This window comes from Lutra lutra, chromosome 15 (genome assembly GCF_902655055.1).
Source record: "Lutra lutra chromosome 15, mLutLut1.2, whole genome shotgun sequence".
In the NCBI taxonomy this organism is placed as follows: Eukaryota; Metazoa; Chordata; class Mammalia; order Carnivora; family Mustelidae; genus Lutra; species Lutra lutra.
Window position 1 is genome coordinate 35,282,276 of NC_062292.1, and position 286,214 is coordinate 35,568,489.

General features: G+C 50.7%; 1 protein-coding gene and 2 long non-coding RNA genes across 5 annotated transcripts; 1 reads left to right on the forward strand and 2 right to left on the reverse strand.

Annotated features, from left to right (window-relative positions):
* Positions 1 to 3,823: 3,823 nt before the first annotated feature.
* On the reverse strand, positions 3,824 to 7,697 carry LOC125085674 (uncharacterized). 2 transcript variants are annotated; one of them, XR_007122988.1, is made up of 3 exons: positions 7,658 to 7,697; positions 7,406 to 7,569; positions 3,824 to 4,467 (listed from the first exon to the last, which is right to left on the reverse strand). It is a non-coding gene; the product is annotated as an uncharacterized LOC125085674 (long non-coding RNA). The 2 variants fall into 2 exon arrangements; XR_007122987.1 differs by lacking the exon at positions 3,824 to 4,467 and adding an exon at positions 4,953 to 5,031.
* A 9,747-nt stretch (positions 7,698 to 17,444) lies between these two features.
* Positions 17,445 to 24,524, reverse strand: LOC125085673 (uncharacterized). Of its 2 annotated transcripts, XR_007122986.1 has the most exons (5): positions 23,976 to 24,524; positions 23,644 to 23,776; positions 21,732 to 21,939; positions 18,232 to 18,447; positions 17,445 to 18,140 (listed from the first exon to the last, which is right to left on the reverse strand). It is a non-coding gene; the product is annotated as an uncharacterized LOC125085673 (long non-coding RNA). The 2 variants fall into 2 exon arrangements; XR_007122985.1 differs by having other exon boundaries at positions 23,644 to 24,524.
* A 108-nt stretch (positions 24,525 to 24,632) lies between these two features.
* PLXNA2 (plexin A2) lies at positions 24,633 to 237,164 on the forward strand. Its single transcript, XM_047704244.1, has 32 exons — positions 24,633 to 25,277; positions 49,564 to 50,831; positions 56,615 to 56,797; positions 120,019 to 120,153; positions 156,808 to 156,908; positions 160,531 to 160,654; positions 162,385 to 162,538; positions 163,428 to 163,524; positions 166,631 to 166,745; positions 175,423 to 175,623; positions 177,401 to 177,497; positions 181,537 to 181,727; positions 197,399 to 197,550; positions 203,746 to 203,863; positions 205,856 to 205,992; positions 206,922 to 207,089; positions 207,235 to 207,328; positions 211,637 to 211,876; positions 212,501 to 212,644; positions 212,919 to 213,153; positions 215,825 to 215,967; positions 216,589 to 216,857; positions 218,800 to 218,866; positions 219,078 to 219,224; positions 219,859 to 220,018; positions 220,386 to 220,489; positions 224,403 to 224,502; positions 225,509 to 225,699; positions 227,108 to 227,277; positions 229,833 to 230,045; positions 230,746 to 230,896; positions 232,094 to 237,164. Exons 2-32 carry the CDS (start codon positions 49,599 to 49,601, stop codon positions 232,187 to 232,189), a joined length of 5,730 nt encoding a protein of 1,909 aa, XP_047560200.1. The 5' UTR covers positions 24,633 to 25,277; positions 49,564 to 49,598; the 3' UTR covers positions 232,190 to 237,164.
* Positions 237,165 to 286,214: the final 49,050 nt, after the last annotated feature.

Genomic DNA, 286,214 nt, shown 5'->3' on the forward strand with positions numbered 1-286,214 from the left:
GAGTCTGTCTCCCATTCAGATACTAGTTTTGCGAGGACAGGAACCATTTCCATCTGAGCCCACGGCCTCGAGTGTTGAAGTGTTATGTGACACAATTGAATCAGTGACTGAATGAATGGCGGGCGGGATCTCAGGCTCCTCTCCCCATCCCATGTTCCCTATGCCAAGTGCTGAGTCCTTGTGTTGGTGGTAGGGACATGGTGGGGTGGGGGATATCTTCAGAAAACTAATAAAATAAATGACTAAATAAATGGAACCTCTTGTCTAAAGAACACAGAGATAAGATAAATCATTTTGAGTCCTGGGAAAATTATCTCCACCATCCTGCCCTGGTTTCTCCGTTCAGCCAGAAAACACTTTAATTTATCTTGTGAAATTTTTCATCCGCTAGACGAACATTAAGTATTTCTTTGCTCTTTTTTTTTTTTTTTAAATATTCTTCTCTCTACAAAGGTGGGCTGGCTCTCAACTCATTGTAATAAAAGCTCCATTAGCCTCAGTGCACGTAAGTCTTGTGAAGTTGGCCTGGATTCAGGGCCGGCAGAAGGATAAAGAAACCTGACACTCATTCTTCACGTAATTAGAGTTGGTAAAATAAACTGTGTGCATTTCATTAAAGGAATGGATCCATCAGGCCCTGGACAGGGCGGGAATCCTATGTTCACAGCATCAGTCTTTTGTCTCAAATTAAGCCCTAGCTGATAAAAAAAAGGTTCCCGTAGAGTCATTGGGGAGCATTCCTATACCCTGCTCCCTGTCCCTTTGTATTATTTAGTCTCAGAGCCCACATAATTTCTCAGCTGGCTCAAACCCAGCAAACACTACGGCTGTCCTCTTACACATGACACAGGTTCTCCAACTCACCACAGAGTCCCTGCCTGATAGTTCCCTCCCTCGGTTGCATGATGTCATTTTCATGTGTGTATCCACGTGTGTGTGGCCACGTTCGGCCAAGAGGGCGTTGCTTCCCCATGCTTGTCCGTAGCCAGGATGAGGTTACCCTGGGAAACCCATGGTTCTGACCCGTCTTACAACACATAGCAACATGAATGAGACTGCTGATTAGAAATCCATAGAATGGGGCGCCTGGGTGGCTCAGTGGGTTAAGTCTCTGCCTTTGGCTCAGGTCACGATCTCGGGGTCCTGGAATTGAACCCCACATCGGGCTCTCTGCTCAGCAGGGAGCCTGCTTCCCCCTCTCTCTCTCCCTGCCTCTCTGCCTACTTGTGATCTCTCTCTGTCAAATAAATAAATCAATTTAAAAAAAAATAAAAAGAATTCCATAGAATAACCTATGGTTATGAAATAAGTTCTCTTTGAAAAGCAAACAGCCCCTTCCTAAATTCAAGTCATGGTCCTCAGTTACATGAGCACCCACTTTCAAAAATCGAATCCCACCAAACCCAACCCAGCTTTCGATAAGCCAAGAACTTCTTGGCAACTCCCTTCTGTGTTCTTGGATTACCAGACGTCACAGTCATAGCTAGAGGTGGTCTTCCTCTCCGGTCATAGCTCTCCCTCCCGCCCTCACTTTGGCTAATGTATAATCAGTAGCCATTTCCTCAGATGGTCTTCAGCACCCTCCTTACCCAGCAAATGCGCTTTGTCTCAAATTTGATCTCTAGCACAGAGAGGCAGGTAGGTGGCAAAATTAGGCAGGCTTACGGAACAGACAAGCGAGCTCTCTGCTAGCCGTGGAGGAACATCTGAAGCGAGAGGCAAGAAGGGGAGCTGTAGGAATAGTGCAGGGCTGCCAGGAAGCCAAGACAGTCGCCAAAGCAGACAGGCTGAGGAAGAGGTGATGGAAGTAGGAGTTGCTTTGTCAGGAGACACCAGCGAACAGCCGGACAGTTTCCCTTATTGCGTCCTGGTGGGGCTCCGGGGTTCTGGTGCTGGTACTTGTGCCCAGTCATGGCAGATGAGGAAGACAGCCAAGTATCAGCTAATGAGAGGGCTTCTCTGATGACACAAGCTGTGAAACATGGCAGCCACCATTTCTGGGGGCCCTTAACATGAGGAGAGGCAGGGGTGCCTGAGTGGCTCAGTCAGTTAAGCATCTGCCTGTGGCTCAGGTCATGATCCCAGGGTCCTGGGATCGAACCCCGCATCAGGATCCCTGCTCAGCTGAGAACCTGCTTCCCTCTCTCTCTCTGCCTGCTGTTCCCCCTGCTTGTGTGCTCGCTCCCTCTCTCTGTCTTTCAAATAAATAAGTAAAATCTTTAAACAAAAATTTTTTAAAAATTAGGAGAGGCAATCATCTATCCAGGAAAAACAATGCTGAGCTGGCCTGGATGAACTCTAGGCAGCATCCCTAATTCTAGAAAACTGTGGAACTCGAAGAATTATATTCAGGGCAGAACGCAGCTCCAGAGCAGTTCTGGGGTGGGGGACGGTGGTGCTAGCGGGAACCCGGCTCTGCCCAGCGGCTCCGCAGTTCAGGTCTCCCCTGGTTTAAACATGTCCTAAGGGCCTGGTATATTTCCCTCATGGTCATGGTTGGTCTGTTTCATGGTGTTTTCTCCTTAATTATCCCATTGGTGGTGGAGTGTGTGTGTATGTGTACATGGGTATTTCCTTGGTCATTTGTGTCACGGGAAGCTTTCCAGAGACATTTCTATGAGTATAGAAGCTTCAGCAGAATCGGGAGCAGACAGAGGTGGGTTTGGGGGTAGGGAGGGGGTCTGCTCGTGCCTGTGCCTTCTCTTCTCCGTGAACTCAGCCTTTCGGCATCCGTGACATCTCTCCCATTAAGCTCACTGGAGGGTTTGGGGGCAGCTCCTCTTCCCTGCTGTTCTTTGTAGACCCTCCTCCCTCTCTCTGTCTTCACCCCCTTCTATTTTCTGCTCTCCTTTCCCCTCCGGTTTCTTCAATTTCAATGAGTTTATTGGCATGACGAATGTTGCCAAAGCCAATAGCACTGAGTCTCAGCGTCTGGGGATGGATTTCACAGTGGGAAGGGGGTGACCGGGGCCTCGGACCACATTCCCACTGTGGGTTTCTGCTTCAGTCTGAGGGGGTGGCAGGCTGCCAGAGACCTTATTCACTTGGATTTCCAGTCTCAGCTGAACTCACCAGCCTTGTCTTCAGACAGGGAGAAAGTTCTTATTATGGCAGAGGTCATGTCTGGAGCCTCAGTTCTGGGAGGGGTGGGGGCTTCAAGCTTGTGTTTTCAAGAAGCGGTTTAATAAACAAGTCCCACACTGTCCCCTACGAACAGTGCTGTTAAAACTCCAGCCTCCCACAGACACTCCACACCCACAGGCTGGGGCCAGGGTGACAAAGACCAGCCAGGCTCACTCCAGGCGTTCACAGGAGATTAGAAAGGGTCCTTGACAGTCTTCTAAATAAGTGAGAATCTTACCTTTTTTCGGTATCACCGCCCTGCCCCAAACACACACACAAGAAGAACAACTTGGAGAATGAGAGGTAAGCAGGAGAAAATGGATATTGTTACAACTAGAGCCTCAAACATCCATTTCAAGGGAGTTGCAGCTAAGGAAGTCTCCTTCCTAATGAATGAGCCTTATGAGGCTTATCAAGCTCCTATTTTGCCACCCCTACCGCCCCACCCCCGACCCCGCAGGGTACCTCAGCTGATAGAAATTTCTATTTGCAATGAAAATCAACTTTGGAAAACGTCACAGCCAGGGACTTTTTTCCTGGCTGCCCCAAGATTGATCTGGTCCATAGGATGCCCCAGATCATTGCATTCGGTAATTTCATTCTGCTTATGATCTATTTCTTATACGATCAATATGATAAATGCAATGGAGAGCAAAGTGGGTTACGCCGACGCTGGTGAAGTAAAGAGGAGAGGGGAGCGCTGGGCTGGCGCGCTGTGTGTCTCATGAAGCAGAAAAGCAATTCAGTCAGACTAAAGGCTACAGACAAGGCGGTATATTCTCCCTGATAAATGCAAATGATGTGACTGCATTCCCCCCAGCCCACATGGGGAGGTCTGGGGGAGGGGCGGAAAGCCTCCCCTGTCTGGGAGCCCGGCATTCCCTTAGGAACCCACAGGCATTCTGCACGCGGCAAGCGTATAGGGTGGGGGGAGAGTTGGGGTGCTGGGAAAGAAGAATTAGAGTTTGCTTAAATAATCAGGGCTAATGGCAAGCCCCTTCTTCCTGACCCAGCCATGCCTCCGAGCATTGCCCGTTTTAAGACAGTACAACTGAATCAGGCATCCGGCAAGCAGAGAACCACAGGGAAAAAAGAGAACCACAGAGCACTGAACCATGAGAACCCCATCATCCTCTCTGAGCATCCGAGTTCCCCTGGCTACAGGTCTTGTTAGGTAACAATCAGTTTCGTCCTCTGCGTTGTTATTTGGTACCAGGGCCTTCTGTTCTCCCTTGTGAGCTGAAGTCTCTAGATGTCCTCAGATAAGCCATCCAATTCTCTGCATCGAAGTTTCGTCATGTGTTCTGCAGAATCAATTAGATCTCTGCTGCTGCTGGAGAGTGTCTATGAAGACCGAATAAAATAAGGTAGTATGTCATGTGCCCAACGTGTCGGGTATTGGTTTAGCCACAGCGAAGCCTCTAACATGAAAAAGAGGGGTGACAAGTCTTCAGAAAGTTTAGAGATTAATGGGGATGTGGCTCAAGTGCATGATAAAAAGAAGCAAGACAAGTTCACACAGAAGAGTCTTCACCCAGGAGGTGCAAAGTCTGACTTATAAGCAGGGCTGTACCACTCTCTCATCTCACAATCCCACAAATTCTTTCCCCACTTTGGGCTTTAGTTTCCCCAAAGGAACATGAGACTGTTGGGTAATCTCTAAGGCCACCCAGCTCTGACTTTTTATGATGCTGTGACAGGTTGAGCCCTAAGGTCGGTGCAGGTGTTCAGGAGTGAGGTGAGCTCCAGAAGGAGATGTGACAGAGCTAGATTTTAGAACAGGGAAGGGCGAGCTTTGGCAAATGGTACAGAAGGGACATTCCGAATGTGGAAAATCAACTTTGCTAAGTCATCTACAATATGGGGCGAGGGCATCCTGATCAAGCGGACAGTTTGCATAGCTGGAACCTAGAGAAGAAGAATAAGGGGAAAGGTAAAGTGGTACGGAAGGTGCCCTTGGCCTCTGAGTCCTTGTCTGGAGGGAGGAAGGAATGGAATGTGCTGCCGGGATGGGTGGGCTCTTCACGCTAGCGGTGAGAAGAGCCTGGCCTGTTGCCTTCTCCCACTCCCATCTGTGTCCAAAGGACCTCAGCCTTAAAGATCTTTCTCAGGAGTGTTTTGTCACAACACTGCTGTTTCTTGTGTTCCTTCAGGAAATTAAACTAGGAGTTTCTCAGACCTGCTAGCGTTTGATCCCTAACAGACACTTTCTTCTACTGCAGAAAGCCTGAGGAAGGCTGGAGAAGGTACGGGAGAGAGTATTGTGGAGGAGACTGTCCTGGTAGGATGGATTCCAGCAACTCTAAGTTGCTGATTCTCTGCCTTCCCACACCTCCCTCTGCATGGAAGTCTGGTCTCTGGAGAGGGGCAGGCAGAAGGCCCCGTCCATTTTCTCATCTAGATGGCAGAACCTGTGAGGAGAGCTTTACTGGAAATGTTGGTAAGTGGCCACTTCTCTGAGGGCAGAGCTGGGAACTGTGATCAACTGAGAGTCAAGCCACTCACGGACTGTGTGAAAGTGTCAGGACAGCTCACCTGAACACTTCCATTTGCAAAGGGACCCAGAGAACTGTGTCCTAATATGTACTGCGTCGATTGAACGTAGATCTCAGATTGTATCCAAGAAGACCATCCATTTGCTCATGAGGCATAGTTTCACCTACTGGGAAAAGCCTAAGGAACTGCATCCCTTCTCTCTAACTGAGATGGCTGAGGCCCGCCCAGGGTCCCATAAATGATAACGAGAAAACCCACAGGTCTAGACCATCTTTCTGAGGACACTGGGGTCCTGGGCAGGAAGAGGGGGTCATCCATGGGCAGATGTTGACCCACAGGAAGAAGTTTGCAAATTAAGAAAAGAAATAAAACTTGAAGAAGTGGAAACGACATATTTTAGTCAAAGCTTCCTCATTTCATCTCCATCCAAATGCCTCAGCAAATGTCACGCTCTGAAAGGAGTGCAGAGTGGTGTTATGGATCAAAAGGCAAGCGCCCCCCCACGCCGACCTGCATGAAATGAGTTGCCTAGAACGACAGCATCCTTATCAGTGGCTGAGGATCGTCCGCCAAACCAAAAAAAAAAAAAAAAAAAAAAAAACGTATGGGCTTGCCATCCAGAAAGAGAGATCTCTCATTCTTCCCCACCCTTCTTCCTTCTGAGTTCATTTTCTATTGACTTTTCTCAAACTTCTTTGGGTTCTTGGCCTTGAAGAGATCTTTGACTTGCTCTGCCGGCATCCCGGACTGCTCTTCTTTTGTTGATAACAAGTTCAAGTCACATGAGAAGCCGGACCTCGCTTCTGAGGCATGTGGGCAAGTCCCAGGCAACACATCTGCAAGGGCCGTTTGTCCGAGATATCCTCTCTAGTCCTCGGACGACTCAGACTTCACTTTCTCCAGAACTCTTCAGACTCCTGATGCTCCAGAATAACACCAGCACCAAAAATCCAAGGGAATTTTCCAATGGGAAGACTTCCAAAATCACCAAAGACTTGAATTACCTTTCCATAATTGGTAAAGTCCACCAAATAGCAGAGAAATGATCTTGTTCTTTTTCCCCTGGCTTACTAATGAAAATGCTGTCTGCTCCTAATCCAAGGAATGTCATGAGACCTATTCCCAACGAGCTCAACCCCAGTAATTGGAAGCAGCCCTGCCTTGCCTTTGGTCTTGGGTATTTTCATCATTGGAGTGTTTGAGCCAAGACATAGGTTTTGCCAAGGAAAACTTTCCTTTGAAACCTCCATCTTATACAAACAGAGAGCTGGAATTGACTCTTGGCAGCTCCAAAGATAGTTCTGAAAAATAGGACATATGTGTCAGCCAATCCATGAGACTGTCCCCAATCTGGGGGGGGGGGGGACTTGCATATAAACCCATCTTTCCTTCCTGTAAACTGATAAATCCAATGCACCTGTAACAAGCTCAGAGACCTGCTATGTGGCCCGCATGTCCAGTTCCTTTGACTGTGACCTCCAAATCCTTCTACTCAAGCAGGTTCATGAGGCAAAAGAGCTACGGGTACTCAGTGAAAGGGGAGAGCTGAGTATAGAAGAAATGTGGTCCCATTCTTCAAGGGGAGACATTTGAATGTCAGCTCTCAGCAAGATGACAGTTTGGGGAAGGTTGGGTCCAACTTGGAGGACTTGCAATCCTGGAAGTCAGACTACTTGCAGGCATGATTTCCTTGGGGAGAGGAGCGGGTATTTATAAAGGAAACCATGTTTATAATACCCAGAGGCTGAAGAACACATTTTGCAAATATTTAGACCAATGAGCTTACCTAGAGAACAGAGGGCACATGATTGGCACAGTGCCTTCTGTAGGGGAGGGTCCAGGTAAGGGACAGATGGGCCCTTAATGAGGAACTCCAGGTTTGGTGAGTTCCCTCCCCTGCTGCGGTCTCATCCTGGGTTCCTGGTTTCTCTCCTAGTTGCTTCCATAGCTCTGAGAGGTGAAGAATTGCCATATCGCACTCAGGACTCACTTTCACCAGGACGAAAACTACTTAGAACCATAGAATCTTGGGACACACCTGCTTTCAGCTCAATCATGATCTCAGGGTCCTAGGATTGAACCCTGTGTTGGGCTCCCTGCTCAGTGGGGAGTCTGCTTCTCCCTCTCCTCTGTCTCTCTCTCTTAAATAAATACAATCTTAAAAAAAAAAAAAAGAACAATAGAATCTCATAATGGGACACCATCTTAAAGCCCGTTTAAGTCAAATGGCCAGTCTCAAGCTAGAATGTCCACAGAGCACAATCCACACCAACAACGGGACATCACTGCCAAGAGCACAGGTCAACATGCCGGAGAGCACAGGGCCACATCCCCCCAAGGGCTAAATACATACGAAGGCACATAAACCACTTTGCCAGTTTAGGGGATGACTGGTGGTTAAGCTCATGGGTTCAGAATGCTTGGAGTTCGACTCCCCACTTAGTCCTACATGACCTTGGACAATGTATCTGACCTTCCCTGCCTCAGTTCCTCATCTGTAAAATAGAGATAAAGATAAAACTTACCTCTTTTGGTCTTTGTGAAATTAAAATGAACTAATATAGGTCAAGTACTTAGATCCTGCTTGCCCACTGAATCAGCCAACAGAGATTCCCTTCATTTAAAAAAATACCTTTTTTAATAAATAATCCTATGTATATACAAAAGCATAAATATCAGGATAATGAGCCCTTGTGTATCAACAAAGTATAATGGATGCCTCACTTAGCTTCAACAGTGACGCACAGGTAGTCATTCTTGCTCTCTCTACTTGCCACCCACCTCATCTCTCCCCCCAAGTGTTTTGAAAAAATTCTTATTTCATCTTAAATTATTTCGGTACATATCTCTGAAAAGGGGGACTTTCTGAAAAATTAATAACCATAATGGCATTATCATACTCCCCCCAAAATATAAAAATAAGGCTATAATACCAAACTCAATCTTGGTCTTATCTATATCTTTCTGTCTCCGTCTCTTTCTTTCTGTTGCAAATGACACGAGAAAAGGTCCACACTTTGCAATTGGTTGATATGTCTCTTAAGTCTCTTTTAATTTATAGGTTCCCCTTCAATTCTTTCTTTCGACCATTTTCCCCTTGTTACTTTTTAGTCTAGAGATTAGACCATTTGCTGTATGTTTCTGACAGTTTGGATTTTGCTGATTGCATATCATTTAACATGTTCCTCTGTCCCTCTGTATTTCCTGTAAATTGATAGTTAGATCTGCAGGCTTGATTGATTCAGGTTCAATAATTTGACAAAATTACTTCATAGGCCGTGCTATGTATTTCTATGAGAAGGTTCACAGTGTCTGGCTGGTCCTTTTGTTGTGATGTTAGCAATATCAATGATCATTGTCTACATTTATTTACTCATTGTCAGGTTGCCAAATAAAATACAGGATGTCCAGCTACATTTGAATTTCAGATAAACAACAAACGATTGTTTAGTGTAAGTATATCCCAAATATATATATATATATATATATATATATATATATATATATATATATACACTAAGCAACTATTTGTTGTTCAAATGAAATTTATATTTAACTGGGAGTCCTGCATGTTCATTCACTAAATCTGGCAAGCCTAATTAGGGGCTGTAAAATGGTGACATTCTAATTCTGTGTGTCCTTCTTTGTTGGTTGCAATGCTTTTATACAGAGAAACTTCCCCTCGTCTAGTTGATAGACCTGAAATACCGACCATAGATGAGAAACAGGATAAATGCTTGATTTTTTTTCTTTTACTTATCAATGTAAAAATAATGAGATAGTTCCTCCAATGACCGAGAGACATATCATTATGAACTCATAATATGAATGTGGTTGTTGTGAATTTCAACCCTTTGCAATTATTATCCATCCTGGTATGTCTAAGCTATCCCATCTCTGGTTGGTGAGAATATAATCTAGTAGGATCCTGAGTCCTTCCGACATGGGGACACCAGTGGTGTTTCATATGTAGCTTGCTTTCTGATATGACAAGATTTGGGGGACTCATCTTGTATATTTCCTGCACTGGATCGGCATCAGCCATTTCTCTAAGAAATCTTGTTTCCTTTTAAGAGAAAATGGTATTTAGAAAACATAATCTGGGAACTAGGGCTGTTCCGTGCTACTGAATTTGTTCATTTCTTTTAAGTCTCTTCCATACAGAGAGCCACTAAACATGTACTTTTTAAAAGATAATATATACTGGGATGTCATAATAATATTTCCAAGACAGATGCAGAACCACAGGTATTTCCTCTCCTCAACAATTTCACATCAGTATGTCCTTTCTCCCATAATAAAAATCCCTGTTCTCAATAACATTCATATAATTGCTTATATGCCAACACATACACATATAACAACGGTACAGGTTCACAAAACCTACAGCCTCAGAACAACAATAGAACACCACCACCACCAACACAGCTGCAAAAAATAGCTCCAGGTTTTGTTTCATTTTGTAGTTCTTTCTGTACTTAGAGCATGTCCCACTAGGGATATAAAAAATACACCCTTGTTTTAAGTTACTTGAAATACTTTCCTGGTGTGGTTATGCTCCAACTGGATATACATTTAAGTTCTTTTTTTTTTTCCCTCCTTTCATTTTACTTTCTAAATTTTTTAGGGATTGCTTTTTTTGTATTTTGTTTTAAGATTATGTAAAAATATTTACATAACTCCAAAGACAAATCTATAAAACATGATTAATTCAAAGAATTCTCATGCCTATCCTGGCCTCCTCTATTCCCTCCCTCTTTCTAAAGGTACACATGTTATTTTTATGATCTATCCTTTATTGGTTTCTCCTTCTGTAATTACTTTAATCTAAATAGATACAAAGATATATCTGTATCCTCTTCTTTTTTCAAGATTCCACTCCAATATCATTCTTCTGAGCCTATACCAACCGGAAATAGAGTACTCATCAAATTGATTACAGCCAGAAATATATCCTGCCTGGCAATATACTGATGTGGTCACACAGATAGTTTACGGCCACCCTCCATCTTGACTGTTCACGTCTCAATTCTAACTGGTTGGTTCCCAAGTTTTACCTAATTACAGTTTGTAGCATTCATGTCTGCCTCTCTCGGTAGCAAAAGTTGCTAGGATTTCCTAGAAAGCCAAGGCCAGACCAGCCCTTATGCGTTTTTCTTTTATATCCCATACAGCCAGAGCCACAATGAAAATCTGTTGAATTGAATGCATAAATCAGTGCTTATTAGCCCTGGATAAGCATCCAAATTACCCATGCCACTTTTTCAGTACACTTTTAAAAGTACAGGTTGCCAAGTTCTATCCGAGACCCACTGAATCAGAATCGCCAAAAGTGATCACCAAGAATGTGGATTAAATAACAAACCATGATTCTGCTTTTAACCAGCTTGAGAGCCGTCAACCAACGGCCACTTGCGTAAATGCCCTGTTGGAGCACATACAAGGCCCTTGCAGGGGACGCTTCTCGGCTGATCCTCCCCTCTGCTGTTGGAGATGTTGCGATTCTGCGTTGGTAAAGCCAAAAGGAAAACTTAGCCAGCCAGGCCATCTACCTTGATGATTTTCTCCAGAGAAAACTTAAAGATGGATGGAGGGTGGGTTTGTGCCTCTCAAAGAGAACTGGTTGTATGGAAAGGTTAATTACATTTGAAGGTCGCACAGTTTGTCAACTCCTAGGATGAAACTGGCTTTGTGATCTTTGGGCCCAGAGCTCTGTCACTATTAGCAAAACAGCTGCTTCCCTTTACCAATCCTAGGATTACCCGAGGGCAGAGATGACACAGGGCTTCTCATCCCTTCCAGGGAGCATCCGTCCCCAGGCAGGACTTGAGAGCCAGAGGGGATCTTAGGGATCAAGTCCAATCCCTAAGGTGAGACGACTGTGGCCTGCATCAGAAGGGCAGTTAAAGGCAGCACTAGGATTAGGATCCAACTTCCCTGCCTTCCTGGCTTTTGCCATCAGGCTTTTTCCCTCCCTGGCTGTCTGTACACCCCTATCCATTCTTGGCTCATTCCCACTAACAGTCCAAGCTCAGAGGACGCCTTCTGGTATGAACGGAGCTGCGTAGAGTCTCGGACATCTAGTACAGCCACGCGGGTTAATATAACGTATCTGTGACTATGGAGAAGGCAGGAATCAGACCCTATACCACTTCTCTGGGCTTCAGGGACAAAAGCCATGGCCAGGCGGGTGTCTAGCGAGTGACAATCAGCGTCAGCTGAGAGAAAGGGGCCAGTGGGCTGAGAAAATCCCCTCCTCCTACAATAAGTTTAAATGAGCTCTCCCGTTTGATTTTTCTTGCTCATCCTAGCAGTGAAGAGAGGCCGTGGGTGGGTGGGTTGGCCAGGGGCAGGGGGCCTCCCAGAAGCAACAGCACACTTGCTTCCTCCACATCTGCCTTTTCGCTTTTATCCAGGGCTCTCCAGGCCAGAGATAGTCTAATTGGTGTCCTGGTGGAAGGAGATGGTGGCTGAGCCTTAAAGAAACAAGGCTTAGGGATTTCTTCCATTGTGCCCGTCTCCATAATCCTCACCATTCCCATTCCCTGTCCCCAGCTCGCAGTCTGAACCAAAGGCAAAAACTGGAGGGGGTCCACTTGGTACATCTGGCTATTTTGGAAAGCTCCAGGGAGGGAGTCATCATGGTAATCGAATGCATCAATTAAACCCAACAGATTCTTTTCAATCACAGAGTGCATGCACACACCAACACACACACATACACACACACTCACACACACACACAGACACAATCGCCTGTCTCAACGTACATCCAGGGCTCACTCTGGACTCTCTGGCTTCTATAGTATGAGGCAAGGCAACAAATGTATTCAGTCCACAAGAATGAGGTTATGGAGGATGAAGGAAACCAGAGGGGTTGGACAAGCATGCTGGTGAACTTGAAGGTATGCCAGAGAAGGGGGCAGAAGGGCTTTGAAGGCAAGAGTCCAATAGGGATGCTAATCGTGAGTATTTTATTGTGATTATTCTGGGTCTCTTTCTCTCACTGGGGATGCACACAAAACTGTGAGGTGGGATAGGATCCTCCCGGCGGCTCGCCTATTGCCTTTGGAAAAGAGGTCAGTCAGTGGTAGAGAAAAGCTTTCTGCCCAAGGCTTTTGGAGAAATCATTCCTTGCACTGGATTAAGGTTCAAAAGGAAAATTTAGGCTAGAATTTAAGAATCTTTCAGGCTAAAAGTACTGTAAAACTGTAACAAGTGCCAAGAGTATTAGTAATATATTCTAGACCTCTCAAAATTCCTAAGATGGTAGATGCCTTATCATTAGATGCACTCAAAGAATGACCACCTACTTGGTCAAGACTTTATTTGGAAGTAAGTTCTTTGCAGATGAAATCAAGTTAAAACAAGGTCATCCTGGACAAGGGTGGGCGCAAATCCAAAGAGGGGCGTCCTTCTAAGGTGTCATTGTGCACATACATGCGCACACTTGTACGCACGCCCGTGGGTGGAAAGAAGATGGTTATGTGAACACAGAGGCAGACATTGGCATGATACAGCTACATTCTAAGGACTTCCAAGGATTGTGGACATCAGCCAGAACCTGGACAAAGCTAAGACTTCTTCCCTAGAGCATTCCAAAGGAGCAAGGCCTGGCTGACTCCTGGACTTCCCACTCGGAGCTCCGGCACCAGGAGAGAAGAAATTGTTGTAAGTCACTCAGCTCATGGTCCCTGGTTCTGACAACTTTCGGAAACTCACAGAGGGTCAGACCGAATCGCCTGGAGGTTCTCTTTCCCCTGCAACAACTGTAGTCTTAACTTTGTGGGGGTGTCTTTGTTGGGAGTTAATATGGCAACATCTTTCTGGACTGATTTCCAAATGGTCCTATCATAAGAGGGAAGGAAGCATGGCTGCAAATGAGGAGGGAACTGTGAGAGCCATGGGGCCCTGTAGAGAGAGCGCCAACTGGACTCTCCTTCCCTCTGGGAAGGGACCGATTTTGTCACACGATGAAGTTCTCCTGCACAACCACACCCTTCCTCCTCCTCCTCCATGAAAGTGAAAACAACTGCATACTTGGTGATGGCTCTGGGGGGACAGGAACCAGACCCCAATGCCCGGGACTGTCCAGTGGATTCCTGACTCAGGAGCGCCATTCCTTCCCAAACAATTAAGATAATCCAATCAATACAGCCCACAGCACACACTAATGCCATTAGAAGCAAAATCTCCCAGGGCAGTGGGGGGAGGGGGAGAAGGAGCCACAAAGCAGGGTGGGCTCAGTCTCAAGGTCAGTGTGGTCTTGACTGAGTTACCTGAGCCGGATGTCTCTGAGGCAACGTCAATGCCTTTCTCCGGGGAACCCATGGCCAAAAGTTAAGATGGCATATGCTAAAAGGAAATAGAATCATCCAAAGACTTGAAGGACAGCCCCTGCATCTCCCTGAGCAACGCAGGGGGGCGAGACTCGGGAGACCTTGTTTTCATCCTGGCTTCTCCATTTATCAGCCACATCCCCTTGGGCAAAGCACTTAATCTCCTAAACCTCAGTGTTCCGTTGGAAAACAGGGACGGTTTTACCCAAGTTCCTGACTTTCTTTGCAAGACCAAAGAGCATCAGGATGGACACAATGCTTCTTGCTTTGCAGAGGAGGAAAATGAGGCTAGTCCCCCTGTCCCTCCCCCCACCCCGAAGGCCACCACCAGTGAATGACAGACAGGGGTGGCACAGAGCAAGGGCCTTGTAAATAACACGTTTTCTTCCACCAGACCCCGCAGTTTACACGACTGTCTGTTGACTCTCATCACAACACTTTGATGTCCAACTTCTTTTCCTGTTTTATGGCCAGGGGAGACAAAAGTTAGCAAGAAGTTGAGTCATTCTGCTGAGACCAAGATGCATCGGTATGGGAGCCAGGAATCAAACCCACTCTAAAATCTCTGCTCTTAGCAATGACAACTGAGCTTGCCAATCTTTTTAGGTTACAGCTACCTGCTTCTCGTGTATATGAAAACTTGCTATATTATATTATTACATTAATGTTAACTGTTAAATGTTATCGCAGTAAGGGAAGTGGGCGTTAGTTTGAGTCTGAAACTCATCCAAAGCACAGAGGTGATTCTCAGGTCCTGGGATGAGGTGAATATAAAAATTGCAAACAGTTTGGCATATTCTTCCGTTGAGGATCTTTTCTGAGCTCATCAGTCAAGGGGGAAGAAAGGATGGTACTGTGTTTAAACAGGGCTCTTGAGGTGTTGATGGCTGTCTTCACTGGTATAACAGGGAAACCCAAGGCATCTCTAGTGCCTCAAAGGAGGAGACCTTTGACCTCCTGACATTTCCTGTGTCATCTCGCTCCGTGTATGGAAGACACCCAGGTCCGTGGAGCAGAACTGGACAGAGCCTGCGGTCAGCCTTGGTGAGGAACATGGATCATGGGTGTTCATCAGTATGGGTCCACAGGAAACCCCAGCATCAGAACCAAGACCTTCCATTGGCTCTGGCAGACTGAAGACAAGTTGGAGGGAAGTAGTTAACAGATGATAAAGAACTTTCATTTCCAGTGGAAGATACAAGAGAAACATAAGGTATGGTCCTTGCCCATAAGCAATTTGCAATCTGATGAGAGGAGACAAGTGCTGAAGTGAAACATACGGATCGGTAACAGAAGAGGTTGGAGTGGATTGTAGCACGAACACAGCACAGCAGAGCAGAGGGGACCCAGGACTTGGAATTAGAACATCTGAGTTCTACTATATTCTCTGCCACTTCCCAGACATGTGATCTACATACTACTTAACTTCTCTAAGAGAAGGTGATCTCTAACATCTCTGAAGTGGGTTAAAAAAAAAAAAAAAGGCAGATACCATGAGGGCAGGAACTCAGCAAGCATTTGTTAAGTGGCCTTTCTCTACCAAGCTTGCAGTGGATAGGAACAATTACAGACTCTTATACACTGAGCATAAAGTGCCCTTGGCCAAGATAGCAGAAAAGAGATGGGTCTGGAGAAGATCCTGGAAATTGCTGAGCCATTGGATGGCTGGCGGATGGACGTGAAGGGGGATGATGACACATTCCAGAAGGCAGGAATCCCATGGACAGAAGTTCAGGGAATAAAATGAGCTTAGTGATTTCAAGGGACTGATGGAGAGCCAGTGTGCCTGGGGCGGGTGGGTAGGGATTGTTAGAAATAGACTGTGCACAAAGGGTAGGGCAGGATTCTGAAAAACCTTGAAAGATGGCCTCTAAATCCTCTGATATTATAGTTATGGGTGTTATTTTTATTCAAGGGAAGAAAAAAGAAAAGAAATGCACGCTGCTCACCCAAACATCAGGACATTCAGTTCCTCTGTGATTGTGCTTCGTGAAAATGCTCTCCAGCAAAAAAGAAAAAGAATGATTAAGGGAAAAATATAACTAGAGCCACATTCATTTCAACTCCACTGAAAGCACAGCAGGAGGAAGCCGCTGTGTTTGCCAAACTCCAGAAAGAGACACAATTGATGGGGGGTGGGGGGCGAGGAGGGAGAGGGAGGAGCAAGCAGAAGATGGGAGATGAGGGGGGCACTGCTGTTTTATTCTCCCAAGAAGATGTTGTAAATAATGGCAAGGTATGGTGCACGAAAGGGGAAATTACTATGACAGGGCCCTTTTAGGGAGGAAAATGGAACTAAATACACGTTCTGTTATTCCTGATCTTTCATTCAACACCCCCCCCCCAATTTACATGGGGCCTCCCTGGAGCTGATGTTTCTCCTTTGCTGTCACAAGTAGTCATTGACTGGAGCCCATCATTTCAAAATAGCGGCCTGCAATTCTCCCATTGTTGTGATTAATACAGGCTAATAATTATTAGCCACACTGAAAACTGCACAGGAAAGAGGTGCCCCTGCCAGGCTGCCCAGCTCTATGGAAGCCAGGAAAGTTCCCCGTCGTTCCACCAGGGGGGGTGATGTCCCTGAGAGACCAAGGAAGGCTTTCTACTCTCACCTTCTCCAGGAGGCCAGGACCTGGGGTTCCCTCCCCCGCGGGGGGCAGTAGCCTGGGCTGGGATTCACCCTACAGCCGTCAGGGACCTTGCAGAAGCAAGCAAAATGGGAATTCCACGAGAAAAACAAGAGGCTGGGGCTCCAGGCCAGTGGGGGAAGGAGAGAGAAGGTGAATGAATATACGATACCCAACCATCCCACGCTCTCAAGCCTTTGAAACATCAGGAAATATCGTCGGCTGAATGGATCGAAGGGGCTGGAGTCACCCGTGACTCAGAAAGATTCATAACACCAGAGCCCTGAACAGAAGAGTTTATCAAAGGCAGGCAGAGAGAGTAATCATCCCACTCGAGACAACTCAAAGGCAAAACCCTATTTCTCAGCTCTGTCCCTATATTGCACTCTCGCTGACTTTTTAGGCACTGGGATGTCTTCGCCACTACAAGGAGGCTTTCCTGTATCCTCTGCCCTTCCTTCATCCTTCAAGAACAGAGGTGGAGTGACGGTAGTGAGGCAGGGCTAGGAGAGGAGAGCATGGAGCCTCATTCTTGCTTCTTACAGATGGGGGGACTGGGACCAATGAGGGACGGTACTCGTGCAAGGCCAGGGAAGAACAGAAGCAGGCTCAAAACCCAGATCTCAAAACTCCCAAGAGAGTGAGACCCACTCTCTGCTTTTTGGTGCAAATCACAGTCTTTTCATTCACACTGTGATTCTGAATAAACAGAAGCCATTCCAGAAAACAAAAACAAGCAAAACCGGTGCTCTGACCCCAGAGGGGAAAAGGAGGAAAGTCAGAAGAGAAAGATGGATGCAGAGAACGGTTCTTGTCCTCTCCTTCCCGCGTCATACTCTACCTGGGACATCCGGCAAAAGTCTATTTCACAAACTGACACTGAGGGAAAAGCGTGGACCTTCTAGGAATTCAAAACTTAGAAGACAGAAAGCAAGGCTAAAGACTTTTATTCTGGTGCCTATTAACTGTTTCGTGACGTCGGTGATAATGCAGTGTCTCCTTCTGGCCAAGGGCTCGTGCCATTTCTGGATCATTTCTTTTCGGACCTTTTCAGTTCCCACGCTGCTCCAAATTTACAGCATGGAAGCAGGCACTGGGGTCTGCACCCGGATGGCTGGGTATTTGACTTACTAAAGCAATGTGTTTCTTTGTTTTTGCATGGGGCAATGGACTTGACCCTCTGCCAGACCTGGGTGAGGTCCCACCTACCCCCACTCCTGCAGGGCCCTGGACCAGCCCCCACAGGTCCGGCTTGAGGCCTTCCAAACTGCCCTCAGCGGCTGCGCTCCTCTACCTTTTGGCAAACCAGAGACAGGACCCTGGGGCTGGGTCTAACTTTTCAACCAGACCCTCCTCGTCCTTCCCACCACATACCAGCTCCAGTCCCTGGGAGGGCCTGGGCTCTGTGTTAGGTACTCTACCTGTCAGTCAGGAAAGAGAAGTCGAAGGCTGGGGGCAGACAGAGGGAGAGTGTAATGTTCTGTCCCAGAAGAGCTTGCAGTTCGAAGCAAGAAGAAATTCTTCTGCTATCGTTCTTGTCTTTCTTTCTCCCCTAATTAGGAGGAGATGTAAGTTCAATTCTGTTGGGGTTTGTAGAGCACAAATGCAATCAAGGCAAAGGCAGACACCAGTGTTTTGCTCACCCTGCTCCCTGTGGGTTCCCACAAAGACGGACTGGCGGGCTCTCTGGAAGGAGTGGGGGTCACACACATTGCACCCAATTATCCCATGATTTTGAGAGGCGGGCATGGCCACCTATGTGGCGGTGGTGCAGGGCAGAGGCGACAGGAGCTAGTAGAGAGGTGCCTGTGCTGGCAACTTCTTTCCTCCAGGCCAGCTCTCATTGTTAAACACACGCCCTGCAAAATGGGGAAGAATTGAGCTCATTAGTATGATTGTTTATAATAATCACGATAACAACTACAACATGCTCTCCTTTGTAAGAGAAGATGACACTCATGACCGTAAGTAGGGCTGAAGCTTTTCCTGACTCAGGATGAACCTGCAGGTGCCCTGCCCCACTCCGTTGCAGGGGCTCCCAGGGGGCAGTGGGGAGCTAAGAGGGATGAAACCCAGTGCCTCCCATTTCCTGGCATCTGAAGTACGGGGGGCTTCCCACGGTCTCATCACTTTTGCCTCCTCAGAAGACAACAAGACTGGAGAAAATGGATGTTAGATCAACCTTGGTTCCATTTCTGACCACATCACGCGCTACCTGGGTGGCCTTAGGACCAATGACTTGACTCTCTGGCCATCAGTTTCTGCATCTGTAAAATGGGGTGATGGTACTCACCCCGCAAGCTGAGATTGGCGAGGATTATGTATCATACGGGTCTTCTGCTGACCACTGTGGCTGAGATGGGGTCATTCTCTGTGGATAATTTAAGAAACTGAAGGTATCATTTTGCCTCAAGAAAGAAACCTGGACAAAATGATCGCTTCCTATTGGTTCTGAAAGTTTCTGATCTCAAAGGAAGGAACTGTGCTGCCTCCATCCAGTCTTACCCCCACGGCCCTGGGTGTGCCCGCCGTCAGACAGAATCCTCACAAAGCTTGGAAACCCAGTTCCAGCTGAAGCTTGGAGAGCAAGTGTCCCCCGAATCAACCTGGGCCATCGGAGCCAGGGAGCTCAATGTGGGGCTTCCTGACAAGTGAGGGCTACTGAGCGGGGAGGACCTCGAAAGTACATCTTCATGATATACCTCAGGCGGGGAGGGTCCGTGCCATTCTCAGTCCTAGACAATTAAGGGAGGGTTCACTGAGGCACTTTGGACACTCTGCCTGCCTGGCAGGTGTGGGAGGACGTGGGCTGCCTGCTCCAATGTGCATGTGCTTTATGATTCCGTAGGAGAAGGTCAGAGGCAGGATCTCTCTTGCTCTGTAGCACTTTCCAGTGGAGGCATGGTAGGGAAAGAGACCCAGAGTAACAGGGAGACAACGCAGCCACCTCATAAGCAGAAGTGTATTTCCTTCTCTTTCTGTAAGATTTATTTATTTATTTGAGAATGAGAGAGCACAAGCGGGGGCAGGGGGAGAGGGAGAATCCCAAGCCGACTCCACCCTGAGCACCCAACCCGACACGGGGCTCGATCTCACAACCCTGAGATCATAACCTGAGCCAACACCAGGAGCCGGGTGCTTAACTGACTGAGCCACAGGCACCCCAATAAGCAGGAGGATATTTCTAAGCCCAGCTACTTTCCCTGGAAAACCCAGCAAGAGAATGGACTGTAGTTAACCGCAGCGGAGAAGTAAGTTTGGCTCTGGAAGGAGCTTCTAGATTTTAAGGCAACCTCCCCATATGCTTGCATAATTCTCTCCGAGTCACAGCCAGTATCTTATTTGATTCTTGTGAAGCAGAATATGCAAAGCAAGGGATATCATTTCCACTTCAGAGATGGGGAAACTGAGTCACAGAGCAGCTTAGCCTGAGATTACAGGACCAAATAAATAGTGCCTCTTTTTTTTTTTTTGGAATCTCTTAGAAAAAAATAAGGAAGGAGGGCCCTTTCACAGACTCACAATGTAGGCACAGAGCAGCAGCCAAAAATCGCAAGCAGAGAACTTCAAGCAGCCCTCACCTTCCACACCCGCAGCCCAGCAGTCCAGACTCCTGGCTTGACCCCTTACTTTGCACATTCGGATTCCTGTGGATTGTTCCAGGGCATTGTTCAGGTAGGTTTAGGCTGCAGTTGGTTGGGTCTCACAGAGAATAATGTCCTCCCAGAGGCGCATACTAGATGGATGGGGGAGGGAAGGGGGCTTCGGGAAAGAGGGCAAGGTATACGGGATGTAAGCTCCGCTTGTGGGAGGTTTAGCGAGAAAGGAGTGAAATCCTGCCTTGTTTGATCTGGAGCCTTAACAGGCTCGCTGCTGTTTAAAGTACACAGGAAAGCGGGATTTGTGAAGGGATGAGAGGGGATGCAAGAGAGGGGTGACATCTTTATGAATGGTACTGAGAATCCCGGAGCAGGGGTCCCACGGCTGTGTCCTGGGCGCATGTCCCCACGGCCTGGCATGAGGTTCACCAGTCTGGCATCCCAGCAGCCTCTCCTCCATGCATGGGACTTGGCCCACGTACTCCTGTTTGGCCCGTCAGACCCATCCCTCTGCTCCTAACAATTCGGGGTTAGAGGAGCCTGTGACCAGGGTCCACTGGGTGAAGGTGAAGTACAGCATGGGAGACAGAGGGGCCCACCCACGAGGGGAACGTGTCCCTGCCTTGAAGGCTCGGGGTGAGGGCGACTGGAAGATGACACGCATTTGGAGTAGAGACTGCTTGAGTTGACGGCAGCTTTGGGAGCTAAATGCAAGCCTGGTTATAGGCCATGCACTCCCCCAAATGTCCCCTGTTGACACTGGCAAGCAGGAGGCCCTGACCTCTGTCCCCGCCTGTCAGGTCACGCTGCCTCCCAGACCCAGCCCCCATCCCACTCCAGGCACCTTAAATATATGCACACACACACTCACAGGCAGCGTTCCCATGCAAAATGTGGATGGCTTGCCACCTACCCTCCCACCCCCCACCACCTCTGAAAGGGAGCAGACTTAATGCTGAAAGCCTGCCAAAGTATGGCCGGCTTCCAGCACCAAAAATACCTCCCGGGATCCGAGGGGCTACTGCGCTGGCGTCTATTTGAGGGGTTGGAGCTGCTGCAGTGGCAGAGAAAGGACTCCCTCTGGGGATCAGCTGGTTGCCCTTTTGGGCCTCGTCTCCCCAAAGTCTGAGGCTTGCTGAGAAGCCCTGCTCAACCACACTTGCTCTCTGCAGGAGAAATACTTACTCATTTCTCCCAGAAAAACCCCAGCCCCGTTTCTAGAATGCTATTGCCCCATCCTCTTCCACTTGTCTGATCTTTTTCCCCAAGTCACCCATCCAATGACGAGCAAAGAACAGGCAGTGGCGGGTGGGGCGTGGGATAACCGGGTGCAGGAGCCACAGATGACTTTGCAGGGGTGAGGCTTCAGGAGCACCACCACTGGCCAAGGTGGGCAGGTTGGGGTGAAGGAGAACCCTGCTGAACTTAGTAGGATTTTCCAAAGATGGGAATTTGGCATAAGACAAAGAGATGCCCGTCCATCCAGCCATCCAGTCATCCAGCCATCTATTCATTCATTTGATAAGTATTTATTAAATACCCACTACTTGTCCAGAACTGGGCTGGGCTGGGACCGTCTGTCCTTGTGGAAATGAGGATGAATTTCAAGGCATTGGCAGAGTCTCCGTGAGTCCCCAGGGGTGATGGGTTTGACACCAGCTGGACGGGATGAGGAAGAAGACATCAAAGGCCAGAGAGGCACCAGGAAACTTGAGTTCCACGAAGACATAGACAGGTCCAAGGGTATGGAGCCTATTAACACAATTATTAGCATGATTTCTTTAAAAAGTAGGTGAAGAGATAATGAGGTATACAATTCCATTAAAAAAGAAATTTCACAAACTTATCGTCAATAAATAATATTTGTGGAATGAATGAATGAATACCCAGTGATTGAAGGGAAGCACTTAGCAGAGCACCTTGAAAGACCCAAAGCTTGTGTATATTGTCATTATTTCACAGGATGTTACATTTAAATACAAACCATGAACTTGAGTTGTTCTTTTTTTATTCCCAAGATATATCGTTATAATTATGTACTTAACTAATAAGATCCATATTTATTCTAGCCTATTGGGACTAAAAATATGAACAAATCTTCCCATGTTAATGATGCTATTAATTCTTCCAGTGGTTTTACATAGATCTATTTTAACTCCATCAACTATGTGAAGATTGGAGGTAGAAATTCCCATCTCATAGATGGACATACTGAGGTCCAGAAATGTTAAGCATGCTTCAGCCATGGTATGGCTCAGTGGACTGAATTAGTGTTCTCCTGGTGGTTATGCTGACACCCAAAACCTCACAGGACTCAGATCTTAGACCGTGTTCAGTGACAATGTGGAAACTTGGTGATATTGTGTTATGCTGCCTACAATGTGTTCTTCCACGTGTCTTCTCTCTCCCTTGCTCTCTCTTTCCCTCCTTTCATTTGGAAAGCATGAGGAGGCTACGGAGATGGACAGGATGGGTGGAGGAGTCTGTTTCATTGTATCCTGTCTTGCTCCTCATTCTAGGATTTATTTCTGGACCACAGGTGGGGGAGGTGTTATGAGACAATTATTTAAATTGTATTATAATCTTCCCAAGATGTGATTAAATTGAGGCATGGGGAAGAGATGTGACCCCCTTCCAGGGTCCCACAGAATTTGATGTAGAACCAGAAAGTCCTAATATTCAGCCTCAAGCTTTATCAGTTGAATATTTTCAACCCTAGCACTGGCTGTCTTGGGTGTAGTTGGCCAGACTGATGTTCCATGTATCGACCAAACAGGAGAAATGTTGTTCTAAAATCTTCTAGCATCTTCTTCAAATCATATTCTTTAATAAATTGTGGTTTATATGCAGGCTACTCAGATAAGAGGGTAGACAAGACTGTCTGGATGGGGAGACAAGACCTACTTATAAAGAGAAATAAATAATAATATGGGGTAACTTATGAGAATTGCCTGGAGGGGTGCCAACAATAAATGCTAAAGTATTTCAAAAGAAAAAGCAGGTATGGATCAGGGAAAACAGCTTAGATAGATTCTATGTGGCTCCACAGGACACCACCAGGAATAACCAGTGAAAGTCACAGGGAGACAAATTTCAGCTAATTACAATGATGAAAGAACTTCTGAGGAATTAGTTCATTTCTGTAGATGAAGGAAAGCCTAGATTTTCCTACACACATATTGTACACTGTGTTGAATGGACGATTGTAGAAGACCACCGGTGAGTCTAAATTTCCAACTACCACAACCCCTTTTCTTAAGCTCCTGCTCAGAGAATTTCATGGACTCCCTCCAGGACTCCCCGGAGTGATTTTTTATATTTTTTCCTGTTTATACCACTGAGGACCGTGGCCACCAGAGGGCAGTAGATGGAGCTTATCCGAATACTTGAACATGTTGAGTAAACTCGCCTGTGCTTTAATCGCGAGCAGGGACTACGCAGATCCTGCGAACTCACTGGGGTCTAGCTTGCAGGCCTCTTTCGGAAAGCCGCGTCCAGGCACTGCGGACATGCTGAGACTCTACCGCACGGAATCAATGGTCGTAAAAGCAACCGAGGCATTGCCATCCGGAATCCAGAAACCTCTCACCTTAGGTTATTAAAATAAGTTATTTTACCTCCACCTCTGATTGCCCTGCCAGCCCAGATCCCTGGGCCTGAATATGGAAAGCGCCCCTCGGGTCCCCCCACGCTTGCCAGGTGCCCAGGATCCCTAATAGAGCTGGAAGCTTGAGCTTCAGAGCAAAGCTCACCTTTGCATTAGACAAATAATAATAACAACTTCAAACCTCATTTGACAGCTTGTTGGCTTTTTGAAATTCACGAGCAGAGGAAATTTGCTCCCACCGATTCTGAGGCCCCGTTCTCGACCGCATCTGCCAAAGTCCGTTCCTTCCCACTCACCCCTCACTCAAATTAAAGATGAAGATGGAGGTGTGCAGGATGGGCGCGCTGACAGGTGATGCTAAGGAAGGGGTGGGGGAGGTGAGGGGAGCACATCCCCACTGCCCTTACCCACTCTGCAGGCGTCCTGAGCTCTACGCACAGGGGGCTACGCCAGCTGAGCTCACAAGGCCTCCACCCGAATCCCCAGGCCCTGGCAGATTGTCGTTGCCCCCTCGGCCACTTAAGGTGGCCGGTGGGTCCGGGCTGAGCTGGGCTCAGGGCGGGCAGCCCGGAGGCCTCCCGATGCCAAACCTGATTCTCCTTTGTTGACAGCTCGCGGAGGAGGCAGTCCGGGCGGGCGGGGGCGGGGGCAGGGGGCTGGTGCGCGCCGCGGTGCCAGCGGCGGGCGCGGCCCCGGCCGGGCGGCCGCGGCCGGCAGGGAGGGGGTTAACGCGCGCGGCCTCTATGATAATGAGCTGCATGGTAATATAGGGAGGCCGGCGCTGAGGACTCAGCCGCCGCCGCCGCCGCCGCCGCCGCCGCCGCCACCGCGGGAGCCGGAGCTGCCGGGCGCAGCGGCGTCCGCGCCAGACTGGAGCGGGAGGGTGGCCGAGCGCAGTTGCTGGGAATTTGTCAGCCCGGAGGGCGAGCGATCGGGAGACAGACCCCGCGAGCTGGGGAGCGGTGGGGAGTCGGGCGCAGGAGCGAGCCGAGCCAGCCCCGAAATAGATCTAGAAAGCCAGGTTCCCGGAGGAAATGGGACTGTGACCGAACCGGGGAGCTAGAAGGGAAGGAAGCGCCGGGCTTGCTGATGTCAGAGGAGCCCGGAAAGTCGCGCTGGAAAAATCCTAAGACAGCCGGGGCTCTGCTGCTTCCCCAGGAGAGACACCGCCAGCCACCCCCACACGCCCCCTCGGCGCCTCCGGGTTCCCCCCGCGAGCCGGCGACAGCGCGCGGCGGGGCTGCTGCGGGGCGACGGGGGACTGAGGGGCGCGCGGACCGGAGACCGAGGGGCCACTTCAGGAATACAGATAAGTGGCTGGCGGCTGGACGTGGATTTTAATGAATTTGGACTCCATGTGGATTTGGTCGTCCCTGTGATTGCGAGCTGCGGGCAGCGAGAGGGGCAGCGCGCCGCCCTCGGCAGCCGGCGGCCGAGGCGGACCATCCGGGAGCGGAAAGACAGACCGACGTCGCCGAGCTGGGTAAGCTGCGCCTGGGGCCGGGCGCTCCGAGTAGCCGGCGCCCTCCGCCCTGTCCCCGAGCGCGCGCCCCTGCCGCGGCCGTTGCTACCGCGCCTGCCTGGTTGGGGTCCGGCCCCGGGCCCGGGGGCTCGGCTGCGGCGCGCGACTCCCCGCGCGGGCTCGGCCACTTTCGCGGGCCGGAACGCGGCGTGCGCGCGGGTGCGGGCGGACTCAGAGCCGCCGCCTCCCGCCCGGGGGTTCCCGGCCGGCCACCGGCTCCTGGCGGGGAGGGCGCTCCGCGGCGCGTCCCCACCGCGCACCTGCTGGCACTCTGCGGCTTTGGGGAGCACGGAGGCGGCGGGGCTGTCCCGAGAGCTGGCGCCCAAAGAGGGCCTCGCCTGCACGAGTCAGGGAGCCGGAGGCCACTGTGGCCAGCGCTTGATTCGGAGGCGTTCACTCTGGTGCCACAGTCCCTGGCGGCCGCTGCTTGTTCCTTCGGATCAGGGGACTTGGGAATGGAAGAGGAATGCATCATCCGCGCGGGGTCCCTGAGGCTCAGGGAGCGATTCCAAGGCACTGAGTAGGGATAAGTGCTCCATGACCCTCTCTGTGCTCCCTCGTGGTCGAGCACCCATTAGCACCGTTCTTTGGTTAGAGCAGCACGAGAGCGTTGGGGGCTGAAGTAGGAGGTTGCCCAGGGTCCTAAAAGCTCCTAATAAACCATTTGAAAATATTTCCCTCCATGTGTTCCTTCTTTCCCCATCCCGCAAGTGATGGAGGGATCTTAGAACATTCTAGCTCTTTTAATCCATCCCACAGGTAGTCTCTGTAAATATTAATCCTGGTCTAGATGAGCAGAGAGAGTCACCAGAAATTGACATTCCAGGTCCGTGACAAATTTCCACCTGTTTGGCATGACCCTTGCCCTAGGAGGAGCTGCCTGCTTAGACTCAATTCTGAGTGATTATAGGGGGTGAGGTGGATAAAGGGCTTGGGAGTTCTAGGTCCCTTAAGAGTCTAGGAATGAGAGCCCCATGAACCCGGCAGTGGAATCTGATCAGGTCTCCCATAGGAAAGGAAGAGCCTAGGGTGACAGTCACATACCAATAGTGTCTATGAAAGGGACATAGGGACAGGACCAGTTTGAGAGAGGGGGGCTGCCAGCTGTAGCTTGTGGCAGTGGTTTAGGGCTCTAGCAGCTCAGAGGAACCCACAAAAATGTGGGGATCCATTCATTCTCTTCCTGCTATTCACAAGGACAGTGGACAAGGCTTGTGAGCTTCCAACTAAGATGGGTATCTGGGCCAGGCTGGATGTTTTAAGAGTAGGAGTCAAGTTCAGCCGCGCCCTCCCCAACACAGAAACAGGCTCCTGTCTTGTTGGGCTTCTTTCCCAGACCTTGAAACTTCATTCTTCCCTCTGGGCAGGCTCTGGGTTCTGGGGCCTTCAACAGAGTGACAGAGCCCTGGAAGAGATAGCTCTGGCTGGAGGAGTTCAGCTATTCCTAAATGAAATGCACAACTTTTGTGCAATCACCCCAGAAAGCTCCTGGAGTTGCTAGCTGCCCTCTCCCTTCTGACCTCCCAGCAAGAGAGGAGAATTCATTAACTTCACCCTCTCCTCACACAGCACCATTTGAACTAATTACCTGTGATCTCTCCTCCTTGGCCCAGCGGGTAGAAATGGGGGGGGGGGGCGTGTGGAATGAGGGGAGAGGGTAGGGAACCAAGGAAACTGAGACCAATCTGTCAAGATACCCTAGCAAGGTGGTTTTTCTTTTCCTTCTTCCACCTGGCATTTCCCCCTTTCTCGCCGACCCTTCCTCATCCCAGAACTTGCCCTCCTGCGTCACCTGGAAGAGCCTTTCCCTCTCAGGGACTCTCTGATAAAGGGAGGGCAATGCAGGCTGCCCTCTCTTGCTCCCTCACTGTCCTCAGCAAATTGCATTAGAATGGGGCAAAGTGGTTTGCAAAGCAGTTAAATGGAAATGACATTTGGAACGATGTGCAGTGGGGATACGGGGGTAAAGTAAAAGTACCAGAGGTTCTCCTCTGTCCAGGGGTCATGAGTCTGGCAGGAGAATCCCCTCCTGGCCCTTCTCTTTAGCAGGACAGGAGGATCGGGATGCCCTACAGTTTGGAGCAGGGCAGAGGGGCTGGTTGGCCTTCCAATCCAAGTCCACATGATCAAACCATGTCCATCCACCCCCCAAAGAAACCATACCCTTACAAGGTTGGTGACTCACCTTTCAGAGCTGGCCTGAGTACCTATCCCTTTCCCTAAGAGCTGGGGAGCATCCTCCCTCCCCCCACATGCTTGCCCATCAGAAGCTGCAGGTGTAGTAAATGTATGAAAAGAGTTCCCCATCAGGTATACTGGAGTCTATCCTTAAAAGGTGGTGGAAAAGAAAACCCTCAAAGAACAGCTCCTTCTCCACTAGGCCCCTTTCCCATTTGTGAATACTTCTGATGATTCCGTTAATCTCTATTTCACGGGTGTGATACCAGAAGGTACTGGAGCAGGAGGGGAACCAGGGCCACAGTTAAATATACAAGGCGCCAGCTGGCAGCAGCGGAAGCTGCACACCCCCCCCCCCCCCCCCCCGTTCAGGTACTATGGAATATTTACGTGGCTGGAGCTGTCACTGTTTGGGGGTTTATAGTCTCTAAGCCGCCGCCTCTTCTACAGCTGCCTCCCCAAGATACGACGTTTGTTGGGGGGGGCGGTTCCTGTTCCCAGCAGCAAAGTACCCCCCCACCCCCCAGCTGTCTCTCCGCATTGCCACACAGCTGTCTCCACACACACACACACACACACACACACACACACACACACAGACTGGGGCCCGATATACTTCTGTCCATCATGGCAAATGGAGAGGTAAGGCGTTCCAAGCCAAGCCAAAGCCCCTACCCCCACCCCAGCCCCCATCCCAATCGTAAAGAGCCCAGAGCATTGTGTTACAGTCTGTTAACTACAAATAATTCAGAACTGTCCGCAGGGAAACTGGTGGAAACAGGCTTGGGGGTGCTGTCACCTTACCGCCATCACCACCGCCCTCACCCAGGGGCAGTCTGTTATCAATTCATTATATGTGAACATTCTCTTTCTCCCCTTCACATATGCTCAGCTCCAACAATGATGAATGGAACTGATTCCCTTATGGGAAACAGTTTTTTCACTTAGTTACAAAGATTTCATGCCTGATTAGAGTAAATGAAGGCTGGGAGTGCGTCCACTTCTTTTTTGGTCATTTCTAAAGGTGAGCCCTGCGGAGACAGAGAAAGGCAGTTCTTCCTGGGGTCAAACGGCTGGTCCCAAGGCGCCCTGGGAGGGATGGATGGTAAGAACGGGACACCCTTTTTCCCCTCGGCTTAACCCTCCGGCTCTCCGGGCCCCCATTCCCTGGCACTGGGGCATATGGAACCTCTTTATCTAGCTCCACACTGTTCCATCTGGAATTCGAGGGCAGAAATAGAGGCGAGAAAGTTCTTTGTTGGGGACGAGGGTCCCTACCGGGCAAGAGTGTAAAGGAAGAGGAGGAGGGGAGGGTGAGAGCTGAACCGAGAGGGCTTAGGCCTGAGCAGTGCAGAAGTTCCCTGCTCCTGCAGTTGGTTAACCATTAACCCCCTGCCCTGCCTTGGCCAGATCTCCCGCTTAGGGGGGAAAGGATCTGTCTCAGAAACCCAGAAGCCCAGCAGGTGTTCCCTGCGGGTTCCCCCCCCCCCAAACCACCCCCACCCCCGAGGGCTCAGCAAAACACTTCTTCTGTCTCTCCTCCTTGCTCCAGCCAGAGGCTCAGTCCTGGCCCCCACACACCCTCCCCACTCTTCCCTGGCAGAGGCACCCCCTTTCCCCCAGCCCCCGCCAGCTGTCCCTTCACCCAGGCATTGCCTGCTGTTTCATGCCAGCATGCCTCTCAGTGACCAGGAAGCAGGGGGGCTGGTGGGGAGAATTGATTGACGGAAGCAGGCTGGTTCCACTCAAGACCCCAAGCTCAGGTTCAACAATGTTTCAAATATATGTATCAACCCAGATGGCCCAGGTTTGCTTGGGGCACAGAGGAGGGGAGAGTTCCTGTCCAAGTTCCCTTCTCCAGAACTGTGGATTGTCCTAGTGCTTCTGTGATCTGGCTGGCAAGTCCCCATATAGGCTCTCTGAGAGTGGGTCCTTTGATCCCAGGTCATGTCAGAGCATTTCCAGTTCATCAGACCTGGTGTCTGGAACTTCAGAAGTTTAAAAAAAAAAAAGGGCCAGCAGATGAACCAAGCAGGCAGACCAACAAGGTGCAGGAGCAAAGGCACACATGGGAAAGCCCAAGTCCAGATGGAGAAACAGTCACAGACACACAGAGAAGCAGGGTGACGGCAAAGGAAGATAAGGACGGAGAGACCGACAGTGTAAACGGGGCACAAAGAGCTGAGAGCAAACACCGAAAGCAAGTGGGAAAGAACAGTGTAGGCAGAAGGGAGCTCTGCTCAGTCTTCCCAGGCAAGACGAGGCTCCATCTGGGTTGCAGTGGGAAGTTGAAGTAGCAGGTTATCTCCACTAGAGGGGGCTCTTGAAAACCAGGCTTGGTCCTAAACAGGGGTTTTTGTGCCTTTTTTTTTTTTTTTTTTTTTTTTTTTTTTAGAAGAAAGAAATAGATATATTAGGAACTCCCAGCTGTCACTACCCAGAGACTACAACTGGCAGGGTCCTATTGCCAGTGGGACCTCCGGGCCGCCGTCTGGGAAAGGCGTCGGCAGCATTAAGTGGGGGTGCCCCAGCCGGCCCCAACAGGGTGCATCTGGGGGTGGGCCCTGGGGAAGGGGCTGCCCTCTGGAGTTAGCAGGCAGTGCAGCCTGCTGGCCTGCCCGCCAAGAGGCTCTTGCCTTTCTTTATCAGCAGTGGAAGTTCTTGGCCCAAGCCCAAGGTGCCTTCATATGCCTCCCCCTCCCACTCCCTTCCAGCTCCCTAAATGTGAATCTTTAAGATCTTCCCAGGTGGTGGCAAAACTGCTCCTGAGGTGACTCTTTTAGAAACAGTTTTCAGGAACCGAACACATGTCAATGTTGCCTCGCTGATTTCATCTTCATCTTCATATTCTCTGTGGGAGCCTTTCTCTGAATCATAATTCCCCCCTTTCGTTTCAGCAGAGGACAGTTTGGAGAGGGAACAGAGTCCAGAGGCTTTTCTCATTTTAGGAGATAATAATGGTCTAACAGGGGGCTGGAAAAAGATCGATGTCTGGGGACGGGCAGGGGGCCAGAGACCCGCTTCTTTTCAACTCTGATACCAGGCTCTGATGCCGCATCTCCGCTTCCCTTCGGCTCCTGTTTACCTGGGGTCAAGCGGAGGGAAGGAAGGGAGGAAAGAGAAAAGAAAAAAGAAAAACAGGATAAATGTGTCATGTTATGAAAATTTAATCCTGCTTTTCCTTGGCTAAAATTCCTTTCGGTGTGAGAGATAAAAGTCAGTGGAGTTGCCCTCGGAAAGTTCAACTTGTCTTTGAGAAGGAAGGGGGGGAGGGATCCTGGGGCTCACCGTGTGCAGCCCATGAATGAACCTCTTTCCTCTGTGTCCCCCACAACAACATTCTCTCTGAAGCTGAGAGAGACACAGAGAGAGAGAGAGGGCAGAGGTGCCTCCAGTGCTTGTCTACGCCGTCAAGGAGCTCACACCAGGCTTTCTCCTCCTGTCTTTAAGCACCGTCCCTTCCCACCTTAGTGGCTTGCTTGGGTTTTCAGGGGATGGAAGAGGGGAGGAGGGAGGACCCCAGGACATCCCCTCCAACTTTACCCTTGGTATATGGATCAGTACGCCACCCGTCCTGCCCTTGCGTTCCAAATAGGAAGACACCAAAAGCAGAGACTGGAATCCATTTTCATGTAAGCAAATAGAACTCAGTCACTTACTTGTGCGGTGCTGGCAATGGAGTCGCACCAAAACAAAGATGAAAAAGTAAGAGCTGCTCCCTCCGAGAAATAGTAAGCTTCGGGGAAGGGAGTATTACCTAAGCCAAGCAGCCTCCAAGGAAACCTTATTACGCGATAGGACGGAGTTAATGGTGAGCTAGGGGGACCGGGAAGGTGAAGTCACAGAAGCTCCTGGAAACTTTGGCTCTGGTCAGTGCAAGGTGGAGATTTCCAGGAGAGAGACTCACATGCCTGACAACTTTAGTTGACTGTCAGCAACGACTGTCTCACATTGTCCCATTCCTCAGCTTCTCAGAACTACCCCCTGATTCCCCTCATTCTCTGGGGTTTTCAGCGGACCCCCATGTCCTTGTTCTCTGTTAGTCAACATCCGAGAGCAAGAGTGCCATGGTCCACACTCCCTAGGGCTTTCCATTCTGCATTCTATGCAAATTGTATCCCTTTCCGGTCCTGGCTGCGAGATGCACGTGTTTCATCAGGAAATGTTATTACTCATCTGTGTTCACATTTCAGTGTCCAGAATCCTCCTTTTAACTCACCCACTCTTACCTGAATGAACTCATGAAGTGGATCACACCCAAGAGAAAAAGAAATCGGATTTTACCCCTACCCCTTTGGCTGGGCAGGCGAGCCAAGTCCACCAGCCTCCTTTGCCCTGTTTCTTACCTTGAAGAAGGGACCAATCTCTTTTTAAGATTTCTGTCCAGAAAGAAGGCAGGAAGGATGAATGAAAGGAGGTTAAAATGAGGAAGATTTCAACTCAATGGAAAAACTTTATCCAATCCTATAGTGGAAGGCCATACTCTCCCTGCAGCTTAAAATGGCCACATAAGATCTGGGGTGGGCAGACCCTGCCTTGGGACAGATGGGACAAGTAAGAATGCTTGGGCTTCAAGAGGACTTTAATTTATTCATATGTATATGTAAATATATGTGGATCTGTATGTATATGTGATACATACGTGTATGTATGTGTATGAAGAAAGAAGGTTATGATCCCTCCCCCCATATGCACTGAACCACTAGGCTCTAGGGTCCGGGGCCTCTTCCGGTCCTCATTTTCTGCTTTCAGCTTGGGCTGTGGAATGCGGGCTTCAGAGAAGGAACTAACCCAGCACCCACCCATGTCACAAAGTAGTCGGCCACTCACTCTCGGGGCCAACGAGAAAGCTAGGGACAAGACGGGCTCAGAATGTCAGGGAATCCCTGGCTTTGTCACTGCTCCGCAACTCTGGACAAACTGTGGAACTTCTCTGAGCAGGAGGCAGAGCGGAGGCTCCCCCCATTAAGGGAGAGAGGGAAAGTTCAGGAGAAGAGGAAAAGGAGATAAAAAGTCCCTGCGCTCCCTGTAAGGCAGGGGGACCAGAGAGCAGACAGAAGTGGCAAGAGGGGATGTTGCTGCTTTGAAGTGGTTTCCTGCTTTATAAAAGCGAAAGGCCTCGGCTGGACTGGGTAAATATTACGTTGGCCTCTGACCTCCGGCCTCCCGTGACTGCTCCCCAGGCTTACCCTTTTTTTAAATTTTCTTCTGAGCAACAGAGATACCTGAGGGAGAAGAACTTATTTTCTCCACTGTCCTCAGCAGGAGCTTTGGTCAAGGCCAGACAGGAAGACAACTCCTTCCCGGTCCCCAGACACAAGAGCCCTCTCTTGGGCCAGCCAGCTCTACCTGCTCTCTGCACGCACCATGCTGGTGCATTCCCAGAGAGAGGAGGTCAGACTGGCCCTCACACCCTCACCCCAGCCACCTAGGCCTCCCTGCCAAGTCCTTTGACATTCTGTGGAATGAAAACCCATACCACCGGGGTTTCTCTTAGGCAAATACTCCTCTGAGTTTTATCCAGAAAGGAACACAGTTCAAGTCCATCACCCCATTCTGAGGGACCCCACCACCACCAGGGTGTGGAGCCCTTCAGCTTCCTGCACCAGAGGACCCAGCTGTGAGACACTCGGGGGAATGATGTGAATTACCTGTGGCGCTGGGAAGCCACACCTGGCACCCTTGTGTAGGAGGTTTGGAACCCCCGAGAAGGGTGTTGGAACAGATGGCCAGGAAGAGTCTGGTATCAGAATAAGGTCCTAATGCCCAAGAACAAAGGGCCTTCCGTCACACCTGTCACTCTTCCTCTTCCTAAAAGATTTCTCACTTGCCCACTGGGGCTCATCCACCATTTGCTTTCTGATCACAGGAGGAGGGCAAGAGGGAGCAGTCGCTGAGAGAGGTGGCTCCTGCCCCTTATCCTGTAATCAGTTTCTCCATCTGTACAGTGGAAATGAAAGCTTTGCATGACTACCCAAGGACCCTCACTGCCCTTTGTTTCTGGAGGCAGGCATAGGAAAACAGGGGATTTGGAAAAATGACAATTGTTGCAAATGTGCAAAACTATTCTAAAATTTAGAGCAGGAATAAAGCCAGGCTAGGGACATTTTCCTCCTCTTTCTCTCTCTCTCTCTCTCTCTTTCTGAACTTCTTGGAACTTTCTGAGAAAATAAGATTTTACTTAAAGGAAATCTGTATGCTAAAGGTTCTTCTATAGAAAAATAGGTAAAAGTCTCAGTGGAGACAGGAAACCGAGAGGAAAGGCAGTAGTGATCCTGTCACTGATGCCATATGCATGGCTCATGGGTAAATTTAACCAGTGTGGCTGGAATTTGAATTCTGAACGTGCTACCCTTAGGGTTTTGGTGGCTTTGGCTTTAAGGGTCGAGATGACTGGTACTGTTCTAGAACCGGTAAGCCGGCATATTTCTGGGAGTCCGCCTCCCATTGCAGAAGGGGCAGATCTCAAGGGCCCCTCTGGCTGCCTGCCTGCGGGAAGGCTTGTGTCTCTCCAGCAAAGAGAGCGCTTCTCAGAGCGTGAGTATTTGTGAGGCAGACTCGGCATGAAGGGCACTGGCAGGAGCTGGGTCCCAGAGCCCAGGCTGGACCATAGGCCTCCGGGGTTAGACCCTTGGCCAGCGCTGATCATTGGCCACAACAGGAGGATGGCTGGTGAGATGCATCAGCTGTCATCTCTCCGCCCAAGAAGCCCCCTGCCCTCCCATCCAGCTGAGGCACAAGGAGCCTTGTCCCTTGTGGGAAGCGCAGAACCCCAGAAGGCGGTTCTGGAAGGAGCGAGTCCTGGGCACTGACAGCCCTGTCCAAGAGCCAGCTGTGGAAAAATGAGAGTGACAGGGTGCCTTGATTTTTTTTTTTTTTCCTAAATCACTTTTGAGAAAACAACTTGAATTACAAAAGAAATGGGTGTTAAATGTAGAATACCTGGAAATGGTCTCTGAGGTTGATAGCAGCTTTTACCTAGGCTCCTATCATAGATGTGAAACCTGAGTCCGAACTAGGTGCGTAGACGGCCCAGAGTCCCACAGCAAGTGGCCATGCAGAGCCCTCCATGTGCAAGGACATGTGTCTGCCGCAGCTGAGCCCAACACTCTCCAGCCCTTAGCCAGTGGCCTTCCAGTCTCCCAGTTCACAGCTCTGCCCAGTGACCTCCCCCATCTCTCTCTCTCTCTCTCTCTCAAGATTTTATTTATTGAGAGAGAATGAGCACACAGAAGCACTGATCCCAGGACCCCGAGTTCATGACCTGAGCCAAAGGCAGACGCTGAACCGACTGAGCCACCCAGGCACCACTCTCTTTCCCTTCCTCCCTCAGGTTTGAGCCAGCAGGCACCTCAGGGTGAAGCAGTACTCCCTGAGAACCGACGTCTCCCGCTCTGCCAGTCTGTGGGCACTAGGGCACCCAGACTGCCTCTCCGTGGAGCTGCTCAGCCTGGTGTAGAAAAGCCCCCCCTCTTTTCAATTGCTCCAAGCAGCTTTCCTCCATCCACCGCAAGCCTTGCTATTTGCACAGTCAATGGCTCTGGCAAGGCCAGGCCGCCCCTCCCTCCCCTGGAGGCACTGTGGGCACTGTTTGTGTCTCAGTCTCTATAGACTCAGCATTCAGCACTTGAAGAGGGTGAGACAATGGCCAGAGCAGCTGCCTGCAGACGGGGCTGGCTGGGAGGCTGCTAGGGAGCGGCAGGCCAGCCAGAGTTTGTGCACCTGGCACCTGTGAGCTTTCTCACAGGGCCAACGCGGAGGGGGTGAGCAGGGGAACTGGGATCCAGAGGACCTGGTCCAGGCCACCTGATTGGCTCCCTCCACATGCCCGCAGCTTTCTTGGCCGAGCCTTCCACCAGCTGTGGAGTCCCTCAGGGCCTGGAGGGAAAAGCAGGGTCCTGGCCCCTGGGAAGCCCACCATTTACAGCCTTAGGACAGGAAGAGGCAGGACACTTGCCTAGGTAGAGAAAGACGGACACTTCTCCAGGAGCCCGCCCAGGTTGAAGAAAGGTGCGTTATTTGCAGAGATTGAGGTTGGTGCAACATGATTTAATTTGATTGAACATGCATTTATCGAATATGTACCGTGTGCCAAGTGTTCTGGGAGGAAGGCATGTCCCCGTCCAGCTCATGACAGGCTTGCAGTATGTCAAGGGAATCCGGGGATGCACGTGAAGGATGCTCGCACAAATTCAGTGTAAGTACTGCAGCGGGCCGGCAGAGAGAGGGACTAGCCTGACCCAGAAGGGGCCCTCCAGGGAGGGAATGAGCCCTGCTGCATTGGGGGAATTTAAACAGAGGTTGGAAGGTGACAACCGGGACTGAAGAAGGGATTCCTCTGTGGAGCAGAAAGGTACGATGGGTGATGGCTGAGATCCCCATCCACTTCTGGGTCCCATAACCTGGAGTCCCTGTTTGCTGCTCGGTAAATACAGCCGAGGAAAAAGGCTCCGCTGGAAGTGAAGTGGTGCGTTGGCCCCGGGCTCATGAGAATGACCCGCAGCTGCTGGACTTAATTCCGCAGTAAATAGCGCCGGTTCTTCCCCCCTCCACCCCCATGACTCCCCTCTGAGCAGGGTGCCAGGAAGGCTAGGCTGGGCTAAGCCCTGGGCTCCCCTGGAGCCAGAATTCTCATCATCACATTCAAGTGAGCACTGAGTCTACAAGCAGGGGCAGACCCGTCAGAACAGAGTCTTGGTCAGCTCTCTGCTTGCACAGCTCTAACTTCCAATCATTGTCATAAACAGGACGGAAGCAGCTGCTCACTCCAGTCTATTATCAGCTTGGTTGGAGACAGAGAAATTTAAATGACAGTACGATGCTTAGCAAAGAAACGAAAGTCGGTGTTAAAAATAAAGAAAACAAGACAGCTCGTTTCATCGAAATGGAAGGGTTATTAAACAGCCCCGAATTAATCAGTGATCTGCCAGGGCTGGGAATTGAAGAGCAGCAGGACAAGGGGAGAGAGCTGGGTGAAGGTGGGTGGGAGAGACGTCCCGTGGCAGGTGGGGGCTGCAGTGCTCTCCTCTCGGGCTGGTTGCAGAGATGGGGGGGGGTAGGTCTTCAGAGGGGGAGGTGGCAGCTAATTCTCTGCCCCACAGGTAAGAGCAGTTAGAGGGCCCTGGGGACTTTGGTATCCCAGCCTCTGCCCTTATAGAGTCCTACTTCTGGACTCTCCATCAGCCACCACCGGCACTAGCCCTGGGGGCTGCCTCCAGCCCTTCTCCTTCCCACCAGCCAGGGCTGGATGGGAGCTGAATGGTTTTCTGTGGATGGCCAGAAGCTCCCCACCAGACCTTTCCCTCTTTCATGGGAGTCTGCAAGAACTCAACTCTGAGTTGAGCTCCTGATACCCCACCCCCATTCCAAAGGGCATTCCTGAGTATGACTGGAGTCTTGCCCAGCTGGAGGCAGTGAGTGATCCCTGAAGCAAGTAGTCTCACCTTGGAGATCTCAGGGGGTAACACCTCCAACTCCAGGGAGCAGAGCAGCAGGGCTAACATGAGCCCCAAGTCTCACTTCCACACTTGGTACCTTTGCTAGAACATTCCATCTCAGGTATACCTGTCTTCTCACCTGCGGCAGCTCTCCCGCACAGGCTGTGGGAGGAGTATGCCAGTGACATAGCACATGGGACATTCTTAGTGAGCTCTAGTATCATTGTGCCAATGGCAGTTTCTATTACGGGGCGGAGGGTGGGGATGGTTCCTGGGTTCTAAGAACAAAACAGCAGAAGAAAGGTTTCGCAGAGGGCACAGAATGGGTCTGGCAGAGCAGCTGACTTGCTCACACCTTGGCAGGGCCATGGGAGGGGAGGCCGTGGCCGAGCCCGACTCCGTGCACATGTGCACCCATGCCGCCGTGCAACATGTTGGATCTTGAACCAATCACTCCGAGAGAGCATTCTCTGCTCTTTGACCCCAACATTCTTTCTCCCCACCCCCCCTCCCTCCTGCTTCCCTCCTGGCTGTTTACCCTTTTCCAGGCTCTTCTCTCACACCCCATTCATCATCCGGGCCAGAGTCTCACTCAGGGAGTTCTTTTCATCTCCCGCCCCAGGCCCCACACCCTCCCACTCCCCCCAACTCCCCTCTCCTGCTGCTCCAGCCTGCATCACTCCCACCCACCCACCCCCCACCAGCTTTCCCTCCAGCACATTCTTCTCCCCCTGTGTCAGCCTCTCTGATAACTGTGTCCTTCACTTTCCCTCCCAGGAGGGCTGGGGTCCTAGACATTGCAAGCTGATGGGACTACACAGGTTTCCCCGAGGGGCTGATGCCACTCCAGGTGGTAAGGGTCCTGCGGGACCCCGTGCTTGTGCATCTGGGCACCGACAAGCCCCTTCTTTCCAGAATGGCAACCCCTCCTGGTCCACACGTGTCCCTTTTATCCAGCTCCAGAGCACTCCTCCTGCTCCGTGTGCAGGGGTGTGAACATGCCTGTTACTTAAGAGAGGCTGCCTGGCAGCTCAGGATCTTTTTCTGCAGGAGCTCAGAGTCTCAGACAAAGAGAGAAGAAGAATAGAAACAGAAGGTGGGAAGGCACAGGGTGGGGCACAGCCTGCTTAAGAAGCTTCCTCTGAAAAAGGAGTTACAACTTTTTATTTGGAGGCTGGCTGTCAGTTCAGAAGAGCACTGGAGAGGAAGAGAGGCTGGGGGGGGATCAGGTGGGGGTAGGGTGGGGGGACTTTACCCCTCATGGTGGCCAGACCCAGCATGGGAAGAGTCTGGAGAATGCGGAGCTCCAGCCCGGGGACTGTCCTTGGCACGGGCTCCTACTCCTCCTCTCCCAAGGGCCAGCTTTCCGCTTTCCTCCTTCCCTCCTGCTTTCCTGACAAGGGCACCTGGGTGAATCACCAAGAGCAGCAGAAGTGGCCCTTAAATCACCCTCAGGACGAGAGGAAGTGGGAGGTGAATTGGAAAGCGTGGGGCTCAGGGACTGGGGAGAAAAGTAACAAGGGACCGTGGCACCCAGTTCCTCCTGAGAGGCCAGGACCTCAGAGGCTTCCCCGTCCTGAGAATCTTGCATCACCCGGCTGACACAGAGCCTCCGGCCTTTGTCACCCACACACACAGGGTAGCCGGTTGCTGTCAAGGGGGTGATGTCCTTGTGCAGTGTTTCTCCAAAAACAGAAACAAGCGTCACGGGTGTTTATTCAAAGTGGTGGAGTTTGCAGAATACTTTCCACATCCATTATCTCATTGATTCTCACCACAGCCCTGAGAGGTGTCCTTCCACAGCTGGGGAGATGGGGGCCCGAATGGTTAAATAACAGGCTCAAGGTCACGGAACTAGGAAGTGGTTGAGCAAGACCTGAGCCCAGATCTATCCCCAAAGCCCACAGTGTCTTCCCTGTGTCTGCTGCCTGGCCACACATGCACCACCATGAGTTTGACCCCCTTCTGGAAGAACCCTGTTCCGGAACCTTCCAGGGAGATTCTCACCCCACCCCACTCTGCTCCTGATCACTCTTGCTGTCAGCTGGCCACTTATTATACGCATTTTGTGTGATCTTTGAACTTGGGCAGTTTGGGTCTTTGGAGCTCTCTTGCTAAGACTGTTCCTGCACGAGGTCCGTCTGTGTTGCACGTCCTTCACCGACAGAGCTGGGGCCTCCCCCGCCATTATTCATCCTTCTGCCCCACTTCATCCACCTCCCAGTGACATTGGCTCTTTCCCCAGCGGCTTCAAGATGACCAACATTCAGGGCCCTTCCCAAACTGTTCATCCCCTTCTTCATTACCTCCATCAGTTACGGCAAGTCTTGGAGCCAAGCGTGTTGGTTCATGCCATGTTGGAGGGCAGACTAGTCACTGAGAAAAGCACATGGGGCATCCCCGTGTCCCCTGCCCCCTGCTTGTCATGACTCAGACCCAGCACAGAACCGAGGGAGAGGCATCATGCTGCCCATCACAGGATGCCAAAGAGCCAAGGATTATTCCTGAACTCTTACCTAAGAGCCTCTAATTCAATGGAGAGTAGGACACAGTCCTCTAACAAGAGAGCCAACAACAGCAATGCAGCATGTGCTAAAAACAATGCTTTCTGGCTGACTTTGGAGGAAAGAGAGGCGATGAGGAGTGGGGAGGTCCTCGAGGCTTCCTAAAGCTTTGAAGGATGCACAGGGCTTGGATAGGCCAAGAAGACTGTGGAGACAGGTGTTCCAGGGAGAGCAGCTGTGGCAGTGAAACTCTGCAAGGTGTCCTGGGGACTCAGCAGGTGAACCGGTTCGTTGGGAGGGGAGTCACTCTGGGAGAGGGGGAGGGGAAGCTGTAGAAAGAAGAGCCAGCTTGGGAAGAACTTGAACTTGGGGACTTGGCAGTCCGGCCTTGAGTCTATCTGGGCAGCAGAAGGAGTTGCCATAGGTGGTTATCACACTCTGGCCACGGGCCTGGCAAATAGACAAGGAGTTTGAAGCACAGGAAGTGATGCAGGACAAGGCACACCAGGTAGGGTATCTGCGGCCAAATCTTCGCTGCCAGTGGTTTTCACTGAGGTCCGTCTTGGAGGAGAGTCTGGGCCAGTCTTACATGTCTCAGGGATATGACACCAGGCTTGCTGGTAAGGAGACCCACTCTTGAACTTTGGGAAGCCTGACTTCTGGAAAAGGACAAGGTTTAAGAAATGCACGTTGATCTGGCCCCAGTGGCTCCTTTCCCTGCCGTGAGGATGTAGCTGCAGTGGTGGGGAGTGCTCCTTGTCCCTGGAGCACGTCAGCGGTCAGTGGCCAGCTCTGGGAGCCATAGGGTAGCAGAGAGGCAGGAGGATCCCCAAGAGAAGGAGGACGTGCCAGGGAATGGCCAAGGCCATTGCAGGTTTCCTTCAAGAGACGCAAGACTGGACAGCTTGCCGGGAAAGTGAGTGGGGTTTTGGGCCAGGCCACTGGCGGAGAGCTGAGAGGAATGCCTGGTGTTTTGTTTGGGTTCTTTCTTCCTCTCCTTTTCTCTTGCTTTCCCTCCCACTGCTGTGAATCGGAGCTGCGTCATTATTCTTTGAAAACATTGCAGTTAATGGCAGCATAATATGCCATTGTGTGGTAACCATAATTTATTTAACAATTTAGTCGGGTACTTTCTACCCTGTATCCTGCTCTCCTGCCCCATTTCAACCCCAGAGCCCCATGGCTCTCCCGTGTACAGTAAGGATGGGGTGAGAAGGCAGGAGATACGTCTCTGGGCTCCTTGGAAAAGTCATCTGGAATGTCTCTGAAAGGTGACTGCAAACTAGCAGACCTCTTGCCACAAAACAGCCCCAGAATCCACCTTGTAACAATCATCCCAACCCACACCCTCCCGTCACCCCCGGCCCTGCTTCAGTACCAAAGTAAAATGGGAGTCTCACGTTTTGACCTTTGAAATAAAGCACTTGCCAGGTCTTCCTTAACATTCTGCTGAGTTTTCCCAGACCAGTGATGAGAGGGTTTGGTTGAAAAATAACATCTGAATATGTAGATAGAGTGGAGTAGTGGAGAAAGCCTGGCCATCAGGAGGTCCTGCTTCCTAGTGGAATGACCCTGGTCTAGCAATTCAGTCTTGCCGAGATTCGGGTTTTTCATCTGTGAAATGGGGAGGACACTCATCTTGCAGGGTAATCACAGAATTCTCCATTGCGTGTGCGAAGGATCTAGCACAATGGTCCACTTAGCAACTGGTTAGTAAATAGTATAAGAATGGCAGCTCCTCTTTATTATTTTTTGCTATAGGAGACAAATGGCAGTGGCGGTGGCTAACTTATGCTACTCGTTGCCCTTGGGGTACAAAGGCTCTTAGCACGAATCCAACTCAGTTTAGCAAAACCGTATCCCCACGTTGATGCCTAGCCTGCCTTTGGAAGGAGCCTGAGAATTCCTTTTTCTGTTCTTTCATCCCAAAATGCCAGAACAGTGACCCCACTTCTCAGATGGCTGAAGCAGGGGCCAGCTCAGAGTCACAGGAGAAGCCGAGTGACCTTTCAAGGCCCCACGCGGTGCCCAGGGCAGGCTTGCTCCCAGGGCCTGATGCCCAGAGTCCTGCTAACTTGCCCCAATTCTTTCTGCCCCAAGGGTGAGGTGGCCATGGCAAGGCTTGCTCCTCCTTGGCCATCCCCCAGAGGGGGTTGAAGAGGGCAAAGCCTGCAGAACGGGGAGTGGGAAGGGGGGGCAGGGTGGGCAGCTGCTTGAAATTGATTGCTCTTGGAGTTTAGGTTAGACCATGGGCTCTCTCAGCGCTGCCCGGGGGGCGACCTTTAGATAATAAAGGGAATTCTGGGAGATTTCTGACAGGCCCATGACATATGGGGCAGGTCTGCGGGGTCAGGCGGTGTATCTCCCTGCTCCTGGCCCCAGGGTAATGAATCTTGTTTTGACTTTGTGAAGCTAGCCCAGGCACTGCCCCAGAAAGGAGCCGATCCCCCTCCCCTCCACCGCCCCTCGAGTGTGTGTGTGCGTGTCTTTAGAACCCTTCATAATTCAGGGAGACAACTCCAAGCTTTTATGGCCTGAGAGGGGAGAGGACAAACACCGCATGTTTTGCTAAGGCCCTGGGAGAGCTGGTGTGGTTTCCAGGGCCCCATCGGAGCCCACTGGAAGAGCGGGGGTTGGAGGGGGCGGGTTGAGGGAAGCAACAGAAAACCTGTCACCTGGGGTAAAAAAGGCAGTGGTCCCGTAACAGAGCTGGGAGAGGAGCTGGTGTCAGCTGGAGGGAGGCACAGAATTTCCCATTGGGTTCTAGGGGCCTGTAGGTGACTCCCCTACTCCTCCGGGCAGGTACAGCAGAGAGGACAGGAGCCACTCGCAGGAAGAGCTCCATGAGCGAGAGGCAGCAAATGCCATCTCTGATCCCCCGGGGATAAAGCAGTGACAGGCAGCGCCACTGAGGTCTCTGGGCCTCAGTTGGGCGCTGGTGAAAGAGGATGTTTGCTGCCGTCAGTTCCCGCGGAGACATGGAGATTGACATGTCTATTGCCTGGGCCCTGTGTTGGCGTATGCAGACACGCGTGCCTGCACGGGCCTGCCTACATGCCCAATTCCTTTAAAAGAACAACCCCCCGAACCACGATGGGAGATGGGGGAGTATGTTCTCCGTGCCCCTGTTGGGTTAGCTCCCTAGGGCTGCTCTAACCAAATGCCACCAGCGGGCTGACTTCCCAGCTCTGGAGGCTGCAAGTCGAGGTGTCTGGAAAGCTGGCTCCTTCCAAGGGCCATGAGGGAAGGGTCTGTTCCAGACCTTTCTCCTTGGCCTCTCGATGGCTATCTTCTCTCTCTCTGTCTCTCCGCTTGATCTTCCCTCTGTGCCTGTCAGCCTCTATGTCCAAATTTCCCATTTCTATTAGGACACCAGTCATTTGGATTAGGGCCCAACCTAATGGCCTCATCTTAATTTAATTACCTCAGTAAAGTCACCGTCTTCACATACAGTTGCATTTTGAGGTGCTGGGGGTTAGGACTTCACCACACAAATGGGTGGGGGGGTCATGATGGAACTCCGAACGCCTGCCTTTCTGCCTTTCTTGCCAGGACCCAACTTCTGCACCTTGCCCTGTCACTCTGCCTCTGCCCACTGTGCCATCTGAGAGGTCGAGTCCTTGGCTGTCATGTCATCATGTGGGATCCAGAGCAGAGAATCACACATAGCTCTGGTCACCCAGACCTTCACTGCCTTGCCGCCCAGAACATGGGCTCCTCTTTCACTGCTGATTAGAACCCTTAGCCCCCCCCCCCCCACGTTCCCTTCTCTTACTCCCCAGTGCTTGGCCATGGGCTCTGCTCACCCACCTGTGATGGGAATCCCAGGCACATACAGGTGGGGCATCTCCCTGCTCACAGTGAGAGAAGGTGGCTAGAAACTGTCACCAGAAGTTATCTCAACACACACCGTAGGGCCACCGTATCAACCAGTATCCTCCATTCCACCTCCTCAGGGACAGATGCCAAGAGGCCCGTTTCCTCCGTCGGGCTCCCCTCACCTTCTTCCTCTCGCTCTGGGGCCAGATGTAGTCACTTAGCTTCACATAACAGCACAGAGTCTGGGGGAAAAATGACATTCGATTAATGAAGCAAACGCAGCTGGTACAGCAGTGACATCTAAATTGTTCCTTTGGTCCCTTTATTTTCTGTAGGAAATTCTCCCTCTCCCCACAGCCCCCCCCCTTTCCCTTTAAATCGCGTGCATAAAATACGCTAATAACAATCTTCGGTGTCTGTGCATGAGTGACAGCTGAAATAAGAAAAAGACTAATCGTACCTCCTGCAGCCCTGTCACATGGAGATTAAATGAGCCTCCCCCAGCCCCTCCGTGCTCGCGGCCCCTCCCCCACTCTATCCTCTCCATCCTGGTCTCTCCTCAATGAGAATCATGGGCATTTGAATAATAATATTATAGACGCCATCAGGGTGACAGTGAGGAAAAAATCAGCTCAAACCCATGATTATTCCTTCAATCTAATAATTATTTAAATACCAGATAACTCCTTTCACTCTAATTGAGGCCTTTCAGCTGTCGGCATTACCCGGGGCCTTTGCGTTCGCCCTCTCGCTCACCTTGTGCTACCCAACGTGCCTGGACTACCTCCGAGGTCCGTGTTCGACAGAGTGACGTTCGGCATGTTTGCATGTACGACTGCACAGATGACATGATGACAGGTCCTTCAGGATCGTGCCGCCCACAGGGGACAAGCAAGGCCCCCAGAATCGCACATGCAGACATTTTATCCTCATAGACTTCAGTTCATAGAAATCTTAAACCCAGAGGAGACTTCTGAGGTCACTGGGACCAATCCCTTGCCTCTGGGTAAACGTCTTCCTAAACAGCTGTTGGGAAAATTCACTGTTAGAAGAGCCCATAGTCTCCTTGGCATGAAGCCCAGGAATCCTCTCTAGATAGGATGTCCCCCTTAATATCTAACGTTAGTCTCTCCTGCTGCAGTTCTAACTCTTTGGGAAGAAGAGGCCTCCTGTCGCTTAGACTGCCTCTGACCTGTCTGTGAGGTTGTCTGCACCCCAGAAAGATGTGGCTTGGGATAGCACAGCCCCCGAGTCACAACATGGGTGCCATTCCCACATGTGACAATGGGTGTGGCTTAGAGGAGGTCAGAGGAGGTCATTCTCGGGACACAGAAAGGAGCCACTGACAGTGGCTCTTTCATCCCATCCCCCTCGGCCCCGAATCCCTCACCTCCTCAAGTCTGCCCTGCATAGTCACTCCCTGCCCAGGCCGAGTGGCGGGCTCCCTTCTGCCAATCCGGGGACTCCCACCATCAAAGGCACCTTCTTTGCCCCAAACGGGGCAGTCTTGAGGCGGAACATAACTGACTCCCGGGACCCTTTCACCTACAGAGGAAGCACAGGACTTTCTATCAAAAGGTCCAGTCTGTCTGTGACTCACTTTGGGTCACGTTGGACAATTGGTTTTTTCTTTCCATGGTCTGTGGTTTCTTTATAGGAAGGAAGGAAGGGAGGAAGGAGGAAGGGAGGAAGGAAGGAAAGAAGGAAGAAAGAGAGAAGGGAGGGAGAAAGAAAAGAGAAAAGAAGTGAGTTGGAGTGATCTTATAATCTCCTTTAGCGTTGGCCCGGATTCCTGCTTTATGGGCTCTTACTCATAAGAGCCCATAGAAAGGCAAGTTGGGACAAAGGACGGCCCTCCCCCTGCAGTGAGTGAGGACGGAAGTGACAGAGCAGCAGCTATCTCCCTCTCCGACGTCACAGCCTCACGGCCACACTTACCTTCGCTCTGTCACCATCTGGCTCCTCAGGATCCTGGCCGTGTGGTGCTGTGGTATTAACAGGCACCTTTTGCCTTTATTGTCATGAAGAATGTCATAGGCAAGAGGATGCTGGTGATGACGGTGCAAGTGGTGGTGACAAAGGTGGGGACAGTGGAGATGGAGATGGTGGTGGTGGTGTTGCTGCAGAAAGGTCCAAGGGTTTGAGATCTACGATCATGAACTTCAACTCAGTTTAGCAAAAATGGTACCCCGACTCTAACTCTTCTTCCTATTAGCTCCTTTTGCAATAACGGAGACCAAGAGAAAGCACAGAGGCATGTCACCCAGGATCTCCTGGGAAGAGGCATCAGAACGGGTAGGCAGGAAGGAGAGGCTCCTGCCCTGAGCTGAACTGGGAGTGCCTGATTGTCACTTCCTCCCCGGTTTGCCACCGACACCTACAGCAGCTGATCTGGAAGGTATTAGATACTTCCACAGGCTGTCACCAACACCTGCCTCCTGAATCCTGATCAGGGAGATGGTGTCATCAAGCCCTCTGAATAAAATATTTAGGGATACTTGCTTCCCAGAGAGCCAGGGGTGGCCTCTCCTTGGTATCAGGAGTACTCTGAGTGAAACGTCTTCAGAGGCTCGGCCAAGAGGGCGAATGTCCTGGAGCAGCATGTCCTGAATGGGGACAGGGGGCGGGGAAAAGAAAGAACAGGCAAGTTTTGGCTCTTGAGAATGCCTGTGACAGACTGACTTCACACACAGCCACAGAGAGAGATGACAAAAAGGAGACGTCATTAAGGGAAAACTCCCAGGTTGACATTAGATAGTTGGTATCGGGAAAAAGTGCTGGTTATACCAAGTTCATAGGCACATGTTTGCTGACTTCTTCCAAACCGAAGCTAGAAAATTCATTCTAAGACAGATCGTGGAATGGCGGAGTTCATGAAGACCTGGAAATATTGACAAATAAATTATTAATAATAGTGGCTAATGTCTCTGGAACGTTTCAAATGGACTGGACATCATTCTAAGTGTGTTATATGTGTTAACTGACTTCATCATCATAATCCTATGAGATAGATGCTACTACTAATCCCATTTTATATGGATGGGGACAGAGCATCACAGAATGGCTAAGTACCTTGACCAAGTTTACACAGCTGTCAGCTCTGTTTGAATCCAAGCAGCTAAGTTCAGAGCTCAGGCATTTAACCATTAGAGCACACCACCTCTCAGCAGAGGCACAAATGTTCTACTTTCCTCTGAACTCAGATAGGAGACCTGATCCCTGCCAGCTGGGCCCTGCTTTGGAATGGTAATATCAACCTTGGCACAGAGTGACGGAGGCTCTCAACTTGGCTGTTAAGTTCGTTGTCCCTGTGAGAGCCACATTCCCAAAGTGGACCATGAGCCTCCCTTGCCACCCCTGCACTGTAGACCGTGCCTCCTCTTGACTCCTGTGCACCAGTACCTGCTGCTACAAGGGCAGAAGGTCCCAGGAGCCGTCGGTCCCATAGTAGATGCTGATTAAGGAGTAAGAGGTAAGCAGACCACTATAGTGGTCTAGTGAGAACTCCTGGCCCAACCAGCCTTACCAGGACCACAGTCTCAATGGCAAACTCTAGAAACTAAAGGAAACACACTTCCACCAGTCTCCCTGCAGGCTGCCGAGAGGCAACGTTGGGACGTGTGCAGTAGTATGGTAGAGAAAAATCACTCTGGATCTGTTCCCTTTCCCCTGACTTAGGCTTCCCAGATTGAGCACCTTCACTGAGTCAGGGAGGCCGGGGCCTCATGGTCTACCCACAATGTTCATTCCCATGAAAAGGAAGAATCTGAGCAAAAAGGGAGCTCAGGAGCTCTGGCAGGATTCCTGAAGCACAGTCTCCTGGGGAGGCTTCGGTGATCATAGTAACAGTTGGCCCAAGCTGAACACTCACTGTGTCCCAGGAGCCATGCTAAGAGGTTCCCCACATCATCTCATTCTCTCTTATGACAACCTGAGAGATACCTTCAGTCATTCCCCCGTTCTGCCAGAAAGAGAGGTGAGATTGACTTGCCCCAGAGCCCAGCTTGTCCCCAAATTGTGCCTAACAAAAGCTACTCACTATTCAAATTGTGCCTCAGGAGGAGAGTGGGCAGTGAGATGGTTGATCTTAACCTCACACCGTGTGCTTTGGTGCTCTCTCTGCTACCAGGACCTTCTTCCTCCAGCCACGGGCTAAGCATGTATGTAGCGTGTGTGTTGTGGCGAAGGCAGAAGTGTAATGTTCAGCTCAGGGCCAGAGAGTCTGAGGGCACACTTTCTAAAAGACCAAACCCCAAGTGCAGGGTGGGGACACTTCCACGGCCTTCCTCACAGCTCTTCAGGGGACATTCTGCCCTCCGCATGACCAGAGGAGCTTTCCTACCCAGAGACAGGGGCACGGCCAGAATGGTCTCTTGTCGTTCCCACTCCAGCTGGAGAACGTGAGGCTTCTGTTATTTCCTTTCCATAGCTCCTCTTGAGGAATTCACGTCCTGCTAGCGGCCCCAGGACGTCACTAAAAATAACCTCTGGTTTTTAAACCGAAAGCCCAAAGCCCTGTCTGTCCGGAGGCTTTGCTGGTGCGCGCGTGGGGCCGGAAGGGCTGTGTCGGAGTCGCTGAGGTCAGCCTGGGCCTCATGCCGCTGTTGCCTTCCTCTTTCCAAGGAAGCCTGGGGCCTCATGAGTCACCCCAGAACACCCCAGTTGAGCCTAGTTCGAGGAGGGTGGTCAGGTGGGGCCTCCCTCTGGCTCCATGGTAGCTGTCAAGGCCTCGAGGAGGAGCGATTCTAAAGATACAGAGCAAAACTGCGGATTTCCATGGTGGCGCCTGTTCTAATTCTACCCCATTCCAGCCAGATTTGGGGGCAGGGGGCGTGCGGGAAGGGGGAGTTGAAGGAGACACGACTCTCCTAAGCTGCCTTGGAGCAAATTCTCCATGCTTAGTTTGGGTGTTTCCACTCCTTTTCAGAGTTCTGTCTGGACTTGTCTGAGAAGGTTGCTGGACAGTCTGTCCAGGTAGAGAGCAGATTTCTCAGCCAGACAGCTCACTGCTTCCTCCCACCGCTGCCGCCTCTGCCGCTGTCCCTGTCCCTGGAAATCAGAGGGAGTGCTCTCAGAGATGGAACAAGCTCTACTCTCCCATCCTCTCTGCCCAGGAGTGTGGAAGCTCCCACGGGAGCCCCACCTTGCCCTTCTGGCAGCTTCCTTAGAATACAGAAAAGTTTTCAGACCTGGGGGTCAGAGGGGAAGGAGCAGAGGAGACAGGACAGGAGAGTGACTGGACTTCGGACAGGACAGGCATGGACTTCATGCATCCTTAAACTGTCAAGGGGCCCCCGCAGTGGCTGGAATGAGAGCGACCGTCCACTCATCTCCCTTTGCTTCTCCCTACATGTTTGAAGCCCAGAACTCTTGCCCAGATGGCTCAGAACAGACTCAGGGAGCCAGCCCCCCTCAGCAAGGAGGTCGGTTCCTCCCGTGCTTCACCTGGAGAGAAGCCGAAGTGGAGCACGTCCGGCCAGACCTGGCCGCCTGCTCACTGGAACCGTGGTGACACCATCCCCTTGTCCCAAAGCAGGCTGTTGGATGGGGAGTGATATTCATCCTTCTCCCCAGGGCCGTTCAGACCCCTGAATGCCACACGTGAGAACCCCAGTCCTGTCAGGCTCCCCATATTTCACTTTTCTAACAAGTTTCAACAACTCATGCTCAGGAATTCTCATTTCTGGAGAGGACGAGTCTGAGGGGCAGTGGGGGGCACTGTTTTTCAGGATGAACAGCTCTTCTCCTTCCCTGTGGAGGACAGAGCATGAGACGGCACTGAAATGCAGCAGCGTGAGGGGCTGGATAGTCGGAAATAAGAAGGAATTTTATTGGCAACATCAGGCTCTGGGAGTAGTTGACCTGGAGAGCTTAGAAGAGGGTCTTCTAAACAAGCTTTTCAAAAACAGGAGAAATTTCCACTCAACCAGGAGAGGACAGACGTGACACCTGGGTAGGGAAGACTGGCTTTAGTGCCGACACTCGGATCGACTGACTGGGTGGACTTAAACAGTCTTTTAACCTCTCTGAGAGATAAAAAACGATGTCTTAAGAAGACAGAAATAGAGATGCTTTGTAAAGTTAAAAAAAAAAAAAAAGTATTTTACAGCATCAAGGCTGGAGACCAAAATAGATAACAGGATTCCCTGAACATCCCAAAGAGGGGGAAAGTATATTAAAAATAGAAAAACCAAAATACAGAAGGAAGAGACTCAGAGCTAGCCGGGATTGGGACCCTGGGTCAAGCCATCCTCTTCCCTTTCGCAGGATTTCTTTTCCCCTCTGACCTCTCTGCCTTGTGTTTTCCAGAACCATGTGAGGGCCAGCCCAGGAAGGTGGAGTAGATGAGAACTGAGAGGCTCAGTGTCCTCCTGCCCGCCCCACTCAGAATGGAACAGAGGAGGCCCTGGCCACGGGCTGCAGAGGTCGACAGCTGGTCGGTGGTCCTGCTCTCTGTGGTCTGGGTGCTGCTGGCCCCCGGGACTGCCGGCATGCCTCAGTTCAGCACCTTCCACTCGGAGAACCGGGACTGGACCTTTAACCACCTGACGGTGCACCGAGGCACGGGGGCGGTGTACGTGGGGGCCATCAACCGGGTGTACAAGCTGACGGGCAACCTGACCATCCAGGTGGCTCACAAGACGGGGCCGGAAGAGGACAACAAGTCGTGCTACCCACCCCTCATCGTGCAGCCCTGCAGCGAGGTGCTGACCCTCACCAACAACGTCAACAAGCTGCTCATCATCGACTACTCGGAGAACCGCCTGCTGGCCTGCGGCAGCCTCTACCAGGGGGTGTGCAAGCTGCTGCGGCTGGACGACCTGTTCATCCTGGTGGAGCCGTCGCACAAGAAGGAGCACTACCTGTCCAGCGTCAACAAGACCGGCACGATGTACGGCGTGATCGTGCGCTCGGACGGCGAGGACGGCAAGCTGTTCATCGGCACCGCCGTGGACGGCAAGCAGGATTACTTCCCCACCCTGTCCAGCCGGAAGCTGCCGCGCGACCCCGAGTCCTCTGCCATGCTCGACTACGAGCTGCACAGCGACTTCGTCTCCTCCCTCATCAAGATCCCCTCCGACACCCTGGCCCTGGTCTCCCACTTCGACATCTTCTACATCTATGGCTTCGCCAGCGGGGGCTTCGTCTACTTCCTGACGGTGCAGCCCGAGACCCCCGAGGGCGTGGCCATCAACTCGGCGGGGGACCTGTTCTACACGTCCCGCATCGTGCGCCTCTGCCAGGACGACCCCAAGTTCCACTCCTACGTGTCCCTGCCCTTCGGTTGCACGCGGGCGGGCGTGGAGTACCGCCTCCTGCAGGCCGCTTACCTCGCCAAACCCGGGGACTCCCTGGCCCAGGCCTTCAACATCAGCAGCCACGATGACGTGCTCTTCGCGGTCTTCTCCAAAGGGCAGAAGCAGTATCACCACCCGCCGGACGACTCTGCCCTCTGTGCCTTCCCCATTCGGGCCATCAACCTGCAGATCAAGGAGCGCCTGCAGTCCTGCTACCAGGGGGAGGGCAACCTGGAGCTCAACTGGCTGCTGGGGAAGGACGTCCAGTGCACCAAGGCGGTAAGGAGATGCTCCCCTCCCCCTCCTCCTGATCCGACAGTGGCCTTCCATTTTCCGGTGGGTGACCGTGGTACAGCCTGTTCCCCACCACCCAGGGACTCAGATGAGAGGGGTTTTATGTTCACGTTATCTGGTTATAACCAGGAACACAGAGCCTGACCTAGACCCAACACTTGGAATGTGTCTGTTGATTCATTGAGTTGTTCCAAAAATGCATAGCGGGTGCCCTTGTAGGCCCTGCTGGCTTCCGCAGTGACCCAGCCAGCCAAGCGCCCTGCCTTCGTGGCGCTTTCATGAGTGAGGGGAGACAAAGAAATACATAAGAGGTGTAGGCTGTCAGACAGCAGTAATTACTGTAGAGGAAAATAAAGCAGGGAAGAGGGAGGGGCCATACCCAAGAAGATTGGTTCATTGAAAAAGTGGCATTTGAGCGAAGACTGAGGAAGGTAAGGAAGTGAGTCATGTTGATATCTGGGGAAAACATTCCGCAGAGGGAGCGGCAAAGGCGAAAAATTCAGGGCATGCTTGGTGTATGTGAAGAGGTAGGGAGCATGTGGGATCAGGGCATGGGATCAGGGCATGTGGGAGAAAGGATGGTAAGTATTGAGGCTGGTGGGCAACGACGGGAACCAGACTGTGCACGTGGAGGGCTTTGTAGACCACTGGGAAGCCAGGTGCCAGTGTCAAGTAGTCAGGGAGATATGTAAGTCGTAGGAGAGGGAAAGGAGTCAAGTTGGACTGGTAGATTGAAAACTGGGGGAAAAGAATCCAGAGTCTGGGCAAAGAGGAAAGATGAGAGGAAGGGTAGCTCGGAATCCAGACCTAAGGACAGCAGATACAAGAACAACAGTGATGAGCACTGCCCTGACAGAGGGCCAAGATGCTGCCATCTAAGTGGTCACCATGATCCGTCCATCCATCTGTCCATCCATCATCCATCCCTCCCTCCATCCATTCATCACCCATCCATCTATCCGTCCATCCATTCATCCCTCCCTCTATCCATCCATCACTCCTCCATCCACCCATCCATCCATCCATTTAACAAGAGAGTATTGAAGATGTTCTGAGTGCCTAACACCATCCCAGGCACTGGGGATGCACACATAAAAAGATGTGATAAGTACTCTCACATGTGTCATAATCTAGTAGGAGAGAGAGAGAGAAAAGGAGAGGGAGAGAGAGGCAGATACTGGTAATGTAATACAGTGGCTAGGAGTTTGGGCCTCAGAGACAAAGATCACAGTCCAAATACTATCTGTGCTGCTTCCTGGCTTCAAAAGTAATTTAATGTCTACATTATCATCTGTGAAACGGGGATCGTAATGCCTACCTCATGGGATGATCAGATGAGATAATACATGGCAAAGATTAGCATCGAGTTAGGTTTACCATTGTTACTTACCTATTAGGATGGGTGACAGGTGCCAAGATAGATTTCTGTGCAAAGTGTTGTGGTCTCTGGATCTGCAGCCTGGGGAAAAATCTGAGACCAAGGGTCCCGTATGGCCTTTTGAGTACCCTAAGTTGAGGGTGCCTGCTAGTGGAACCAAAACCACTTCCTGAAGTGAGAAAACAGCTCGTGCCTCATCTATGCTTCTGTTCACACCATCGTTTGCTTGGTATGGTAAGATAGTGGTTAAGACAGTAGACTTTGAAGTCCAGCGGATTTGTATCTTAAAATCAGTTCTACCACTTAAAACTCTGTGACTTTGGGCAAGCCATGTGTTGGTCTAAGCTATAATGTTTCACCTTTAAAACAGAGATAATGATACCCTCTTTTTATGACTTAGGGAGATCCAATAGGAAATGTATATAAAATGCTTAGCACCATACTTGACACATAATAAGCGTTCAATAAATGGAAGCTAAAATTGTTGATATTAATCATAATAACCCAGAACCAGTTATTTGCTCTTATTTTACTTTTATTTTGTTATTTTTTATTTTATTTTTTTTAAGATTTTATTTATTTATTTTACAGATAGAGATCACAAGCAGGCAGAGAGGCAGGCAGAGAGAGAGGAGGAAGCAGGCTCCCTGCTGAGCAGAGAGCCCGACGCGGGGCTTGATCCCAAGACCCTGGGACCATGACCTGAGCCGAAGGCAGAGGCTTTAACCCACTGAGCCATCCAGGCGCCCCAACTTTTATTTTTTTAAAGACTTATTTATTTATTTATTTATTTATTTTAGAGAGACAGAGAGAGAGAGCGCGCACAGGGGCCAGAGGGGCAGAGGGCAAGAGAATCTCAAGCAGACCCCGGCTGAGCATGGAGCCCGACGAAGGGCTCGATCTCACAATCCCGAGATCAGGGCCCTGAGATTGCAACCTGAGCCATAACCAAGAGTCAGATGCTTAACCGACTGCACCACCCAGGCACCCATGTTATTTCACTTATATTAAATGAGGAGGCTGAACTAGATAGTCTCTAAAATTCTTTATTTTGAACTAGATAGTCTCCAAAATTTTTTATTCTTTATTCTGTAATTTATGGTCTCCAACCAATCAGGAGAGGTGAGGAAATGTAAGGGTTAACCCCCTTCCAGAGTCCTGCCTGGTTCCCAATGCCCAGCGGGGGCCTTGTCAGGAGGAAACTGCTGATTCCTGCCTGCTTCTGAGCCAGAGCAAAAAGGAAGCCTACACCCTTCTCTGGCTCCAGTGGCTTGCAGAGAGACAAGCCCGGGCTAGTGACCAAAATGCAGCAAAGGCACTGGGAGAGAGGTGACAGTCGGTGGGACCAGGACCTGAGAGAACAGCCCCTCGTTAGTCCCCCTGTCCCACCCCTGACAGTCATGGTCATTGGGTGCAACTTTTGCAACAGCGTGGGCAGAGAAGCTGGAATACGAGTTGCGGCTTAAAATCCCGACAATCTCAGGAGTCCCAGACCTGGGGATCCAGAAATATTTGGTGGCCTTGGGGAGGGTGAGGGATGGGTCAGTGAAGCTGTGGTCCCACGGCTTAATTTTAGCATAATCTCTGGACTAGCATGTCTCAGATCAAGGGCTTGAGCTTTGTGCCCAGAAGAGGGATGAGGAAGAGGACTGTCACTCACTGAATGGAAGCTGTGTGCTGAAGACCGAGCTGGGCAATTGAAGTGTTACCTTATTTGATCCTCGGTAAACCCTGTGAAGCAAAGACGATCATCCTCATTGAGCAGATGGAAAAACAAAGGCTCACGAAGACTAACTAAATTGCTTACATCTACACAACTCTAATGATGAAGCAGGGATTCGAGCTCTGCTCAGCCTATACGACTTCTGAGTCCGAGCTCTTTCTGTCCAGCCGTGCTGCTGCTAAGGGAAGCCATACTTCAAGCTCTTGCTGTTTGAGCAAAAATAAAGGGGCATCAGATATTTGGAAACCCCTGACAATTTAAAGAAGAGAGAAAGAAATGCCAGTCAACTCCAAGGGCTGAGCTTCTGGAAAAAAATGTCTCCCTTTCAGTTCTGGAGATTCTAGAATCAGGAAAGGTGTAGAGAAATCCACAATCACAGCCAGTGTTTTTGATTTTGCTGTCATTTCTCAGAAATGGGCTTGGTCTCTGCCTGTGCCCAGACTCTGCAGCCTTACCAGCCCCTGGAGAAAGTGGGAAGGAAACTGAAGCCCTGAATCAAGGACTTTCAAGCTAAAGAAAGCTTGACCATCACTTGGTCCAATCCTTTCGCCTCACAGAGGTTCAGAGAGGGTCTATGACATACCCAGGTCACATGGGTGGATAGTGATAGCAACAGGACTACAATTTAGATTTCTTAAGTCTTACCACGGTACCTGCTGCCTATGGTGTAGGGATGGGAAGGAAAAGCAGAAAATGTAAAAAGCGGTAACTGATTCCTCCAACCTGCCTTTCTTGGGAGCTAGAAATTTCCATCACTGGGTCTAGTGCTAGTAAACATTAAATAGCTGGTTCTATGCAGGGAGAGGGGGTGTGGTGGGTATATTTGATTAGAAGCATTTGGCGATTTCCAAGGTGTAAATACTCTCACCATGGCCAAGTTCAGGCCACCAGTGTGATGCTACTGACTGCAGACAGGTTGCACGGTCATCCCTCGTGAGCTGTCCAGCATGCCACTGCTTCACTCCCCTCTTGAGGAACTTATGCCTTCTGCTGTGTCTCACTTTTCTCTAGTGGTTCAAGGTCATCCTTAACCTGAATGTCGGTCCCTTTGCTAAAGAATGCATACATTCACACACACACACACACACACACACACACACACACACACTCACCGTACACTCAGACACACACAAGAGCAGCTCCACCTTTCCCACTGGAGTCGGGGCAGCTGCTCTCTGGAGAACACCAAGGAATCACAAGATTCCTCACGAGGCTCTATTCCCTTGATCTGAGAAGGGAGCAGAAGGGAAGTCCCCAGTTTAGCCATCACATGCCCTGGCTCATAAACCATTTTTTCCAAGGAGGTCAGCTGTCAGTGAGTGATGCCCCAACCTGTTCTTCCCCAGTGAGGGTGAGAGGAGGAAGCTGAAGGGAGCAGCTTGCAGGTTTCTCCCTAATGCTTTCTATGTTTCCCACAACAGTCATTTCCTTCCTCCTCTGGGATGCCTTTTCAGACCCAGGAGGAAAGCTTCTCAGGGTTCTTCCTGGCCCAGGGTCTGTAGCCTCTGCCCACAGGATTCCTGGTTAAACAGTCAGCTGGAGCATCTCAGGGGACCCATCATGACCCAGCCCCAGGCTAGGAGCTGTGCCGGCAAGACGAGCCCCCTCGGCAGCCCCCATCCTTAGGAAGCACGTGGTCTTCCTCTTCTTCTTCTTTTTTCTTGCAACTGAGTGAGATCTTAGAAAGAATCCATTTACTTTCCCATTTAACAAGTCCAAGAGAGTTCGTTACTGTTCTAGGTTTACACAGCCACTTAGCAGGTGAGCAGAGGCCAGAATTCGGGTCTTTCTACTTTGGAGTAAGTTCCTTTTTCATTGGCTCAAGGTGGTCTTCTTTCTAAGGTGCCCTAGTGTCTCCTGAAAGATAGTCTTTATCTGGGCACACCAGCAATCCCTTCAGACAGGAAGGAGACCACCTCCGGCATTGTCTTGTATTCCTGTTCCCATAAACATGGCTGAAGACCTAGAGTATACAGTAGCGGAAACCGTCGTACAACGTAACAAAACTGAGGAATGGATTCTTCCATTTGCTCCTCAATAATTTTCTCAGAAAAATGGTCAAACAGTATGACAAATGAAGAAATGGAGGTTTATGCAGATGAAGTAACTTTTCCAAAGTATAAGGACCTGCCCCGTATTATGATGATCCTTTTCAGTCTATCCTCAGCGTATGATCTGATGAATGTTGGGATGGCTTGCAATGCCTTACACCCAAAGGGAGACAAGGCTTGGCAGCCCAAAACACAAACAAGAAACCCTCTCTGGCTGATAGAAATCCTGTGATGTTGCCTCCAGACTGAGTCTCCTCTGTTTAAATAAAGGATATGGTCCCCAGGGATATGGAGGACATGGAAATGACCAGACAATGAGTTGAAGCAGTCATCTTTCTAGATGACCCCAGATCTCTTGGCAGAAGAGTGGATGAGTGGCTGTGGGTTAGTGCGAGGAAGCCTACAGACCCCTCTGTCTGGTTTCACGGGAGCCGGCGTAGGATTTATGAGTCATTAGGTGACATGTTTTCGTTGGAGGCATGTGTTAGGTTCCTGAACCCCAATAGTGTACCTTCTGAGGCCTGGTGTCCTCGGGCTGGCGGTTGGGTGTGGGCTACTGTAAGGAGATTGCCCTTCTTCCGCTGTCATTTACCCCAGTTCCCTCCCTTCCCTCCAGCCGGTCCCCATCGATGACAACTTCTGTGGGCTGGACATCAACCAGCCGCTGGGAGGCTCAACTCCAGTGGAGGGCCTGACCCTTTATACCACCAGCCGGGACCGCATGACCTCAGTGGCCTCCTACGTTTACAATGGCTACAGCGTGGTTTTTGTGGGGACGAAGAGCGGCAAGCTGAAAAAGGTAAGAGTCCGTGAGCGCAGACCCCCCCAGTGCTGTTCAGCTGTTGGCTAAGATTTGATACAGGTAACTCTTCCTTTCCTTGAAAAGGGGTTAAGATGGGGGAGTAGAAAGGGGTTAATTTTGTGGTTTGTCTTCTAGCTGCTTCCTCCAGTCGTCGGGGAGTGACTGGGGAAGGCCAGCATGTTTCAGTATTGTCCAAACTTCACAGAATTAGAAAGGTACCTCAGCCCGAGGGCCGGGGAAAAAGAATCAGCCTTTATCTCCAAATCAAGTAGAACCGACACTTTGACTCTCTGTGTCATGAATCACCCACATCACAAATCCCTCGCCACCGTTCGCAGAGTTGACGGCACTGGTCGGAAGTCTTTGTCGCGTCCAAAGCAGGTGGTCAAAGCAGGTGACTGGGCCCGATTGGAAGAATCCAGGAGTGTGGTGCCCGCGTGAGAAACCGCTGTCCTGCCTTTCCTCTGCCTGCAACCACAGACCCTTCCCCGCCCTTCCACTTGAGCTGCCAGGAGGAAGTCAGTGTCTTATCTCACGGCTGCCCCGGGCCCCTCTGCCAGCTGGAGGGCACTGGCTGGCCGGGGCCGGCGGCGCGGAAGGCCTCTGGCACGGCGGGCTCGAGCCAGCAGCTTGTTCCTGCTTGTCTAGAGCTCAGGGTGCAGAGAGGAGCCCGGTCTGGTTCATTATGTGGGATTCCGGCAGCCACATTCTTTCCTATTCCAGCTCATCCCTTTGCCCACACTCACCGTCCTGCCTCCTTTCCCCAGTCCCGCCACCTGTGGGCCGAGGCCCGTGCAAGACCTCAGCACGTCTCACCCTTTCGTGTTAACACCCCCAACAGCTCTTTCCCCCAAACCCATTTAGAGCCCAGGGAGCGAGGTCTTCCGGGAATGTGGAAGGACGGGTGGCGGGGAGCGAGCCTGAGGAAGAGTTTGCTTGTTCTGAGTCGCTGCCAGAGGAGATGAGACAACGGGTCTAGGTTTGTGTGGAGGAGCTCAGCTGTCCAGACAGCTTCTGGTTCTCACGATGCGGAGGCCCTTTAACCCTTTTCTGGCTCTGCTGAAGGTTACTACTTGTTCCGGTCCTGGGACCATGGACCTTGGCTTGGCCTTTAGGCCCACAGAAGAGAGTATGGATGTGGTTCCTGCGTTTGCCTTTCCAGAATTTAGGGGGAGGGGAGGAGAGGGAGTTGCCTTATTCTTATTCTACCAAGATTTAAAAGCGGCATACTCCACTGGGCCAGTGTGGAATTCAGCGTGGGCCCCTGCGTAGCGTGGGCTCCTTCCCTGTGGGGTTTCTCCCTGTACTGGCAGGTAGATAGCGCTTTGCATGGGGGCATTGAGCCAAGGAGCCTACAGGAGTTGAAGTCCAGCCTGAACTCTCTCTGTCAAGCCGTGTGCCCTCGAGTATCATCATCCACCCAGGGGGGCTCCCCTTACTAAGTCATCTGCCCACAGAGACCACCTTTTTCTCTAATGCACAAAGGCTTGCCAAGGGTCAGAGGTACCCACCGTGAGGCTGGCGCTCCACACCTTCCCCTATTCTTCCAGCACCTTCACTCACTGTTCTGGATCATTTGTGTGACTGTTTGTCTCCTTTATTCTCTCGAAAGTTCTGTTAAAGGCAGGGGTCATGCTCCATTCGTATATATTTACCTCCTTCTGCCTAATTCTTTCACCAAGTGTTCACACATGGGTTAGGCCCCCAAACTGCTTTTGAGAAAGAGAACCATTCTAAGAAATCTTCGAGAGCATCTTGCCCAATACATTCATGGCTGGTCAGGGAAACTGAGGCCCTCAAGCACAGAGACGAGGACAAGTGGCTTCTTGCCCTGACACTCAATTTGGCATCCTTTTTGCCCTAAGAGGCAGCCATGGAGCATGGGATAGAGGCCGAGAACTATCTTCAGGTCCAGGCTTGCCAAGGAGTTCAGCCAGGGACTTGTGCCTCCATTCTCGTCAGTCCTGGGTGTGCATTAAGGAATGAACGGTTGCTGACCGGGTGGATAAGGACTGGATAAGCACAGAGAGATCCGGCCAGATGCAAAGGAACCCTCGTGCTGACCTTCCCAGTCAGCAGTCCCAGTCCCAGCCCCAGTATCTCTGTGCATCTTGGGCATCACACCCGGGGCGCTGCTTGGGGCATCTTTCCCAGCCACACACCCAAGTTAGCCAAACACTCTCGGCCTTGCTGGAATCCTGGCGGACAAGTCGCTGTGGAGGCAAGTCAGCGGGTTCAAGGGCAAGGCTAGGGGCGTAGCTGCCCACGGCTTGTTCCAACCTGTAAGGTGGCCACTCCTTCTCAGTCTTCACTTGGCCTTTCTTTGACTGTTTCTAAGAGCTCATATTATCTCTCCTTCTCCTGTGCAGCCGCCCTTCCTTTCCACCCACACTCCTTCGAGGCACCTGATACTTGCACCCTGGCTCCCACTGGCCTCCCGTTTACCCACCCGCCTGCTCCCACCCTCTTCGGAGCATCAGCCCATGAGGAATTTCTGGAATGTCCCCAGGAAACTCTACCATGGTCCAGGCCCCATAGCTCTTTCAACACAGGAAGGAAAATAAAGAAAAAAAAATCCAGCTAAGAGTTTGGAGAGGGGAGGGAAGCAGGGTGCGTCAGAACTGGTCACTTCTTCCCTGCCTGACCAGGCGTCTGTCGGACTGTCCGGCCCTCAGCCACTACAGCCATCGGAACAGGATGTTCATGTAGGGAAGTGTAGAGGACGCAGAGACCGTGGCATGACCATGAGGGGCTCTTACATGCTGTGACGCATACTTGCTTATACACTGTTCTCTGCTAGACACTGGAGGAACATCACAGACTAGGCCTTCTGAACCCCAAGACTGTAGAAGGAACGGGCAGAATGAGGATGAGACCTCAAAGCCAAGAGGGGGTCATATCTGCATCAGCTAAGGGTCAGTGCACTACAGGTGATAAAAAGACAGGCCATGGCCCACCACAGGGATGGAATAATGGCAGAGAAACTAACCACTATGGTGCATTCGATCTTGAAAGCTTTAATGAGGAGGAAGAGTACCAGGATTTGGGACAGAGAAACTAATGAATTGACCAATGCGTGAGAGAGAGAAGGGCATTCCAGACCTTGGGTGCCACACTGAGAAGGTACAGAGCATGTACCCGGAAGGTCCAGAGTGCGCAGGGAGGGGGGCTGTAGGATTGGTGAGGGGAGGGTCCGGGTGGTGCACCGTAAGGGTCCAGCCCTGAGAGGACCAAATGAAAAGGATCTTGGGATTTTTGTTGACCACAAGGTCAAGAGGATCCGACTGGGTGTTTCAGATTTCCCCTAATTAATTAGTCCTCACTGCTCTAATAGGAGAATCATTTCCAGGTCGTGAGACAAGGTAGAGTTATGCTATGTGAAGAATTTTTTTTTTAAGATTTTATTTATTTACTCGACAGACAGAGCTCACAAGTAGGCAGAGAGGTAGGCAGAGAGAGAGAGGTGGAAGCAGGCTCCCCGGTGAGCAGAGAGCCCGATTCGGGGCTTGATTCCAGGACCCTGGGATCATGACCTGAGCCAAAGGCAGAGGCTCAACCCACTGAGCCACCCAGGTGCCCTGTGAAGAATATTTTTAAAAGGATAGTAACTCAAAGAAAGAGGAGTAGAGGAGGAAACAAAACAGCTTTCTGCAGATAATACAATTTAGAGTATTTATTTTATATTTTATATCAGGTGTTATATCTACTACCTCATTTAATCTTGATATAATTCTGTGAGGTAGGTGCTGTTATCACTTCCATTTTATGGATGAAGAAATAGAGTCCCAGACATTCATCTGAGGCCACAGAGCTAGTAAATGGCAGAGCGAGAATTTGAACCTTCATCTTCTGGTTTCGGCGTTCATACGCATAGTCTCCAAGCTGTGGAAGAGGAACTAGACTTACGTGGTATGGCTCCAGAGAGCAGAAGAGAACCTGTAAGCAGGAGTTACAGTAAAACACATACCATAAGGAGGAAGTTTCTGGTGGCCAGACTGTCCCAACATGGGAAGAATTGACTCCAGAAGGAATGAGCTCCCAGTCATGGAAATATCCAAGTCACTAACCAGGGGTGCTGTGGTGGGGCTCCTGCACCAGCCGCGTGATCCTTATGCTGCCATGGTTCCTCTGACGGGCGTTGAGGGAGGGCAAGCTGTAGCGGAGAGAGGGAAGCCGAGGCACTCTCGATGTAGGCTTTGAAGTCACGGACTGGGTTCAGCTTGCTCTCGGAGTGCAGCAGAAAGCCGTCAGGGTCAGGGAAGAGGTGTAGGGTACAGACGGGACAGGGCATGGGCAAGATGGTGGGGGCAGGCAGGCCTTGCGGGGGCGGGGAGGGCCGGGATATAAAGGAGGGGAAAGCAGGTTTATTCTGGGGCTGGGCACCATGGTGTCGTGGCTGAGGGCAGGCTGAGCAGCCAGAGAAGAGAGGCAGGGAGCTCGTGCCGAAGCAGATGGAGGAGGACCAGTGGCATCAGGAACTACAGACTCTCTGACTAAGATGTCCCAGCTTGAAGGGAGGAGCCCAGGAGGCGGTCGGAGCACAAGTCGTGGAGAGAAGGAGGGAAGGAGGTGGGCTGAGAAGACAGAAGCTGACAGGACATGGGAGGGAGGACTCTCTCCAGGTTTGGGGAGGAGTCCCTCTGGTTCCTTCTCTCCTTTGACGACTCCTGAAGCTTCTGTCTCTGTCCCAGCTTTGTGTCTCTGCAGGCCTCCTCTCCCCTCCCCGGGCCTTACCCAGCAGGAGTTGGTGGCTTTCTGTTCTGTCTCCCCACTGGAAACAGACTGGTAACGCGTCCTTTAGTCTGTCCCTCCAGGCATTGTGAGGAGCACCCTCCTCAGGCCCCTCCCAGCAGGCAGTTTTGCCCTGGTGGCATCCAACATGGGAGCAGCTACTTACTCATTTGTCCCCTTGAGGTTCCCAGATGCTGAAGGACAGGGACCCTCTCTTTCATATTTATGTCTCCCTTCCCCACGGCCAGACCCCACATCGCTCACGCATTAGGTCCTAATTAAATTTCTCTCCAGTGCACTGGGTGCCACCTTCCTATGCCCGGCACCTAGATGCACTGACTGTGAGAGAACGAGACGCCAAGAGTGACTGCTGTTGACGTGGCTGGTTGCAAGGGAAGGAAGTTATGCTGTGGTAGATATGTCAGGGAGAGGGGGGCGGCAGTGGGAGGAGGCGTCAAGAAAATGGGGGAGCTTGGTAGGTAACAGGAAAAGAGTTTACGAACAACATTTGGAAGAGGGTGGGCGGTCCTCTTAGACACAGTGCCCGGGGTGGAAGAAGGGGACAATGTTTACTCTGTTGCCTGGAGATCCCTAGAATAGCATGGCCGGCCATCTGCCTCCCTTGGATCAGACTCGGGCCCGCTGACGGCGGGGAGCAGGTGCAAAGGCCCAGGTAGCCACCGCCCTGGCCCCACCCTGCCAGCCCTCCCCTCTGGTGACAAGACTCTTGGACAGTTTTAGAAATCTGCAGAGACTTAGCCCTTTTCAGTTCTGGGGAGAGCCCTGGCCTCTTTTGGCACCACCTCCTTTCCCATTAGCTAACCAGCATGGCCTCGGAAATGCCTGTGAAATTCTTGAGGAAAATTCTGTCTTTCCCTAAGGGACATACCAACCAACCCAAGGTCCCTGCCGTCCGCAGCCCACAGGAAGCCCTGACTTCCCAAGTCCATTCTTTTTCTGATTTCACAAGGGGTTTACTAAGCAAAGCCAGGAAAACGGAGCTCCTTGCAGTAGCAGCTTGGGCGCTGGACAAAGATCCATTGAGAGCACCGAAGTCATCGTTCTCCTGAGCCCCAGGGCTATTGTCAGCTTTTTTGTACCACTGATTATTCACAAGACACTTTCCTACGGGTCTTTCCGTCTTCTGAGAATACTTCAAGTAAATTCCGTGATTGCCCCTTGCATCTCTGGCCCATTTTACAGATGTGGAAAACCGAGCCACAGAGATATGAAGTGTCCTTCCTGAGGTGACACGGCCCCTCTGCTGGAAATAATGACATTGGCCTTTATACTTCCTCCCCAAACACACGGAAGTTCCTAACCTGTTACTTGACTTCCTCCTGGGGTGGAGCTGTCTTGGCGGACAAGAGGCCAAAACCGATGAAAAGCTGAGAAACATGCTTTTCTGTCTGTGCCAACGCCACCAAACAATAGCCACTCATTCCTCTGAGTGGAAATGATTCACTCATTTCTCAGCGTGAACCCTGGTTTGAGTCAACAACCGGGGCTGTGGGTCCAAGTCTAGGCGACCTCGTGGCTCTCCTGGCCCTTGTGACGGCTGACCCGAAGCCCTGACCCCCTCGGGCATCTCAGCAGGGCCGGGGGTTGGGGTCTGGGGCAGCAGACGCCCTCTCCCACTTCCCTGGAGCCTGCAGAGAAGAGTCAGGTGGTGGCCCCGAGCTTACCACCTCATCCCCAGTAATGAGTTTGGCTCCCTGCCCAGGCTCCTGCCACCAAACGCACTGTTTGTTTTGTTGTTTTATAGGCCTCTTGGGTCCTAAGCACTGGTCTTCTGGAAGCTGGGAACCGCAGCACTCGGTTGGCACCCAGAAGGAGGCTTATTTTTACAGAATTCCCCCAGACCCCCCTCCCCTGCCCACCACATCCCTCTGTTTGACCATGACAGGTATAGAGAGGCGGGGTATGGGTTTCCATCCAGAGCCCCAGCTGCCCCCCGGCGAGGACACCCTGATCTCCCAGAGCCACTCTGAAAGGGGAGACGTTAAAGGTTTGCTATTTTTTGCGCCTTTTGTGAAGCTCCACAGAGGCTCCCATTCCAGACGGTCCCTATAGGAGGCATCAGGCCATGTGCCCGGCAGGCCTCTCTGCCGTCCAAGAGGGAGCCCCTGGGGCTCGAGGCTTTATCTCAAGACAGGTGAAACTCAGGGAACTGGGTTTCAGGGACAGGGCGGAGGAGGGGTAAGGATTCAAGCTCACAGAATCCAGGTGACCCACATAAGGCCAGGCAGCATTTGTCAGGGACCAAGGTACTAATATTTACAGAGCTCTCATATTTAGGAAAATACAGAGCACATCTTTTCAGGCCATTGAGGCTTGCTTGCCCATGGATAGAGGACATGCATACGTATGTGGGGTTGGAGGGGACTTCCAAAGGCCACTGGTTCTGTTCCTCTCCCTTCAGGTAGAAACTGATTTGCATAAGCAAGCGTAGATGGCTTACGGGATATGTCCTGACGCTTGGTCGCTTTCTTTGTTTGTAACCCGTGAGCAGTGACAGTACTCACCTCTCGAGCTTCTGCTGAGAATTCAGTCCAGTGATTTGTTGTTGAACCAAGAATGACTGAGTACCTACTGTGTGCCATTGTCTGGGTACACAGTAGTGAACAAAGCTGTCAAAATGCTTGCCCTCAGGAAGATTTTATCTCCCTGTCCAAAGACAGACTGAAAATAAAAAAGTAAGTCAGCACAACATATAGTATGTTTGGAAGAGAGTAGGGGCTCGAAGAAAAAACAGAGCATGGTGAAATAATTCCTGAACAGCATGGTGTGGGATCTGAGCGTATTTGATCTTAAATATCACTACTATTGCGACTTTAACACGTGAGCCTCAATTTTCTTCTTCTGTGGAGTGGGGTAGCAATAAACACTTTGCATAGTCGTTGGAAGGAACAAATGAAATCGTGTACGGAAAGTACTTCCTATTAAGTGCTTGTCACAAAAGTGCTTTGCGTTATTATTACTAACTGCTTTGAGGCTTTCCCCAAATCCCACTTCTTGTCTGGCTCTCTGGGGGAGTGGAGCTGTCAGATCAGCCTCCTTTTTTAGTGACATGTTTGCAAGGTCAGAGGGAGGAAGAGAATCCTGCTCCCTTCCCCCCCAGCCCTGAGTCATGGGAAAAAATACTTCGAAGACTAGACCAGCTGAGCCGAACTAATCTAATCCTGCTGGACATTGGCATCCAGCTGCATTAGTCACCAGGGAGAGCTTTCTGAGGGTTGCACGAACAATATGAACGGACCCCTCCCCAGGGCGGGGCTGGGGGAAGTGGCCAGCTGCTCTGGCCGCTTAGCAGAATGAACTACAACAGAGCCCTTCTCTGTCCCGTGCGTGCTCCCAAGCCAACCGCCATGTCCTAGTGCTGTCCATTCTGCCTCAGATTAACTATGGAGGTTGGGGGCGGGTCGGGGGTGCTCAGTTTCCTCCGCTGGCCCCCTGATGCCTGCATGGCAGACACAGCAGATATAAAGAAGCTGATACAGAGCCCGAGGCATGGTAGATGCTCAATAAATGATGGCCGTTGCTGCTGTTGCTACGAATGTGACTCTCAACGCGTCTTATTGCTGCTACCACTTCTGTGCTGTTATTAGACTCTTCTTCCGGGGCCCAGATCCCCCAGGTTTCTGTTAGCTCATTATTCCCATGCCGTTTTCTGATGTCTAGGAAGGGCTGGGATATTTCTCTGCTCTGTCGCAGAGGTTGATACAGAAATTCAGAGAGGTTAAGGACTGGCTCTGGGTCACAGGGACGATCGAGGGAAGATGTGGGAATTGGAACCAGAGCTATAAGTATTTCAGGTGGAGATGGGCCCAGCAGATGTTTAGGTCACTTCTGTGGTTCAAGATGATGAAGCCAGAAGCTTGCAGCTACTTGAACTTCTGTTTTCTTCTTATCATGTGTCCTTCCATCATGTGCTCAGAGAAGCAGGAAATCCATGGAGAAGCATGGTGGTGAAGGTCAACCTGAGTTTCTGTCCTTTGGAGCCCTTCCTAGGATTCTGTCCCTCTCCTGCCACAGGAAAAAGGTCTCTAGGCTCCAGGGTGGGGTAGACGTTCAGGAGCCAGAGCTTCTGTGGCTGTCCCAATCAGCCACCACTCCTATACCATGTTCTGGGTTTTTAAATCAAACGCTACTGCCACCAGCCAGGTGTCCCCACCTAACCTGGAAGGAGCAATGGCACCCACAGGCTTTAGTAACTAATCAGGGATTCTCACCTTTATAGTTCAAGGTAGGTGAGCAACCCAGACGGGCCGGGGAGAAGGTGGACTCCCTCATACAAGGTCAGAATCTTCACCCTGATTTTATACCTAGAAAGGATCTCAGAAAACTGGTCAAGACAAAGATTTTGGGCCAGTGAGATTATTTATTGTTATATTTTCTACTAAGACTGCTGATGCCTACATCCGTTCAAAATCACTCAGGTTCTTAGCATCAGGGGCAAGACTCGAATTCAGATGCTTCAAGTCCATTGTTTGGTCCCTTCCCTCTCTGGCATATGGAAGAATGTTCTCTCTGCACAAAACATCAGATACACCTCCACCTCTCCCTGGCATACAAGCATTCCCTAAGCAGAACATGTGGGATCATTCTCCCGGGGACAAGGGTCTGGCTGAGCTTCCTGTCGCTGGCCTGACCACATAGCCTTGCTTTGGGGTGACCAGCATCCCCAAGCCCTCTCTGCATGCTTGAGGATCTTAGCAGGTCCTGGCCAGCAAGGAGGCCTGCTTGACCACAGGGTGCTTGCGTTGGGGCTAGGGTGTTCTGACCTATCAGAAGGACACTGAAGTGGGAATCTCAGGTCTCACGTGTTTGTCCTCTCTAGGCATGCCATTTTGTGGGAGGGGGGGATTGTATTATCAATCAAGCACTTACTATGTGCTAAGTACTGAGCTAAGTGTTTTTCAGTGAAGTGTCTTAATACTTTTGTAAGTTAAGGATCCATACTCTGTTTTCGTGTGAATAAACTGAGGTTCAACAAAGTGAAATAACTTGGCAGTGACGGGGCTTCTCCGTGAAGAGCTGGAGCCTGAGTCCAGACCTGTGCTCTGGTCCGTCCTGGCTTTGAGCCCTCGGTTGGCCTTCTCTTTGATCCCATCGGTCCCTCTGTAACCTACCACCTGCCCTTCAGAGAGAGGCAAGGAGGGGCACGAGAGAAGCACGGAAGGGCTAACGCTTTGCACTCCTTCCAGCAAAAGTGCCCTGGGAACCCGGGACATGGCAGCTGTCACCTCGGCACACGCTGCCTTGTGTCACCCCCTCGGGCCTTGTCCTCCCCCTCCCCACCCATCTCAGCCCAGGCCACAATGGATGGGGTGGCAGCCCTTTGTGCCACACACAGTCCCCAGCTGACTCCCCTTTCTCCAGGCATCATTGTTTGCCGTGAGCTTTCTGAAGGGAAGACAAAGGGGTGTTGCTGACAAGGCCAAGAGCTGCTGTGTAAAGCGTGGGGGCCTCGGCCCATCACCCGTGCATCCCTCCGAGGCCCCGGGCTCTTCTTCAAAGATGCTGTCTGGGATCTTTTGTGTGCCAGTCATACCCATTCAGAGCTGGCAGGGCAAAGGTTCCAGGGGGGTGGTAGGAGGACACTGAAAAATGGAGTCATTTTGATCTGGCGAAATTGGAAGAGACATTAATGCAATAGTTAACCGCAAACCTCCGCTAGGGGGATGGGCCCGAATGCTTGTTCTCTGTTTATGGGGCTTATGCAGTTCCATCAATATTGATGCCTGATGCCTTTGATTCTGACACTAATCATTGCTATGAATTAAATTTGCAGCCATATAATTAGGATTGCTATTAATAGGGCCCTGAGCTAAGCACTACGATGCCGCATGTCTTTTTCTTGATAGAGAATGGCATCCTTGGAACTCTGCTAATGGGGCACACCTGGGATTTGCCAAGAATGATGTGAAAATTATACATTCTATATTTGTGTTGGGCCTTTACTGAAATGCCAGCAAGCCAAGGTGAGGCTGGAGGAAAGGTTCCCTCCTGCCCACTGCTGTGGACAGCGACGAGGTGTGTCTCCAGCTCCGTAAAGTCGGTAGGAATGGCCATTTCAGAGCCTATTGTGGTTGCTCGTGGTCAAGCCTCCAGCAGGAAGGTGGGAGCTCATGGTCAAGCTCATAATCAGGAAAGTCTTCCCTAAATCCAACCTACTAAGAGTCAGCTTAGGCTAAGAGACTGAATCTTCTGTTTCAGACTTTAAGGTGGCCATGAGTCAACTAAGGGAAAAAGAATGTTTCTTTAAGCTCTAAGCTTGGTTAAAAGAGTCTAAGCCAAGCCCCTGATGGGGCTATTGAGAGGCCCAATTGGACAGATGATTAGGCAAGACCCCTACTCACAACTGATCTCAAGGCCCCTCTCCCAGAGAGCTCCCTGGACCACAGAGCACCAGCTAACCTCATACCTAAAAGAACCTGCTGCTACCTGTGATGGGAAAGAATGACAAAATTCTTCTCTGGGTAAATTTGTAGCGTATTTATTTACTGGGGAGCCCTGCCTGTGATTATGATCAGGCCCCCAGTTCAGGAGTGCCCCATTGCCCCATTCACCCTCAATCTGAGTAATTCATCACACACCCAAGGCTTCTCAAGCCTTCTGCTAACATAGAACATGTAGGAACCCCCCACCCCCTGCCTTATCACTTAGAATAACAATATGTGCCCCTCGACATGAGGGATGCATTAGTCCCTGCTCTTTTGACCTTCAAACTGAGAATAATTTTCCTCCAAATCATCATTTATTGATTTTTTTTTCCCTTTCATATTTTTAAGTCATCATGAGAAGACAGTGGTTTGAGCTCACGTCCTCTCCCTACTATTTATAAAGCATATAACCCTGAATAAGTTACTTAACCTCCTGGAAACTTGGAGTTGAAGGTGATGATAGTAATGTCTACTTCATAAAGATGATAATAACATTCAGGACGTATCTAAATTGCTTATCACAGGTCTTCTGCACCTAAGAACAGCTCCCACTCCCCACTTCTCTGTCTCCTGTCATGTAGACCCAGGTATAGAAGACAAAGGGGTAGCTCTCAGTGTGCATGGCCTCAGAAGAACACCACGTTCTCTGCCACCCGTGCTCAGGGACAGCACATGGAAAATGAATTCCTCCAGAACAGATGGGGTACTGGAACATGAGTTCCAGAGGCCCTCGGCCCTCTCACCTCACCCTGAAACACTCAACAAGGGCTTCTTTTTTGCCCCATAGCTTCTGCTCTTTCTCCTGCTTACCAGCGGTCCAGGCTTTTGGGTGGACCAAATCTATCCTTAAGGTCAGGACCCACAGACCCAGCACTCCTCCCAGGCACTGAGTACTTTTCAGGCCGTGGAGGAGGGGTCAAACTACATTAACCTCACCCAGAAGAGCCTCTTCTTACACAGGATTTGTGTGCATTTCTGCCTTCTGCCTCACACATACACTGTACATTTGGCCATTCTACACAAGGGCATACTTAAAGGCATGTGTGTGGGTAGACAGCAATTGGCCAATGGCCGCCATTGACCAGAGATGGAGGTACTTTTCCACATAAAACTCTAGAAAACAGTGTGTGTGGTTGAATTCCCAAGTACCTGACTTTTTCATTAATTGACAAACAAGGGTCCTACTCTTCATACCTGAAGCTTTGAGGGCGTGGAGATTCTCGTTGGGTTACTGTCGGGGTCGCTGCTGTTTTTGTTCTCACTAAGTAGAAAACATTAATCAGATAATATTAGTCCTTTAATATTGGAAATTAACTTGATGTTGGGTAAGCGCATAGTTACTCATAAATTCATTCAAGCACAGATTCAACATAATTACACTCCCCCTATTTGGTTCTCTTGTCACCCGCAAGATCTTGGAATGATACAAACAAAACCCAAGACTGACTCACCCTATGATGCAATGCCGTGTACCCACAGATCCTCCTGCCCCTCCGGTCTTCCCAGGAGTCTCTCTGCACTGGAAGCCATAAAACACTGAGGGGCTTCAGTCTCAGACAGACTGGTGGTATTCCCAGAGGAATGGACAGTCAGAGAAACAGAGGAAAAAATATGCCCAACTTCCCCCTACCATCAAATCAAAGAAATAAAAAATCTGTCTCCTTGGTGCCTCCCCAATATTTATGTCTGAGCTCAGCAGACACCCCTGGGCTGGAGCCAGTCTGTGTATTAGCATTAGTCCATTACGCTTTTTATGATGCATGTTACCCACCCTCCACTCCCCCCCCACACAACATTTTATGACTGTCCTTTTCATTTCTGGAAAGAGCTTCACAGAATGGCAGATGCCTGCATTTCCCCACTCTTTGGGGAGCTATTTGTAGGCAGCCTGTCCCAGGCCATAAACAACGGGAGATAAACCACAGGCAGTAAATGCGTCCAAGGCCAAGGAGGTGCAAAAAGGAGCGGGAGGGTAAGCTTGGTGCTATCTGTGCAAGGCCAGTGGTCTCGGTTAGATGCCACCCGCAGAAGGACAGTCGAGGGGCTGGTGTGGAAACGGATGCCTTCCAGATTTCCAGGAAAGCTCAAGGGCCACCCTACCACTCTCCTTCATGCCTGTCTCCCTCCATTGAGGCCACTCGTCCCTTAACTGCGATCAGAACCAGTAAACTTTCCAGTGAGAAGAGTATGCTTCCCCCTTGGCATCTATTCTTCTCCTGCCTGGTCATGTTGCTATGTAGATTACTATGTACGACTCATCTCCTCCCATTGATGCTTCTAGATCTGGGAGCATCTCCCTGTGAGCTTCTCTGCCTTCTCCCAGCCTCTCTCCCTGTGACACTCCTCCTCCACCAGTACTCTCCCTCTTTCTCGTGCCTGAGACCGGCTCTTACCAATCAGTTACCACTGCTTCTGGCTCATTAAAACTTCAGCCGGGACTCCAGTGGCCGTGGCAGTGATATTTATTTCCGCTTCTGAGCTGCACCTACAAGCAAGTCACTTGTGACGCCGCAGGAGACAGCACCTGGAGCCAGCTTTGCTCCCTAAAAGGCACCCCTGGGAGAAGAAAACCAAATTCAGAATGAATAATTGGTCTAGTAGAGATTTCAGATGCTTCCTACATGCACAAACAGCAACTGAAAGCAAAGAGCAGAGCAAAGATAAGAGGGGGTGGGATGTGGAAAAGAAAAGCTGACAAAGCCCTGAATTATTAGTGCATCAACTAGTCTTTTTTCTCATCAGCCCCATCTTGGGAGCAGGACGCAGACAGAAGGTGGAGGTGACGTTCTTTTTCTCCTCCTTATTTGGTTTTGGACTCCACATCAAATGGAAACATGTAGATGAAAGTGATGTGCATTTAAAATGTATGTACACATCAGACTGCTGGAGATAGTAGCTATTATACTGCGTGTAGGTTTTTTTGCAGTAAGCTGCTAAATTATTTATTGGGCACTGGGCTTTAATCTCATAAACCTGCCTGCGGGCCCCAGGCACCAGCAGCCTGAGCACTGCATAAAACACAGACGTCAGACGGGCTGTACAGAGCACTCTGGTGCCTCTGGGTAGGGATGGTTCATTTTCACTGGGTTTTCCACCCTCCCCCTCCTCCCCCCGACTGATCAGCTCATTAACAGCAAGCAGACCCAATGAAGAACCTTCTCGTTTTCCCATGACTGAGAACTTGGAAGTTGATTTGTACCTCGTAGTATCCTGAACACAAAGGACCAGGGAGGCTGCTCCCTGAGTCTGCCCTTCGCTGACGGTGGGAGCCACAGATGAGAGAGCAGATGACTCCAGAGTCAGTAGATGTTGCTAGGATTGTCCTGAGCTATGAGCTCCCCCGACACCCTCCAGGACTCATCGATGGATGACCGGGCAGTTCATTGTATATCCGGGACCTGAATTTGTCACTTTTAAGGAATAGTGATCTCCGTTATCCTCTCTGGTTCCCAGTCCATACTTCTTGGTATGAATCTCCCCATCGTCTCTGCATGCCAAGATAAGGAGAACACCCTTAAACCTGTTCGGTGGTTTGAGGAATACAAACAGCTTTCATGTATGTGTTACCCATGCCGAACTCATGTTGTCATCCTAAGAAGCCCATGGGCTATTCATCTTAGGGATGAGGAAACTGGCCCAAGAGAGTCAAGTCATTTGCCCAGCATCACCCAGCAGCGACACTTACAGTGGAACCTAAATGTCCATCCATTGTCCTAATTATCACCTAAATATGTGAGCTCACTAGCATGCATGTAGTGTGGAAACTGAGGCAGAGATCATTTCTGACAGCCAGACGCCTTAGGGCTGTGTGGGAGCAGTGTTAATACCCTTGTTATAGAAAGCGGTGCTCAAACCTGGGGCCTCTGCTCTTTCAAGCAAATGAAGCAAAGCCGGGTCTGTCTGGTTTCACCATTCATGGTACCGTAGCCACCCACCCCATCTTAGAACACTCCTCTGCAAGGCACAGAGGCAGGGAGACCCATTAGGAAATATGGCAGAAGTTGAATGTACGGCATTTAAAACCTGTGTTCTAGGATTCAGGGGGACCATGATCTATCAAAACAAAAAAAACCAAAAAACTGTAAACACTTGCATGTCTATAATTTTTATGTAGACAGCCCATCGCTTTCCTAAGATTCTCGAAGCTGTCTGTGATCCTAAAACGTGAAGACTCCTTGTCCGATGGCTTTTAAACGGTGTGCCGTTGAGCCCTAGAGTGACCACTCCAGTCCCCCAGTTCCACCCTTTTTTTAATCAAAGCATCTTGTTCGCATCTATATTTTCATAGGTCAAGGTTATGAGCATGATTTTTTTATTGTTGCTTAAAAAAAAAACAAGTTCAAATGACAGCTGATGAAATGTTGGGCTTGTCTGCCCATCCACACGGTGTGTACGCCTTGTGGCAGGCACACACACACCATTCTCGCCCCCTGCACCCCCCCACCTGTGTGTATGCGCATGCACACATGTACACACCTGGTGTCAGTAGCAGCAGAACAAGGGAAGGCTATAAGAACCTTGATCAAGGTAAAGGATGAACCAGAGGGAGAGCAGAGGAGGCTTGCAGGCTGGAGAAGACGACACCAGTGGGAGACAGAGCAGAGGTCCCGGGCTTGGCTGCAAAGCCCAGTCATCAAGGGCTGGGAGAGGAAGCCAAATAGGTGGTTTCCAGGGGGTGTACCCAGGACCAGGCCAGGCCAGAAGGTAGGAGTCCTATCCACTGGCTGGGCCCTAACCTAACCATGAGACTGAGGGTGGGGCGTCCACACTGGTAGGGGAGGAACCGTTCCCTGGAACCTTGGCGTGTCTCTCTGTTCCTTCTCACATTCTCACTGTTCTCTCAGGCTAGGGCCACCTCTCCCTTCCCCTCACCCAGCTAGCACCTTCTCATCTGCAAGAGGCTGTGGCCTCACTGACTCCAGGAAGCCTCCCCTTTGCTCACTCTGTGCCCCCCACCCCCCCGTCACATGGCTGTCAGCAGAAGAGCACGATGGTTAAAAAGAGTTCAGGTCCAAGAGCCACGGTGTCCTGGGTTCCACTGCCGATCCTGCCCTTTCATGTATGGTGATACAGTAAGAGTCCTTCCCTTCTCTGTGCCTGCTTCCCCGTCTGCAGGCTGGAGATGGTCATGGTTTCTGCCTCGAAGGCTTGTGGCAAGGGACACATAAATGAGTGTCCACATGTGAAGCACGCAGATCAATGTCCATGAGAGACTAAGTGCTCAGGACACGTTACCTGTTATTATCCCATGTACCATCATGGCCCTTTTCCTTGTCCCTGCCCTTCAGCAATTTTAAGACAGGGGCTACATTTGTCATCTCTGTATCCAGAGTGCCAAGTAATGTAGCCAATGTTCAGTATCTGTTGAAAAAGGAAGAAAGGAGAGTGGGGAGGGAGAGTGGGGAGAGGAGAGGAAGGAAGAAATCCTAGGACCCGAATCATCGCTCTGTTCCAGTGCAAAGACATCTTCTAGTCAGAGGGGCTCGAAGGTGTGTGCTATGCCTCCAGGCACAGTAGGACTTGGGGGTTCCTGCCGATGTCTATGACCGGCCGTGGCTAACGAAGAGGTCCTTTGGGAAGTGCAGATGATTCCAGCAGTGCAGAATTTCCAGCAGAAATTCGAGTCATCACTGCTGCCAGCAAATCCCGTTGGGACTGGCCTTTCCCAGAGGGGACACTGCCTTCAGCCTCACTCAGCTCGCAGCCTCCCTCCTGTCAGTGCTCCACCAGCAAAGCCCAGGTCCGCACCCAAAGACAGCTGGCAACAGAGACACCAAGGGGTTGGGGGGTTGGTCCTGGGTGCCCTCCCAGACCCCTCTGTGAGTCCATCAGGCTTCTAGAGTATAGCACTTAGTAGATGGTACGCCTCCTGCCGAGAGTTTGAAGATGCAGAACAACACCCTGTATTAGGTAGTGGGCTCATTCATACATTTGATCACCCATTCAGAAAAGTGACCGTTCCTATCTGTGCCTGCTATGTGCCTTCAAATGTATCACCTGGTGGTAATGCCACCGTTAATTACATGCAGCCGCCATTTTCTCAACTGGGGCGATTCCATGGATGTTTGGTAACTGTCCAGAAGACATTTTGGGTTGTTATAGGTGCTTGGGGCATCTAGTGGATAGAGGCTGGGGACGCTGCTAGCCATCTCACGTAGGCACAGAACAGCCCATGCAACAGAATGGGAGCCTGTCCAAAATGTCAGCAGGATGGAGGCTGGGAAGCTCTGGTCAGGGCTCCAAACATTTATTATTAATGATGGGCCCATCACGGTGCTAAGCGCTTCACCTCCTTCAGGCCCCCTAAGCACCCTATAACACAGGAATGGTGACGTGGATCTTTCCAGATGAGAAAACTAAGACCCGGGGAGGTTAAATTATTTCCCCATTCGTTCGCGCAGTGTGTCTTTAACGGACAGCTCAGTGGGTGGGAGGTTTGGAGACCAAACCCAGGGGGCCTGGCCCTGAAGTCTGTGCTCCTTCAAAACTATGCCAGCTCTCTGCACAAGGTCAGGAAGGAGAAAACAGGAAATCAGTGAGCGAGCGAGAAGCCTAAGTTTGAGGAGGAGAGTGTAGTTGATAAATGCCATTGGGTATGGAAAAAGATATTACTTTCCCTTTCCCGCCTCCTTCTTTCCCTCTCCCCCACGTATCCTCACAGAGGCGCACAGAAGCAATTGAACAAAATCCTTAAGGGCCGCGGTTCGCCTTTGGGTTTATTTTGGTGTGGGTGGTGATGGGAGCCTGAGATTGTACACTCCTTCCCCTCCCCACAAAATGTTTCTCATCTCACAAACACAGCCAGCCCTCTGGCTGGGAGGAGGGTGGAAATATTTCTCCTATTCCCGAAGTGTCTTGATAAAGATTTGTTCCCTGCCAACCTCCAGCTTCTCCTCGTGCTGATTTAGTGCCTACCGTAGGAGGTGTGGTATTTTATTGGTAGCTCCTGACTGGTGAGCTGTTTGGACAGGGGCCGCGTGTGTAATGGGAAGAATGTGGACTCTGAAAACAGACCACCTTGTTGCAAATTCTGTCTTTGCCACCTGCTGGGGAGACGGTCTTGGAGCAATTGGTTAACCTTACCAAGCTTCGGTTCCTCCATCTCCAGAGTGACAATGATGATGCCTACTTTGAAGGGTGTGTCAACCTCTAGATGAGGTCGGTATGTTCATCTTTTCACATGGTGCTTGGCAAAGAGGGAGGACTGCGGAAACGCTAGCCAATGTGCCCCTCCCCCTGCCTCAGCCCCAGGTTGGCTCCCTCCAGAGGCTCAAACAGATGGGAAGTAGTCAGTGCACGCTCCCTGCTGGACCTCCCTTTGTGCTCTGGGTCTCTTCGGGGGCGCTGTGTGTAGGACAGCCCAGGCACCTGAATGAAGCACAAGACTGACGTCTGGCCCTGTCTCTGCTGCGAGTCAGCTGACAGCCACCACCACCTCCCCTAGAGTGATCATGTGAAGAAGAGTCATCTGTATTTACCCATCAACCCAGCAAGGACCCAAAGAATGGCCCGGAACCATTAAGCAGTGGCAGGACTTGACCCTTTCAGAAGGCATATCATTTTTTTTAGGACTATAATTATTTTACTTCATTTTTAATTTAAATCCAATTCATTAATATATAATGTATTATTGCTTTCAGAGGTAGTGGTCTGTGATTCATCAGTCTTATGTAATACCCAGTGCTCATTACATCATTACATTATGTGCCCTCCTTAATGTCCATAACCCAGGTACCCCCTTCCCTTCAACCCCCTCCCCTCCAACAACCCTCAGTTTCTTTTCCTATGATTAACAGTCTCTTGTGATTTGTCTTCTTCTCTGGTTTTGTCTTGTTTTAGTTTTTCCTCTCATCCCCTGTGATCCTCTGTTTTGTTTCTTAAATCCCGCATATGAGTGACATTTTATGATAATTGTCTTTCATTGGTTGACTTCTTTTGCTCAGCATAATACCCTCTAGTTCCAACCACATCATTGCAAATGGCAAGATTTCATTTCTTTTGATGGCTGCATAGTATTCCATTGTGTGTGTGTGTGTGTGTGTGTGTGTGTGTGTGTGTGTATACATATCACATCTTCTTCGTCCATTCATCTGTTGATGGACATCTAGGTTCTTTCCATAGTTTGACTATTGTGGACACTGCTGCTATAAACATTCAGGTGCACGTGCCCCTTCGGATCACTACATTTGTATCTTTAGGGTAAATACCCAGTAGTGTGATTGCTGGGTCATAGGGTAGCTCCATTTTCAACTTTTTAAGGAACCTCCATGCTGTTTTCCAGAGTGGTTACAACAGCTTGCATTCCAACCAATAGCGTAGGAGGGTTCCCCTTTCTTTGCATCCTCTCCAACATCTGTCGTTTCCTGACTTGTTAATTTTAGCCATTCTGACTGGTGTGAGGTGGCATCCCATTGTGGTTTTGATTTGTATTTCCCTGATGCCAGGTGATGTTGAGGATGTTTTCATGTGTCTGTCGGCCATTTGGATGTCTTCTTTGGAGAAATACCTGTTCAGAAAACATCATTTTTAAAGACGAAATCATTTAAGACTCTGAGGGTGGGGTGACTGGGTGGTTCATTCAGTTAAGCATCTGACTCTTGATTTCAGCTCAGGTCTTGATCTCAGGGTTATGATTTCAAGTCCCGTGTTGGGTCCCATGCTGTTGGAAAAAAAAAAAAAAAAAATCCTGAGGCTGGGAGGGATCCTGAAGATCCTCAGTTATGGTCCTCACAGCTGTCCCTTTGCCCTTCTCCTAGTGCTTCTTATCCTAGAGGATGTTGTAGAATAGATACGCATTCATTGAAAGCCTACCGTGCACCAGACCCCTAGCTCCCCCTCCACCTTAGCCCACCCTCTTAATCGTGGCACACGACACTCAGCCCACCTGGGGAAGGAGGGCGTAAGCGATGCTCTGAGGGCCCTCAGAGGAGGAGCTTCCTTATCTCTCTGCTGTCTGACGTGTGAGCTCCTGAACCTCAGGGTCCTGCGTCACAGGATGCAGCATACTTTTCCATGAGTCATCTCGGTCCCTTCTGATAGCAGTTCTAGGGGTGGATATTCTTACCTCCACCTGGAAGATGTTGTAAATGAAATTCCCACCGGATTATTCAGTCAGTCCGTCCTGGAGCCTTTGACATAAACCCTTATTTTGTGGTTCAAAGTTCACCGCTCCCCGTGACACCTTGGTTCCCTTATGTCCTTCCTTATATCCTAACCCAAAAGAGCCATTCAGACCACTTTTTTGGAAGACTGTGGGTCATGGGCCATGGGAGGTATAAAGGACTGTAAGAACAAGGGCCGTTTCCTCAGGCACCTACAATCTATTTGAAGGCATGGGACGTGTCTTCCTCCTTCCTGCTTCCCGTGACGATGGGACATGGTACACCCTTCTGTCAGAGGCTCTGGCTCTGAAACAACATGGAGCTGGGGAAGAGAAGTCCAGAAACTGAGTGGTCTGGGCTCTAGGCTGACTATACAGCCATGACCTCAAAGAAGTCACCCTGGTCCCTTAGCTATAAAAGGGAGACCTTGGTAATTCTGATTCCCACTTCACAGGATTAAGGGACAGATTTAGTGAGACATAGTATGTGTGGAAGCATCTGGAAAACTGCACACTGCTGTCCAGATAGAAGGGGTCAGTGCTCTCCCCTTCCCCCACCCCTGCGTCTTACTAGTAGCCTCAGACCCTGGGGACACACTTCTGGAGCTGACCACCATTGTACCCTGACTGTCCTAGGACCAGGGTGATTACAGTCACCTGCTTTCCCTGCTGTCCCAAAGCCTTGCTCTTCCCCCATCAATTTCATAGGTGACCTATGCGATGCAAAGTGAAAATGCCGCCTCCATTAAAACAAAAACAAAAACCTAGAATGAGAAAGGCCCTCCAGAGAAAACCTGAAATCTGTAAGTTATTTACAAGACTATGTGTCCCTGTGATGCCCTGCAGGTGGAGGAAATCAACCCGGGAGGACCTTGCACAAAATGTCAGTCATTGTCCCAACAAGCAGTGTCGCCACAGTTCAGGGAGGGCACAGTACCTCAGGACCTCTTCCCACTGTGCTGGTTGCCAAGCAGGGTTTTTGATGGTGAGACTTTCAGGTTTGCCTCCAGGAGGTCAGCCGGAGGGAACAAAGCTGTAAGCACAGAGCAGAAAAGGACGTCAGACTTCAGGGGTTTCTGAGGAATGCATTGGTTGTTTAAGGCTCTGTGGCCACTGCCCCGCCGCCTTCCAAATCTAGCCTCTCACGCAGCATGGAACAGAGATCGGCTAGGTAACAAAAACCAGCTTCCTCTCTCTGGTCCCCGGCCCGCCCCTGCCAACCTGGGAGCCATTACCTTTTCCAGATGTGGAATAATTACAGGGCTCATCACCCCTGGGGTCTGCTGGGATCCGTCTCCAAGGGTCTCTGGGTCCTTTTATTTAATCCTCACGATGGTCACTCACAATAAGGATGAAAGTGGGAGCTGCTGAGTAGAGGAGCCAAGATATCTGCCCAAAGACACAGCAAGCTGCCCGTAATTCCAGCTCAAAATTCTGAGGTCCTCCAAACGCTGGAAGATGCCTCCTGTCCCTCCCCCTTACTTCCTACAGGAAGAATTTTGTACGAAATCACACTGCAGTTCTCAGAACGGCGCTCCATTCCTTAGCCACCTCTCTGCAGATGTGGGGCCTCCCCCTCCTCCCCCCACCCCATTTTCTCCATCACCGCCCCCTGCCTCCAAGCCTCCCTTCCTGAAAGACGTTCTTGACACTGTCATTAAACAGCTCCAGCAGCACCTGCTGGCATTCTCCCTTGCAAGGATAACAGCCCAACTTTAAAAAAAGAAAAAAAGAATACTAAGCAAGAAAGGCTACAGGAGGTGTAGCTGGGGGTTTGAAATTTGTTTGGTTTTTGCCAAATTACGTTTTCTCTGCATTTCTCTATTGATTCTCCTTTGCACTTTCCACTCTCCACTTATGAATCCCCTCTTCCAACCCCCACTTTGAAAATCAAGAAAGGAAAAACTGTTTCGGGATTCACTACGGTATCAGCCTGTGGCTGGGATCTTCATGCCTCAAAGAAAGGTCGCAGGGGCCGTCTCCACCGACCTTCAGTATCGGAAGGGAAAAAAGAGAGAGAGAGATGGAAGAGCCAGTCGTTACCTCCTCCCTTCCTGGGCCTTCTTCCAACAAATGTTGATGCAGGCTGATGAAGATAGGGTTCTCAGAACCTGTGCCTAATGAGAGCTCCCTTGGAAAGTCATTACCTGAGTGGCTTTTCCAGCCCTGTTCTTATACCCTGGAGTCTCTCCTGTTTATTCCAGAAACCGTCAAAGGGAGACCCACCACAGCTTTGCTCATGGCCCCAGTGGTGCCCCAGTGGTTCCTAAGCCTTGATAGATGCCTACTCAGTGCTCCCCATCATGCTGCCCACGGAGGTCTAGCCCCCTCCGAAACCTCCAGCAGCCCATCCTTACCCACACTGTCCCTCAGTGCCCTGGGATCCTGTCGCCCAGCTAATTCCTCCTGCTGCCAGCTGGAGCTCAGATATTGAGCCCATTATTTTTTTAAGATGATAGGTCAAAAGCAATGGATTTTTTTTTTTTTTTTTTTTGCTTTCGGACAGAGGCCAACAAGGAATGAAGTGGCAGCTTCAGGAAACTGAGCTTTATTTTCCGGTTGCCAGGCGCTGGGAGGCCAGTGAGGGCTAGAGGGGTTCAGTTATGGGAAGCAGGGTTCAAAGGAGCTTTGCGAAGGTCAACCCAAAGCTGTGTTTGAGGCAACCATCAAACCGATGACTCTGCTGGTTTTCTATTGTGTCATGGAAAAGTCTTCTAGGGAATTCTTGCCAAGTCTTTAGAAGAAAAGATATATATAGCTAAAGATGTGTGTATTTATAGAGAGATGTATGGATATATTTATGCCAGTCATGCCCATGAGCTCTGCGGGGAGGAGGAGGAGCTCTAGGAGAGGCGGCGTCAGGATCTCCCTGCAGCTTTTCCAGGCCATTGGCAGAAGGAAACGAGAACATCACGGAAGGTTCAGAGATATTTGGCTTCCATCCCCTGGGGCCCCCTCTGGGACCGAAAGACGCTCCCTAGTGGAGGCCAAGCCTCTGAGCCCCGAGTTTTCCTTTGAATTCTTCAGGCAGGTCCCTGCGGTCTAGAGGACATCTTGGAAGGAAATCTTTCTGGGGGTCTGTGATCCCTGAGTAACCTAATCTTCAGAGCAGAGTGTGGGAGGCAAGGAGTCCATATGGGAAATTGCAAGGATGCCGAGGGGGAGGGGATGAGGCCTGAGGGCTCGATGCCCGAAAGAAGGGAAGGAATGGCTCCGAATTCATTTGCTTTCCACCTGTGGGAACAAAGCTTAATTGGACTGTTGGCCTTGGAGGGGCCCAGACCCTGAATTTAGAGGCACTGGGAGACTTGCGGGCTTAGCTGGGACCATCTGCTGGGCCTCCCCACCCTCCCCCCACTCCCGCCAGAGCCTGGAGGAACAGCTGAGGCTTACTGAGAATGGGCCAGAGAGCCTTTCCAGAATCTCCCTGCAACTACGTGGTGGTGTGTGTCTGTGGTCTATGTGTGTTTGTGCGTTTATGTGCGCATGTGAGGTGTGTGTGCACACGCACGTGCGGGGGGACCGTCTGTAGTGTGTATGAGTGCGCGTGTGTGCACATGTGCTCTTCCCGACTTCTCCCCACCAGGGGACCTCTTGACGTGGGGAGAGCAGCTGGGCCCCTGAGTGAGCTGGGTGGCAGGTTTAGCTGGGCGCGCCCGGTATCTGGCTCTGCATCTCTCATTCCATCTCTATCAAGTCAACAACTTTCCAAATTGACTGAAGCGTAACCACTTGCCTCATCCCTAGTCCATGTCCCCAGTCCCCCTCCCTGCCCACGCTCGCCCTGGTGGAGGCCCGGGGTGTGATGAGTAAGTCAGGCTAATGACACTACACCCACCTTATCTAGGATTGCCCTTGGTGTACCTTCCTTGTTTCTGAAGCGGGCGGTGGGGCTGGGAGGCAGGGTATCATTCCAAAAACCCCATGGTTGTCACGGCCCCCTGCACCCCTCCTCTGCCACAGACAGCCACCTGCTTCTCCCCCCGGGCAAACTAACTAGCTTCCTACTAGCAGAGACTCAGGGTCTAAAGAAAGCATACAGGTTGGCAACATGAACAGAAGAGTTGTTACATTCTTACACCTCCCCACCCTCCTCCCACTGATGCCCACCCCACCTGGCCCGGCTCCCACCCGCAGCCTGGGACCAGGAGGCAGCGGGAAGAGGGGTTGCACACAGGGCCCGGTGACGCTGCAGCTGCTGCCAGCCACCCTCCCTCCGTCTCCGCCACTTGCTTTCTCTCCTGTGGACAGCAGCTCCTGGCCCCTGATGGTTAGCGGAGTCAAAGAGGCGCTGCAGACTTCTCTTCCTCTGCCCCTGGTCCCCTGCTGGAGAGGGTGGGGGGGTGGGGAGGGAAGACGAAGAAGGAGACAGGAAGGCAGAGGGAGGGTGAAATGAAATGTTAGTGACATACAAGCAAGTGACTTCCTACAGCTCCACTGCCCACTCCCCTCCAGATTCAGGATGAACCTTGTCTGTTTTCCAAGCCATCAATGACTTCTCCCCCGCCTGAGTTGTCAAACCCTAGTGCCCCCACCCCCTTCCTTCCCAGGCATGCAGGAACACATGTGCCTCCCTCATCCAATGGCAGGTCCATCTGTGACCTTTATTCTTCTGACCTCACCCCTGGAGGGTAAGGGAGCCCCAGAGGAGCTTGCACTCCCTATACCAGACTGAATAAATCCTTCCTTCCCCACCCCTGGGCTTCAGCCTTCCCGATTCCTCCAGGTCTGTGGGAGTAAGAGAGGAAAGGCTCTCTTGCTGGGCCAGGAGGTTGGCAGCCCTGGCTGGATTCCACATGTGAAAAAAGCCTGGCGGGAGCAAAGTGTCCCTTCTTCTGATCCCAGCCCATTGGCCTCCGTTGGCTCCCCCAGCCATGGAAGTGACCGCCCTGTGAAGTTATGTTAATTCACTAGGCCATCCAGTCCAGCTGCAGATTCTCCCCAGAGACAGGCTGAGCTGCCCCTCCCCAGGGGGCAGTGGGCGAGAACCCAGATGTGCTGGATGCAAACGCCCTCCGTAGCTCTGGTCAGTCTAAGACAGGTCTTCAAGCCCCTTTCCCTTCCCTTTGGACAGCTGAAGAGCTCTCATTTCTGCAACCAGCAAAAGATAGCGATACGCCTCAGTTTCACTACCTACGAAATAAGAAAACAGCACCGCAAGGCCCTTCTAGAGCTAACCTTCCGTGAATGGAATTTCCAGAAAATTCTATTCACAGGGGCTGAGCAAAGCCCTTTTAGTAGCTCTGGAACTGCAGTAAGACCCTCTCGTGGGCTTTCGGTGATCCCAGTTTCTCAAGGAAGAGATATGAGCTGGCTTCTCATCTCCCTGAAGGAATCGAACTGCTCACTGCGTTTGGAGCCGAGCTAAGTGCCACACTAGACTGAACAGGCGGTGGAAAGAAAGAGGACCGAGACTGGGAAGCTTGGCTTTTGTTCCTGTAGCAGCTATAGCAGGGAGGAACTGAAGTGAGATCATAGAAAGAACTTCCAACATCAGCCGCTTCTCAGGGGAATGTACCCTTTCCTTCCCTAGCAAAGTTTCCAAAGAAGAAAATCAGAGGCATACATTTGCATCTCGAGTTAATTTGGGGGGCAGGATTAAAAAACACATGTTCTCCTCATATCTGTCCACCAGCACTTCCCGGGCCCAGCTCCGGTCCCCACCCTCCCAACCCTGCGGGGGCCTGGTCTGCAGATGGTGGCAAGAGGTGGGCTCGAGGAGGAGGGGGGCTCGCCGGAGAGCAGGGGTAACTTTCCCCTCCCAGCCCCTCGCTGACTTCTGACCTCTGCACCTCTCTTGCTGGTGATCCCTAAATTACCGAGCTGTCTAACCCTCTCCGGGGAGGAGAGGAGCAAACAGGGCTGACGGGAGGTGGAGCAGAGAAAGTATGAGGTGGAGGTCAGGGGTCCTTTCACAGTATGTTTTGGCAGAGGAGGCCTGTGGAGCAGCCAGTGGGATCAGACTTTCATCCTTCCAGAACTTCCCCAACAAGGAAAACAAGGGCTGTCACTGGAGCCGTGATGTGGAGCCTGTGCTCTGGGGAACAGGGACTCACCCCTCTGGGTCTGCCTACCTGGGAGGATGTGAAAACTGTCGTGGCCTCCCCCTGTGCTCCCCCACTCTCCCCCACCACCACTCTTCTCAGCCTGGGCAGGTGACCAAAGTGTCTGGGGAGGCCACAGGCTCTCCTTGAAGGAGATGAGAAAGGCTCCTCAGGGCCCCAGGCAGGACAGAGCACCTGGGACACTCCTCATGGCTGTGCACAGAGCCAGGTCGCTGCAGAGAACCACACGTGCAAATTTGTCTCCTGTGCGGGGACATTAAGGTCTGAAAGGAAAGAAAAGGTCACAGGCTTGGGCCTGGAGGCTAGAGTTTTCCTGCCGAGTGAGCGCTGGGCTTGGGGATGGGGCTGGAAGGCTGGGAGTTTGGGGTCCTAGAGGAGCCCGGAGACCCCAAGATCCCTTCTCAAACTTGGACAGAAGGGAGCCACCAAATGCTTCCCCGATCAGGGGAACATTCTGGTCTGTTCTGGAACAGTTGGGATTCTTTCCCGGCTGCCTCTGCTCTGCTGCCCACACCCTAGCTGAGGTGTCTTCTGCCTCAGCTCCCCGTGGCTGCTTTGGGGTGGGGGGCGGTGGTCGCAAATACTCTTGAGGGGCAGGAACTCCATACAACGAGCTGGTCTTAACTGGAGCGAAGTCTCCAAAGATGTGGGCCATGGTGTCATGTGGCCTTATTTCCAGGCTCGGTCTGCCCCTTGTTAACTGTGTAACTTTGGGCAAGGTACTTAACCGCTGGGACTCAGTCTCCTCATCTGCAAAATGGGGTTCACTGGAAAGTGGTCGCCGAGTGCATATGCCGTGCCTGACGTGTAGGAAGCTCACGGTCCGTGTTAGTTCTTTTTCACTCTATCTTGTCTCCCAGCTCTTCCCTGTCTTTAACACAGGCACAGTGACCACCCATGCCCAGGCAGCCATAGCCACTGCCATGGCCAAGGCATGGACTGAGGGACGAAACCTTTCTCTTCACCCTGCTCTCAGCCATCTGGGAGCAGAGGTGCCCACTCAAGCCCCCGACCCCAACCCCTCTCCCACTCCCTGGCGCAGAAGCGTTTCCTCTGTTGACAGCCTGAAGACAGGTCATTTTTCTTCTCTTCCCATATAATGGCCTTTACTCCCCTACCCGCCACCCCCTTTTCAAACCTTAATGACTTTAACATACACACAGTTCTTTAAAAAAAAAAAAAAAAAAAAAAAAACAGGCCCCCAGTGAGCTGCCCCAAACCTCTTGTAGTGGAAGAGAAACGACCCAAGCACATGTTCACAAGTCACTGCTTGCGATGACAGGGGGCCTTGTGCTAATTTCCTCCAGTGTTTGAAGCCCATCGTGGGGGCGGGGCGGCAGGGGGCTAAAGGGAAGGGACGGAGGGCTTGGGTATTTGGTTGTTCCCTTTGATCCTCCTGGAAACGCTGTAGCATTTGGGGAAATATTTCATCCCGGGAAATCTTGAGGAATAAGAGATGGGTTGCGCGGGTGGCAGGGGCTTTAATGTGGAAGGAGAATTCTACCAGATGACCTTTTCTCTCCTTGAGATTCTGAATCTCTGCTCTGCCTGCTTTCTCTGGGCAAGGACGGGAGGAGATGATCTGTAAGGGGGAGACTCCAGCTCGAGAGTATTTATGGCTTTGCTGAGGCCTCCTACCCCAACACTCATTCTGTGTCTGGTTTCTCTTCGTGGCTTGCCCTGGGAGGCGTGGAGGCCGGCAGTGCCCCGGCGCCCTCACCTTCTCCAGGGTGAGCCTCTCCCCAGCTGCCTGCCTCTGGCTGTCCCCTGACCTCCCGGGTTGGCATCTCGTCTGCAAACTGAAGACCCACCAGATGTTCTTTCCGGAGGTGGAAGGCAGATGCTGTCTGCCTCTTGGCTGCCTCCCCATCCCTTCACCTGCCCGGACTCAGGACAGACTCCCCTTCTAGGAGCGGGGAGTTGACTGATGACAGGGAGGGTCCTCCAGCAGGGATGCAGGGCCCAGGTCTCGGAGCCCCTAGCTGCACCCCCCACCCTGGCATGGAAGTGGAGCTGGCTGGGATCCAGGTTTTCCTCTAAGGCAGAAGCAAATGCACCAAAGCCGCAACCTTACCCCTTGACCGAAGACGGGAAAGTGCCTGTCTGACCTCACGTTATTGGTGCTATTATCATCATTATTGGTAATATCACCATCATCATCCTGCAATTTACCCGCTTCAATGGCAGGGAAGCAGAGGCCCCCTCTGGGCATTCGTGTTAAGAGAAAATGAGTCATGGCAGCCTCCCGGCCTCTCTCCTTCCCCCCTCACCACCCACGGGGCCTTGCCTCCTGCACTGTCACCACAGACTCTCTCTGGCCTGTGCCCACCACACCTTCACCCTTGGGGGGCAGGCCCTGTGTGGTGGGGTTCAATGCCAGGGCAGGGGAGACGCTCCCCTGTTGTGGGCAGGGAGCTTCCTTCTTCTTAGAAGAAGTACATGCCCTTCTTAGGAAGAAGAAAAGCACTTCAAGCCTTGCCCTAAACCAGTGGTTCTCAAACCTGGGCCTGTATCCACATCCCCTGGAGACCTTGGTACAGATCAGACCGCTGGGGTCTGCCCCGGGGTCTCAGACTGATCGGATAGGGACCAACCTGGAACTGTGCTTCCCTCGGATGCCGATTCAGTGTTTCTGCCTTGGTGCCGATGCTGTCATTCTTGCAAACCACTGCCCTATATCATCCTAAGTTGGGTATATTGAAGGGGTGAGCTACTGAACTCCCCGTCTCCTCCCGTCCTCACAATATGGGTGTTCGCATTGTGTCTCATTCAGTGCCCTCCAAACTGCTTTCCCAGCCGGGGCGCAGGTGCAGCATGAGGTAAGGGAGTGCTGCTAGCGCTTGAGCATAAGGACCCCATGGAGAGAAGGCAGAGGCAGGCAACACCCCCTCCCCAACCCCTGAAGATTTATTCCTTCATTTGGTATTTTAGGCCTTTCTCAGGGGGAGGCTGAGGCCAGCCTGACTCACTGAGTAAACCTTTGTCAGGAGCGCTGGGCCCCAGCCAAGCTCTCCTCCCTCATTCCTTCCCACCTGCTCCTCTAGCGGAGCCTCAGGTTCAGCAGAGAGGGACAGTGTCCCTGTGCACACTGTCCCCACGCCTGCGAAAGAACACGTGCCCAGGGCACACAGCATGTGCACTGATCCTCAAAGCAAGGCTCCCACAATTCCGCGCTGTTGCTTTTGGCCTCCCCCCACTACCGAGAGCTCAGGGATTCTCTGGAAGCAGTGCCCTGGGAGCAGAGATTTTCTCTTTCTTCCCTTGGGTACCACTTCTCTGCAGGAAAAGGAGGAGAGAGGACTCAAAGTGACACTCGGGCTCCTCCTGTGTGGCAGAGCCCATGCTAGATCCTCGGACACAGTCCGCGATCCTCACAGGTGTCTTCTCCCTGATGCTTGTTCTGTTCTGGCTGGAGCCCTGATTTTTTTCAATAGCAGGTTTGGAAGCTCGGGGTGCACAGTGTACCCAGATAATAAAAGATGGAGGAAGTCTGGCCTGGTGGCCTCTCACCTAGAGGGTGTATTTGAATCACTGAGAGCTTGTTAAAATACACCGTGTAGCCCCCGGCTGGGGCAGGGCCTGAGCATTTCTAGTAAGTTCCAGGTGGGACTGATGCCGTTGGTCTGGGGAGCACACTTGGAGAACCGCTGGCCTAGTTCTCCGGGCCACTGATGAGTCTTTCTGCTGTCCGTCATTCCCTGTTTCACTCCGTCAGAACCTTCCTCTCACCCCTCCATCAAATGATACCCTTTCTGAGTTCACTAAGGAAAAATGTGACCAGCTTGCTAATTCCATGTTGTTTCTCCGTTCATTCAAAAGATAATAATTATTACAGTAAACACTTATGTAGTGCTTCCTAAATGCCAGTGTCCTAGAGCTTTGCATATATTAACTCTCTTAATCCTCATAATAACGCTGTGAGGTATCTGTAATTATTATCCCCATCTTACAAAAGGAGCAACTAAGGCACAGAGAAGCGAAGGGTGTGCCATCAACCAGAGGCAGAGCAGGGACAGTTCTAGAATCCGTACTCCTAACCAGGCCTTGACTCGCTGCAAGTCATTCCTACGTGCTACACCACACCTAACTAGTGAGAAGTTGAGACCCGGACTGGGTGAGCTGGGAGGAATACAAAGACGCGTGTCGCATTTTGCCAAATGCTAACAAATGGAACATGCCATCGGAGAGCACCGAGACAGAAATACATACTCGGGCCGAGGGCCTGAAGCAGAAAGAACAAGGGCCTTGGCCTGGCAATGTTGGAAAAGGCGTCAAAGAAGAGTAGGCATTTGAGCTCAACTGATAAATATAGAAAGGAGTTCTCAGATCAAGAAAAGGCTGAAGACTGCTCCCCAGCAATGGCAGGAAGTGTCTATGCAGACCCTACATGCCCGACCGCAGCACGCACAGGGCCTGTGAACAGGTCGGGGCTCCAGGAGGAATGGGGGAGCCACAGAGCCACAGTGGAGGCACACAAGGGCCAGGTGCTAAGTGGTCTGGACTGGCACGCTCAATGGTTCGACTTTGGCCACTGAGGGAGAGCTGTTTAAGGTCTTCGAGCAAGTCAGGGACATAATGGGATGTGTAATCATGAGCGAGAGCTCCAGCTCCAGGGCTGCACGCCAGACGCACCAGTAGCTCACCTCCCCGCGCTGTTTCAGTCATTTACTTCCCCCGAATGAAATCACTCTTTCCTTGGCACTTGCTACCGGGACAGTACCCCCCTTGACTGTCTAGCTCTCACTCTGGGGCTTTCTCCAGTTCTTTCATTGTTCTCAAGACTTTTACAACTGCTGTCATCCTCATGTGGACCTTCTCGCTCGTGGTCTCTGGGTCTTTTTCTCTATGACCTCAAGATATGTGGGTCTTACTCTCCATACCCCCAAGGCCTGTTGTTACATGGCCTCAAAGCCCATGCTTGGGGTGACCAAGGCTGCCGCTCTGGTAGGTAAGGATATGCCTGGATACATGGGGAAAGCAAGAAGCCTGGTGGTCACAGCCCGGCCCACACCCATGGAAATGCATCAGGCCCAGATCTCATTAAAGGCCATTGGGACCTCCTTTGCAGTGCTCACCTCCATGGCATTTAAAAGACTTTGCTGGGCCCATCTAAGCTGATTCTTACCATCTGGCTGGAAAGGCTAGTGGGAACTAACGCCAGAAGCGACATCCTTCAACCTTCCTTTCCTCAGCTGTGAAGTGTCGGGAAGTCTTAACCCACTATTCAACAGATATTTTGTGTGCATTAGATTCAGCTGACTTTGAAAGCATTTTGCAAAGTGTAAAGCCCCAAACGAGTATGAAGGGGAAGGAAGGTCCATCAGGCTGGTGGCTTCAGACAGAAATAGAATTGAGGCATCCATCAGTTCACGTTAAACAAAACCCCAAGATACCCCTCAATGGGAGGCCAACCCATGTCCAACCCTATAACCCTCCTGATGAGTCCCTAGGTATCTTTTCACTGTCTTTTGAACCGTACAGTCTTCCGTCTTAGGCTATCAGGTTTTCTTAGACACTCTCTTAGGAAGACTGTCTTTCTTATATCCTTTCTCCAGCCTGACCCTTGTCCCCTGGGGCCTCAGGTTATAGCTCCCATCCTGCACTAAGGCTGTGGCTCACCTTTCCCGATTTCCAGCCCTGTCCCCAGGAGAGCAGTGACTACTTACTGGGGGGAGGCAGCTGGCCCCAGGCCTCCCAGCAGAGGACAGACCAGGCAGCTTGTAGAGCCCACAAGGTTGCCTGGAATTTGAAGGGCTGCACAGTTAGGCCTTGTCCACCTCAACACCACCTTTCCGAGGTCATTTTCCCTTTGTCTTCTGGCAGGCCACGTAGCCTCCCTCCTTTCCTACTCAGAGGCAGGAGCCTTTGCGTCTCGAATTCAGAGGACCCGGGGTGGCAGAAATGCCAGCCATGGGGGGATGAAGGGGGAAGGAAGGAGAGACCTCCTCCCAGAAAGAATGACTCCGCTCTCTTGCCCAGCAACCAGCTGTATCCCATACTTGCTTCCATGTTTTCCTGTCAGGTGCTAAGCTGGAATGAGTGGACCTGGGTGGGAGACCCCCACTGCTCCTGACCTAGCACATCCCTGTCCCCCACCCCGGACCCGAGCTCGCCCCTTAGCCTTCTTTTGCGCTCTCCCTCAGTCTAGCTTCCGAGTCCTGTTCAGGTAAAGGCTCTCCAGATGTCCCACAGCACTGATCAGACTCCTCCTCCCAAAGACTTCCGCCAGATCTGCCAGTCTGCTCCCTGCCAGAGGGCGGGTTGGCGTGCCCCTGCGGTCTGTTTCCTGCAGGGTCTGGGAGCTCCCACAGAGTGGCCAGAGTGCAAGGTTCCAGCCGCAGCTGGCTCCAGGCTGACCCAGCTCCCCCAAAGATCGTAATGGGCCGGACCCGGCCAGAGAATTCTGGGTCCAAAGTAGAGGTCACATTAGCCGGGGCCAGATCCAGTTTGTCGGGCATCCCGGGACATTGGAGGAGACCGGGAAATACAGACTCATTGGCTTGGGGAGATTTCTCCTGTGGCCGCCACTGCAGTCTGGGGAATATGGGCACTTTGCTGCAGTGACCTGAGGGTGTAAAGGAGGAGAGGAGGCATGAGGGCGGGTGCAGAGCGGGGGTTGTGGTGTGGGGGTCTTGTTGAGCCCTGGGGGAAGCTTCAGGCAGAGCAAGTAGGCAGAGCATTCAGCCGAGGGCCTGGCAAGCCCCACAGTCCTGGCGTACCAGCCAGCGGTGTGCAAGCCCCTCCCACTCTTACTCGTGTGCCGTCTCCGGGCCAGCAGAGGTGAGCTGCTTCTCTGCTTGCCTCGGATGCCCTTCTCAGCCCTCCTCCTCGTATTTTGTCCTTGTCTCCCCCACGCCCACCTCCAGCCCTTGTCCTCCATATGGTCTCCACATCTGGCGGACGACCATCCAGAGATTCTGACGGTGACTTCTTCCCTCCCTCAGCAGCCCCAACGTCTTCCCGCCTCTGCCCGCCGAGCCTCCTTCTGACCCTGCCGTCTGGGCTCCTCCCTGCCTCCCCCAGGTACCCTGTAAGAATAGAACAAGAACACACGTTCTCCCGAGAGTTGTCCCTTCTTTCCTCGTCCCACAGGCCCCCACGCAACCATAAGCCACCAGGCCCTCTCAAGTCCCCACTGCCCTCCTTCCTGTGTTCAGAAGCCACTCTCACTGATACAGGCCAAGACCAGTGTGTAGGCAGGGCCCCTCCATTACCAGGCAAGCCCCAAACAGATTTACGGAGACCAGTCTCATCACGACCCCAGACTCTGGCCTCTGACCCGAGTACCCTCCTCGGAGGGGGTTCAGCATAAGGAAGAAGACCCACATACTCCCCTCACTCTTCTTCTCTCCAAGGATCTCCATCCCCGGGCCCCTAATTCTGTCCCCCGTGTGAGTATGTGTTCCTACACACATCACATCTTGGCACGCCAGGGCCCGTGTAGCATCGCGGGGCCCGATGGAGGAGACAGAAGTCCCGCAGACCTCAGGAGCAGATGTGGCTGAGCGTTCTTGCCGGCTCAAAGCTGCCCATCCCTCCACAGGTCAGGCCTGTAACGAGAGGGTCAATCTTACTTCTCAGCTGGCTAATGCTGGTTCAGCTGGTAACATTTTTCCTGGCCAATCCCCTGCCCGCTGTTAAGACGGGCTCAGCATACACACTGGGTCCAGAACTGGATTGGCTAGGAGCCAGGGCCTTGGCCCTGAAATCTTGGCCAGAAGTGGCAGCTCTGTACCAAAGGACTGGTCCTTTCTCCCCACTGCAGACGGATTTGAGTGGAAAAAGAGAACCGGGTGGGGCCATGTGTGGATCCTGGCTCTGCAATGGGCTAGCTGTGTGACCTTGAGAACTTCGCTTGCACTCTCTGAGCTGTGATGGTCTCATTTCCTAATGAGCCTCCTAATGTCAGTCCCGCGAGACTCATTGGAGGATTGAATATAATAAAACATTCACATGCAGGAGGCGCTCGGCAAAGGCTCGCTAAGTCAGAAGCTAGACGGTGCTCAGAGTGCCAGGAGATGGAGCACAGACTTGGTGGAGGCTTGGAAGGGCTCGCTGACCAAGCAGGCTTGTTGGGAGTCGTGGGGGCAGCGGTCCTGGGAAGCACATCTAACGTTTCTGGTGCCAGGTCAGCCTCTAAGTTTTGAGCATGTATTAATTCATAACCCTGCAGCCCATTTTCCAAGTGAGGAAATTCGGCTTATGGAGTTTAAGTACCTTGCCCCAAGTCATGCGGCACCTTAAGGCCACGGCCAAGAGTCAGACTTAGGGAGAAGGGCTCCGGGCTTCACTCCCAACCACTGCCTTCCACGGTCCTCCATTCCCACATGCCACGGAGATAGCCCCAGCCCAGGGAGAGCAGGGACTGACTCACGGTCACCCAGCTCTTAATCCTCTTCCTCCGAGGCCTGGGCTTCTCTCCATGGCATCAGTTCAATCAGCCACATCCCTTAGGAGGGGCCGGAGGGACCCCTCTTCTGTAGCCAGTTGGCCCCAGAGCAACTCAGTTGCCCCATCTTCTCTGCTGCTCGAGAAGCTACCCACTGAACACAGGGAGCAGCTTGGTTCAGGCTCCTGAGATGCATGCCGGGTAAGGTGCGAGCCCAGCAAGCCCTCCCTTTGGTACAGTGGACAAGGTGCATTCTGGGGGTACCAGGAGGTCTGCTCTCTCTGCCTTCAGAATCTTTTAGAAGGAGAAGACAGCCTCTTTGGGACAGTCACCATCCCAAAACTCAGAGGCCTCGATCTCACGCAGTGAGATAAGTGTAAGGGCGTGTGCTCTGTTCCACCTGCCCTTGCTGACATCAGACCCTGGGGAGCCCTGGGCATCACCTGCAGACGTGGGCAGGGCTGCGGGCGTCTGGAACAGGCAGAGGCATCCCCAACGGAAGCAGCAGTGCGGCGAGTTGCAGGTACTGAGGCGTTGTTTGTAAGGCAGTCGCAAAGTAGAACAGCGCATACCCTTTCCCCAGGCCAAATACAGGCATTCAGGCCTTTCCTGATGCGATCCCATGACCTTTCCAATTACACTTCTCCCAGCACAGAAATGTTACTCTATGAGTTAACAGAGGCCCCAAACAAAGGCTTTCACATGGGTGTGCAAGCACGATATGCACCTCTTTCCCAGAGCCACTTTTCATGATGCTCAGGCTAATATTGATTGGGCACCTACTGTGTGCCAGGCACTGTGCCTGGTGCTTCCCATCTGGTTTCTTATTTAATCCTCACCACACCACCCTATCAGGTAGGAGCTATTATTGTTGTCATGTAATAGTTAAAGACGTTAGCATTTACAGAGTCCATTAGGTCATTTAGGCAAGTTTCTTGAACTTTCAATGCTTCGGTTTCTTCACCTCTAAAGAGGGGAATAGCCTTCCTAATTGTGATTTGAAGATTAAATGAGATGGCGCATAGAAAACCTTTAGAATTGGGGCGCCTGGGTGGCTCAGTGGGTTAAGCCGCTGCCTTCGGCTCAGGTCATGATCCCAGGTCCTGGGTTCGAGCCCCACATCGGGCTTTCTGCTCAGCAGGGAGCCTGCTTCCTCCTCTCTCTCTGCCTGCCTCTCTGCTTACTTGTGATTTCTCTCTGTCAAATAAATAAATAAAATCTTAAAAAAAAAAAAAAGAAAGAAAAAGAAAACCTTTAGAATAGTATTTGGCCACAGTGAGCTTTCAGTAGATGTTAGCTATGATTATGAGTACAATTACCATTAAGTCTGAAGGTACCCCACCCCACTCCCCAAATCCTTAAATCTTACTAGGGCTTTAGGCTCAAGCAGTGGCCATGCTGTCACTCTTTGATATGGATAGTTTGCCTCTTTCTAAGTCGGTCAAACGTACCCACGTACCTTTAATCTGTGTCCCCTTGTCCCATCTTGCAGTCGGATGGCAACCCTTGATGAGAAGGTACCACCCATTACAGGACCACTAGGAGTGACACCCCCTCCAGGAAGCCTTCCCTCCCCAGCCACACCTGATCCCCGAATGCCTGGCACCACCACCGTCATCAGGCATTTGCTCACTGGCATTGCTCCCTGTTATTTTTCTTTCCCTGTCTTGCTCTCGTTGTTAGATCCTGGGATTCTGGAGAACAAGGACTGCATTTTATTCATATTCTCACTGTAAGGATATTTATCAGTAGGAGGAGCTTAAAGCACTAGTTGGTTAGTGGATCACCCAATCACGGTTAGTGACTCATTAAAAACGATACAGGTTAGAGGGTGGAAGGCATTTAAATCCGTTCCAAAGGCCAGAATAATTTAGGGGTCACGGAATCCCATCATGAAGTCTATTTGATTTTGCCCACCAGATTCATCCCGTCCTCTTGTGCTTGGCTGAACTAGCCCCTTTATGAGCCCCCCACAGAACACTCTGGCCTGCTAGCCAGCCTCTTACCCCTCATCTGGCAGGCATCCCACCGCACAGGGCCCCCAGTTCCCCTGCCTCTGTGGGTGGCTGTGTCTCTCCTCCTGGCTGTAGTTCAGACCCCAACCACCCCCGCTTCCCTTCAGCCTGTCAATCACTAGTCTCTGGAGATGGTCCCCAAGGCCCATCCCATTCTCCCCAGCCTCCAGTCACAAATGACTGCTCCAAGGCAGGCTGGTCTTTGTTTAACGTTCCTTTCATTTGACTTTGGGCTAAAGAGGAAGATAAATGACACTCTGTCTCTTTAAGGTAAAAAAGAGGCATTTTAAAAAAAAGACCTCGATTTTTTTTTTGCCTTTTAAGAGGAAAAAACATCCTCCAAGTTATTAGGGGAAAGAAAATCATTTGACTTAAGCAGCCTCTGGCAGTCTGGTGACCTGAGACAATCTACCTGTCAGCATCCGTCAGGTTTGGAAAACAAAGCCATCTGCATATGGGGAAATGAAGGGGGGCTGGGGAGGAGAAGAGGTGGGGAATATCTAATGAGGGATGCATGGGGACACCCCACACTTAGCTGGAAAAGTCCTTGGAGATCCTGTTTCTGAGCTTGGCAGGGACCAGAAAAGTCCAGACATTTAGGGAAGGATAAGTCTGGAATTTAACATTTTTTTTTTTTAATAGTAAAATAGTAAAGGAATTTAGAATTTATCCAACCTAAGCCCTTTATGGGGGCGGGGCGGGGGGGTAAATAAAGTCAGGATCATAAAAGAGAAATGACTTGCTCAAAGCCATACTTGGTTTGTGCCAATACCCGGACTAGAGTCGGCTGTCCCTGGCATCGTGGGTTTTGTCTCCTCTGCCGCCTGAGGTCCGCTTTCTCATCTGTTGAGCACGCTCTTTCTGTTCTTCCTCCACACCCATCCCCCAAGCACTGCCCCAAATCTGTCTTGCACTCCCCCGGATTCTGCCCTTGTGAACCCCAATGTCACCTCCAAGTCCAGGACTGAGTCTCTCTGACTCCATGGTGCTCCCAGCCCCCACAAAGCTGGGGCCACTCTAGAGCGTGTAGGAAAGGGGCCCCGGCTTATTTCCGGATAGGGCCAGATGCACCCAAGATATACTTGTGGACGGAGCACCGGTCTGCCCTGGGACCAGGCCTCTGCAGCATCTGGTCCACTGTAGGAGACAGAGAAATATTCCTGATGAGCCAAAGTTCCAGAAGCACCCGAGCTGCTAGTCCACGCCTTTGCTGATCACGTGTAGCCCATCTGAACTTGCACTGTGTCTTGTCGCCACTCCATTAATCTACTCTTGTTTATCAGTTTTTTAGTATGTGTCATGTCTGGGTCTGGAGCATGTGGCCTGTTACTCCGTCTGCTCTGAGTCCCAAAGGTCAATCTCTTCTGTCCTCTGGCTCTCTGCAGCATATGGGGGCATGCCGTGCAGGGAGGCGCCTGCCTTTCCCCCAGCACGGCAGTCCCATGTCCAATGACTCGGTCTGGAAGCATCAGCAGGCCTGGGTGGGGACAGTCAGAACACCCTCTCTCGGGAGTTCACTCCAAAGAGTGCAAGATGGGCTCATGGTCAGCTCCGCCTAATGGAAAACTGCCCAAGGGGCACAGTGTCTTTTGAAATGAATGTGGGAGTGGAGTCTCGAGTCCTGGATCCCAGAGGAGTCCAGCCTCTCGTGCCTGCTGCAGAGTCCCCTTTCTGTGGCCTCATGTCCTGGTTAAAACTGGGACTTAATGGGACAATATAACCTGGCCACAACTGGCCAGTTAAGAACTGTCTTGGGGCCCATTAGCCTCTCAGGAGCACTGCCCGTCATTCTTAAAAGCCACACCCACTTTATCTTCTTTCTGTCTTTTCTTTCCCTTTTTTTATAAAATGAGAAACTCCCCAAGTGTGTAGAGCCTGCTGCAGGCACTGGAAAGAGCCCTTGAGTCAGACACCTGAGTGGTTCATCCCAAGCTAGCTGTTGGGCTTTGGGCAAGCCATTCAGCGTCTCTGAGCCTGTTTATTCTTCTGCAAAATGTGGCCATAGATTCCACTGCATAGGATTGGTATGAAAGTCGAATAGGAGAAATTGTGTCCTTCAACTATTTCCTGAGCATCTGCTATACGGTGGTCACTCTTGTAGGGGTTCGGGATATATCAGTCAACAAAACGGGTAAGAACGAGTTGCATTCGAGTGAGGGTGCTCTCAGCTGAAATCCGAATAGAAGGAAGGCATAGTTCCATCCCTAGGGCACACCCCCTCCTCCGAACAAATACCCCAGACTCCCCATCCAGATGCAGGTGTCACTGTGCCCACTTTCCATTATAAGGAAAGGTTTAGGACAACTGCCCAGTGTTCCACAGCCAGGAAGTAGCAGCCCTGGGATTCGAACCCATGCCTTCTGACTCTAAAGGCCTGCCCTTTCGGTTCCACCAAGCTGCATCATATAACAAATGCACTTTGTCACCCATCTCAGTATTAATAATGTGGGACACCCCCCCCCCCACAAAGCCAGAAAGTAATCTCTGGATGGATTGAAGGGGGGAAGCAGAGGCAGGGGCAGCACACGGGTGCTGGTGCTCGATCTGCTTAAGTACATTTGGGAAGGGGTTCAACGACGGGGAGCTCAATAGGGAATTGGTATTTGGACTGCTAAATAACCACAATTTGTATTAAGTAGAAACAGAGTCATTATGCCCCCTGTGCGGGCTGCTGTGGCCGACCGCATTATGAGGCAGGAAGCCGATGGCGCTGTGGCCTGTGGTCTGGTGGAGAAGCTTCCACCTGGGGTCCTGAGATGCCCTTCTGGGGGTGGGATGTGGGGAGCAGGTGGTGGGGAAGCAGGAAGAGAGGGGGCCTGGACTTACGGACCTCATCTTCAGGTGGCACGTGCCTCACCCCTCTTACTTCTCTGGGCCTCCCGTCAGGAAGGCCACTCCGGTTCTCATTAACTCGAGCAAATACGCGTCCCAGCACTGGGCAGGGGACACATGTGTTGATATTTAATTATGTAGCGTGCGCCACGTCTGTGATGACTCCTCCAGGGGATGGCGGCTGCAGACAATGAGGTCCAATGGAGTCCATTCAAAACTACTTAGTTAATTAATGCATTAGCGGCTCCCGTGGCTATGAGGGCTGTGGGAGACAGGACACCAGCTCTTTTCCTGGTGTCTCCTCTCCCTTCCCCTGCCTGGCTTCCTCGGAGCCCTTTCCTTCCAGACACTCTCGATGAGATTCTCAGTGGTCAGGGCAGCCCCGTGAGGAGCTCTGGCCCAAGATTTAGTGGGCGAAGGGGGTCATAACTTGGCACACAAGTCAGTGAAGCTTCGAAGTTAGGGCTGGGTTTCCTCCAGCAAACCCGAGAGACTGTGGAAGTCAGCTTGCTGACATGCCTGCGTAGCCCCGAGCCTGGCATGCTATTTCGGGAACGCCCTCTCCCGCTTCTAGCCTCAGGTGCACGAGCAGGTGCTGAGCTGCTCTGCATCCCGTCGCCTGGGAAGGGGAGTGGCTTGGGGCCTGGGAGGAAGGAGCGGAGGTGGTGAGCGCACCAGGTGAGGCGGGAGGGACCGAAGCCAGAGGTGAGGAACCCATCCGCGGAGAGCTGCCGGGAGGGAGACCCTTCCTCCTCGGTTCCTGCCCCCGTGTGTGTCCCCCCCCCCCCCCCCGACCCTCCTGTAGCTCCAGGCCTGCTTCTTGCCTTTGGTTAATTATCATGTCAACGCATGATGCCCTCCTTTTGTGTTCTTTGCAAATCTCATTACTGCACTACTTTGCACATTTGTTGATTTTCCTTTCCTCACCCCCCCTACCCTATGGACTTTATCTCTCATTCTCTTGAACTCTCCAGAACAATTTCCAAATCCGTCTACATTGCATTTGTCATTAAGGCTCGAAGTTTTCTGCATTGCTTCCTCGGGGTGCAAGCTGCCAGGACCAGGACCCAGTCAAGGCCAAGACCCCATCCAGGCCAACTCCCCGGTCCTAGCACCATGCTGGGCACAGAGGGCGTTCCACAGCATTTGAAGTGATGCTGCGTTCTGTCCTTCTCAGCTCTTCAGGGAGTCCCTGTGGTCGGTGATGGTGTCTTTCTGTCTTTTGGAATCTCTGCTCCCACGTCAGTGGGCAGAGCCTCTTGAGGGTTCCGGCCACACCAAATGGGTGGCTGTTTGACTTTAGTTCTTAGGGGAGCCTTCGCCGGCTGAGACCTCACGGTGAGAAACGGGGACTGGGAGTAGAACCAGGGGACCGTGGTGTCGCTGGGGGAGTTTCCAGTCAGTTGAGATTTCTTTTTTTTCTCTTTTCCAAAATCTTGCGATTTGGGGTTGATTTCTTGCCATACCGTTCCCCTCCCATGATTTCTTGCCAGTCTATGAGAAATGTAATCTGCTCTTTCCTGGGGTGGTGGGATGGGGTCCTTTTCCAGAGTCTTCTCTCCTTGGGCCATTGGACACGGGTCCTACTTCACGTGGGAAGTAAACTTCAGTCTAAATCGACCTCAGCTGTAGCAGGAACTTGAACCTTCAGGGGAGCTTTCTGAACAGGAAGGAAGAATATAGTGAACCCTGAATCGGTTTGCCAGTGAAAGTCCAGACATTTGTTCTCTTTGGTCAAAAAATGAGACCCAGATCCCCTGACCTACGTGGAAGATGAAGGCCCACGTTTGGGGCTGTTTGGGGCTGCTCTCGATCCTGGGATGCCGTAGCCCTGAGCCCAGGAAGGGTCACAGCTGCAAGCTTCCATCTGGGTCCTGAGGGACTGAACACAAATGGCCCCCAGGCCAGCCCAGGGCTGGACCAGCCTGGACCCAGTAGAGGCCAGTGGGCTTTAAAGACAAATGAAATTGAGGGCTGGGCTGTTGGGGACAGCCCCAGGGGAGCAAAATCTTGAGCAAATAAAGGATACAAGATGAGCCCTGGACTCACTCAGGAAACACTCCTTCAAATGTACATTCTACTACTTCTTAAATACGTGACCTTGGGCAAGTCTCATAAACACTCAGAGCCTCGTTCTCCAGTATATCAAATTAGGACAATAATTCTCACCTCATGGGCATGTTTTAAGGCTACAGTGAGGTACTGTATACGGAAACACTTCAGAAGCAATAAAAACATTCTATAAATGTAGGGTATTATTATTCCCATCCATCTAGGACCTGGTTCCTCTCCTTGGGTAAGAGAATGTGTGCTATAAAATGAATCAGAGCCTGGCCATCCACCACCTCAGGCAGAGAGGGCCGGGTGACTGCAAGTTGTCCCACCCAAGTCATGGCTGGAGAGGCCTCGTAAAACAGGCAAAATGAATCCCGCCCCCCATCCCCTTCTCCTTGCTCATATTCAAAATGGTGGCAAATTCAAGTTGGAGGCAAAAAAGAAACCGAGGGTCCGGCCCCTTTGGTTCCAGTGCTGTCACAGAGGCTTCTCGTCGCTGCAATTCTCATGGCAGGGGCCCCCACCTAAGCCTCTTTGCTAACAGAGTATTTTTAACCTGCCACCTCCTTCCGCTTTGCCCATCTGCAGACAAGGGTCCTGGCGAGATAACAGAATCCATTAGTGCCGCTAGCGTCAGGCAGCGCCTGCTAACTATGTCCGGAGGCGCTCCCTCCCGCCTGGACCTGCGCAGGGCGAGGCAGCCTGGCTCCGGGGCCCGGGCGAAGGAGGCTCCAGCTGGACCCAGAAAGGAGTTCGCTGCCCCCCACCCCTTCTCAGGAGTTTTCAGAGATGCTCCCTGCCCTTGCTTGGTGAGGAGCCCACTTATCTCACTTCTGTCAGTGAGGATCAGATGCTCTCCTCTTCCCTTGTTTCTCAAAATCCCACAAGGATTTGGGGGGAAATGTCTGGAAGTCATTTTGACTTCCCCAAGGAAGACACCATCCACAAGTAACAGGTGGTTAACTTGCTGAGAGGAGGGGAAGGAACAGCCACCGGCACGGTCTTACTTTCTGAGCCGGGGTGGGGGGCAGACGGAGCCGGAATTCAGGTAGGGCTGAGGCAGAAAACTTCGGGGGAACACAGAGGAGGCAGAGGTGGACAGGCAGCAGGGGCTGACCAGGGAAGGAAAGCCGTAAAGATCTCTTCAGCTGGAGCACCGCGGCTCTGAAGGTGTCCCCTAGCCCAGCGTTCTCTATCGGGCACGCACACAGCAGCCCCCTCCTGCTAAGACCAATTTCCATGCTAAACTGTTCATTATTGCCACCCGGCAACACTGCACAGAAGTGTCAGAACCCATCAGTGTGGTGGGAGTGGACAGGGGAACACACGAATACATCCCCGCCCTGCGCTCCACAGGGAGGCACGGACCCTGGGGAAACGGTGATGAGAAGCCACGGGGCTGACGTCCAAGGGTGGGAGAAGGGCATCCATCCGAGAGGCAGAGCTCGGGTCACGGGGAGCAGGGACTTCCTGACCATTGACAGGCTGTGTGCCCTGTCCAGCCCTGGGGTGCAGGCTGCCCACAGCACGGGCTCATGGGGGAAAGGACACCAGCGAGTCACAGTGTGAGTAACGGCTTGTCCCACTGGTGACCAGTTGAAAGCGATGTACAAGGTCCCATCAGCAGCCGAGACCCTGTCACTAGGGAACCCGAGCTGTTGGGACTGGGGAGGGGCCAGAAAGGGCTTCCCTGGGGAAGTGATGCAAGCTGAAACCTAAATGCTCCAGCAACCACGTTTCACTCCTGCTTGGCACAGTTCAGGGCCCCCCCACCAGTGATTCCAGGCGAGCTCCCCTGGGCTTTCACCTCCCTCTCCCTCATGGCCATGTTTGCTTAGCTGTCCGTCTTCTCGAGGGGCACCCACCTGCCCTCCTTCCCACCAGCCCTAGCTGAGCTTTTATGAGCGGTTCTTCTGGAACTTCCTTGCACCAGCTTCCTCTTGCTGTCCCCAGAGGTAGTGATCACTCTCTTTCAGTGCCCTGAAAGTCTCCCCCCATGTGTTAGGCTGTGGCTCAGGCTCCTGAACAAGGCCCTGGCACCCCCCTACAAGTGATGCCTCACCCCTTCCTGCACCCCTTCCCCATGAACCTCTGCTACACTGTCACCCCTTGGTCCCAGCTTTGCTAGTCCCCTTTCTCTTCCCTAAGTGCCCCTTCTTCAGTCCATGTCTGTGCCATGGCTCAAGCCATTCCTGAGGACCCATCCTTCCTTTCAGGGGTGACTCAGATCCCATCTCCTCAGTGAAGCGTTCTTGGGTTTGTCCGGTCAGCTGAATCATTATCATTGGCTACGGCATGTGGCAGAGCCAGCTCAAATGCGAACTACTTCTATTCCTTTCTCCGAGGCAGTATGCACAGTGGTGAATGTCGCAGTCTTTGGATTGGGACTACCTGGGCTCAAAATGAGGTCTGTCCGCTCATTAGCTGTGTGACTTCAGACAAGTGGCTGAACCTCTCTGGGCCTTACTTTTGTCACCAGCAATACAGTGCTAATAGTAGAAGCTGTCTCATAGAGCTGTTGTGGGCATTTAGTTGTTCTTCTGGGTGAAGCACATAGAATGGTACCCACTGGCTATTATCTTTACGTCCTATGGTATCATAATCTGTCTTCTCCTGATTGTGAATTCCTAGAGGTCCAGAAGCACGCAGAATTCATCTTTGTTTTCCCCCAAAGAGACTCTGCTTCTCCCCATAATTTCTCAGAAATTCTCCCAGAAAGAAACCCAAAAGACCCAATCTAGAAAGGGCCCAGAGGACATCTTGAGTCAATACCAGTTTTACAGATCAGTAAACTGAGGCCCAGAGGAGCAGAAGGAGTTGCTCTGATCACCCAGCTGGTCAGCAACAGTGCTAGAAACCTGGTGGTCAGGAATACCATCTCTGGGTCTTACTCACAACTTTCTTGCTCTGGTACAAATGCAATTTCTATCTTCTCTTGAGAGAAAAACAGACGGTCAGTATCATCTCCGGCCTTGCCTTGGCAGATCACTGAGCCACACTTTCAGATGGCCCCCCGCAGCCTCCCATCCTCCCTGTTATTGCTTTCAGCTGTCCTGAGCCCTTTAGCCCTTCCTAATGAGGCAGGTTTTCCTACCTTCCTCTCAGGGTGCTGCAAGTTCTTTAAATAGAGAGCTGTGAGTGGGATCGGGCCTTGGTCTTAGCAGAGATTCGGGGTGGGGGAAGGGAGGGGAGCCCAAGTCCTGCAGACACAGGCTGGCTGGCCCCTGGCCCCAACCCCCAGCCAGAACCCACCCTGCCCGGCACCCAGGCGGCATTCGGGTTCCTCCCTTCACAGTGGATTTGATACAATCTGGAAAACACATTAAACATTACACAGAGTAGTTGACGCGTAATTAATAAAGTACAGATTTTGGCTGGAAGCCTCAACTTAAAATAGCACCAGGACTGGGGAGAGGAAGGGCAGGCGAGGGAGGCTGGGAAGATGGTGTGTGAAGAGAACAGAGACTGTTATCTCTGAGAATAACAGGACCACTTCTCTCTGAAATTGGGGAGGGAGGAGACAGAGAACAGTTTTACTTACTGTTTTTTTAATTCAAAGGGTGAGACTGGGACTCAAAGAGGCAAACTGTCTTGCCCAAGAATACTCGCAGGTCCCAGGACAGAGCCAGGGACCTGGGGGAGTAGGGCAGCGCCTTTGACACCTGTCCCCACTCTCAGGTAGTGGAAGACCACCACTGGTGTTTCCCGGAACCGCTCTCTCGTGAAGTTGCACATTCCAACTGTTTTTAATGTGAGAGATGTTTTAATGGCATTTTGAGACAGCCTGTTCCCTCCCCGATTCTCCAGAGAGGCTGGAGGGAGCTTCACATCTTCTTTGAAGAAGCAAAAAAAAAAAAAAAAAAAAAAAGAAAGAAAGAAAGAAAGGCCTTTCTTCTGCAAGCATGTTCAGAGAGCCCTTTGCTGCAGTTAACCAGCCTTCTGGTGTGAGGGGAGAGGTGAGGAAGGGGCTTGAGGAAGTGGAGGAAAAGGGGGGAAAAGGCTTCTGTGGTTAATTCAAATGCCTGGCCTCAGGGGCATACTCTATTGAAGCTGGAGCCCTGCTGCTTTCTGCCATCCAGATCCCAAACTGGTTTTCTGAAGCAAAATGCAAATTTCAGCCCCAACTAATCAACCCTGACAGAGCAGCGTCACCTCCAGCCTGCCAGTCATTAACAAACGACCCAAGGCAGACCTGAGAGAAGAGAAGTGCTAGATGGAAGGAGGAGGCTGCGTGGAGGAGGCTGAGATGGAAAGTTCTAGAAACTTCAAAATCAAATCACTGTCTAGCAGAACCTTGACACCAAAAGGGACACTGAGGGACATTTCACCGGACAGGAGAGCCTGATGTAATCCCCTTATTTGATCCGCAATACTTCTTCTCTCTGCCAGGCAGAAATAAACTTGATCTTCCTGTTGAAACACAGTGAATGGGTGAGGATGTGTGAAAGTCTGATTATATTATGAGACCCTGAGGGCCCTCTGTGAGAATAATTAATCTATTAATTACGTGACGTAAGGAAAATAGCACTGGCTTCTAGGGCACCATCTCTGCTATATTTCTTTCTGTATCCCCGAAGCATAGGCCCGATCCTTGGCACACTCGTCATGCTGTTTCAAAAATGTTTGCAGCCACATTAGGAGACCGAAAACTAATCTTGGCTCTAAAACCTCCCCAAGCCTCCATATCTTCATCTGTAGGATGAGGGTAAAGAGAGCTTCCCTTTCCTCCAGCCTGTCGGGTGGAAGGAGATGCTCCGGCTGTTCTGGAAGCCGTGCCTGGCGCAGCACTGTGGTGATATCAGATATCCGGCTGCCTTATTCCTGGTTTTCCTTTCTCCCCTCCCATGTCTGGCCCAGGGCCGAGGAGGCACATCCAACAATCAGAGAGACACAGGAACCTCGGCCCTCTAGGCGCCCCCATGCAGGCAACTGGGTCTCAGAGATCCAGAACTTGAACCCAGAACCTTATATAGCTACTTCTCCTCAGGGGGAAATGGGTCAAAGATCCCAAACGGGGGTCCCCAGCCATGGGCAAAGTCCCCAGCTCTAACCCTTTCTACCTCTGGGGGCAGGGAGTGTACTGAGGAAGGAGAGAAGGGGCTGGGAGGAAGGGTGCTGTCTCTGGTGCAGAGGGGGTGAGGGGCAGTCGGGGGAGAGGCGGGTTGGATTTCACTGGCATTCCACAGCAGGCTTCTGCCACGCAGCCGAATCAGAGCTGAGGGAGCTGCTGAGACCAGAAGAGCCTCAGAGTTGACTCTGGGCAAACCTGATAGTCCATCTGGAACCCATCCATGGCCTGCCTCCCTCCCCCCTGCTCTGAGCTCACTGGAGCGGCAGCAGTGGGGGAAGCAGGGCCAGGCGCCTCCCCTAGCAGGCTGGGCTCATCCCCCAGGTGCCAGCCCACAGCCCCTGTTGTTCCAGCCCTGAAAGCACAGGTCCCTCACGCACCGGCCCCGGCTTCAATTCCTGCCCCTTCCCCTCAGAACCTAATCTGAGGGCTCAGAGGTTTGCTGAAGAAAAGGGGGGAAAAAACCTCTGAGTTCTCCACACCAGGGTTATTCAGGCGGCCCGAGAATGCCAGCCCCGTTGTGCATCAGGAAAAAGTTTGAGTGGGTGTTATGGTAGCACTGGGCTTTCAGAGTCTTCACGAAGTTGACTCCCACCGCCTTGGCTGTCAGAGCCCTAGATCTATCTCCCTGGATATCAGTGTCCCAAATCTCCCGTCACTCCCGTCACATCCTAAATAAATACCCAAACTCACAATGGAAAGATCTCGCAGCTGGAAGATTGTGCAAAGAACAGGGACCAACAGCTACCTGGAGCCCGGAGCCTTATCCTCAGCCAGGCCACGATGATTTGCTTTGTGAACTTGCTTTCTCAAGGACGCAGGTTTTTTTTCTTCTATCATAGGATCCCCACCCCGACAGGATGATCATGGGGGTCAGAGAAGGAAATTTTAGATGACAAAAAACATGAAATGTCCTTACCAGCGCACATTGTCTGCAGAGCATATGACCCTGCAACCTCAGCTGGCCTCAGCCTCACTCTGAGGAGTCCTCCCCAAAGCCTGGAAGAGAGGGATTTATTTCTCCCATTTTGCTGGCATGTCTCCTACTCCCTGGGTCAGTAGGAGTCATGGCGGACTTAGCACCTACCAGCTTGAATTAACCTTTGACTGCCACCCGTCCAGCGTGTGGGAGTGGACACCTCTGGGGCTGTCCCTCCCTCCCTCACGTAGGGACACACAGTGCACTCTAAGAGCAGAAGGAATCCCCTCCCTGAAATTCCCCTTGGCGTGATGTGCTTGAGACGGGCCCACTGTAGGCAGGAGCCTGCAGGCTGGGGAGAGATAGACCCATTTGTTGGAGAACCTGACAGGGTCCGAGGCAGCTTGGCTCACCAGGCAGGAAACAGGCCCCATACCCACCACAAACCTCTTTCAACAACAAACTTTGTGAACAGCCGGTCTCCCAGGGCAGCTTCCTGCACTGTGTTTGCCTAATCTGTCTGTCCAAAATCCCTCTCCAAACACGAGGTTTCCTGCCCCACACTGGCAATCAGAGAGCTAATTATCTGGGATTAGAGATGGAATTGGGGGGGTTCCCTTCTAATTATAGGAAAAAATTAGCCCAACCGATGTTGGCAAGGCCACTGGGATTGGAGTCTAAGCTGGGACACAGGTCGGTGAGGAAGGTGGGTGTGTCCCGAGCTCTGGTACCTTCTCCTCCTGACTGTCTCTGGAGTCTGTGGGATAAGGGCAGAAGGAGAGCTTCTTGCTGGGGGACCGGGGAGAGGGATGTGTGTGTGCACGTATGCCAAAGAGAGGGTGAGAGGCAGAGAGACAGACAGGGAGATAACAGATGAGCAGAAACAGGAATTGGCAGGAGAAGCACAAGAAGGAGCAGGAGAAGATGGAAGATTAGAGGTAAAAGGAGATGGCCAGGTAAGACAGACAGACAGACATCTGTGTAGAGATGACCATTTGTCTCCCCACCATTGCTGTGGGCCGCGTTCTCCTTCAGAGGGGAAGCACAGAAAGGCAGCAGAAACAGGCCTCCCTCTTACCTTCCTCCTTCCCCCTCTTCCCACTCCCTTCCTTCTGGTGTCCAGCACACCGACCCCGTTTTGCCACACACCATGCAGGTGACAAATGCTCTTGACCTGGCCAGGGGACAAGGAGGAGGTGGGGATCTTGACCTCCACGGGGCTTCTAGTGATCTTGAGTTTCTTCTGTGGCCTGAAGATGGGGCTTTCTGCCTAACAGTCCTTGCCTTCTCTCCTACAAGGAGAATCTCTTGGCTCAGAAAACCATTCATTCACTAATTCATTTATTTATTCTTCCGTTTCACACACAGTTAGAGAGCATTACTGTGGGCAAGACCCATCGCTGATCTGTGGATTTCAGTAACCCAGCAGAATGCAAATTGAAATCTGGTTCTTAGTTTTTAATGGTACCTCCCTATTCCTTCCCCCTCTTCCAACATAACGGCACCTATATTTAAACCATCCTAGGAGTAGTTCAGGCCTTTGCTTGGAAACGTCCTGGCCAACACCAAAAGGATATGAGCACACAGTGCAGAGACCTGAGAATTTATCACAGCAATTTACAACAGAGTACAAATTCACGTGGTGCCAACAGAGCATGTGAGAGCATGAGCATAATTATTTGTCCGTATTCCCATCCCACTTCTTTCCAAATAAGGAAATAGATAAGCTCAATAATAAAAACTTTGGCAAAGGTATGTAATGAAACTCATGCAGAACTAGAAAAACCCAGTCACATGAGGGGAGTAGAAGTAAGTATGCTAACAATAAAGCGAATGTAAGCACCAGGACCCAGCCCCAGGTTTGGCCTGAGTATCCTGGTAGCCAAATCAAAAAGGAAAATGGGATGACCTAGAAACCCTTACTCTCAGATAGGAAGAAGTGTACCTATTTTCCAGGAGAGACGATGCCCAGACATTACATTCTCGAAATGATCTATCACGCGAGACCATGTATATAAACCAGAATAAAAGTTTGACATCAGAATCAGAGCGTCTGTTACATGACAATTTCTGGTATTTACTCCTGCTGACGCGCCCAGGCTGCTCAGGCTGCCGTATCCATGTAACAATCAACGTCCAGTGAATTCCTCTCATGGAGCAACAACAATGAACGGCAAGTAGATAAGGCCAATAAGGAAAGCGAAGCTTGCTGGTTAAGCTTTTGTCGGCCAAGCTTTTGGCTTTCTGAGGCTGTAACTTGATTCAAGGATAGAATGCAATTTTTTAAGCACCCCATTGTGCTTGGCACTCTACTAAAAGTTGAGTAAAATGAACTATAGAGATTCAGCGTCTAGATCTGGGAATTTATAATTTTTGTTGGCACTTTTACAGGGGCTCAGGCAGCAGCATAAGGGCATTAAAATGACGGACAGTAAGATGTTAACATCATACACAAGACAAAGGTGAATGCGTTTTCAGGAAGCATGTGGCTTAATACAAGATCATAGAAGCAAACTGAACCAGGCTCAAATCTCTTTCTACCACCGGTTGTGATCCGAGGCAAGCTACCTGACCTATCCGAGCCCCAGTTTCTTCATCAGCAGAATGGGTTTGGGGATTAAAGTAGATATTTTGGGTAAGGCGCCAGGGGCCCTGTTCAGCACGGAGTATGTGCTTGGGAAGTGGTAACTGTAGTCCATTCTAGGATTACTGAATAAGGCTCCATTGCCAGCAGTGGGGAGAGGAGCGATGGGCAAGACAAGGAGAAGACAAGGAGTTTTCTCATCCTCAGGAGGGTGCCTGGGGACTCCCTAGCCTTGCTGAGAAATCCCCTCAAAACCATCGGCTTCCTCCTGGTTGGGACTGTCCAAAGCCAGTTCCGTAGATGTTCCAACCTAGCTTCTTTCCCAGGAGGCCCTAGAACACTCTCTTTCTTGACTCCGCTTCTGCCCTGACCCTCCTTTCTCTCATCATTTCTTTTTCCCTCTTGGGAAATGGATGGCACCTGGGTTTGGCGGCCTTGCAAGGTCCCTGTGTAGGCTCCTGCTTCCTTCTCAAACCTCAGCCCTCGGGTACCCTTCCTCTGCTTGTCACAGGGAGGCTCAGGTGCCAGTAGGGTGAGGAGCATTAATTCCTACCTCTCCTTGAGGCCTCCCTTGTCCAGATTGAAGGCAGCCAGCCTGCCCCCCACCCCCCAACAGCCTCTAGGTGACGGCAGAAGGGGGTGAGGCTAGGAAGCCACACAAAGATCCCTGCTTGCCCCACTCACACCTGCCTGACAGCTGGGGACCCAGCACTCCCTGGAGCCACAGAGTGGGAGCCACAGAGCTGGACAACCAGGTGCGGGGCCAGGGGCCAGGCACACAGCAGGCGGGGGTCCCCGGGACACACCCCTCTTGCCCACCCTCTCTCCAGCTGCTGCTTTGCAGTTTCTCTGTACGTTCCAGCTCACTGCCAAATTGTCAAAAGCTATGAGAGGCAAAGTGCTGTTCAGTTAATGATTCCAGTCCCTGGAGAGGTGGAGCGCTCTTTTAAGAGAAAAAAAAAAATAGAGAGGAGTGGGGGTGTGGGAGGGACGGAAGAGGGGGATGCTTTAGTACTCCGCACAAAAGCTAAGCTGTAGCTCCTTCCAGCTCTTTTTAAGGAGCAGATTAGAAGTGGGTAGGTTTGCCCCAGCGGCCTTCTCTCTGGGGGGAAAAGCCTGGAGCCTCCCCCTCACTTTTCTCCTTTTTACAAAGTAAAAGGGTTTGAATCAGAAAGCTGCCATCCTTTTGGCCCCAATGGCCTCGGCCCTCTGTCCCCAGCACAGGTCCTGCGGAGACCCTAGCAAAACCACTCCCTCTCACACTGAGGCTGCCTTCCCGAGGTGACCACAGACTCCCACAGTGCAAAGGGCTCCTGCTCCTTCCGCGCCCCGCTTTACTCTCCTCCCCCTCCCTCTCTCCTCCCCCTCTCCTCTTCTCCTCCCTTTCCTCCCCCTCTCCTTCCTCTCCGTCCTTTTCTCCCCTTCCCTCCTTCCACCTCTCCTCTCCCTCCCTGCCTCCACCTCTCCTCCTCCTCTACCTCTCCTCTTCCACTTCCCCCTCCTTCTGCTCCCCCTTCTCCTTCTATGGCTCCTCCTTCTCCCTCTTCCCTTCCTCCTCCTCCAATTCCTTCCTCCACCCACTCTTGCCCCCCCCCACGCCCAGCTTACTCCCTTGGAAAGGACAGAAGGTGGGGGTGACCGATTACCCCAGTGGGCCCCTGAAGAATTTCCTCCCTGCCCGATTTTCCTCCTCGGCCTGGTCCCACCCAAGCCTGTGGATCCAAAGAAAATCCATCCAAAATTCCTCACCTCCTCGCAGCCTTTTCCAGGGTCCCAGATGCCATCCCATTCCTTATCTAATCTGTCCCCTCTGCAGCCTCCTCAAGTAGGCAGTATTGTTTTTACCGGTTTTGCAGATGAGAAAAGTGAGAATTAAGTCCTTGGGCTGAGTGCCCCCATGTCACCTCCGCCCCAGCCAGTGAAGACATCAGCCCTGACTGGATGGTCGGCACCTATCAGCCGGGAAGATTGAAGTGTGGGGCTTGAATGATCTAGGAGGGAAACTGAGAAACCTAAGAGGCTGCTGGAGAGGAGACCTGTGTGCCCTTTAATTTCCATCACCTCTAAGTGTGATCTGGCTTTATGGGTTTGTTTGTTTTTTTTTTTTAAGGTTATTTTGTTCCAAAATGTCCCTAGAGTCGTTCCTTGTCATTGTTGGTCTCAGGCATCTGCTCAGGTCCTTATGCTCGAATGCGGCCACTCCCTGGGTGAGGTGATGTGGGCTCTCCAGACTCCGGGAGCACATAGCACCCTGGGACGTGAAAGCCTCTTGGGTCGGGAGGATGGGGGGAGGCTGGGCAAGAAGGACAGGGCTGCTCTTTGCTGACCATGAGCCTGCTGGGCATTCTGCTCGTGCTCTGAGAAAGCCAGTACAAAGTTTGCCCCTTGCCAAGCCGGGCACTTTTCTCCTTCCCTCTGCGCAGTGGATCCTGACACCACCGGTGCATTGTAATGAGCCCCCCGCAGGGGCTGCATCCTGGCGCTGTGCCTGGCAACTGTGGGGCATTGGTGCCAGGAGGGGCTTGGCACTGAGGAGAGGCAGGTGTCCAGCGAGACAGAGCAAGGTGACCGGGAAGGGTCTAGGGGCAGCGAGGCAGGGGAGTCGGGTGACCGTCAGTGGCAGATCACGGAGATCAGACAGCCCTTACTCAGCCTCCCCCACCCCACCCCATCTTGATTAGAGTGATCCAGCCCCAGAAGAATAGCAATGAATTAATTAGGGGTCTGTTGTCACGAAGCAGCTCATTATTAAAGTCCTTCTCCTGGGAGGGGAGATGGGGAAAGGTGTGAAGACGACAGCTAGTCAAACAGAATCATTTAAAAGAGCCAGACCCTCCCCCCAGCTGTCTGTTCTGCCCTTGGGCTCTGCTGGGAAGTCAGACATACCAGAGCACAGGGGCACCCCCGTGCTGGTGTCTCGTGCTGGTGTCTCGGGATTTCAGGGGATAGAGGCCTTCTGGCCCCACTTCCTTTCTTTCCTCCTCTGATGCTCTTTCTCAGACCCCAGCTCAGAGCCCATCTCTGCACTTTAATTAACCCTTGCTTTCCATTTGCCTTTAAGCCAGCTGAGCTCCAGCCGAGTGGGCCCGGAGTTCTTTATACAGCAGCACCTTGAGCCTTTGCAGTGCTTTCCTCCCAAGAGCTTTTAGTAGTCCACTGGGAGCCAAAGAGATCACTTCAACAGAAGCAAGCGTGTATAGCGTCTTTACATACCAGGTTCCAGATGTGGTGGAGGGAGGGGAAGGGTATGCAAAGCCAGATTCTCTCTTTCTTCATTTATTATTTTCCAGAAACGGGAAAACAGAGGCCTAGAAAAGTGAAGGTCTCAGAGTTGAGATTGTGGCTCTTCTGCCCACCGGCTATGTGACCTTGATGTCACCTCACACCTCTAGATGTGCCTCTGTTTCTTCATCTGTAACATGGGACTAATAGGGTTGTGGTGAAGATCTAATGAGAGGGCGTGTAGAGGGCCCTTAGCACAATGTCTAACACTCATAGGGGTTAAATAAATGGGAGCTGTAGCTAGTGTTCCATTCCTAGCCAGTTTCAGTACCAGGGACTCATTCATTCCATCATCAGGTGTGATTCAAGTCCTACTATGTGTACAGTAGTACTGAATGCAGGAAGGCATATGAAGCTGTACCAAGAAGTGTCTGTTTTCTAGGAACTTACAACTTAGGAGAGATCATTGCATGTGTTCACAGATCACCATGCCAAGAGACTTGCTAGGGACTCTGGGAGTTCAAAGGAAAGATCGGGATGGGCTTCCTGGAGGAGGGGGCATTGGGGTTAGGCCTTGAAGGATGGCTAGGGTCTAGGAAGTATAAATTGTCAAGCCAAGACATGATGACCAAAAACCCAGAGACGTAGCTGGAGAATGGTGAGAAGGCCATACTAGCTAGATCCATGCATGGCAAGGAAGGGACATGAGCTTTTCTAAATTCTCAGTGGGAGCAGTTAAAGGCGTTCTGTGTGCATGTGCTTGGGTGCATGCGATGATTTACTTTCTTTCATATTCCGAAAGTAGTGTATGTTCATCACAAAAAAAAAAATTAGAAGTGAGATAAGCAAGAGAAAGAAAATTACAAACACCTGAAATTTGAGGATTTTGCATACAGAAAAGGCAGGATCAAATAAGTGTTTTAAGAAGATTAATCTGGCTGTGTTGGTAGAACAGATTAGAGCAGGAATATGCTGGAGGCAGGGAGATTTCTCAGGTTATTGCTGTAGCCCAGATAAGAGGCAATAAAGACTCAGGCCTTGCCCGTTAGCAATGGGAAGAGAAGCACAGCCGCGTGGGTGTGCTCTCCAGTCTCTCGGTTACCGCACATTTTCTGCACCACAGTGTATGCAAGCCACATGCATTTTCCAAATGACTCTTCCTTTTAAAATCTCAGGGAGCCTCCCGCGTTCAGGCACAAGCCCCGTGTCAGATAGCTGTGCTCACAAGTCTAGACCTCCCTTCCCATCCTTACAGCTTTAAATGTCATCCTCGGTGTTAATGAAAGCCATAGATTACTGTTCCAGATTATAAAATGTAGGGCAATTTTAGCCATTGAAAAGAATGAGTTAATTAAAGAGGGTAATAACCCTCTTAAAGGCCCCACCCTTTGCTCTTTTTCCAGACTGCAGGTGGCCTCCTTTGTCATAGTGGAGGAGAGAGCTATATGATCTATTGTGTCCCCCAGGACTTATCTCCAGGGGCACTGAGCACTTTTTAGATGTCATTTTTAGTCCCAGTGCAGGTATTGTCCTCTTGTTTGACTTAGGCAAAAGTGAGGCCCCAGAGGGAGCCTCATGAAAGAGACAGAGTACAGGCTTTGGAATCAGGCAGACTCCGCTTTCAGCTTGGCTCCGTCCCTAACTTGCTCTCGACTGTTAATGTTTCTTGTTCTGTGAAATGGGGAGGCTGACTTCCCGGTGTTCAAGATCATTTCATGTTTATACCTCCAGCCTTTTGCACTTGGGCTGACATGTTCGATCGATGTTCAGTAAATACGTTGAACCACACTGATAAAGGGAGATAAGCGATTCAGAAGCCACCTGCGTTCCGTCCCAGGAAGTGCTCCTTTGCTTCAGGCAGGGCATTTCCAAGGCATTTTACCTGGGCATCAGGTCTGCCTGATTCTCACCACACCCCCTTCCAAAGCTTGGCAAGGAAGCCTGCATCGCCCTCCCAGTGGGCCCTAAGAGGTGCTTCCAAATCATTCCCAGTCCAAAAATCTTTAAGAAGGTAGATGCTATCCTGAGCCAGGCAGGGCATCCCCAGGCAAGGAACCTGTGTGTGGCACCTCAAATGGGGATTCTGAGAGCCTCACGTGGCTGGAGCTTCAAGTAAACAGAGATTTCGATTTGGCAGAGGTGGCTCATTATTCTTTATTAATTCCTCCCCCCCACCACCCCTCCATGCCCCCCCCCCAACTCTGTGCGCTCCCTGTGAGTTATTGCTTTGCTGCTGTGTGATGTGATTTCGCTGTGGCTGTTTAATGCTTCAGCTGTCCCTCGCCAGTGTTTATCTTATTGTTTCCCAGAACAATCAAGTGCTTCCGCTGCCCCTGGCAACTTCTTCTGGTTCCCGGATCCTCCTAACTGGCCGGAGTCTGAGCTGGAGCAGCGTGGCAAGGTGGGGCTGGTCCAAGGCCAGAGCCCCACACTCCCAAATGCCCATCACAGGCACCTGTGTAAGCTCCTGCCCCATCCTGGGCCTGGGAGCTCAAAACCCTCCCTGACAGAGGGAGAACCAAGAAGTGGGTTCTTTTGCTTCTTGATCTTGATGTCACTCTCTGCTGAGTCATAAAGGGAGAGGCCCCTGAGATAAGGAAGTTGGTGCCCTTTTGAAGTGCAGTTGGTCCTTAAACACAGGAAGGTCTGAAGCAGAGGCTGCCCCTCTCAGTTCTGTGGGGCCGCGTGGATCAGTGGTCACATGGCCATCCAGCCCTGGCTGATGAGGAGCAATGGAGCCAAGATTTAGGAAAAGAGACCCTCACTCCAGCCAACCTCCTCAACCTGATCTCTGAACACTTCTAGTCACTGCTCAGGAAATATTCACTACATCACCTATCATAAACCAGGCTCTTAATTCTCACTGTTCCGAGATGTGGAAGTCCAGAGAACCAATGGTTTCTTTCAGGAGCCCCTCCCCACATTCCAGGAGAAAGCCTTCCATGGCTTAGCCTTCCATGAAGGAAGAAATCCAGGAGCCTCTAGAACATGAAACCCTCTGCCAGATCACCCGCCCTCCCACCAGTTTAATATCAGGGCAGTTTCCCAACATGCACAGAAATAGAAATAATTGTACGTGGAAATGTCAATCTCCAGTGTCAAAGCCCCAGTGACTAACCGACAACTCACCTGGGACCAGTTCTAGAACCATCTGCATATGTGTGGGAGGGTGTGTGTGTGTGTGTGTGTGTGTGCACCTGCATGCACCAGGCAGGGGTGCAAAATTCACAAAGTTTAGCCTATCTTAGTGACCTTCTTCTTTTTCAGGGCCAGGAGGGGTCCTTGGCCTTGTCTCCCCTCCTCCTCTACTCTCCTGGTTCCCTGCGACCCAAAGGCTGAGTTTCCCTGGCTCCAGTGTCCCTCTCAGTTGTCCCAGCATTCAGGGCCCGGCTCCCTCCAGGGATCCTTGGCCTCCCTGGCTGGGAGTCTGCATGGTTAGTTCACCTTTGCAGAGCTCTGGGGAAGGGGCAGACAGAAGCCTGGGAGGCGCTGCTGCCTCTGTGTGCATGTGTGTGTGCGCGTGCGTGCTTGCATACGCAGCGTAGAAGAAGGAAGCATCTCGGAGCTGAATTTACCAAAGGCTTCAATCTATAAATAATTCGGGTCATGAAGCTCTACAAAAATAAACTTCAGCTTGAATCCTCTCGTGCAGCACTAAAGGCAGCTGCAGATACACTCGCTCATTAACTCACCCCCAAGTTCAGTCTGAGCAGCACCAGGCCTGCCCCACCTCTCCCCTGTCTAAACGTCTACGTGTGTGTGTGTGTATGCACACCCCCACACATTCATATAGTAGGTGAGCCCTGAGTCCTGAGACAGAGATAAAATCAAGTAATAAAGGTCTCTTCCAAACTGACTTTTTCGACATAAAGCGACAAGCCCCCAATAAATGCACGTCAAGAGTCTCATCCTCTCCAGGCGCTCAGGTCTGAGAGACCAAGTTTCCAAGAAATCTGGGCTCAGACATAACAATAACACGCTTATACTGACATCACACTTGAAGTGGGCCAAAGCACTCACATCTCCACCCTTGCTCATCCGTTCAGGCACCACCTTCCCCAGGAAGCCTTCTGCTCAGGGCCTCCCTCACACCCCAGCCTCCTGGGGGCGTTGCCCCCCCCCCCCCGCCCGCCACCCTCTCCCCCTGCCAACTCCTCTCACAAGGGCTAGCCCGCGCGTTCGTGAAGACTGGTTGGCTTGTCCGTTCCCAGCTCCTGGGGTTCCCGAAGGGGATCCTGTCCTGTAGCATCCCTGACGCCAAGGGCAGACCTGGCTCACAGCAGAAGTGTCATAAACGGATACTGGACAGTCCTGAAAGTCATAGCTAATAAGTCCTTTCACTCTCCCAGCATCCTTTTTGTGCCCATAAGGACAGGAGTTCCCACCTCCTTTGGCTGCTACAGAAACTATTACACAAACAAGGGAGGTGACTTACCTGAAGTCACATAGGCAGTTAATGAGAACGCTGGGGTTAGATCCCGGTCCTCCAGACACCAACCGGTGTCTCCCTCTGCGCGGTGACGCCTCTCCAACCAATCTGTTTCCTACTGGGAGGGCCCAAGAAGAAGATTCCCAATTGGTTTTCAGCAACTCTTACCAAGTAAATAAATAAATAAATAACATTAATATTTATGCTACCAGTACTACTAATAAAGTGACATTAGGGTGACAAATCCCAGGCAGGGGGTCCATAATTTAGAGCTAACTATAGACAAAATTGATGCCCAAGAAAAAGGGTTTGGAGGGGCCTACAGGTAAGCTCGTTAATTGGAATTGGATATGCTGATTTGAATTGGATGTTCGAGAAGCTGTCATTAATTTCTGCACAGGCCTAGCTGTGGTTTAGAGGAAGGCATTAATGGGATTACTATTTCCTTCTCACTTAGTGGAGGCCCCTTCCCAGCCAGAGGGCCCAGCAGTCACCCTCCCCTGGGCTGCACCTCGCATTCCCCCACCCCACAGATGACCCTGATAAACTGACTTTTCACCTCCCAATGAAGGTCCCTGAAAATTAGGTTCCGAGTTTATGGTCGACTCCAGGCAATGGGTGATTGCCCTGCCTGGACCTTGGGGTCCGAAAGAGGAAGTGTGGGGGAGGGGAGAGCTAGGACTTTCTGTCTTTCCCATCTGTTCTGTCTGTTCTTTTCCTGGCAGTGATGAACAGCTCGTTTGCCCCTTAGTATCCTCTCCTAAGAAGGTCGCAGAGCACCTGAGAAGTCCCGCTGTGTGTGGGACTCCCTTCTCTGACACTCTCTAACTGTGTGATCTTGGGAATGCCACTGAATCCCCCCAGGCCTCAAATTTCCTATCTGTAAAATGGGAATAATAAGAACATTTACCTCAGAGGTACTTGTAAGGATAACAGAGTTGATTTTTTTTTTTAAGATTTTATTTATTTATTCGTCAGAGAGAGAGAGGGAGAGAGAGCAAGCACAGGCAGACAGAATGGCAGGCAGACGCAGAGGGAGAAGCAGGCTCCCTGATGAGCAAGGAGCCCGATGTGGGACTCGATCCCAGGACACTGGGATCATGACCTGAGCCGAAGGCAGCTGCTTAACCAACTGAGCCACCCAGGTGTCCCAAGAGAGTTGATTTTTGTCAAGCACTTTCAACAGCACTTGGCACACTGTAAGAACAATAGGAGTGTATAAGTTCTTGAGGCAAACGGGGCCCTTCGAAAATTCACTAGGTCTGTGCTACCGCCTTCAGGTAGGGCCTTGTCAAGCCATGAAGCAAAAGAAGTAATCCTGTGTTCAAAACCCTCCTGAGAAGGTCTCAGGGTCCTACAGCCACTCAGTCTCGCAGTGAGCGCTCTACGCAGCAGGAGTTCTTACTAGAACCAGCCTGAATCTCCTTGCATGACGGTGTGGGTACCTTCTGTCTTTTCCGGTTTCGATAAAGTCTGTCACCCTCTGGCTGGCCCTCTTATCCTACCTCATGAGCTTTGTCCAACCAAAATGGCTTCTGTAGCTTCTGCATGTCCACTGAGGCCAGGCCCTCTCAGGAGAGGAGGAGCCCAACCCAAAAGACATGTTCAGGTGACTCGCCTGCCCCCAAGTGTGTCGCCTCCTTTCTCTGCCCCAGCTCCTCCCTTGCCCTGTGCAGCTCGGGCTGTAGACCCCCTTCTCTTGGATTGGTTCGTGGCCTACTTCAGTCCGTTGTTGTCCTTGTGGTCATTGAAACCTGGCCCTGGGGACACAAGCTGAAAAGTTGAAAACTGTGTCACCGCAGTTTAGCTCTTCTGGGACCGCACCAAATAGATGCGATTCGTTGGATTTTAAAACCCCACCTTGGCTCAGAACCAGCACCGTACCACTACCATCCTGTGTCTGGCAAGGATGGAGACAACTTTGAACCTCAAAACTTTCTCTCCGAGGCAGAGCAGTCTGGGAAACCGTGTGCTTGCCCTGCAGCAGGACCCTTGTCCCCAGGGTGGGCTGTCTCCATCCGCCATGTGCTCTCCTCTGAGCCACACGGGCTACAGCCGGGTTGAGCCCCGGTTCCACCACTGGCCAGCTGCGAGCCTAGGTGAAGTGAGCTCCAAAGTCCTTACAGCTCTAGCACATGCTACGGTGGTTCTCCTCTGGCCGGCACTGAGCAGATCACCGTGGCCTGTTATCCAGAAGGGAAAACCGAGGCTCGTGGGAGGGATCTGAACGCAAACTGTACCATTAGGCAGAACTCAAGCCCAGGCACAGAGTTTGAACAGAAACCCAGGAACCCTGCATCCCAAACCTACACTCTGCCCACCTGGCCTCTCCTGCCACTGCCTGCCAGACCCCGCCCCCAACTTGTGCCCTTGACGCCCTCGCCTCCTGGCCCCATCCTCCATCTTCTCTGCCCTCCCGCAGGTGTCTCGGAGGGTTACACAAGCTGGAGGCAGTTAACATGGGATGAGGGAGTAAGTGGGGAGGCAATAGTGCTCTTCCCTCCAGGGATTTAGACTGAATGAAATAGGATCACATAGTTCAGGTTCAATACCACGAACAGTTTCTGTTCTGGTTTGGTTTTAGCTTTGACGTTTGAGAGTTATGTAGGTTTGATTCTGCCTTCAACTGCTTTGTTAAAAGATTGGGGTTGCAGATAGAAGAAAAAAAAAAAAAAAAAAAAACCCTGCGTAGATCTCTGATTCAGGAAAAAGTTAGTGGCTGGGATTGGTCCTAAGTGGAACGCAGCAGAGTGTGTGTGAGAAGTTGACTTTGATTCAAGTCCAGCTCTGAGCCAGCCCTGGGTACCATCTCGTCCCAGGGACCACAGAGGGAAGGCCAGACTTGTGGCATTCCCCCTTTGGACTTTGTGTCCAGGCCCTGACAGGGAGGCAGGCGGGTGCCCGGGTTCATGGGGTGGAGGCTGCCCCAACTGGCAGAAGGTTAACAAGCCTCTCCAGGCAGGGAGATCTTGGGCTGGGCCTGAGGGGGGCTACTGATTCCACAGTTCCTGGGGCAGAGCCGGTAGCTTGAGGAGACTTAAATCTCCCTGAAGAGGAGCGGCTGTCGTAGGGAGGGTGATGAGAAGCGCTGGCCCATTTCCCCTTCAGAGGGAGAAACAGAGCCCGAACTCCCCCAAATAATGGAGACAGAACACTGAGGTCAAGCCAGCAGGAAGCCATGACCCTCACATCTTCTCTTTACTCTCTGCAATAGCCCGGGAACTTTTTTGACTAAAAACTGCTGAATTTCTAGAAAGACCTCAAGGAAATTTCAGATCGGCCCATCTAAGAGAGAAAGCTATTTCAGATGTTAAAGGGAACCTTTTTAATTGTGGGGCATTTTTCCAGGTAGAGACCTTTCCCTCTGCTTGAATCCGTAATCATATTTGCACCGGGGTAGAGGGTAATAACCTCAGCCTCGTGGCATCACTGCTGACCCCAGAGTCTTCCTCCACTCTCTGAGAATGAATTAAATGACCCCTCCCCCAACCCTTCCCCGGATGCAACAGCTTTGAATGCAAGAGCCACTAGCTAGGCAGAGAAAGGGCAAGGGGGAATTTATTGTGGCGTCAGGCACCAAGCTTGGCCCTTGGGATGAATAAGTCCTGGTCCTTGCCCCTCAGGAGCTCCTGGTATGGTGGGAGAGGAAAGGCCGTGGTTAGAAGTACAAGAGAAAATTGAAAGGGAATGTGAGGGGGTGGGCAGCCTGAGTTCTACAATCTTCCAGAGAAAATGCCTTTTGACCTCACTTTGACTTAGCGCTAGAGTTCATGAGACTTCATCACCTGGTTCCTAGTTCATGTCCTTTCAACAAGTATTTCTCAAGCATCCCATCTTATCCATCACCCAGCCAGGTTCCTGAACCCATTCTCGTCCTCAGAGGGTTGTTAGAAATAGAAAACGTATCCTTGCCTTCGCAGTGTTGACAGACTTACGCACATGTGAGCCAATTAGAGAACAATGTGAGTGGGTAGTCAATACACAGAGGCAAGTACATACACAATGAACAGATCAATTGATTATAATCCTAAGACAAAATGGTAGGAAAAAAAAAGGCATCAGGGTGATGAGCAATTAGTATGGTGGAGAGATTAGGGAAGGCTTCATGGAGGAAATAGGGCTCGAGCTAGAGGGGGTTCAGATGGGCAGAGGACAGAGACAACAAACCAGGCTGGGGATTATTTGTTCAACGGTCGGCTGCTATGTTGGGAACAAGAAACGGGAGGGCAGGAGCATATTCAAACCGAGGACTCCCGGACACCAGTTTTTTGTATGACCTTAGGGATTGTCTTTGCAGAGCTTAGACTAGCCCTCACGAACCCCCAGACCAGCAGCCTCCACACCACCCGGGAATTTGTTAGACGTGAGAATTCTCAAGCCTCATTTCCGCTGAATCAGAAACTCCAGGGGTGGGCTCAGCAATGCATTTTCCCAAGCCCCCAAACCCCGCCCCCCAGCCCGCACTGCCCTTATCCCTGCCTTGAGATGATTCTCAAGGCACACAGCCTTGAAAACCACTGGACTCCATCTCTGCTTCTTCACCCTGGCCACTCATCAGATTCACCTGGGGAGATTTGAATCCCCGAGAAGACGCCCAGGCCACACCCACAGAGGTTCTGATTAATGGATCCAGCCCTGGCATTCGTATCTTTTAAAACCCCCGAGATGATTCCCAAGTGCAGCCAGGGCTGGGAAGCAGTGAACTTAATGGTGTCTGAGTCCTTTCTTTCTGGCTTATTATCCAGAGCTGGGCTCTGAGAGTCTGAACCAGGATTTTTGGCTCTCCAGAATCCCAGGGTGAATTTGCACACATGCAGGGATATGTTTGGGGGCAGAAAGACCCTCTTCAGATTCTAAAATCTTGAGTCTCTTGACTCAGCTTTCTGATCTTTTATGGGATTGTGGAACCATTCTTCCTCACCCACCCGAGGCAGAAACACTATAAGCAGATGTTGACTCCCCAACCCTAAACACCAGTCAGTGTGCACAAGCACACACTCACACACACACATACCCTCCACACCGGGCTGTAAATATACGTAGACACACGCCACAATAACCACATTGGGATATTCAGAATTGTTCCTAAGAGCGCATATGCACACACAAAAGAACCCACCATCAGAAATCCCAGACCCGGCAGGCTCAGACCACTGGGGAAGGGATCTCTCTTGCTAGAAGCCGGGCTGTTTGAACTGAGAAGCACCTCTACCTTCCCTGAAGCCAATTCTGGTTCAAAGTAGCAAGTAGGGGTAGGGTGGGGGGAATTATCTTCGGTAAAGGGACCTGTTCTAGGCCAAAGCAGGTAATCCCCTGGGGGACAGCTGAGTACCGATGCTGAGGATGCCTTGTTTCTTTTACAGATTCGAGCCGATGGTCCCCCCCATGGAGGGGTCCAGTACGAGATGGTCTCCGTACTCAAAGACGGGAGTCCCATCCTCCGGGACATGGCCTTCTCCGTTGATGAGCGTTACCTATACATCATGTCTGAGAGACAGGTAAGTGTAGACACCCGTCCCTCTTTTCAAAGCCCAGGAGTAACTGATAACCTGTGACCTTTGGTCAGAAACTTCATCTAAGCAGGGGGTCCGCTGAGCTTGCGACTCAGGGTCCAGGGACAGGCAGAGTCCTTGGAGGCTTTCACAGGGAGCCAGAGAGAAACAGCTGGGGCCAGCCACTTCCCGGAGGCTTCTCTCCAGGCCACAGCCCCTGTCTCAGTGCGTGATGAACAGCCCCGCAAGAACGGGCCAGACTGCATGAAGCAGCTTGGTGTGATTAGGGGGTAGATTTACAGCTCCCGGGCCCACAGAGTCTGCTGCTCAAGGGAGCCAAAGAAGTGTAAATAATCCAGGCCTCCTGGCTAGGCCTGATCCTGGGAGAGACAGACCCAAGATGGGGCCCCAGAAGGAGATAAAAATCTTGGCCTGAGTCATAGACTGATGCCAGTAGAAGCTGGCCAGCTCTGGGAAGCCAGAGTTGGCCTGAGAAACAGACTTCTACCCTCTGCGCGGTAACCATTGGGTAGGGTCCCCACCTTCTCTGAAAAGCATGATTCCCCGCTGAGTGTATCTGCTCTGAATATGTGTGAGCAAAGAGAAGGTAAACGTGGGATAGCCACGGTGATGGGCAAGGTGGTGGTGGGTGGGGGGGATGGGGAATGGAGGATTCGCATATTAATGGTGACTCAGAAAGCAAAGCAAAGACCTTAAGAAAGGCTGGTATCTGCCATTCGTTCAGTCAGTGGGTCTACTGCTGTTCAGCAGGAGGATGGTCTTGGCATTGACTCGTCTAGACAAAGATGCTGGGCTGGAGGACCAGTGAGCGTTCATGAGGTACCTCCCAGCTCCTGAGTGTTTGTCGTCCCAAATACACTGCAAAGATTCCCGGTGTACTTGGTGAACCGCTCCTTGCCCAGAGTTCCTTTTTTTTTTTTTTTGAGTATAAGAATTCTGAATCCGGGAATGAGGGAAGAGTGGAGGGAGGAAGGAAGGAAGAGACCAATGGGCACATAACTGCATTGAGGGAAGCAATGATGCAGCTCTAACTCAAAAATTACTTCTTGAGAACAGATGACACAAATCATATGCAGATTGCATGCAAATTTTATCCAGACCCCCTTGAACCCACCTGTCTTTTTACCTTTTTTCATATGGCCCCTGCAGTTGAGGCATAAGCAGGGGCAGATGGGAATTTGGTGAAGCTGGAGGAGGCTTAGCCTAACCTACGATGGGGAAGATAGTCTCGGAAATAAACATTGATGTCTCATTCTAATAAAACAGTCCGTGGGCCCTAACAAAGCCCATTACTGGGGATATATTTATCGGGAACGATGTGCTGGGAAAGCATCAAAATGAAGGGGACTTGGCCTCTACCCTCAGGTTGTTTACAGTCTAACAAGGGAGACATGAGCCAGTTGTCTATAACATCCCACTGAAGCCTATAAATATTCTGCCTTTTTTCCCTATTCTTTTCTATTTATAGACATAAGGTTATTTCTTAAACAGAAACAGTAGATGCTCACCATGCAAATTCCAGCAATACATACAGAAAAGAAAATAGCAATGAGTACCCAGACGGGTCTGCCCAAAATGTAACACCATGTTAACATTTGGTGAATACCGTTCTAGATGCTTCTGCAGGATAATAATCAGACAGAGGGATGGATCAATAGACGGCAGTCAGATGGGTGGATAAATGATGGTCAGAAGGACCCAGCAAATCCACAATATATGTGATATTTTCAGAACATCCTATGTATGCCTGAGGACCAGGAAGGTAACTCTGGGTAAAAACTCTTTCTTGGGTTCTCTGAGCCCAGCGTGGTGGAAAAGCATTGACAGCAAGCAGAAGTGACCAGTGAGGCCTTAGGAGAACTGAGAAGATGCCTAGGCTCAGATTTTGGCTGTATATCTGTTTCTCAAATGGGATGTTTTCTGGAATTACATTCAAAATGTGGCCAGAGGAGAAGGGCCTGGGCCTGAGTTGGAGCATAACAAGTGGCCTTTGGGGAATGGGATGACCTCCTGAGATCATATCTGGTATCACCTCCGACAGCATCAGCCCTGGTCTGCATAACGTATCTCTAAGTGTCCTGGCCTTTGTCCTCATTTTCTGCTGCTGCTGTGCCGTTCTTGTGCTGTCTGCCCCTAACATAGGGCTTCCGTAGTAGCCAGTCCCTCTGAGCAGCTATGGGAAGAACTTGGGGTTAATGGGGCTGTCTCTAGGCAGGTGAGATATTAGTCCAGAGAGCTCCACATGCCAGGTGGGGTTGTGATCAGTGGGCAACGTCTAAGGGGGATTTGTAGCCGAGCTCTGAGACCTGTCACCCTGAGAGCTGTAAATTGTGTAGAAATGGGTAGCAAGGTGATTTCACCTCGGGCTGGGCCCAGGGATGAGGGCCAAGAACAGCTCAGGGGGCCCATCTGTCTGAGCCCGAGCAACTCTGAGTATGGGGTACTCACATCCTTCAAGAAACACTTTCATGGGAGCTGATGAAGATGGAGTCTGATGGCTTAGCATCTGATCCAGCTGTGGCTAGATCTGGAAGCATGACCCTCTCCCTGGTCATGAAATAGAGAAGTTGCTTCAGATAATAAGATTGTCTCTGAAGTCTAAAGCTCTGATTTGGATCCTGTCTCAACAGTCCATAGCCACGTGGCCTTAAACCAGTTGCTCAGCCTCACTGTGCCTTGCCGGGGTCAACGTGAAGCTCGGCAGAGACTCCACTCAGCAGAAGGGAGTTTCTCTCCCATGATCTCACATGCCACACAGACCCTGGGTCACTGAGCTTCTGTAGGGCCCCTTCTGGCTCTCAGGCCTTTATGATTCCACCTCAGGAGGGTGGTGACCATGAGTGACGATGAAGGGGAAGTGAAGTGGCTGTGGGCTGCAGCCAGTAGACCTCGGGCTGAGCCTGGAGCTCTGTGTTCTAGTCCCGGCCTGCCTCTGACGAACTGGAGGGGCCTAGACTCTTGAGTTCTCACAGACTCAGTTTCCTCCCTTTCAGAGACACTGTTAACAAATCTAACTCTAGGTTCCCTTTCCTGTTGAAGAGGCTTGTCCAAGGTGTTGGGATTGAGACTCTCCTCCATCTCCAGAAGACAACACCAGAACTACAGTAGACAGGCCTGAGGTTAGACCAAACGAGGAGCTTTTAAAACAAGAGTTGTATGAGGCCGTGGGTGTCTGTGTGAACTTCCTCCCTGAATGGTGACAGAGAGGGCGGAAATGCTGGCTGCTTATGGATGAGAGTACTCCTGTTTTGAGGCAGTGATTTAAGACTTCCGAGGTTCTGGAAGACCTGAGACCTTCTAAGACATCATGGGAATGGGGCTTCCCCTCACTTTCTGGTAAATCTCTGAGCAGCCTGCTGTCATCCTGGCCCTCACCTCATCCCCATCTCTTGTCTCTCTGTCCCCCTGCTGCTTCCCCAAGACCCAGCACCCGTTATACCTTTGGCATCCTGGGAGTGTAGACCCAGTCTCTGGCCTCAAGTTCTGCCTAGAAAAGTTTGCATCTCCCCACAGAGCTGGAACGATCCCATACAGCTCATTCATTTTCGCTTCCTCCCCCTCTCTCGGTTAATTACACGTAATTAAGAAATAGGACTAGTAAGAAGTGTTGGGTCACTGGTGCCACCACCTAACAAGCCGATGTTAATGGACTGTTAATAGATCCAGGGCTGGCCAGTCCCAGGGGAACATTTGGGAACTGATTTCCCAATCCTGCTAATTGCCCAGGTGCTCCACGGATAGGATGCCTGGTTCTTCCCTAGAAAGTCCGCCCCGGCTTCCTCAACAGCAGATCGACAGATGCTGTGGATGTGAATACAAGTTCTCCCGTCTCCTCAGTGTCTAATGGAAGTCAGACAGCAAGTCCAGGGGAAATCAGGCTACAAGCCAAGTGCAGAACTGAGCGAGAAGATGAAAAGAAACTTGATAGCTCCAGTTTCCACCCAACTCGTCAGGTTGGCCACTCCCAGATAAAGAATATAACGCTGTACTCGACGTGGATGGGAAAGAGTATGGGGATGGGAGCAATTATTCTATTTTATACTTTAATTAGTTTGAATTAGCAGAGGGAATAGAGGCATAAAATGATCCAGCGAAGGGTGAAATGGAAAAAGGGAGTCACAGTGGAGAATGGCTCCTTGCAGGCTGGAAAGGGCCTTGGGAACAGCAGAAAGGCTGACAGTGGGGGTGTGCACACGTGTGTGTGTGCGTGTTTTTGGGTGGGTGGGGGCATGGAATGCAGCTGTCTATTTCAGAGCCTGGGAAGGCAATATAGCGTAGTGTTTAAGAGCTGGAGCCTGAGAATCAGACCGATCTCCATTTAACCCACAGCCACTTGCCAGACATTCAGCTTTGAGATCTCACACCACTAAACCTCAGTTTCTTCATCTGTATAATGGGCCGAATAATGGTAACCGTTTTGTCTGACACATAGTGCCTTCAGTGTGCTATGTAATTATTATCATCATTGCTACTATCAGTCATATTATTAGAAGTTCTCTGGGACCCCAGAGAAGCCTAGAACCCTCTCCACTTAAATTATGGTTGGGATAGAGTTCCCAAGTTAAATACCTCCAACCTGTCATTCCTGCTGCTCCCTCCTAAGGGACGGCTCAGAAGCCTGTGGCCTGGCCCAGTGACAGCATCAGGCTAAGTCGCTCATAATCTGCTATTTATTTTAAAAATCCAGGAATGTGCCCAGCAGACTAAACAGTCCCGCTCCCCTTGATATAGGCAGAGGCAGCCCCGGGCCCAGATGTGAGGCCCAGAAGGCCAGTCATGCAGGCATCTATGAAGAGAAGGGAGGGGCACCCTGAGCATTGGTCAGGCCCCAAGTCCTCAGGGTCCTGTCTGGCGGCACTCGAGGACACGTGGCCAGAAAGGGGCTACCCATGGAGCTTTTCATTTCTGGCCTCTACGGGTAAGGAAACCAGGTCTCAAAATGTAGGGCTGCCATTCCCTGAGTAGTGGGCCCTCGGATCCCAGTTCCGAGTGACCTTGTGTTTGTCTGTAGCTAGCTCACTGTTCTGGTCACTTATTGCTACATAACAAACCACTTCAGAATTCTGGGATATGAAACAAACATTTTATTATGTTCCGAAGCTGTGTCAGTCAGGGACACAGACGTGGTACACTGAAGAGGGCTTGTCTCTTCTCTACAACACAAATAACTTGGGGTGCTAAGAATTCTAGGGACTAGAATCTTCTGGAAGCTTCCCCTGTCTGGGAACTAGAAGGCTGGGCTCAGCTGGGACTGTTGACCCGAGTGCCTCAGACAAGTTGTCTCCATGGGGCATGAGCTTTCCTCACAGCACGGTGGCCCCTAGAGTCCAACTTCTTGAGCATGGCAGATCATGGCAGACACAGCAGCTCAGGACTCAGAGAGTGAGCCTTCCCACAAGTAAGGTAGAATTATCACCCTTTAGACACACCCTTAGAAGCCGCATAGCTATCTCTCCTCCCTTCCCCTTTACCTCTCCACAGCCAGTCACCTGAGGTGATTCTGATTCCATGGCCCATGAGCACACTTCGAGAGGCACGACTCAGGGAAGATAAATACATGGTTTCCTGACTCCTGGGGTCATGGAAGCACAGAGCATCAGAGCCAGTAAGGACCTTAGGGATCACCCATCCTGACCCCACAGGAGAACAAGGAGGCCCAGTGGGCATCTGAGTGGGTTAGCTGCCGCTTTAGTGTCATGCCACGCCCAACACCCAAGTCTAGAGTCATCAGAACTGGCTTGATTTCCCAAAGCTCACAGGGAAGCGCCAGGGGCTTTAAAGCCTACTGGTGATTAGCTAAAGGTTGCGTAGGTCCTAAATGAAGCCCACATTAAATGTGGGCTCGGAAAGTGCTTCCTGCAAGCCTGCAAGGGAATCCACCAGGAACAGGGTCACTCTGCCAGGAAATCGCCCAGAGAGTGGCACACAATTTCAAGGGGTTCTCCTGGGCAGTGTCCCTGCGGTGATAATACATCAGCCCCCTCGGAAGGAAGGCCGGCTTCCGTGGTGCCCCGCCTCGGCTCTGCTGGGTGGTGCTGACTTAGCCCCAGAGAAGCACAGGAAACTGACCTTCTAACTACCTCCGCCTTAAGTAATTCAAGAGAGTTGGAGCAAGAAAAACTTTGGAAACACAAATTACTTGGGAAGATTGTGAAGCCATCCTTCTCTGAGGGGCTCATGGGCAGGAGAGATCCCTTCCCTGGCGCTCGGTTAAGGGGCCTCCGTTGAAAGTATGTGCTGGGTGGGGAGGCTGAAGGGAAGGCCGGGCCACACCACTCCAGCGTGCCATCCCCGAGTGTGCCATATGCCCCCGCTAAGCAGAGAGCTAATTTGGGTTTCCTTGATTTGGGGGAGGGCCTACCTACTGCAAACCTGGACCTAGTACCCAAAATAAGCATTTTTAAAGGGCCTATTGTGACTCGGAAGTAGGAGTCTCCTACCTGGAGCCCGCCCTGCCAGCTGCCAGACCCCAAAGGCATCTAAAGGCTTGAGGAAGGGAAAGGAAAAAATGTGGGCAACCACACTTCCAGATGTTCCCTGCTCATTTATTTTGACATCTCAGACTATTATTTTGATTGTGCACATTTGTTTAGTCCAGGCGATAAGGCTTCCCAGGGTGCGGGCAGAGCGTGCCAAGGTGTATTTTTACAAGGCACCAGGGTCCCAGTAACAGGAGCCCTCCCTCTGCCCTGGGGCGGGAGACCTGGGCTGAGAGGCAGGGGGAGGAGAGGATGTGAGCAGGCTTGGACTATAGCAGAGCCTGAGGGGCTTTGGGGAGAATTACAGAGTTTGCGGATTAGGAAAGTGAGGATAAGCGAATTTCGAATTTCGGCTGCACTTTTGTTTTCAAATGTGTCACTTTCAATTCAAGCCTTTGATGCACATGTGTTTCTGGTTAAGGATGGGGACCCGGTGTGGCCCAGGAGCTAAGCTGCTCCTTTCAGTGCCTTTCCCAAAGGAAGGGCAGAATCCTGCCTCTTGGGGGAGGGGGCCCAGGGAAAGGTGACCACCCCAAGCCTGGGTTTTGATTTTCCCTCTTTCTCCCCTTCCCCCGCCCCCCATTTCAAATGTCAAGGAACAAAGAGGCTGACACAGAGCTGATTCCCTGGCTATTAATATTCTCATTGGAACATTTTTCTAATAAATATTTTCACATGAGAGAAAGGAAACGCAAACCCACCCTATTAATCAGACGCTTGGCTTGTTGTATTTAAGAGAGAAAACTCCAGCCTCTTATTTTAAAATCCTTTCGTTTGGAAAGAAATGATTGAACACAATGCCCAGGCTGGGAGAACTAGTGCCAAAAAACCTCATTTCTCTAAATGGGCAGGGGGGCTGGAGACTTTCTCTAATCCTTGGCAAGGGATTTGATTTCTCTTTCTAGGCATGTAGTGCTGAACACTGACAGTCTGCCTACCCAGGGTGATGTTCCTGTGTCTGAGAGATGGGAAATCATAGGGTCTCACTACCAGCAGGAAACCCACTCCCTTGTTTTTAAAGGTGAGGAGACTGATGCCCGAGAGGAGCGTCACTTGCTGATGTCCTCCCCTGAATGACCAGGAGAAGCAGAATTAATCCTGATTAACCTGGTCCAGCCCAGCATTCTTTTCCCAACTTGACAACATCTTCCCTCGGCACAGGCAAGAGAGAAAACTGGTTGTCTTTAAAGACTTTCAATTAAAAACAACAACAACAACAACAACCACCTGGGCCCAAGAGAGTCACTGAAGATGTTCCTGAGGGTCAAATTAAAATAGGGAAAGATTTGCATACCATTTGCATACATAGACTCATTCACTCAACAGACCTTTAAAGTGTCTACCTTGTATAATGCATAGAGCTGTCCACTGACAAGTCATTTGCATATGCAGATATAGGTAGCGCAGCCTTTCTAAGTAATATTGCAGCCAAATGTTACAAATAGGGCTGCCTGACGATAGGTACCTTCTTGATTTCTTTCTGCTCTTTTCAGTGCAATGGGCAGCCCTGGGAAGGAAGTGTGCTTTTGTGCAGTAATAAATAAAATAGAATCCCTGCCCTCAGGGAGGTTCTGAGGACGGGAAGACAAATTGCAATAGGGAGTGAGCCCGGCTGTAGCAGAGACACACAGTGTGCTCCGTGACTGAAGCAAGTCCTACCAACCGGGGAGAGGCCTGCCCTTGTCTTTCCATTCTCGGGGTCACTCTGGCAGAGGGCTCATGTGCTCTCTGACGCAGCAATTCGGAGCTGGTTAGACCTCAGAGTAGAAGAGCCGTCTTTTCTCTGATAGGTGAGGACAAGAGACAGGAGGGGGAGGTGACTCTTGAGAAAGGAAGGTCTACCGAACCAGAATGTGAGGAAGCAGATGGGGGTGATGATGGGCAATTTCCCGACCGACTGCATGAAGAGTAAGAGCTCCAGACTGTGCCCTCCTGCTGAGGTTTGAGTCCTTGCCTCACTCCTCACTTCCTGCTGTGTGACCTGGGGCGAGTTGCTTTACCTCTCTTTGCTTCAGTTTCCTCATCTGCAAAATGGGCATAATTATGGCATCTGCCTAAGGATTAAATTAAGTGAATGAATACATTAAAAAGCCCTCTGAAAAGTATCTGGCGCCTATTACCTGCTTAATAAATGTTGGTAGTCGTCCTGGTATTTTATGATCCTGTCCCATGCATAATCACCAGGCTCAGGCCCTGCAGATCACGCCCTGCCTGTAGCCACACCTAAAAAAGAAAATTAACCACCCTGCCCTGACTCCCAGCTCTACTTTAAGATGTGTTGAAATCTAACATTCAGGTTGTGTTTTTCTTATTCTCGTTTACAAACATGACCTCAGCGAATCCAACAGTCCCTGGGAGGAGAAGTACTGGCCTCACCTCTTTTAGAGATAGGAACACTGAAATTCAAGTCTGGCTAAGTCATTTGCCGGGAGCCACCAAGCTGGTTAAGAGCAGAGCTGGGACTCCACCCACCCCACCCTTCTGAAGCCGAAGCCACACCTCACATTCTGGAGACGGCGCCCCCTGGCGCCGTGTGTGGGCACAAAGCCCTTCCCCTCCTGTTCCCTCTCCACCTGGTTCCAAATTAAGGAAAAGGTTTAGCAGCAGCTTTGAAGGCTTCAGGGGACCAGCACGGACTCCTAGGTCCTCGTTTGATACCCCCCAAGGAGAATGGAGCAGTGCGCTTTTTGTTTTCAAAACCAACAAAGGAAAGTGAGCACTGCCCAGGGCCTTATGTGGACCGTCCGGGGAGATGGCTCTGGTGGTCAGAGTGGATGGAGAGAGAGTGCCCTGCCCGAGGGAGGTACAGCTGCGGTATGGCATGTGTGGCCGACCACAGGTTTCACAAGCATTATCTGGAGTCCTTACAACAAGCTTGGAAGGTGGGCATTATCACCACCTCTGGGCACACAAGGCAGGCTCGGCAAGGTTAAGGGACCTGAGCAAGGCCCTTCGTACCACCCCTAGGAGCCAGGGCTGGGGTAGAGGTGCAGGCTGCTGTGGTCGCAAGGCTCCCGTCCTGCTTGCCCCACCCCATCACCAGGGAGGCCCAGGGGGTGACGCCATGACCCCCCTGCACCCCCTCTACCCCCATCCATAGCTGGCCATCTTTGCAAGGAGAGCAGGTCCAGAAGACATGAGGCCCTGATTCAGCCCCTCCCAGGCTTCTCCAGTGTGAACCAGACAAATGGTATCCGTGCCTTCGCTGCCCTAAGTGGCGGGGCGGGGGGGGGGGGGTCCTCGGGCTCTTGGGTTCTGTGCTTGCTATCTTGAGACTCAGGAAGCCCCGCAGTGATGCCCCAGAACTCTGCAGCCTCTTTTCAGCTCCTTCCCAGAGCTCTCGCTCATGCTCCCCGTTTTGGATTTCTGTAATTGAATGTGTTTTATTTAGACCATAACATTTAGTGCCACTTTGGATTTCCAATTAGGCTTCAATCAAACACCGAGAGTCTGATTCGTTTTGTTGTTTTGATCAACACAAAAGATGGCAACATCAGAGGAGCCGTCATGAAAAGTTATTTCCATCCGCTGATGAGTAGGACAGTTGCTGTGATGTGAAGATACGGCTTCGGAAGTGCCGAGAGATGCACCAGGCGTCGTCAGCGAAGGGACGTGGGGCGGGGAGGGGAAGTCAGTGAACCCTTCTGAGGCACATGATTGGAAGTTCTGAGGTGCACAGCCCATTCTCCACAGAGAGGGCAGGAGGTGGGTGCTGGCTGCTGGGCCCACTTGTTGAGGCTCCTTCCTCTTGGGCCGGGGGTCCTGGGTGCCAGTGCAGGAGCAGGGAGGAGCTGGGCCTCAGTCCCACTGGCTGCTGGTACGCAGGGCTTGGGCCTTTTATGCGGGACAGGTTCTGTGAACACCGGGTTCCCAGAAATGGGAAGCCGACCATGGGTCGCTTTCTCCAGACAACAGCCTCTGCGCTCCTCAGCCAGAGGTGACCAGCTGTGCTGGCTTACTGACACAAGGGGGTTCTTCCTCAGGGCTCGTGAGTCCTGGCCTGCCACTCACACATGCTGCCCAGCAGACAGCTGGTCTCCCGGGGCCTGGTCCCAGGGACGACTTGAGAACCGAACTGGGAGCTGTGAAGGAGGTGTGTGGGGGAGGGTGGGGGAGGGTTGGCAGGAAGTGACAGGAGAGTGACAGGGGAGTGGTAAGTTAGGATTCTCCCTCCAGTTAATCCCTGGAGTCTCCCCCATATGTCTGAGTGCAGGCCCGCTGGAGCCTCAGTTTCCCTATGAAGAAAAGGTATTTGAATGACCCCTGCGGCCATGACATTTAGCACCTCCGTTCTGGCCATGAGCGTCTGAGGGACAGAGGCTGACCTGGGTCTGGGAGTGTGTGTGTTTATGAGAACAACGTACATGGCGGACGCACCAGATGAGAGCAAGCATTCCTGTGTTCTGGGCGTGGGGAAGGGTAGCCACACGAAACGGCTCTTTCAGACCATAGGTCAGGGCTGTGCTCACTGGGGGGAAGGCAGGTCTGTGCTCCTTCTCCTCAGGCTTGCTCAGTCTTCAGAGCCCCACTTGGCTGCATTTTCCAAGCTGACCCTTTGATCTTTCTATAGCCTGCCCAGCTCAGGGACCCCACATCAGCCACTGTCCCCAGGTCATGGTTTGTATGCTGCACAGTTAAATTCCCAAAGCCTCTTCCACTTTGCACAGAGCAACCTTCCTCACTCCCCCTCCTGGTTATTCTCACACCCCACCTCTGCAAATAGGTTGGGGTTTGAAATTTGCACCAGGTGGAGGGAGAACTGGCTGTATCATCAGCTGCTGGTGGCTTAGCAAATAGTCTGGGTTCAGCCTCTGTCCCTCAAGTAATGTTTAATGAGAAGCAGGAGATGGGCAGAGATGAGAGTTGGGCAGGAGGAAGATTGGAAAGAGAAAAATGAACAGAGCTGAGAACAATGTCTTAGTTAACCACTCAGCTTCCAAGCAATTTATCAAACAACCTTTGAGAACCTATTGTGAGCACAGAGCTCGTTGACAAAATCACACATACGCCAGGGAAAAAATGTTGTGATACAGTGTGCAGAGGGCTGGGAATGCAGGAGAGGGTGCTTTCCAGTAGTCTATGAATCAAGAAAGGCTTCCTAGAGGAGGTGTTGCTCTAGGTGACTCATGAAAGTGGGGGCGGGGAGGAGCTCACCAGGTGGAACAAAAGGCACAGGAGTATTTCTCAAGTGAAGGAAAGCACAGAGACATGAACGAGTTCAGCGTATTCAGGGAATAGTCCCCCAGTTTGACGTTGCTGGAGCTGAAGTCAAGGGTCAGGAGGTATCAGTCCTCGAAGACTATCCGTAGCTCACAGGTGGCGAGAGGACTTCAGGTAGACTCAACCCACCCGCCCATCCCTCCACCCAAGAGAAGGTGCTTCAGGCTCCCTCATTCCCTGCTACTGCCCCCATGAACTTGGCAGAAAACGATCATGCACCAAGCTCCCAGTGTTTCCCCTTTGCTGACAGCAGCACCCCCCCTATCCCCCCCTCCACGGGCCAAGGATCTGAGAGACACCCCCAGGAGAAAGAGTGCCAGGGCCGGTCACAGCCCACCACCAACCCCTTTGTGATCATGCCAGTCTGCACCACCCTTCAGGACAGCCACTTCTCTGTACGGGGAGGAAAAGCTCTGATCATCTAGTTTCATAGGAAGAGGAAGAGAGAGATCGTACCTACTTCATTCATTCATTCGGTCATCCCAACAACATGTCTTGGTAGCAGAGACCTTACCTCTCTGGGCCCCTTCTGTCTCCCGAAGAGATACTGCGGTGTGTGGCCCTTACTAGCTGCTTAATAAACACTTGTTGAAGGTTAGGAAGAGAAGGAGGGGATGACGGGAGATAAGAAAAGAGAGAGTGCATGGAAAGGAGACCCTGTAGGATGGTGTAAGGAGCTCATCTTTGGAGGCAGATCGGCCTGTGTTCAAATCTTGGCTCTACCATTCTTTGGCAGGGCCTGGCTTGTCCTAAGCCTCAGTTTTCCCTTCTGTAAAGTGGGAAAAACGATAATACCTGCCTTCTAGGGCTGCTGAGCTGAAATGACGGAGCCCCACAAAGTGGCTGGGACAGAGCGGGAGCCGAACCCTGGAGACAGGTCCAGCTCTGCCCTCTTCCTTCTCTCGGGTTCACCCATGAGCTCCCCGGTTCACTGCTGCTGAGCCCCCGTAACTAACATGTTGCTCATTTTTCATCCTTAAGTCATCTGCCAGTTGCATCTATTTCTAGCCTCTGTCTTAGGAGACGAGAATAAGGAAGGGAAACAGATAACTGCAGAAGCTCATTTGCCAATTGTCAGCGCCTGCCGTCAGCACAGCTCTCTGCCTGCTTCTCCCTGGGTGCCTGGAAAAATCACTATGACCTTTTATTTACTCATTGGTCTAGTCAGCTCAGGTCTTTCTGTCTCCCCCCACCCCTCCAGCCCACCCTCCGCATTCCCACCCCTCCACCAGCCCAGTGCTGGCTCCTTGCCTCCCGTGCCCCCCATCTCACTGCGGGGTGGGCCTGCTCTGCCGGTCCCTTGGAGCCTCCCTGTCTTCATGATCAGATTCTTAAAAACCTGTGGGCACAGACACACAACAAGAAGAAGCAGAATCTGCCCGGTGCCGGCACCAGGGAGGATTCTTGCCTTTGATCCTCCTCCATAGGCCTCCTCTGAGTTCCCACTGCACCAAGGAGCCAAACAGAGGTCGGGTTAGGCCAGCCAGTGACCTTCCCCCCCGAGCAGTGACTCAGTGAGCCCCAGCGCTGCCCAGAAGAGTAGATGTTTCTCCCAGGCCCCCACCCAGATTTTGCCCTGTGAGCTCTACCGTGCATCTCCTCTTCCATCTCCTTCTCCAAACCCCCATCCTCTCCTTACACCTCTTCTGCCCCCTGGCCTGCCCTGGCTGGTGGCTGTTTCTGCTTTTCTTTCTCTTCCTCCCTTGGCCCGGCCGTGCCTTCACCTGTGGCCCCTCTGAGCCAATTGGGCTGAGGTGTGCAGCCCTGGGGATATGGGGGTGGCAGCTGAGAGTGGTGACAAGGAGACCGACGGGGCTAGCAAGTGAATGCTGACAAGAAGACACTCCACAGAAGCCCCGGGAGGCCGGGAATGAGCCAGGCAGACCTGAGGTGCCCATGCTTTGGCTAGCTGCGGGAGTTAACGATGTATATACAATGTTCACAGTGAGCGTGTGTGTGCGCGCGCGCGTGTGTGTGTGTGTGCAGGGCACAAACACAGGTCTGTATATCAGAAACCCCCAAATTGGCTTCCGAAAAAACTACCCAGGATAGAATATGGCTTTCTTAATCCACTGCCTTCGGGCTGTATGCCTTGGATGTCCCAGAGCCTTCCTGGCCGAGCTCAGAACGGGCCGGCCACGCGGCTCCCTCGAATTTCAGGGAGAGGAATTTTAAAAAGCCTCTTGTACAAGTCAGCTCCCTGCTTCCCGAGCTCTCTTCTTGGCCCTCGCTGTCAGCATCAATTTTCTGCAGGGAGTGATTTAACCTTCATTTATTCATTAATTCTTTTTTCCCCTTAACTTCATTAGGTAAGATTTATAAAGGTGCTGAATTGGAAAGGTCACCTGTCCCCGGGCCCAGGACACGGTGTGCCTGCATCCCTCCTCGTGAGCTTCCTTCCGGGAGGGCTGTGGCAGTAGGGAGGGGAGGGGAGTGGCCGAGGAGAAGGTCAGAGCAGAGCTTGTACCTCCCCGGGAAGGCAGGACAGGCAAGGGGGTTCCAGGCCCTCTGAACACACTTTGTGGTACCTGCGTGCTGGTGGGAGGCCCAGCGGCAGGGGAGGGGCGGGGAGGGCAGCCTGGGTTCAGCAGCTCTGGAATCCCCACCCCACCTCTTTACTAGACTGACCTTTGCCCAGTTACCTAATGGAAGCCCTCAGTTTCCTCTAAGATACATTGTCAGTAATGCTAGACTCTCCTTCATGGGGTTGTGGCAGGGATTAAGCTGGTGATGTCAGAAGACTGAGCGTGGGACGTGGGGCACAGCAAATATTCAACAAACAGTAGCTTTTTAAGAAGATCTTACATCTTCCCGTTCCTACCCTGGCAGTCTTGGGCAGCCATCAGCTCCCTGACCGCTAGAGACTGGCCGGAAGGGAGTCTAATTTCTCCAAGAAAGGCAAGCCGCATAGTCCCTGATAGGTCCTATCTCCAGAACCACAGGAAAGGCCTAAGCTCTTAGAAGAGCCAGAAAAAGACAGAGCCACCCCTTGATTCAAGATTGCCTCCCCAGACCTAGGAGATTTCTGCAGGAAGCCAGGCTAAGCTGCCATCCTGCTCTCTGCCCTGGCCTGGTCGCACTCACCGCCCGGCCCATCCTGCGGTTGTCTGTAGTCATGGGCCTCTCCCAAGCCTCTGAAGCCCGCTGGGAGCAGCCTTCAGCCATCTCATCTCAAGGAGCTGTCTCTCTCATTAACAGCCTCCCTAGATGAAGGAAAAACAGACTCAAGGCTCAAGAACCATGCAGGTATTTTGAACTTGTAGAAAGCGAAAAGTGTCCGCCTGCTGCCAGCTCCCTGTGTCCTTGCTCCTGTGCCCCCAGCAGAACTCAAAACCTCCCCAGTCCACTCCAATCAGAAGGAATTAGGCTCTTTGAGCTCCTTTAACTTCGTGGTAAAAATGACAGTAAATATCCAGTGTCTCCCGCATGAGGCTCCAAGCTTCTAGGAGACTGGATGCAGGTCAGAGGTACCCCGGCCCCTCCTGGCACTGCCTGTGCACTCATTCCCTGTTCGAGAAAATGCTTTTAATAGGAAAGCATGAGGGAGCTGGGGTAGGCAGATCTGTTCTGTGGGCCAAGCTGAGAATATTGGGTTTGAATATGATCACAGAGAATGACAAGAATTAATTTTACCTACTATTCTTAGAGTTAGGGCCTCTGGAATGCTCAGAGAGCAAATTGGAGTGTGTCCAGATTAACGGAGAAGACTTCCAGAATCCCATCCCCCCCCCAACCTGGGATCCCCTGTCTGTTTGCCATTCCCCTGAGGAGTAGTTTGCAATGGAGGAAGGAGCCCTGGGGCTGGGAAAATCTGCTTAGTGCCTCCTCTTTGCTAGGCAGAATGAAGAGCAGAGCTGAGCAATGGACAGCAGCACCGCCTCCCACCCACCCCGAGGAGCTCAGGGACTGCTGAACAGTAGCCATGGGGAGACTTAAACTGCTAGTCTGGTCCCAGGGCGGTCCTCCTTGGTATGCAAATCACTTCACATGTATCATATTAGTTTGTTCTGTCCTCACGCTCCCAGATTTAATGAGATTCTTTGGGCATTGTTAATAAACAATGCTTGACCTTTTTAGAGTGGCAACACTGTCGTTTTATTTCATGAAATAGGGCCCTACACAACAGGCCATTTGGTATCGTTATTGTTCCATTTTCAAATGAATTTAGTTCTAAAAATGAGTTCCTTGGAGTCTCACAGTACCTATTGAGATCACTGGAGATACTGATCGCTGAACAGCCCCGATAGGAAGGGACCAGTAATCATACCTGAACTTCAAGGGCATTCCTCATTAGCGGAGTCCTTCCCCGGTTCTCCAGCTGTGGCTGCTAGCACGGCCACCATGCGTGGCCTCTAAGGCCACTGTAGCTTGTAGCGCTGTCTTGGCCTGCCTGTGGACAGTCTCCTCTCCCTGTGATTCAAGCTCAGTCAGTCCTGGGATTTGTGGGGAAGAAAGACAGCCGGGCATCACCCTCTTTCACTGGGCTTCCCTGAAACATAAGTTATCAGTCAGTGGTAGATCTGGCTCCATTTTTCATGAAGTCCCGTGGCTTTACCAGTGGCCCTAGACTAACATCTAGTGGCCATGGGGTAATGGTGGTTGGCGGAAGTATGGTTCGTGCAGCGATACACACAATTTAGTCTTTAAGTATTGTCTGTCTCTGGGGTCAGCTGGACTGAATAGACACCACCCTATCATTCCTGAAACTCAGCACAGCTGCCCTAAGGGACGCATCCCACTTCAGGGACAGAACGAAGGTGATTGACGTTTCCTGAGTCCAATGACCAGCCTCGTCCTTCTCAAACCGGATCACAAGCCCCTCCTACCTCAGGGACTGCCTGTGGCCCAGGGGTGTCACTTTCCTGCCTCCTGTGGCTACATCTTAACGTACAAAATTACTTTCAACATAAACAATGACAGATAACCATTAGAGAAGAGCCATCCTTTTACATTGTAAAAATAGAGTTGGGAATTGTCACTTTTAAGAGATAAGAGAGAGACATATGGGAAGAATACCAAGAGACTCTCATTTGCCTCTTAACATTAAATCTAAATCATAAAACCATAGACAAGAGACTCTTACATTTGGATCTTGTTTTGTTTTCCTTTGTTCGTGAGAAGCATATGGAGGGCGCAGAGCGCGCACACTTGAAACAAGCATCCTTTCCCCGCACTTTGGTTCTCCCGGTGGTAAAAATGAATGAAACCTCCCGCAGGCTGCCCTCTGAGTCTGTAACTTCGGGACTGGCCTGGATTCAGTGAGCTTTCTCAGGGTGAACTTGTGGACCCGTGCTTGGGTGTGGACATATGAGGCTCTCTTCCTTCCCCTTTTCCACTTTGAGTTAAGAAATTTCAGAAGTCACTAATTTATGCTACAACGTGGATGGGAACGTGACGCTAGATGAAAGAAGCCAGCCACAGAAGACCACATTTCGTATGCTTCTCTTTATATGAAATGTCTCAAATAAATCTACACACAGTTGGTGATTGCCTGGCACCGGAGCAGTTGTCCCAGGAAGAGGGGGACTGCTACAGGGTACAGAGTTTCTTTTGGGGGTGATGATAACGTTCTGAGATTGATGACGCTGGTGGTTGTACGATTCTGTGAAAATATTAAAAACCGTTGATGAGTACACTTCAGGTGGGTGAATTTCCTGAAATTATGAATTATAATTTTGTGGATTATATTGCGATAAAGCTGTTATTAAAAAAAAAAAGTAGGAAGACAGGGCCATACTTGTGTGTCTACTCCACACCCTGGTTCCCCTGGGAACCACCACCCAGACGGGCATGGGCAGCCCAGCACGGATGATGCCAGGGTATAGCATCCAAGAGGCCCACCATCCTCCTCCTCATTTTCTTGTCCTTTTCCTGTCTTCTCTCTGCTCTGCTCCTGCCTCCGTTTCTTGCTGTTCCAATTCCTTCTGTCTCCCTTCTCCTTTATCCTTCTCTCTCCACTGATCCCACCAGCCAGTTGGCTCTCCTTGACCCCAGGAGGCTGAAAAGGGGAGAGAACAAGAGATAACAGTGAAAATTGATCATACCCATATAATAAATTATTAATATTATTATAAGTTATTATTAGAGCTGTCCAGGACTTAATTTAATCTCCACAACATCCCTATTAGGGGGATAATTATCTGTGTTTTATAGATGAAGAAACTGCGGTCAGAGAAGCTGAGGGACATGCCCAGGCTTGTCAGGAGAGAGACCAGAATTCCTGTCCAGGTCTGTCTGGTCTCAGAGTCTATTCTCCACAGCATGATAAGACCTCGGATATGAGGCCGGGCTTGGTTATTTATTGATGAATTACAATAGAAGTAATTTGATGGGGTTCGGAACTGCAGTATCTAAGATCTCATCTGTTGGTCTGATATTTATGGCCATTAATGGATGATATCTGTGTGGCTTTTCCATTCATTATGGTTTTCATTAAGACTCTAATCCTGTTTAGAAGTCTGTTTGTCATTTTTAACAACTCTGTTTAATCTTGGGCAGCCCTAATCCTTCTTCACGACAAACCCGAAGGAGACAGCTCCTGATGGCTCTTCCTGCCCACAGTTGTGCTGCGGGCGGGAGGTTGGGGGGAGGGCGGCGAGTGGGGTAGGAACATCGGTGCATTACGAGTGTGTGTGACAGGAATGTGGGTGTGGCATGTCAGCGTGAGTGTGTGGGAATTGTGTGCAAGGCATCAGGCTGTTGCTGTGAAGGTGACTGTGTGTTTGTGTTCCGTGTGTTCGCGTAGGAACACAAGTTTGTGTGTGTGTGTGATGGTGTTCTTTTTTCAGAAGCACAGGAATTCTTGAGTTGAGGCCTGGGCGTTTGCTCCCAAGCAGAGGGACTGCCTGCCCCCTCCCTTTCCATGTGTATAAACTCGCCCCCCACCTCCCCCGAGGTGAAGGGTTGTTAGGAATCCGGAAGGGATGAGGGGCCTGCCTGTGAGACAGTCTTGGAAGTCGAAGGGGACTCCTGTCACTCATCTGAATCTTAAACCTCTCTTTGGAGCTCCCCCACAATGGAAGGAGGGCTCTCCCGCCCCGCGTTGTTGGTTTATAGGAAACATCTTCCATTGGCCTCTACTTCCTTGAGGGAGGCCTAGAGTTGTTTTATTTTGTTGATTCTTATTTAAAATGTCTACTCCCAGTGGAACTAGTAAGAAAAGAAATCTGAATGGGGATATCTTTCTTATGTCCTTCGCTATCGCCAGAACACACCCCGAAGCTCATTCTCTCTGCTTTGGCTTGTGATGTTTTCCTGCCCAGGACTTTTCACCCCCCCTCCTTCAAGTCCCACCCCTTCTTTGGATACTTCCCTCTTCCTCAGCCCACGCTGGACTCCAACTTTCTTTCTGCCTCCCACTGACCTCCCACAGGGCTGACAAGAGGTACGATGTTTAGCCCTTAAAAATATTCTATCTTTGGCTCAGCTAGGTTTGAACTCCAGTAGATCCACACCACACATTTCAACTCTACTCCCCTACAGACTTGGGACATCAGGGCCTCCAGACATGATGGTTCAGGTTGTTTACTGCACAAAAGTATCTGGCTGAGGGGCAAGTGGGGGCTGAAATGAGCCCTCACTCATCTCACCAGCCATGCACCATGAGGGGGCCGCCTTTTTCCAGTTGCACACAAGTGCTGTACTGGCTAGAGGTGGCTAAGAACGGGAGCTTCCGAGAGAGTTCAATCTTGTTGTCTCAAGACCTCCAGTAGCAGCCAGAAGAATGTTTAATGAGGGCACAGAGAGGGCTGCTTCCCCTTCTCGGCCCCACGTCATCTTCCGGAAGGCCTTTAGCCCCTCTCTGATTAATCCCGTCGTGTTCTGATCACCACTTAACTCTGCTTGCCCTTGCCCCGCTCCAGCTTAATTTTCCCTTCTCAGTGTCTGCCTTTTAAGTATCCTAAATCTTGTTTTCACATCTTTGTTATGTCCTTCCAAGGAGTTAGCAAGCTCTAGGAGGGCAGAGAGCGTGTTTCCATTCCCTTTGCTCTCGGGCACCCCCGTGACATCAATCCGAGCACTCCACCCGCTGTGGGGGCCGAATCCGTGTTGATACAAGTGAGTCACCATCTGAAGGAGAAACCAAAACTCCAGGCTCAAAGCCAGGGGCATTGACCCCACTCCCCAAACACCAGCTCAGCCAAGTGTCTCAGGGGACACGAACACAGCCAGGTAGCCTCCCTCCCGGCTGTGGACCCAGTTAACCCTGAAATGTCAATAAGGGTTGGAAAGTTCTGGAGAAGCTCAGCCCACCTCATGGTCTCTCTCCTGAGACCAGGGTGACCCGAAGTGCTGGAGAGGGAACTTAAGAAGGGGCCCTAGTCCTTCACCAGATTAACCTTTGGTTATCACTCAGGGAGCGATGGATGAGATTTCCGATGACAGTGGCTTGGCTGGGGACTAAAGCTGCACCCGTCTGAACCTGAGTTTGGTTTGGGTGACCGGCTGGCTCCCGTGAAGGCAGACCATCCCAAGAAATGGCCCTTCGCTGGATCTATGACATTAGGGTTTGATTGTTTCCCGGGCAGAACGATGGATAAGGCATGCCCCGTGGCGGGAGAGATAGCTCCTGCCTTTCCTTCCTGAAGACCTCCAACCTGGAGCCCTTGGCTGACCCCCTTCACTTCTATCCCCACCCTTCAGCCTCGGCACCCCCCTGAGGCTCCTCCACACACTCTCACCCTCCAAAATAAAGCATTCTGGCCATCACTAAAGAGCGGTATCGATGCTCCATCCCCGCTTGGCCTGAAATGATAATGCACCACCCGTGGTGTGTATCCAGACGGAGCCAGATTACGCTCAGGTGGTTAAAAGTCCAGGTCTAATTAGAGTTCCAGGGAATCAAGCCATTGTATTATTAATGATTCTCCAGCAATGTTCTGATTAAAACAGTAATTTTAATAAGCACAGCTCGATGCTAAGTGTTCACTGAGCACCTAATTACATCAGTTATAACTCCAAAATTATTTAAAATTCCCCTTTTTTTTTTCCAGCAGACCCGGCATGCACCAAATAAAATAGAGACTCAGACAACTTGGTGATTATTTGCTCTAATTAATTTCCTAAGCACCTGTTTAAAAAAAAAAAAGGAAAAGGAAAAGAATCTTTTGTTTCTCTTCCATTTCCCCAAGTTCCCCTCTACCCCTTTCTATGCCCAGCAGCTCCGTGACATGGGTTCCATCCCAAGCAGCTGTTGGAGGAGGCCAGGAATAGAAAGCAGTGAGGAAAGGAAAGATTTGAACATTCCCTGCCACCGCCCTCCAGGCAGGGGGGAGCGGCAGAGCTGTAATCCCCACGGATGGCTCAGGCAGGACTGGCGCTGGGGTCCAGGAGGCAGGGGCCCCCACAGGGCTTCTCACCAGGAACCAGCACCTCCTAACCCCTTTCTCTCCATTAGACCAGCTTGGGATGTCACATTTAATGATGGTGCTTGCATCCGCTGAGGCCTTCCACTGGGGCAGTTCTCAAATTCTTAGGACCCATGAATCCCTGGAGTTGAAAAAGAGGCTTCTGCACCCCCTGTACACTCCCCGGAAGGACACCAGGGTTTCAGAGAGAACACTCAGCCGAACCATCTGAGAGTCGACACCCAGATTTTATTTAAAATCAAGTTATCGGTAAGTTTTCAGTTTGTCCCCAGAAGTGACACCAGGAGTTGCCGTGGAGGCGTGTGGGCAGCCTGATCCTGAACCACTCAGGGTCGTGGCTCTGACGTCATGTGACTGTCATGAAGACGTGCAGTTAGGAACGGCGCCGTTAGCGTTCTGCTGCCCGCCCGTAAGTTGGCAGATAGCACCGAAACGCTGCTCTGGTTTGTCTCCCGCGACCCCTTTGCCTCTGTCTTCAGCACCTGCGCAGCTCATCAGCTCACTCTTGGATAGAAATACCAAGGCCTTCAAGGCTCAAACAGTCTCTGTTCAAAGTTATAATGTCCAGTTTCAGACCAAAAGTAAAATTCTGGCCTTGACCGAAGCCAGATCCCCCCCATCCTGCCTCCTGGGCCTCCTGCACGCTCCCCACTTGGAGCCACGAGGGGTGGTTCTGCTCTTTTTCTCACTTCTCTTCCCCCACCTGAGTATTGCTATTGAACCCTTCGAGGAAGCTGAGAGGAAGGGTCCTAGAGACCCTTTCTTACTTGAACTGGAGTTGTCACAAGATAGTTTCCCACTCTCCAAGCTGGCTAACAGCTCTGACTCTTTTGGGGCTGGGTCCTTCGTGGGCCCTTGAACACCCCTCTGCCGAGCCGCCCTGGCTCTAGCTCCCATCAGGCAGCTCTCTGCTCTCGGCCCTGATTTTCCAGCTCGCCTGTCGTACTCTTGCTTAGTATGTACCTGTTCTGTCGAGGGGGTTGTCTGGGACAGGTCATAAAATGCTCCCGGGCCAGCTCGCCTTCCTAAGGTGTCCACGTCTGGATCTGGTGCAAGGAGGCACTTCCACACCCTCAGTCGGCCCCCATCACCGGGGTGGGGGCGTTCAGGGAGTGCCCAAGGTCCTGCCTTCGCTCTGCCTCCTGAGAGCCATCAGCTGAGTCTCTGGATGTCCTGCCCTCTGGGTTTTCCTGTCGACTTGTATCCCCTCCAGTACGGGGCATGCATCTCAAGCTTTTCAAGCTTTTCCTATGAAAGGGTGGCTGGCTAGGTTACAGCATTCCAAGGGCTTCCTCCGAACATCTCACAAAATCTTTTCCTTTTCATTCCTTGACCCCTGTATTTCTTTGATTTGGGGCTGGGACCCAAGATGAAGGGTCAAAGAATCTTGACAGTCTGCTCTAAAAAAATTGCGGGATCGTCTGCCGTCTAAGTGAGCTTGCTGTGGTCATTGTAACTTGGTGCTTTGCTGGATGCTTTAATTCTGGTATCTGGTAGTATTTACAAAAACAGAAACTGAGGCTCAGAAAGGTTAAGTGGTTCACCCAGCACAGCTGAGGACAGCGTGATGCCAAGCCCCATTCTAACTCAAACAGTCATGTCCTTTCCGTGACACCATGCACCTCTGCTGGGTGATAAACAGTAAGTCTATTTAAAAAGAAAAACGAAAAAAAAAAAAAAAAACTAACTAAAACCTTCACATCATCTAATGGATCCCAGCAGAAATGCCAGGGGCGTCAGCCACACCTAGAGAACCTTCGAATAGTTCTTAGTACATTTACTTTTAAGAAGCTTAAAATAAAACCTGGATCACTGGGCAAGTGTGATTAGCTTCTCAGCAGGTATTTATAGACCTATTTTGTGTAAGAAAGTGAAGTCAGAGCATACAGGGATATCTCATACAAAGAAGTAAAAAGCAGAGCCCTATGAGTAACCTAAAAAGATAGAGTCCGAAGAAGACTGTTTTTTCACAAAGTGCCTTAGAGTCCTTCCAGCTGGGCAGGTGGTCAGATTCTAAATTCAGAGACATCACAGAGGTTGATCAAGGAAGGCTGCATGGAAGAGGGGGAGCCCAGGGCTGAGGACATTCTGATGAGCAGGAATGTGTGAGTAAAGTTAAGGAGGCAGGACTGTGCACAGCATGAGGGCCCACTGTGCCAGGAGCGGGGGTTTGACACGGACAGAGGGAGTCTGGAGTGGAAATGTCAGGCTGGTGGGGATCAGAAGTTAAAAGGCTCAAATATTGGGGTTGAGGGAGGGCATTTGGACTATAAACTTCATCTAAGAGGCAGTTTTTCTTGTTTTTGAAAAAAAATTTTTTTCTATTATTTAGGTTTTTTAGCTGAGGGCATCATTATGAAACACTGCCTCCTGGAAGCCTTCCGTGGTTTTCCCTTTACTCCTGTAGCTGTACTACATCTCCATCAATCTGTGCTAATATTTCATTAAACGAGGGGGGGAGGCTTATCTGTTTTCCCAGGGCTTATCTGTTTTACACTATGAGTACCTAAAGAGTAGAGACATGTCTGTTTGTTCTTTGAACTTCATGCCTACACAGCATACATACCATGTTCTTGATATGTACCTGTTCCTAATAACTGATCTCTGTGTGCTAGACCCCAACCTAATGGTTTCCTAACCTTCATGCCTAAGAGACAACTTAATGTGGAAGTTTGGAGCACGAGCTCTGCAGCCAGCCTTATGAGACTCGAATCCCCAGCTCTCCGACTTCCTGGCTGTGTGACCGCCAGTGAATTCACTGTGACGCTCTGCACCTCCGTTCCTTCTTCATCTGCATGTAGTGAGTCTTACAGAAATATGTGCTAGTATTAACCCCATTTCACCAGGCAACAAGTGAGGCTTAGCTGAGAGGGTACCCGAGGTCACACAGCTAGTCAGCGAAGAGGCAGGAATCGATTCGGCCTCAGGCGGTCTGACTCTAGTACCCATGCCATCCACCTTTCTGGAAGAACAGAGAAACGAGGGTATGCAGGACACATCTGGCGTCCAGAGAATAGAAGGGAGACCCTTGGGACCAACAGCCACCATCCTGCTCCAAGGACCTGCAGCGGGTCCCTCCTGGGGGAGGCAGCAGGGATGCTCTGACAGGGACAGGTGAGGGACACATGGTGCAAGAGGAAATGCACAGCTTGTCCTCTTCCTCTTTTCTGCTCTGTTTCTACCACCCTGGCCTTCCACAATGTTCCCTCAGTTCACCTTTCCCGCCAGTTCCCTGCTCTCCCAGCGCTCATTCTTGGAGGTCTCTCTGCATCTCCTCACGCTTGGTCTCTGCTCCTGCCCTTCTCTCTGTTCCTGCCTCTCTAAATATCACTGTGGTTCCAGGCCTGCCACAAAGGGTGACACTTTCCTGGCCCCTGCGGCTGATCACTCTCAGCTAGGAACCTCTCCAGCGACCTCGGACTTTCCAGCTCACCCACCAGAGGATATGCCTCTTGAGGGCAGCGTAAGACCGTGACTAACTTTACTTTGTAGCGCCACAGTATGAGACTTGATATCTGGTCTGCTGGATATATAAAGAGATGAATCAATTACCTTGATGGACTAACGAATAAGTAAATGAGTCCATAAGCCCAGGGACAGATATAAGCACCAATTATAACAATCAACTGATAAACACCAAATTATGAACAACCATATGTAGGTCCACTCATGAACGTAGATTCCCAAGACCAGGTCACAACCCCTCCAGACTCGCCCCTGGGTACAGGGCACTGAGGCCCTGTTACTGTTGCTGCCCCAGTGGAAGGGTCTCTATTCCACTGACCGGCCAGTCTATGCAAATGCCCGGAGCAACATGGTGGCTCAGAATCCAGCAAAGCATGGAGCCTTCCTACCTCGCACATCACCGTCTTGCCAGGGTTGTGTGAATGAACACATGAACTCTGTACAGAAAGGAAAATTTTAAAATTTAATAGAAGTGTAGGAGACTTTTTGTCTTTAGACAGAGATTTAACATGTACTATTATCCACCATCTCTCTCTGTCTCTCTGTCTCTCTCTCTACACACACACGCGCGCGCACACGCACACACACACACACACACACACTCATCCATTCACCTACTAACTTGTCCTAGGAAGTTGTGAGTGACAAGAATCTGCTCTGTGCTTCCCAAGGGAGCCAGACACTTGGCATATGACGAAAAATCAGGGGTACTATTTTCCGATCTCATGTGTCAGGAAGACAAGATGGCCAAGTCTCAGATGGTTAGAGAGAAAAACAGAGAGATGGCTGAGAAGATGCCCTCCATAAGGTCCCCTGGAAACCCAATTTCTATTTAACAACATGAGGCTCGAATGGTTTCTTGTCTGCTCAGATCTATGCAACACTTTAGGTGGAGAGAGGGAGGTCCTCCTCAGCTCCATTGCCTGTGGGTAGAGCGAAGCCGGCTCTGACCTTCCTTACGTGTGTAGCTGTTGATTCGGGTGTCCTGAAGGAGGGCTTTCCCTTTGGCCTTGGCCAAATCTTACACTCTTCAGTAAGACTTCTCTCCTTATGTCAAGGTGACCTGGGGCCTTCAACTTGGGGTCCCTTCAGAACCCCAGGAGCAGATGCTAGGGAAGATATCAAGAGTGGAAAATTCGTACACAATTCATACAGCCCCTGAGAAACTATAAGCTTGTGTCACTAACCATGAGTGCCAGCCTCAGAGCTGGAATCACAGTTGGGCACAGGGGACAGAAACCTGGAGCTTGGGTGGGAGGCAGTGCTGGGGCTTCTACCCAAAGGAGCTCATTCTTATTGTCCCCTTCAGGAACAAGGATGTCCTGAAGGCCCCATTTATCCTCTTATGGAAGGATTCCTTGAATCCTTATCCCAAACCACACCACAGGTAGGCCCCACCTTCTATCCAGACAACAGCAAAGGTGGTCCAGAACCTGACCAGCATCCTCCTGGGCCCTGAAGATTCCCACCACAGGGCTCACCTGCCCAAGCTGATGCACCAGAGAGGCTGCAGAGAGAATTTGGGATTAACTGGTGCTCCACCCCCTCTCATCTCCTCTGCTGGTAACTGGAAAGCACGGGGACAAGAAGTTAAGGGGATGGAGCCCAGAAACCAGGGCCGACAAGGCAGAGGCCCAGCTCTTAGAGAAAGTCAATCTCCATGTGGTAAGGTTGTACTTGGGCTCTGGGCATCAGGGACCTCAGTGGAACCACCTGAACAAGTACAAGTGCGGATGAATGAGCAGGAGTGGGTGGCTGGAGTCACCCCTGCCATGTTACTCCATCCCCCTGCCCTTATCACCTTCCCCCTCCTGGGGGTAGAGGAGTTGATATTGACCCGATAGGGAACTTGGTGGCACCTGGCTGGTCCAAGACATCTGGACCCCACGTGGGAGATCTGTTATTTCTTAGGCCCCATTTCCCATCCCCGATTTCCTCTCCCACCCGCTTTCCCTAACTGAATAAACCCACGGTTGTCATGGAGACAGCATAGTATCTGCATCTCTGCTTCTTTGTAGATCCTTCCGAAAACCAAAACTAGAAAGGGCCCCACTTCTACCTCCCTTATATTTCTGGCCCAGAACTCCTGTCTAAGAAAATATGTTAATGGTGTTTGGAATATCCACTTTGCCCACTCGGTTTCCTACCCTCTTTGTGCTTTTCCTTTGCCCAAGTTTTACCTTAATCCTGAGGAGACGAAGCTTGATCTGACTTCTTTCCGCAGAGGATCTTGAGTTTTTAGGGTACTTCGGCCTCAAGGAGGGATTATGTCATCACTAAGGACAGCCGTTGGAGTGGCTGTACCGCTCTTCATGCAAAGGGCAGACATCATTCTCCCTGTATGACAGACACATCAGCAGTCTCAGCCCAGACGGGCTAGGCGGCCTGCTCAAGGTCGAGCAGCAAAGGAGTGCAGAGCCTGGGTGAGGGCCCTTTGCCCCTTTCCCATGCAAACACTGCCACCTTCAGTGGGGTCTGTAGATAAAGACTGAGCATGGTAATAACTACCACTACTGAGCACCAGCTGTATGCACAGCTCTTGGTGTGCAGGTGTCAGTGAGGCCCCCAAACATCCCTGTGAAGTTGACATCATTATAGTCACCATTTCACAGAGAAGGAAACTGAGGTTGGGAGCGCTGACAAGTTAATGTCCTACTACAGTTTATCAGCTGTCTACCTTCAGTGTCCACCAAAATGTCAATACAAAATATGGCCTCTCGCTGAAAAAAAAAAAAAAAAAAAAGGCCCTAGGAGAGGCCATTGCCCTAGTGCTCATCAAAAGGATAAATTTCACTAGTCAGGGCCAGAAATTTCTTTTCCTACTGCCCTTTCCCCTTTGACTCCTGCATGACCCTCTGCTGGGCTTTATGAATGAGGAGGGAAAAACTGTCATTGAAAAGTTCAACCAACTTTGGATTCTACTCTCTGAGTGATAGATAGCTTTAATTACTACGAACTACTCAGCCACTCCACTCTTCTTCCCCAAGTCATTAAAAATAGATTTTGTCTTTGAACTCCACTCTGCCCTGAGGTCCCCAGATAGTCAGAGTTCTTAGGAGTCAGCCCCAGGGTCAGCTTCTGGTCAGAAGGTTGCATGTTGCTTTAGTTGGAATCACAGACTTGAGAACCTCCAGCTGGTTTTCTGGGGGCTCGATGCCTCCTTTTTCTTAATGATATTGATCATGTGACTTTTTACGGCTCTGAGGACAGGCAGGAGGCTGGGCCAATGTTTACTTTATGAGGATTTAAGGAGGTCTCACACATGGCTATTGATTTTTGAAGAGCTGGATGTAACCCTGGGAACAAACCAGAGTGAATTCTTCACGTTAATTACTGGGAGGTTGATTCGTAGAAATGACTGAAGCTGAAAATGTGAGCTCAAAGGTGCTCGGCTCCCTGATGAGCAGGTACTGTTGTGTCCGTGAGAAAGGTAAGAAACTGGAGGCTTAAGAGGCGAACTGGGTTGCCCCAAGCCACACCACTAACTCCTGGCGAGACCAGGACAGAAAAGTCCCTTCCGCCTCTGTGCTGAGGGCTCTGTGACGTTCCCGGGAGGCTCGGGACGGAAACCGGGCAACCTGCTCAGAGCCTCTGCCTTTATTGTTCTGGGTCCTGGCCAGCTTGAGAAAGAACCTAAGGGGCTCTTCCCCCTTCACCAGCCTCTCTCCCTCTCTGCACCCTTTTGTTGGGACTAGCTCTGGATTCGCCATTGGACTCATTGCTAGCAAGCAGGAGAGTAAAATGAGCTAAGAGGCATGCAGTGATCAGATGGGTGATAGTCCAGATCTTCCTGGACTCAGGATGAGGAGACGTCCCCATGAAACCATTGTAAGCTGGAACACATTTCCTACACCTAGCCTACCAACATCATAGCAGAGCTTAGCCTACCTTAAATGTGCTCGAAACACTTAGGCTAGCCTACAGATGGACCAAAATCGTCGAACACAAAGCCTGTTTGATAAGAAAGCATTGCCTAGCTCATGTAATGGACTGGATACTGTACTGAAAGGGAAAAGCAGCATGGTCCTGTGGGCACAGAATGCTGTGAAGTATGTGGGTTGTTTGCCTCTGGGATCCGTGGCTGACTGGGCGCTGTGCTCGCTGCCGCCGCCGCCTGAATCATGAGAGAGCCTCGTACCACGTACTGCTAGCCTGGGAAAGGATCCAAATTCGGAATTCAAAACACGGTTTCTGCTGCATGCGTATTGCTTTCACGCCATCTTAAAGTCTAAAAACCTTAAGTCGAACCATCCTACGTCTGCGATCACAGTGTCCAAGAACATGGCTAGGCACTACGGCTGGCACCTGATTTCTAGGAGAAAGAAAGGCAGCCCCAACAGCCAGCCCTTGGGGTGGCCTCAGGAGAGGGGAGACCTTCCATCTTCAGGGTGGCCTGTCTCTGCCTTACCTCTCAGCCTGGGAGTCAGACAGACCTGGACTCCAGCTGTGTGCCTGCCCCCTCCCTGCAAGGCATGTGATCTTAGGTGGGTTATTCCCCCGAGACTGTTTCCTAATAAGTAAAGCGAGCCTGAGAATACCTTGCCTGCGAAGTTGGCACAGGATTAAATGAGATACTATGTACCACGTGCCTGGCATGCAGTAGGCACTGGATAAATGAAATCTATCATTGTTATTATTCCTGCTGCCTTGTGCTGTTCCATAGGCCTCTAAATGCTCGGCTCAGAGCTGGGTGGTGCCAGCCAGGAGCCTGCCAGCCTTCAGCGGGAGACTCCCTATTGCCTCCTCACCCCTCCATCCTTGGGGAGCAGATCCAAAGAGGGGGGTCTTGTTGCTGCCCCATACCTCTGCCCCCACCCACTCCCAGCAGGGAAGTTTAGATGAAAATGCGGCTTCAGGCATCCAGTAGACAAGAAAGAAGCTCTTGCCTGAAAGGACAGGAGGGAGAAGCTGTCTTTTCCCATGGAAACTTGCTGAATCGTAGGCGATGGAGTACAAGGCTGCTCAGGAGCTGGTGCAGCCTTTCCTGTCCCAGGAGGGTCCACTCTGGCTTGGGCTGGGCACTGGGTCAGCAGCCCGTGTCCCTTTCCTAGTGAGGACTCTGAATCCTGGCCCCGTCGGGTAGGTGGGGAAGGATAGAGCCCGGAGCACTCAGGCGTCTCGAGGCCGATTGCACCCATTGCCACGGGGCTGACGGGGTTTGGGGAAAGCCTGTGTAGAAAGACTCCACCCACCCGCCCATCCCCCCATGAGCAACTACTGGGTACCAGCAAGTTACGCAGAACTGCAGGGACAGAGAAGCCATAGGCTTACCTCCCCTCGGGTTCCTGCCTGCCTCCTAAACCCAGCTCTGGGCTCGCCTCAAACCTTGTCTGCTGAAACTGTCCCCTGAACCTCCCGTCCCCCCATCCTCAGAAAGCTCCCTGACAGTATGTCACCAGCGTGGGCCATGGAGGAGCCACTTTACCACTCACCACGAGACGGAGCTGGGGCTAAGCCCTTTGGGGGCCTCTCTTTCCTAGTGGATCAAATGGGAATCATAATACCTAACAATGACCGCCCTGTCTTCCTCCCTGGGGAGCTGTGCAGATCAAAGGAGATAAAGCGTGTGAAAGCACTCGGAAAAGCTCAGACCCTCCCCTGGTACAGGGAGCCAGTGCCCCGGATGGCAGTCAGTCCACGTGCCGGGCCCGGCCCCGGCTCTCCTCGGCCTGCCCTCCACCTTGGATGAACGAGAGCATCGGTGCTTTGCTGGAAAACAGGCTTGAGCTGGGGAAAAAAGAGAAAGTGGGGCTGAGACCTTCCTAAGTGGAGGGGGAGAGAGGGCCAGCTGGTGGGACCACCTAAAGGAGGTATGAAGGCAAGGAGCAAGGCTCAGAGGACAGTTGGGTTTCAGCTGCTGTGCGCTTTGCCCTGGCCCTGGGGACGGTGAGGCTGTTGATCAGACCAACTGCCTGCCCCAGCCGGGCTGTGTGCGCCACCTCCCACCCCACCACCTGGCTCCTGGCCACTGAGAAGGCCTCTGTTTCTTTCCTTGTGTCAGGAGGCTGGGGACACGTGTGGGGACAGGTGTACCATCTGGCGGGGGCCGGGGGGCAGCAGATTCCAGAGAAGAGGGGGATTAAATGCTCATTCTCCGAGGGGCCCCACCAGCCTGGAGAACAACTTTCCCTGATTTTCTCCTGTTCTCTCTGTATCTCTCTTTCACGGTTGCAGAGGAATCCCGCAGGGCCTCGGGAACACGGAGCGCCATGCCCCCTCCTGCCCCAACCAGGCAAACCTCCGCTCTCTGTCCTTTGAGCCATGACGGTCTCTTGGTTCTCCCTCTCTTGTGACATCTATCCCATTGTGTTGAGATTGTCTGTTTCCTTGGGTTTGTCCTCAAACCAACCAAGAACTCCAGGAAGGCAGAGAATATGGCCCCGGTGCCCAGCAGAGAGTGTAACACAACATGAACGCTCAGGAAGGGTTTAAGGACTGCAGGGAGCCTGGGCACAATCGGTTATCAGAATCCCACGTGTTGTGCTGCTTCACCACAGATCTTTCTCCAGGAGACCCATCTGGGTTCTCAGAACCACGTCGCTCCTTTCCGGTGGCAGAGACATGGCACTGATTCTCTGTCCCCAAGCTCACTTGGCAAAGGGCTCTGTTTCCTATGCCTACCCCTGGACAACTCTGAAGAGTGGTGTTGTGTTGGTACCAGAGGTATTCCCTGTCCAGGGCCTCCGACGCCTTCCTGGCTTCACCCCGCGTGCTCCAAACCCCAGCGGGTCTGCCATGTTCTTCCAGATCTTGAGGCACGAAGTTGGTTCCAGACATTTCCTCAATGACTTGTTGCCTGAGCCAGTAAGACTTTGATGTCATGTTCCTGGCCGGGCAGGGCCTCCCGCCCTGTGAGACTACACGTTATGCTAAGAAGAGAGAGAGTGGGGGGAACCACCCTAATCTCTGCACAGCCCCACAGATCCCTTCCCACACAGAGCTCCAGTCCTGCTGAATCAGGCCAAGGAAGACACTTGAGGTGCAGGGCCCCAAGGCCAGAGGGTCCAGGAACACAGTATGAGTCACCTTTAATTAAGAGTATGTCTTAAGTAAATGACTTAATAGGACAGTTATATTCATTAGAGGTATAATTACGAGACCTAAGATCAAGCAGCAGAGAATGTGGAGCGCGAGCATGGAAGCTATCTGGAGCAGCTCTGCGGTCCCGGGGAGAGGGCAGTGGACGGGTCAGGAGAAGGGCATCCTCCGACGCAGGCTTCTCATTGCTGCTCTCCCTTCCCAGCCTAGCTACCCTTGGATCCCAGCACTCAGCCGAGGGGGTGGGCGAGCCTCTGGCATAATTAAAATGCAATCATAATAAACAAACACTAATTACAGCGTCATAGAGTGTCCCATTAAACTCTGAGTCAGCCCCGACTAAGTGCTCCTGACTCGATGGTGGTTCTCGGGGGGAAGCTCGGGCTCCTTCTGGAGCTGCTGAAGACCACGTCCGTCCCCACCCCATCCTGCCCCACCCTGCCTGGTCCTAGAGCACGTGCCTGCCTGTCACCTAGGACGAAGGGCCAAGCATCCAGATTTCAGACGTTCAAACTTGGTCCTTTAGGGCCTCCAGAGACTCAGAGCTGTCTGGGCTGGTTTCTCCCTAGGCCCAAAGCAGTCCCCAGAATACCTCCTTCTCCCACTCCCCTAAAGCAGTCTCATTCCTTCCACTGCCCCAAAGTCAAGTTTTATTCCCTTTCTTCCTGGCCTGGGGAACCTGACATTTAAAAAGACCCAAGGAGTGAGGTTATCTGTACCAGCGATTCCCAATCTTTAGGTGCTAAGAATGGCTGGAGAGCTTGTTAGAAGTACCACTCAGGCTCCATTCCAGAGTTTCTGACTCAATGGGCTCCGGGTTTTCGTGCCTCGTAACCTCACAGGTAATGCCAACAGTGCTGGGTCCAGGACCATGCCTGGAGAGCCATCATTCCTCCTTGAGAGCTCCTGGACCCTGTCTTTCTGGAGGACATTCTTCTGGCCGATCCATGGCAGTCTGGGGAGCTCAGACACTTCATACGTCCCCAGTTCCGTGGTCTTCCCTGTCCTTCCCAGCTTAAGCCAAACCCGCCTCTCCAGATTTGTACCCACCGCCCCCCGCCTCTCATACAAGGGTTTGCTGAAGAAACTCTGCTTTTCCGTTTGCGCCGAAGCTCTTCCCACCTGGGGCGCTCTCCTTCTGTCCATATGATTCACCCTTCAAGACCCAGGCCCATGCCTTGTTTTGTCACAAAACCTGCTCGGGACGCCCACCCAGAGCCTCACGGGCCCATAGAAATGGAACACAAGCTGGAAATGCAAGCCCTGTGTAAAATGTTCACTTTTCTAGCAGCTACATTTTTAAAAGACAGAGGAAAATTAATAGTAGATTTTATGTAACCCAGTGTCTGAAAACTTTCATTTTTAACCTGTGTCAATAAAAAAGTATTCATGTGATACATTTTTTTTCCATACAAAATCCTCAAAATCCAGGGTGTCTTGTGTCCTTAGAGCACCTTTCAATTTGAACCTTCCACGTTTCAGGTGCTTATAAGCACAGAAGCTAGTGGCTATCACATTCGACACGGCAGACATAAAAGTATTTTCTCTTTGCTCTGAATCCCCTCAGCATTCTTACAGTGCCTTAGAGCACACATCACTCTCTTGTCTTTTCACTGCTGGTCTGTTTGCAACTTGAAGTTGATGGCTGTGTCTTAAGGTGCAGTTGTTTTCATTCCCCTGAAGTGCCTAGCACTGGCCCTTATCTGTACGTAGGGGTGTGATCAATGAATCAGTGACTATGGGTTGATGAATGAATACAGGAACTCGTGAATATGGGAAAGACAGAGAACCCACAGAAACATCTGACATGGAGGGTCTCCTGCCAGTCCCGGTGACATTTCTTGCCTCTGCTTTGTGCCTGCCCAGTAGATCTTGGAGGAGGGGATCATTCAAGTTTTAGAACCACCCCCCACCCCAGAAGTTTCCTGTTTCACTTTGCTCTTCAACTCAGTGCATTATAAAAAAAGAGAGCGAAATTCCCACCAGGAGGGCCCAGGAAACAGGAAAAATAGTTGTGCTATTGGTTTCATGTTTGGAGAAGAACAGGGTTCTCACTATCTCCGTGGCACTTGGCGTGAAAGTGGGCTTTGTTGCTGGAGACACTGCTCCCATTCAGGGCCGTCTTTCCCAGCTGCTGAGAGCCGGGCTGTGTTTTGACAGACGGGCCGAATGCAATGCAGACAGTTGTTTTAATTTCCAGCCAGATGCAGACATCACTCACACGGAGCCCGAAATCCAAGAAAGGAAGGCTGGGTCCTGGGCTGCAGTGGTGCCCAGGCCTCAGGGGGCGCGTTGGAGGGACCTGGCAGAAGCCCCCTGGTGTTGTGGGGCTGCAGAGATCCTGGAGGGCTGAGAGGTCCAGGCCCAGGAGAGGCAGGCTTTCAGAAAGGTGCTCCTTGGAGGAGTCACAGGCCATAAGTCAGCGAGGTCAACGTTGTTTCTTAAGGCAATGTAATGATGCCAGTGGCTGGTAGCAATGGCGGGATGGTCTCTTCTATTTATTTATTTATTATTATTTACTTATTTTAAAGATTTATTCATTTATTTGAGAAAGAGAGAGAGCTTGCGAGCCCGCAGGAGCAGGGAGAGGGGCAGAAGGAAAGGGAGGGAGAGAATCATCAGCAGGTCTTCATGCCCATCACAGAGCCTGACGTGGGGCTCGATCTCAGGACCCTGAGATCATGACCTGGGCCAGAATCAAGAGTCAGACGCTTAACCGACTGAGCCCCCTGGCACCTCTGGATGTTCTCTTTCGACTATACCAAGTCGTTCGGGGCAGGAATCGTGAGCAGACTCAAGGAGGAGTTAGGTCAGCTGCGAGAAATAGAACAGAGTGTGAAGGACAAAGGCAGCCTCCCTCTGGGGGCAGAAATCCCTCTCCCAGCCTTCCAGACACCTGTCACCTTGACTCACTTTCGCATCCCAGTGACAGGAGTTCCTTGCCAAAGCGAGGGCTGAATGTTATTGGATGACCTTGACCTTCCTTGGCTGGGCTCTCCTGAAACTTTTCACCCGTGAGTCCTGTTGTGGCCACACAGTTGCCCTTCAGACACTGGGAGGGCACCTCAAGACTCATCTCTCTGGATGTGAACAAACATCCCAGGTCCGTGAGCTGCACCCTCAGACGCCGTGTGGGGATCCCGCCCCGCCCTGACCACTCTTCCATGAAGGACTCTTGGTTGAACAGCACCGCTCTTGGAGTAGAGACCTGAGCGGGGCACTCCCTGGTGTGGGGCGGCCTTTCTCTACCCTGACTCCCTGTCTGTTCCCGCGGCCCAGGGACAGTTCAGCCCCTTGAGCTGTTCTGTCATCCATCAGGGCACACCACAGAAATGGCTTCAACTCACACACTCAGGTCTGGTACCTGGGGGCTATTTCAGACCGGCCTGCACTCTCCCAGGACCAGTTTCTTAAACTGAATTGCCAGATTTTACTATCATCCTTCCTGCATTATTTTTGTGATTAAAAGGAGGTTAGGACTGTTTAAAGCTGATCGTGTCCATCCACTTATAGAAAAGCCTTGTGATGCGTTATTAGGTGTTAGGATGCGGTAAGAATGGGGAGCACCCAACCAAAAAAGGGAGCCTCCCGGAATGTGTGCACGAGACCTCGTCTGGCCCCAGCGTATGTTCCATGACATCTCACCCTGCCCCAGCCAGGCAATACCCTTGAGTTCTGCTGAACTTGTCCTTAATGACCTTTGCTTGTGATAATGGCTCATTGTGCTATGCTCTGCACCAGCGCTGTCCTCCCCTGACTCAGGCTTTCTCCAATGGCCTCTCCAATGGCCTCTTGCCCCAACACCTTGTCCTGGGCACCCCTCCTCTACGGTGACGCCTGTCCCAGGCTAGGAGCTCCAGCTTTGCAGTTACCAACTCCCCCTGGACTCTGAGCTCCGTGGGGCAGGACCTGTGGACTGATGGCTAGTATCTCCCTCTGACGTAGCACTGGAGCCTCGCTGTAGTGACAGCTGATAAACATTTGCTAGATAAGCGTGTTAAGCGTGTTAAACTTCTCCCCATCCTCTCAGGAGCATGCTGTGAAAGTGTCCCCAGCAGATCCTTTGTCCCTCTGCCCGAGGCAGAACAGCGTGCGGCTGGCCCCCAGGCTGTGTGTTTGCACTTGGTTTACACATCCAGTGGGTGGGGGACCTCTCTGCCCTGATGAAGGAGAACCCAGCCCCAGCCCAGCAAATGGCTTTGCAGCCCATCAGCCTCCTGCCCCAACCAGCAGCGGTACTGAGCATTGCAGATGGAAGAAGGCAATCTTCAGACCCCTTTACCTGAATGTCACACATACTGGGCAGGTGGTGGCCTCAGGTCCACACAGGCCCATCTCAAGGCCCTGCAGGGCCTCACAGGGAAACTGGCAGGAGCTCGCTGTGGCTGCACCCTTGGGGTGGGGGGCAGGGACTTGATCTGTAAATTCCCACTTTCCCCAGCAAGATGGAATCAGGCAGCTCATCTCTGTGGATGTTCCCATTTAACCAGACTTTTCAAAGGATAGAAGATTTACTAGAAAAAATTGCATGCAGACATCAGAGAATGGGATAATTGGATCCAGGTGGTATGTTGGGTTGGATGTAAAGAGACTGTGCCATATGATGAATGTTATTGGATAGGAAAAGTTTCTCCTTCTCTCCCTTTTCAAATGTGTTCTGTGCGGGCAGAGTGTCTCAGCCCAAGCCCAGCTGAAAGCCCTTCAGAGACAAGTTGGTGGCATTCAATGGGCTTTCAGCAGAGGTCACCATTTTCACGAGCCTGGCCAGCTCTCGAAGGACTTGAGTGGTGGGCAGACAGAGAGAGGAAGATATGCTTCTGCCCCTGGTGAAGGCAAGAAGGAGCCTTGGGCTGGCCACCCCCAGAAACACATTCCCCTTAGCTGTAACCCCACCTTGCGCCAGGCAAACAGATGAGAGAGAGGCCATTGATTCCCCCGCCCCCCAGTGTCACCTCTTTATGGGCGGTGACATTGCAACTACCCATGGGAGTAATGTAGATGAGTCTGAACACACATCAGCCAGTCCTCACTCCCTGATCTAACTTTGCTGTCTTTCTTCTCTCTGCCAGATCACCAGGGTCCCCGTGGAATCCTGTGAGCAGTACACAACTTGTGGAGAGTGTCTGAGCTCGGGGGACCCTCACTGTGGCTGGTGCTCCCTGCACAACATGTAAGTTGGGGATCGTTCCAAAAAGGAGCCTGGAATGCAGATGACCAGGTGCTTTCCTGGGACTGTTGATGAGGATGTGACCGGGGTTTCCAGGGTGAGAGGAATTTCCAGTAATTCTCATCCAGGTTGGAGAGCAGGAAGAGAGGCCGCAGGCAGGTGGGGGTCCTTCTTTCCCAGCATCATGCCTTTGCCTTTCATTTCACTTCCAAATTCTGCCCTCCTGGCTGCTCCCTAGTCTGCACCTTGTCAACACTGGGAAGGGTAGTGGCACCAGAAGAACTCACCAGGGAAGCTATAGCATTCTCTCTGCTTCCCCAAAACCTCGTCAGTGCATCCTGCTACCTGCCGCCCGAGTGCAGATGGCAGTGCTCCAGGGTGGGTTTGGGGGTGGGGGATCTGGACTCCAGTGAGCTGCTGTGTGATCCTGGATGGTCCGCTGACCGCTCTGGGCCTCACTCCCCCAGCGCTGAATAAGGATAATGCCTACCTCTCAGGTACACTGTGGGGATTAAATGAAATAATAAAATGCTTTGCAAATAAGGAATCGCAGAATAGGCTGTACAAATCAAAGTAATTATTATGAACTCTGAACCTTTGGGAGGACCCTTCTGGCCTCATTAATTCATGATTTCAAGAAGTCTGTGTCTCACTCTCACTAGCCTCACACCCCTATTCAGATACACCCGGCCCCTTGAATACCAGCTCAATAGAAATGCAAAATCACACTTAAACTTCCTAATTCGAAGGGCCCCAGAGGGAGAGAAGAGGGTGAAAACCGAAAGGCAGAAGCTGGCTAGGAATTCTGTTCCCCAACGGACTTGGAAGCTCCCTGGCTCGCCGCCAGCCGGCAGAGCATCTCCATGCAATGAGCGGGGTTTGGGGTGGAGGCGGAGGCGGAGGGCCAGAGTTCAGGGTCCTGCACAATAGCTCTTGGCTTCCCGCCTCTGTGGCAGGTGTTGCAAGGCCTAGGGAGGGAGGGAGGGAAGCAGGCGCCTCACAGATGCAAAATCCGGACTGGATTTGAGCCCACAAATACTGGGTTCCCGGCTTGGGTTTGGAGGTAAGAGGCTGTTCAAGAAGTTTTGTAGAAAACATTCCTGCGGGGACAGTGAGTCGCCGTGTAGGTGAGACAAGGGGTGCAACTGCTGCTGAGCACTGGAACAGCTGATGTGGCCACCCCTGTGTTTCCCCTCCGTGGAGCTGACCGGCCTCTCTCATCAGGTGGATTTCTTCCTCATCAGGGACCCTGAGGGCCACCCGCCCCCTGCACAGTGCCCAAGGCTACCTGCCCTCTCCTCGGGCCATGGGCAGGCCCCGCCCACTCCCTGCTCTCTGCTCTGCCCACCCAGCCAGGGTGCACCGGCGCTTCTCCCAGGTGGAACATCCTTTACAGATGGGGGATTGTCATTGATTCACCAGCAAGGACAACCGTGTTCCCCAGCTCATGCTTGAGCCTACTGATCTGTCACAGTGCTGGAGTCTCCCGGCGGCCTCACACCACTCTGTCTTCCTCCTGTCTGGGTGGGCTGTGGCTTCTAGAACCCCTGAGCCGCCACATCAGGATAGATTGCCATTTCCTCCGTCCTCTGAGCTCCTTACCTGTGGCGGAGAATCCCTCCCACCTACGGGGCACGCCTCTCCCTCCAGCCTGTCAAGAGCCCTTGGAAACAAGCTTTTTCCTCTTCGTGCCCAGAGCTTGCTCCTCTTCAGTCCCCCTCCTGGTCAGCAGGCCCCCTGCCGTGCCCTCGCACCTGCCACTCCTGGCCTGCCTGGGTGGGAAGGAGTTGATGGGCCCAGTTCCAGTTCCCAGGCCCGCACCCAGGACTGTAACAGAGGCCCAGGGAGATTGCTGAAGAGGCTTTAGGTCTGGGGGGGGATTTGAAACCTTCCTGTCTCTTCTGTGTGCCTGGCTCTTGCAAGTGTGTTATTGTCTCCAAGGCTATTTATCTCTGTTAGGGCTGTTGCCATAAATAGTATGATAAAAAAGAGCCATTTCAGTGAGTCAATGAGATAAAGGCCCCAGTCAAGAGCTCACTTTAGAGCTATCTTAAGGATTCACTTAAACCTCAATAATTCTTTTCTTTGACAGCATTCATATTTAGATCCATTATGTGCCTGGAAAGGAAGCAGGGAGGGGCGGAGGAGGGGGAGGTAGTGGGGGGGGGGAATCACTGCGTGATTGTGGCATCTTGTGGTATGTCGGGGGGATTTGACTGGAGAAGCACCAGCCCTGGAATGTGCTCGCCTGTGACATGGGCGGCCAGCAGATGCCCCGCTCACAGGCATCCCCGTGCCCACCTGCCGCCCCAGGGCAGAGATGAAGCTGTCCGGAGAGACGGCCGGCCGCACAGCTTTCTGACGGAGGCAGCCCCCCCACCCATTCACCCCAGTCTGCTTCTCTGTCTCCAGGAGTTATTTCACAGTGCAGATATTTATTTAAGATACAGCATGTGACAGGGAGACCATCTCAATGAATAAAACATGGTCCCTGCCTTCAGAGAGCCATTAGTCCAGCCACAGGATCACCTGCAGGCCATCCCACACAGTGAAGACCTGTCCCATCTTGGACACCTTTTAGGGTAGAATGATAACATTAATAGTCATCATCATTAACATTATTACAAGGGCTGAAAAGTCATTTTCTCTTTTTTAATGAGTTATTTATTTATTTGAGGGAGAGAGCGCATAAGAGCAAGGGAGCAGGAGGAGTGGCAGAGGGAGAGAGAGAGAGAGAATCTCAAGCACACTCCCCACTGAGCACAGAGCCCCACCCAGGGCTCCATCCCAGGACCCCGAGATCATGACCTGAGCTGACATCAAGAGTTGGGTGCTCAACCAACTGAGCTGCCCAGGTGCCCCCAAAAAGCCATTTTCTAAGTACTCATGTATTTAATCCTTACGCCAGCCCTGTGAGGTAGGGTATTATCACCATCCTCTCCATTTTATGGTTAAGGAAACTGAGGCATGGAGAGAATAAGGCACTTGCCCAAAGGGACACCATAGTATGCAGTGGGCCTGGAGGGAGGAGGGAAGCTTCCAGGCAGCAGGGCCCCAGAGTTCACATGCTTAGCCTCTTCTGGGCTACCCCTCACATTCCCCAGATTTGCCGCCCTTGCTCGCCACACAACCTGTAAAGATGCTATCTATCAGGAGCTATTCTTTTCTTTATTTTTTAAAGATTTTATTTATTTATTTGAGAGAAAGAGACAGAGAGAGCGACAGAGATAGCTAGAGAGAGCAGGAGCAGGGAGGAGAGGGAGAAGCTGACTCCCCACTGAGCAGGGAGCCTGACATGGGGTTCAAACCAAAGACCCTGAGATCATGACCTGAGCCAAAGATGTTTAGCCAACTGAGCCACCCAGGCTCCCCCAGGAGCTATTCTTTATGTCTAAACTGTACCTCTCATGTTGGGGGTGAGTCCCACTTCCTCTTAGTCTGTGTTTAACTGTGATCAGGACCATCTGGGAGTCACCCAGGCCCTCTGGGCTAAATGAAAAGCATAAGGAGAAGACAAGCCAAGAGCCTCAGAGCAGCAAACCGCTCTTAAAACCCCCAGGGGACCGTGGAGCCCAGCAGATGGGTCTCAGAGGCCTGACCTCTTGTGAATGTGTGTCCCTGGCAGGTGCTCCCGCAGGGACAAGTGCCAGCGCGCCTGGGAACCCAACCGATTTGCGGCCAGCATCAGCCAGTGCATGAGCCTCGAGGTGCAGCCCAGCAGCATCTCAGTGTCTGAACACAGCCGTCGGGTAAGGAACGCCTCCCAGGGGCCAGGGGGAAGGTGGGGGTGGGTGGCCAGGGGGGTGGGGGGCCGCACAGAGCACACACGTGGTGTGCGCGTGTTCCTTCAACACGTGCACGTGTGTCTGTCACTAGATCTCACTTTAAACACTCCAAGGAAACGCTGTGTTTATAGAAAACCAATGGTAGCTCCTATTGTAAAGGGCACAGTCATTCTCTGTACTCCCTGCAAACTCATTACCCATTGATCTGTTTTGTTAATCTAGATTCTGCATTTAGTAACAAACATCTACAACATAGTGCGATCCAATACTAAATAACACATTGTTTGTTACATGCTCTGTTTACATTCCTCCACTTCATGTGGTTTTTCACACAGACCTTAGAGTTGCCTCTGTGTGTGTGTGTGAGAGAGAGAGAGAGAGGAGAGACAGAGACAGAGACAGAGACTGAGGCTTAAGTCACAGTCAGTATGTACTTAAAGAGAATATTAAAGAGACTAAAACAGCCCTAACCACCTGTCGAGGTACAACCCCAAATATTTGATGTCCTTAGGCCCTGCATGATTATTTCATTCTGAAGGTTTTATGAGCATTTACGGATGTTAATTAGTTAATGAACCTTCCAAGATTTCTGTTCATTCATCCCCACCAGGAGGCTTTGGCTCCCATGGAGCCGAGGGAACAAATAGGGGAGTTTGTACCTAAGTCTCTTGGCCCCATGGAAACGAAACTGGGGCAGGGATTCAGCAGCAAACAAATGTTTGGAGAGGCTAGGTGACACTCACTGTGAGTGAGAAGCCACGGCAAATAAATAGAGCCAGGTGTTGGTGGGAAGACAATGGGAGACCTATGTACACTGTGGCTCCCGACTTGGAGGCTGGCGGGGGTGGGGCGGGGTATTGTCGCCATGCACACTTATGGTCACCCCCTGTTACTAGAGGAAGCCAGGCGCATTTTTTACCTATTGTGTCAAATATCACTTAGATATTCTATTGTGTTGTGAACACTCATTTCTGGCGCTCAGTGTATTTTTACCATTCAGAGGAGGGTATGCAAACTTGAAAAAGCTGGAAAGTGCTGGCCTAGATCATTGGAACCCAGAGGTAGCTGCTGACATCATCTGAGCTCTTGGTGTCCACGTTCCTTGCTTTCTCTGGTCCCCACAGTTCCTTGGGAAGCCACCGCCGTACTGGGCAGGGGCTATCAGCAAGCAGGGCACCTAGGGTTGGGAGCACAGAGAGGCAGAAACTCTAGGACACTCGCCATCCTGATAAGCAGCCGCTGAATCGTAGCCAGGGAGAGGGCTAGCTGTTGCCCACCAACCCGGTAACCCTCCAGACTGGTAAGCCAGCGTTACAGCTTGTTTGCTAAGGGCTCAGCTCAAGACTTGCTTTCCAGGGTCATGGTTTCATGTCAGAATGACAAGAGTAAGAGGAATTTTGGTACCTTTCCCTCTAGGGGCCTTCACCCAGTCCTTTGTGAGGCTGGCCAAGACTGAAAACTAAACTCAGTGATATTAATAAAAGCCATCAACTCTGCACTCCAGTAATTATTCTGTGTCAAAGCCAGAGGACCACTAGACCAATGTCCTTCCTTAGATATGAGCTCGGGGGACATGAGTCTGCAAGCAGGCCACAGCAGGACCAGTCCTGGAGCCCTGGCCCCCAGAGACCCTAGAACTCTCTCCTTCTGTCATGTCTTCTCTTTCCTCCTGAGGCTTTTTATTCCACCCACAGCTCAGCCTAGTTGTTAGTGATGCCCCCGACCTGTCTGTGGGCATCTCCTGTGCCTTCGGGAACCTGACCGAGGTGGAGGGACAAGTGTCTGGGAGCCAGGTCATCTGCATCTCTCCAGGACCCAAGGATGTCCCGGTCATCCCTCTGGATCAAGGTAAGAAGTGTGTGCCGTGGGAGTCACATGCCAGGGGCTGCCCTACCAGAATGGTCAAGAGTAGGGGCGCCTGGGTGGCTCAGTCATTAAGCATCTGCCTTTGGCTTGGGTCATGGTCCCAGGGTCCTGGGATCCAGCACCATATCAGGCTCCCTGCTCAGCGGGAAGCCTGCTTCTCCCTCTCCCACTGCTTGTGTTCCCTCTGTTGCTATATCTCTCTGTCAAATAAATAAAATCTTAAAAAAAAAAAAAAAAAAAAAAGAATGGTCAAGAGTAGAGTGCCCAGGGGACGGGGTGACGCACAGAGGGCAGAGGGGGCGGGGTAGGAGTGCCAGCACAAAAGTTTCCTGACCAAGCCTTCATATCACAGATGCTAACATGGGCTTATACAGCTCGTTTGAGCCTGAAAAGCTAATTGTCATGGCCCAAAGCAAAATTCAGGAAGAAGGAAATCCTTTGCTCCCATTTGGGTTAAGTCTGCCCATGTGCAGAGAGTTTTCCCAGATTTCCCTTCCCTTCTAGGAATGACCGTGGCTCTAGCCAGTGATTTCCAGTGGGGTTCTCCCCATGGAACTGGGGGCTTGAGGGGTTCAGGCCCCATATTTCCTGAAGTCTTTCGGTAACTGAACATGCCTCACCAAATCAAGGGTTTCCGTGGGGTGTGGTTCATTCCGTCTCCAGGGGGTGGGAGGGTGGTGGCTGGGTCTCAGTGATGGGTGTCTCAGCAGGACCAAGGGGACCCTCTTGGGAGGCGATGCCTCAAGCAGTTTTCATCTACCATCTATGCCCCAAGAGAACCCTGGACCGGTTTAATGGATTACCCTCAGATTCTCCACTGGGCCCCCAGGTTGTGTTACCCTCTCCTTTTTTTTTTTTTTCCTACCCCCAGACTGGTTTGGGCTAGAGCTACAGCTGAGATCCAAGGAGACAGGGAAGATATTTGTCAGCACCGAGTTCAAGTTCTACAACTGCAGCGCCCACCAACTGTAAGCACCCACCGGGCGGGGGCCTTGCCCCGGGCATGGATACAGGTGTGGGGTTCTCGCAGCTCCAACGTGCTGGCTTCCCCTCCTAGTCTCCCCCGGGGCCCGGCATACGGTCTGGGACAGAGTAAGCTCTCCATAAACGTTCCTTTTCAGTTCTGTTCGGTTTATTCTGTTATGTTAAACAGAATGGCGCTCACTGTCCAAGCCGCTGACCTCATCCAATCTCCCTTGCCTGGACCCCCAACAACCCTGCCCCCAATTCTCAAGCTTAGACAGTAAACAGAGAGTTTGATGTGAAGACGAAGGTCACGGTCCAAAGACCCTAAGACCAGTTGGTGGTGGCTTTGAACGGAGAGATTGACAATGAATGTAATTAGATGCATGCTCCATGTCTGAGTCCAAGAGAGACTCGAAGGTAGAAGTCAGCTATGCACACAGCTACCCCCAGAGGAGGACAGGGTATAAAGGCCCCAGGCTGGGAGGGGGAGAGCCGACTTTAACTCCACTGTGGTCCAAACCCAGCCTTCAGCTTTTCAAAGAGGAGGGAGAAACCAGACCAAACTGGCAGCCCCTAGAGGGGCTTGAGTAGGCCCCAGCTGGCCTCGCCAGCCATGTCCAGCAGCAGAACGCTTACCAGTGGTGCCCACAAGCTATGAGCTTCTACAGTGGGGCAGGAAGAGAGACCCATATTTAGTTTCTATCTATCTTCTCTGGAAGAGAAGCTGAGACTCCTTCTATACCAACTGGGAACTCTATACCTTCTGGTTTAGAAAGAGGGAAATGGGTCTCTATAATAGGGCCTCATAAAGGCCACTGGACCAGTGACCCAGGACATTCCACAAGGAGAGAGATCAAGCAACAACACCACATCAGAAGGAGCCAGGAGCAATCATTAGGGATAGTCTATGGACCTGTCCGTCCCATTTCCCAAGACAGGAATAAACTGAGGTCTACATAACTCCAAGGCATCCTGTCTGTAGGGTCCAGGCTGTGGACAAGATGGGCTCAGCAATCCACATGGGGAGAAGATTTGTGTGCCACTGTACCTGAAAGCCATTAAAAGAGACCAATGAGCCAGTCCTCCCGAGTCTCCCCTTCTCTGATCTTGATTTTTATCATGGGAATCAGCTGCTGAAACTCTAGGATCTCCACAGTAGTTAAGGAAGGAGACATAGTTGAGCCCCACTGAGGTAAGTCAATAGATGTAATGAGAAAGACAGGACAAGTGATAAAAGTGGCCTGGGACAGGGGCAGGGCATAAGTACAGAAACCGAAATAAACTAAATCGCCCACTAACTACTGCGTCCCTATCCCAGCTAACCCCGCTGGGGAAAGTGCAAGTGTCTTGGTGAAAGAAACTCCCCACCTCCTTCTCAAACTCCAGCACAGTGGTGATGGAATTCATTGTTCGTGAGAGCATCCTCATCTCCAGGGCAGTTCAGTGTGATGTCACCACTTTGCGTTGCTATGGCAACAGAAATGCAGTCACAGGCAGCAAGTTTTAGCCAAAAAAAAAAGTAATAAATAAATAAATAAATAAATAAATAAATAAAATAAAACAAAACAAAAACAAAAACAAAACAAAAAATACCCAATAATAATTAAAAAAAAAAAAAAACCTACTCCTTGACAGCAAAGATTCCATTTTATTGCCGAACACTATCTTACCCTGTTCTACTCCTGGCATTCCTAGCAAAAAGTCACAGAATCAAGTTCAATCCCCTGGTTTTAATATGGTAGACTGAGACCCACAGGGATAAGTGCTGCAGCGAAGGTCACAAAGTGAGCCAGGGGAAAAGCCGGGCTTAAAGCCCATCTCATCTTTCTTTGTCCAATTTCATTATTTACTTGCTGAATCCTAAGATATTAGCAAGAACCAGTCGGTGTGGCCCAAGATCAGAAACACAGCCCCTTTGGGCATATCCGGAAGGGGGTAAGACTGATCAGCACAGGGAGGAGGAGGTGTAGATGGGCTAATGCACCCAAAACAGGGTGACAGTTTAGCATGTCACCCCCGGATGGAGACCCATCCACCAAAATGTAAAGAGAGCGGCCACCAGATGGCGCCAGATCGCAGACCCAGCTGTGTCCCTTCCAGGTTGGTCTAGTTGTCAGAGGCTAGATGGGGGGGAGCTGACAAGGAGCAGGAAGACCTACCCCACTGACAAAACCCAACTCCATTATAATGGTCTGGTCACACACAGCCCCCAGGTAAAACTAGAGGGGAAGAAGCGCTTACCCTGGCAAGAAATGCATGCGACACCCCCATACTACTGCTATGCTCCCCTACTTAGAGACTGAGACAAATTGCCATTTCATGTTGTTATATTGTTAACTCCCCCAAAGCCCAGAAACACATGTGATTGCTCTAGTCTTTGACACTCAAATGTGACTTAAGAGCTGGAAATAACAGGTAATTTGAGCACTTGAAAGTAACACATTTAACATTGTACCTTTCGAAACCATTTCCTACACATTATCGTGTTTGATGCTAAACAGCCCTGTGGAGCAGACAGGAACGTTTTATGACAGACAGATGAAGAACTTCCAATGCAGAAAGTGAAGTGACTTGCTCAAGGTGACCCAAGTGGCAGTCCAAGCCCGGAATCCTATCTGCCCCATTTCTATCTCCGTGCTTTTCTGTCTTATGTCTTATGTCTCATGCCTTACAAGTGGTGGGATGCTGGTAAATATTTAATAGCCAGAAATCAAGAAAAAACCCTAGTATGTAGTATTTGCCAGTTTCTAGGGTGTAAATACTGTCTCCATGGCTGATTTCAAGTTATTAACATGATGCCGACCACTTGCAAAATTCCTAGAAATGTAAATAATCAGCTCTCCTGAGCCGATGCAGGCCAGCTCTCACACACCACTGCTCTATAAGTTACATTTTTTCCACTTTAGACTCTTTTTTTTTTTTTTCCAATTTTCTGGTCCTATGAACATCTTCAAAGGAGATTCCACATTTCTTGGTGCCCCACGAATCAGCCCTCCTGAGAGAAAAGCTAGGATAACCAGCCTCCATCATAACACGTGGGCTACCTGGGACCCTTACCTTCCCTGTCTGCTCCCTTCTCTTTGCCTCTTACTGTCTCCATCCTTGCAGGTGCCTGTCTTGTGTCAACAGCGCCTTCCGCTGTCACTGGTGCAAATACCGGAACCTCTGCACTCACGACCCCACCACCTGCTCCTTCCAGGAAGGCCGAATCAATATTTCAGAGGTAAGCAGGGCTTGCCTTGGCATGGTGACGTTTCCCAGTGCATCTGAGTGACCCTCCCTTTTCAGGTGGACAGTCCAGCAGCTTGGCCATCTCCCTGCCCTGACCCATCTTGGTCTTCCTCCCAGAGATTCTACATGTTAGAAAGACCCCATTATTATAAAACTCAAAAGAAAAAAGAAAAAGTGGCAGAAAATATCCCAAGGCAGAGAAATGTGCTGTATCTTCTAGACTCCTAAGAGTCTTCTACATTCAAAGGCTTGAGGGGAACTGAGGGTTGAGACTGAAAGCTGAGAGGACATATCCAACCAACCAGACTCCATTGTCTAGAAGAGGGCAGTGAATGGCATTGATTCTTTGAGTCTAAGGCCTTTGCTTGGCTGCAGACATAGTGTGATTCAATGAAACATTCACTCTCAACCATTCTTTCATGCCAACCTCTCTTCCAACTCCAAGTTTCAATGATTCTTTGACTCTGATGTATGACTGCGTGGGTGGCCTTCTAGAAAGAGAAGAAAATTCAGCTGGTGAAAAGAACCAGGCCTTGCTAAAAAGTCCCAGTCTGTTATACAGCCAGTGTTCCATCCCCAAGGCCTGGCCCACCTTTGTTATCAACACCGTGAAATATCAGATTGCTTGTCTTTCCAAGGAATATCTCATCGGATGAGTATCCAGTGATGTTGACTTTCATACACATTCACAGCTTGCCTTGGGAAAATGAGGCATGCTCGGTCGCTTTCCCTTTCTTGTGTGTAATGGTTTTCACACCCTAGAATGGCCAGTTGGTTGGGTTTGAACAACTGTAGAGACCTACGTATTCATATAAGTGGCACACGTGTGTATACACACATTCTCCTCTTCTTCCACCTTTTAGAAAATCTGCAAGTGTAAGTAAGTGTCAGTGTAGCTTGTGTGTATTCTGCTGTACTCTTTCTACATACCTGTTGCCATTGCACTAGACTAGAAGCTTCTTAAAGGCAAAAATTACATCGTATCTTTAAATCCGCAGTGTCTTCTGGGAGTGTTTGCGGAATGCATGCCTGAAAGAAGGAAGGAATGGCCACTTTACCCAAATGCCACTAGAAAGGGTTCCTTGGATATCATTGTCCCTGATTTCAAGAAATAGAGTCTTAGGGAAAAAAAAGAGAGAGAGAGAGAAATAAGAGTCTTCTAATGTCTCCTAGTCATGATAGAAATGCTAGTTGTTTCCATGAATAAACATAAGAAAGTATATATCAAATCATCATGATACATTCTTTAAATATCTTAGAATTTCATTTGTCAATTATATCTCCAAAGGTTAAAAAAAAAAATTAAGTAAGAATATAGTAGGCCTTGAACTGTTTCTCAAACACACACCCATGGCCTTGAATTCCGCTGAGTTTCTGAAATAATACGTGTTACATTCAGCCAGAAACATGGGATGTGCCCATCTTGAAAGAGAGAAACATAGATGGTGCCCACCGGTGGTGTTTAAGACAGGCCATCTGCAGGTGCCCCAGCGTGATGGAACCAGTTATGTAGTGCCCTGAAAACCTTCCAGAGAAAGATTTTCCTCTAGCCAGCCGGTGTGCTTGGATGTAGCTGGCCTAAAAGAGCTGCCCTGGTCTGAGTGGACATTGGAAATTAATCCCAACCCTGGGATTCTGCAAGCGTGCGGCACTGTTCTCAGGCCAGTCTTCTTACTCAAAGGAAAGGACCCAAGGGCCATGGGTACAGAGTGGAGGGTGGTTCACCCAGCCAGGGAGTCCACAGGAGAATGGCGAAGGGAGGTGAGGCGACCAAGAACAGCAGAAACCGCAGACGGCTGCTCGGAGGCAAAGGCCGGCGTGAGAAGATGGTGCTGAAAGGTCTCAGAAACTGACCTTCATTCACATGGGCCCTTCCTCAACTTTTAAGTTCCTTAGTAAAATGAGGTCAGGCCAACCACAAAACGCACAGAGACAGAGAGGAGTGCAGATCTAGACGAGAAGGAACAGCTGCTTCATTTTCTCCCAGGGGCTCCCCCTCCAGCAGAGGGAAACCCAAAGCCAAGCCTGGAAGGGGCCTGCTGCTGGAGGGAGGGCAGGAGGAGGGGCGTGCAGAGCGAGACAAATAAACTCCGCAGGGCTGTGGAGGCCAGAAGGCTAATTGGAAACATGCTGGCCTCCCTCGTGCCCTTTAGAAGTCACTGGAACAGGGTTCCCTCACAGTCACGGGGGAGAGACTGGAATGTTCCAGGGAGCCGGGCCACAGAGAAGCTGTTGCCACCCGGCCACATGGGATTGGATGAATACCAAAGGAGCCCTGGGGGGAACCCCAAAGGCTTCTTACCCCCAGTTAGTTTCACTTTCTTTCCTGAATGTCTGTTGCTTGGGGCAGAGAGGTACCCTTTGTCCCTCCCTCACATCGTTGCCTCTCCCGAGTGGAACTGGGCCAGACTGCCTGTTTTCTCACTGCTGATAAGCACAGGCCCCCCGCGCAGGCCCTGGGATTGACACTCTGGAGGCCAGGGGTGGAAGCCTGGCCTGTGTCCGGCTCCTAACTTCGCCCAGGAAAGAAAACAGGTTCAGGTTCCCAGCAAGCTTCCTCAAATACTGCTGGAGCTCTTGGCCACAGTCATTCGCTCATCCCTTCCCAGCAAAGAGCTCCCAGGCTCTGCTCTTCTCCGTCCAAAGCTCTGCCTCTGGGGAGTCCCATTTCTGAAAATGTGGGCAACAGCAAAAGTGCATACGTCCAGCTTGGGTGGGGTTTTCCTTGCTGTATTAGGGGTGTGCACCGATGTCTTTAGGTTTTTCTGGGCACTGGCAATCCCTTAGGTGCCTCTTTGAGGGTCCGAGAGTATTTCTTTTGTGCGTTCAGTAAGGGCCCCCTAACTCTGAACCAAAAGTTTATGTCTACTTCCTCAAAACAATGTATAACTAATGAGCTCCTTTGATGTATATGGAACATTAACATAGCACACATTTGTAATTTCTCACATGTGACAAGAGTTCTCAAAGCATGTGTATCAGGGTAGGGGGACCAGCAGCATCAGTATCACCTGGGTACTTGTTAGAAATTCAAATTCTTGGGACACCTGGGTGGCCCAGTTGGTTAAGCGTCCGCCTCTGGCTCTGGTCACAATCCCAGGGTCCTTGGATCGAGCCTCGCATGGGGCTCCCTGATCAGCAGGGAGTCTGTTTCTCCCTCTCCCTCTGCCTCTGTGATATCTCTCTCTCAAATAAATTAAATGAAATCTTTTTTAAAAATTCCAAATTCCTGGGTCCCATTCCAAATGAGTCTAAGGATTGAGAGTCATGGACATGTGGCATCTCAATTGATTTTGGAAACAGACCTGCAGTTTCACATAATTCATATTTGACATATGTAGCAACCAAGATGCTAAAAATTTAGGTTTTTTGCCCAAGGCAACAGAGAACTCAGGCATGCAAAAGAGCTGAGTACAGTATGCTTTCTGCAGAAAATCAGAGCCAGGCAGCTTGCTGGTCTCCATGGCCATAGCCACACTTGCCGGCCGGATCCCAATTTGGCTTTATGCTCCTTGGTCGTGAGGGTTTGGGGTGTGCAGGGACTGGTACCAGTCCATCTCTCCAGATGGGGAGGCTGCCCGTGGAAGCTTCGTTAGTAGGCCCATGTGCAGATACTGACCAACCAGCCTGTGAGGTAGGTTTGCCTGCTTCTTCCAGGGGGTATGATGAACCAAGTCCATATGCTTAGGCTTGATAAGAAAGTACCTAATTCAAAATAAAAATATTGGTAGTGAACATTTTTAATTTAAGATTTTATTTATTTGACAGAGAGAGATCACAAGTAGGCAGAAAGGCAGGCAGAGAGATGGGGGGCGGGGGGGAACAGGCTTCCTGTGGAGCAGAGAGCCCAGTGCAGGGCCTTGATCTCAGGACCCTGAGATCATGACCTGAGCTGAAGGCAGAGGCTTAACCCACTGAGTCTGAGCCACACAGCCGCCCCGGTAGTGAACATTTATTGAGTGATTATCATATATGCAATATCTAGATCTAGATATATATGGTCATTTAGTCCACTCTATGAAATGAATTCTATTATAGCTGAGTAAACAGGGGTTTAGGTAAGTTAAGCAATTTCCTTAGGATCATCAGATACATGCAGAAGGCATGACGCAGAGTAAATGTCCCCAGGCTGACTGTGGGTAAGCCGATGTCCTCTGATCCCGGGTTCACACACAAGCACATACACACACATGCACACACACACGCAAGAAGTACGTAGGGATATTCATGTTTGTATTCGTTTATTGCCATTTACAACATATTTTCATAGGCCTCTCTTTTAAGCCTTCTAAGCCTGTTGGGTATTTCTGGGCCCATTTTATAGATGAGGAAACTGAATTTCAACCGAACCATCTCTTGAGCTCTTTTAAGGTTATGAGCCAGAACTTTCCAGGGCGCAGAGCAGAAGGGATCTCTGATGCCCCCCCGCACCCCCCGAGTCTCTGCCTCCCTGGGCTGGATCAAGCTGGGACATGGTGTTAGCAAGCGGCCGTGCGCAGGGCTATGTATGGCTTACTGTGTACGACTTTCGGCTCTAAAAGCTCATCTCCCTCCACGGCTAAACCAGGCCTAGTGAGATGTAGATACATAAATATCTTCTTTACGCCCTGTCCCAGGGGAAAGATAGAACCAAATAAATCCGATTAGCTTCCCAGGATACTAGCTGCTCTCTCTCTTTGAAGTCCAGTGGGTGAAGATAATGCCATTTCCGCATGGGAGACATCGCTTCGGAGGGCCGGAGGGGCCTCCGTGCTGAGCAGCACAGCCAAACAGAGTGGACAGCGCGGTCCGGAGCAGCGCGGGGCTCCCACGCCAGGGTCCTGCCCTCCCCAGAGCCGGGGCTCCTCCTCCCCAGCCTACCCCCGCCCCTGGGATGTTCCCAGATAGGACATCTGTTCCTCTCGACAGAAACTCAGATTGCTGCCATGGAGGTGATCCCGCTGCCCAGTTGGCCTGGAGACAAAGAGAGGAGTTAAGATGACCTAAAGACAGGGAGAAAAGCTGTAGCGATGGGCATTTTAACACTGAGAGCCGTCTTCACATTCTGCGGGAAAGTATAGCGGCATAGCGTGGTTATTTGCGCTTTCATTCTTAGGACAGCAACTCTGTGTGTGTGCGCCCACGCATGAGCTCACAGAAACAATGGAGTTGCAAGTGGCCTCATTGTATCTGATGAAACCCAATGGTCTTCCTCAAGGCCCTGAGGCACTGAAGTTCCCACGGGCTGCTGGCTCTCCTGCACCTGCCCCCAGCCTTCACTTCTTCTGCTGCTGCTCAGGACTTGCTGCTTCCTCCTTAATGTATTATTCACCTGAGCCACTCACAACCCCAGGCTTTTAGATGCTCCTCTGCTTCCCAAGAAGAACGCAGTGTACCTGGTCCCCAACCCCTTCTTTCCTTTACCCTAGAGAATAAAAGAAAGAATCCTACTCCTCGTGGCCTGAAATTGCAAAAAAACAAAATAAACCCCACCCCCACAAAAAACAAGCAGAGGATAAAACATCTGTCTGTACTGAGGCAATCTTAAAACCTGTTAAGGCATTTGGGAAGCCCCTAATCATTGTTTTTTTTTGTTTGTTTTTTAAGATTTTATTTATTTGACACAGAAAGAGAGATCGCAAGTAGGCAGAGAAGCAGGCAGAGAGAGGATGCGGGGCTCGATCCCAGGACCCTGAGACCATGACCTGAGCTAAAGGCAGAGGCTTAACCCACTGAGCCACCCAGGCGCCCCAATCATTGTCTTTTTTTTTTTTTAAGATTTTATTTATTTACTTGACAGACAGAGATCACAAGTAGGCAGTGAGGCAGGCAGAGAGAGGAGGAAGCAGGCTCCCCATTGAGCCGAGAGCCCGACGCGGGGCTTGATCCCAGGACCCTGAGATCATGACCTGAGCCGAAGGCAATTGTCTTTAAATTTGGTCCCCACAGGTCTTGAAACAACAGACCATGGGACTCTTTTCTAAACTTTTAGAATCCCTTAAGAAAAAAACAAAAAACAAAAAAGGAGTACTTTTCAAGTGTCTTCTTATGATTCTCTAACCTCCGGGTTGGACCCAACTTAACCTAGACAAAAAGATAAGGATGTATACGTGTGTGTGTATGTGTGTGTGTGTGTGTGTGTATTATATGTAAATAAATATGTAATACAATAAATATATATATAAAATATATTTGTAATATATGTAAATTTGCCAAAGTTACAAGCATTCTACAATCTTGTTTACTGACACATCATAATTCCAGAAACACGTCTTGAAGATTGTGCTGCTAAAACTTGAATTTGTTCTCTGAGCTCGTTAGAGATGAAAAACAACTAGTCATCGCTTACAATGTATCAACTAGTTCTGTGTCTGAAAATTTATTCTGTCTCAGACACACACACACACACACACACTCACACCCTCATTATACCTCAGTCTTATTTCTAGTCTAAATTAAAATTTTAATTTATTAGACACAATGGGGATTTTTTAGCCCCTAACAGGAAATAGTATCTCCTTTTCCAGGGGATGTCTGGGTTTCCCTAAAGTGGTGTTCATTTTTTTTCTTGGCTATAAATATATGAAAGACTCTGTCAAGAGTGCCCTCAGGGCATGAGAGGAAGAGTGTAGGAAGGAGCGTGTTTATGAGTTGGCAGCTTGAGTGACTGGCTTCTAAGCAAGGACCCATCTGCTCTGGGGTTGCCTTATGATCCTGTCTCTTGTAGAGACCTTGTCTGCTGGGGGTCATCACATGCAGCTAGCCTACAGGCGACAGAGGGCACCAGTGACCCCAGACATTCCTCCAGGTCCTGCTCAATAAGTTTCAGTGGAAAATTATCTAGTTTCATAAATTCTCAGGATTCTCACTAGATGTGGACAGGCCCACTGAGTAATCATGTGACTCCAGAAGTAGTGACCATTTCCAACCACAGCTTTGGAAATCAAACTCCTCGAGCTTCTTGGTGCCCACAAGGCAGGGCTCAACCCTCATGCTCTGAAGAATGTAGAAAGCCGGAGGTGGAAAGAAAATTAGCGATCTTTTCCTGTGTTGCTTCATTTTCTCATTTTTTGTTTACCCTCCCACGAGCCATGACCAAGTGCCCACTGTATGTCAGGAACTGGGATAGAGACCGGGGACCTTGAGGTGAATGAGACGCAGCCTGAGCCTCCAGGCTCCCACAGCAGCGATGACAGTGAGCCAAAAAGAACCTGAAATCCTGAGGGCTAAATTCGATCACGGGAGAACATCTGTAACCCATCCTGAAGGCCAGGCCGGGGAAGGGATCAGGGACAGCTTTCCAGAAAAGGAGCTGCAGAGCTGAATTTGAAGGCTAGTTTTGAGGCATTCAGCTACAGAGTGGCTGAGGCAGGAGCCAGGAGGTCGAAGAGTGGCAGGAGGTGCCAGTGAGTGTTTCTGGTAGAGAGAAAAGGATCTCCAAAGGACCAAAGGCCCAAGAGCTGGGGACACCGCCCCTCAGAACTCACCTGAAATCCCAGATGGCTGGAGCGGTGCATGAGAGCCCCCAGGGTGAGAAGGAGCAGAGGCCAGCTGGTGAGGGCTTGTACCTGAGGCCTGAGGAGAGAAGCAACTGCCTCAGCCCCAGCTGTGGTCCCCTGCGTCTCCTCTGAATTCTGCCTCTAAGGCTGTCCATTGTTCAACACTGCCTGTGTCACCAACGGCTTCTTACCAGGAAGCGCCTTTAGCACTGGGCTGGGGACCGTTCTCCTTGTTCAAGACTGTCCCACACCTCACAGGAAGTGGAGCGGCTCTGGCCCCAGGGCACTAAGTGCTAAGTGCCAGCTCCCCCCCACCCCAGGTCAAGAGTCAAGAATCTCCCTTGTTGGTCCCGGGAGACAGGAAGTGACCACCAATGGAGGTGGCTGGCCCTTACCATCCTCCCTGCCAGAGGCTGCTGGGCTCCGTCTTCCCCACAAGGGAGAGCGTGGGCAGGGGATCAGAGCTGCGGGAAGGTGGCAACGTGACCCTTGGGAGAGAAGAACCGTCTAGGAAGAGAAGTCCAGAAAATCAGTCCGGCTCTCTCACTTCCTTGGGCTCGCACGGTCCTTCCCACAGCCCCTCCCCACCAAGACTTTCTTTTCTCAGTTTTGTTTTCCGAAGCAACATGGCATTCACGCAGGGCCTGGTAATGAAATGAGATAAAAAGCCAGAGCAAGTGTTTAGAGCATTGCCCGGAGCACTGATCCCCCTTCTGGAAAGGCCAACTCAGCCGGAGCGGAGAAGCTGACACTGTCGATAACAGAATGCCTCCGGCCGGACGGTGCAAGGGGAACAGGAGCCGGGGAGGGGATGAAACCGAGAGGCAGACGTTCCAGGCTGGGGACGGGGACGCGCGGGGGCTTCTTTTATCCTGTGTGGCAAGAGATAAAATCCATAGCCAGCCACACCGGTGCTTGGAAATGAATTCCTAAATTGTAACACGCACACCAGATCTGGGACAGCGTGTGGACTGGGGATGACAATATCAAAGCCCCAGGAGCTAAGAGAGAGATTTCATTTCCCCTGCTGACTCCCCAGTGCCCCTTAAACGAGGTACATCCTTCTCGTGGGCAGCCCTCCCGGGTACAAGGAGGTCTGGCCGGGCACCTGGGTCCTGCCCCCTACCCCAGCTGAGACACATAAGAAGGTGCAAGTCGGGACAGATGGCGTCTCTCCCCTTGCTCCCCCAGGACTGTCCCCAGCTGGTGCCCACAGAGGAGATTCTGATACCGGTCGGAGAGGTAAAGCCCATCACTCTGAAGGCTCGAAACCTGCCCCAGCCGCAGTCCGGCCAGCGAGGCTATGAGTGTGTCCTCAACATCCAGGGCGCGGTCCACCGTGTGCCTGCCCTGCGCTTCAACAGCTCCAGCGTCCAGTGCCAGAACAGCTCGGTAAGGGGACTCCCGCCGCGCCCTGCCCGCAGCAGAGATTTCTTTCACCGCCATGCCGAGGCCAAGGCCTGAGCTGCCCCCGTTCCCAGAACCTCCTGGGTCCATGGGCTGACCCCACATCCCCGGGGGGCAGAGGAGGGTGCCAGCATCTGGCACCCCTCAAAGCAGAGCCGAGCAGGTTGGTGGTGACAGAGGAGGCCGAGTGACACAAGGACCCTCTGGTGTCAGTGGAGAGCTTTGTGCTCTTTCTGAGTTCAGAGACCTCTTGGCCTTCAGTGACAATTGTAGCCAGCGCCAGTAGATGCCACCACACACCACCATCGCCATTTAGGTGCAAACCAGAGGACAGGGGACAGGAGCTCAGGAGAAGCAGAATAGCAGGCGGGGAGGGGGGAAGGGGGAAGGAAGGAGCCATGAGTTTCCAGAGCTGCAAGGGTTAAACCAGTCCTGCACGCCAGACAGAAAGCACGAGGTGTTTAATTATAATACTAGCCCAGAGAAGATCTTTTTATCTGCCAACTCCTGTCTCTGACTATGGGGGGTCAGCTGGAGATGGGGGGGTGATGTGACAGAGGTGTTGAGGGAAGCTAATTCGCCTGGGAGAGATAAAGAGAATCTGGGCTTCTTATCAGGGGGCTGTCAGATTCCAGGTCACAGGCGCTTGATAGAATTTGTAATCAGTAGAAGGCCGCCAAGCACAAGGTGAAGGTGGGATGAGAAAGAAATGCAACAGGACAAAGGGAGGAAGCGGGCGGGAAGGGCAGGGGGCAGGAGGGGGCGGACAGGAGCGTGGCCTGCCCTGAGATCTCAGTGGCCAGGGCGGGTCAGGTCTCTCGGGAGGGGATTCCCAAAGCCTGTCTTCACTGAGGAGCAGAGGCTGGGCCACCTGACAGCCTATTTCTGAAGTGTGTGCCAGGCTTGCCAGTCCTCTGTGGGACCAGCATGGGAGAGAGCGAGAGTGGACTCCTGGCCACAGCTTGAGGCCTTTCATGGTCAGCCTGGTCAGATCCGTGACCAGAAGCTCTGAACTCCTTCCCTAACGGACTGTTGGCTGAAGTAAAGTTCACGTGCAGCCAGAGGACCCCCTGCAGGGCCAGCCCACCAGCCGCCACAGCCCTGTTTGTTGTGCGTATGCTCTGCTCAGAGGCTCTGGTGGGATTCACACAGCAGGATGTGGACTTGCATGTGAAAAGATGCAGAGCAGCTCTCAGGCAATGAGAGACAAAACTGGCAATGCAGGGGTGCGGTGAGGGGGTTGCAGAAAGAGCCTGGAGGAGGCCTCTAGGGATGTCAGAGAAGACACCTGGGGAGGGTGAGTCTGAGCTGGACCAGAAGAATACAGGCAGGTTGAATGGAGGCTGGAGAAAGAGAGAGAGAGAGGAGCTCCTTAGGCGATGTGAGCTGAACGGAGGCAGAGACGCGCTGGGGCCGTTGTGTCTGGAGACAGCTTTCTGTAGGAGGGCAGTTGAAGACAAGGTTGGAGAAGTGAGTTTGGATTTGGATGATGGGAGGCACGGAGCACCACACTAAGGGCTTTGGGTGGGATCCACTTGGCCTTAGTGACTGGGAGTCGGGGGGAGGGCGTCACAGACATCAATCGAGCAGCAAAGGGGGGTTCGCCCGATTCTCCCTCTGCTCCTTTCTCAGCCCAGAGGGAGCCGGAGCCTCTGGTTTCTCTTCCGCTGTAGTCCCGGTCCCCCAAGGTGCCAGCAGCATCCCTGACCCCCTGTGATAGGGAGCCTCATGAGCCGCGTGCTCTCTGCCCCTCTCCTCGCAGTACCAGTACGACGGGATGGACATTAGCAACCTGGCCGTGGACTTCGCTGTGGTGTGGAACGGCAATTTCATCATTGACAACCCACAGGACCTGAAAGGTGAGCAGCTACTTCCGGGTAGAGTTTTGATCTTTTCGTGACCCCGGGAAAGACTGGGGCGGAGGGATCAGAGCCGGCCAGCCGCTGTGCCATGAATAATACACTCCCTCTGTCAGCGAACTCTTCAGAGGATCCTAAAGCAACATTTGGAGCCATCAAAGGAGTCCTGTTGGGAACCCTGTTTCGTTACAACCAGAGCTTCCACCGGGCAGCTGCCAGCTCCTCGCACTTTTCTTTGGCTCCCGGAGACTTTGAAATGTCTGCAGAACCTGACCTAGGAAAGCAGCAAGCAGGAACGTCCTGCCAGGTTCCAGGGAAATAGAGACTCTGTTTTCAATTAGGGTCTGATTCCCCTGTCCTTGGTCCCATCACTGCACAAAGAAGGCTTGTAGGGCTGCACCCCCCCCCCCCCCCGCCGCACCCAGTCCTAAGGTAGGGGCGTGGGCAAGCCGGAGGACGCAAGCCCAGGACTGCTGCAGGGAAACTCACTGAGGAGCTGGGCTGACCCCGGAGGGACGCTCCATGACCTCCACCCCGATCCATCGTCGTACAAACTCGCAGGCAGCTCCTCCCACGTGCCAGGCAGGCGTTGCCCTCTGGGCAGCAAGTATCAACGGGCCCGTCTGCTCTCCAGAGGGACAAAAGCAACGCCAGTGTGGGTAGGCGCTCACTTGGTGATTTTTTTCTTAAGATTTTATTTATTTATTTGACAGACAGAGATCACAAGTAGGCAGAGAGGCAGGCAGAGGGAGAGGAGGAAGCAGGCTTCACGCAGAGCAGAGAGCCCGATGCGGGGCTCAATCCCAGGACCCTGGGATCATGACCTGAGCCGAAGGCAGAGACTTTAACCCACTGAGCCACCCAGGCGCCCCTCACACGGTGATTTTTTTTTTAGAGGATTCTCCTTAATCCTCGTAACAACCCTGAGAGGGGTGTACTAGTATCATTCTCATTTTATAGATAAGGAAACCGAGCCCCAAAGAGGTTAAGAAACGAACCACGAGTGCTCACTTCCGCAGCATGGATACCGAAAGTACACATGTTAGCACTGGCCTCGGCACAGGAATGCACACACACTAACGGGCGCTCCAGCCTTTTAAGACAGATATGTGGAATCTTAAAAAAAAAAAAAAGTCAAACTCATAAAAACAGAGACTAGAAAAGTGGTTGCTGGGGGCTGGTGGGGGGAAATAAAGAAATTGTTTAAAGGTGCAGACTTTCAGCTGTACGATGGATAAAGTCTGAGCATTTAGCACAAAGCACAATGTCTGTAGTTGGTAACGCTGCATGGTATGATTGAGGTTTATGGAAAGAGTACAACCTAAATGTAGATTTCTAATCTATCTATATATATATATATCACTATATATCAATCACTATATATGATTTATATATATATAATCACTATATATAGTGATCGATATGTTAATTAGCTAGATGGGACGAACCCTAACACAATGTATATGTATATCCAATCATCACAGTATATACTTTAAATACCTTATGATTTCTTTTGGTCAGTTATGCCTTAATAAAGCTGAAGAAGGAAAGAAAAAAACAAACAAAAAAAAAAAAACAGGCTGAATCAGAAAGTTAAGAGCCAGGATCTGAACCAAGGATGTCCAGTCTCAGAGTCACATGCTGGACCACCCAACTGTCCTTCCTCGGGCCACTGTGGGATGTCAAGCCTTCTGCCCTCCCCTCCAGACACCTCTCCTCACACCGTGAGCCACATCTCACTACATTTCAAGTAGCTAGAGCTGCCCCAGCTTCTCCCTCAGCCTGAGGGTCGCCCATGGACACAGAGAGGGGACCAGAGCCGCCAGAAGCCCCCACCCACACACCCTCAAGGAAGTTGAGTCTACTTAGGCTGGGAGAAAGAAACTGAACCAGGGAAATTTCTGTTCTCTTTCTCCTCATACCCCGGCCACATTTCCTCACTGCTGAGAGACAGACATTCTCCCTGCTGAGGATCTGGGCTGGGATCCCAGAGGTCGCCTTCGCGCCTGGTGCGTAGAGGAGAACCGCCACATCCAGGCTTACGTCAGACCCCTCCCTAGGGGCTCTCGACATTTTGGACACTCAGGCAACACCATCTCCTTGTACGTCCCTCCGAGGGCCCATGTGTTTCTGGTGCCAGTGCGCCGTTTTGGGTGGAGACAGCCATGGTGTTTATGGACTTGGGTTCTAGAATCTAGAATTCAAATCCTGGTGTTTTCACTTACAGGCGGGGGGAACTCAGATTACTTACTGCCCCTGCCTTCATTCCAGTTTCCTTCCCTGTGAAATGCGGGAAGGGATGATCCCCTCCTGGGGGTCAGCACGAAGACCAAATGAGGTATCAGACGCGCACCATTTGTGCAAGTTAGTAAACGCTCACTATGTAATAGTTCATCTTAACATTCCCATTTCCTGCCCTCTACTGTAAGAAGCCGTGGGCATGAGGACGTTTAAATGTTGTCCCTGCACCTGGGACTGAGGGACACTTGACAGAGCAGAGGAACAGGATTTCGACCTATGGAGGAATAAAAAAAAATGTCCCCCCCCCTCCCGGGGCCTGTACCCAATTTCCAGCATAGGCACCCCCCACCCCCCACTTCTGAAAGCTTATGTCTGTCTGCTTGACCAGAAAAGTTGAAAGTGATTCCCTGAGTGTTCTGTTTCTGGAGAATTCTACTCAGGAGTCTGAATTCACATCAGTGGGTGACAATGAAGCCCCAGGTTCCCCAAACACACCTCTGCAGACTGGCCTGCCCAGGCCTTCTAAGTCAGTAAGAGACAAAAGCAAAGGCCAAGGGTCTGCAGACTCCAAAAGTGACCTGTTAAGTAGCCAGATTGTCCTCTGTGGGAATGCAACCCCCCAGTGCAGGGGACATGAACAGGACTGTGTCTACTCTGTCTCCTCAGTTCTGCCTGCACTTTGCCAGCCACTTGGCCTTTCTTAGAGCCGAGCTGACCTCTTTCCCAGATGCCCCAGTCCCCAGTTTCTGGGCGGGATCCTCTTGGGATCTACAGTCTAGAGGCACAGAGAGCTGGAATGCCACCATCCTAGCTTGGGCACTAACCTTAGCAAGCTTCCAGAGTCATTATATACTGAGGTGCTTGGGTGGCTCAGTCAGTTAAGCATCTGACTTTAGCTCAGGTCTAGGTCATGATCTTGGGGTCCTGGGATCAAACCTGCTCAGTGGGGAGTCTGCTTTTCTCTCGCCCTCTGTGCCTTCCCCCTCTTATGCTTTCTCAAAAAAATAAATAAAAATCTTTAAAAAGAAAAAAAAAAACACTCATTATATACATCTTGGAGCTTCATTTTTATCTGAAATGGGGAAATCAGTCCTTGCCTATTGTGATGAGGGCCCCATGTAGAAAAGACAGTGCAGAAGAACATAGTGGGACCTCAAAGAGAAGAGCTTAAGCTTGTGTGGCCCATCAGGTGTGTTATGGGCACTCAGGCACTGTGCTAAGTACTTAAGACACAGTACCTCATTCAAACTTCCCAAAAGACAACAATCACCCCCATGTCATAGATTAAGTAAATTAGGTTCAGGGAAGTGACGTTCTGTCACATCGCCAGAAGTAGCAAGGCCACAACCCAAGTCCTGATACGATTCAGTCTAGAGCCAGAACTCTTTTTATTTTTTAAGATTTTATTTATTTATTTGACGAGAGAGAGATCACAAGTAGGCAGAGAGGCAGGCAGAGAGAGAGGGGGAAGCAGGCTCCCCACTGAGCGGAGAGCCTGATGCGGGCCTCGATCCCAGAACCCTGAGATCATGACCTGAGCCGAAGGCAGAGGCTTAATGGACTGAGCCACCCAGGCGCCCCTAGAGCCAGAACTCTTAAATAGCATTTTCTGCAGTACCTTTCAGCAACGAAGAGGCTCAGTTCACTATTTGTTCCCCATCAGTTACCCTTGCAAGGATGATGGAGATCACTGGTGTTGTCCGTGCCCAAGGCCGGTGTGCACCGTGGTGCCTCCGAGAAGAGGCTCTGTCCCCAGGAGCCCTCTCCAATCCCGCTGTGTCGCCCCCTGTCTTTGCAGTGCACCTGTACAAATGTGCAGCGCAGCGAGAGAGCTGTGGCCTCTGCCTGAAGGCCGACCGGAAGTTCGAGTGCGGATGGTGCAGCGGTGAGCGCAGGTGCACCCTGCAGCAGCACTGTACCAGCCCCTCCAGCCCCTGGCTTGACTGGTCCAGCCACAACGTCAAGTGCTCCAACCCACAAATCACCGAGGTGAGACCCACAGGTTCCCAGAGGGGGCGGGGTGGCCAGGAGCCGGCCTGTGGTGGGTGTGCAGTGGGACAGGCATTCACCCAGAAGATTTCGAAGTGTCCTACACATTTCATGTGGGGTGTGGGAAGCCTCTCTTGGGCGCTTCGATGGCCCGCGTCCGGGTGTAAGTGACAAGCATATGGATGGGTGCCCTCTGGCCGGTGTGTGAATGTGTTGCCCATTGGTGTGGACGCATACACACAGGGGAGGCAGAGCCAGCGCAGCCTCCCTGCCAGGCCAGCAGAGCCAGGTGGGGACGGGAAATTGGCTGCGTGGTGGGTGAACATTTCAGAGAGCAGGTTTAGCTTTTCTCAGCAGAAATGTGATTTCGGGAGCCACAATTAGCTCCGAGTTGCAAAGTTGAACACGGAAGGCGAAAGTAAAGGCAGGCACTACATGGGCCACCGTGCCATTTCTCAGGATGTACTCTCTGTCCCAATTTGTTTGTGCATTTTAATGGAAAGAAATAGGTAATTAATTATAGAAAAAAAAAGTGATGTTTCCTGAATAGCAAATTGCAAAGGCAGATGAATAGATGATGTGAATGAAAAAGCAGCTGCTCGGGTTTTGAATGGCCTGGGAGAGGAATAGTTGTATTTAACTTTGGTTGCGTTATGTGTTCATCACTCTTCGTGGCTCCTTATTCACCGACTGTCACTTGTGCTTTGAAACTAATTGCACGTTCCTTATGGGGACTGGGAATAAAGGCGCAGGCAGGTAGCTCCGTGGTCCGCTCATTTAAGAAAGCAGTGAGGGGCTGCTCCTTTTCTGCGTTTTCCCCAAGTGGATGCACTGCCCCTCTTCCCGGCTCATTTTCCTTACGAGCCAAAGAAAGCACCTTTGGCTCTCACCTATGTTCGAGTATTGAGAAGCTTCTGGAACTTCCATGTGATCACTTTGAAGCTTCAGATCTGTCGAAAGAAACCCCTCAAGATCAAATGAGTGTTGTTAGCCTAAAACAGGTTATTTGAAGAGGGAGCTGATGTTTATTTACTGCACTTGGCACCATCTTGTTTAATCCCACAACCACCGTGGGAGGCAAACCTTCTCACCTCCATTTTACAGATGACGAAAATGAGGCTCAGAGGAGTGGCGTGGTTGCCCCAGTTCATGCAGCTGATAAATGGCAGAGCTGGTATTTAAGCTTGATTTATTGAGTTATAGAACTACTTGTAAAGTCTCTAACTGCCCAAGTAATGTAGCACAAGAAGCAAGGGCTTCCCCTTCCTTGATGTCCAACCTTCCTAGTTCAGGTAGACCAGGAAGATGCCATCCATCCACATGGCGGGACATCCCAGGAAAAGCACAGTGCAGTGGGAGAGTGTCTCCTGCCAGCTAGGTTCTCGTTCATCCTGGTGGGAAGATGCTGTGAGCGTGGAGATGCAGCCCCTCAAAGATCAGACTTCCTCAATTTCATTTTTCTCATTTACCCCTGTTGGTAGGGCCCCAGCCTCTGCCCTAACGCAGCCAGCTCCCTGAGCTGCTCAGGGCTTCATGCCTTCTCCCAGATTCTAGTGATTTCCAGCAACTGCCGGAACCTGCTCTGCCCCAGGAATCTTGCAGCTGTATTTGTCGGTCTGTGTCTCTGCGCCTGTGGTATAGGGGACCTTAAATTAGGCAGGGACTCGCTTCTGACTGCACCGCTCACCTCCACCCACCCTGGCTGCCGCCTCAGCCCCGTCTACTCCCCACTTGGCAGGGGTGCCTTCCCAGCCCTGAGGCAGGCGTCTCTCCCCGGGAAATCTCTGTCTCAGTGTCGCCCCTGCTTACTGACCGGGGACTGACTGGCTGCTCCGTTCACAGAGGACACCCAAGTGACATGATGCTAATTAACCCCCTGAGGTAATTTGGCTGTAATTGATTTTCCCAGTGAACATCGCAGCGGGAGTCAGAGGCCCCAAACAGTGGGGTCTCCTGTTGGCGTTTTTCAGGTGGAGGCTGTGGAGAAATGAAAGTGTGTCTCTGGGGAAGAGAGACAAATCCGTGCTGTGGCTCAGGCCATGCAGGGGACATCATTCGGGATAGGACATGCAGGAGGGAGAATCCAGGCCTGGAATATTTTATTCGCTCAAATCAGGAATAGTCCCTTGAGTTTTGTGTCCCCTACCCTCAACCTCCTCCCCTCCTTCCCCTGGAAAAGTCATCTTCATTTTTTTTTAACTTTTCATTTTTGAAATAAATTTAGACTTATAAAAAGGTACAAAAATAGTACAAAGAACTTTCATATATCCTTCACCCAGATTCTCCAAAATTAACATCTTATATAACCACAGGACAATTATCAAAATCAGGAAATTAACGTTTATACAATAATGCCAGGTAATATACATGCCTGAGTCACATTGTGCCAATTGTCCCTCTGATTGTCCCCGTTTTCCTGGTCGAGGATCCAACCCAGGGTCACAGGTGACGTTCTGAAAGCACATTTCCTTAGCGCTCTGGTCCTCAGTCTTTCTTTATCTTTCACGACCTTGGTACTGTTGAGAAGTACAGGACAATTATTTTCTAGAATATCCCTCGATTTGAAGATGGCTAATGTCTCCTTACGATTTAATTTAGGCTGTATGCTCATGGCAAGGAGTAGTAACAAAAACGTGGAGTATGTGTAAGCAGAGCACAGGAGCCAACTTAAGTTGGCCCCAATAGCCAAATCTGGGACAATCTGAGCATGAAAAGAAGTGATACTATTTGAGTATAAGCAATAGGATAAAATAAGAATCCATGCTCCTTCTTGATATAAATAAATAATCCACGGGGGAGGTAGGAAGCTCTTCTACTAGAATTCTAACTCAAAAATGTAAAAGGACCTAGGGAAATAGAAAATCACCATTTGGCAAAATTCACACTAATAATTATTTCAGGAAGAATGGCTGATGAATACTAAAATTAGTAAATGAAAGTATGATGAAAAAATAGGGTATTTACATAGTCTCAAGCCATCTCCCTGCAAGATATGTATTAATCATAACAAGAAAAATAGACACTTTACAGAGAAGAGATCTGGTAGACACTACTTTTACCCAATGAAGGAAGTTAGTATCACCAGTAATGGGAAGAATCGAGCTCACGCGCCTCTCTGGCATTCGTGACCAAAATGTATCATTTGTTAAAAGTAACTTTTAAGAAGAATCAGCTCATCTTCTTTACCTTGGCTTTCTTGGCTAATTCCTTGACATTGGCATAGATCTTTTTCTTAATAATCAGAATTCTGCGGGATTCGTGCCCTTGTATACATGCCTCCCCCTTGTCTCTGGCCCTTGCCTTCCAAATGTGTACCCACCCGCTCTGTGCAAACCCATCTGTGAGAGCCATTTACTATGAAGTCTGGTCCTCAGTCTTTCTTTGTCTTTCACGACCTTGGTACTGTTGACAAGTACAGGACAATTATTTTCTAGAATATCCCTCGATTTGAAGATGACTAATGTCTCCTTATGATTTAATTTAGGCTGTATGCTCATGGCAAGGAGTAGTAACAAAAACGTGGGTGGTGAAAGGGGAAGGAGACTCTGATGGCCAGTGGTGGCTGCTGGAGGTGGCAGAATTTCCGGTGCTGGAAACAGATGGGGGCCGGAATGGGCACTGCCCTGCCCAGGGGCAGAGAGATCGATGTGATGACCTCGAATGAGTTCTGTTTTAGGAAAAGGAGTGGGCTCAAGCTTAGCTGAGTGAACAGCTGGGTTCATCCTTAACCCCTTCTCACCAGCTGTCTCCATGGCAACTAAGCCCACCCCTAGAGACCCACCTCCTAGGGCCTCTCCACAGAGGACAAGTCTTACAGCCAATGTAAGAATTTCTCAGTCGGCGTAAACTGCAGGTTCGAGCCCCCCTCAGGACGCACCATCTGCTCCTTCTCAGCCAGCCCGTGGTGTGATAAGGATGCTGTCCCCCATGGGAGGCATCGCAGGCTGCTCCCATTCTAGCTGTCATGCCCGTGTCTGTGCACGTGTCACCTGTTCAACCATGGGGACAAGAGACGTGCAGAGCTTCAGAGAGGCTGTGAGATGCCTGGCCCTCCACGTTGCTGTGCTTCCAGAACTGCTAGGATCTCAAAGAGGAGGACGGCACAAGCCACCCGCTAGAAAGGAAGGCCCAGCAGCAACATTTTCTGACGAGCTGGGAAGGGGCGGCATTGGCAGAAAGGAAAAAGAGACCGAATATGTAATTGGGGAGAAAAATGTAGGAAGGGTCGAGGGGCTCTAGAGCTCCCATGACAGAGATCTCCACTCAGAGTGACTGTGTTGGTCAGCATGGGCTGCAGTGACATAGAGCAAACATCAGGGCGGGCTTAAACAAGAGCTCTGTGCTGTCTCGCCATGCCGCGGAGGCTGCAAGTCCCGGATCCAGGCATCCGCAGGGATGGGGCCTTCCAAGGGCCGCAAGGAGGATCTGTTCCGTGCCAGAGCTGCAGTCTTGGCATTCCTGGGCTGGTAGATGCGTTGTCTTCATCACTGCATGACATTCCTTCTTATGTCTGTCTCTGATTTTTGTTTGCTTGTTTGTTTGTCTAAATAAGGATTCCAGTCATATTGCATAAGCCCCCACACTAATGACCTCATTTTAACTCGGTGACCTCTGGAATGGGACCTCTCTCCAAATAGGTCACATCCTGAGGTAATGGGAATTAGGGCTTTCACATACAAATTTGAGGAGGATAAAATTCAACCCATAACAGAGCGTTGCAATAAATAAATATTCATTTAATGAGCGACTACTGCATGCCAGTCACTGTGCTAGGCTTGGAAGTTATCACGTGGATAAGTTAGTTCTGGGAGGAGAGGCAGGAGGTGCAGTGTCACTGCAAAATCCCAGCCTATCCCTGAACATGGACCACCTGGAGGAGGCTGGAATCTGCTTGCCCACCAGGCCATTCTGCTTCATCCAAAGGACCTAGGACAGAGACTTCTCATCTACACCCTTTTCTGTTGTCTCCTGTGTAGAAGGAAGACTACAGCAGGGATCCCGGTCTTGACACCTAATGAGGACACTTACCTCAGGCCGGGGACATGAACAGACATGAGCCCCATCCTAGTTCTGGGAGTGTTAACAATAATAGCCAGACTCTCCTGTGCACAGGACCTTTGCACACCTACCCAACCTAACAATCCTGCAAGATGCCTAGAATTATCTTCATTTAAGGGTTGAGGAGACAGTGCTTTGGAAAGTAAATAATTTGCCCAGAGCCACCCAATTGGTTAGTGGTGGAATGAATTCAAAACCAGGGCCTTCTGACTCCAGAATGCAGACTCACCCCACAATACCATGCTAGCTTTCTTGGTCAGAGGGATGGAGGAGTTTTCCCTGGCCATACACTTTTCCACCTCACTCCACTGTGTACCAAAAATATCTGTGCCCAGGATCAGAATTCTTCTGGAAGGTCCCAGGGGAGGCCAGAAAAACTGGGAGCATTGACACACCCTTTGTATTGAGCCTTAAGGTCACCTTTACCTGACTCCCTAGACATAATTAAGTCTACACTTAACTCCTATGAGCGAAGGGGGAACAGGGGGAGCATTTGGGGTGTGTTTAAACTTAGGGTAACCCCCTTCTTGTCCGTAGGATAGATGTTACTTTAATTATGTATGTTGATTAGAGTTATCAGACTTGATCTGGTGAGTTTCTGATTGTGTCTTTCAGTGGGATGCTGGGGTTGAGATCGAAGTTGGAATTTACCGAGCGTGGTGGTTCATTCTTTTCAAGCATCTGAGCTGAATCTGAACCCAGAGGTTGGGGCCTACGTAGCTCACACCTGCAGTGATGCTAGAGACCAGGGGGAAGAGTAAGCAAAGTGGGCTTGAAATGCAAGGGCAAATCTCCAGGGTTGGGGTCCTCAGGGATTGGCCAGGAACCTATCACCATTGGGGTACCAAAGAATATTCCTGTGCATTTCTGAGCTCACCTGTGTTTCTGGCCGCACTGATGCCAGGCTGTAGGGCAGCTGGTTTTACACCTGTCTCTCCACCGACCCCATTGTAGATTTTACTTTATGAATTTTTCAATGTCATTAACTTGCCCAATCCCTTACTAGTTGATGCTCAGGGAACATAAATTCTCTTTAATACTATCTTAGGTATGTGTAACTAGAAAAGAAAACCAAATGTGGAAAACCATGTGCATCGCTCTCTAAAACCAAGCAAAAATAATACTTGATACAATATTTGTTGGAGATGATCCACTGCTCTTGCATTCCGTCTGCTCTCCATTTGCCCAAATAATTGAAAGTAGATTTTTTTTTTTCTTTCCCGGATTCTCTCGGTTGTGAATGCATTCGTGAAATTGTTCGGGGAGTTGAACATTTACAAGTATTTATCCGTAAGGCTGCACCAGATCTCTGCAGGAAAGGCCAAAAGCCACCTGCCCAGGGCCAGAAAGACTCGCTGCAAAGTTCCCAACAAATGAATAAATATGTCAGCCAGCTTTCCTGAGAAACAAGTCAGCACTCTGATCTCCCATTCATTTATTTGCAGGCCTCATTAATATAACATCACTGCAACAAACAGCTAACGGGGGATGGTGTCAGAATGAATAATGGAGTTACTCTGCTGAGATAACAATTAGGTTTTGAATGTACTATCAGCTAAGACAGAGCCAGCAAGGACTCACGCCGGGTAGAGAGCTGGTGCCACCAGGGCCAGAGATCCCCGCAAAGTGCGTCCGCTGGGCTCTAGCCTACCTTGAAGAGTGTGCACACTCGCCTGCACACTTGTGCTCATACACATACACGCCCAAAGTGGAAAAGAATGTGACCATTTGTCATTGTGCACCCAGCCAGCCTCCAGGTGTCTCTGGCCAAGCATCAGGATGGCATCAGAATGTGCAGGCACAGAGTTGGCGCCTCTGCCTTCTGAAGTCAGGAGAGCTCCAGCCAGCAGGGAGGGACTAAGTGGCTGAGTCAGAAGAAGATTAGCTGCCCCGGTACTGGCAGCTTGTCCTCCCTGGCTGGTCCTGACTGGGGGGGCGGGCACTCAGGGCGTGATCCCAGTCTCAGACACAGAAGCTTTTACTACGAAGCCTGTCCATCAGCTGTGGGGTGTCTGTCCTGGAGCACCTTCTCTGGGCTCCCCTCCGTTGGCTGCTCTGGGAGGCTTTGAGGTCAGTCTCTCCCAGGGGCTCTTAGGAAACCTGTGTAGGGGGCTGACAGCCTGCTGGAGCCATGGAAGGAGCTGGACAGGCCCATCAGAGAGGCAGCCATGCTGAGCCATCTCGACACCAGCCACTTGTCCTCTGGATTTCAGCTAGCCTGGCTTCTGCCCGGACTTCTTCACCATAAACTCGTAATAAGAAAAATTGTATCTACCTTTCACCAAGTGCTCACCGGGCACCCAGAACTGCTTTTAGCACCTACGTCATCTCATGTAGACCCTCTGGCATCCTGGATGAGGGTGGGACTGCCAGGATCATTAGCCCCATTTTACAGATGAGGCGACCAAGGCACAATGAGGGGTGACAATGTTATCGAAGACACCCCGCTAGTAAGTTTTAGAACCAGGAGTTAACCCACAGCTACTTGACTCTAGAGCCCACATGTGACCTGTACACTCTCCATCTCTTTCACGGGCTCACTTAGGAAACCAGAATTCTCAGCCCACAGGGCTGGAGCGGGGGAAGGTGCCAGCACGGAGCGCTCTTCCAACCCCAGTCAGAGAAGGGGTGGGGGAAGTGGAGAAGATCAGAGACATGGCAGGGACCAGCAAAGCCAACTGCAGAGATTCTTGGAAAGTCGCACATTCTGGCCTTAGCCCTGGGAGAAGGGCTGGGGGAGCCTGAGCAGAGGGAAACCCACGAGTCGGCTAGGTTATGAGTTCTCCCAGCTGATGAACAAGGGGTCTCTTCCAGGGCAAGAGGATAGTCAACTCAGGCAGTGTCTTGTGGAGGCTGGAAGCACAGGTTAGCGGGACCTGGTGGGCTCTGCCGCTCACTGTGTGACCTTGAGCAAATTACTTAACCTCTCTGGGTGCTATTCCACATCTGTAAAAAGGAAATTACAGTAGGACCTCCCTCGAAGCTTGTTTTGAGCCCTAAGTGGGATAGAATATGTAAAGCCCTTGGCAAAATTCCTAGTTCATGATAAGTACCTAATGAAATGATATGAGAATATGCGATGATAAAGGAAATGAAATAAGTGACGGCAGCCAGCATTATCAGAATCTTCAATAACAGAGGCCACTGTTCAGTGTCTGTCTTCCCTCCCACCATGTCTATCGGGCAGGAGATGTGACCCAAGGAAGCCAGCTTCACTAGGATGGAAGCCGGGCCTTGTGAGGCCTCCACCAAGGAGCGGCCCTCCTCTGACCCCTTGAGCCCCTACCCTGCAGGAGCCCCCCACACTACCCTCCAAGGCTCCGCACAAGTCCCGGGAGGGGCCCTGGGCAGCACTCCCCAGGCTGCCGAGCCCCCGGGCCTGGGGCACCTCGCGCTCCTCTCCCGGGTGCAGCCCGCGGGAGCTCCCCAGCTGTAATTAATCGGCCGCATCTGCTCCCACCCTTGGGCGGCTTTGTGGCACAGTTCCCTCCGAACTGTTCAATTAGTGACTGTAAGAATCAGCGCGAGTGTAGCATCACGGCGGCTGCTTTCCAGGTCATGGCGCCCACCGTGGAAAACAAATATGACACAGTCTGGCAGGAGCCCAGATCTGGCGGGGGTGCCCAGGAGCTCAGCAGGACTCCGTGGGGCTGCACGGCTGGCAGGTGGGGTCTCAGGAGATGCAGAAGTGGTTCCCATAAGAGGCTCGAGGAGGCTTGGAGAGGGCCCAGCAGGAGACTAGTTAGTCCCCTACCATCAGCACAGGCCCGCCTCATCCCACATCCCACTTCTAACCCATCAGAGCATAGGATGAGCTGATAAATAGTCCTTGGCCAGACGTGGGTTACCCACCTATACACCTGGGCACCACCAGTGACTGCTTCTGGGGAGGGCATAGGGCTGCTGGACTGAGGCCTCTGCTGTAACCCATTTCCCACATTATTCTTCCAAAGGCTGCATATAGACAAATGTTTTATTTTACAATCAGCTAAAAAGCCAGTACTCTTGGGGCAAGGTCATAACATAAGTTCCCATGACAATGCAAATAAAGGTTTCTTTTAGGAGAAGAAACTAGTAGGGTGAGAGGTACCTAAATAGGGGAAGGGACCCCAGGGAGGGAGAAAAAAAGAAAAAAAAAGGACCTGGGAACGAGATGTAGGGTTTGGCCTCCCTCTGGGACTTGCCCTGGGCTGGCCGGGTTCATGGTGTGTGTGACAAACAGAGGGAAGTCATCTGCACGGGCGCCACCTACTGCACCTCGAACAGGCTGTGCACCAGCTGCGAGCTTCCTTTGGGTCATTACACTCTCAGAGGATGCCTGGAACCCCAGGGTCCAGAGAAGAGCATCTGAAATGATCGAAGGGTCTAGAAAACAAGATCTTCCGACAAAAGGCTCACAGAATGGCAGAAGCCAGGCCAGGGCGGCTTTGCTGCTGTCTTCCATACCTGGAAGGCGTCGGACAAGGAGGCAGGCGTCCACTCGTCTGTTCGAGGAGGGCTCACACCAGAAGTGTGCTTCTGTGGAACTTGAGAGAGAGCGCAGGAGGCATTTCTTGAGATTCGGATGGTGCAATACTGCATTGCACCCGAACCACACATAGACACTTCCCGTCCTCCCTCTGTCCTTAGAAAACACAGTTTGCTCTGCGGTCGGGTTGGGACCAGCGTTTCCCAGCAGTGGAGAACTGGGGATACTTACGCAGGGCTGCTGTGTTCCAGGCAGTGTGCTAAGTATCAGGTCGCTAAGCAAAAGTGAGATCATCTCTGTCCCAAGATAGTAATTATCTTATTGAGAAAAGAAGCGGTTTACAACCTGGCGTGCCCCTGACTTTCTCGGGGCATTCACTAAAGGCAGTGGGGAGTGTGGGAGCAGGTGCTGTGAAATCTGCCCCGGGGGTCAGAGAGGCTTGTAGGAGAGGTAGGCCTGGTCAGTGGACATGCCTGGCCTGTCAAATGCACCTGGCCTTTAGACCCTATAGCCCTGGGGACCCTTAGCTCTCCCCAGGAGCACATGCCATACAGGAGAAAGCTGAACCTGAGCCCTGGGGAGGTGGGCCCGGGAGGAGGGCACAGCGGGAGTCAGCACAGAACACAGGAGTGCCGTAGCCCTCTTCCCCCCACCCCCAGCAACAGCAGCTGCTTCTGGGCACTTCTCTACCTCAACCCCTGCTTTTGAGATCCCCAGAGGAGAAGTTCGATAGATTTCTGGTCCACCGGAGAGTACGTGCTGAGTAGCATGGGGCTGAAATGATCAATATCTAAAGATCCCAGCTGATTTCACATGGTTTCAGCTCCCCTCCCCCTCTCTGCACACCCTCTCTACACACACTCACACACACTCATCCACATCCCAGACTGTCAAGCCGTTTGTGTGGGTGTCTCATTCAGAATTACTTTCCTGGAAGCATTCATTGAGTTCATTGTGTGATGCTTTGCCTACCCCAGAATGGCTAATCGCCAAGGGAAAAAGAAATGGCTAGAAAGGAGGGAGGAAAGAATGAAGACCATTTTAGACAGGGCCAGTGTCCTCCCAAATTTATTCTGGGTGAAAGGGTGATGTCTGGCTCAGAGTATGCTTCCGCACAGGGCCCAGAATCCCCCAAAGCCAAGTTCCCATCCTCAGCAGCATGGACAGGCTCAGGCTGTAGGACGCCTCTCAGGTTTTCTCCAGTCAGCCCGTGGGCAGCGCTCTCTACCCCCAGTCACGCCTGCGTCTAAGTTCCCCAGGCCCTGTGTCCTCCTTCCAGAGAAACAGAAAGATTGCCAGCCTCTATAAACTCCCTGCCACTCCACCATCCCCTATCTTCACGATCTGGGAAGGCACAGGTGCAGGGGGAACACGGGAGAGGAAACTGCCAGCTAACCCACTGTCCTGTTAGGGACTTTCCAGTGTTGTCTTTCTTAACCTTCAGAACGTCCCTGGGAGGGAAGTATTGTTATCTGTTTTCTGATAAGGACCCTGAGATTGAAGGTCATGTTGCTCACACATGTTAGAGCGAACATTCAGGTTCAAGTCTGTCTTGCTGTCTTCCTGCTGCAGGTGCTCCCCGGGTCCCCGGTGGGTTCTCTTCCCTCTCCTAGAACAGCCAGCAGCAAGGGCCTTCTGAACTGGAAGCCAGGACACGTGGATCTGGCCACCATCCCTCCCCTGTCTTGGTTCCCCTCTGTCAGTCGGTGGGAGTGATCTATATAATTCCCATCCTGCCTTCTCACTCTCACCCCTGCAGGAGGCTAGCTCTCCCCTGCCCTGAAGCCCCAGAACTTCTTCCGGATCGGAAAGGTTCTCCTTGTAGTTCTGCAAGCAGGGAACTCCACCAACTTGGTCATTATAGACCTATGTCCTTCTCCCAAGAGAACCAAGCTTCGCAGATGCTGCATGGAGCACCCTGAATCTAATGTTGCTTTTAGGATTGCTTGTGGGCCATCTCTAGGGTGGATGTGGGATCCCACAGCTGCCTGGCATCCTAAAAGATCCTGTTCACTTTCTTTCTGAAGAGTAAGTCCCTTTCCATCAAGCCCCCCCTCTATAGCTTCTCCCTGATACTTGATCCTGGGAGAAACAAGGAAAGCAGGATGCCTGGGTTTTTACCACTCTAGGCCACTGCTCAGACCTCAAGTCCCTTATTCTCTGAGCTACCTGGAAGCCCTCAGGTGTTAGGGGATGTGTCTGACAGGATACCTTTCTCTGTTCCTTTGCACCCTGAGCCCAGACCTCCACCTTGACTCACTCTGATTTTAAGCTGGGGAGAGCACACGTGAAGCAAAGGCACGGAGATGTTTAAAGTGCCGTGCGTGGGCGGGAACCGCTGGCAACAACAGCTGGCATCTGGGTAGAACATGGAGGACATAGTATAAGATAGCAGATGTGGCTGAGAAGTAACAAAGATCAGAAGTAACAAAGATCAGAAGGATGAGGGGCGCCTGGGTGGCTCAGTCCGTTAAGCCTCTGCCTTCATCTTGGGTCATGATCTTGGGGTCCTGGGATCTAGTCCCACATCGGGCCTTCTGCTGGGGGCGGGGGGAGTATGCTTCTCCCTGTCACTCTCCATCTCTCAGATAAATAAAATCTTTAAAAAAAAAAAAAATAGAAGAAGAAGAAGAACTTGAAGGACGAGTGCCAGGCCAGGAATGAGGGAATTTGCCTCGTCAGTGGTCAGAGCCATTAAAGGTTTTCCGAGCAAGCGACTAGTCACCTGGCCAAGGGTGTGTTCATGGAGGTCAGCCGGTGGCAAGAGGAAGTTAGCTTTAACATTGGACCACCTTGCAGTTAGTGCGAGTGAGAGCTGTTGGGGCTCTGCTTATCGCCGCCCGGGAACACAGAGCGGGGCACACATTCGAAGATGCCGGGGAATAAGATCTGCTAGTGTCTGGTGACTGTTATTTATTATACCTGGTAGGTAGGTGAGGGAAAGGAGACAGGTGAAGGTGCTTGCAAGGTTCCTGGCTGGGTGCACAGTGATGCCATTAACCTTGAAAGAGAATCTGGGAGGATAATCAGGTTGGGAGTGGAAGGAGGAAAAATTAAGAGTTCATTTTCAGACACGGTGAAATTTGAGGGGCCTGAGGGACATACCTGTGGAAGCAGAGATGTCCAGGAGCAATTGGATATATGGATATGGCGCTCAGGAGAGAGGTCGGAGCGGACGATATAGATTTGGAAGTCATCAGTAATGGAGACCTGGGGAATCCTTTCGCAAATCAAATGCTCACCTCCTCAGCTGTGTTTGGGAAATCCTGACTTTTACACATCAGTTATATTTTAAGCAAGGAAGACGTAAGCTGGGTCCCTCGTTGCTTAATGCCTCGACCCCAAACTCCTTTGCCACCTACCCCAGGTGCCGGCAGCATAGCACGGAGCACGTGCTGTGTGGGAAAGAAGACCCCCAGGGCCCCAGCATCCCCCAGGCCTTCTCCAATGACCCAGCAGGACTCTGGTTCTCCAGGTTTGGATTCCAGCAGCCGTTAGTTAGCTTACAAGTGATCGGCTGGCATCTCCACACCCCAAACTAGCTATCTCTTTGCACGTGTCTTCATGCCAAGACTACAAAACTTGCTAACAATTAAAAAAGAAAAAAAAAAAAAGTCTTTCTTCTGTAAACAATATGCTGGCTTATGCTTCTGCTCAGCTCTGCGCTGGCAGATGGACCCGGCGGCCCCTCCCAGGGACAGTCATGTCTCAGACCCCACCCTTGAATGTCAGAAGGGGACATTGCGATGACTCGCCAGCTGAAGGAAGCTGCTTCGCAGAGCCTGCCAACGCTGTATATATCCACAGTACAATCCCCACATGCTACCTGCGAGATGGAAATATTTTTAGGCATTCCAGAAAGATTTCGTTTCACAGTTTTTCTGAAAGGTTGTAATTAACTGCAGCGAGCAAAAGAATGTATTTTTAAAAATAAAAGTGGGGGAAGGAGAGCAAAGCGATCACCACCGTTTTGTCAGTTCCGTTTGGTAGGTGGGTTCCGGTCATCCAGGTGACTGGGGGAGGGGCAGGAGGGGCCTGTGGAGCTCATTCCCAGATCAAAGGAGAACCGGGCACTTGAATTTGCTCAAAGCAAATTCCTTCTGACTGATGTCTCCTGCAGGGGCTCGGAGGCATCCCCTTCCCTGTTCCTCATTAACAAGGGTCTGTCTAGCAGAGCCAAGGGGGCCCAGGTTCCAGGGGAGAGTGTGACAGCCAAGATCCCCTATGGGTTATTTTTAGATTCCGCCCCTCCCCACACACACACACAGGAAAGCTGTGGGGCTACTGGTTCCTCAGGCCAGCTCTTTTCTCTCTGCATTGTTCTGCTTCTCCAACTCACACCTAACACAGAAATGCCTCCAAGCCAACTCCACTCTCCTTCTCTTGATTCAGTTCATGAATCTTATTTAGTTCTATTCAGAGGGTAGGATATTTTATTCCCAGAGAAGGAATGGAGAGCCTCAGACAAGGTGACTTGGGTGAAATGAACCCCAAGATGAGAGAGCTCATGGCCTAGCCCGTCAAGGAGGAAAGGAAACCACGCCATGTAAGACTTAGAAAAGAGGATGGGGTCGGGCGGACTGAGTTCAAGTCCTGGCTTTGCACCAACTTGATGAGATCCCAGGAGTCAGCCGGGTGGGGAAGGAGGCCTATTCTGGTCCTCCTCCCCACCATCCTCTCTTCTCTGCCCACCATCACCTGGGCATCCATGGTCAAGTTGTTTGCACAAGTCATAGTGCTCACATCACAGGAAGAGCTCACTGCCCCTCTGGGGAGCAGGAAAGAGGGAAGAGTTTCCAGAACCCTCTACAGCATTTCACCTATACTGACCTATCATCTCTGCCCTGGGACACATTTGACTCCATTGCCCACTGGATGCCCTGCCAGTATGTATAAGGTTAAAGGGAGGCTCCCAGTGGGACCCAAGGGCAGAAGGTCCCAGGCTGCAGCTTCATTTAGGAGATTTTGGTGGAGTCTTGGCCTTGACCAAGCCACCCTTCCCTTTCTCCATCCCTCCCTCCCACCCGGTCTTGCCTTTCTTATGGTGTAGTGAAAAGAGCTTCAGACTTTTTTACAATTGTACATACAGGTTGGACAAGAATCTTACTGTAAGATACTCTGAGCCTGCTTCCAGTGATTCGCTTAACTTCTAACTTCCTCCTGCTTCAGATAAGTATGAACAAAGGATGAACAAAGGATGAACTTACTCCCTGGGCTCTCTATCTGTTCCATCCCAAAGAGCCACATTTTTCCAAGAGCCTTATCTAATCTCAGACAGAGGTTTACACCTTGAGAGAGCTGGATATCTTTTCCTGTTGGGTCAAAGCAAAATGAGAGAGCATTTGGTGACTGAATTAGGAACTAATGCAATGATCTTTGCTAATGAGAAGCCAGCAAAATTTGGAAATCCTAAAGTTATTTTTTTTTTCATGATTCCAGCAGGCTTCATGGGATTTTTTTTTTTTTGCAGCACAATGTCAAACACACTTCACATCTTTCACCATACCCCCAAAGAAATTCCTAATCTCGGACTCCTCTGGGCTCCCACAGCTTTCCTCTGAATCCATCTTATCACTGTGTGCCGCGCATCAACATTATTTAAAGCTTCCTTTATCTCTTCCTCCTTGACCAGAAGTTCCTTGAGGGCAAATTTCCTGATTTCCGGACTATTTGCCATTGTATCCCCCGGGGCGTCTAGCAGGCGGGAGGGGCAATAATAGCACAGAACAATGACAAAGCCCTTTTCCCGCCAGGCTGGTAGAGATGATTATCCCCACCTTCACAACTAAGCATTGAGGTTTCAAGAGATTAGGTGACTCGATCATAATCGGACGGCTTGTGAATTAGAGACACATCTCAAACCAGGGTTTTCGTCCAGGCCTTGCTGATCTTTTTTTTTTTTTTTTTTTTTTTTTAAAGTAAATGAATGCATGAATGAATTAATGACTTCAGGAACCAAGGAAGTCATATAAAACGAGATGATGTCAGGAGCCTAGATAGGCTACAAGAAGTAAAGGAAACATGCTCCGTTCCCCCAGATTCCGGGTGTGCACGGGGTCCCGCAGCCTCCCTCCGGGCAGGGTGAGGACCCCGCTGCCTCTCCCCTGTGGCCCCGCAGGTTTGTGATCCCATTTCCCTCCCGCAGATCTTGACGGTGTCTGGACCACCTGAAGGAGGGACTCGAGTGACCATCCATGGTGTGAACCTGGGCCTGGACTTCTCTGAGATCGCCCACCACGTGCAGGTGGCTGGGGTGCCCTGCACCCCCCTGCCGGGGGATTACATCATCGCTGAGCAGTGAGTCCAGCCCGCTCTGGCCCCGCCCTTTTCCCCACGCAGCTTCAGGGTGGGGACTCTCCCATGCCCTTCCCTGGGATGTCTCCAGGATTCCCTCGCATCCCTTTCCTCCCGTGGACCCTGCCCCCAGAAGCCTGCCCGGAGCCCTCTTCTGCCCCGCCTCCTCTCCCGAAGGCTCATACCCTCTGTGATGCCCCGTTCCCTGGCTCGTGAGGCCTCCGAGGTCCCGGCACGACGCTGCCCCTCATTCCGTCTTCGCCTGGCCAGTGGTGACTGAGCCATGTTCCCAACCAGCCCAGGCTCCTCCTGGGTCTCCCTGGCCCCTCCCCTGCCAGCCCCCATTGGAATGCATCCCGCACGGTGGGCTGCAGGCAACAATTTGTTTGGCTCGTGGGGTTCTGACAGCAGCTTAATCCGAGCAGGGCCTCCGCCGGAGCAAATTCATTTATTTCACTAAGGGAAATGTCAGCTGGAAATTAGAAAATAGGCGTGTAGCAGCGGACAGGCGAACGGGGCTCCAGGAGTGACATATGTTCCAATTTGGGGGCGTTCATTTGGCAGTGGCGACCGCTGTGGAGTCGGTGGGCAGGAGCTGGGCACAAAGCTGGGGGCGGGAGTTTGGCAGGAGGGAGGCTTCCTACCCAACAAGAGACAGCGAGGGGGAGCAGTCGGATCATTCTGCATGATTTGTCAGGTAAAGTGGAGTCAGGTCACCCTGGTTCCATTGAGAACACAGCTGGGCCAGGGGTGCTAGGAGCCCTCGCCAGAGCAGGGGTTGTGGGAGGGGCTTCTCTCCCTTAGCTCCACCTCCCGGAGCCCCAGGCTCCTCCCCCTGACGTCCCCAGAGCCAGCCTCCCATAACAACCAGAAAAATGACATCACTTTATCTTCTGTCAGTACTTGCACTTTCTCATCCATTATCTCACTTTAATTGGGAAGGACTCTGAGAGATAGATGTTGCTATCGCCCTTGACAAAGCAGGAGAAAGCCAAAGGCTTGGAGAAGTGAAAGGACTTCCCCAGTCCACTCCCTGCACAAGTGTCCGAGGTAGAGCCGGAACCTGAGGCCCCTGACTTCTCCTCCAGGTCTCTCCCATGTCCTAAGAGCGATGGGACAAGTCTCCTGGACAAGAGTGGCCTGAAGATCCCATGATACATCAGAGAGTGGCCTCTGGGGTCAGGGCCCACGATCCTGACATGACCCAGAGTAGGGTCAGAGTCAGAGGAGTGAATTCGCAGACTCTGAGGACCACATGGAGGTCTGCTCGCCCCCACAAGTGGGGACAGGAAGGAGCCGTTCTGATCCTTCAGACCAGATCCTCCCCTGACAACCTTATCTCTGCAAGGACTGAATCTTAGAGGAAAGGCTGGCTGGGTCTCCAGGGGAGAGGTGAGGAAGAGGAGCCAAAAGAGAAGGTGAAAACATCTCGGGCAGGAGGCAGGACAGAGTCCTTCCGGGTCAGCATCCTGCCGGGCGGGGCTAGACACTCGGTCCCACTGACACCGAATCTGCCTTGGCCTCAAGGGCCGCCTTGCGCCTCTGGACACAGGCCAAGTGTCCAGCTTGGTGAGATGCCACAGGGCTCCAAAGGAGAGGGTCTGGGGGGGCCTCCGGTTAAGGCTTTGAGCTGAGAAGTACGCACTCTTGAGCAGCTGGACACAGATCTCATGGGATTTGGAATACATAGGCGGTCTAAGTCCCGGCTGCTTTGCTCACCGGGCCTGAGACCTCAGCAGACTGTCTGACCTCTCCGACCTTCCTCGGCCTGAAGGAAGCCATGATTCCACTGCACGGGTTTGGGGACACTTTCAGGAAGATGCGGAAATGGGCACTACGGTGTGCCCTAGGAATGGGCGGCAGTATTCTGTCTTGAAATCAAAGACACCACCCTCACTCAGGGCCATGAGGGAGAAAGTGCCAAGAGACGTGAGAAGCAAGGAGGTGAGGAGAGCCCAGGGAGGCGACTGGCCACCAGGGGTCCCAGCTGAGGCCAGTGGCCGGGCACCCTAGAAAACCTCCTTCTTCTGGGGTGCCGGGTGGGCAGGAGGGAGCAAGCCCTCTCTGCACCTCGGCTGGGGCAGCCCTGCTTCCCCACCATGTCAGGGTCATCGCCACTCTCAAGGTTTCGGAGTTTGTGAACATCATTTAAGCCTCCATCCAAGGCAGCGAGCATCAGGCACAATCGTTACAGATGTCTGGGAGAGATGAATTTGGCTACACGAGCCAGCGCAGTGTCCCGGGTGCGGGCAGGATTAGCAGGCACAGTAATGGCTCACCATATGCTTGTGCCTTTCCATCTATCACTCAGCAATTAGGTTAATGTTGGTTAAAGGGTCCCACTTAGTCCTGCAATCAGCACCCACCTGTCCGTGGAGGGCCAGCCGATTCCATCACAGGACATGTTCCGGGTGATACGATGCAGGTAGAGGCTTAAAGTCTGCCCCTCCGGAGACAGGGACAATGCAAGAGGGACTCCTCCAGGGTCCTCAGACCACCTGCCTTCCTCCTGCCTCCTCTGCTGTACCTGTGAACCCAGGCCTGGCTGGCTGGATGTTCCCTGCCTGGGCTCTCACCACAGGAGTGTACACTCAGGGGGGAGAAAGGCACCGTCTCTGCCAGGCTGGGGGTGGGGGGGGGTACAGTATGGGGGTGAGCGCCCTGGACTAGGGCCCAGGAACTCAGTTGTTGGTGAGCTGGGTGACTTTGGGCAAATCACTTTGCTCCCAGATCCTCAAATGTCTCATCTGGAGAATGGAGAACTGGATGTTCTCTACAGTTGCATCTATGGTCCTCAGGATGTCAGAGCAGTAAACGCTCTGCCCCACGGAACTGCCCCTCCTACCATTAGCGAGCCTGTGAGTGTCACACATGTTTCTCCAGACGCTCCCTCTCAACCAGGAAGGAGTTGAACCTCCAAATGCAGAAGCCGGGTCCTCATTCTGCAAGGAAAAAGTTTAGGCATCCTCAGCTATGGTCTCCTTATGAGATGTAGGGAGCCTAGAGCCACCAGACACACCAGGAGGAGGCCAGGAAGGCAGGAGGCCCCCAGAAATCCAACCACAGGAAGCTTGCCGACTTGGAAGGCTTGAAGGAGGCAGCGGTGCACACACCGCAGCCTGGGATCACCCACACCCAGGAAGGTAGGGAGCACGGGTAGCCAGCTCTGAGTCTTGAGACATCAGCTGACACTTCCCCACCCTCCCCCCCACCTCCCCACACCCCCAACAACCTCATCCGCTCCCTCGAATTTCTGCCATGTCTACCTACCCCCGCCCCAAAACACATGGAAGGCGTTCCATTAATCCTAGAAGCGGTGGAACAGAATGGTCAAAGGCACAAGCTTTGGAGCCAGGCTGCCCTGGATTTGAATCGCGGCTCAGCCATTGTGACCATGAACGAGTCACTTGGCCTCTCTGAGCCTGAGTGTCATTACCCATAAAACGGAAATGATAAGACGCGCCTTGGAGGAGAGCCTGAGATGCCACGAGACCCTGTCTTGGGCAGTGCCTGCCCCAATCACGGCTCCATAAATTGTCACTCTTACTCTTATTACCATCCTGAATCTGTTTTGTCCCGACCCTCATTCCTCCATATAAGCCTTTCTACTCCCTGCAGCTACCCTTGCTTCTTCTTTACCTTCCTCTCTCCCTGGGCTCCAAGAACACATGCCTACGACAGATGCACTCAAGGATGCCCCTCCATCCTTCGGCACAAGCATCGCATCCCAGGAATGGAAAGAAGGGTTAGAGGCCATTGGGGTTCTTCCGCATGCTGACTCCTTAGGATTCTCACCCAGTTCTTCCCTTCCAGCCCAGACCTTCTCCTACGGCCCACAGCTGCCCACTTCCTGCTCCCCACAGCAGGATGAAATTAACCTCGGGGAGAGGAGGTGGGGAAAATTGTCAGGTGCAGTGCAGAGGCAGGGAGGGCATACACCTCGCCGCAGCCCAGCCCCTGCACCTGCGTCATGCCCTCCCAGGTGGGGCCTTCAGAGCCAATGACCCAATGACCGTCACTTGGCCTTGGACGCTTGGGCGGTGCTCATCTCCCATCCATCCCTCTTCTCTCAGGTCCTTCATATGAGAAGCTTATCTCTTGGGACATGAGCCCTGAGTGAGAAAATATTCTAGAAAAGACAGTGTGCCAAATGGCTCCAGCCCCTTGTTAACTCCCTACGGAGACAGCTGAACAGTCCCTTCAAGGTTTTGTCCTCTTCTAGATGGACCCTTGGGACCGAGGAAGAAAAACATGCCCCTGACTTTCACATGTTCTCCTATTTCCTCTCTCCAGGACGTCAAACCTGCCATGATTTCCTCCTCCTTTCTTCTGGAGGATGACTCGAGCACAGAGTAGGGGAAGAGCAAGTAAGGGGCGAGAGGGCCCTGGTTAGAAGAGAGGGAGAGAGATTTATGTGCTCCCTCTCTTATGTGTCCTCCTCTTCCCCTGCAGTAGATGACAGAGTCTCCTGTCAAGCCCCTTGAGAGCACAGGGGATGGTTTGCAGGCTGGCGGGGACCCTGCACCAGGGGCAGGCACTAGGGCCCAGGAAATAGGATGAGAGATTTGTGACTCCAAGCAGGTAGCAGCATGAAAATAACCACATGTGGTACCTTAAATTAAGCTTCTCGACTGCTCTGCTAATGAGGTTTAAGAGGACAGCTATGTGTAAAATACTAATGGATCATCACAATTGTCTTTTCTCTGGGTGCGTAATTAATTTATTTATTCACAGAGAAAGGGAAGGGAGAGTATCCTTCCGTGTGCATTCAGTACTTTCTTGTTGAATCTAATATGCTAAACGTAATAAGACAGATATTGCATGTTAAGTCAATATTCACCAGGAGTTAAAGTACTTATTTGGGATTAACTGTTATGAAGGAGGTGGAGATCTGCGTGGCATGCCGTGTGTGCGAGCATGCAGTGTATTTGTTTAATGCAAGCTTTATTACATCGAAATGAAATCTCTGTTTAGTTACCTTCCTTCCTGGAGAAGTTGGGGAGATAAGCAGTGGCTGGTTAAACACCGACCTTCCCCGCAGTGCCAGGGTAATGCTTGGGATTAGCGTGCCTGGCTCTGTTTTCCTGGCTTCCCACTGAGCAGACTTGCCAGGGCACCGGGCTCCTGGGAACTCTCATACGGTGCTGGGAGGAAAAGCAGAGCCCTTTCTTCTGTCCCTAGCTTCCTTTTTTTTGCTGAGCCTGGTGGGGCCCTTTCCCACCCGCCCCATGCCTCCTAATTCCAGGCAAGAGGAACACCCAAGAACCTGATTTCCTCGGTCTCTCCCCTATCCTCCAGCTGCCCACCGTTTCGAGAAGGCTGCTGTGGCCAAGGCAACCAGTGTCTAAATGTGCTTGCTGTAACTGATCTCAGGCACCAGGGAAGTCATCACGGGGGGGGGGGCGGTATCGATCCCCTGCTTCATGAGAGAGAACTCTGCCGCATCCCCTCTTCCCTCCAGCGACCCAGCCTCTTAATGTGGGACGTGACTTCCAGCCCCACGGCGGGCTCCCTGCCTCCCCCACCATCGTAGTGCATGCAGACCTTGATTAAGTGGGAGTCCAATGTCGGATGCTGTCCTAATGAACTCATCCACCACCCACCCCCTCGCCGGCTACCGCAGGATTCCCCTCCTCCCTTTGGCCGGGGGCTCCCGTTTTGGGCACTCACTCTCTCACCAGATTATCCGTTCCCTTTTTAAAACTCACCGTAGGAAACAAACCACAATGGAATCAGCTTGACAAATAGGCCCTCCCTCCCTCCTTTTGGGAGAGTTGTGACTTTGGTTTGTCACACAGGAAAGAACACTAACTAAATCACCTGCCCTAGGTCTCTCTGCCCTAGGTCGGATGTTGGGTTTTATTCGACAAAGACTGGGTAGCTGCCCAGCGCTAGGTCCTGCACTCAGCACTGGGAAGATAGGGTTATTCAGAGAATTAGGCAACGTAGTGTCTGGGGACGCACCGGGCTTTGGAGGTGATCTCATTTAGTCTCTCACTGTACAGGTGAGAGGCTGAAGCCCAGAGAGGGAAAGCACTTTACCCGGGGTCACACAGCTAGAGGAGTGAGCAAGCTGAGTCTTGGTATAGCCCTAGTGCAAGGGTGTGAAGAGTCCTCCAACGGGATGGGAGTGAGCACTGCAGGCTGGGAGGACAGTTCTGGCCAAGCCTCTCACGGGAAGCTTTGCTCTCTCCTCAGGATCGTCTGTGAGATGGGCCATGCCCTCGTGGGAACCACGTCCGGGCCCGTGCGCCTGTGCATTGGCGAGTGTAAACCAGAGTTCATGACCAAGTCCCATCAACAGTACACCTTTGTGGTGAGTGTTGGGTCCTCCACAGGGCTGAGCTCCCAGCAGAGGCATGAGTCTGCTCCAGACTTCTCGGGAAAGTCCCACACCCCCCTCCAAAATCAGGGGTAGGATGGATGTGTGACTAACAATGCTGTTAGAGTCCCAGAGAGCCACAGGTTGGAGTGCTAAATAAGGCAAAATCAGGCCTTTCTTAGAAAGTGGATCCTACCCATAGGGCAGGGAGAGGCTGCCCCTTGTCCCCCCAGTGTGACATCTTAGTCTCATTCCAGCCTAATGAGGACAGATTGCCTTGGGGACCTAATTAAAAAGGTCTATATTTATCCACATGCTTTGTTTTCTGCCAAGGATATTGTAAGTAGGAGTTTAGAAAAGTCACTTCAAATCTCACGGGGACGTGTGTCTGCGGCAGGCCCACGGGATCAGGGTGTGCTTGTGAGTTGCTCTGTGTGTTGGGTGGTCACATGCACATACGCACATTCTCACCATTCTCACACCCGAAAACGTCTCCTCGCACTCAGGTGGCGGGCAGTAGAATCATGAAGGTTTTCCTTAAGGCCGGTCAGATTTTCCTTCTGAATCAATAGTGTGCTTCTGGGAGCGCCTGGGTGGCTCAGTGGGTTAAGCCTTTGCCTTCGGCTCAGGTAGTGATCCCAGGGTCCTGGGATCGAGACCCGCATCAGGCTCTCTGCTCAGCGGGGAGCCTGCTTCCCCCTCTCTCTCTGCCTGCCTCTCTGCCTACTCGTGATCTCTCTCTATCAAATAAATAAATAAAAATCTTTAAATTAAAAAAAAAATAGTGTGCTTCTGGGGATTTTCCCACAGAACCAGTAACTTGCCTCTGGGGCCCCAGAGTCCCTCCTCTGACCCTTACCTATATCACCACATTGAGTCATTCATTAAAAAGTGTTAACACCAGCCAAGGGGTCAAACGAGCATTGCTAAGAGTTTTGAAAAATCATTAAACCACAAAATGTTATTCTCTCTAAAACATTTTACCACTTGCTCTAGGTATTCCAGGCTCTGCCTTCTTATCTTGGCATCTCTGCCCTTTTTAGCCTATGGTCTTTTTCTCGTGTTGGAGAGCACAGCAGCCTACCCCGTCTCCAATGCAGGACAGACAGGGTCTCAGGTGGAGACAGAACGATAGACTGTCCCAGCTGGGAGGGGCCTTAGAGATCATTGAGCCCACACCCCTCTCGACATGGGTACAAACAAAAGCTCAGAATGATCCAGAGACTTGCTGCAGGGCCATGGACAGCAAATGGCTAGTGCAGGCGTAGTTGCTCAGTTAAATGCACTTTCCACTCCACTCCCCTATCCCCCAGGCAGGAGCAATTCCTCTCTGATTCAGGTCAGCTGCCTGATGCACTAGAGACCAGATGACATTTCTTTCAAGCTTCAGATTCAATTTTACAGGTTAGTGAGTTTACTAGAAAGTCCTGGTCACTGACGGGCCATCCTCCTGATGAAGGTTGGGGAAGCCATGTCAAGCGTTCACAGACAGCTCTGTGCACCAGGTCCCCTGCGGTGCCCCTCTCATGCTTCAGAGGGGACAGGACACATGTGTGGGCCATTAATGGAGGACTTGAGCTCCTTGGTGGCCCAATCTAGACAAGGATGCTTTATTCAGTCTTATCGATTTTGTGCCAAAAAAATCAGTACAGGCTCTAGATAGAAAAGCATTTTCAAATTGCTCTCAATTTGTAAACTAATTGATAGATTAGTCTGTGTTACCTCTGCCTTCCCATCAGGGTTATGAGCACGGGATTCCCCAGGGAGTTAATTAATTCTAAAACGCGGTGCTTCTGCCTTCCTTGGACATGCCAGAGCCTCTTCTTGGACACAGTCTCAGCTCCAGGAGAAGAGATTAGAAAAGGCAGGAAAAGTACCTGTACCCAGAGCACAGACACGGTCCCCCCTTTGGTTCTTACGTCTAGCCTGGGTCTGTCACTTTGGGCAAAACCTGAGCTGTGACCGTTTCTCTGCTTCTTTCCAAAGAACCCTTCTGTGCTGTCACTCAACCCCATCCGTGGACCAGAATCGGGAGGCACCATGGTGACCATCGCGGGCCATCACCTCGGGGCTGGCAGCAGTGTGGCTGTGTACCTGGGCAACCAGACCTGCGAGTTCTATGGGTAAGACGGACTCACAGGAGCCCTAGACGGCTGGACATGTGAGGCATGTGCACACCTGTTCTGGGCGTGTTCACACAGGTGCCCGCCCCATTGCTTCCACGGCGCGGACAGTCTGGGTCCAAACACCATTCCCATCCCTGTGCCAAATACATGCTACTTAGTTTATAGCAATATGCACCACTCGTGAACCCGCCAAGACACTTCTAAAAATAATTAGGATGAGGGCCCTGAGAACTGCTGGGGAGGAAATCCCAGAAACTCTTCGGTCATCATTGGGACTGGGCACTGATGAGGTCCCCACTCTGGGACCTTGAGAGACATGGAGGCTGCGTGGCCTCAGTCTTCCGCAAGCACACACACTCATCCTTGGGACATCTCTTGTGCATAAAAACCGGAACACCTGCTATTCACCGGATCCACCAATAAAGCCCTGGGGATATGCAGACGCCTGAGAGCATCCTGACAGAACCCATGGGTGAGAGCGCAGCATGCCTCAGGATTATCTCCTCCTCAGATTGGAAACCCCCTACGGACAAGGACTGTGCATTCCCTTCTCTGCGTAGTAGGTGCTCAGTAAATTTTTATTAAATGACTGACCAGACTCTTAAGCCCTGGTTACCTAGTCTATTCTAGAAAAATCCAGAAAAGAAAAGATTCCCCCAGAGCCCATGAAGCCCTGCCCCTGCCCCACATTCTGTAATCCCCCTCTCTAATTTGTTCCCTCCCTATTCCAACCAGAGGTGGAGCTCCGGTTAAAGAGGGACCCATATACACAGGCAAGGGGTCTGTTTCATTGTGTAGAGTAGGAAAGAACAGAGCACTTCGGGGCTACCCACACCCTCAGACCGAGGAAGATCCCAGAAGAAGCCAGAGAGCTCTCCCCGTTGCCCAGGCCTTTCTTCACCACTGTCCCGCTGTCTCCCTGTCAGGCGGTCAATGAACGAGATTGTGTGCGTCTCACCCCCATCATCCAATGGACTGGGCCCCGTCCCCGTTTCCGTGAGTGTCGACCGAGCCCACGTGGATAACAACCTGCAGTTCGAGTACATAGACGACCCCCGGGTGCAGCGCATTGAGCCCGAGTGGAGCATTGCCAGGTGAGGCAGAGGTGGGAGGGAGGCACCTGGCTGACCTGACATAACCCCTTCAGCCAGGTGTGACTTGGGAGGGGACCCAGGGGTGGTGGTGGCTCACAGTTTGAGGGGACTCTGAACCTGACCCAGCCTCTCTGCTTGTTCCCAGTGGCCACACACCCCTGACTATCACAGGCTTCAACCTAGATGTCATTCAGGAGCCACGGGTCCGAGTCAAGTTCAACGGCAAGGAATCTGTCAATGTGAGTACCCCCTAGTCTGCCTGGCCCTCCATAACAGTCCTTTGTCCACCTTTGTGATGTGCTGGGGTCCGTGTTAGCCCGGGAGTATCCACCAACCGAGGAAGAAAGTTAGTTCAAGACCCCGAGCCCAGAATCTGGGCCCCAAACACCCGAACCTTACAGTGACTCTTACAATGACCGTATAATCATTTCTCGTCGGAAGGCAGTCAATGAGTGTATAAATGCACAGGCTTCTGAGCTTGCGAGAAAAGGTGAAAGGGCTCCCGTTTCATATGCCGTGTTCAGTTGGAGGTCCGATAAGAAGCATTGTGGAAGGGTGAAGAAATTCTGCCTCCAGAATCAGGCGCTTCTGAATTGGAAGTGGGGCACTGCCATTTCTTAGTCGTACAGCCATGATCCGGTCATTTAAGCTCTGTGATCCTCTGTTCTCTGCCTGTAAATGCTAATGATAAGACTCTCCGCGCAGCTCTGTAACACACAGCCCCTGGCGGGCCCCGGGTGGGTGGAGGACAAACCTTCGTCACTGCACGTGGCTCCCTCTACCCCTGTGGCTAAGATGGCCAGTCCAACATTTGACTTGATTTTTTTCACAATGGATTTTTGTGATTTTTTTAAAAGAAGTTCTTGATCATAAAAGCAGAGATGGCGTTATCTGAGATGGCGTTATCAATTTTTCTTTTGTTTTAGTTTGTTCTAGAGGCTTCATCTCAGTCTTGTTAGCCAATATTTTCTGAAACACGATTGTATTCATAATAACAGTCCAGGAGGTGCTATTATGGCCATTATTTGTCATATAATTGCTATTATTACTGCTCTGACCTCAGAGGATTGAGTAGGCTGTGATGGAGATGGGAAAGATGGTGTTATCTATCCTCTCATCCCTGGCAGGATTCCAGCATGCTAGAAGCTTCCCTAGGAAGTGCTGAAAGGCATAAAAATGCACAGTCTTTGAAGGCTAGATCTGAAAAGGTTACAGGGATCCTCTGGTCCACCCCCCTCATTGTCCAGCTGCGGAAATGAAGGCCAGAAAGGAGTAATGGCTTCGCCCCAACCGGGATGGTAGCTGGTAGCAGGGCCAGCAGGATCCCCAAAAGCTGGGCTCTTTGCTACTAGAGCAGGTGAGGTGCTGGTGATTTGGTTATGACATTCCCCTGTGGCAGACATGTGGGGACACCTGTCACACCGTTAGTAGCTGCCACAGTCACAGCTCTGTGGGCCAAGAGAGCACAGGGCTCCTTATCCCACATGGAGAGTCTGATCCATGAGTGAAAGAGCCTGTGCCTCCACTCCACTTCAACTACCGAGGCCAGTAGCTCCCAGTGGCTCCCAGACCACCTTGTCAAACTCCAAGTCCTAAGTGGAAGGAAGGAAGGAAGGTGAGGGGTGGTGATGGGAACAGTGCACTCGCACTCAGCAAAGATGAAAGCCCCACACCAATTAGGTACGTGTTTTAAAGCATAGGTTTTATTATGACTCAGATGTGACAGGGCCGACAGAACAGGAGACAATTGCCGTCAGAAAGACGGTTTGTTGTACTCACGGAGCCACAGGGAAGGGGGCCTGCCATGCCACAGGGGGCCACGTGGGAAGCGCCAGGAGGGTGTAGAAGCAGAGGGAGAGAAAGGCGCTGTGGCAGGTACCTTTATTATCACTCCTGCGGGAAGGAACCGACCAGGCAAGGTGAGCGGGTTAAGGATTGCCCACTCTGAATCATGGTCGAGGGCTCTGGGGTGCAGGGGCTGTCCCCAGCTGCCCAGTACTTGGCCTGGTGTGGTCAGACACGGTGGAGAGCTGCTCAGAGCGTGTGAAAGGAGGTGTGTGTGGGGGGTGGGCTCGGGATTGATCGGGTCGCATTAGAACAGCTTGCTCTGGCTGGCGGACAAGTCGTTTGCTGTCTCTAGGTGTTGGCTGGCCCTGGGAGGGGAGGTCCTCCCGGTCAGTAGGCCCCAGATGTCACAGCATCAGAAATACAGAAAGTAAAAGACATGGTTAATGTAGTAAAGAGTAAGTATGTGACCAACAAGGTTAACCTCCAAAGCCTGCAGCCTCCATTCTCGGGAAGCCACCAGAAGAGAACAGTGGTCTGGGAAGGCCTGCTTGTACCTGACCTCCATGTGGAAAGACAGGTCCTGAGTGTCCCCTCCCCTCACCAGGGTACTCGTGCAGCCCCAGGGCAGGAATGTCCCAAGCGATTCCCCCAGCCACCCCCCACCTCCCCCCATGCCCTCCGTATTTCGAGGAGCTACATAATAATAATTCCTCCCTGTGGAGAGCTGGGCGTCGCAGACTCAGTCGTGACCAGCCTGGGGTCTGCAGGCCAGAGTGCCTGGAGGAGAGGCCTGGTGTGCAGTTTTCATCAAGCCTGGGTCTACACCTGGGAAGCTCATAAACTCGGCCTCTGCCTCAGTCTGGAGCGGTGGGAGAGCAGCACTCTGCCCGCCGCCCCTCCCCGGGGCCTGCCTGGGCACCAGGTCTTCCTCAGCCCTCTGGGGCTTCCTCTTGCCTCTGGAGTTTGAAGCAGCCCCAGTGAGAAGCGAGAAGGGCCAAAGCCAAGGCCACAAAACCCCAAGGAATGTTTGGCAAACAAAGTGCGGATGCAGCACCGGGCGGGCGGGCGGGAAGCAAACAGAGGCCGCTTGTTCGGGAGTGATTTGCTTATTCAGAGAGGAGTCCAGTCTGGGGTGCTGGGAGGCGTGCGGATGGAGATGGGGGAGCGGAGGGAAGAGTACTGCCTGCAGAGCACAGGGTCGGAGACTCGCCGGCTCAGCTCTGCCCGTTTGACAGCTCCCCCACCCCCACACTGTGTTCCTTGTGCCAGGGCGTCCCCAGCTGGAACACCAAGGGGCAGTCCGTCTCATACGGGACAGCGGCAGTTTGTACGGGAAGGGTGGGAGCAGGCCCTGCCCTCCAGCAGGGCATGAGGCCCTCAGTGAGCGGGTCTGATGAAACTCCTCCCCTCCCTCTGAAGCGCGGGGGTTAGTACTTGGACTTGGAGCTCTGACATAATCACTGTCAGCTTTTCTGCAGCTTCACACACGGTCCTGTTTTCAGAACATGAAGCCCATGCGTGTGTGTCTGTTGGCCAGACTCACAGCATGTGTGGACCTGCCAGGACAGCGTGTACTTGTGCAGCCGAGATCTCCCAGATGCCCTTGGCTATACCCGGGATGCCCGAAGCCCAAACCGGGGCGTGCTGAACACAAGCCAGGAGGAGAGGGGTGGGAGGTCAGGTTTTGTCTGCAGGCCACATGGGGTCCTGTGGTAGTTCCTTGGGGCTGGCCGCTGCCTTGGGCAGCCCCGGAATTAAACTGCCAGAGGAGGGAGCGGCACGACCCCTGCCAAGCAGGACCAGCAGCTAGAGTTCTCATAGGGACCCCAGGGCCCACCCAGAAAGAAAGGACATCATCAACTCAGTATCAGTACCGGGGCTGTTCCCTTGTACAAAGTGAGGGAGCAGAAGAGAGAGAGCCTGAAAAGAACATTCACAGAGTTGAAGAATTCTTTTTATTCATCAGTGTACTTAATAAACATTAATTCAATACCTACTGGGTGCTGGCAGAGGGCTCATCTCATGCTCCTTCCTGCTCCCCAACACACACACACACATACACACACACACCTTACACTGCTCCTGTCCTGCTTTGTCCTCAATCGCTCCACGCTCCCTCAACCCTAAGCCTGCTATCCCCTCCGCCTGGGACTCGTTCCCCACACCCCCCCCCCTTGTCTAGGTGGGTCCCACTCATTCTTTGGAATACATTACACTCATTTCTTCCAAGTGTCCCTGAATCATCTACAGCCCATGGCTGTGCATGCTCACACACGCGCGCACGCACACGCGCACACACACACACACACACACACACACACACACCCTGCTACCCTACCTGGTCCTTCCCCACCAGGGCATTTCTCACACCCATTCATGCATTTAACAGGGCTCCAGCCCCTTCTGCATACCAGGCCCCCTGCCAGGACTGTATGATAAAGCACGTTTGGTCCTTTGTCTCCCCCTGCAGACGGTGACGCTGTCGCTAGATGGCCCCGGCTCCTAGCACAGTGCGTGGCACAGACTAGGCGCTCAAACAGCGTTGGTGAATGAATGAATGAATGAATGACGTTAAAATGCATCCCCCCCCCCAAAAAAAAGTTTCACAGCCACTTTTCTCAAGGGGATCACCATCTCATGAAGATAACCAAGAACACAGTGGTGATGGGCCAAAGCAAGCAGGGTGGGAGGCAGTAGCATGACACCCCCCCACACACACACAGAGTCTGCATTTCAGTGTTGTGCTCTGGGCCTCCTAGGTGTGCAAAGTCGTGAACACCACCACCCTGACCTGTCTGGCGCCCTCTCTGACCACGGACTACCGGCCCGGCCTGGACGCCGTGGAGCGGCCTGATGAGTTTGGATTCGTCTTCAACAACGTCCAGTCCTTGCTCATCTACAACGACACGAAGTTCATCTACTACCCCAACCCAACCTTTGAACTGCTCAGCCCTACTGGAGTCTTGGATCAAAAGCCGGGATCCCCCATCATTCTGAAGGTAGGATGTGCAGAGTGTAGCCTGCCCTGCACGGTGATGGCGACACCCTCCCCCTCAACCCCGAGCCCTTCCTGTTCTCCTTTGTGGACTTGCAGAATTGCCAGCTCCCTGCAAAGGGGCCTTGTTTATAGATACGGACTCACCCGGCGAAAGATCTTGCAACTGGGATTCTCAAGAGACCCTTTCCAATATTTCTGTTTGATCTCGTGAGCTTCGGGACCCCAGGGTTCTGTAGCGCATCCGAAATAGACATTTCCTTTTATCGCCCACTTCCCTGGCTACCATAACCCGCATGTACATTTCAAGAGGTCATGGTTCCTTGGTACGATCTGTCCATGGTTTTTGTTACTTTTATTTATATCCCGCCTACCCTGGTCCATTGGAGGTCTCCCCTTCCTGTCTTCTTCCCCATCTCTTCCTAACTTTCTTTCTCTCCTCCCCACATTTTCCCTTTGGCTCTCTAAATTGCGGCTGTTTAACGTTTTCTCCAAAAACTTCCTGGGAGCCATCTATTGGCTTTTGCATGGCTGCCCATCCCCCACCTCTTTAATCTCTCTTTTAATAGGCGATTAGCTTCTGCACGCATGTGTCAATTATTTCTGTTAAGATTACTGTTATCTACAGGGCAAAAACCTCTGCCCTCCCGCCTCTGGAGGCGCCAAACTCAACTACACAGTGCTGATAGGGGAGACCCCGTGTGCTGTCACCGTGTCGGAGACACAGCTCCTCTGCGAGCCTCCCAACCTCACAGGGCAGCACAAAGTCATGGTGAGTGAACTCCCTTTCCTGACTTCCTCCTCTCCCCACCGTGCATGCGTGATCTGTCCTAAAGTAAGGCTTCTTCCTAACACCTCGTCACCATGTTCTGCATTGAAATGGGTAGGCGTTGAGGACACGAGAAACGACAGGCAGGTAATAAACAGGAAGTTGTTCCATGTCTGAGTCTGTATTGTGTGGTTGTGGTCTTTCATGCCCTCTCTGAAACATAAGGATGCGATGGCATGCCAGGGCTCTACAGCGTCTGCGTGTGTGCAATGCACAGGTTCACGTGGGCGGGATGGTGTTCTCTCCTGGCTCGGTGAGTGTCATCTCAGACAGCTTGCTGACCCTGCCAGCCATTGTCAGCATCGCGGCGGGCGGCAGCCTCCTCCTCATCATCGTCATCATCGTCCTCATTGCCTACAAGCGGAAGTCTCGGGAAAACGACCTCACTCTCAAGAGGCTCCAGATGCAGATGGACAACTTGGAATCCCGCGTGGCCCTTGAGTGTAAGGAAGGTAAGTGGAGGCACCGCCTCGCTTCCGGGCCCCATTTCTCTTCACCAGTCTTATTACCTCCTTCCTCTAGACAACTCCTCTCTACTGTCATGCCTCCCACCCTAAGCCTCTGCTTGCCCAGAAACTCCCTTTGCCTTTAGCGCCAGAGAAATCCTATTAAGAATGACCCTGGGGGCACCTGGGTGACTCAGTCAGTTAAGTGTCCCACTCTTGATTTCAGCTCAGGTCGTGATCTCAGGGTTGTGGGATTGAGCCCCATGTTGGGCTCTGCACAGGGCATGGAGCCTGCTTAAGATTCTCTCTCTCTCCCTTTCCCTCCACCCCACCCTTCTAAAAAAATGAATGCCCTGGTGAGTCCCCAGGCCTGCTCCTCTTGTTCTAGTCCTTCCTGTGCCCTGACTCACTCCCAGGCTGGCCCCCTTTCTCTCCCTTTCAGGTCCTCCATTTCCCCACAGTCGGAGCCTCCTAGGCTTGGCCCTCTCAGACCCTATAAACCCCCGCAAATGGGAGTCTAGTTCCTGGGTCTTGTGTTGCTGCCCTGGGAGCAGGTGGAAAGAGCAACAGGAAGGGCAGGGAGCTCCCACCTGCCTCTGGCCTCGGCCCTTCCCGCAGGGCTAGTTTCCTACCAGTGCCGCAGGCTGAGCGCGCCGAAGGCCGCCATTTGCTGGCGTCCTTGGCCACGGACGCATGTGGGAGTAGAGAATGTTTTCTTCTGTCTCCCACGCAACCACAGCCCGAGGTGACAAGTATCCCAGGCACCCCGCAGGCTGAGGACCCAGCCAGTTCTCTGAGTAAACATTTCAATAAGGAACCAAAACATTCTTCCTTTTGCTGCAAATGTCAGGATCAGAGACAAGGCCTCTGCTAGAACAAAACGAAGCGCTGAGTGGGGGACAGGTGGGCAAAGGCTTCTGTTGGTGGCGGGGCAGGGGAGGAGAGGGGACAGGGGCATCCTGGAGCCAGGCCTGCCACCAGAGGGCTGTGCCCCGAGGCTGGGTTTGGTGTTCTTAGTGTTCCCTTAGCACACACTATGTGTGCGCGTGTGTGTGTTAAAATATACAAAACATAAAATTTACCTTTTTTAACCCTCACTGTCTCTACACCCCAGGGCTCTTCCTTCCCCCAATTCAGTAGCATTAAGTACATTCACACTGTTGTGCAATCATCCCCACCCTCCATGTCCAGAACTTTCTCACCCTCCCCAGCTGAAACTCTGTAATCATTAAACCAAAAACCCCCACCTCCCCTCCCCATCAGCGGCTGGCAGCCACCATTCTGCTCTCTGTCTCTGTGATCTGACTACTCTGGGAACCTCCTGTAGATGGAATCCTACAGTATGTGTTCTTTTGTGTCTGGTTTACTTCACTCCGCATTTTAGAGCTTCACGCGGCAGAATCTCCTTCCTTTTCAAGGCTAAGTAGTGTTCTATTGAATATATGTGCCACCTGTTGTTGTTGTTGTTTTAAGATTTTATTTATTTATTTGACAGATAGAGATCACAAGTAGACAGAGAGGCAGACAGAGAGAGAGGAGGAAGCAGGCTCCCCACTGAGCAGAGAGCCCGATGTGGGGCTCGATCCCAGGACCCTGGGATCATGACCTGAGCCGAAGGCAGAGGCTCTAACCCACTGAGCCACCCAGGTGCCCTGTGCCACCTGTTTTTTATTCATTTATCTGCCCTTGGACCTTTGGGCTGTCTCCACCTTTCAGTAGCGTGAATAACCTTGCTATGAACATGAGTATACAAATATCTAAGTCCTTGCTTTCGGATCTCTTGGGTAGATACCTAGGAGTGGAGTTGCTGGGTCCTATGGTGACTCTGTTTGTCTTCGAGGAGCCACCAAATTTGGTTTCCAGAGCAACTGTACCAATATACATTCCCACCAGCAATGCACAAAGGTTCCCATGTTTCCACACCCTCTCCAGTTCTTGTTTTCCATTTTTCTTTTTTAAAAAATGTTATTTATTTATTTTGAGAGAGAGAGAGAGCACGTGAGCATGACTGGGGGAGAGGCAGAAGGAGAGAGAGAAACTCCAGCAGGCTCCCCGCTGAGCACAGAGCCCAACTCGGGGCTCAGTCTCAGGACCCTGAGATCATGACCAAGAGTCAGATGCCTCATCACCTGAGCCACCCAGGAGCTCCTCCGTTTTTCTGTAATATACATCCTAATGGGTGTGAGGTGGTATCTCATGGTGGTTTTCATGTTCATCATTGCCCAGGGTTTTTGCATCTTGGTTTATTCTCTTGCTTGGAGGAAAAAAAAAAAAAAAAAACAAAAAAAACAAAAACCCAGGAGCAAAGCTGCCTATTCTTGTCTTTGCTTCTCCCCCTGGCTACTGCCTCTCAGCTGTTTCTGGGACCTGCAGCCCATGCATGACCCAAATCATAGTATTCTTCCCTTTCCTTTGTTTTAACTACACTTGCAATACCTAGAAAGACACATCAAAATGATGCACCAGCATAGAAGGGGAAATAACCTAGAAATGACCCACTTGCCCACCTAAGAAAGGAGGCCTGGAGATAGCTCACCCCTTCTGGAAACATCCCTATACAACCCTTCCTGTCTGTACACCACAGGCCTGCCCCTCCTTCACAAACGTCTTCTCCTGCCTTGCCCCTTCCCTGTGCGGGTGCCCTCCTGAGCCTCCTCATCTCCCTGCACTTTCATAGCCTTTGCTGAGCTCCAGACTGACATCAATGAGCTGACCAGCGACTTGGACCGCTCGGGCATCCCCTACCTGGATTACCGCACCTACGCTATGCGAGTCCTATTCCCTGGCATCGAGGACCATCCCGTGCTGCGGGAGCTGGAGGTAATCCCTGCCACCCTCCCCGATTCACCCTGGCGGGGGGCACGGGGCCTGGGGGTCCTATCCCGGGAAATGCAGCTGAGGCCCAGCAGCTCCGAGGAAGGTCAGGAATGATGAGGACAAACAGCTGGGAACAGCTTCACCACAACAGGCAGATCTCGGCCAAGGGGGCCACGCAGGCTCTTTGGGATGATTCCAGGGGAAGGCTCATTGTCACTTTTTTAATTAATGACTAAATTAATTAGCTAAGATTCTGCCGCACTCTCAGATGGATTTAAGGTGGCTTACGGAGAGATGTGATTCTGTGAGGTTTGTTTGTTCATGTGTTGGTTTGTTTTACTAAAGATAATAAATCAGGGCAGGGAGGATTACAGGGAGACTCGTAAACCAAGCGGGTCTGACGGAGTAGCTCCTACCGAACCCCGGGGAAAATCAGATGGCCCACATCCCCTCAGAGGGCTCTGCCCGAGCCAGACCTCCCACCCTGGTGGGCGCGCAGAGCAGAGCAGAGACTGCAGTGATCTGCCATTCCTACCCCGTCCTGGGTTCGAGAGCCCGGCTGCCCTCTCAGGTCCGGGAGGCCGAGGCTGTCCTCTGAGGGCGCGCCCGTCCCGTCCACCCCAGGTCCAGGGGAACGGGCAGCAGCACGTGGAGAAGGCCCTGAAGCTCTTCGCGCAGCTCATCAACAACAAGGTGTTCCTGCTCACCTTCATCCGCACGCTCGAGCTGCAGCGCAGCTTCTCCATGCGCGACCGCGGCAACGTGGCCTCGCTCATCATGACGGGCTTGCAGGGCCGCCTGGAGTACGCCACTGACGTCCTCAAGCAGCTGCTCTCTGACCTCATCGAGAAGAACCTGGAGAACAAGAACCACCCCAAGCTGCTGCTCCGGAGGTGGACCGCGCGGCGGGGGGCGGGGAGGGCGGCTGGTGTTGGGGGGAGAGGGGGAGCAGGTCGGCGGGGCTGGGGGTGGGGTGGGGCCGGCACACACACGCGAGGCGTCTCTGGAGCAGCACAAGGGGCTCCGCACCCCCAGACCGGACCCAGCGCACGACAGCCTGGGTCCGCGCCTCTCGCAGTGCCAAGTCTGGTCTCCGGGGGCCCCGGGGGCTAAGCGACACGGAGGAGCCCAGGCTCGGGCTCGGCTTGAAGCCCAGCTCCGCCACCAGCCAGCACTGTGCCCCCGAGCCTGTGACTTGGCCCCTCTGCTTCAGCGTCCTCACGGACGCAGTGGCAGCAGCAACACGCCTCCCGCTGTCTGTCCCTCCGCGTGCCGCTAGCGCCGCGCTGTCCCGCACGGTGGCCACAGGAGGCTATGAACAAAAATGAGATAAAACGTAACATTCAGTTCTTGCGTTGTGCTCGCCCGCGTGCTGAGGGCTCGGCCCCCATGTGCTGGCCACCAGACTGGCCAGCGCACTTAGAGAACCCTTCCTCCATTACAGAAGGGTCTGGTGCTCAGCCGGGGCCAGAGAGTTGTGCAGCCTCTCCCTTCTGCACCCAGTTTCCAGGCCCCAAATCGCCAGCAGGAACCACATGCCTCCTCCCCAGTTGCCGTTTTCCTGGCAGGAGACAGGGCTGGAGATCTTGGTCTCCCTTCCCCAAGCCCTCCTGCCCTGGACAGCCCCCAGGGAGCCCAGCAGAGCTCTGGAGCGCCTCTGACACCAGGGGTTCGAAGGCACCTCCTCCATTTCTCCGCCCTCCTCCTTAGCCTGCTCCTAGGAAGAGGTCTCAGGCTTCCAGAACCCACGTGGGGTGAGGAGGGAGGAAGAATGTCTTTGTTTCCTGAGTACTGAGCCCCCATCCTGCCAATCTGAGCATTACAAACTCTCATTAAGAACTGTTGTATTTAAATTAGAGCTAATCTCAGGCACAATGCTTGGAGAGGGTCCTGGGAGGGGCCCCGGGACAAAGCTACAATTTCTTCTGCCATTGTCACTCTCCCCCAGGCCCAGACTGCTGAGCAGCCCAGGCAAATGCCTGGGATTTACTGAAACCAGAGGATATAATTTGCGCCACGTGCAGGGTGTTAAAACACCCCTCGGCATCCCCATCACTGAAGGTCTGTCAGAGCGGCTTTGTTCCTTCCTGAGTCCCCAGATCTGGAGCCCAGGGTGGGGGCTGGGGAGCGCTGGTGTTTGCAGAAGCAGATTCCCTGTCTGCTAAACACTTGTGCCCCCTGCTCTCCACCTGAGCAGCTGGGATCCACGACCCCACAGGACAGCAGGAATGACATGGAATCGTGCTCACTGGGGGGTCAGTGCTATTTTTGCCCTTTACATATGTTAACTCATCCAATTCTGACAACAGCCCTGTGGGGTACGCACTATTATCATTGTCCCGATTAAGAAATGGGGAAAATGAACCCAGAGGGGTGAAATGACTGGCCCAAGGTCCCACAGCCAGTATGTGGCAGAGTCAGAATTGGAATCCAGGCAGTCTGATTCTGAGAGGTTAGAGCAGCATGTACCAGGGACCTCCCGGGTATGAAAGTGGAGTATTCAGGCCTGCAAGGTATCCCAAAGGGACAGAGAAACTCTGTTTCTCATCCTGAGGCCCGCAGGAAGTAGGGCGAACTAGGAATTGATAGCCCTGTGGAAATGGGGTACTTGGCACCTTCAGCTGTAGATCCAGAGCACCACTCCATTTCCACAGGGAATTGAGGCCCAGAAAGAAAAAGCCTCTGGCCCAAGGTCACACTTCCGGCCCTGGTTTCCTGGCTTCCAGCCCTGTGCCCTTTGATGCCCTGTTTGGGCCACAATGCATACGAGCCAGACCCGGCTCTCTGAGACCCCTCCATAAAGGACTGCCCCTCACATCCCTTCTTCCTCCCCAGGACAGAGTCTGTGGCTGAGAAGATGCTGACCAACTGGTTTGCCTTCCTCCTGCACAAGTTCCTGAAGGTGAGAGTGGGGGTGAGCCAGGGCCTGGCGTTGAGAGCAAGACGAGGGGCTGTTGTGCCAAGGCCGGCTGTGAATGCTGCATGGGGAACCTTCGGGAATAGCAACCTGCCTGGCTGGGGTGCTCCAGAGCAAGGCAGGTCTAGGAGAGGGAGAAGAGGAGTCGGGTGCCCCCCCCGCCCCCACACAGCCCATGCCCTGCCTGTACCCACAGGAATGTGCGGGGGAGCCACTCTTCATGCTGTACTGCGCCATCAAGCAGCAGATGGAGAAGGGCCCCATCGACGCCATCACAGGCGAGGCCCGCTACTCCCTGAGCGAGGACAAGCTCATCCGGCAGCAGATCGAGTACAAGACCCTGGTGAGGAGGCCGGGAACTCAGGGGACATGGCAGACCTCCTGCCTCTGCTCGGTACTCTGCCATCAGAGCACAAAGCCAATCCCAATGGTCAACAAAGAGGCTGGGAAACAGCCTGGGATCAAGTCTGAGGGCCATGCAAAGTGTTCTAGGAGCGGGGCAGACACACCTTGGCTCCCCCTCCCCATCTCATTCGGTGGGCCCAAAGAGCTCTGTCTGCCTCAGTTTACCCTAGACGATAGGCCAGGGCCAGACCACCCTCTGTTAGGTATGGGGAAATTAGCATTATGGGGGAGAAGATGAATTTGCTAGTTCCTAATATAGAGGCTTTGGGAAGCGGATGGTCAGCCCCTGATACACCTGGAACCATCTCCAAACCCCTAGGACGCCTGGTCCCGGGATGACAGTCGCCCCCAGGCCAACCAGGACCTAGAAAGTAGAGTCTCAATTCTTTGAGAAGGGTAGGCATGACTCGGGTTGTCATTTGGCAGATGGCAGGAAGGCAAGAGAAACTGAGGCACAGACATTTCTCCTGTAAGAGCGGTAAGCCTTGGAAAGAGGATTCCAAGGCCTTTCTCCCTCTCCCTCAAGTGGCCCCTTAAACACCCATCCTGTTCCCGCTCTATCATCCTTGTAGATCCTGAACTGCGTCAACCCCGACAATGAGAACAGTCCAGAGATCCCAGTGAAGGTGTTAAACTGTGACACCATCACACAGGTCAAGGAGAAGATCCTCGATGCCGTCTATAAGAACGTACCCTACTCCCAGCGGCCGAGGGCCGTTGACATGGACTTGGGTAGGAGGCCCGGCCTTGGAGTGTGGTGGGCAAAGAGTCAAAAAGTGGCTTCCAGGAGGGCATTTGGGCAGTGGGATGGGATGGGGTGAGAAAATGGGAAGCCCCATCCTGCCCAGGACCCTCCTGGGGCCATGACTAGGTCCTGCCCAGATGAGGGACCACAGGAAGTACTTCTCCCGAGACACTGCCTGCCCACACTTCGCGACAGCTGTCTTGACCCCGTGGAGCCTGTAATGTCTCTAAACGCAATGGGTGGCACCAGCTTGGAGCTGGGGTTGCCAGGTCCCTAGAGGAGGCAGGACTGGGTAACCCTGGTTCCTAGGCCCCCGCCTGCTCACGCTGCCACCTGCACCACCCCTCCACCCAGAGTGGCGTCAAGGCCGGATCGCCCGGGTCGTGCTGCAAGATGAGGACATCACCACTAAGATCGAGGGCGACTGGAAGCGGCTCAACACGCTGATGCACTATCAGGTGAGGGCGGGGGCTTTGCCCCACAGCCTTTGACCCCCCAGACTGTTCTCTTCACTTCAGGGTTTGCTCTTAGGCCCTCGGAAGCCATCACCCCTTTCGTCCTCCTTCAGAATCTAAATCGGAGATTCTCAGCCATGGTTACCCATTAAAATCACTAGGAAACTTAATAAAAACATGAGTGCCCGCGGGGCGCCTGGGTGGTTCAGCCAGTAAAGCATCTGTCTTTGGCTCAGGTCATGATCCCAGGGTTCTGGGATGGAGCCCCGCATCAAACTCTGCGCTCAGTGGGGAGCCTACTTCTCCCTCTCCTCTCCCTCTGCCTACGGCTCTGCCTACTTGTGCTCTATCTGTCAAATAAATAAATAAAATCTTAAAAAACAAAACTTACACGTGCCCAGACTCCACCCCGAGAAACTGACTTAACTGGTCTGGGAAGGGCAAGGCGTTTCTCTCCTGTGTACCTCCACGTCTGCAGAAAAATTGCATCCTGTGAGGTCCTCTGTAAGGACACCAGCCATAGGGATCTGTGGCTTTCTGTCCTCAGCATCTTACTGATGCAGGTTCTACTACTCACCTGCCATAGAGCCGGGGACAAGATAGACTTGTTTTGAGCTCTTGCATTGTGCCACGTACTAGATGGTGTCTTTGGGGAAATTACTCAAGTTCTCTCCCTTCTCAAGTGATCTCCACCCCATAAAGTCGTGTGGAATAAATTCAGTACAGGAGACAAAGTGCTCAACTCATTGGCAGATGCACTGAATGAATTAATAGTAAAAAAAAGAAAAAAAAATTCCAGCAAAAGAACAAAAAATCCAGGAGGGATCTATTCCCATCCCCCCTTCCCTCCCATGGTGACTACTCATGGCTGGGGCTCTCTGTAAGATTAAGCACAGGTAGGCTGGTTGGGATTCGGGGAAAAATACTAAAATAGAAGCAGGAAATGAGAGACACCGAGGGAAATTAAACCAACCAGAAGAAGCGCCTCAGGCTGCAAGACCCTACGGGATTGCCTGAGTAGTAACACCGGTCCTCCGTGGTGCCTCACAAGGGGTGGGGACAGAGGGACTGGCGGGCCGGACTGGCGAGCACTGAGTTGCCACGGACCAGGCCACGGGGGTCCTGAAGGCCTTAGGGGCTGGCTGGGAGGCTCTGAGGCACAGAGGAAGCTGATGGGGGGCACTGGGGCAGCCCCAGAAACACTCCTCTCCAGGCTCCATCCCCCTCGCCTGCATAATCCTGACTGCACCTAGCCCCAGGTGGATGGAGTGTGGTGTCTGAGAAGGGTTCACGGCTTTGCAAGCCGTATTTCAACCCCCGTTTCTCCGCTCAACAGTGGGATGACTTTAACCTCTTGCAACCTTGGGCTCTTCATTTGCAAGATGACATCTGGCTTGCAAAGGTGGTGGGAAGAATTAGAAATAGCAGGTGAGGTCCCTAGGATGGAGACTGCCCCCAGGGTGTTAGAGCCCCTTCCTGTCCATTCCACCTCACCCCCCTTACAGGGCCTTAGGGCTTTCTGGAGAACACTTGGAAGGAACCAGTCTGAGCTAAAGCAGCAAACACGAAAGAGACTAGCCTTGTGCCTTTGAATCAGAAGTTTCTCAAGGGCAGGAGGGAGACCTTTCTTTTCTGTCTGTGATGCCCCTAATGCTTATTACTGGGCTGTCCATCCTAAGGCTCCCAATCAGAATGGAATGCTCTGTTCTTACAGTGCTCCTCATACAAAGCACTTTCAATTCCCCAATGTCATTTCTCATTCATGTATTCGTTCATTCCTCAAATATTTACTGAGCTTTCCCGAGTGCAAGGTACTTCCCACATGCCAGCCCTGAGTGACAGGGAAGAACAGGGATTGTGCTTCCCTTTGGGGGACCGTGATGATGATGATGATGCTTATAGTAACACTAATACCAGCACTTCCTGAGTGCCCACTGGGGGCAGGCGCTGCTGTCAGCCTTCCTGTGTTCCGACTCCTTTGAGCCTCACGACAAACCTAGATGCCATTATTATCCCCAGCGACAAATGAGAAGACAGAGATGCAGAGGGGTTAACGGACTTCCCTGAGGTCATGTAGTAAGAGGCAGAGCCCAGGTCAGACCCAGCAGGCAGCCCGGACAGTGAATATTTGCACCGCCTGGCAGTCAAGAGAAAGGAAGGCTAGTACTGAAGACGAGAGACATTTAGTGACAAGACCTGGAATTGGGTTGAACTGTGGTCTTTCAAGTCACCTTGTGAATCCTCCAGGTGACAGCAAACCATACATGCAGAATGTAATCTATTCTTCCTGGGAGTATCCTCCCCGGCCCCTGCCAGGCTTTCAGAGTATCATTTCTAGACTGTCAGTGGCAAGGAGAGCTCCTGAAAGACAGAGGTGGAGAGGTCCCCCCGCTCAGTTCCAGAGCTGGGAGGATGGTGCGGACCCCTGGGAACCGCCCAGCTGAGAAGGGCTGGAGCCTGGGCCCCTTCCAGGTGCCCACAGGAGCCCAGGGCCCTGCAACTTTCTGCCACCAAGTCCAAGCACTGCCCCTGGTGACCCTCCTTGAACTCAAAGGTCCTGGAAGCCCCTACAGGAGAAAATCTGCATAATCTTAATTAACAAAGAGATGTTAAAAAACTTGCCCGGGCTCCCGCAGATTTATAGGGAGGGTAAAATTAAACACCACTACTAAAACCGGCTATCAGGGAATCTCGTTAGCACTAATGTTCCTTTATAGTTTGACTTCCCAACATTTAATTCTTTTTTTGGTAGGAGAGAGGGACTGACAATTTAAGACCCAGAAAGATGGTTTTACGACTGGTGCAGCTATAAATCAAACTTATAAAGTTCATAAAAATTGTTAAAATAAAAAATGGTTTAATAGGAATGTTTTATGGCCCATAACATTATTATAGCTGTTTTATTCCCTCTGCGTTAGCGGTTTAATTGGATCGCCACAATTCTGGGGATTCTCCATTTTTATTGGATGGAGGGTAATCTTAAATCAAAATGGCCCCAAATGTCTTCAATATGGCTCCTCATTTATCAGTCCTTTCCCTCCAGGCTGGGTGCTGAGCCTGGGCACCTCACAAAGGAAGGGGCATGCGCCATCTTTCCCTTTGGCTCCCTGAGAGTAGCCACCCTGTTGGTGAAACTCCTCAAGGTGGCCCGAGCAGTATAGGACCCAGGCCAGAAAGATATCCGTGCCAAAAGGGAAAATGGGCTTCAGACCAGTGTGACTTGAAATGAAATCCCAAATTAAGATATAATGGGGAGAACATGTATTCTGGAGTCTGGACAGGCCTGGCTTCAAATATCGGCTGTACCACGTAGTCTCTGTATGACTTTGAAGTTGGTGCTTCGCTCCCCCTTTTGCTTCAGTTTCCTCACCTGTAAAATGGGAATAATTGTACAACCCCACAGGGTTGCAGGGAGGCTCGGCCAAGCCCCAGATGTCCAGTAAAAAGATGATGCAAGTCACATGGGTAACTTGAAATTTGTTGGCTAGCCACGTTTTAAAAAGTAAAAATAAACTGACGAAATTAGTGTTAACAATATATTTTGTCTAACCTCGTGGGTTCTAAGGTAATTATTTCAACATGGAACCAATAGAAAAATTATTAATGAGGTAGTTTGTGTTATTCTGTCCATGCTAACTCATGGAAACCCAGTGTGTATTATGCATTTATAGCAAAGTGGTTCGTGTTATAGTTAGTAGTCTAGTTATCTCCGTTATGACTGACTGGATTTCAAGTGCGCGATCAGCACAGGTGGCCAATAACTACAATATCGGACATATTGGCGAGCAGCAGCCTTATTATTTTTAGTATCCTGAACTCCTTGTGCTCTACCCCATATCTATGTCATTAGCTTCTGGAAGTACTTGACGATTCAGTTTCCTGGTTCACCCACACTGTACCTTTCGTACCCTCTCAGGTGTCAGACAGATCGGTGGTGGCCCTGGTCCCCAAACAGACCTCGTCCTACAACATCCCCGCCTCTGCCAGCATCTCCCGGACATCTATCAGCAGATACGGTGAGGACCAGGAAGGCAGCCTGGGCAGTTCAGGGGCAGCTTCCATGGCCTACCTGGGGCCCCTCGCCATCCCTCACAACTGCAGGCAGCCCTTGCAGTTGCCCTCCACCAGTCAAGGACATTTGTGCATCTGCTTCCCCTACTACCAAGTGCAATCACTGCCAGTGTGGCTGTGACCCCAGAGCTGCAGGGACGGGTGCACCGTGCGCCCTTCCTTGGGCAGCCACGACCTGGTGAAGGAGTGCAAGGGGCCCAGAATCAGGGAAGCACGTGGATGGGGGTTCCTACTTGCCAGTCCCTATTTGTACCTGTTGTTCTGGATGAGTTATTAACGGTCCCCCTTTACTCTCAAAAGTGTCCCAACTGGGGCAGGACATGGGGCATCCTAGCCTACCCATCCCTTGGGCTGCTGGGACCCCCCCAGTGCCCGCCGGGTAATACAGACGATGCTTCACTCTCTCTTGCTCCATTTCTTCTGCTTCTGTGTATGCAGTAAGGTTTTTGGGCTAAAGGACACCTCCGGACTGGGCCCAGACGTTTTCCAAAAATGGCTTAGGCAAGTCCATCTCCTAGCCCCCAAGTAAAAAGGACCCACAGACTCCCAAGAGAGGCCATTACAGCTCACAGCTTCTTGGCACCCAGATTTTTCATCAAAGCCCCTATGAAAGTATTCAGCTGACATTCTCCCTATTGATTATTCTTCGCTGTGGAAGTATCAGGGGATGCGGGGGGAGGGGGGTTGGTTCACAAATTCTCAAGGCTCTCTGCAGCTCACAGAATTTCCAAATCTTCTTTTTAAAGAAAAAGTCTTTAGGCTCCTCTGTCCTCATGCCAACCAAGGATCCCCAAATAACCCACCAGATATGAGGTCCCAGGGGTCTCCTTACAATGGAAACTGGTTTATTCTGAGTGAGTGCAGTGGGTGGGCAAAGATTCTAGAAGGATTCTATAAGCAAGGATGGTGAAATCAGTGTCTTATGAGCCTCCACGTCCCCCTTCTCCTCAGACTCCTCCTTCAGGTACACAGGCAGTCCCGACAGCCTGAGGTCTCGAGCCCCCATGATCACCCCAGACCTGGAGAGCGGAGTTAAGGTGTGGCATCTGGTGAAGAACCATGACCATGGGGACCAGAAGGAGGGTGACCGAGGCAGCAAGATGGTATCTGAGATCTACTTGACCCGGCTACTGGCCACCAAGGTAAACTTCTGCTCTGCTCAGCCCAGGGAGGGCTCCTCAGAGGGGTACGTCCTGCCCACCCCCCACCTCCCACCCCCAGCGTAAGGGTGTCATGGAATCTGTCCTTTAAGGGGACCCATTCAGACGAGCAGGTCCAGGTCCCAGAGCAGGCTTTCCAGAGGTTCAGGCCACTGTTGTTCTCTACCCATTGGCAAAATATCATTATTACTGTTGGCAATCATATCATTGCCCCTGGCCCACCCCTCAAGCCCACCATTACTCTTCCGAGGAGCTGCTCTCATCTCTGGGTTCCTGCACCTTTGAAGAAAATATTGGGGTTTTCTTATTGGTGTTAGCTGGACAGATAGACCAGCGCCCACCAACACTGCCTTTTCCACCCACTTTCTGGCCACAGTGGGAGGGACAACACAAAGGCCGGGTCCTGCCAGTAATCAGAGAGAAGGCTCCCCCTTCCCTGTCCCATCCCATCGGCCCCCAAATGCTGATGGAGGGGAGGTAGCCACAGTGCTAGAAGCTAGGATCTAAAGCTATCTTCCAGCTTCCCAAGCAGAGAACACATCTGCCTGTAAGTATGGCAATTCTATGGCCCATATTTGCCAGCACAGGTCAGATTTCAAATACTTTCCCCCACTGACCCCACAAAAATGCTGCTGAAGTTCTCCCACAGTGGCATCCAAGTTACAGCTCTGACCTGCTCCCAAAAGGGACATAGAAATACACCCTCAGACCGTATGTCTCAAATTTTGCTTTTCCTAATATGCTAATAAGAGGCAAAGGAAGCCACCAGAAAAGATTGGACATTTTCCTAACTTTCAGAGGTGTCCCTTGAACCTGTAAACTGAGGGACCCAGGCCCAGCTTCGTCCCTGCCCAGAGACCCTCCAGAGCCCTGTGGGTCGGGTCTGTGCCTGGGTATTCTTGGCTTTGGACTCTTCACCTGCAGCACCGAGGCCACGTGTATGGCAAACCTCTTTGCACCTTTCAGTAAGACCCTCTGCAGCCCTGCCAGGAGGCTCATGGTCCTCCAGCTCGGTCTTCAGACACCCTCCTTTCCCAGCACGAGCCCACCAGTCCCTGTGGGCAGCCGGGGCTCAGAGCCCTCACTGTCTACAGAGACACCCCAAACGCATTCCCGCCTGGCACGGACACAGGCATAGATGGAGCATGTGGCTGTGGGTTGGAGGAGAGATTCTTCCCAGGAATCTGCAGCCTCTTCAGTCCCTCCCACCTCCCTGACACCCCAGCGGCCCCCTCCCCACCCCCACCATGCTGTCTGCACAGCCTGGCGCCGCAGACGAATTTCCAAGGCAGGATCGGTCCAAGGCACCATCTGGTCTGCCCGTCTGCTGCCTGCACCCCCACTTTCCTCCGCCCTCCCCCTCACTCTCGCCCCCCCACCCCTCCCCCAGGGCACCCTGCAGAAGTTCGTGGACGACTTGTTTGAGACCTTGTTCAGCACGGTGCACCGAGGCAGCGCTCTGCCCTTGGCCATCAAGTACATGTTTGACTTCCTGGATGAGCAGGCGGACAGACATGGCATCCACGACACGGACGTGCGGCACACCTGGAAAAGCAACTGGTAAGCCCTCGGGGAGCCGGTGGGCGGGGGGGTGGGGGAGGAGTTGGCTACAGCCTGGAGAGGCTGCATGCTGGGGGAGGTGGGGCCGGCAGGGACCAGGGGGATGGGGGAGCCGTGCTCCGCGGCGGCTGGGTAACCCGAGGTTCCCAGAACAAACAGCGGACATGTGCTCTACAGAGCCCACATGGGCCCTGGGCTGCGGGCGCCAAGGAGCGCCAGCCTGGCCAGGGGCCTGGCACCGGGACATGGGCTTGAGCTCTGCCCTTTCAGGCTGAGAACCTCTCCCAGGTAGCACCTCCTCCCTGACTCTGCACCCTCTGGTTCTCAGGAAGTGTTGCTGGAGGAACCTGAAGGGTCACACTGGAAACCTAGTGGCCGAGCTGTGAGGCCAGGCAGCATCAGGCATTCTGGGTGGGGCAGAGCCCAAGGCACCTCATCCTGAGACGGGAAAACTCTGACGTGAACATAGACCCCTGGGGAGAGAGCTTGCCCTTGCTACTGACTCGAGCCCACCAACCAGGGGGATGTCATGGCAAACTTGACCCCCGAGGGCCAAGTGATGACCCCCGGTGCCAGGGGTTTTGTTTGGGAAGCAGCAGGCAGGATGTGTCCTGTAGGCCTGACTGCCTATTCCCCTAAGGTAAACCACGCAGCCACATACAGCAGTGGGAGAAGGGGCTTCCACAGGCCCCTAGCAGACATTTTTTCTCTCCTGGGTTTGAGATCTAGACCACAGACCGAGCTAAGGACTGGCTTCAGGGTCAGACAGGGCCTGGCCGAGAGCCGGAGTCAAAAACTTTCCTCCAAGAAATAGCCCCGAGACGGGCAAGAGGAGGTCTGGGCATCTGGGTTGGGCAAGCAGCCCGCACAGCTGTCTGGAGTCAGCGATCTCCTCAGAAAACAGAGCCGACACAGATGGGCCCCGGCTGTTATTTGGGAATCAAAAATCCTAGCAACCAGAAAAACACTTTGGAAAAACCCAAACCCATATAATCCTTTCTTCTTCAAGACTCTGTGGTTGCTGGCCCTCTGGAGTCTGCAACTTTGATCACGGGGGAGTGAAATGGGGATACTCTGGTAGTCGTGGGTGAGGAGCCCACCGCCCGCTTCACCGGGGCGGGCCTTTCGTCTGCATTCCCAGCGGCAGGGCCATGGCTGTCTCCTTGGCTTTGGAAGGCTCCCCAGTCTGGCACTGGAAGTGTGCAATCTCAGGGAGATGAAGAGAAAGTTCTGGATCATCCCCATCTCGCTGCCTTCTGTTGCCAGATAGGCCCAGCTCATAGAAATGTCCTACCCTGGGGTGGTGGCAGGAAGGGTCCCCTTATCCAGACCTCAAGTAGCTAATGTCCAAGGAAAGAATATTAGAAGCTCCCTGAAGCTGCCGGAGAATGGGAGGGTGGAAGAGATGAGTCACTTCTCCGCCCAGGCAGCTCCTCCCTGGCTGCAGAAAAGAGCCATCCTGTTCTCCTTTGAAAGATAAGCAGAAATCATCCTGGAAGGACTTGGAATGGGCAAAGTGGATCTTCCCAAGACTTGGCATGATGGAGACATTTGGGAACATTCGGGGCACTTGAGGGTCAAGAGGAGATGAAGAAGGGGAGATGAGGGGTAGGCTGAATTTCTGGAATGTCATCTCAGGCCAGAAGGACAAGCCAGGGAACAAAGACCATTCCACAGAGAAGCCCAGGAGTTAGGGCCCTGAAGGCAACTGGAGGAGAAGGCCAAGTTGGAAAACGCACAGAAACAGCAGCTGTCATGATTTTGAAGGGGAGTAAATGGGCTGAGCCTCCTTAAGGCCTCAGAAGCAGAGAAAACCCATTCTGCTCTGGTTATAAATTCCCAAGTTGCAAGAAGGAACACTCCTAATGACCGATCAGTTCCTCTTGGGGTGGGAAAAACTTAGAGCTGCAGTGAGTTCATTCCCAGCAGGCCAACAATGGCTTCCTCTCCTCCCCCTGCCCCTGCCCAGAAAGGGGAGACCCCTGGGGAGAGCCCTGAAAGAGCTGTCCCCAGGGGGGCCCACCACTCAGCCCCAGTGGGCCTGGCCAGTCCTGGGAAGCAGCGCAAGGGGCCAGGCTGGGCGGGGAGCACAGGTGGTGCCCTTTGTGCGGGTTCCCAGGCAGCGCCTGGGCTGCGGGCTGTGTCTTTCAGGACAATGGCCGGGGGCACTGCAGAGGGACTCTAGTCTGGTGGCTTTGTCTGAAGCTCTGAGAAAATCACGGCAGTTCTCTGTCCTTGGGCTTCCCTGGGGGCCTGGAGGCCTTTGGGAAAAGCTGCCTGGATGGAACAGAACCCAGCCATGTCTACCCCGCGGTGGTCAAGGCTCAGGGTCAGCACCCAGTTAGCGTAGAGTGGCGCCCCCTCCCTTGCTCCAGGGTCAGGAGCAGCTTAGACAAGATTTGCAGCCCTGGCTGGAGCAGCTCTCTGTGGTTTCATTCCCTTGCCCTCAGGGGAGAGAATTACTACTCTTAGAGGGAGGAGAGGAATGTTGGTGGACATCATCAGGGGTGCGGCCAAGGTTCGGCCCTCAGGGTCTGGTCTGCCTTTCCCTGCAGCCTCCCCCTGCGCTTCTGGGTGAACGTGATCAAAAACCCCCAGTTTGTGTTCGACATTCACAAGGGCAGCATCACGGATGCCTGTCTGTCCGTGGTGGCCCAGACCTTCATGGACTCCTGCTCCACATCAGAGCACCGGCTGGGCAAAGACTCCCCCTCCAACAAGCTACTGTATGCCAAGGACATCCCCAGCTACAAGAGCTGGGTGGAGAGGTCAGTAGCCCCCCCCCCAGGACAGGCCCTCACCCCCGTCTGTGTGTGCCGTCTCCCATCCCACAGGCCTCACAGACTGAGGATTCACAGCCCACAGCCGTGTTTGAGGTACCCTTGGATCTCAGGCTCCCATCCTTCCCCCTTATCCAAACTTCTGTTGGGGGGGAGAAGGGGAAATTTGTGCCCTTGGAGGTCAGATCATTATCATTCTGCTTACCTTTTATTGAGCACCTGCTAAGCAACCAGTGCTGTAATAAAGATTTGTTTATCTATCATTAAAATATCCAAGGGAGTTGCAAAGTAAATATTACCCTCCCCATTTTACTGGTGAGGAGACTGAGGTTCAGAGAGGCTAAGTAACTTGCCCAAGGTCACACAGCCAGCAAGTAGTAGATCTGGGAATTGGAAGACAAGGAGTCCAATCAGAGTCTGGTCAGCATCTGGGCTTTTAAACATTCTGGGAGGGTGGGGGGGGGGCTGCAGTGGAAGCTCCAGGTGGATGGAGTCTGGCCTAGTGAGCACCAGTCTCTAGGCCTCAACCTTAGCTTGAGGCAAGGAACCAGAGGAAGACCTATCAGAAGAGAAGTAAGGAGGCAGGAGCAACTGGGGACATCCAGTGCTCTCAAGAGGCATGAGGTCAGAGTCCTGCAGGTGAGTGGGTGCCGGGTCCCCGCTAAGGAGCCTGTCCTCTCTACGCCAGATACTACGCAGACATCGCCAAGCTCCCCGCCATCAGCGACCAGGACATGAATGCCTACCTGGCTGAGCAGTCCCGCCTGCACGCAGTGGAGTTCAATATGCTGAGCGCCCTCAATGAGATCTACTCCTACGTCAGCAAGTATAGTGAAGAGGTAAGGCGGGGCCTGGGAGGGGACAGAGGGCCACACGCAGCCGGTGGGGGGGGGGGGCAGCTACACAGAACACCGGGCTTAGCCCGTCAATAACAGCAACAGAGGCTAATTTAGACGACGAAGTTATGGAGTCAAAAACCCATGAGCTCAGGGGGCGCCTGGGTGGCTCAGTGGGTTAAAGCATCTGCCTTCAGCTCAGGTCATGATCCCAGGGTCCTGGGATGGAGCCCTGCATCAGGCTCTCTGCTGAGCAGGGAGCCTGCTTCCTCCTCTCTCTCTGCCTGCTTCTCTACCTACTTGTGATCTCTCTCTGTCTGTCAAATAAATAAATTAAATCTTTGAAAAAGAAGGAAAAAAAAATGTGAGGTCAAAACTCATTCCCATTCCCTTAGGCGGCAGCCTCTCCTCTCCAATTCACCCTGTGCTTTCTTACACATTTCATTGTCTTTCACTCATTGTTAACACTATCAGTAACACTTTTAATAACATAATTGTTGTTCCTTTCAAAGTATCGTATACCTAATTTCATCCTTTCTCAAACAATGAATCAGACTCTTCTTTGCACTTGGGGCAGACGCTGGCAGCCACGTTTCAGGCATGCAGGCGGACCTTAACGTGAGCAGAGGTCGCACAGGACAGCTCCGGAGAATTTCCAAGGCACACGTTGGCATTGTCCTTGAACTTAGCATTAGTACCAATAATAATAATAATAATAATGATGATGATAATAGCGAATATTTACATAGCACTTTGTCAAATATGCCAAATATCATTTGAAACTCGTTATTTTAAGATATCTACATATATTGGGGTGCCTGGGTGGCTCAGTGGGTTAAAGCCTCTGCCATCAGCTCAGGTCCGAATCCCAGGGTCCTGAGATTGAGCCCCACATTGGGCTCTGCTCTGCAGGGAGCCTGCTTCCCCACTCTGCCTGCCTCTCTGCCTACTTGTGATCTCTGTGAAATAAATACATAAAATCTTAAAAAAAAAAGATACATACATATATGTGCACACATGCCCACATATACACACATGTGCATATATGCATGTATTCAGTCAGTCCTTCAGAGTATCCCTAGTTGTGTTCATTAAACACCAGAATGGCAAGGCAGGGAGAGGGATGAAGGATTCGGCCAATGGCTTCCTCTACCGAGACTGAGTCCTGAAGTCTTCCCCACCTTTGTTTTTGCTCCTCAGCTCATCGGGGCCCTGGAGCAGGACGAGCAGGCCCGGCGACAGCGGCTGGCATACAAGGTGGAGCAGCTCATAAGTGCTATGTCCATCGACAGCTGAGAGACGGAGCCGCACGTTCCCAGGAAGAGGGGCCGGTTAAAGCTGTCACACTGGGCGTCTCAGAAGGAAGGACAAGTGAAGGGGAGCAGACCCCAGAGCTTGCTGTCCCCTGAGACCCCATCCCAGGGAGAGGGGAGGGCCCCTCCCCCTACGCCAGCCACGGCCCGTCCCCGCGGCCCCTGCCGGGAGAGACCGCGGGTATCGTCCACCCACAGGAACCACGGAGAGAGGCAGGGGGCACAGAGAAGGTGGTTCTTCAAGCCGAGAGGCATGAACTGGGGAACAGTTCTGCCTCTGTGACTGCTGCTTTGCATGAAAACTCATTTGATGTATATTGGGGAAATAATAAGAACTTTATTTAATTTTTTTTAAGAAAAAGGAAAAAAAAAAACAGAAATAAAACAAAACAAAATCCTCCCTGTTCATCCCGTCCCACTTCTGTTTCAATCTGATGTCCGTCCCCATTCCTTCTCCCCGCCCTCGCCCTCTTCCTCAAATGACTCCTATTTCCAAATGCCAGAAAAAGCCTGGAAAGAGAAGCTGGGAGAAATTGGGAGGGAAGTGATCATTTGCTTTCCCTTGAAATGACAAGAACATGAGAAGGAGAAGAAGAATGAGCACAAGTTCACACCAAACACTTCACAAAAATAGAGGCCCGGACAACCTGGAATCATCCCGGCGGCCCTAGGACCGTGGCAACAACTGAACTTAGCACTGACCATGGGGCCGCGGAGGGTCTCAGCCTGGCTGCCCCGGAAAGGAGCTTTATGGACCACACACCTGTATATTCTCATCTCTGGAGAGGAGAGCTGTGTCTGTAGGGTACCAATGCTTTCTGCTACTGGTTGTTTTTTTTTTTTTTTTCTTTTATTTAATCTCAAACCTCAAGAAATGAAGAGCTGACCTTTGGTACTTTTCCCTTTGGTTCCCCTAAAGTTACTATCAGAAGTGGGGGAGAGGTGGGCCTCTCCCAGACCAGACGCCTGGCCTCCCTGAGGACACTGGGCAGCTTTGCCTTACATCAGTCCCTGTCATCAACCCGGCCCCCTGGGGAGGAGTCTGGTGTGTGTGGCCCCGGCTTCCAGGAGATCCCATCTGGGAGCTGATTTGGGGACATGAGTGTTTGGTTTTAAGTTCTACTCCAATCTGCCGGGGGGTTCTTGCAATTAAAGAGAAAGCAAAAACCAAACAGTGTTTACAGCAAGCAATACTTGAAGAGCATCTGTTATAGAAGTGGCCGCCTGTATTGTGATGCTTTCTTTCTATCCTTCTCTTGTGCCTGCGGAGGGGAGACAACCCTCCGCTCATGTGTGGAAGGAAGCTCCTGGTCGATCATATGAGCCCTTGGCTCAGTAGAAATGACTGTAGCATCCTCACGTGACTGTCTCCTGCCTCCCTTTCTGCCTCCCACATCCTTGTGAGTTTGAAGGACAAGTGGGTGGCTTCTCACTGGGCTTCTTTCTTTTTCTCTCTCTTTTGCTGACACCTAAAACCATGGATGGCCAACCCTTGTGAGTGTCGTTTCTAAACAAAGAGACCAAAGCTCCCCACCTTGGCCCAGAGGGCCCGTGAAAGCCAGTGGGAGTCATCCAGGGGAAGGTGGCTCTGTCGGCAGCAAGACCTTGGTGACCGGGACAGCCTTCAGAGTTTGCAGGCCTTCCACGCTGGCAAGGATCCAAGCAGGCAGCTCCAGCTTCTCTGTAAGCAGCATCAGAGGGAAGGAGAAGAAAGGCCAGGGAAAGGCAAGGGGTGGGAAGGGGGCAGGCAGGAAAGAACCATCCTCCCCTTCCCACCTTCCACTTTCCAGGGGGCTGCAGTGTTGGGAAACTGGACCAGCCAGCCCCAGAGAGACCAGACCAGGGTCATTTCCTCTGTAATTAACTCTGGGTCCCAGCTTCTCTGTGCCCGGATTTACCTCCAAACAATTCCAATCTCCAAAGGCTCTGCTGACCACAGTGGATTCCCAGAAAAGGGCTCTGGGAGGGGGAGCTCTGAGGGCTGGCTTCCATCCCTGGCGTGTGGCTCTGGATCGCTGCACTAACCACACAGCAGACATCGCCTGGTCTCCTCAGCTTCAGTTCCTCGCCTGAATGCAGCTGACGAAGGGAAAGAGAAAAGCATTCAGCAAAAATACTCAGGAAACTTGCTCTTTTCATTATAATTCACAGCCAGCCATGCCAAGGCCACTTTCTTCTGATAATCCACTTCTGCTAAAGTTTCTCTGGGCCCTATTAATAGCCTGAAAGAAATATTAATGACTGGCCTTCTGCACTAAGCCAAAGCGTTTGCTCTTCATAGCACCCAAAGCTTATCAGCTCGGAGCCTGTAATTAATGGCGATGAAAGGAGAGAAGATACGGGCAAGAGGAACGTAAGAGGGGGTCGCTCGGGGCCACAGAAAATCCCCGCCCACCCACACATGACTTCTGAGCTCCGAACAAAGGTTTTCTGATCACACGGCTGCACAGACCAGCGTCCAGGGTTTTGCTCCACTAAGAAGTGAAAGGAAGTTTGACATTTCCACAGCATCTCACCAAGCCTTGCCTCCACACATCTACCTGAGCGTCTCCCAGGAGCTACTTCAGGTGACCGTTCACTGCCCTGGGGCTGCTTCCTTGAAGGCTTCTCAAGAGTGTAGAGAATGAAGGGGGGGATGGCCAGCTGGAGAGTGGAAAGGAGAGGACCCAGAGCTGGCATAAGTGGCTTGGGCACATTTCTCAGGATTCCACGAGAGTGTCAGGCAAGTCAGGATGGCAAAGGAGGTGGCACGGGGATGTCTGAGGAAGGAATTCAGAGAAAGGAGAACTTGGTGCAACTCAAGCCAGGCCATGAAGGTGAAAGATCATCGAGTCTTGCCCCCACTCTAGCTTCCCATCTGTCCCTCCTCCACCAGCTCTTGGCTTTGGGTCATCAAGAACCAATGGAGTTCACGCCAGTAGAATGTGGGAGTCACTTGGCTTCTCTCCTCACTGTTATCTAATTTGAAGATATCTTGACCTCATGTAAGGAAAAAGGCATAGCCCCTACCCCCATGAAGCCCTTCCATCTTGGAGGGAGACAGGAAGGGAAGTTTCTTTCAAAAATCAGTCCAGCTTCATTTGTTTCATTAATCTGTGCAAGAGACAATTTGCTGGAAAAGGACCCCAGGATTATGCTTGGCAAGACAGAAGGCGCAAAGAGACAAGACAAAGATGGATAAGACATCTGTCTTGGTGGAACAGGTCCCTCCAGCTGACCTGCTGCCACCTCTGCTCTCAGCATGGGGTCGGGGGGTCAGGTATTTCTGTGCATGCCCTCCTCCCTGCCCTACAGCGCATCTCTTAAATCATGTCTGACCCACCACTGCAGAAAGCTCCCTTTCTTGTGGAATTCGGTCATGCAAAGGGTGGATCAGCTGTTAGTCTTGCTCAAGGGCGGGGACTGGTTCCTCCATTCCTCTATTTGGGGAGCCTTCACATGCCGCAGCTGTCTGCTAGGGACTGCTCTGGGTGCTGAGAAGCAGCAATCAATAAGACCAAGAAGAACCTTCTTCTAGCAAATTCACAGTCTCCAGGCTACTGGTCCTTGCCACCAACTTAGTTGGCACAACTTAGTCCCCACCACCTGCAGAGGGCAGGAATTTTGCAGAAAGGGGGCCAGAAGAAGGAAGAAAGCCGACCAACCCAGCTGCCTTACCTTATTCTGGGGACATTCCTTCTGCAGTGAGAGCCTCTCTCACTTCCACGGCCGCTGACGCTTCTGGTGGCCTGTGCCCTGCTGCTTGAGCTCCTGACCTTCCTTCATTTCCACCAAATAAGGACAAGAAATAGCATTAGAGGCCTCTGGCTCCACTGAGCATGAAGCAGAAGCAATGGATGGATGTGCTGGACTAAAAATGATCTGGACAGAACAAATAGAGAATGTGTGAAAGCCTCTGGCGGATAAATCTCCAGGCGCATCCCAGTTGCCACACAGGCCCCCATTAACCTGTAGCAGTTAAATGCTGGGCTGGCAGCTGCCCTTGGGGAGGCCATTTTTTCCCAGTCACACTATTGCTTCTGAGGCTCCTGAGGCCTGGCCACAAAAGACTTGAGACTCTTGGGGCAGGGGCTAGGGGGTGATGAGAAAATGCAAAACAGCCTCGTAGTTATAGGGCTGTGGAAGCAGATCCCATAGGGGGACTTGGGAGATCAAGTTCAGGACCTTCGATGCCTTGTCTCAGGAACAGGCTTGGAGAAAATGGCGGCATCCTCTTCATAACTCCAAAGTCTCTCTTCCCTGTCTCTTGCCTTTCTTCTGGTTTTCCCAAAGAGGGCAGTTTTAGCTCCCAGGGCTCGGTGACACCACGAATAAAAGGTAAGTTTCACTCTTGGTATCAGGGGCCATCCTGGGAGCTGCTTATTGAACAGATTCTTGGCCTCTTGTGGACAGCGCCATCTCGTCCTCCTCACTGTAGCAGGGCTCCACCTTCAGACTGGGCTCTATCCTTTCTTCTGTGCAACCTGCTTCTCCTGTCTAGCCTCAAGGAAGATGGGAGGCACCTTTGGATTTCAGTCAAGGCCCTGACTTTGGCTTTATTTGCCCTCCATGTTGACATTACAGGGCATAATGGAACATGGTCCCGCATTAGCAAGTGTGTTGGGGAACAAGGGACAAGCTCTTTATACTATGAAACTAGGGACCTGAGCCCACCTGCATCTCCCCCCAACTTCTCCTACCCAAACCCGCTCTTCTTGACACACTGGAATCTGTATTATATATATTTTTAAGAAAATACAATGATAGTTGTCTGGTTTTGTTGTTTTTCAGGTGTTGTGGAATAAGAACTGTAAGAAAATTAAGTATTTAAAATGTTACAATAAAATGGGGGTTTTTTGGTTATTCTAATATATTATTGTGTACCTATTGTAAATATGAAACACTCCTATTTTGCAAGCCAAGGACACAATTTGTACTGTTGTTATATATAAATAAAGTTTACTGGATAAAAAAGAAAAAACGTATCTTCAGATAAGCCTGGTTGTTTAGCGGCATATATGCAGAATAACATTTCATGGGCATATCTGAGAAGCAGGCTACTTAGGAAAGATGAGCTAAGTGGTTTTAAGGGACTTCTAGAAGTCTCTCTATAGCCGGAGCTTCTTAATGTCCAGTCATCATCATCAACACACACACACACACACACACACACACACACACACACACTGCTCCAGCTTGTAGCAATGGGTGAACACTGCCCCCTAGCCCCAAAACCCCAGAATACAACTTTTCCCCAACAAAAGAGTGCAGAGACTTAGGGTTGAAACACTTTTGCCAGGGAAGATGAGGTCTCAGGAGAATGAGGAGATCCATCCCTGGTCCTTCCTGAAAATCACATTCATTCGTTTACACAGAACGTGTATTAAGCATCTACGATCAGGGCATGGCACCCTGGCAAGGCTGGTGGAAGGGGCAGGAATAATAAATGAGGAACGCATGGTCCTTGCCCTCATCAAGCTTTTAGGTTGGTGAAAAGCACAAGGATTCTGAAAAAAGGAATGTCTTGGCGACACCATGAGTAGAGTGTTTTTGTTGTTTTCCTTTGACTTTCAGCTAAGGGATGAAGGGGGGATCGGGAAATGATGCCAGATACTGTGTCCTATTAGATCCAGCTTGGGGTGGTGGCGGGGGGGGGGGGGAGCGGGGCTCTGGCAGGGGAATCAGTTGAGCTGGTGGAGTCCCCGCAAAGAGCCAGGGAGATAGAGAGTTGATTAAGTTGATCCCTGGACCCGAGGATGCCACGCCTCCTTTCCCCTTCTGTCCTCTCATTTTTTCTCTTTCTCCTTCTTGTATCCCCATCGTGTGGGTGACTGGGTGACCCTTCCACTCTCGGCATATAAAAGGAGTAGACGAGGTCAGCTAGATAATCTGTCAGTCTGACATCTCAGGAAACGGAGCACCAGGAGACCGCTGAAGGCTCCCTTCATGATCACCGGGTCAGAGCTGCTCTCTGGGCCCCCAACCTGGCACCCACGTCAAAAGCAGAGGCTCCTGAAGGACGAGATGCAGCTTTGCCCTTCGAGGGCCTCCAGTCTGCCGCGGGAGACTGTCCCTGCCTTCAGGGCGCCGGCAGTCTGACGCGGGAGACACGGCCCCTGCTGTCAAGGCCAGCCCAGTCCTGCGGCGACCACCAACACACAGACAGATGGGGCCTGGGACTCGAAGCACAAAACCATATAAAAGGCACGTTCATAAGCGCAGTGCGTGCTGTGCTGGATTCATAGAGTATCCCTGCTAAGATATGCCACTGCTTACTGGGCGGCTCTGCGTTTACGAAGTCTGTGCGCATGCGTGTGGACACGCACGCACGCACGCACGCACGCACGCACCGTTCCCGGAGAGACTGGAGAGATGCAAATGCTGATCCTGAGGGTGAGGAAAATGCAAACACAACACCCTGAAGAGCCAGGCGAAGAGCAGAGCGCCGAGGCGGGCGTAGCATGAGCGCGCCGTTTCCCACCGCGCTGAGGGTCCGGCCGCCAGCGCGCGGACCAACATCAACCGTGCCGGCTCCGCTTTAAAAACTCCGGCCCAGAGCGCGGCCACCGTGCGTTCCACCGCAGGGAGAGTTGGCCCTGCTGAGCCAGGGGGGCCTGGTCACCGTGTGGGGCGGGGCAGCCCCAGGAGACCGGGCTCGCCAGCGCTTGCTGGGATCCCACTGTCGGCTGGCACGGAGGAGGAGGCCATTTCTCCTCGGGCTCCCTGGGCCTTCTTGCCACTCCCCGCTCGTCCCTCAACAACTTGGACTTGAGATTATTTTATTATTATTATTATTATTATTTTTAAGATTGAGTCATTTTGAGAGACAGAGTGTGTGTGAGCAGGGGGAGGGGCAAAGAGAGAGGGAGAAAGGGAAATCTCAAGTGGACTCCGCGCTGAGCAGAGCCGGACACAGCTCTGGGACTGGATCCCACGACCCATGAGCCAAAGTCAAGAGCCCAGCGCTTAAGGGACTGGGCCACCCAGGTGCCCCAAAGCAGGCCTATTATCAAATATCTGCTGCAGGGAAGGAAGTGACGGGAAGAGGGAATCCACCGCAAACCCCCCGCCCCCCCACCCCTCGTGTCCGGTTCACTGTTGTATTCCCAGGACAGGACACAGTGAGTCCTGCCCCGCCTCAGAGACCAATAAGAACGTTCTGAAGAATGAACGATTGAGCGCCTAAATTCTGTGGACCACCTACAGTATTCCAGGCTCTAGCAAGAACATCCTCTCATATGAAAGCCATGGTCCATTTTTATAGTCTGAGGCTCAGAGAGGTTAAGTGATTTCCTGAAGGTCGCACAGCTATGGCAGAGTTCCCACTGCATGCTCTTTCCCCCACCCCCTCTGCAGTAAGGTGCCTCTCATTAGCTCTAGGCCATTTAAGACCTGGAGGTCTTCCCTGGAAATGGGCCCTCCTTTTTACAAGCAGGGGCTGTGGGAGCACTCCCGTCGGCCTCCGCTAACATTCATATTTGTTCAACACCGTCCTCATTGATTCATCCCTTGAGGTGAGCTGGACACTAGATTAGACACTGTTGGACATATAAAGGGGGAAAGAATGCTAAGTCTTAATGATGCAACTTTCTCAGAATTTACAATCCTACGTCAATAGCAAATCATTATTCTAAGAGAGAAAGACTCTGCCCTTTACTTAGTGGGGAATTACATATCATTCCTACTACAAGTGCAAAATAATTTTGCCAAACTCCAGCAGTAGGATGCTCAGACAGCTGGGCCCCTCGATTTGAGGGAAACCCCGCACAAGAAGCCACTTAAGAGGACTTACGGAAGTGGTAACCTGTGCTTGATCACAGTATTGATCACAATAACACCAGGAGCTGTCCGACCCTCTGCTCAGTGAGTGAGCTGAAAGACGGAGGAGGCTCCCACCTGTGGCTCAAAGCTTGGAGCCGAATTTATGACCCACCTGTAGCACACATGTACCAGACCCTCAACAGCAAGTTATTATAATATTCATCCTCTTCCTGATTTTGCTTTATATCTCTGTCTTATTAATCTTTATTCTTCATACCCTACTCTTTTCTACTTGCTCGATTTTCTCTATCTATCCCTGGCTAAGAGCACAGGACTTGAATTCAGATTGCCTAGGGCTGAAATCCATTCCCATGCTGTGTGTTCTGGGACAAGTTCCATAACCTCTCTGCATCTCAGTTCTCAAAATCTATAAAATGAGGATACTGTATCTTAAAGATAGTTTGGGGAGGGGTTAAATAAGATAATGCATATAATGGACACCTTAGATTTTATAATAGGTGAATGAGACAGAGAAAGTATTAGCCATCCTTCTTTTAAAAGAAGAACCATCCTTCTTTTATGGACAGTCCAGCAGGATCTACAGGCAGGAGGAGATGAGGGCCTCTCTCTGGCTCTGGGAAGAAGCTGAATTAATGCTCACAGGTTTCACAAAGGAAACTGATGCTTGAGAGTTAAGTCCTTAGGAGCCTAGGTGTGGCTGTTGACCGAGGAAAACAGGAAATGGATCAAGGCTTTACCCAAAGGCAAAGCCAGCCATGAAGCGGCCAGTAGATATGCTAAAAGTGGATAGAAAACAGAGAAATGAATCAAGCCAAACCCCATGGACTAAAGCCACAGAGAGAGTACAACCCGCTACAAAGTCAGTAGGTGGCTTCCTGAAAGCCTGACTAGCGCCAGGGTCCAAAAAATGTTTGGGGCCCCATAGGAAAGACACCCTTTCACCCAGAAAGCCAAAGGGTAGGCCAGGCCCATAGGCCCAGGGCAGTGGCACCAGAGATGGGTATGTTGGTTGGAGGCAGAGGGCACATACCCCAGGAGGGCTGATGCCCAGTGAGAAGCCAGAGAAAGAGAGTAGGAGAGGAAATGAGGGCTTACCAGACCTGGAGGGGTACCTCCCCTCTTTCCCCTCAGGGAGAAATCTGGGCACCTCCATCCCCAGCTAGTTCCAGGTGGGTGTATGTGTCAGGGTTTCCCAGAGAAACAGAATCAATAGAGCAATAGGGTGTGGGTACATGTGTGTGCGTGTGTGTGTGTGTGTGTGTGTGTGTGTGTGTGTGTAGGGGGGTAGATCGACAGTGACAGACACAGAGACTTTCTGGAACTGGCTCACATGACTGGGGCTGGGGGCTGGCAAGTCTGAAGTTCAAGGTGCAGGCTGGCAGGCTGGCAATTCGGGCTAGAGCTAACGTTGAAGTCTTGAGTCCCAAGGCCATGTGGAGGCAGAACTTATTTTTCCTTGGGAAACCTCAGTTTTGCTTTTAAGGCCTTCAATGGTTAGAGGAGTCTCATCCATATTATAGGGGGCAATCTGTTTTATTCAAATTCTACTGCTTATAAATGCTACTCACATCTAAAAAGTACCTTCACAGCAACACCTAGACTGGTGGGTTTTGTTGTTCTCTTTTTTTAAGATTGTATTTATTTATTTTAGAGAGAGCGTGTGAGCAAAGAGGAGAGCAAAGGCAGAAGGAGAAGCAGACACCCCGCCAAACAGGGAGCCCGATGTGGGGCTTGATCCCAGAACCCTGGGATCATGACCTGAGCCAAAGGCAGATGTTTAACTGACTGAGCCACCCAGGCATCCCTAGACTGATGTTTGACCAAAGAAATGGGCACCATAGCCTCACAGAGTTGCTCCAAAAAATTAACCATCACAGTGAGGAAACGACAAGTCAACCCACTCTCAACATTGAAGCTAAACCCCACACCAAGGATCCGTAAATCCATCCACTTGGAGCTTTCTTTCTTTCTTTTTTTTTTTTCTAATTGTGATGACATACACATTAACAAAATTGACCATCTTCTCCGTGGGTCAGTGGACAGCTGAGGGGCATGAAGTACATTCACACTTCCCCATCCCCATCCCCATCCGTCCCTTCTCTTCTCATCTTGTCACACTGAAACTTCGTCCCCACTAAACAACTCCCCGTGCTTCTCTCCCCCAGCCCCTGACGACCACACATTTGTACTTGGATGCTTTTTAAAACCTGGGTTCTTTTACTCTTAATTTCCTGGTAGAAATTACTTTTTGAAAACTCCCAACCTTTGCTGGTTAAGCAAAGAAGAAAAGGGACGGAGATCATGTAGGTGTGGAGTGACCTCAAAGCAAAGCATGACAAAGGGGCCGGGAGGTTCCAGCTCCAAACCCCGGGAGAGGGGCTGACTCTGAGAGTCATCATGGGGAATAATGGGAAGTGGGAAAAACTGGAAATCATCCCCATCTCTGGTCTTTCTCTTAGGCATTCATAAATGTCCATTATCCTAGCCCATTTATAATCATACAACAGAAGCATACACCAAAAACTGGTACAAAAAAAAAAAAAAAGCCTAGTTGTTATATCCCCAAGAATCACGTGGAATTCCGTGCTGCCAGGTCCATCCTCCCAGTCTCATCTTTCCATAGCTGCCCATCTTCGTTTGGCTCCATTTTTCAGTTCCTAGTTGTCACCCCAAGTGCCCCCAACTCTGAGGATGCATTTTAGAAAAGCTGAGCCTGGAGCGCTGGTGGGCATCCAAGGCATCCCCAGCCAGATGGGAGGGAAGCCTGAGGTGATGGACCCCAGAGGGTAGGAATGTGCCCGACTCCACCTCCACCCAAGATGACCCCTGGTGACTTTAAAGTCCACAGAATCACGATGGGAGCTAAGTCCCCGCTGACAGCCGTGAGCCTTGAGCTTGGGGAATTACAGGAACCCACCTCCTTTCCCTTTACTTTAGAGGCAGCTCTTAGTCTCCATTTCCATTCCATTTCCCTGTAAGAGGGTGAGGACGCCTATGGAGGAGAAGGAAAACAGACATGATCACTCCTCTTGGCCAGTTCTCCCAAAGCGCTGGGGTCCTGAGTTCTTTCTTCCTTGACCTTAAGGTTGAAGGTGTTAAGGTAAGGTAGTGTGGGAAGCAGGGTGTGCACATGGGTGAGCTTACTGTGGGGAAAGCCACCCAGACATGATCACACTGACTCCTATAAACGTCAGAAGAGGAAATACTGCTTATTCCCATTTTAGAGATGAGAAAGCCAAGGCTCAGAGAAATTATATAGCAAACCCAGAATCACACTGAGGTTAATGACCTCCGTGGGACTTGACCCCACAGGTCTTCACAAGCTGTGCCGTCAGGGGTCTTCAGAACTCATTAAAGGGGCCTCGCTGGTTCCAGCACACCGTGCTCAAAGCAGAAGGGGTGGATGGTCCTTCAGCTCAGAAACAGCCGGTGACAGCAGCGCTCCAGCTTTCTGGGCCCTCAGGCCTCTCCCAGCAGAACAAGGGCAAAACGCAGAAACCGCAAGACTCCTGGAGGCGTGGATGATGCTCCAGGGTCAAGGTGCTCAGGAGTGTGCCCCAGTCATTGGCCTGTCGCCTCCTAAAGCCCTAAGCTGCCAGTAAATCACTGAGGTGACCTTAACAAATTCTTTTTGTTTCCAAATCCATGGTTTCCAACTTTTTACCATAGAAAGGCTCATACAGAATCCAGATCCGAGTGGAGTTGCCCTGGTAGAAATAGGAAGTCAAGCCCCGACCCACTCTGCCTCCCTGCCCCAGGTCTCCACCCCTTCCCACCACCCCCATGTTGCACCCTGAATTGCCCCCTGAGCACTGTTAGGGCTCCAAAGAATAAGGTCCCAACTAGGGACCACCCTCCCTACCAGACAGGGGTGCCTCTGACCCACAGCCAAGGTGGAGGCCAAGTGGAGAGAAATGCCAAAGGCCAGACTAGAATCCAAGTTCAAAACTCAACCGTTGATCTGAGGAACCATGGAGAGAGCAAGGGCCAAAAATGGAGCCAGCATGGCGATAGTGAAATCAGAAAGGGTAACATTGGAATAGCAAAGAAGCAATAGTCCAAGGGACCCAGAACCACTCCAGAATTGAGAGTGAAGGATACAGCTGCTGTTTATAGAGTTCCAGCCGCACAGGAGGGGAGTTCTAGGTTCCCTTAAGGAGCTGCCATGCGCAAACGTCCATCCCCCCAGATCCAGCCTCCGCTCTTTTCTCTAAATCCTCAGTAGCCTCCCCATGTCAAGAAATGATCCAAGAAGCCCAGGGCAGACGGTCACTTAAGCATTGTGAGGAACGAAACAAAAATCACGGGTCCTAAGTTACTTGTTTTCCATCTCCAGAGAACCAAGATTCCCACTGAGCTAGGAGACTGAGAACAAGGGAGAGGCCCCAAGGTGGTTCTGGCTATTGGTGGGGGGGGGTGTTGAGAGAGAGAGACCCCCTAGTGCCACCTCACGAGGAAGGAGGAGAGACATGGAATCTGAGGTCAGAGCACCCAATCCGTTTATACTTGAGTGAAGACCAGGAATGCCCATGACATAGGAGATTTATAGCCTTTACTGGCCCCAGGTCTGTTCTATTGTAAACCCTGCTTGTTTTCATCTGGTGAAGAGCTGAGAGGATCTTGAGAATGAATGGAGCTTGTGCTGGTGAGAGTTGACCTGCAGACAAGACAGCTGGTACCAAGACAGAGGAACAGGTCATGTTCCTCCTCTAGAACCAAGAGAGAAAGGAATGGAAAGATATACGGGACATGGCGTAGCCATGGTGGGGACTAAATATGGCGCCTTTCCTTTCCCTCTTTTTTTTTTAAAAGACTTTATTTATTTATTTATTTGACACAGAGAGAGAAATCACAAGTAGGCAGAGAGGTAGGCAGGGAGAGAAGGGGAAGCAGTCTCCCTGCTGAGCAGAGAGCCTGATATGGGGCTCAATCCCAGGACCCAGAGATCATGACCTGAGCCAAAGGCAGAGGCTTAAACCACTGAGCCACCCAGGTGCCGCTTTCCTTTCTTTCTTATCCTCTTCTAGCTCTCTGTCCACCCAGGCCGTGGAAAACTTCCAGGGACAATGCCTCCACGTCACCTCTCAAGGAATTCTGGGAAAGGGGGATCCAACATGGCCTTAGCCTCAGTGTTAGGGAGGCTGGAATCCAGCTTCTTCCCACCAGCCTGGGCTTCCTATCATCACTGTCCTCTCCTTATTCCTACCCTGCCATTGCCATTGCCCCCTTCTTCTCTGAGTCTTTGCCCTGAACTAAAATTGCATTTTAAAAGATTTTTATTTATTTATTTGACAGAGATCACAAGTAGGTAGAGAGGCAGGCAGAGAAAGAGAGAGGAAGGGAAGAAGGCTTCCTGCTGAGCAGAGAGCCTGATGCAGGGCTCGATCCCAGGACCCTAAGATCATGACCTGAGCTGAAGGCAGAGGCTTTAACCCACTGAGCCACCCAGGCGCCCCTAAAATTGCATTTTATGTGAGATGCAAAAAAGAGCCAGGGGACAGTGGACAAAAGTACACAGCTCAGAGATCTGGTCCAAAACATCCCCTTTGAGGAAACTTCCTCTGATGTTCTCTGATCCCAGTCTTTAGAAAATTCTGAACTTGGAAAACTATGAAGTGATTCTCTCTTCTCTCTGAGCCCCACCCCCACATCCCCCAGGATGCCGGCCTTTCCTTTCAGGGTCACCTTCCCCTATAGGTCACCCTATAGGGGATGGAAAAGGACACGCACCCACGTACCAGAGACAGCCACTCTTCCCTCCTCCTCAGCCTTGAACTGGTCTCTTTCCTTTGTGGAGCCGCCCCTTCCCTGCTTCAGCAACATCACTGACTTGCTATTGTTCTATGAAAGTGTCACATGGGCAAGACCTGCTCCTAGGGTCTCATTCCAGTCCCTACCATACAGACAATTTCCCTAGGGGAGGCTCCATCAGGACCTGAGACCTGTGGATTGTCTGATCCAGCCAGATCTCCAGGGGCTCAAACCCCACCCTGCCCCGTTAGCCTAGCCCACTGTGCCCTGGTCTTTGTTCACTTAGAGCTTTCTGTGAACTGAGATAGAAACATAGCAAGATGGTGAGATAATTACAATAAGCCAAATAGCTCCCAGGCTCTGCCCGCGCAGCATAGCAATATGGGGCTGCTTCGAGCTGTTCCAAAAGCAGCTTGAAGGACGGCTCAGACAGATGGAAAAGATGAGAGACATGAGGCAGGGGTCCTGTAAGGAAACAAGGCAGCCCCAGAGCCCAGGTGGAAACCTTATGGCCCTCTCTCTCTTCTATAAAGCCTAGTCAAGTCAGAGCTACGGGGCTTCCAGAACGAGAGGCAGAAGTCCAGGAGGCACGCCATCAACAACTCAGAGGGAAAAGCCCTCCAAAGGTTGCCGGGGGACTGGCACGAGTAATAATGAAGGGTGTCACTTCAAGGGAGTGCCAACCTCTGATATGAGTCCCAAAGCCACGAGGCTGGTTGGGGTGGCGTCTGCAAAGATAATGGCTGACTTTGTGACTTTGAGCAAGTCACTTGACGTCCAGGGCCCCGTGTTCTCTCATCTCTAAAACAGGAGGGTTAAACAAAGTCACTGTGATGTCCTTCCATCTCTGTGGTTTCATGATTGCCATGAATCATGGCAGATCAAGGAAAATCTGAGAACCAGGGGAAGAAAGTATCAAAGACACACAAAGTCAATAGTAGAAAGTGCCAAGGTCTGAACCTAGATAGTGAGATTCCCTGCCTAGGGCTCTACCCGCCTCATTATCGGAATGATAATCTGCATTATGACAGTCCCCATGTCTCTAAAAGGTAAAATCCCCCGCATAGCCAATGTGTTTTATGTTCTCATGGCCAGATCTTTTGCTATCAGTCTGCTCATGCATTGCCCATTCCAGATAGCATACGTTTTGCTAAAATGTGGATCATCGATATGATGGAATGCTATAGGCCATGATAAACTAAAGGGAGGTATGTCAATACTCAGGTGTGTCAATGGGGACTGAACTTGAGTGGAAAAGGGGGGATCCCACGGTGTCAAGGACGCACAGACTGCACGGGTAGTAAAGTGACCTTGGGCTCCCTGTTCACCAAGACTAGACACAAATTTAGATTGTAGTCTTTTCTTGAAGAAAGATGAAATAAACAAATGTGTATTATTTTTAAATTCTGGCTGTTTTAGCCATTTCAGCCACTGGTTTGGACAGAATGTGATCAGGTCCACAGAACCCTCCTTTAAGCAACGGGCTTCCCAGCTCACCGGTTCCTTCTGCTCGCTCTGTCTCCATGCCCCACATCTCTGCTTCCCACCATCGGTGGGCATACCAGCTCTCCCCTAAACACTCTCAGTCTTGGAAGTCAGCAGTTGCAAAGGCCAACTTGTCCACTTGGCAGAGAGGAGGGAACAACAGCAGGCTGGGGAGAGGGAGGGAGGCGGAGGCAAGACTGGAAGCCCAGCTTCTGCCATGGCTGAGAATAACATGGCCCCACAACGTGACCCCATTAGCCTGGATGGAGAGAGGACCACTGAGCCTTCAACTCAGATGACCAGCTGCAAACACTTGGACCCCACATCACCTCATTCTGTCACCAGGACAGGGCTCAGGGTAGCCCAAACCTTGGTAAATTCTCCCTCCCTTGTGGGAGGGGCTGTGGTTCTAGTTCAGTCTTCTAATATGTAAAATGCGATATTAGCTCAGGTAGTTCTGGTGAAAACTAGAGCAATGTATGTAAGGTCCTTAGCCCAGGCCCGGTGCGGAGCAGGCCCTCAAAGAAAGAGGTTTCTAGCAAAGCGTTATTAACTTGCACCACCTCCCTAAAATGTTCTGGCCCTTCTTTCTCCCTCATTCGGCCCTGGAGACTGGAGCTCCCCCACAGCCAACATCTGGCCTCTGGGCACTCTGAACTGTGGGAAGGACAGAAGCAGCAGACACAGGGACCCCGCCTCAGTCACCACCACCCTTGGTGTTTTCTCAACTAAAACCCCAAAACCTGGCATCAGACTGCTCTATCCCAGTCCCTTGGGCACTGAAAAGCTACTGGACCAGAGAGGCTCAGATCAAGGGGCTGAGTGTTTATAACAGGAAATGAATCCTGGTTTGGAAGAAGGGGGCGGAGACTCCAAGAGCCATCTGGAGGTGGTCAGCTTCCAGCGCCTACTGCGAAGACCAGACAAGAATCAAAATGGTGGAACATTAGCACAAGAATAGGCCGATCAAGGGGATTAGGCAGCTCAGAAAACGGACCCTACTATGTATTTAAGGACTTAATAAATGATAATAACCGCTGTAAACCACTGGAGAACGTGCGAGTGAAGCAAACGCTGGGACTGTGGGAAATTGGCTATTTGAAAAGGAATCAGTTTTGATCCTCACCATACAGTGCACACTAAAATTTCACTTAAAGAGTTAAACGTGCAAAAACAAAGAAAAGAGGGGGGGAAAAAACAACAACCCAGAACATGTCATTTTCCCCAAATGACAAGACTGAATAGTACAAAGATGCAAATGGTTCATGAATTAAGATATATGTTGAATCTAATCCCTTTCAAGTCCCAAATGGGATTTTTTTTTTCTTTTTCTTTTTTTCTGGAGCTAGACAGCATGATTCTAAAATTCATCTGGAAAATGAGCAGGAATGGCCAATTTTTTTTTTTAAAACAGAGTAATTGTGGGAGATTTGTTCTACCAGATAATAAAATGCCACATTTCATATACAAATATGTCATATTTTAAATTATGTGAATGTACAAGATACAATAATTAAAACAGTGTGATTATAATGGAAGAACCAACTGAACAGAATAAGACAGCTCAGAAAAGTGTACTGTATATTAAAAAAAAAAAATCAGCATGTGATAAAAGTGGTATCCAAGCCAATGGGGAAAGAAAACATTCTTTAATACATGATGGTGGGATTAATGGTTAACTGTTTAGGGGACAAATCTATGTAAGTCCTTATCACACAACATGGAACAAAATACATGTCCGATGATTTAAAGGGTTAAGTGTAAAAAAAATAGAACCATAAAATACTTAGGATAAAATATAGATTACTATTTCCATCTCAGTGTGGAGATGGAATTTCTAAGCACAAAAGCAATTGGAGGAGTCACAAAGAAAAAAAAAACAGATATATTTGGCTGCATAAAAATTCAAACCATCTCTACAAAAAACATCATAGAAAATAAAAATAAACGGCAAAATCAACCTGAGAAAAATGTCTGCAACAAAAACATCAAAAAATTTATGTTCTTAAAATATAAAATGGCATTTATACATAACAAAAACCTCTAAACCCAAAAGAAAAATGTGCAAAGAACAAGAATAGGCTATTTGCAGAAGAAATACAAGTAATGGTTTAAGCATACAAAGAAATGTTGAACCTCACTAGCAATCAATACCCTGGAAGAAAACACAGCAGTGAAATATATTTTTTCACCCTATCAAATTAGCAAATACTTGTAAAAGTCAATGCGGAGTATTGATGAAGTTAAGGCATAATGATAAGACCTCTCACACATCACCAGCCCGGAAGAAATTTGTACAATGTTTCTAGGGCCAGTATGCCAAGAAGCCTCAAGAATCTTTAACAACTTCATTCTCTTTGTTGCAATCATTCCACTTTGATTTTGAGCAAGTGAAAATAGGGACACACATATATGTTCCTCTCTTCTATTTATAATAATAACTACAAACGAATTAAATATTCACCAAGGTCTGGATATCCACGAGTTTTGGAAAGTTAAATAAACTGTGGTTTATCTACGAGATGGAATATTATACCAGCATTTCACATTACAGCCACGGAGAATTTCTAATGATTGGGAAAACCATTCACAATATGCTACAATGTGATCTGAACAGTTCCCACAAGCAAAATGATGATTGTAGTTTTTTCTTTAAAAAACAATATACTGTATTTCTGAGCGGTCTTCCACCACCACTCCGAGGGGAGCAGAAGGTAATCTCCCACACGCTCATCCCGGCAGACCCTCCTCTTCCAAGTCCTTCACAGAGCTGTACCCCTTGGGGAACCCTTTTCCTTCTCTGATGGTGCCCAGTTAGGATGGCAGGTGGACCTCCACAGGGTATGCTGGGTAGCCAGCCGCGCACGCACAGAACCTGGCAGCCAGGAGAAGGCAAAGTGATGCCCCAGACCTGGGTCGTTGCCGGAACCTACCTGGGTTCTTATGAGTGCTGGCTGATGACCGTGGGCAGCTCACCCCCTGGGCTGGAAAGGAACCTCTAAGAGGGTAGCCTCTCTCCCCTGTCCACTCTTGCCTCTCCAAAGCTACAGGATTCATACTGAATGAATGAAGCGATGTGTCCTCCTGAAGTGGGTGAAATAAGTCCATTTCGCAGAGTGTGGTGAGAACCGAATGTGCTCACCGAGGTAACAGTCAGGCCCGCACGATGGCTGCTCGGAGAGGCTGGGACTCACAGCACACCCAGCTGATGGGGGACCGGGCCTCTGGCTCCCTGCCCTCCTATGGCTAGACAGCTTTGCTGAAGGTAGAAATGGTGTAGCCTTCTCTCTTTGAGTTTTCCCAGATGGTCTACAACACGTGGTTTTCTTCCTCTTCTTCTTTTCCTTTTGGTTTCCTTGGAATCGATTCTGCCACTGGTGAAGGGCAGGAAATTAATAACTAGATTTCCCCCCACGACAACAAACCCCACAACTAATTGGCTCGATAGCTCCCTGTTGCTGCATCACTTTGGGATTTTCTGGGTGAGATATAAATAAGCCCATTCTATTAATAAGCCATTTGGCCAAGGGAAGAAAATACAGTTCCGAGATCCCGAGGGGCCTGGGGATGCCGCTTGGTGGCCCATGGAGCGAAGCATTCGATTACAGGAATGAAGCTTGCGTCCTCCGCGCCCTCCTCCCTGCAAATCCGGGCTCCCGGCAGATTCCCCTCCGTCCTGCGGGGCGGGGCAAGGAAAGCTTTGTTAAGTTTAAAAATTATAATTTAGATAAATCTGTGCATTCATTGGCCTGAGCGTGTGTCTGGAAAATAATAGTTAGCAGGGTAGAACCTGCCGCATTTCAGGGGCTTTATTGTCTCCTTATAATTAAGTCCTGCACAGAAATCCAATTACAAATGTTCTCAATCGCCCTGCAGCTAAGTGCTAACAGAAGAGGGGAGGAAGGCTCCCGGACTTAAATAACTGTGGATAAAAATTAATATCGTGGCCGTGCTGGCTAATTAAAAGTGCCGCCTCTATTAGCGGGCCTTTATATTAATAAATGAGACTATTATTATCATATCCGACAACCAGGGTGCTTATCAAGTCTGCTCTGTCAGCCTTGCTCTTGAAAGCTCAAGTTCATTGCCCTGGGTACAGGCTTCCATGGGAACAGAGGGGAGGACTCCGTTCTAACCAGGCATCTGCTGAGCTGGGCTCCTTGGCGAGCCCTGTCTGTGTGCTCCTCGCACCAGCCCTGTCTGCCACGGGGTAGGGTTCCTGCCTCACCGTGGAACAAACTCAGGCTTAGAGGTTCAGTGACTTCCCCTGGTAAGAGACAGAGTCAGATTCAAACCAGCAGCCTCTGGACCCTGAGTCCCGCACTCATTCTCCTGGCTCATTTTCCCCGCTGGCTGAAGGGGGCAGGCAGAGGTTTTTACTGTGTACTGGCACCTAGAAGGGGAAGAACTTCCCCTCCGTAGATCTGGCACATTCCTTTGGGGCCCCATGATTTACCTACCAGACCCCTTCTGTGGACCAGGTGCTGTCCGAGGCTCTGGCCACAAGGCTGCCCCGGCTACCCCAGAAACAAGCGGTATTTGTGATGGCAGAGAAGCCCCGGGTGCGGTCAATGCCCGCCAGGAAATAGCCACCCCAGACTTGGGGGATCGCGACCATTCCTCAAGGGGAGGTGGCAGCTAAGCTGACTTCGAAAGGACAAAGAGAAGGAACCCAGGCCGAGTAGCAAGCCGAGGGGCTGATTCCCGGGCAAGGAAGTCCTGTGTACAAAGGGGTGAGAATGCCATAAGGTGTTCTCTGTGCCCGAAACACAAGATTCCAGGTGTGTTATGGACAAGCAGCTAAAGCTGGAGAGGGAAGCAGGGAAGAGCAAACCAGGTGAGGCTTTGCAGCCTCTACTCACAGTTTGGGCCGTTGACCCAAGGGCAAAAAATGAATAAATAAATCAATCAATCCTTGAATCTTTTTTTTTTTTTTTAAGATTTGTTTATTTATTTGAGAGAGAGGGTGAGCACATGAAGCCGGGAAAGGGCGGAGGGCAAGGGAGAAAGATCTCAAGCAGACTCCGTGTTGAGCGTAGAGCCCCACTTTGAAGCATTCTAAACAGGAAAGTGCTGTGAGTTGATTAGGTGTCTGCCTCTTGGTTTCAGCTCAGGTCGTGATCTCAGGGTGGCGAGATCAAGCCCCGTCAGGCTCCGCACTCAGCGGGGAGTCTGCTTGAAGATTCTTTCCCTCTGCTCTTCCCCCCACTTGCATGCACACATGTTCTATCTCTCGAATGAATGAATGAATGAATGAATGAATGAATGAATAAAGTGCTGTGAACAGAACTGCATTTTGCACTTACCTTTCCGGCAGGAATGCGGAGATGAATTGGCCACAACCTACCCTGGAAGCGAAGGGCCAGTTAGGAGTGACACAGGAGAGACACCAGGGTGACAAGGGAGGTAGGCAGCAACGGCCCCCTTCAAGGACTATGCAAGAAATCAAATCAGCCAAATTCGATGACTGATCACAAGGGCAGGGTCAGGAAGAAGGAGGACTCACATCTGACTCCTGTTTTCTAGCTTGAGCAAAGTAGAGAGATTCCAGAAGATGGGACAGGATGAGGAGCAGCTTTGGGGGAAAGACAGCAAGTTCAATTTTGGACACAAAGGACTTTCCATTTCTGAGCAACAGTCAAGGGCAGTTGTCTAAAGCTGTTGGATATGTGGCTCTAGCGTTCAAGGCCTGGAGATAATGGCCTGAAGATAATGCTTTGGGAATTTTCAGGTCATGGGTAAAGACTACAGTATGGTCCTAGATGAAATCATCCAGGAAGAGTGGGGAGAGGGGCCAGGCAGGTCCTCAGTGGCCTTAAAAATCTCTGTTCAGGAGCGCCTGGGTGGCTCAGTGGGTTAAAGCCTCTGTCTTCGGCTCAGGTCATGATCCCAGAGTCCTGGGATTGAGCCCCACATCGGGCTCTCTGCTCTGCGGAGAGCCTGCTTCCTCCTCTCTCTCTGCTTACTTGTGATCTCTGTCTGTCAAAAAAAAAAAAAATCTCTGTTCATCATTTCTGCAAACACTTACCATGCATCCTCTGTGGGCAAGGGACTTATCTCTTGTTACCTGGCATTTCCATCTGTTAGTGTACTATATTCTTGGTGACAAGAGGTGAGGAATGTCATGTCCAGCTTCCAATCTAGGCTAGGTCCTCCCCCCCAGCCCACATGGAAACATTGAATTTGAGTCATCAATATCTGTAGGCAATCCAATGAATATGAATCAATTCTGGTTCTGTACCCAATCTTGAGTTGGCCTCTGATTTACTCTGCAGCCTGAGCTATCATGAAACCAGGGTGAATGAGAAAAAGTAGCCACATACTCTCCCAGTCGCAGAGAATATTTACCCTAGGTCACAAGAGCCCCATAATGGAACCCAGACCTGATCATTCTAATGTCTAAATTTCAAAAATAACGATAATAATGAATGAAATACTGACTAGACTTAACAAATGAAAGTTTTTCTTGGAGGTGGAGGGTGGAAGAAGAGGGAGGAAAGATAAATATCTGAAAACAACATCTTGTTTTTACAAAGTAATGGACTAGCCACTTGCCATCCATCAGCTAACAAATGCAGGAAAGTCTGGATTGATAGGAACAGCAGGAGAACGTGGTGGATTTTCTCATGATAAGAAGGTTGTTTCAGCCTTCACTGAAAATCTTTCCAGCATGTCTGGTTAAGCTTTCCTGCTCTAGAAGTGGGATGACTTTCTGATCTGGCTTCTGTGTGGACCTGGAGCAGGTGAGAGGTGAGCTTGGGCAGGAGAAAGTTTAGGAGGTAGGAGTTTCTTACACAAGCTTATGAAGCATGGTGTCAAAAGGCAGACCCCCAACACTGTGTCTTGAGAGGAATCAAGGTCAAAACCACTTGACAAGGTCAAAACCAGCCAAGAAGCTGGACAAGAAGCCAAAGAGTAAGAATCAAAATGAGAGGTTAGGGGGTGGGGAACTAGAGTCAGGGTGCTAGAGAATGGGGAGTAGGGGCAGTGGTGACAATTGGTGATGAAATGAGATGAAAATTGGTGATATACAGGTGTACTAGTTATCTACTGCTGTGTAACAAGTTACCCCAAAACTCAGTGGCTTAAAATAGCGAAAATTTACTATCTCAAAGTTTCTGTGTGTCATAAATCTGAGCATGTCTTAGTTGGATGCCTGTGGTTCAAAGTCTCTTATAAGGTTGAAGACCAGAGCTGTGGCCTCCTCTAAAGGCTTTATTAGGACAAGAGGGAGGACCCACTTCTAAGCTCACTGACCTCTCCATAGGCTGTCTAAGGGTCCTCAAAGCATGGTAGCTGGTGATGGGAGAAAGAGAGAGAAAGAAAAACCAAAAAACTGAGTGAGAAATTAGGAGACCACAAGCACCCGAGATGAAAACCACTGTCTTTTTATAACCTTGTCTTGGAAGTGACATGTTCTATTCTTTAGAAGCAAATCGAGAAGTCCAGTGTATACCAAAGGACAAGGGATGATACAAGGAGGTGAAGACCAAGAGACAGAGATCACTGAGGCGTATTGTAAAGGTTCCCTACCACCCTGGGATAGCTTTTTAGTTCCCCAAATGGGACTGCATGTGTAGACAAGCCTGGTTCCTTTAAAAGGACATTACAAGCTGGACACCAGCATGTGGAACAAACAATTTCCTTGATGGAGGAGAATCTTGCGGAATTCCTGGATCATTCAGCACCCACATTGGTTTTCCATGGCAGCGATGTTGAGATAGGAGGTATAGACAGCTAACGTGAACTACTTTGTGATTTTCAGATATTCTCCAGAAATTGACTTTTTGACCAAATCACTGATGGCATTCTGACATTTGTCCCTTCACCCCATTGATCCCTCCTCAAAAATGTCTGTTGCCTGTGCTACAAATCTGTGTCTTACCTAAAGGGCACTAACCACTCATTGTGAGAACGAGGGGTAGGATGTGTGGTCAGGGTGACAGAACAAAGTCGTATTCTGGACCTGCGCAGGCTGCCTGGATGAAGTTGACTTTGGTGTTTCTTGAAGGCCACAGAGAAAAGCTGGAGCCCTGGGAGTTCTGTGAGAGGCACGCACAATGGCTCAATGTTTTCCCACGAGGCTCAGGCCTTCGGGGAGGTCCCCGTTGAGCAGGCATACTGTAAATACCTCTGCTTATATGGTTATAACAGCCAGGGACCAGGTCAGGTCTACGGGGAGGAAAGAGAGAAAATGGGAAAAAGAAAAGTTGACAGCAGGAGACTATGAAGAAGGGAGGGGATACAAGAAGAAAAAGAAACTAGAGGGAAGAGCCCAGGGCAGAAATGGCTGGCAGCCACCACACCCAGCTCCTGGCCCGGCAACTGTATCTCCCTCCTGGGCAAATTCATTTAGGTAACTTTAGTGAGTTCCTGCTAAGGTCTAGGCCCAGAGGACATAAGAATGAACAAAAGAGACATCACTGCCCCTCACGCAGAGTTCACTCTAGGGGGGAGACAGAAATGAGGTCAGTGCAATGAGGCTCCCCAGGAGGACGTCAGACCATTGGGATGAAAGCGTACCTACAAAGGTATTAAGCAACCCCAGCACAGCAGTCTGTGACCTTCTGGCCTGCAGCCCATCTGTATTTGTGGCCCAAAGCCAGGGCCAAGTTTTGGGTGAGGAAGGTTTGGAGGGGCATTTCCCAGGAAATGGGGGTGAGGAAGGTTTGGAGGGGGATTTCCTGGAGATATGTCCCTTCCAAACCTGGGAAATGCCCCCTCCAAACCTTCCTCACCCCAAACCTTGGCCCTGGCTTTGGCCCATACCCCAAAAGCCCAGCGTTGGGCTCTTGCCCTAACTCACCCCCACTTCTCCCTTGGCCTTTCACTGCCTTAACCATCCCTCAGGGTATGGGCATTTTAACCCTTTCCCTGACTCTCTGTCCATCCAGAATCTTTAGGAATGGCAAGTGCAAGAGAAGAAGCCAGTGGCTGCCATTTGCCATGAGTTTGGAAGAGAGTATGTCCTCCAGTCTTGCTGACGGGAAGAGGAAGGATGTATGGCCAATAGAATTCTACCTGGGAGAGGTGGAGGGGCATCTGGCCCAAGACAGCAGAGGCCCAGCATCCCCACTCCTCTACTTGTCTCTTGATGGCACTGTGCCTCCTTGTGGTCCTAGGACGACTGACCCTCTGGTCATCCTATAAAGAAGACAATTCGGTACAGAAGTAAATGGTAGCTGCTGAGTCTTTAGCTCCCAGGGAGGCATCTGGTTTCAACTCTACTCACAGAGCCCTAAAATGTCTGTGGCTGGGGCGGGGGGCAGGGTGGTGGCGGAAGGGCGTGTTGGGGGGGGGGTCTTCCGCAGCCTCGGAAGAGGTCAGCTAGCAGAGCTCTGAATGGATGGTTGAGATAAGCCACATTGTTCTTCTATGCCTCACCTACTTTTATAAGTCAAAGTTTCTCTCCAATGTCTGCCCTAAATCCTCCTGCTATGATTTCCTTCCACAATTAGGAGCAAAGAACTGGAGTCAGCAAAATGTCACAGATTCTGGACCCACTGCAGCCCACAGAAGCCAAGTGCCTGAGGGCATTAACTGTTCACACTGGAAAGCTGAGGATGTGGCATCTCGAGCAGCACTTGAGAAGGGCAGCAGGAAAGCCAGGGAGGCCCTTGGAGCCCCAGGGAGGCTATGGGACACAGGCCAGTGCATGCGGGTCCCACAGCTTGTGGTTCCATGGTCGGGCCCTGTGAACGCATGTCCAGACGCAAGCGATGGGCTCCCCCATGGGAGCTCTGTGAGCCACCACCGCCTCAGCCCCAGCCCTGCTGGGGCTTGACACAGAGCCCTTCTCAGTAGCCCAGCGCCCACTTGCTTCTCCAACTCGCCTCCCCTTCTCCCACCCAGGGCTCTCGCCTGTACGCTGAGCCATCTTTTGAATTTTCTGGTTGGCTTGGCAAATGGCAGATGTCCTCTCCCAGAGGTCTGGGCCTATATACGACTTCTGTCTGTCTGTGGCTGCCATGCCCCTTCTCTCAGCTTTCCCCTGCTCCTCCAACACCAGACCCCCACTTCTTCTCCCGCGAGTCCCCACGACACTCAGTGCCTGAGCCACGCCTTCGGCCCCTGCCCTCTTCATCCCAGGGCTCTCTCCCTTCCTCACCCCAACCCCCAGACTCAGCAATGGGGCAGCTCCACCCGCCAAAAGGGGTGGGAGAGGGAGCGGGGAGGGAGGCTGGGAAGGCAAAGCGCCACCCCCACCCCCACATCCGCTGCTACGATTGCAGCCCACCCCCAGCTCCTTGTTGGAGCCAGTGGCTCTGGTGCCAGCCCGGCCCCTTGGAGCAATGACAGCCATGTGCTACATTTGCCCAATTCTGCAGCTGGGCTAATTACTGTGGTTCCCGAGCTCGGGGTCCAGCCCCAAACCAAACAAATTAGGACAAAAACCACAGGCTTCTTCATTCCTCTCATTCCCAGCCAGCAATTGCTGAAGGACCCCTATAATTGATAACAATGAAATAAAAACCCACCACCTGTCCTTAATCCTAAGGACTTGGGAGCCCAGCCAACAGCTCAGCCCATCCCCCCAGCCCACAGCCATGCGGAGTTTAGCGGACTTGCATTCCAAGTGCCGGCATCACCCCAGGAGCAACCTGGGACCTGTCATAGCTCAGGACAGGGTCCAGCCTACGAGAATGGGTGCAGCTGGGCGGGCAGGCTGAGAGGTGGGTGGACTCTGGGCAGGGATGACCCCTGCGGTCCCCCCGCGGGGCCCAAAGCTGGTGTGGACGCACAGGTCTGTGAGGGGAATGGCAGCAGTCGGTGGCCCAGGCCCTCAGGTTGCATGGAGAAAGGAAGTCCCCTGTGGTCAACTCCAGTGGGAAATGGGAGGACGCCAGAGAAGGCTAAAGCTGGCAGTAAAGGCCGGCAGTCAGCAGAGGGCCCGGGCTTGGGCATCCAGGATCAGGAGCAGAAAGGAAAATACAGACCCAGTGATGTACGAGAACCAGGTACTAGGGAAGGACATCAAAACACAGAGAAGGCGAGGCTCCCCCAGCAGTGAGGGAAACTGGCTGAGACTGGACACCCCAACCAGGGCCCAGCTTAGGTCCAGAAAGACAGGTGATGAAAAAGGCCAGATAAGGGGCAGAAACCAGCTTGTGACACTTGATGTGTGGACCCACGTTGTTCTCAAACCCGACTTTGCCCAGAATTGCCCAGAGGGTTTGTTAAAACACAACAGATTTGGAGTCCTTGATTCAGAATGTCTGGGGTAGGGCCTGAGAATTTGCATTTCTGAGTAGTTCCCAGGGAACGCTGATGTTGCTAGTCTAAGGACCTCCTTACAGAACTGCTTAAATATCTGAGGATGAGAAACGATCCCCAGGCTGAGCGTGAGGTTGTCTCAGACCGCCTCTCTGGTAGCAATCCAGGAACCAAGAGGAAGCACCAAGAAGGCAGGATTCTGGACTGAATATCTGTGTCCTCCTGCCCCTCCCACACCTTCCAAGTTCATAGGCTGAAGCCCCAAGCCCCAGAGTGACTGTGTTTGCAGACAGGGCTGTAAGGGGGTGGAAAGGTTATATGAGGTCATGGGGGGAGGGCGAATCCAATAGGGCTGGTGCTCTTAGAAGAAGAGGAAGAGACACAGCAGTGCCCGTTTCCTCTCCTCCCCGTCCACCCCTCTCCCTTGGGAAGACCCCGTGCGAGGGCCATCTGAAAGCCAGGAAGTGCTCTCCCCCGCACTTTGATCCTGGGCCTCCAGCCTCCAGAGCCGTGAGCAAGACAAGTCTGTTGTTGACGTCCCTGGTGTGTGGCGTCCTACCAGGGCCGTGCCAGTGGACTAAAGCCAGGCAGATTCAGGGACCAAACAACCTCAGGAAACACTGAGACTTCATCAGAAGGGAGAGAAAGTTCTGCTGGTACACCTCCTGGGGCAGGCAGTACAGACAAGCCCACCTGTGCTTTTCTGCTCTCCCAGACCTGGCCTTGCTTTCCAACCCGGCCTTCTCCTTCGCCTGCCTTCCCAGACAATCTTTTTTTTTTTTTTTTTTTTAAGATTTTACTTATTTATTTGACAGAGAGAGATCACAAGTAGAGAGAGAGGCAGGTGGAGAGAGAGGAGGGAGCAGGCTCCCTGCTGAGCAGAGAGCCCGATGCGGGACTCGATCCCAGGACCCTGAGATCATGACCTGAGCCGAAGGCAGCGGCTTAACCCACTGAGCCACCCAGGCGCCCCCTTCCCAGACAATCTTAATGAGAAGGGCTTTAAAAATCTTTCTGATCTCTGCTCCCCTCTCTGTATCTCTGTCACTGCCCCAGCCCAGTCCCGAGGCAGACCTTCATCTGTGCTTCAAGGTCACACCCTGAGTGAGTGAGTGGAAACCCCCTCCCTGTCCTCTGCCTCAGTCTCCCTTCCCCTCTACCCTCGGCTCTGACCCAGATCAATCACCCTAAAAGCAGAGTCAGGAGAAGCAGGGGTCAGTGGGGAAAATGAGGACTGGGCCAGCCAGGGAGGCCCTGCGGAGGCAGCAGCCACAGGTCAGGGAGGCTCGAGCAAGATTTATTGGCCACTAAACTCAGCCAGAGGGGGTGGGTAATCAAAGATTACACTCTGTTGCTCCGTCTCGGGAAAATAATTGTTCCACTGGAACATCATCACACTATCATTTTTCGACTCCTGTGTGCCACTTACAGGGAAATAGAAACTCACTTTCTTCTTCATAATAAGCTGCAATTTCAATAACTCAAAGGCTTTTTCTGAGATGGAGCCATTCTCCCACCCCCCTCATCCTCTAGTGATGTGGGCGAAGACAGGTGCCCCCTCCAGACTCAGGCCAGGGGTGGGGGGCAGTGGAGATCTAACTAGCTCCTGGGGACAGCTGTCCCTTCTTCCTGACATTCTTGCCTGTCATTAAGGTAACCAACTGTACCGATTTGCCAGGGACTAAGAGGTTTTCCAAGATGCTGGGTTTTCAGTATTAAAACCAGGTCAGTCCTGGGCAAACCGGGACAGTCACTCTAGCTTCCACCAACTGGGGACAAGGCAGCAATGCTGCGCCGTGAAACAGGGCTTGTTAAGGACCTACATTGTGCCAGGTGCTCTTCCAGATTGCTGGGAAACAAATAGATACCAAGCACACAAAAGCTTGCCCTCAGAGAGCTTGCATTCTAGTGGGGGAGATAGACAATGAGCATACTAAATAAGTACATTATATAACAGACCAGAAATTGATGGAGAAAAAGCAACACTGGGAAGGAAGATTCGCAATGAGGCACAGAGGAGTGTAATTTTAAATAGAGGGACCAGGGTGGGCCTCACTAAGTAGGTGGGATTTGAGGCAAGTTTGAAGGGATAAGGAAGCAAGTTATCAAGGTATCTGGGGGAAGGACATCTCAGACAGTGAGCTCAGCCAGTGCAAAGGTTCAGAGGCTGAGCTCGACTCACATATTCAAGGAATGCCATGGCGGCCCATGGGCAGATGTAGAGTGAGCAAAAGGGAGGAGAGGGAGAGAGGTGGCAATTGTGACCAGAGACCAGACTTTGTAGGGTTCTTTGGATCACTGTGAGACTCTTTGGCTTTTACCTGGAATGAGAAGGTGAAGGAGCACAACTTCATTGGTGTCCTAATAGACTCGCTCAGACTGCTATGGAAACCCAGGTAGGAGGCTGTTGACATAACACCCACAAGCAGTGGCAGGGCCTTAGACCAAGGTGGTAATGGAGGAAGTGGTTCGAAAAAAAGAAGCTGGAACAATGTCCAGCTTCTTGGAAAGAACCAAGTTGTCCATCAACAGACGAATGGATAAAGAAGAGGTGGTATATATATACACAATGGAATACTATGCAGCCATCAAAAGAAATGAAATCTTGCCATTTGCAACAACATAGATGGAACTAGAGGGTACTATGCTGAGTGAAATTAGTCAATCAGAGAAAGAGAATTATCATATGATCTCCTGATATGAGGAATTTGAAAGGCAGGGCAGGGGGGTTGTGGGGAGTAAAGGGGGAAAAATGAAACAAGATGGGATTGGGAGGGAGACAAACCATAAGAGACTCTTAATCCCAGGAAACACACTGAGGGTTGCTGGGGGGTGAGGGGGAGGGATAGGGTAGCTGGGTGATGCACATTGAGGAGGGTATATGCTATGGTGAGTGCTGTGAACCATGTAAGACTGATGATTCACATACCTGTACTTCTGGGGCAAATAATACATTATATGGTAATTTAAAAAAAAAAAAGAAAGAAGGAAAAAAGAAGAAGAAAGAAAAAAAAAAGAAGAAAGGAAAAAAAAACAAAATCAAAAAAAAAAAAAAAAAAGAAGAAGAAGCTGGATCCTGAATATATTTTGAAGGTGAAGCCAACAGATGCTCCCAATGGGGCTTGTGTATGAGGTGAGAGAGAAAGAAGAGTCCGCAGTGGCTTCCAGGATTTGAAAGTACAGGGGCCATGACTGGATCGGAGAATAAAGAGTATACATTTCAAAGACCCCATCTCTCCCAAAGGACTTGCACTGGAGATATTGCTAGACTTGAGTTAGAGACTAAGATGCCCGTCTAAATAGGCTCATTAAGACCGTGGAGCGTGGTCTCTAAATGCAGAGTAGATGTGCCCTCATCCCTGGGCCTAGAGCTGGATCAATGGCCCCCTGAGGTCTGGCCTGCTGACTCAGGATAGGGCAGTGGTTAAGAGGTTGAGCCTGCGCCTAAACTCTCTGAGGCTCAGTTTTGTCATTCAATGATTGTTGTGAAAATTGAATAAGATCATGTTGACCAAACGCTTAGCACAGGGCATAGACCCTAAAAAGAGCTTCACTACCCGCGCAGTGAATGTGTGGTATTGAAATTCTGGCAGTGGCCAGCAGAGGGCACCACCAGCAAAAGACAGAGGTGCTGCACCGCTGGGGAGCATGGCTTACTTACCTTGGATTCACTAACCTGGCAAAAAATAAACTGGGATTTATTTTATAGCCCCTTATTGCAGAGACCTACTGCTGTGCAAAATGGATCTTCTTTTTAGGGTTTCTCAAAACAGCCCCCCAAACCGTGGCATTAGAGGGAAATAATGCAACCGTCTTCACCATCAGCCTGTTCTTACCTCCTCCCCAGAACACTGCAGGATTCCCAGAGACCAGATGACTCTTCCAGTACCCTGGGCATGGGGAGGATGGAGACAAGCAAAGATAAGGTTTGTCCAATTTGTTCTGGTCCCTGGAAATTCTGCTTATCTCCTCTCCCATTGCTTCATCACATTGCCAAAATTACCTCGATAATATATTTTTTAATTTAAGAATTCTTTTTCACTTCACGAAAGAGGAACACTACAGCCAGATAAGAAACTCCATCTGTCTTCAAGAAAAAGGGTCGTGGATTTGGGTGTCACGAATCCTGTAATGTCTTAAATTAAGGTGCCACTTCTGAATGCTTTCTTCGTATTTATGAAATGATTATTCTATAGAGGTGCATTTAATATTGTTAAAATAATGATTGTGCATGTTTAATACATCAATTTAAGTTATTATCTCCCATGCTATAAAATGTGGGATAATTTCATAAATAATTATAAAGCATTTATAAATGGTGCCTTAGTGCAAAGCATTCTTGCTAATCCTTTATCTTTCACAAACACAGAAATAACAATTAAATTCCTGGAATGAAAAAGGGAGGTTATGTTCTAGAATGTGTCACCTCCTTACTGAATGCAAATAAGGAGACAAGGAAAAGAATAAAAGACCTAGATAGACCCAGCACGCTTCCCCCCATCTTGACAGATGGAAGATGTCTGTCCATGGTTTCCTTATTGTAGGCACTGGAGCCTTCCTCTGAAGGGACAGGGAAGGGTTCGTTGCCTTGGAGTAGGGGGAATTCTTCGAACCCCTGTGAGGAAAGGTAACTCTGCCTCCTGCTAATTTCTTTTGGGAACTAGACAAGCTGCAGCACAGAGGGCTGGCCACAGGGTTGGAATAACAGGCAACCCCCGACCCAACACACACATACATACACACAGACACACACACACACACACACACACACACACACACACACACACACATAGGCAGGAGAATGGATGGGACAACCCTAGGTTCCTGGAAGTCTGATTCAGGTCTTCAACCATTCCAGCAGACAAACTGAGTCAGAAGGCACTAAGGACCATATAGGATAAAAAAAAAAAAATTCTGTTTTCATCTTTTAGTCCGTCTATCAATAATACAGACTTAGGGAGGAGGGAGATGCCCTCAAGGAGCTGACGTTCTAGTAAGGGAGTCTGAATGTTTACATCTGGAAGTTCAGAGACAGCACAGAATTGAGGTTCAATTAGCTAAATTAAAATTGGGTAGGATGTAAAATTAATCCAGGAAAGCTTTTTGGAAGAGGTGAGATAGACCAGGTCACAGATCCATGAAATCGAATCAGTCAAAGACAGACTGAAGATGCTGAAAGAGACCATTCCTTCAATGATCAATCATAGGAGATAATTGGGGATGACATTCTTTGAATCCCACCAACTCAGCTGGGCTCTCAAAGGCTGGACAGTGGCAGAGATGACTGAGTAAAGGAGAAAGGAGGATAACCAGCCCGAGGGACACCCTGCAGGCGATCCAAACCCCAGCTCTAAAGGCACAAACAGCTCCTTTCTCCAGGCAACTGTCTTTAAAGCTGAATTGTGGAGGAAAAAATAGAAGGGCCAAAGCCCCCAGGGCCCCGAGGCTAGGATACCAGCAGTTTGTATCAGTGTGTCGCCACTCTTGGCAACCCAACAGAGCTAAGAGAGTCCCAGTTACAAATGGACCCCCTGGATCTGGGGTAGTTGGGGGGTGGGGGGTTGATCGAGATCAACCACAATCAGTGGACTAGCCAGCTGGTCTGTATCAGGCTCCAGCCTTAAAGAGGAGGCTATCAGCAGCTCCTGAGTGGGCTAGAAAGCAGGCTGCTGTCTCAACTCAGAAGGAAGGCCCTCAAAGAAGCTGGAAGCCACCCTTCCACTCCCATCCATCCCAGGGCCAGCAGGAAGGGCCACAAGACAAGACAGCCTGACTTCTTACAGCTGATGGGGTTCCTGACCCTTCCCCTGCAAAAGATGGCCAATAACTCATGACCAGGAGCCCATGCTAATTGCACCTTTCTCCTCCCACATCTGCACATACCCCCGCCCCACTTCCACCACCTCCATGACCATGTCTATAGGGGTCCCAGCTAGGGTCTCAACATTCAGCTACTCCCAGGTCTGGCAACAAGGTGCTGGAGACTGACGGTGGGCAAAGGAATGGACTTCCCTGATTCTCACACACAAACCCCTAGTCCTAGGAACCCCAGAACTCTTATCGTATGTCTATCTCCCTCCAAAGTATGCTCTCTGTCCCACAGTTACAGAAATAATTGTTCCCAGTCATGAACTCATCGAAATAAGATATTTGCATAGCTTCAAATCATCTTCCCCCAATATGTATTATTACCTGGTGGTTTTACCATAGCTCCAAAAATTCTTCTCCACTCTTCTTCCAGAAGGTGGAGCTTAATTTCCATCTCCTTGGGTGTAGGCTGGACTTAGTGACTCACTTTTAACAAAGCATGGAGAGAGAGAAATAGTGACTTTTTAAAGAAAATGCTGATGGTCAGTTATCCAGAGAAGGTCAAGCGTGCAGCTTCTCAGGAACAGGAATGCTTTTCTAGTTCATCTGGACAACAAGGTGCATGTAGGCAGGAATGTTCAATTATTTTGGAAAATTAGATTGAATCTACCCTTGGAGAAAGTTTTCAAGGGCTCACATCCCCAGTAATAAGTCATGTTGAGATCATGTGTCTCCTGGAATAATTCAATGTGAAGGATACTTCCCCCAGGTGGTATCCTTTCTAAAAACCCATAAAATCAGGGAATGTTGAGAAACTGTCACAGATTGGAGAAGACAGAGGACTGAAGATAACAGGGTATACTGAACGGGATCCTGGAACAGGAAACGAGACTCAGTGGGAAAACTGGTAAAAGTGGAATAAAGTCTGTAGTTTCCTTACTCGCATTGTACAGATATTAATTTCTTAGTTTTGATAACTGTGCCATGATCATGTAAGATGCTAACATTAGGGGAAGCTGTGTGAAGGGTACACGGAACCCTGGACTATCTTGGCAAATCTGAAAATATTCAAAGTCAAAACCTTTTGGTTTTTAAAAAAGAACTCACTGTCTTGCTCCCCACTCCACACATGAAAGCAGCAGCAGCACCACCACCACCACCTCTGGATCCTAACATCCACATTTATTCCCCATTCCCCATTGTTTTATTTCACAAAGTCAATGTCCCAGGGTTACCTCCCTTCCCAGAACATACCGGGCCCCCTCTTGTTTCAGGAACTTTGTTCACACTGACCCTGTTTGAAACTTGCCCCCCCCCGGGGGGGGGGGCTTCCCGTCTTTCCACTGGCCCCACTATGCTAGCCCCAAAGATCCAGTCCCAGGCTCACCTTTCCCATGAGTCTCCCACTGTCTGCACTTCCCCACTTTGGATCTTGGGACATTTTTTTCTGTCTGCAACACTCATCTCCATCTTTCGAACTGGAGAATGCCTATGCAGGCCTGACACTCAGCTTGGAAATGTGCACCACACGCTATCCCTCCCGCTTTCCCCAACCACTCCTCAAAGGCAGCGCCCCCCCACTCTTAGGCGAGAACGGCACAACAGTGCCTCCTGGTGACAGGCGTGGGGAACTGCCGAGTTGGCGGCGCCGCATTCCCTACAGGGCTTCAGGGCGGGTCTCCAGTCCAGGCTCTTCCCGCTTGGGAACACACCCATTCTGGTTTTTTGCTGGCTTTCTCCTGTGCACCCCAGGGTTCCTTGACTTCCTCCTTTTGTTACATTTGTGGACAAACTAATGGCTTTAATTGAGACCAGTGAGAAGGAGCCTCATTATTCAGCAATCAAGGAGCGATAGGAACAATCTTGAGTTCTCAGCAGAAATTAGATCAAATAAAGAAACGTGGCGGAATCCACTCCTAAAACTGTCGAAACGACTCAGAAATTCCGTTCAGATTTTCCCTAAGTCTTCCTCTACTTGCTCATCCCTTCCTAACTGTTTTTCCTCAAACTCCAATATTCAAAATGAAAAATTTCATCTATTTTTATTCAATACTATCATATTTCTCTTTTAATTACTAGCCTTGCAAGAGTATTGTTTTCTACTATTTTTCATGGCAAATGCACAGTACTTAATCTATACTATGGGTTAAATAGGTTTTTGGCAGCCGGCCCTGGAGGCTTGCCAGCACTGATATCCTTGTTGTTATGGGAAAAAGCTTCAGACAACTAATTCAAATGAATTTTTGGAACTCAACCCATTTATAAGTCAGGAACTGCCTGGGCTGTCTTGGAGGGTTATTTGATTGGTTGTAGGGGATGTAGGTCTTTCTTGTTTCCCAAATGAACTCATTCAATATGCAACAAATGCATATTAAGGTCTAGTACAGACAGGCCCTGTACAAGGCCCAGGGGATGCTAGGGGACTGGCATCCTTGTTGTTGTTCCTTGCAACTAGTGGAGAAGACAGGGAGTGAAGCAGGCAACTCTAAGACCAGGTTGTGGGTAAGGGCTGCAATGGGGTCCGTATTAGTCAGGGTTCACCAGAGGAACATCTACTGGAGATACACATACCATATACATCATATATCATATGTAGGTATGGCTATAGGTTACTTTCTATAATATATATATTGAGAGAGAGAGATTTATTTTAAGGATTTGGCTTATGGGATCATGGGAGCTGGCAAAGGTGAAATCTGGAAGGCAGGTCGGCAGGCCAGGTAAAAGTTGATGCAGTCTTGAGTCTGAGATCTGTAGGCCAGCTAGAAGGTGAGAAACGGGAGATTTCCATGTTGCAGTCTTGAGGGAGAATTACTTCCTCTTTGGGAAGCCTCTGCCTTTGCTCTTAAGGCCTTCAGTTCATTGGATGAGGCCCAAGCACATTATGGAGGTTAATCTGCTTCTCTCAAAGTCTACTGGCTTGATATAGTAATCACATCTAAAACATATCATTGCAGCAACATCTACACTGGTGTTGGAGCAAACAGCTGGGCACCATAGCCAAGCCAAGTCAACACATAAACTTAACCATTCCGTAACAGAAGCTCAGGGAGCCACGGAGCCCAAAGGCGGGGTCTTCCCCCACTCTAGGGGACTATGGTACAGGTGGGCCCGGAGGCCTTAGCCAGACGACAGTGGCCGAGAGGACTAGCACATCTCTGCACAAGCCCTGGGCGGGCTATGCCATGGTGCGCTCAGAGTACCACACTGCATCAGACTCACCTCCGGCTCCAGCACGAACAGGCCCTGCACTTCCTCTGGACCCTCAGGGTACTGGCAAGCCACCTGTCTGCCCTGAACTCTCATGGCAAGTTCGGGCTTGCCCCACCAGATATCAGCTGAAGGCCAGAGAGGCAGACCCCACAGCGCAGGAAGGTGTCTCCCCACCCCTTCTTTCGGGGGGGGGGGGGGCCCTCCCTGGCATCCTCCTCACATTCACGTGAGAGAATAGGAATCTCTGCCTTGGACCCCCGAGGATGGGGTGCAGGCGGCCCCCTCCCCGCCACCGGGTCCCTTGGCCCCCCCGGCCTCCTGAGGAGGGGCCCGAGAGCATCTGGCGCTGCCGCCTGAGCAGTCCGTCAGCCTTACACCACTGTCACCACGAGACGTGGCGGAACGAAAACAAAAGACGTGACAAATTTGTCCTTTTCTCTTTCATAATTAACCAAAATATCTCAGCATGTAGCAAAGCACGGCTCCTAATTAACAGACAGGCAAGAGGCGATTAAGAAAAAAAGCTGCAGCCCCTCTCAACGCCCCTCCCCCCCACACCCCTCCCTACCTTGCAGCCCCCCCCACCCGGGTAATTATATTTGCAGGAGAGAATGATATTCTGGTCAGACACGACAGACAGAAAGAGCCCAGTCCCCAGTGAGGCAATTAATATTTCACACCTGCCAAAGCAAAGTGGCCGGGGAGGGGGAGGAGCTGGGAGGGCGACGGCATTGTCACAAGGCCAGAGCGCGCAGAAGCCAAGTGGTGACAGGCCTTCTGTTGGGCTGTGGGAGTGGGCAGGCCAGGCTGGCACAGAGAACGGGGCTTTAGGGTGTGCGTGGAGTGGGGACAGGGGACCAGCAGGCAGAACAAAGAACGTGTAATTGTCCATACTCCTCTGTTATGTGCAACCCTGTTCCCCAACTCCCAGCGCACTTATTCACTCCATACATGTGGCCATCCGCCCCCGGGGAGTGGGGGAGCAGCATGGAGACCCTGGGGTGAGGGCAAGAAATACAGAATAAACAGGCACAAAACATGCACCCATGCTCCCCACCCCCACCATGTGCGGTCTCCAGCATGTGAGTCATACACAGTAGAGGCATATTTATGGACTGACCCTGCCTTCCGCAAACACACCCCCTCACCCCCTCTCTCGTGCCCCATGGGCCCGCACACACATATTTGCATCGACTCACACTCCTGCTTTTATGTGCTCACACACACAGCTGTTTCCAAGTCAAACAATCAGCAAAGAGTGATTATTTTTTATGTTCAAGTCCCTGCCCCCTGCGAGTCTAACAGGAGCTATAGAGATGGAACTGCTGTGGATTTCACAAAGAGGGCAGCTAGTGCTACCAAGTCATGCTGGTACGTGACCCGCGGGAGGAGCTTCCCGGCTCCCCCGGGCACCCCCTCATGGGCAGGTGGCTCACCAGTTCCCGCACACCCCTTTTCTCCTTCACTGCCTATAAAAATCCTAAAAGGCATGTAACACCACCTCATAGTATATGTAAGAAGCCTGAAACTCCTGGAGGTTAGGCATCTTACCCCAGGGACAAAGCGAACCAAGCCGAGACTGAAGCTTTGAATTCTGTCTGACGTAAAACTCGTGTTGCTCACTCACAGTAGCCGAGATGGGGAAACGACCCAGGGGTCCCCCCATGGAGGAGCGCATAAGCGACACATGGCCTGCACGCCCCGTGGAATATGAGGCAGCCTCAAAAAGGCAGGTGATGCGGTCTCTGCGTCCATGCTACAGTACGGGTGAATCCGGAGGACACGGGCTGAGTGAAGTAAGCCAGTCACAAACGGACACATGCATCTGATTCTGCTCATACGAGGAACCTCGAGGAGTCCAGTTCATACAGACCGAACATGAAAGGGTGGTTGCCAGGGACTGGGGGGGGGCAGGGGATAGGGAGTTAGTGTTTAATGAGTTGATGAGAAAGTTCTGGAGATGGATGGCGGTGATGGGCCCCCAACAGTGTGACTCTACTCAATGCCACTGAAATGAAGAGTTAAAAATGGTTGAGATGGTAACTCTTGTGGTATGTGTATTTTATGACAATTTTTAAAACAAACAAACAAACAAAAAACCAAAACCAACTTATGTTGTTAATTGCCACCACCAGGAAACAGGGAAGGAAGAAGGACGACCACTGCAGGCTTGGGGGCCGGAGAAGGGCGCTAGAGGAGTGAGATGTGAACAGGACCCCAGGGAGGCAGGGCGGCAGTGGCAGGAGGCAGGGTTCGGGGGAGGCAAACTAGCAAATGAAATGCAGGGGAGCAGCTGGTACCCCTTTGGAGGAGGGACCACTGGAAACCACTGCAATCCAGAGGAAACCATTTTATTAGCGATGGATCTGGAAGGAAGTCTGAACTGAGGGAGAGGTTGGATAGATGCCATTCAGCTTTCCTCCAGAGTAAAGATTTTAGGATTCCCAAGGACAGCAAAGCCCCTTTGTAAGACAGAAGTGAGGAGATGAGTCTGAGTGAAGGGTGGGCTCCTGAGGGGGCGAGAGGCCACTAAGGCAAGATGGGAGCCCATGTGCAGGGAGCCGAAGCCGGGCTCCGAAGGTTGAGTCTCCACAGGCAATGGGGAGCCTTTCTAGGGCTCAGCCAGGAGCAGCAGGGGCTCCTGTGACTCGAGGCGGCTGCTCCGACAGAGGCCAAGGTGAAGACGCCCAGGAACAGAGTAAGAGCTAGAGACCGGGAAGGAGAGCGCGGCCTCACGCTGTCAGCAGCAAATGCTCTTAGGGAATACCCTGGATGAGAGAAGGAAGAGGGCGACCAAAGGTGACTGTAAGACTTTATTGTTGAGAAAGGAGGATGTTTTCAACACCCCCCAAGCACAGTAAACAGCCCATGTGGTGAAGAAAGCCAATGAGGGATGGGGGCTTCATTCTGGCCTGCACAGCAGTCCTAGGTCCCCAACCAGGAAAGATGGTCACCATACCTTATGCTGGTGACACTTGTTGATTCTGCTTCCAGGACACGTCCCCATCCCATTGGCTTCTCTCCAACCCCACTGCCACCGCCCCTGTCCCAGCCTTGGCCTCCTGCTTCTCTGTGGCTTTGCTGAGTGGTAGATGCGCACATTATCAACCCCAGCTACCCACCAGGAAGCCAGGTTCCATGAGGAGGAATTATTTGTTTAAGGATCGTGTACCTAACACTGAGGGATTCTATTCGAAACCCTGAGCCCCCAACTCAAAATCAAGGCAACTGTCAGGTGCAGGGACTTATGAAAACGTTTGCCGTCACTGCTCTCCCACAGGAGTTCACGATCCATCTAGGCTGGTCAGTAATGCATGGAGGCAGAATGGATGATGGGCGTCTGACTCAAGTAAGAAAGACAGGTGACAAGGGGCGGGGCAGGGGGCGGTCACAGGCTTTAGCAACCGACACACATGGCTGTGTTCTCACTGGGGCCCCTTCCTGTGGGGAGAGCATGAGGTCATGGCACATTCCTTCATGAGACTCAGTATCTTCATCTGTAAAATGGCCATCATTTTCCCTTTGTCCACTGCTTTCATCTGTTCATTTCTTCAAAGTAAATATCTTACAAATAGTATGATCAGGCATTATGCTGGGCTCTGGAGTTGGCATTGAATGCAACGGGTAAGTTCTGTCCTCAAGGAGCTTCAGTCCTAGTGAATGGGGTCTGGGAAGGGGTAAAAAGAGGCTGTGCCATAATCCGGGCAGGAGACAAGGCTTGGATCAGGGCGGAGGTGTGCAGATGAAAAGAGGAGAAGAGAGGAAGGTGATGTACTAGAGCGGAAATTGACATGCTTGACCAGATCACTGCGACGATATTAGATCCAGAAAAAGGGGACTGGGGATGGGGGGATGACTCCTATGATAAGAATTAGAAACACCACACATGAGATACTCAGCACAGCACCAAGCAATCCTGCTGCTCAAAGATGGGAGCTTTACCTATTATGAGCACTGAGGGAACTGGAAATGAATCAGAGACTAGTTTCTGCAGAGGAAGACTGCAGAGATGGAGAAAGATTTCTGAAGGAGGTGAATTTGGGGGCAACTTTAAAGCAGAGGAGGGAAGCTGCTTGATGTGGGGGTAGAGGAGGAGGGTGTCAGGAATTTCTGGTGGGAGACAGAATGGAATGGACCAAACTCAGGGTGGGAGGTGAGAACAATGAGCCATGAGACTTAGGAATCAGTTAGGGTTGCATACATGAGGCTTCTGCTTCATCTACAAGATGTACGTAGCACTTTAAAATAAAACAGAACCAAACCCAGATCCTCCCAATGAATTCCTGACCCCTCTTCAGATCTGTGAGCTTAGACGGGAAGATGTTTCCCTCCGTTTGCACACTTGCCCCTGCTATGCAACTAAAGGAAGGAACAACAGACCCTAAAAGGCCCCCAAACCGGCTGTGGGGTGAGGGACCACGCAGGCAGGTAGGCAGGGACAGGGACCCCTGCCAGAACCCAGAGTCAGGGCAGCAAACCTGCAGCCACTTGTCTCCTTGGGTGTCTTCTAGAAGGATAGCCCATTCCATGGCCCTCTAGGTCTTCCTCTTTAGCAACTGCTGCCCATGCAGCCTCTGCTGCATTTTCCAGTTCCCACTCTCCGAAGGCTGCACTGTCTGACCTGGAAAATCTACTTGAGCTTCAGACTAAAGTTGCTCAATCCCTAGCACACACTCTCCCCAGCCCAGACAGCACCCACAGCCCTAGATGCTGCCCTTTGTGTGGGCAGCAAAGGCCCAGACCTCCTGGAGGGTGTGGGGAGTGGCTGGAAGTGCTCCTCCCACAGGTGGGGATCCCTTCCCAGGCCTTGTTACCACCTCTTCCTGACTCTAGCTCAACACATCTCAAAGGACGGTCCACAGATTCCTGGGGTTCCCTGAGACCCTATCAGGGGCCAAGGAGGTCAAAATATTTTTAACTATTTAGACACCATTTGTCATCTTCACGGAGTTGACATCTGCCCAGTAGTGGGAAGGCAGTGGGAAGTCAGCAAAACTGCTGACACCTGCGTGAGCCAAAATACTAGCATCAAATTGAACAAAACGTTATTTTATTTCTTCCTCACCACACGCTCACATTAAAAAAAAAAAAACCACTTTTACTTATGAATGTTCCTTATGAAGCAGTAGAAATCATTAATTTTATTAAATCTCCACCCTTGAGTAAGTATCTTTTTAACATTCTGCGTGACTAGCTGAGAAGTACACACAAAGCATTTCAGCTGCATTTCGAAACCTAATTCTCATCTCAAACAAAAAGCATTTGTGGGACAGAGTGGTGAACTGAACTAGTTACTCCTTATACGGAGCACCATTTTTATTTGAAAGAACAACTGACGAGTTATAATAACTCAGACTTGTGTTTTGGTAGAAATTCTCTCAAAAATGAACAAAATGATATACTATATATAGAAAACCCAAAATACTCCTCCAAAAAACAGCTAGAATTGATAAATGAAATCAGTAAACTTGCAGGATACAAAATCAATGCACAGAAATCTGTTGCTTCTCTATACACTAATAATGAAGCAGCAGAGAGAGAAATTAAAAGAACAATCCCATTTGCAATTGCACCAAATCCTAACCAAGGAGGTGGAAGACCTGCACTCTGAAAACTATAGAACACTGATGAAAGAAATTGAAGATGATATAAAAAGAAAATAAAAGACATTCCATGCTCATCGATTAGAAGAACGAATATTGTAAAAATGTCTCTACTACACAAGGCAACCAAAAAGCCACCAGCATTTTTCACAGACCTAGAACAAACAATCCTAAAAGCTGTGTGGAACCACAAAAGACCCAAAAAGACAAAGCAATCTTGAAAAAGAAGAGCTAGTTGGAAGCATTAGAATTCCTGTGAATTACAAGTGATATTACAAAGCTGTAGTAATCAAAACAGTATGATACTGGCGCAAAAATAGACATAGATTAATAGAACAGAAGAGAAAACCCAGAAACCAACACACAATCATATGGCCAATTAATCTGTGACAAAGCAGGAAAGAATATCCAATGACTGTCTCTTCAGACAGTCTCTTCAACAATTCATGTTGGGAAAACTGGACAGCCACTGCATGAATGAAACCGACCACTATCCTACATCATACACAAAAATAAATTCAAAATGGGAGACCTGAAAACATGCAAACCCTAGAAAAGAGCACAGGCAGTCCTTTTTCTGACATCAGCCATAGCAACATTTTTCTAGATAGGTCTCCCGAGGCAAGGGAAGCAAAAGCAAAAATAAACTAATGGGGGGGAGGAGTCAAGATGGCAGAGAAGTAGCAGACATTAGAGACGACATCAGGTAGCAGGAGATCAGCTAGATAGCTTATCTAACCATTGTGAACACCTACAAATCCAATGGGAAATCGAAGAGAAGAAGAGCAACAATTCTAGAAACAGAAAATCGATCACTTTCTGAAAGGTAGGAGCTGCGGAGAAGTGAACCAAAGTGCCGGGAAGATAGACCGCAGGGGCAGGGGCCGGCTTCCGGCAAGCAGTGGAGCAACGGAGCACTAAATCAGGACTTTTAAAAGTCTGCTCCACAGAGGGACATTGCTCCAGAGGCTAAACCGGGGGGAAGCCCACACGGGGTCAACATAACCCCAGGTCCCGCAGGGTCACAGAAGGACCGGGGGTGTCTGAGTGTTGCAGAGCTTGCAGGTATTAGAGCGGGGAAGCCGGCTACAGTGACAAAGCCAAGGAGTAAGCTCTCAGCTTGGGGTTACCTTGAACCGGTGGCAGGCTGGGTGAGCTCAGAGCGCGGCCAGAGGCCACGGAGACGGAAGTGACTAGGCACTTTTCTCCAAGTGCGACCGATTGAGCGCTTTCCTCCAAGCGCGACCAGAGGCCAGGGAGATGGGGGTGGTTGGGCGCTTTTCTCTGAGGGCGCACTGAGGAGCTGGACCCTGAGCTCTCGACTCCTCCGGGCCAGAGATTGGGAGGCCGCCATCTTCATTCCCGTCCTCCGGAACTCTATGGAAAGCGCTCAGGGAACAAAATCTCCTGAAAGCAAACCCAAGCAGATTACTTACCCCCGTCCTTGGTAAGGGCGGTGCAATTCCGCCTGGGGCAAAGAAACTTCAGAATCACTACAACAGGAGCCCTCCCCCAGAAGATCAACAAGAAATCCAACCAAGACCAACTTCACTCACCAAATAGGACAGTGGAATTCCAGAGGAGGAGAAAGCAAATCCTATCTGGACAAAATGACAAGGCGGAAAAACTCACCACAAAAAAAAAGAACAAGAGGCAGTACTGAAGGCTGGGGACCTAATCAATACAGACATTGGTAATATGACAGATCTAGAGTTCAAAATGACAATTCTCAAGGTTCTAGCAGGGCATAGAAGATATTAGAGAAACCCTCTCCAGAGAGATAAAAGCCCTTTCTGGAGAAATAAAAAAACTAAAATCTAATCAAGTTGAAATAAAAAAAGCTATTAATGAGGTGCAATAAAAAATGGAAGCTCTTACTGCTAGGATAAATGAGGCAGAAGAAAGAATTAGTGACATAGAAGACCAAATGACGTAGAATAAAGAAGCTGAGCAAAAGAGAGACAAACAAATACTGGACCATGAGAAGAGAATTCAAGAGATAAGTGACACCATAAGATGACACAACATTAGAATAATTGGAATTCCAGAGGAAGAAGAAAAAGAGAGGGGAGCAGAAGGTATATTGGAGAGAATTATTGGAGAGAATTTCCCTAATATGGCAAAGGGAACAAACATCAAAATCCAGGAGATGCTAAGAATGCCCCTCAAAATCAATTAAAATAGATCCACACCTTGTCACCTGATAGTAAAATTTACAAGTCTTAGTGACAAAGAGAAAATCCTGAAAGCAGCCCGGGAAAAGAAGTCTGTAACATACAAGGGTAAAAACATTAGATTGGGAGCGGACCTATCCACAGAGACCTGGCAGGCCAGAAAGAACTGGCATGATATATTCAGAGCACTAAACGAGAAAAACATGCAGCCAAGAATACTATATCCAGCTAGGCTATCATTGAAAATAGAAGGAGAGATAAAAAGCTTCCAGGACAAACAAAAACTGAAAGAATTTGCAAACACCAAACCAGCTCTACAAGAACTATTGAAAGGGGTCCTCTAAGCAAAGAGAGACTCTAAAAGTAGTAAATCAGAAAGAAACAGAGACGATATACAGTAACAGTCACCTTACAGGCAATACAATGGCACTAAATTCATCTCTCTCAATAGTTACCCTGAATGTTAATGGGCTAAATGCCCCAATCAAAAGACACGGTATCAGAATGGATAAAAAAAACAAAACCCATCTATATGCTGCCTATAAGAAACTCATTTTAGACCCGAAGACACCTCCAGATTTAAAGTGAGGGGATGGAAAACAATCTACCATGCTAATGGACATCAGAAGAAAGCTGGGGTGGCAATCCTTATATCAGATCAATTAGATTTTAAGCCAAAGACTATAATAAGAGATGAGGAAGGACACTATATCATACTCAAAGGGTCTGTCCAACAAGAAGACTTAACAATTTTAAATATCTATGCCCCTAAAATGGGAGCAGCCAACTATATAAACCAATTAATAACAAAATCAAAGAAATGCATTGACAATAATACAATAATAGTAGGGGATTTTAACACTCTCCTCACTGAAATGGACAGATCATCTAAGCAAAAGATCAACAAGGAAATAAAGGCCTTAAATGACACACTGGACCAGAAGGACATCACAGATATATTCAGAACATTCCATCCCAAAGCAACAGAATATACATTGTTCTCTAGTGCACATGGAATATTCTCCAGAATAGACCACATCCTGGGTCATAAATCAGGTCTCATCCGGTATCAAAAGATTGGGATCATTCCCTGCATATTTTCAGATTGCAATGCTCTGAAGCTAGAACTCAATCACAAGAGGAAATTTGGAAAGAACCCAAATACATGGAGACTAAACAGCATCCTTCTAAAAAATGAATGGGTCAACCAGGAAATTAAAGAAGAATTGAAAAAATTCATGGAAACAAATGATAATGAAAACACAATGGTTCAAAATCTGTGGGACACAACAAAGGCAGTCTTGAGAGGAAAATGTATAGTGGTACAAGCCTTTCTCAAGAAACAAGAAAGGTCTCAAATACACAACCTAACCCTACACCTAAAGGAGCTGGAGAAAGAACAACAAAGAAAGCCTAAACCCAGCAGGAGAAGAGAAATCATAAAGATCAGAGCAGAAATCAATGAAATAGAAACTAAAAAAACAATAGAACAAATCAACTAAACTAGGAGCTGGTTCTTTGAAAGAATTAATAAGATTGATAAACCCCTGGCCAGACTTATCAAAAAGAAAAGAGAAAGGACCCAAATTAATAAAGTCATGAATGAAAGAGGAGAGATCACAACCAACACCAAAGAAATACAAACAATACTATAGAACAATACAAAGAACATACTATGGGCAACTCTACTCCAACAAATTTGACAATCTGGAAGAAAGGGATACATTTCTAGAGACATATAAACTACCACAACTGAACCAGGAAGAAATAGAAAACCTGAACAGACCCATAACCAGTAAGGAGATTGAAACAGTCATCAGTGGGGCGCCTGGGTGGCTCAGTGGGTTAAGCCGCTGCCTTCGGCTCAGGTCATGATCTCAGAGTCCTGGGATCGAGCCCCGCATCGGGCTCTCTGCTCAGCAGGGAGCCTGCTTCCTCCTCTCTCTCTGCCTGCCTCTCTGCCTGCTTGTGACCTCTCTGTCAAATAAATAAATAAAATCTTAAAAAAAAAAAAAAAGAAAGAAAGAAACAGTCATCAAAAATCTCCAAACAAACAAAAGTCCAGGGCCAGACGGCTTCCCGGGGGAATTCTACCAAACATTTAAAGAAGAACTAATTCCTATTCTCCTGAAACTGTTCCAAAAAATAGAAATGGAAGGAAAACTTCCAAACTCATTTTATGAGGCCAGCATCATCTTGATCCCAAAACCAGATAAGGATCCCATCAAAAAAGAGAATTACAGACCAATGTCCTTGATGAACACAGATGCGAAAATTCTCACCAAAATACTGGCCAATAGGATCCAACAGTACATTAAAAGGATTATTCATCACGACCAAGTGGGATTTATTCCAGGGCTGCAAGGTTGGTTCAACATCCGCAAATCAATCAATGTGATACAATACATTAATAAAGGAAAGAATAAGAACCATATGATTCTCTCAATAGATGCTGAAAAAGCATTTGACAAAGTGCAGCATCCCTTCCTGATTAAAACTCTTCAAAGTGTAGGGATAGACGGCACATACCTCAATATTATCAAAGCCATCTATGAAAAACCCACCGCAAATATCATTCTCAATGGAGAAAAACTGAAAGCTTTTCTGCTAAGGTCAGGAACACGGCAAGGATGTCCATTATCACCACTGCTATTCAACATAGTACTAGAAGTCCTAGCCTCAGCAATCAGACAACAAAAAGAAATTAAAGGCATCCAAATCGGCAAAGAAGAAGTCAAACTATCACTCTTTACAGATGATATGATACTATATCATGGAAAACCCTACTATACTATACTATATTTGGAAAACCCAAAAGACTCCACTCCAAAACTGCTAGAACTTGTACAGGAATTTAGTAAAGTGTCAGGATATAAAGTCAATGCACAGAAATCAGTTGCATTTCTCTACACCAACAACAAGACAGAAGAAAGAGAAATTAAGGAGTCAGCCCCATTTACAATTGCACCCAAAACCATACGATACCTAGAGTAAACCTAACCAAAGAGACTAAGAATCTATACACAGAAAACTATAAAGTACTCATGAAAGAAATTGAGGAAGACACAAAGAAATGGAAAAATGTTCCATGCTCATGGATTGGAAGAACAAATATTGTGAAAATGTCTATTCTACCTAAACCAATCTACACATTTAATGCAATACTTATCAAAATCCCATCCATTTTTTTCAAAGAAATAGAACAAACAATCCTAAAATTTATATGGAACCAGAAAGACCTCAAATAGCCAAAGGAATATTGAAAAAGAAAGCAAAAGTTGATGGCATCACAATTCCGGACTTCAAGCTCTATTACAAAGCTGTCATCATCAGGACAGTATGGTACTGGCACAAAAACAGACACATAGATCAATGGAACAGAATAGAGAGCCCAGAAATAGACCCTCAACTCTATGGTCAACTAATCTTCGACAAAGCAGGAAGGAATGTCCAATGGACAAAAGACAGCCTCTTCAACAAATGGTGCTGGGAAAATTGGACAGCTACATGCAGAAAAATGAAATTGGACTATTTCCTTACACCACACACGAAAATAGACTCAAAATGGATGAAGGACCTCAATGTGAGAGAGGAATCCATCAAAATCCTTGAGGATAACACAGGCAGCAACCTCTTCAACCTCAGTAGCATCAATGTCTTCCTAGGAACATCGCCAAAGACAACAGAAGCAAGGGCAAAAATGAACTATTGGGATTTCATCAAGATCAAAAGCTTTTGCACAGCAAAGGAAACAGTGAACAAAACCAAAAGACAACTGACAGAATGGGAGAAGATATTTGCAAACGACATATCAGATAAAGGGCTAGTATCCAAAATCTATAAAGAGCTTAGCAAACTCAACACCCAAAGAAAAAATAATCCAATCAAGAAATGGGCAGAGGACATGAACAGACATTTCTGCAAAGAAGACATCCAGATGGCCAACAGACACATGAAAAAATGCTCCACATCACTCAGCATCAGGGAAATACAAATCAAAACCACAATGAGATACCACCTCACACCAGTCAGAATGGCTAAAATTAACAAGTCAAAAAAATGATAGATGCTGGCGAGGATGTGGAGAGAGGAGAACCCTCCTACACTGTTGGTAGGAATGCAAGCTGGTGCAACCACTCTGGAAAACAATGTGGATGTTCCTCAAAAAACTGAAAATAGAGCTACCCTATGACCCAGCGACTGCACTACTGGGTATATATCCTAAAGATACAAACGTGGTGCTCCGAAGGGGCACGTGCACCCGAATGTTTATAGCAGCAATGTCCACAATAGCCAAACTATGGAAAGAACCTAAATGTCCATCAACAGATGAATGGATAAAGAAGGTGTGGTATATATACACAATGGAATACCATGCAGCCATCAAAAGAAATGAAATCTTGCCATTTGCAATGACGTGGATGGAACTAGAGGGTATTATGCTTAGCAAAATAAGTCAATCAGAGAAAGACAACTATCATATGATCTCCCTGATAAGAGGAAGTGGAGATGCAATGTGGAGGGGTTGGGGGGTAGGAAAAGAAAAAATGAAAGAAGGTGGCATTGGGAGGGAGACAAACCATTAAAGAATCAATCTCAAAAAACAGACTGAGGGTTGCTGGGGGGAGGGGGGACGGGAGAGGGTGGTGGGGATATGGACATTGGAGAGGGTATGTGCTATGATGAGTGCTGTGAAATGTGTAAACCTGGCGATTCACAGACCTTTACCCCTGGGGATAAAGATCCCAACAAAAAAGAGAACTACAGACCAATATCCTTGATGAACACAGATGCAAAAATTCTTGCCAAAATACTAGCCAATAGGATTCAACAGTACGTTAAAAGGATTATTCACCACGACCAAGTGGGATTTATTCCAGGGCTGCAAGGCTGGTTCAACATCCGCAAATCAATCAATGTGATACAACACATTAATAAAAGAAAGAACAAGAACCATATGATACTCTCCATAGATGCTGAAAAAGCATTTGACAAAGTACAGCATCCCTTCCTGATCAAAACTCTTCAAAGTGTAGGGATAGAGGGCACATACCTCAATATTATCAAAGCCATCTATGAAAAACCCACCGCAAATATCATTCTCAATGGAGAAAAACTGAAAGCTTTTCCGCTGAGGTCAGGAACACGGCAGGGATGTCCGTTATCACCACTGCTATTCAACATAGTACTAGAAGTCCTAGCCTCAGCAATCAGACAACAAAAGGAAATTAAAGGCATCCAAATCGGCAAAGAAGAAGTCAAACTATCACTCTTCGCAGATGATATGATACTCTATGTGGAAAACCCAAAAGACTCCACTCCAAAACTGCTAGAACTTGTACAGGAATTCAGTAAAGTGTCAGGATATAAAATCAATGCACAGAAATCAGTTGCATTTCTCTACACCAACAACAAGACAGAAGAAAGAGAAATTAAGGAGTCAGCCCCATTTACAATTGCACCCAAAACTATAAGATACCTAGGAATAAACCTAACCAAAGAGACTAAGAATCTATACTCAGAAAACTATAAAGTACTCATGAAAGAAATTGAGGAAGACACAAAGAAATGGAAAAATGTTCCATGCTCCTGGATTGGAAGAATAAATATTGTGAAAATGTCTATGCTACCTAAAGCAATCTACACGTTTAATGCAATTCCTATCAAAGTACCATCCATTTTTTTCAAAGAAATGGAACAAATAATCCTAAAATTTATATGGAACCAGAAAAGACCTCGAATAGCCAAAGGAATATTGAAAAAGAAAGCCAAAGTTGGTGGCATCACAATTCCGGACTTCAAGCTCTATTACAAAGCTGTCATCATCAAGACAGCATGGTACTGGCACAAAAACAGACACATAGATCAATGGAACAGAATAGAGAGCCCAGAAATGGACCCTCAATTCTATGGTCAACTCATCTTCGACAAAGCAGGAAAGAATGTCCAATGGAACAAAGACAGCCTCTTCAATAAATGGTGTTGGGAAAATTGGACAGCCACATGCAGAAAAATGAAATTGGATCATTTCCTTACACCACACACGAAAATAGACTCAAAATGGATGAAGGATCTCAATGTGAGAAAGGAATCCATCAAAATCCTCGAGGAGAACACAGGCAGCAACCTCTTCGAAGTCAGCCGCAGCAACATCTTCCTAGGAACATCACCAAAGGCAAGGGAAGCAAGGGCAAAAATGAACTTTTGGGATTTTATCAAGATCAAAAGCTTTTGCACAGCAAAGGAAACAGTGAACAAAACCAAAAGACAACTGACAGAATGGGAGAAGATATTTGCAAATGACATATCAGATAAAGGGCTAGTGTCCAAAATCTATAAAGAACTTAGCAAACTCAACACCCAAAGAACAAATAATCCAATCAAGAAATGGGCAGAGGACATGAACAGACATTTCTGCCAAGAAGACATCCAGGTGGCCAACAGACACATGAAAAAGTGCTCCATATCACTCGGCATCAGGGAAATACAAATCAAAACCACCATGAGATATCACCTCACACCAGTCAGAATGGCTAAAATTAACAAGTCAGGAAATGACAGATGCTGGCGAGGATGCGGAGAAAGGGGAACACTCCTACACTGTTGGTGGGAATGCAAGCTGGTGCAACCACTCTGGAAAACAGCATGGAGGTTCCTCAAAATGTTGAAAATAGAACTACCCTATGACCCTGCAATTGCACTGCTGGGTATTTACCCTAAAGATACAAACATAGTGATCCGAAGGGGCACATGCACCCGAATGTTTATAGCAGCAATGTCTACAATAGCCAAACTATGGAAAGAACCTAGATGTCCATCTACAGACGAATGGATAAAGAAGATGTGGTATATATACACAATGGAATACTATGCAGCCATCAAAAGAAATGAAATCTTGCCATTTGCGACGACGTGGATGGAACTAGAGGGTATCATGCTTAGCGAAATAAGTCAATCGGAGAAAGACAACTATCATATGATCTCCCTGATATGAGGGAGAGGAGATGCAACATGGAGGATCGAGGGGGTAGGAGAAGCGTAAATGAAACAAGATGGGATTGGGAGGGAGACAAACCATAAGTGACTCTTAATCTCACAAAACAAACTTAGGGTTGATGGGGGGAGGGGGTTGGGAGAGGGGGTGGGGTTATGGATATCGGGGAGGGTATGTGCTATGGTGAGTGTTGTGAAGTGTGTAAACCTGGCAATTCGCAGACCTGTACCCCTGGGGATAAAAATATATGTTTATAAAGCTGTAAAAAAAAAAAAAAAAAAAAAAAAAAAAAAAAAAAAAAAAGAAAGAAAGGATGAATCCCCAAGTTTTGTAGCAACATGGACGGGACTGGAAGAGATTATGCTGAGTGAAATAAGTCAAGCAGAGAGAGTCAATTATCATATGGTTTCACTTATTTGTGGAGCATAACAAATAGCATGGAGGACAAGGGGAGATGGAGAGGAGAAGGGAGTTGAGGGAAATTGGAAGGGGAGGTGAACCATGAGAGACTATGGACTCTGAAAAACGATCTGAGAATTTTGAAGGGGTGGGGGGTGGGAGGTTGGGGGCACCAGGTGGTGGGTATTGTAGAGGGCACGGATTGCATGGAGCACTGGGTGTGGTGCAAAAATAATGAATACAGTTATGCTGAAAAAAAAAAAAAAACACACCAGAAAAAAAAAATATATATATATGTTTATTAAAAAAATAAATAGACTAATGGGACTATATCAAAATAATAACCTTCTGCCCAACAAAAGGAAACAATCCACAAAACTAAAATGCAACCCGTGGAATGGGAAAAGATATTTGTAACTGACATATCAGATAAAGGGTTAGTATCCAAAATATATAAAAAACTTATACAACTCAACACCCCAACACCCCCAAAACAAATAATCCAATTAAAAAATGGGCAGAAGACATGAACAGACATTTCTCCAAAGAAAGACATACAGATGGCAAACGGGCACATGAAAAGATGCTTGTCATCACCAATCATCAGGGAAATGGGAATCAAAACTGCAGTGAGATATCACCTCCCATCTGTCAGAATGGCTAAAATCAAATTAGTAAGAAACATCATGTGCTGGTGGGGATGAGGAGAAGAAGGGCTCCTCGTGCACTGCTGGCAGGAACGCAAATTGGCGCAGCTACTGCAGGAAACAGTATGGAAGTCCCTCAAAGAGTTAAAAATAGAACTCCCATGGCATCCAGCAATTGCACTATCGGGTATTTACCCAAACAATACAGAAACACCAATTCAAAGGGATACATGCACACTTATGTTCAAAGCAACAATAGTTATAGTAGCCAAGATATAGAGGCATCCAGGTACCCATCAACTGATGAACGGATAGAGAATAGGTGGTATATATACGCAATGAACTATTACTCAGCCGTAGAAGAGAATGAAATCTTGCCATTTGCAATGACATGGATGGAGCTAGCGTATTGTGCTAAGTGAAATAATCAGTCAGAGAAAGACAAATACCATGTGATTTCACTCATACATGCAATTTAAACAACAAAACAAATCATCATAAGGGAGAAAAAGAGGCAAACCAAGAGACTGACTCAGAACTATAGAGAGCAAACTGCTCTTCACCGGAGAAGGGGTCAGCGGGGGAGGGGGGGCACGGAATAGGTGATGGAGATTAAGGAGGGTACTCGTGATGAGCACTGGGTGACATTTGGAAGTGCTGAATTGCACTGTGTTGCACATCTGAAACCAATATAATGCTCTATGTTAGCTAACTGGAATTAAAATAAAAACTGAAAAAATAAAACTATTGGGGCGCCTGGGTGGCTCAGTGGCTTAAGCCTCTGCCTTCGGCCCGGGTCATGGTCTCAGGGTCCTGGGATCGAGCCCCGCATCGGGTTTTCTGCTCAGCAAGGAGCCTGCTTCCCCCTCTCTCTCTGCCTGCCTCCCTGCCTACTTGTGATCTCTCTCTCTCTCAAAATAAAATAAATTTAAAAAAAAATAAAAAAAATAAATAAAACTATTGGTTTAATTAGAACAAACAAAAAAGAAAATTGAACAAAAAGAGCCCATCACTTAAAACAATTGACAAATTTGTGGCCAATGATAAAATTTGACTTTCATGTGAAAATTAGAATTTTGGAAAATGTGGACTCATCACCACAAACTTACCAGCTTCCCAATATTTAAAATCTTTCCCGATGAGGTCACTGGTGATAATAACAAATCTGATGGGGTTTTGAAAATCCTGTATAATGAAATGTGTCAACATTTGGAAAATCCACATAACTCAATGAAATAATATTTTCCAAACATCCAATGCATGGTTCTACAGATCATGCATGGGTAAAAGGACCGTTGGAAGGAGATTCACCCATATAGTTTATACAATACCTAGAATTGAGTATAAAAGTTTCATTGATATGGTTTCAAATTCTTCGCTGCAAATAACCTTTAAGAAATTATTGATTGAGTTTTAGTATAGTATCAAAGATGAATAGTCACAATTCTAAAAAAAAAAAAAACTATTAAAAACTCCTACCTATATACACAATGGGATATTACTCAGCCAACAGAAAAATGAAATCTTGCCATTTGCAATGATGTGGATGGAACTAGAGAGTATTATGATGAGTGAAACAACTCAATCAGAGAAAGATAATTATTGTATGACTTCACTCATATGTGGAATTTAAGAAACAAAGCAGAGGATCATAGGGGAAAAGAGGGAAAAATAAAATAAGGTGAAATCTGGGAGACTCATAAGAGTCTGGGAAGTCTGGGAGAAACATAAGAGACTCTTTACTATAGGAAACAAACTGAGGGTCGCTGGAGGGTAGCTGGGGGGAGAATTGGGGTAACCGGGTGATGTGCATTAAGGAGGGCCCATGATGGGATGAGCACTGGGTGTTACACGCAACCGATAAAAATTACTGAACTCTCCCTCTGAAGCTAATGAGATACTATGTATTAATTAATTTAGTAAAAAAAAAACTCCTACCTATTCTAACCACACATTTGGAAGGCAGACTTCCTTCACATATTTCAACCAGAACGATATATCCCAACAGACTAACTGCAAAAGCAGATGGGATCCAGTCAGACATTAAAGAGAGCTGCAAAAATGTAAAACAACACCACTCTTCTCACAGTTTTTTTTTTTTAAATTTTATTCTGGAAAATAGTTTTTATAAAAATACGTTATTTATATTAACATGTAGTCGTTCTATTACTGTTATTTTTTAATAAATTGAAAATAAGTATTTTAACATTTCTGATTTAATCTCTAATACAGGTAATAACATATTAGAAATACAACCCACATAAACATATGCCTTCGGAGGCCTCTATTCTTTTGAAGAGTGTGAAGGACTCCTCAGACCAAAAAGTTTGAGAATCCCACTCTAGCTCACAGTTTCCAGTCACTGTTATCACCTCTCCTTGGGCCTGGGCCCCTAGTGTTCTTCATGCTTTCAAGTCCCAGGGTCCAGGTCCTAACTCATAATGTCAGCCCTAGATCTCTGATGCCCTCCTGGCCTTCGCAGGGATTCCATTCCAGGGTGGCCTATGAGGACTCCAGCCTAATACATGTCCCTCTTCCTTACCATGAACCCCTGCTCTCAAACACACATACACACAACAACAACAGCAACAACGGCTCCTATAGACAATGAAGACCCAATTTTTCCTTGGAGTAACTTTTTTTTTTTTTAAGAATTTATTTATTTGACAGAGAGAGACCACAAGTAGGCAGAGAGGCAGGCAGAGAGAGAGAGGGAAGCAGGCTCCCTGCTGAGCAGAGAGCCCGATGCGGAGCTCAATTCCAGAACCCTGAGATCATGACCTGAGCCGAAGGCAGAGGTTTAACCCACTGAGCCACCCAGGTGCCCCTGGAGTAATTTTTGATCCTGGAAAAGTCAACTTCTCAGGCTTTATTTTCCTCAACAATAATTCCCAGCTGTTAACAGTTAAAGCCATCTTCCTTGGGTCATTGAACTTAAATGAAACAATGGGTGTCTTCT

What these genes read in the sequence shown, in the direction of transcription:
- PLXNA2 (XM_047704244.1), top strand. Translation starts at nt 49,599, where the DNA reads ATGAGAACTGAGAGGCTCAGTGTCCTCCTGCCCGCCCCACTCAGAATG. An exon ending in TCCAGTGCCAGAACAGCTCG is followed by an intron (nt 175,624 to 177,400) that starts GTAAGGGGACTC and finishes CTCTCCTCGCAG; the next exon opens with TACCAGTACGACGGGATGGA. An exon ending in TACAAGAGCTGGGTGGAGAG is followed by an intron (nt 230,046 to 230,745) that starts GTCAGTAGCCCC and finishes TCTCTACGCCAG; the next exon opens with ATACTACGCAGACATCGCCA.